The sequence below is a fragment of the Pseudopodoces humilis genome, chromosome 9 (assembly GCF_049639895.1).
Source record: "Pseudopodoces humilis isolate 2021_Gansu_Grassland_sample_001 chromosome 9, ASM4963989v1, whole genome shotgun sequence".
NCBI classification, from domain to species: Eukaryota; Metazoa; Chordata; class Aves; order Passeriformes; family Paridae; genus Pseudopodoces; species Pseudopodoces humilis.
Genome location: NC_142208.1, coordinates 26,641,724 through 26,930,081, shown reverse-complemented (window position 1 = coordinate 26,930,081; position 288,358 = coordinate 26,641,724). Strand labels below are relative to the sequence as shown.

The 288,358-nt window shown below is 41.1% G+C and overlaps 5 protein-coding genes across 23 annotated transcripts; 1 reads left to right on the top strand and 4 right to left on the bottom strand.

Annotated features, from left to right (window-relative positions):
- Positions 1 to 43,515: 43,515 nt before the first annotated feature.
- On the bottom strand, positions 43,516 to 46,884 carry ADRA2A (adrenoceptor alpha 2A). The gene has a single exon (XM_014250130.2). The coding sequence runs from the start codon at positions 46,787 to 46,789 to the stop codon at positions 45,455 to 45,457; it is 1,335 nt and encodes a 444-aa protein (XP_014105605.1). The 5' UTR covers positions 46,790 to 46,884; the 3' UTR covers positions 43,516 to 45,454.
- Positions 46,885 to 63,532: 16,648 nt separating this feature from the next.
- Positions 63,533 to 125,409, bottom strand: SHOC2 (SHOC2 leucine rich repeat scaffold protein). Of its 5 annotated transcripts, none has more exons than XM_005520733.3 (9): positions 125,289 to 125,409; positions 100,405 to 101,343; positions 87,021 to 87,158; positions 74,724 to 74,854; positions 71,818 to 72,006; positions 70,400 to 70,522; positions 68,128 to 68,265; positions 67,526 to 67,643; positions 63,533 to 65,664 (listed from the first exon to the last, which is right to left on the bottom strand). In XM_005520733.3, the coding sequence occupies exons 2-9, from the start codon at positions 101,105 to 101,107 to the stop codon at positions 65,456 to 65,458; spliced, it is 1,749 nt and encodes a 582-aa protein (XP_005520790.2). In that variant the 5' UTR covers positions 101,108 to 101,343; positions 125,289 to 125,409; the 3' UTR covers positions 63,533 to 65,455. The 5 variants fall into 5 exon arrangements, with proteins under 5 accessions (XP_005520790.2, XP_087915726.1, XP_087915728.1 ...); XM_088059600.1 differs by lacking the exon at positions 125,289 to 125,409 and adding an exon at positions 124,873 to 125,009; XM_088059602.1 differs by lacking the exon at positions 125,289 to 125,409 and adding an exon at positions 124,902 to 124,997.
- Positions 125,410 to 137,140: 11,731 nt separating this feature from the next.
- BBIP1 (BBSome interacting protein 1) lies at positions 137,141 to 145,161 on the top strand. Of its 4 annotated transcripts, none has more exons than XM_014250397.2 (3): positions 137,141 to 137,227; positions 137,303 to 137,516; positions 145,069 to 145,161. In XM_014250397.2, exons 1-2 carry the CDS (start codon positions 137,182 to 137,184, stop codon positions 137,476 to 137,478), a joined length of 222 nt encoding a protein of 73 aa, XP_014105872.1. In that variant the 5' UTR covers positions 137,141 to 137,181; the 3' UTR covers positions 137,479 to 137,516; positions 145,069 to 145,161. The 4 variants fall into 4 exon arrangements, with proteins under 4 accessions (XP_014105872.1, XP_005520940.1, XP_014105873.1 ...); XM_005520883.3 differs by lacking the exon at positions 145,069 to 145,161 and adding an exon at positions 139,713 to 140,032; XM_014250398.2 differs by lacking the exon at positions 145,069 to 145,161 and adding an exon at positions 139,708 to 140,032.
- On the bottom strand, positions 138,124 to 156,772 carry PDCD4 (programmed cell death 4). Of its 4 annotated transcripts, none has more exons than XM_014250394.2 (13): positions 156,632 to 156,772; positions 152,866 to 153,013; positions 151,618 to 151,714; positions 148,014 to 148,310; positions 147,385 to 147,479; positions 145,639 to 145,752; positions 145,114 to 145,335; positions 144,754 to 144,851; positions 143,125 to 143,239; positions 142,140 to 142,247; positions 140,918 to 141,028; positions 140,042 to 140,181; positions 138,124 to 138,869 (listed from the first exon to the last, which is right to left on the bottom strand). In XM_014250394.2, exons 3-13 carry the CDS (start codon positions 151,655 to 151,657, stop codon positions 138,809 to 138,811), a joined length of 1,401 nt encoding a protein of 466 aa, XP_014105869.1. In that variant the 5' UTR covers positions 151,658 to 151,714; positions 152,866 to 153,013; positions 156,632 to 156,772; the 3' UTR covers positions 138,124 to 138,808. The 4 variants fall into 4 exon arrangements, with proteins under 4 accessions (XP_014105869.1, XP_005520789.1, XP_087915761.1 ...); XM_005520732.3 differs by having other exon boundaries at positions 156,693 to 156,712; XM_088059635.1 differs by lacking the exon at positions 156,632 to 156,772 and adding an exon at positions 154,264 to 154,281.
- A 10,491-nt stretch (positions 156,773 to 167,263) lies between these two features.
- RBM20 (RNA binding motif protein 20) lies at positions 167,264 to 280,428 on the bottom strand. Of its 9 annotated transcripts, none has more exons than XM_088059669.1 (14): positions 280,303 to 280,428; positions 193,878 to 195,051; positions 192,190 to 192,251; positions 191,941 to 192,032; positions 191,498 to 191,595; positions 187,589 to 187,732; positions 186,522 to 186,653; positions 184,609 to 184,688; positions 183,122 to 183,806; positions 181,213 to 181,311; positions 179,133 to 179,802; positions 176,651 to 176,767; positions 175,830 to 175,951; positions 167,264 to 171,884 (listed from the first exon to the last, which is right to left on the bottom strand). In XM_088059669.1, the coding sequence occupies exons 2-14, from the start codon at positions 194,856 to 194,858 to the stop codon at positions 171,774 to 171,776; spliced, it is 3,393 nt and encodes a 1,130-aa protein (XP_087915795.1). In that variant the 5' UTR covers positions 194,859 to 195,051; positions 280,303 to 280,428; the 3' UTR covers positions 167,264 to 171,773. The 9 variants fall into 9 exon arrangements, with proteins under 9 accessions (XP_087915795.1, XP_087915796.1, XP_087915789.1 ...); XM_088059670.1 differs by lacking the exon at positions 280,303 to 280,428 and adding an exon at positions 270,246 to 270,419 and having other exon boundaries at positions 179,769 to 179,802; XM_088059663.1 differs by lacking the exon at positions 280,303 to 280,428 and adding an exon at positions 270,246 to 270,415.
- Between the last annotated feature and the right edge of the window lie 7,930 nt (positions 280,429 to 288,358).

Sequence of the window (288,358 nt, the reverse complement as noted above, 5' to 3'; positions counted from 1 at the left end):
CTGAAAAGTTACAGAAAAGGAAGCTGGGAAGCTGCTGAGAATCTGAGAGAGTCGAAATTTTCCTGTGTTGCTGGATGATATGGCAGTGTTCAAAGGAATCTCTGTTTGAGATAGATCACTGCCAATCCTATTCCAATTCTCACCTTTTTTGCTGAAATATTTCTTGAGCTTGAATCCCCTCCCAGATATGGGAAGGGGGATTGAGGAGAATCTGAAAATTGGGGATTTTAATCTTCTGCGCTCTCTCTGTTGTCACTGGAGAGACATCCTTAGTACTTTTCCCCATGGCAACGTGGAGGTAAACTGGCAACACAATATTGAAATAATCCCTTTTTCCACAAATTTTCACCTACATCTGAGATGACAGGGACTGTGTAGTGGACAGATTTGGAAGCTGTAATTAATGAAGGCCCCAGGTGCAAAGCCCTGATGCCCCACAAAACAACAGTTCAGAAGGATGTCCACCAAAACCATCTGAAACTTGTGATGAAAAGGATTAGATGGAAGAAAGTAAGAAGGGTGGCAGAAGAAAAAGGAAAGGGGAGAAAAATCCAGAACAAAAGGAATGGTGAGAAAGAAGAGGAGCTCAACAGAGGAATATCTGAGTCACTCTTTTATTAAAACTTTCTATAAAGTTCAAAAACCCTACTGCATTTTATCTATGAGCTTGAAAAGATGAAAGGAGCAAGGAGCAGAAGGTTGTAACTTTCATGTTTACACACAAATGCTTAGAAGGAACCTACCTTTGCCTTACAACCTCATTCAGTACTTGGAAGTGCAAACACAAATTAAGCAATGGCTTTGAAGTCCTCAGCTATGTAGAAGTCCCAGCAGAGCAAGGCATTCTGAGCTGAGGCAGAAAGGTGCCTGCAGTGTTGGAGGAACATGAATGAAGGGAGGCAGAGACAGAAGGATATGTCTTTTAATCCTCTGAGTTTTGCTTGTGCCAAGACTCTCATTGAATCCATAGGGGAAATTTGTCTTGCAATGCCAGGAAAGTTGCTGGCCCAGCCTGTCAGCATTGTCTGAAGCCTCTCTGTCAGCCAGCTCTGTTGGCCTCAGGTACACTTGGTGAGCACGTACTTGCCAGGGCTGGAAGGCTGGGAGTGAATGCAGCAGGAAGGGAGAGATCAAGCAAAAGAGGCTCATCCCCAGGGCTGCTGTGCACAGGAGGAAATGCTGCTGCAACCAAAACACCTGAACTGTCAGTGACAGTACCAGACACCTCCTCATCAGCTCCTTCTGGGCAAGGTATCATTGGCTGAGAAGTCCTCCACAGCCACAGGGCACCAAGAGTACCTCAAGAGAGTCCTCCAAGCAAAAAAGCTCAAAATACATGGTATTCAATGCACTCTCTCCAGGCTAGACTGTCTCCATGGGCCATCTCTACCCCTTCCCTCTGACTATATTGTTCTGTCTTTGACTTGATAGTTCTACTGAGCAGATACACTCCAGCACTGCTCTGGTCTTGCCCCATCCAGATTTTATCCAGAGAGGTCCACTGAGCTTTCAGTGACTGTTAGCACAACTAGGGAATTAGAGAGATGAGAAATAACCAACATCAGCAGGGATACGCCATAAGAATCCAAGTTGGTAGGGAACTTGGATAATGTCATCCATCTCTGGAGCATATGAACAATTTAGCAGCATGTTTATCCAGTTCCTAAGGTCCCAGAAGTTTTTATTTGTATTTCTTTGTTTTTCCTTTTGAGACCTGCTGTGAAAAGTTCATTGTTTTACTGTTAGCAGTTCAATGTGCTCCAGGCTAGAACACTGAGCCCAATGACAAAAGTTAAATATCCCTACATTCAACAACTCCATGGAAGATTTTAATCTCTAAAGTAAAATGCTTCTAACTGCTTTGCCCAGAAGGACAGATTCTGCAAACATAAATTTTACAAAAAGGTTTTTCTCCCACTCAGTGGTGAGCTTTACTTCCTTATAGCTGTCTCTAGGATAAAATTAGATGGAAGAGAAAACTTTTCTAAGCTTGTCATGAGAAATGTTGTAACCCAAGTTACTGAGAAATATTAATGAGTGTACTAATGGATAGAATTAGGAGCTTTAATGACTTACATTCAGATGCCCAGAGCCTTACAATCTATGAAAGACTGAAGGAAGGCTCCCAGAGGGTCTCATGATGTGCTGATTCTCAAATCAATCCTTGGATCTGTTTCCTGGGAGTGCTCACAGACTTAGCAGTTTCAGGCACCAATTCAAGAAAATTGTCTTATTCACTATCTGCCACTGCAGATACTCCAGAGTTTTCAGCACCCAGTAGCTAAAGCAGGGAAAGCTCCTGATTACTAACAATTTTGAAATGTGCTTAAACACATGCATAGGTTTTAATGCCTTGGATTAGGCCATATTCATAACAGCTTTCCATCGTTTGACCATTTTTGGCAGTAGGTTACACAGTTCTAAATCTGGTATATTATGCCCCATAACCAAGCGAATTCCAGATTCTTGCTGTTCCAGATAGGAAGAGATTTTATGTTGATTTGGGAGCTTTATTGCACAAACTGTATTTTGTGTCCACTTGAAGACAATTTCAGTTTTAGTTGCTTTGTAGGCCTCAAATAAGATAAATCATTGTCACTATTTGCTATTGACTTTTTTCTTAATTTTATTGCCCTCTGGCAGTAAATGCATTTTTCTTAACCACAACAAAGCCCTAGAGACTCTGCTGCAAGATCCCTGAAACCTCCAGCAAAGAGGAATGGCCCATCTTCTTTACCTCTAGAGCAGGGTCCAGCATTACAGTGCAGAAGAAAAAGTGACACTGCATTTTTAGGAGATCTTCATGTTTCTTTTTAGCTGTTTGAAACCCTGTTGTTCTCTGCCACAACAAAAGAATGTCTTGAGTTCCTACAGAAGTAGAGACCTGATAGGATACTTGAAGGGAGAAAACCGAGTAGGCCAAATTGTGGTCTTGCAGTGAACGTAAAGAAAGAAATCACACAGCTGAGAGGAAAGCGAGGTGATCTTTTTGTGGTTGAAAGGATAAGTCTGGCGCCGACTGCCAGAGAATAGTACAATCAATGGCACCACCGGCCTATGGAAATGGAGAAATTATTTTCATAATGCTGCTTAATGATAAAAGACTGGCTGGATTTGCTGCTTGTGGTTTCTTATCCTGAGGAACATAAGAAATACCTCGACATTTTCAGCACTCCAGGCAGAAGTCCAGGTTGTGGCAGACAACAACTGAGCTAATTATGAGGAAGGTGTAGGGGAAAACAAAAAGGCTCGTCCCAGCATGTCACAGCTTTTCTCACTCAAGAGTTCTTGTGATGTGAAGAAGGTGGAAGAAGCAAATTTTTCTCCCTCAAGTCAGGTCCCTTTTTGTCCCTTGGACAGCCTGAGCTGGCAGTCCTGTTCGAGGTCTATGGTACCCCTCAGCCACACTCCACATCTTTGCTAAAGCACTTTTTGCAGCAAAATAAAGACATAATTCAGTATGGGAAGCTGTCAGCATGCAGCCATTACTGCAGGTTTGCTTTCTGATTCCTAAAGACCAGAGTTTCACAGCCTCTAGGAGTGTCAGCAGAAAGCTCAGCCCTAACATTTGCTCTATTCCTGCTCCGTATCTACAGAGATACCGGATTACTTCCCTGCAGCTTCATTACAAGTCCACCCATGCTGGAGAAGGTGCTCTCAGTTGAGTTTTCAATCAGCAGTTCAAATCTCAGTATCTTTCTCCAAGCCTTGAGATATCTGCTGCTATATACCATGAAAATCAAAAAGAACCAACTCTGAAGGCTTGTACTGAGGTGAAACTCTCTCTGAATTAATCTCTCTTGCCCAAGATGAAGCATTTAATATTTTTTTTTCTTCCCAGAAGCAGTAAAGATGACAGAACATTGACATGTAAATTGGAAACAAAAATACAGGGGATGTATCTCCATGAAGTGTCATCTGCTTGGGTTTTTTCAGCTGTTCACACTGAACAAACTATACAGAAACAAGACTGGTGGGATCATCAACAGCCACTGAGCTCCTGCACACACAGTCTGTACAAATAATGGTGGCTGCACAAAGGCTGGAGGTGCTCACTGACCCACACATCTCCCTGACTGCTATTTAAGGACTAAAGATATGGCTGACCACAGTGAGGCTTTGCTGCATTTCATTTCAGTGCTGCGTGGTGGGGTTTTCTTTAGCTGTACTCAGTTTCTGATGTTACAGAGATGTCTCTAGTGGAGACCACATTCCCCCTTTACTTCATTTCTGTGGTATTTTATGAGGCAGAATGTAGGCAAGGTAGAAAAGCTGTGATTGAAATCATCTCACAAGTAACACTGCTCTGCCATTGAGGTGACTTTGGCCCATACCAGAGAGCTACCACAGCTCTATGCCTCTGGTATATCAGCTTAAAAGAGAGTCCTGTGTGCTTCTCATTTCTTTTGAAACTACCCTGCAAGACATGTACAACCAAAGAATAAATACAATTTCTCAGAGTGCTTAATTTTCACTTTGGCACAATCTGTAGATGCTGTGTTCCAAAAACCTCATGGGAATTGAATTATCCCAAGTCCTACTGTCCTGTGCCTCTTCATCTAAATTAGCTGAAATGGGCTAATATACTTAGAAGTATAAGACATAAATACAAACACAGAGGATGAAACTGTACAAACTATACTGAAACAAGCAGCTGTTGTCCTTCTGGGGTTCCTTTTAGTGACTAAGATTGTCATTTTCAAGAGTCGATTAAAAACGCTAGGGAAGACTCTTCTAGAAAATCAGCATCTCCCTCAGTGCTCCCTGAGTGATGCTGAGGGCTTGCCACAACCACCTCATCTGTGAAACATCCTGACACCTTGATTTATGTGAGAAATGGGTAAGTAGGTCCTTTGGATCAAGACACAGTACAGGACAAATGTGTTTAATCCAGCTCTTAATGCTATTATTATTAGAGTCTATTTGCACAAATCAAGTTCATCTCTCTCAATCCTTGCCAAAGGGTGATCTTCCACTGGAAGGCCCATGTATTATCCCTGTAGGAACCACCGGGAGACATAAAGTATGAAAGCAACATGATAAAAAGAACCTTAAAAAAAAAAACTAAAAAACTAAAAACTTCTGAAAACTTCTGGTAAAACCGAAACTGTTTGGGGGCCGTGGATCCACACTGGAAAAAATCTCTGCCAATAACTCTCAGTTCCACCTATCTAGGCAGACAGTCTTTTTCCATGGGTTTTCCCATCTTTGGTAATCATCTGGATACTATAAAATAGAATTACCAGCATTATAAATACCAGCACCTTAGTTCTGATGTCACCTTAGTCTTTTAGTTCTTTTAAGAACTTGTAAATATAAACCTGTTTCATACTTCATACATACATTCAATTAGTTTAATTCCACAATGGAACTAGAAAACAAATTGAGTTTAGTTTTTAATATCTTTGCAGTTGCCAAAAAGAGGGCAAGACAAAGAAAACACAATTTCATAAAGCAAAACTTTATGAGCTTCCATGTCCAGTAAGCAGTTTTCATAGGAGCTAATGGAAAAAAAAATGGTTTGCTCTTCCATAATTGCATAGAATTTACCTAGATTACCATAAAGCCTGAACTCTAGAGGAAACTGAACTTCTGACAAGGCAATCCAGATTTTAGCCCAAATAAAATGTACCTGGAAGTACCCTTTGGACACCACTTAAACACTGTTGCCAGTCTTCATGAACTGAAGGATAAAAGGCACTAATTTGATTTCTAACAGTTCTGAAATCTTGGGGAAGTGTGGGAGTTTAAATGACTCTAACCAAAACCAGATGTTTTTGGTTAGAAATACATCATCATCATCATTCATTTCATCAGCTGCAGGAAAAATGAAAATTTCATAGAAACCTAACAGAGATGATAGTTTAATGGTCTAGTAGGATATGTATTACAAGACACTGAAAACACAAGGATTATTTAAACATGGAATGATGAATATGACCTTATCTTACTCATGAAGAGTCAGAGCAGCTGCATCCTGATGCCAAATGTAAACAAAAGCAAGGCAAGATGTGCAGTGAATAATCTGGATTTGCTTCTCTATTCAGCAGTGGAAAGCACAGCAGAGAGATCTCAGTTTCCCACCTCTCCTGTATCTATACATAAATATAAAAGAGCACAACCAATGTGTGTTTAAACAGAGACTCAAAAATGTTTGAACTTCTGGGAAGCTTAAGAGATGTCCTAGAGATTCTCTCAGGGAAAGAAAACTTCAGAGCTCATTTATGCTAAATTGTACAAAATGCCCAGATTTATAGCTTCCTTCAAAGCTTTTTCATCCACAGGAGGGTATAACTTGTGAGGGAGATCTACAAATTTCAGAAACACTATGATTTTCAAGTGATCTCTCCATGACCATTCTTCAGTATATCCAATAATCTGACTGAGAAACACATCTACAGGTTGTTTTTTTTTTTTCCCTAGGAAGGACTCTAATTTTGGAAGTAGAAGAATGACAAGAGGATTTCCACTGATTGGACAGCTCTTCTACATGGAAAAATATATGTTGACTCTAGAGAGTTCTTTATGAAAGAATGAACTGAAAGTCAGGAAAGCCAGTGAGTGCAAAATAAATTTCACAGCATTTTAAATATCATAAAGGCAACAAGAATATGAGCCTTTTTAGGAAGGAAGAAAGCAGAAGGAGGTAACTTAGATGAATCTGAACATTCTAAGAAATCATAGAGTGAGAAGAAAACAAAAATCAGAGATTTCATCAAGGAATATGCTCAGGTATCAAGGAACAAATAATTTTGAAGGGGGAGCTGAGGGTCTAATATCCAGACACCAGCTCAGCAGGGCTTTGAGAGATCTCTGAATAAGACAGGAGACATAATCATTGTCATTTGAGAGACAATTCTCTAAAAAGCCTTGAAGAGAAGAGATATTGACAGGAAATGCAGACAGAAATCCTGCCATGAACAACCTCTTCAAATCAGGGATATTTCCTCATCAAAATATTCAGAATAGTGCCATAAGCTGTGTAAGGGAACAGATTGACAGGCAGCACAGAGTCAAGATTAATGATGAGTCTCTAACCATCTAATTGCAGCTGAATATCTGAGTGCAGCAAATCACACCAAATATAGTGAATATAATCAAATGCACTTTCCGTGCAGGGAAAATATCTCTCTGGTGCTCCTGCACATGCCTGGTTCCCAGATGAATCTGTCAAATTCTTGTTTCAAGCTTTCAAAACCCAGTCAGAGACGCTGTCTGTATGAGGGTGGTTACCCACAGAACAGCAAAGCCCATTTCCCTGGGGTTGCTGGGCTCCTGCTGCCATGGCTGATCCATGGCTGCAGTGTTATGCACGATCAGAAGCCCCAAAGTGGGCTTTTTCAGTTTTTCCTGTACTGTTTTCTCCAGCAATCTGGTCACCACCATGAATCCCCCTCTTCCTCTGTGCCACCAAAACACAAGATATAGTCCTGGAAATGACCCACAAATAACCTGGAAATAACTCTATAAATGCTGCCCCTTATTCGGGAGGAGTGAATAGTGAATGGCAGCACTGACATTGCTCTGGGGAGAGACAAAGCTCACACATTCTGACTGCTGATCCCTACTCTATGTAGCAAATTAAACTTGACATGCACTCCTATAAATCCAGCCTGGCAGTGGAAGAGCTGGATCCAGAGTTTATAATATTTATATATATATAATATTTATATTATAATCCAGAGATTATAATATAAAATAAATAATATAAAAACCTGAAGATCTGGTAGCCCTCCTGGAGAAGGTGGATGGGATGGGACAGGACCACTTCTGCATTCTTCCCCCAAAAAAGGGAAAGAAACTTTCCTATTGCATGATTCAAGGAGTATCAGAATGGTTACAGGCAGCTTTATCTCCAGGGTAGCCCTTGGCCTTGGGAACAAAACTGCCAAGAAACCATAATTTTATTGCCACAGTTTGCAACACAGTGGTGAATGCTAAATGATGCCTGTTCACATTCAACTGCCAAGAGAGTGCTTTAGGTACATAACCTGACTATCCTTTTCCAGGGAGCTAAGGTAAATAGATGTATTGGCAGTCACTTCTTTTTGTGCAAATATTCTCACTTTTGTTTCCCTGATATTCAAAGCATTTTAGAGCCATGCAATGGTTAGATTTATGCAAGAGATGTTCTGTCTACACTGCATACACTCCTAAGGTGCTTCAACACTCTCTTGAACTCAGATCTTCAACAACTCACCATAACCCTGGATGATCAAGGGAATATTTTATTCAGTTCTTAATGCACGTCTAAAAAGACTGTTGGCAATAATCTTTGCTTCGACCCACATGCAGCTCCAAGGTAGCCCTAATTATTGAAGAACCATAGCCCCTCTCTTATACAAAGCAAGAAACACTGAATTCTTTTCAGTTCCTCCTTAACTCGTATTTTTCAGTGTTATAGAACACTCTCAGAAAAATTATTGCAAGACAAATATACACAGATGCAGTGATTTTACTTGCTACTGCACTATTTTATGAGCGTGTACCACAGAGCCTAACTTCTAGGCAAGAAGATTTATGATGTAATTACTTTAGTATATTGTTGTACAATTTGCAACTAATGGAAAAGAAATTTACTGTTGACACTTCAGCTGTCAAAAAGTCTGTCTGCAGAATAAGAGTGGAGGGAATAAGTGCTTCTCCCCATGAGAGGAAATGTTAAATGACAGGCATCACTTAACCTGATCAAACATTTTAGACCTGAACAGCTATCCATATCACAATAAGTAAATTTTCTTGCAAAGAAAATTTATTCTTCTTCATAAGGAAACAGAAGCATGTGATGTCAAGAAGCAAATAAAAAACTACCCAGCACACCCACTCCCAGGAGAGTCAAGAGCAGTCAATCAGCTTTCTAGCCAAGTGTAAAAATTAAGAATTCCATGTCCTTTTTTAATTGCTTTAATTGGTGGTGTTTCCCAGTGGACTTTCATGTTTCATTCAGTCTTTTTTCCTCCAAGTTGAAAAAAATGCATCTGATTAATAATCATGTAATTGGATTTCCAGTTCAGTGTTTAATATCTAACATCCCGTAATTAGGAAGAGCAAAAGCAGAGACTTGTCTTCACTTTTGACATAAGATCTTTTTGATGGAGAAAAAATCATTCATATAAAATGTTTTTCAACTTACATTACTCAGCAGCTTGCCAAATCTGTTCAAGTGAGATGCCTGGTAGCAAACATCCCTTTCATTAGAAACACAGAAATTGGAGGCATGAAATTGAATGGAGGAGGACGATGGAAGAGCTCAGTTGCAGTTTTTACTAGCCCTAATACTCAGCTTAATTTAGAAAGAACCCAAACTCAAGTCCCTTGGAAATAAAATCAAAGTTTCCTGTTTCAGCAGAGATGAAAAAGCCGATGCAATCTGACGGGTATCTAAGCCTAAAGTGAATTTAGCCTATATCAAATTGCAGTGAATGTGAAGATTTTTGTTTGATCTTTATATTTGGGACACTTGCATGCTCTGTGAAGCAGAGGCAGACGTGGCTCTATCTGTTCTTTTCCCCATTTTCTACCCTTTGCTCACACTACAACTACCATTGTTTGGAGAATTCTGATAAATAGTTCTGGACTCCTGTTAGAGAGATAGTAATATAAAGTATGTAAGTAATATAAAATAAGTCACAGGCTGCATCATAAAACCTCCCCTTACACAATTAGAATTAGAGCCATTAAAACAAAAACCAACAAAACACACATTAAAATATAGAAATACTTTTGTTCCTTATCAAAAATGCAATGAAACCAAGGAAAACTGGAAACGAAAATAAATCAAGCTGCCATCGAGGATCATGCATGGTGGGCAGGTCTTCATATCCTCAACTTCAGCCTATTTCCTGGCCAATTTAATGTAATTATGAGAGTATTAAACAAATCTTGAAATAAGGCAGGCTATAAAGCCTCATAACCATGTCCATATCAGAAGGAAACCATGCCAAAGTTTCTAGTCCCAAATACCTCAAAAAAGCCTTCCAAATCCCTTTAAACAGTCAGCTATCATCTTATCACAGGTTCAGCTAATGGGAGCTGAAAACACTGAGGTGCTGCCATATTTTGAAGTACAATGGTGATGATCTGCTCTTGATAAAGTCCTCGCCCTACACACCAGTTTTCAGTTAGGACCCTTCAAAAGGCAGTGAAGCATTTACCTTGACTTCTTATTTCTTGTTCATCACCCTCCAAGTTTCTGATCTCTTCCCTCATTTGGACTATCCAACAGCAATCCTCTGACCATGCCCTGAGCTGATGGACACACCTACACAGGAACACAGGCACACCAAAAGGACTCATTGAGGAATTCAGTCAAGAATTCATAGGTAAAATGAACTAATACCTGGTAATAACCATAACAATAAAAATTATAATAACCCAAAAGAAGTTTTTATTGTCTATGGGCACATATCCTATATTCACTTAGAACATCCTGAAGGCACATTTAATTGAAATACATAGAGGTGACTGTACTTCTCCAACTTCTTGCCTCCTCCCAGTGTGAATTCAGTTTCAAGGTATATTTCTGGAGCAGGATTATAGCTCATACAAAAGAAATTGAGGCAGTACAAAGGTACTTTACCCTGCAGTATGAGACCTGTGGATATTTAAGCATCTTTTAGTGTGCACAGCACATTGCAGACACAGGCAGCCTGTGACCTGAGACAGTCCAAAGCCCAAAGGACAGACTGTTCTCTCATGCTTGGTCCTTTTCCTCTGCTCCTGTGGGACTCCCGGGTGCCCAGAACACTGGCCTCCAAGGTCACATCTGCCAGCATATCCCTCTCATCACTACTGTAACACAAACCAAAATAAGTAATTTAACCTCTTCCTTGACTGATTTTTCCTTTTGCATAAAAAAAAAACAGTGGTATTGATGTCTCTCCCAGAATAATGAAAAAACTCCCACTCATATATTTATGCAACAAAAAGGAAATATTTTTGTAGTAAAATGGAAGCTATTCTGTAGAAAAGGAACTCCTATTATGTAATTAAAAGGCAACGAAAAATTATAGGACCCTTGTGGAAAAGACATGCAACAGAAAAGCCAAATAATTTCTTACCAATAGCAGTCTTAAAAATGGCTTAAGGAAAAGAATTTATCAACTAATTATAAGTCTCCATAGCTCTATAAACTGAACTGAGATGAGCATTGACTAACATATTAACTTGGTAGGGTTTGGATGGTTAATGTGGACATCAAGATACGGCCACATCATTCAGCAGCCAGGCCTGTGAGACTGTTGTGTGCTGCTTTTCCCTGAGTTAGCTTCCACCTGTGTGATTGGTTGGGTTTGGGAGAGGAACTGTTTCTTTTTCATGCTCCACTGAGCTGGAGACAAAGAAATTACAAATTAAGTTAGACTTTCCCATAGGGTTACTTTTTGAAAAGCTGCAGATTGGCCATGAGGCAGCCTTTTATATGTGCAGTCTTCTCTGCTTCCTATGAATTGAAATATGGCTTTTAAAAATAATGTGAGTTTGGGGATGAGTAGTTCTAATAATCTTGCCCTGATGAAAATATTTACATGACATTAGTCCATTCCTGAGCATTATACTAACAAGAAGTGTGCAAAAACAGGGAATATCTATGTATGACATATTGACCTGAATGCCAAGTACCTGAGATTTCTACATTAACAGGCTGATGGGTACTATTACAGCAATTATGTCAAATAAACCAAAGCTGACTTTGAAGGTCTGCCTACAAAATGAGAGCCAAGAACACAATCACTGATGAGTCTGCAGCTGAGCTGAAGCTTACTCTGTATTAAACACCTCATATACTTTTATTTTGGTATGGCTTCTAGGATATCTCAAATACCAAAAAGTTCTGCTTCTCCCATGATTCAGAGCACTCTGGCTGGCAAAAATGGGAAGGCAAGCAAGGGGAAACTCTGTCCTTGGCTGTTTTCTTCATGCTGGTGTAGCTTCTGAGACAGATCTCAGGGGTACACCTTGATGATCCTATTTGCCCACACCTCCATTTACAAGTTTCTACATCTATATGGTGTAGATGTCTGCAAAACTTTTTTTTATATATGCTGCCTCCTGGATTGACCTGGGCTGTAAGACTCAGAGAGGGCATTTTCCACCTCAGGAGAGGAAACAGCTGCCCTGGCTCCTTCTCACGAGCAGACTGCCTGGGGAGCCAGCACAGTCCTTGCACAAACTCCGTGAGACGAACCCAGAGGAGATGAAGAGTTAATAAATCTCCTGACCAGAACAGCTACATCTCTTTAATGTAGCTGTACCCACCAGATAACATTGTGCTCCAGGAGGAGCAGCTTTTTTCTGCCCCATATCTGATCCAAGCTGACTTCCCAGAACTGGTCTGACTCACACGTACCAACCAGCCTGCTGTCCTGCAGGAGTGAGGGATGAAGACAAAGCTTCCCTCAGAAGTGTGTTGGTGGGATTGGAGCCATTTTAAAAAAATTGGGGTGCCAGAGATCGACCATGTACTTTATCATCTTACATGCAGTTGTATTTTCATTTTCTGTCAATTATTCAATCCAGTAACCACAGGGCAGCATAGAGACTCCATGAAATCCAGGTTCCCCATTAGATTACTGTAGCTTTACAAACAAATTCTGTCAACTAAAAATTATCACTTTAATCCCTTTTTTATTATTATTTGGCTTTCCAGATTGCAATACTGAAGGCCATGCTGTTGCCTTTCTTTTTTATCTGTCCAGAGTGAGCCTGAAGTTAGCAAATGTGATGCCTGTCCATAAGGGTTGGAAGGAGGATTCAAGGAGCTACAGACCTGTCAGTCTGACCTCAGTCCCAGGGAAGGCTGTGGAACAGATTATCTTGTCTGTTTAGACTGGATATTAAGAAAACTGCTTCACCAAAGGGTTGTCAGGCATTCAAACAGGCTGTCCAGGGAAGTGGTGGAGTCACCATCCCTGGAGGTATTTAGGAGACGTGTAGATGTGGCACTAAAGGACCTGTTTTTGTCCTTTACTTCTGTATAACACGTTCTAGATTCACTTTGTGCTATTCTGCTGTTGTCCAAGTGACATGAAGCCCACATTGTTTTCTACATTAGCTGTACCCAGGAGAATCTGATACACAAAAATGTAATTTGAAATCAGGCAAGAGGAATTCTTGATTGATATTCATCCCTCCTCTTTTGTATGTACATTGCTTCAATTGCAAGCCTGGACATTGCCCAGTGTTACCAGGATCCCTGCAGATTTTCTTTACACATTTAATTGACAGAGACCAGATTCTAACAGAAGAAACAGCAGTATGCCATTTGTCACTCCACAGAGGACTTTGGGAAAGCAAGAGATGTGAACTATATTCCCCAATAATTCATCAAGACTGTACAATCTGTAACTTCTCACTCCGTTTCCAACTCAGTCCCTCTCATAAATCTATCAACATCCATAAAGAGCTTTGTGATACTTTAAATAACAGGGAATACCATACAAAGGGCTCAGTTGCATGTAGTTAGTTTATATCTCCAATTATTTTTCTTTCTGGTTTTTTTTTTAAAAAACACTGGCCTTCTCTCCCTTTTTCCCACTGCTACAACTGGTCAATATTAACACCACTGATGGTCAATGAACCCAGAATGATCTGAACTGGTAATCTCATTCACGTACAACAGCAAAACCACTCTCAGCCACCAGCCCATATTTCCACAGCATCCCCAAATCATTCCAGTCCCTCAAAACCTAAGCAGAAATTACATTTCCTAATGAAGTGAAGACTATGACTTGTTTCTGACAAGGGAAAAAATGCCCATGAGTCGCCATCTGTTGCACATCACTTCTCCCCACGTCTCACTAAATCATTCCTTCACATAGTTTGAGAAATCTGTCCCAGGTCAAAAGTATCACAAAGCTGGAAGAGAAGCATTAAACTGATTTTCCATGACAATTTAGGTGAAGTTCTGCTGTGGCATGTTTACATGGCCTTTTGTGTAGCAGAGCCACAACCTATTTTAATACCAGATATATTGTGATCAAAAAGACAGGTAGCAAGACACAAAATGTTTCTTGGACTCCTTAAGTTTTCCAGTCTGGTAACATAATACTACAGGAAACCCCTTTTCCTTCTGTTGGTTCTGTCCAGTCTGGTAATATAATACTACAGGAAACCCCTTTTCCTTCTGTTGGTTCTGTTGGTACATCATATCTATAATTACGGTATCAGTAACTGACATCATACAAATTCATGAGAAAATAAGAAAGAGGATTTGCCCGATGTCTCTTGGCTCCAACCTTGTTCAGATGCTATTGCTCTCTCTGATTTCTTCTTTATCTTCATATAATACATACCAATTGATATTAAATTGCAGTTTCTCCAAGAAAGAAAGCAAAATTTGTGGCTTTATTTCTGTACTAGCTACTCAATACTACTGCTTTCCTCCTGTTCAAAACAGCTCCAAGAGAAGAACCTCCTTCATGTTGCCCTGCCATTAGTCCCTATCAATCAAAGCCCTGTCTGCACTGACTGAGTGACCAGCACTGAATGCCTCAGAAAAGGTTACAAAACTTCCATAATTGGGTAATAATTCACCTTAGGGAAGTTTGTTCCTAGTGACAGGATGCTAGTGGGCAGCTTAAGCACTCATACGCAGAGCTAATGGAATTAGAGGCTATCTGCAGTGTTTGGGAGGCAGCAGGCAGTACAGAGAAGAAGGAAACAATGACACGATTGAAAAGGTTCTTGGACCACAGACACGCATTTTCTTGTTTTTAAGCAGTCATTTTGTTCCTTACAATAATTCCTGCCAAGGTGATCAGAGTCCTCAGAATTTGTATATCCAGAGATGAGGAGAGATGTAACATGTACAATCTGAGCACCACAGACCAAGGACATATATTTTATGTCCCCATAAAAGGTCTTGTTTTCCCCTTCCTTAAGTTGCCATATGCTGCCATCATGTGAGCTGACAGCCAAACTGTTTTGGAGGAATAGTCCATCTAACACAACAGGCCATCACCAACAGCCTTGAAATCTCCCCAACACACCTTCACAGCCTCTGGTAACTTTGTCCTGAATGCATGTACAGTTCCAGACCCAACAACACCTTACAGCAACCAGCCCAACAGCAAAACTCCTCTGAACTTCATCACCTTTGCTTCAGGTGATGATAAGCAACTAAGCTAAGGCTTTTAAAGGAAATTCAAAAGGATCGAATTACTCACAAATTATAAAATGAGTAATATGCAGTTATGCCTCTTAATAGAACTGCCAATGGTCAATGTGTTGCACTTCAGACCCCAGGTTTCACAGGCAGTTGAATAAAAGTGTACTTCCCTGGAGTGTAAAAACAGCAAAAGAGGACTGACCAGGGATGAATCCTTTTCATCTGAGTCGCTCAGTAACATGCAACTACTCTGTAAACATAACAGTAGGTGTTGCTTCATCAGTTCCTTCCAAGCTTATCTGCTGTAGAAAAGGTCAAGCATATTGACCAGGTGTTACCTTTTGTGATATGTTTATTTTATTAGTGCATGTCCTTGAACTAATGCTGCATTTCATGTACCTGCCAGATAAGTGACTGAAGGAACTTGGCATCTGGGACTGAGAACTCAGGGGGAGGGAGGATGGGAGGGAGACGGGTGCATTTCAGTACACATTTCAGATAAGGAGCTCCAATTCTCATGCTTATGCAAATAGCAGGGACAGAAGTGGCTCACCTTGTAGAGGACAGATTTGCAAACAATTTTGCTCTCCAAAACTGATCTTGGAGCATCAGGAATCAGGTCCCATTTCAAAATCCCCCTGTTTTTCCCCTGATAACGCCATCATCTACTTTAGCCTGTGAGGCTATCTCTGTTAGGTGAGACATTTTGGGATAAAAAGACATACTGAGCAATCTCCCAAAGGCTTATCCATAGCCAAAGACAGACAGGTGGGTAAACCTGAGGAATTCCTTTCTGTGAACTGTCACTGATGGCACTAATTCAGGCTGGTGGATCAGCCCAGATGGCTGAAGGGTGCCACGGTCACTTCCTAGTGTAGACTGGTTTGCAGTCTGCACACACCACCTTACATGGATTCATTGCTTCCAGAGGAGCCTTGGGCTGACCTGGGCTCAGGCATGTGCCCAGACAAGCTTAGAGACAAAAACTATCACAGTGAAGGCTTAATTAAGTTCTCAGCTGCCAAGTTGAAGACTTAAAAAAGAGAATCAGAGACACTGAAAAGCAAGTGGTTGGCACTGACCTCCCTGTCCTGCGGTCCCACTTTGACCCCCAAGGCACTGCTGCAAAAGGACCTCAGCATCCTCCACTAGCTGACGAGTCTTTGGGTTCAACCTGGCAGTCAAGGACCAGGTGAGTCCAGCCCCACACCAAGGGGTCTCTGCAAAACAGCTCTTTATCCTCTTGCTGAAGACACACTGCTTCTCTTTCACTCTTGACTTCTGCACCTTTCTTCCTTCAGGAATGCAGCTTCAGCAGCCCCATACAGCAATGATAACTGCAGCTCCCCAGTCCTTTTTTTCCTTTTGTGTCTGTGTTGCATATGGAAGCATAGCAAGGGAAACCTTCTCACAGGTGCCTCTGAACTCTAATTGCTTTGTTTCAGAACTAGCAAATGCCTTTTATTTTAAGCAGACTTTTTGTCAGATACATATTTTAGATGCCACTACAACACTTTGTGGTTTTAAATTATTTCCTTTGCACATGCCCAGTTAGCCACTGGAGTGATTTTCTCCTTCCTATCCCTCCAGTTGCCTGCAGCTACTGACCTCACATAGATTTACTCTCACTTTACTCTTGGTTTCACAACTCTCCAGCAGAAATTAAAACAGAGATTGAGCAGATCAGCTGGAAATTTCAGGACTTCTGGTTTTTCAACAATTCACTTCTGTTAGAAGGTGGAGACAGAGACCACTACCTAATCTCCTATCTGTCACTAAATGTGTCAGCAGGAAAACAACATTCCCTAAGTACTATGGAATCTATGGAATGTGTTCTCAGCTCATCTGAATGCAGATGCTGAGGTTTGATGCTTATTATAAACCGAGCACAGTTAGCACACAGGCATCAGATCTGTGTCAATAGCTTCACAGCCTCTCTCTGGTGTTCCTCTCCCTTTTCTTCCTCTGCCTCCACACCATTTTATTTTCCTTACACTTTCTCAAGCCTTAAAAGGCCTCCTGTTTTTAGTATTTCTGTCTACTTTGGTTTTCTTTATCAGGGATTTTCCCTCCTTCTCTTAGTTCTCTTGGCGACTCTCCATTTCCCTTGTGTGAACCAAGAAATCCTGACAGCTGCGCTTCCCATCTTGTGTTTTGCCATCGTGTTCATTTTGTTTGTGTGCATGTACAGTGAGCGTGAGAGGAGCCCATCCAGCCAGTGACACGGTTTGAATCCTACAATAACTGCAGGTGGAGCCAAACACTCCATCCATCCTTGCAGCAGCTGCTTCCCTGGAGGACAGCAGCCACAGCTCGGTTACAAACACCAAGCTCCGAGCCCCGGGAGCACCTGGGAGAGCCCAGAGCTCCGTGCCTTGACATGCACATTTACCACCAGATTTGTTGAAGCCCTACAGCTGCACTTCCCCCTGCACGGTTCTGCTGTTGCTCTGTGCTGGCTTTTTGCTTTTACAGAAGACAGCTGTGCTCCATGAAGAGCCTGGGCAGGATTTAATCGATAAATGTTAGAAAACTGACCAGTCTTTCCCTTATTCACTCTCCAGACTCTCAGCATAGCTTTTCCCCCTTCATGCACAGGCTGGTTTTTCAGTCTGTCTCTCTCCTGCCCTAAGACCTTCACCAGCTGGTGTTGTTGCTGTGACAGGGTCAGATGCTCCCCAGCATTGACCAGAAATTATAACTAACAGTGATCCTGGACAAGCAAGAATCATTGATGATATAGATCGATGATTTTGAATAAGGATAAATATTGAATCCTACAAACTCTATCCATAATCCATTACTTCTGAAATGTCTCATTTTTTATGACTCAGCATCTGGTAGTCAGCTGAATCCAAACTTTTATGGTATTGCATTAAAGCCATCTTCAGAATGATTTCTTCGTGTTCCTAGAACTGTATGAAACCACAGGAGCAGTCAAGTAAAATATGCAATAATTCATAGTTATCACAGCAACAATGTGACAAAATATGTGCTTCCTGCTTATTCCTTTTTGATTAAGAAGATTATTCACATGGCATCAGATGTTTGGAAAGAAATACATCTTGTGGTTTGTTAATCAGAACAATAGACTATTGAGAGAGAACTTTCAGGGATGAAAGACTCTGGCAGTTGTTTCCTATAGGAAGATGATAAGACTCTGCATGCATTTGTTAGCCCAAAATTTGATGCTGCCTACCCGTGAACAGTTCCAGCCTGAAAGCACTTAAACATATAATTAATTTTAAGCATATAAGGAGTGACAAAAAATTCAAGCTGAGCACTTATCACCTGGAACACAAACTGGATGGTTTGCTGAAAAACCTCAACAAAGGAGTGGCCAACGCATCTCAGAGATTTGGTTGGGAAGTTTTATATAGATTACTTTTTTTCTCATCCTCTAATATTACTGAAGTATTTTGTCTTTATCATTAGCACATGCACATGACATCCCCAAGCACTACAGTGTCTCTCTTGAGGAATGGTTGAATTTCAGCTGTCTCTGCATAGCTTATCAATTTTGATGTTTCTTTGAGGCTCCTGGTAAAGCTGTTCCATAATGGCCTGATCTTGTAAATAATCCATTATAAATAATTCTTCATCTGCACACAAGCAAGCAAATGTCTCACACCTTGCTGATGTTGTTAGCTGAGGTGAAAAATCACCAGCTGGCAGTTGGTTTTAGCAGAACAATCAGCACAAAGTAGCAAAAGGTGGCTATGTCCCTGCCCTACCGTGTGCTGTGATCAGCTTGAGGCTGATGCATTTTTTAGGTATGTCCTTTGTTTAGCAGAACGAGACAGCTGAGGACAGGATGCAGTCCTAGAGGCATGGTGAGCAGATCACATCTATCTTGTTCATCCATTTTGAGAGATCCACTGGAACACAGTGTCACCAGAAAGATACATGTTTTATAAATAAGCAATGACAGGCAAAAAGCAATTGAATTAGATCCCCAAAGTTTTACTAAGACAGATCACCCTTGAAAGTACAGCTAGGGTATTAAACATAGTGAAAGTATAATTCTTAATTTCTAGGCATCTGTGAGAATAATTACCATTCTTTTGGGAGCATTGTAGTGACTGTAGCTGGTAGATGTCTAAATGAGACAATATTTCCTTTTGATATTGCATCATTAAGATAGCTGATTCCTATACCCAGACAAATGTTTCATATAACTCTTTCTTTCTTTTTCTTAATGTGTGCAATTGTGAAAGAGGAGCACTGTGGGGATTTAGTGGCTGTATCTCTTTATGAGTCTGAACTGTGACATGGAGAACTTGGTGAGTTTATTGATTTTAATTTCTTATATTTGGGATTTATCTTCTCAGCTTTTACTTAACAGCTGAGAATACTCACAATGTTGATACAGAAGGCTGACTACCCAAGGGCAAATTTCAGATCCTCATTTCTCCACCTGTGTACTTATTTTTCTGCTCCTGGATGGATACCAGCTGCCAGGCTTTGATCCAGACTTTGATCAAGAGTGGCTGACGGGTACACTCTGTGAGAGAGCATTCCTCTCTCTCAGCCTCCATAACCAGAGCTGAAAGTAGTGGGGGCCGGGGGACCTTAAGTGGATTTCCATCAGCATCAGAGTGAAAGATCAGGCATTCCCTTTGAAGATCCTTTGTTATTGAAATCTTGATTATGATCTCAGATTTGGCTTGAAAACCCTTAACTATAAGGCACACAGTCCTTCTAGGGGTAAAAAGGTCTGAAAGGCAGGGGTTGATAGCTGTAAGTGCCAAGGTAATTATTTTTCCCAGGAAGGCAGCCAGAATGGTCCTGAAAGCAAAGACAGAGAAAATCTGGTGAGAAATCCCCTTTCCACACTGTTGTGTAAGAAACACCATCCTGCTTTGTAGTAGTGAGGAAAGGTTTTGAGTTTTTGGTTTAAACCAGACTCAGCAATTCTCAGGCCGTTTCAGTATAGGAAGGAGTGTTCAGTTAGGTTGATTTCCTTACTGGACCATTTAAAGACCAAGCTAATAAGGGGATTTATGATTGAGAAATCATGTGGCAACATAGGAAAAGTAAAGAGATACGAAACAATAGATGGAGCATGTCTGTCATCCCCACAAGAGGTGTTTCTTCCTGTGGATCACTGAACTTTGGAGCCAGAAGGAGCAATACTTGTCAATGATTTGTGGTTCCCCTTGCTCACTTAACTGTTCTTTTCCCCATGGCACCATTTTTATCTCCTTCAACTTCCTTGACATCTATGAGGAAAGTGTGCCCTATTGTGTCTCTGCAATCCTGCATTCAGAGCCATAGCCTGGATGTTCCTCCAACCTTAGGTATTGCTGCCAGAGAGAATTAATGGCCATAGGTTGCCGGGGGTAATGAACTCTAATGACTTCTCCCTTGAGATTGTCTTGGTTCAGTAACACAGGGATTGATGTAAGATTTTCTTTTAAGGGTATTTTACTTACACGATTCCTCGCCTTCTTTGGTCACTCCAACCTCTCTTCCTTTCCCTTCTCTCTGCCAGTACTGCCAAGCCTGGCAGACCATTACTGCTTTCTCCATCCCCTATTCTGAGATGGGATCAACACCAACCAGCCACAGGGCAGGGCTCTGCCCAAAGCCTTTTCCAGTTCTCCCGCATGCAAAGGGCCAGCAGACATTTATGCCCGTTATGGAGCTACAGTGGACTCATTCATGGACTCACTTCTTCCTGCTGTGAGCTTGCCTTGCCCCAGTGCTGTTTTCCTTGGCACAATCCATGAGACAAGAAGGAATTTTTACATCGAAGTCACTCCATCTCTGGGAAACATTTCCCCATGCACACATCCTAGCAAGAGATCTACTGCATCCGTAATTGCACTCAGCACTTGGAATGTGGTGACGTCTCCACATTTCATGACCAAACATAGTCTTTGCCTTTGCCCAAGGGTGGAATAGGCTCTACCAGCATTACCCTAAGGTCCTTTATCTCCTGCTTTCGTCATGCTCGTTTTTATGTGTTTGGAGGAAAGTTGTGTTGTCTGCTGCTATGATGCCCTGCTGCCTGGCAAAGGAGACTTGCTGTATTTGTGGTCTTCTGCTCTTCTTTCAGCTTTTTAGGCAGCAGCAGTGTTCTGCTTTGTGGTTCTCTCCTTCCCAAAGCTTCTGGTCTCATGAAAGACTTTTCTAAGTTTCATGAATGCTCATTGCAAGCTAACCCATAAGAGGCTCAGTGCTCCAGCTTTCCTTTCTTCTAGGACGATTTAAGGACAAGCCACTGTTTTACCTGGTGACAGGGTAAAGCACAGGGGTGCAGTTCTACCACACAGTACTCAAGCCTGGATGCCACACCAACTGAGACCAGTGTCACAGCAAGTCTATTGTCAGAGGTGCCAGAATGCACTCTTTGTACAGTAGCTTCAGATTAATCCTGGTATTAGTGAGTCCTGAAAACAACCACAGCAGGCTTCAATCAACCAAAGGACAAACAGTTCTCACCTGGGATGGGAGGGGAAGTGCTAAGGGTGATTTCATCCCTTCATGTCTAATGCAGACTATGACAGATGGGGGAAGCATAGAGCATACTAATAAACTGGGATAGGAAGGAGAGCCTTCACAGTGGGAACACCTGACTGCTGAGTTATCCTTCATCCCAGGTTCCTCTTGGGTGTTTGAACAGGAGTTACTTCATTTGCAGTCATGAGCACACACAGTTCCTCCCACAAACTGGTCATGCCCTGAACTCCTGTCCAGCTCAGTGCCTCTCACACACAGTGCCTTTCCTTGGGTAAAGCTACTTCAAGTGTCCCCACACTTAAGAGAGATTCCTATTTCCAGCATCAGGCTGGACATGCTCACTGCCAATAGCTCTCTTACACCTCTGTGCCTACAGAAAATAAACCCTGCTGATTAACACAAATGCAAACTATTCTTTTAGCACTGTGATTAGTAAAATCAGAATTAAGAAACCAGAGTTTTCACAATTTTCCTTTTTTCCCTACTCCATGAATAAAATCTATTGATATAAAATATTAATAAATCTATGGAAGGTGTTTGGTAAAATATTAATGAATCTATGGAATGATGGATTTATTCATGAGAGTTTTTTGGTTTCTTCTGTAAAGTGTAGCTCAGCTTGAGTTTTGGATTAACATATTCATTGCACCTACCGGATTAAGATTTGTCCCTGCTGATCTTCTAAAGGGGTAAATGAGCCCTTTAGCAGCTCCATGGCAGCCTGGCTAAACTGCTTATTGTGCTAACTAAATTAGTTATGGTTAGTTTGATAAATCTCCACTACATTGTGCAGTATGGATATAGACAATGGAGCAGTACTACCCTTTAATAACTGCATTTGAATCAGACTGTAGGTTAGTTCACGAGCTGCAGTCCAGGAGAAGATGTTTGCTCCAGGCATCTCTGCAGAGAGATGGAGGTTGAATATGAGAATAGAAGCAAATCATTCTGAAAGAGTTTTCACTAGGGCTTCAGACAGAAGGAAGAGAAAGGTTTGGTAGCAGAGAAGATGTACAGGTGAGGGCTGAAAAAGAAAGCAACCACTGTCAGGAATATTTCCACAGTCCAGCAGTCAGCATCAAACCCCAATCTCTTTTTCTATGCTCACAAGAAATTCCTAAAAAAGCAGTAGGAGCTGTGCACTGACAGAGATGTTTCACTGCCTGGGTCCTGCTTGGGCATAGGGACTAAACTCTGCAACAAGGCTGCCCAAAGGTTGGAGTAGAGGAAATGTGCTACAGGGAAGGCTTTTCCCTGCATCACTAGATCAGACCAGCACTCATGCAGGAGGCATAATTAAAACACAGTGCATTGACAGATAGCTGCTTAATGAAAAAATTAACGAACCGGCTCTGGAAGATACAAATCTAAGGAAAAACAAACAACACACTTGTGCCCAGCCTGACAGGCTATCACAAAAAATTGCTTTCATTATTTAACCAGTGTTTTGTCCTTCCCAACACTTACTGTGCTGTGCATTTTTTCCATTTTTCAAGTATTTTGCACCCTTGAAGCCCAGTTCCATATGGTTCTGGGGAGAAAATGTTCAATCCAGGCTCCGCCTGCAGTAACTAAAAAAAATGTTTCCAGGCAGAGGGTGGCAAAAGGTATACATTCCACTTTTCAGGTTACTTACCTGCATCAGAAGAAAATCTAGAAGTGAATGATGCAGGAGATGAGCTAAAATTGGAGATGAGAATTAGCGCCCTCTCACTGGGGAAGGAGTTCCAGCTTTCCAGCCTATGCAAACAAAGCCAAGGCTGAGTTCAACTCATTAACTCAGCATAAACCATCTACCTCTTTCTGTTGTACTATTTTTTCTGCCAGATTAGTGAGATAAATCAGCACAGAGAGGGTCCTACAGGTGCCAGAGCTTGGATAAATGGCAGGATCTTAAATGTTGGACTAGAGAGAAAAGAAGTTTAGTGAGCAGTAGTCATCAAGGAAAAGATCTTACCCCATCTGAGGGTACTGTTAGTAAAATTGGTGAGACAGGGATCGTACTTCAGCACTTCTGTGCACTTTTTGATCTGTACTTACATCTGTGGAAGACAGAATTTATAATACAACCAGAATAAAGTATAAGGCATATATTTTATATGTATTTATATAAATTTTATATAAATTTTATATATAAAATTATATAAATAAATTTTATATATATTTCTATAAATAAAATATACTTTATTTAAGAACAAGGTATAAGCTATGATGAATACAGGAGTATAATATAATCCATACACTATATTTGGTAGGTTGGTGTGAAAAGTGGTGATCAAGGTTATGTACAGGAGCTGCTGTTTCTGCAGGACCAGTGATGTTTGTGAATTGTGCTTGGATTCTCCCAGAAATCTGTTTAACATCTGGTGGGTTGGCTCCAGTTGAAGTACAAGCCATTGCCATTTTCTGCTCTTTTGGTTATGGCCAAGTGTACTGGACAGAGATCTCCTCCAGCTTTCCCAGAGGACACCTGGCCTCCCTAGGACCAGCTTAGCTAATCCTGATCTCCTGCCTGCCAAGGGCAATGGCAGAGTCCCCTGCAAACACCCTCCCCTACTTACTGTACCTACTGGCAGTGGGAGAGAGATGCCTCAAAGGTGCACAAAGGAGAACAGGCTGGCTCCTCAACACCGGCTCGACACTCTCACACTGCCAAGCTGCCCTCCAGTCTGGCCTGGGGTAGGTGCCACAGCCACTTGCATCATGAAACCAAGCAGCCTCCTTGGTGCCACTCAGCCCTGGTCATTCAGGAATGAGTCACTGCCGTGTCCATGGCTTTCCCCTGCTCTAGAGAGTCCAGGCATACACATTTGTCACCTGCTGACCATACGCTCAGAGATTCTCTCTTTTTCCTGGTTTGGTTTGTTTTTTATTTTTCTTTTTTTTACAAGATAGTGAAGCTTAGGGTGTATCTGATTAGCTAACATCTTCCTGGTGCCTGTGGGCATTACTATATCCAATGCTTTTAGAGAAGGTATTTGTACCACTTTTACCTGCCACTCTCCATATCGATCAATTGCTGCTTTCAGGAATTTATTTCCACTGTATTACAAAGATCACCTTACTTCAAATCCACTCTGTCTCCTGGATACATGTTAGCAGGAGAAGTATGGCTTGTGTTGCATTTTCTTAGACTATTATTCTATATTAAAAGAAGATTAATTATAATGACTTGGCTTAAAATGTCATGGTGCAGTGAGATGACTTTCAGTTCCCCTAAATTAAAGTATTTAAGGCTACTCCTCCTGTTGTGTCCTGTGTTTGCATTATTTATATTTTTTTCTTCAGTAGTTTTTCCTTCTGATGAAGTCTGCTGGGTAACAGCCCTGGAGCCTGCAGGCTCATATCTGCAAACAGCTCTCCCTCACCAGTAGTCTGAGCGTCCCCTGGGAAGGGCCACTGCCAAAGGAACAGCCTCTAGGAGGAAAGTGAGGTGCTTTCTCCAGGTCCAGGACTGGCCCCAACCCCTGCCAGGCTTGGGCAACTCAAAACAGGGAGAGAAATTCAAAATGAACCCTCTGTCAGGCAAAAAGTTATAAAGAATAAATAATAAACAGTCTGCTCTCAAATATACGAGAGTGAAGAATGCTTATTCATAATCTTGTCTGGTACTGAAACAATATAATATACAGTGTTATACTGCATGATATATAGGATATTTCAATGGAGTTTCAGTGTCTGGAAACAAAGCTTCAAAAGAAGAACTGTTTTCCAGCACTTTATGATGGGGTACATTCTTGCCTTACAAGGTTCCCCACACCTAAAATACAAATACTGGATCAAAAAGTATGGTGACTTTAATCCAAACCTTCTGCTTCTCAATGCATTCTCACACTGAAATTTATAAGCTTCTGCTCATCCTTTTTTTACAAAATAATAAAAATTTGAAAGTCACCTAAGCATCGTCATTATTGCTTGGCTGCTTGCCATTTTAGACAGAAATCTGTTCAGCAGGGAAGACTTGAGCATTGCAGTCACACTAACAGGAGATATTTGTCTATGGTGAAGACCTCCCTGAAGACAACAGCAATACATCATTGGTAAATTTAATCCATTGCATCACTAGTTTGACACTCCCAGCAGCCTCCTGCAGAGAGTTCCCAGGGACTTGGCACTGACCCAACCTGTCTCCTGCCTATATCCATGGTAGCATGCCAATCAGGGATGAAGTGGGAAGGAAAGCTTTGGAAAATACCACCGCATAAATGGAAAAAATGAAAAATTCATATCTTAGGTTAATTTCAGAAACTGTCCAGGAATCAACATGATGATTAAGTGAAAAAAAAAAAAAAGCAAAATAATAAAAAAAATCCCTAGATGATGGAAATATATATATATATATATTAAAATTCACAGAGATATAGTAGTTTCCAAGTCTGTTACTGCCAATAACGTGAATGCTGTTGACTGCAGAGTATCCAGGATATGTTATTTGTTTATATTAATGAAGAAAAAAAACCTAAATCCAACAAATTGGGAGCATGGTGCAGAGAAACTTCCTGGGTCATAAAGTCCAGACTATGAGTATCTCAGGCACCACATAATTGATTCCTTTTCATCTGAGTTATCTCTGGTCTCCTAGATTGATGTGGAAAGAATGTAAAACAGGAGATATTAACAATAAGTAAGAAATGTATCATAAACAAAGCCACACCAGCTCTGAGAGCAGCCACAAACATAGCAATGTGTAATGCTCAGACAGGTAAGGTAAAGACTAAAGTGTAATGAAAATTCCAATAGATTTTTTGAAGAAGTGTGCTGTGGTCTCAATACACCTGTACCACATGAGGGTTCTGGGGCAGGGGATGGGGGCTGTTTGGTGTCTCACTCCCTCTGTGCTCTGGAGTTTCTTCCACTCCTACCTGATGGTGTGTGAACACTCTCAACTGCAGAGCTTCAGCCCACAGTGATGAAATGCCCAGCTCAATATAACCAGAGGTTGACAGGGATTGGAACACAGCTGTGTCCTGCAGGGATAAACCACATCTCTGGCAAAAGATGTTCAGAGCTGCTGATTCACTGCTTTCACCAAGTGCTTTACCATCACTGTAGCAGGCACCAGCATCCATCCTCTCTTCCTTGTCCTGCAGTGTCCACTAAGATGCAGGGTTGTGTTTCCATTCAGTCTTCTTGCCTCCATCACCTTTAATCACCTCTAATGCACCTCTATGAAAACTGAGATTTGGAGCTCAGTTCTCCTTGGGTAGAGGTGGAAATCAAAGTCTTTATCTTTTGTCAAAATAAAGCCTCATGTCTTTTACAGGAAGGGAAGGAAAGGGGAAAACAATAGCAAACTACATGAGGCAGAGGGAATTGATTGCAACCAGCCATACGTAATTGCATTGTAGAGGACATTTAATATTTCAGCTTGATCTTTGCTGTATCAGGAGAGCAAAGAAAATCAACATATGAGGAAGAGAGAGTCTGCAGTGTCTCTTGATTTGAATTGTAAATGCCCACAAGCAAAACCATGAGGTACTTTCAGACAATCTGTACTGCTGTTGACTGAATGTATGTGACCCAGACTGCAGGGAGAACCAGAAAGCCACTGCACTTGCTTGGAGACAACAGTGGCCCTAAGCCATCATGGCAGGTCCCCAGCACAGCAGGTGTTTAATCCAATTCTAGTAATGAGTTTCTCTCTCCACTCCTGGGTAGCCACAAACACACTGGCAAAGGGCTCTCAGACCCCTGCAAGGAGGAAAGAGCTTTGCATCCTACAGCCTAAAATGGCACTACCCTCAAAGCCAGACCTCGTAGCTCTGACTGGACCAATTTGTCTGTAGCACTTTGCCCACCTACAACAGAAATGCAGCTCCCTGAGGTGGATCAGAGCTGGCTGGAGCTACAGTCTACATCGCAGAGGGAATAATTGCCCCAAGAGCTCCATATGCTCGTCCTTTCCGACTGCCTAAAGCAGCCAAACACCTCTCTGTTTGCTTTGATCACTTCCACGCTCACTCAGCCAACTGCAATCCAGCTGTACATATTAATAATTGCAAAAGAGGGGGAGGTTTACTCATTGCTCCAGATGATTAATCAGCTAGTCAGGCATAACACCACCCATGCTATTGTAATTGCAGTCAAAGAATAATGTTATATGTGCTGCAATCATAGCCATCATCAAACACCGGAGGAGCCTGGTAATATAAGCAATGTCATCTGTTCACAGTCTCTACAACCTGAAATTATCTAGAATCTGGAATAAATTCTTAACGGCAACTCATGAGATCAAGGTCTCAGCACAGAGGAAGACTGGAAACAGATCAGTGATGGAAGCCAAAACAAGAGAGGGTTTTTGGACAGCGTGTGGGTAAAGGATGCAAATCCCTTTCAGTTTTGGTTTTCTTGACCAGGTGGTACACATGTGCAGACAGGAGCTGGTCAAGAGGTTAGTGCACTACAAATGCTGTTGCAAACACTGCCCCACTCCCTGCTGCTGGGACACAGCCCCGAGCATGCTGCTCATCCCAGGGTGTGAGCGTGGAAACCAGCCCTCACCACCTAGTGGAGAAGAGATGGGCAGGGCCAAGCTCACCAGCATTCCATGCATCCAAAATCTCTCAAGAGCGACCACCACAAAGGTGATCTGGAAAGAGAAGACTGATTTCTAGGCTGATTACTCCCTTAAAATAAACAGCAGTCTTCCTCTTGTTATCCACTGTGGTTTTGAAGCAGTCTGTGAGTAGTCAAGACAAGGAATTTGTTTAACAGAATTTACCAGCTTTGCATCCTTATTTGTAGCTCTTCCTGGTTGGCTGGCTAAGTACCCCAGCTGTTAGGTTACCTTCTCAGTAATTCTCCATGCACAATTGGTCCTCTCATCTCACTGACCTTGTCACTGAACTTATTGCAGTGAAATGTCTCTGCTAAGTTTCTCTTCATTCAGATCTCAAACCAAAACCATAAAAATATGACTATTTAGCCCCCAATCCTATTGCTCAGCAGCCACAATGTGCATTTTTTCTCTGCATTCTCCATTTCACATGGGATCAATACCTCCTCCGACTTTCTAAATTAACAGACTTCTAAGAAGGGATCATAGTCTTGCATCCTGAAACTGGGCTGCAGCAAGGAGCAATTTTCACTGCCTATATATTCATATAAGTAGCCAAAATATGTATTTACTAGGGAATTCAGGTGAGGATGCCCCCCAGTCCAGACCCTGCATAAACACACTGACCAACAGTGCAGTCCCCAAAGCTATACACACACACACACACACAGTAGGCAAAGGCACTGTCTACCCAACTGTCTCAACCCCTCTCAGATTCCAAAGCTGCTTTAAAATACATTGTGTGCTTACATAAATGTCTTGAACTTGTCGTAAGTTTGGGCCAAGCCCCTGACTTCTATCTGACCACTCAAAATAAGCTCAACAAAGAATATTTGGCTGTCTGTCAGCCCTGTAGCACTACGTCTTAGCACTGACATGAAAAGACTTGATGATGTAGCCAGAGCCTAGAAGAAAGGATGTAATGAAGAAGCAGCATGAGAACTTACAGTCATCACAGCAGGTGTAAAAAAGTGTCTTCTGTGCTGTTACTTGTTTTTCCAGTGAATATTTTGCCCAAGGCTGGTGGTATTCACTTGTTGAGCAGCTCTTTGGTGGTCTGCGGGAAGCTGATCGGTCTTCTCAGTGGGGCAGCTTTAGTTTGGAACAGATAAATTAAGACAAAGGCTATCAGCCTGTTGTCTGGTTGACAAACAGTGGCTGAGCCTGCTCAAGGCCTGCCTTCCAGTAGAACTGATGCAGGGATCTTTTCTCGGCTAAATAATGAGCTGTATTGATTTTCCTCAAAAAGAAAATTGGACTTTTACAAACAACGCAACAAGCTGCTTGAGTCAGGATGTTGCTGAAGGGACCTTGTGACCACCACAGTCTCTTGTACATATCGTGAAAGAGAGAAAAGAAACACCTCAGCAGGTGCTCTCTGCAAGGACGGGTTACACAGTCAAAAGCAAATCTCCCTCTTAATACCTTGAACAGGTACCAGGCTAACATACCTTACACAGAGGCAATTGTCATTCACTCATTTGAAAAGCATCTGCATCAACAACTTTGTGCTTGTTCTTGTGAATCAAGGCCCAAAGACTGTGCCAGGAGACCACATCTCCCTCCAGCCTTTTCCCAGTCCCTTCACAGTCTCGTGGAAATGCACCCACTGCTGTCTGGACACCTCAGCAGCAAGGAGCACTGGGCCACTCCATTTAGGCCAGCTGGTAGGTCACTGCTCTTCATCTGGGAAAAATAACTCCAAGGGTTGACCCCTGACAACATCTGTCTGCTCTTCCCCAAGCTGTTGAGCATTTTGGACCCTCTGACGAAGTCTCATCACATGGCAGAACACATGGAATTGTCCTCTTTATTTACACCAGACTATTCAGGTCTGGCCAGAAAAGGTTTAGTTCTTACCTCCTAAAGTTTAACATTATTAGCTGTAATCTCCATTCCAATCTCCAAACCTACAGCATATTCCTGAAGCTGATCTGTGAGGAGAACATTCAGACAACTTCTAAATGGTCAGTAGACTATGACTCCTACCCCAGTACCTCTCCAAAGGTTCTGGTGGTCCAGTACAGAGCACAGAGCTGTGTGCCCGGGACCTGGCTGTGTGCACCAGCTCACTCAGGCTCACCTGGACACCTCTGGCCTCGCTCTGCTTCCCACTTGCCAGGACAGAACAGCCATCTCTTGCAGAGGGTGTCACTCCCTGTGCACTCTTCCACCCAAGTCTGGGCACCCTGATGTGCGAGGATGCAAAGGCAAATCCCCTTCCTCTACTAAAGGGATCATTGCAGAGCATCTGAAAGAATAAACCTAACCACGATGTGACAAACTGGTCTAATGAGGCCAGGCTGCCCCCAGGAACCAAACCCAGCAGGGTTCACACTGTGCCCCAGTCCCTTGGGGCTGCCACCTCCTCACATCAACACCAGTGCCGCCTCCAGTCCCCAGCCACTTGCTTGCAGTCCCCCAAGAGGCACCACCGGCACCAAGGCAGGCAGGAAGGCAGTGAGAGTATTCCCTGGACATCCCAATCCCGAGGCTTTGCCATGAAGTGCAGCCTCAGGCATCCACTGCTTCCAATGGCCCCAGAAGGCAACAAGACACCCGCGCAAAGCAGGAGGCAGCTTCAGCCTTGCTCTCATCTGTGATATAGCAGGATATGATATATACCACAAGAGCCTGCTAGGTGCCATGGCATCCAGCTGTTCTTTGCAGTTTGGCTCAGAGATCACATGAACTCCTAGCTCTGTCTTAAATTATATGTCTATGGACTCTGAAATTAAGCACTTATGGGTAATAATCTCTCTGAACAGGCAGGGACACCTCTAGAAACCTTCAGTGGAAAAAAAAAATACTCTAATCAAAGTTTGCAAAATTAGAAAATTAAAGAAAAAATCAATAGCTGTAAGCTCAGCAGGGACAAGAAGTGTTAATTTTGTGTTGGTAAACGAGAATTACAAGAAAATGGGAAAATACATAAAATGTAAATTCAAAGTCACAAAAAAACACAATTAAAAGAAATAGCTGACACACTTACCTAGGCCAGAAAGGAATGCAATTAAAACCACAAGATAGGCTTTTCCATATCAGTAATCATATTTTCCATATCAGTAATTTTTGTGTATTATTTGGTGCATTATGAAATCTGGAGAAATATTAAAATCTCTCCAGTACAGCAATATCTTATTATTTTATTTTAATGCATGAGGGGAAGAAAGTTTTACAAGACCTCTGGCTTACAAAACAAGATGTTTTCCTTCCTAATGGGATAAATACAGACCATGGCAGTAAGCAAACTAGAAGTAGCCATATCTGACCTAACTTGAAACACAAGAGCTTTGGTGATGTGTCTAAAGAGGATGAGCACCATGATGTAGTGATGTGCTCAGGTCCCAGCTGTCTGTCTGACCCAGCTCCTGCACGGTGCATTTTCCCCAGGAACCAGGAGAAATTTCCTGTACCCAACCCCACTGCCAGCATGTTGAAGGGAGGGGTGGAAAGGCTGAGGTGATCAACAGAAGAGCAAGGCATAATAATCCCATTTTCCAAAGATTCCCCATTTACAATCCCTCTTCCCTTTAATACAGACTGTGTTGTTTTAATGATGAATGAGCTTCTTTTGACCTGGTTTTGTGAAATAACAGATCTCCAATGCTCAGGCTAGAAATGCCTTTTGCAGAAAATAAACAAACAAAAAACCAAAAAAAACAAACAAACCCCCACCCAAAAAAAAACAACCAGTGACAAATTTTTCTCCCTGCCTTAATTTGGGATGCTGATGTCACCTAACCAGATTCACACAACACCTGCCCTCCTTCCTAAAAATATATTAAAAGCAAAAAAATATCTCCTCTCCTCTTGTTATCATCCCTTCAATAATTCTGCAGAATTAGGCTGAATGCACTGATTATTTTCCATGTGCATTAATCATGGCTAAATCATGCTAGGGAAGGAAAACGTACAGCCTGCTGTTCCTTCTCAGCATCCTCCTCTCACCCTGCTCTCAGAACAGTCTCAGCCTGGAGGGCATCCTGCCAGTGTGATTAACAGTGTGAAGTGGGGAAGGGAAAGAGATGGGAGGATGAAGGAAAAGACCTTTCCTTAAAACTTAGACATTGTTTTTGGCTTATGAGAGCAGCAAACCCTTGAGAGTATTGTATACCTGCACCCATGAGCTTCCTCAGCCCATGAAATCCAGATATGATGGACTGCTGTCATCTTCTCTAGTCTCCTTCCAGTCCCTGTCCAGAGCCCCACTCCAAGCTTACATATCCTAACATCAGACTCATGAGAAACGCCCACCAAGCTTTTCTCTTTTCCTCCCATGGCTGTGCTTATTAAAATATTCAGTAAAGGTTTAATAAATTATGAAGGGCTGTGAATGGTCAGCCTATTGCAGCAGAGTTGGATGGAACCCAAAAGGACAAAAGGTAGAAGGAAAGCACATTTTTCCCTCCTTGACCAGATTTCTCTCTCTGGTGCTGCAGCTCCAGAGTAAGCATTTTCCCAGAGCTGGCCAGGAGGTTCCCTTCACCATGGACCAAGAGAAAGTGAGTGCTCAGGGTGACTCAGCTTGCCTTAATGCAGACATTTAAACAGGTTGAACCTATTAAGTCCCGGACTGACTGGTCACTGCACTGAGGAAGTTCCTAGACTACCTTTTGGCAAGCATTGGAAGACACATTCACCTGCTTGGGCTGTCAAAGTGAAGCTTCATATATCTAATTAGTGAATGTCACATTTCAAGCTTGATTTGGCTACCACCTCTCCCTGCAGGGAGGCTGTTTGTGCTACCAAGCAGGGAGACAAGCACAAGCTCTGATCCTCAGCCTGTAAACTCCTCCAAAGAGGATCCCTGCTGCTGGCTCTCCTCCACTGCAGCTGCTGCTGTGTCAGAAGAATGGGTCCTGCCAGGAAGATTTTTCCATTTTGCTTTTCTTTTGCCAAAATCCTTGAGGGCACTGTCACTTAAAAAAAAAATGCATCCAAAAGAAAGCAGATCTGAAGTGGAGATGACCTGGCAGAAGGAATGGACGGCAAGGCCAGGAAGTGAGCAGTTAGTGCTGGGCTCTTTCCAGAGGCACTGCGGTCACGCCACACATTAATAAGCTGTGACAAGAGTAAAGATGGGCAAATGTCTGCCTACAAAGCCAGCTTCTTCATCCACAGATACAGTCACTGGGAAGCTCAGGAGAAGGTTTAGTCCTTGTCTTTGCAGAGCAAGGCTAGAGAATGTGAATCCAGAATAGGGGAAACACAGAGTTCAATTATAAAGCCTCCAAAGACTGTTGATGCAGCTGGGGATGGAGAAACACACTCAAGTTTCATGTACCATGGCAAAAGGATTAAGGTGCGTGTCAGAGCACTTAGTGCACAGTGCCTGAGTTTTTCCCAGGCAGTTGCAAAGGTCTCCCCTCCTACAGTGTCTCAGAGAGACAAAAGCAGGGCCTTGCAGAAGGGTTTTTGCTGCAGGATGTTCTTCTTCCTCTGGCCTGGAAATCCAAGTCCTCTAAGTCTTTGCACATGAGAGTCACATTCTACATTACAGCTGTTTCATGCTTACAGTGTAATGTTTTGGGTTGCATCCAAAACATGCTGAAAATTTTGTACTGTGAGGTGGATCAGATAGCAGGAAGCATGGAACACAACCTGAAATTTAAGATTTACAATGCTTTTTTTCTCTGGGACCAGAGAGACATTCAGCAATCTGCTGTGACAGCAGGTGGCTTGAGGAGTATTTACTGAAAGACGGATTTTCCTCCCCATCATGCCCAGAGCAAAGCAGTCAGGCAAAACAAAGTGATCACAAAAGCTACACAGAGTGACAGAACCAAAACATGTCACAAAAAAAACACCTTCTGGTGTTGTTTTGGTTTTGAGGGGGATGTCCCAGTTGGGTACTGAAAAGCTCCAAACACTGTCATCAGTCATTCAATCAGTTTCAAAACAGCTCAAAGAAATATTACAGCTTTGTCCCTGTGATAGTGCAGGCACAGTTTGGGCTGAAGTAGAGGTCTCTTTAGTAGAGAGGACTTGAAGCCATCCATCTTGCAGGACATGGGATGTTCCAGCTTGCAGGGTCTATTTAAGTCCCATGAAGGTTAGTGTGTTTTTGGGCAAGTCATCTTGGAGAAAAGGCTACCAAGCAAGGACAAAGAGAGTGCTCTGAGCTTGCAGGGTGGAGAGCTTGCTCACTACCCTCAGCCCAAGGGACTTTAGTATACATCTGTCTGGCCCTCCCTGTGCCACCTGACAGCTCTCTTGGCCCTGGGCATCATGCCAAAGGATTTGTCTGATGGGATAACAAAGGTGAGAGCTGCTGAGGCCACTACAAACCCCCTGGGAAGTACAGCTGACACCTACCAACCTTTTCCATTAGATCACCTATTGCTGACTCCTGGTGTGACCTTGGCCTCTCAGTCCCATCATGACATCATCTACATTTTCATACAGACAGAGGCAGATGAATTAAATCCCTTTAAGGAGATCCAAGAGAAAATTTTCCCTCCAGAGACATACTCTGATTCATACTTAGGAAAGGTCCAGTGCTACCCAATACAAACACTCCACAGGCTGGTGGTCTCAGTGCCCCATCATTGTGTTCTTCACAGACACTGGTCATAAAGGAAACAGGCAGCATCCATTGCAAAGGTCAGGTGAAGCCATCAGCAAGGCTGAGAATTGTGCACTCTGTAGGGTGCGTGTCCCCTGTACCCCTGCCTGAGGTGGAGGGCTCTGATCAGCACATTTCAAATAAAACACACGTTCATCAGCTCCAAAGGACACAAAAACTTCTTGTAAGCTTTTCACAGAAGGGCCAGAAGACAGCTGGATCACTGCTTGGAAAGGGCAAAGTTGAAGCAGAGATTAATATTAGATTAGTAAGAAGTCTATGAAAACACTCCAAAATTGCTTGTATGCTGTCTGAGTTAGTATTGAAGGGTACCCTGAAGGTTTTCAATCATTTGCAAAGCTTTGGCACCAGCATTGATGCTTTCAACCTGAACTCACTTTGAACACACTGTTCTCAGCTGTTGGCTAATGAAAAAAATCTGCTCAAGATGCTGAGGCAAAGACGTGAAAAAGAAGAGAAACCTACCTTGCTGCTTCTACAAGATTCTCAGGAACAGTACACCAGAGAGGCAAGGACAGCCAACAAGGGCCTGGAATAGCTGAACAGAAAGACAGCTCTGATGTGGCCTCTCTTGCAAGGACCATTCCTTTTTCTACCCCATCCTTTGATATTGCTCCTGCTTCTGTTTAGAAAATTAAAATCACCAGGAATTAAGAGTGGGCTACTCCTTTTCTTATGTGAATGCCGTTGCTGGTGGGAAAGCATGGCCATCCTCATGACATTCTCCTGATGCTCAGAAACTCTCACATACTCTCAAAAATCTTCCCAGAGCCATGACTGAAGATGGCTGCCAACACAGCAAAGTGTGAACCTGCAATTAAGCAGCCTGTGGGCAAATGCTGCTCGTTCACATCCACGTTTCCTTCCACGGGTTCCACACAGTCTGGTTTCTGCCGTGTCTCTGAGAGCCTGCAAGCACATCCCCTGCCTCCAATGAGAGGTCTCCATCCCTCCTCTGGAATGACAGGCTGCATTAGACCGTTCAGAATCACATTTGGTTCTCATTTTCAAACAGACATCCAAGATATTATTTTTAGAAGAAGCTATACTGGTATTTGCAAAAAATAGCCTTCTTTGCTTTTTATCCCAAATGGGGTCTTTTCCAAGTTTCTTTTCCTACTTTAGTCATATCTCTAAAGCTGTTTGCATTAAACAAACCAATTCCAGAAGCACATTAATCAGACTCTCTTTGGGCTTCTATTGCACATGCTCTGTGTCACAAGGCAAAAATACAATCAGCTCAGCTACCCCCTAATCCTCTTCCCCAGCAGAGGAAGACCCAATTTGAGGGCCATTATATGAGTGGTAGCAGGTCCATACAGCACTGGCCTGGTGCCACTGACACCTGTGCATCAAGAGGGCATCTCCTGAGACCTGTCCCCAACCATGGGGAGTCACCACCAGTCCCTTCAGCCCTCACCAGTCCCTCACAGTTACAAATGCAGATCAAGAGCCTGGTGCAATTCCCCAAAAGGAGAGGAGATCTGCCAGCAAGGGCTGGCTTTCCCAGGTGCTGACCTGCCTGCCTGGCTGTGGTCCTGTGGGGGCCATCAGAAATCTGCTCTGAAAATGGTTTTCTCTGCTTGGCTATGTTTACAGCTCTGAGAAAACCTGGCAGGATAAATGAAAAGTCATCCCTGATGGGTATGGGGGTTCTGCTGCCTGCTGGCAATGAAACTCAAGGATATTCAGCAGCATAAATAAGCCATAAAAACAAAGACAGGTTTGTTTGGATTTTCTTCAGCAGATTCCTAGAAGAAGACCTGGACTTAATTGGGTATTTCTGCAGCATCCAGAATCAAGGTAAGCATGGAGTGCTGGTGTCTGCAAACAGACTGACAGTCAGCCTGCAGCCACAGGAACAGGAGCCAGAGTAAGGCTGGAAGCCCCACAGCCTGGTTCCTTCCCCAGGGGTCTGCAGGCACCCCTCAGGTGATGCTGTGAGCACTGGGGATGCACATACTTCAAGCAAGGACCATCATCATGGGCCCCTGTGACCTTGGAATCCAGGCTCCCTTGCCCACTGCCAGCAAATTGTAGAGCTGTCTTTCCCAGGCATCATGGACAGTATGGGCTCACAAGACCACCCGGACCAGGGATGCCCTTTCCCAGCAGGAAACCAAAAGGGACCCAAAAGATGGCAAAGGACACAAAGAACAATTGTCTCCACACCAAACACAAATCCACCAACCCAAATCAGTCTCTGAGAACTACTGTGAGATTAGTAATGGTGTGGGCAAACATGCCCACACAGCATGAGACCTCCTCCCAGAGGGCCTCAACATCCCTTACCTCCTGCCAAAAAGCTGGCCAGGCACTGCTTCACACCAAGCTGAATGAGATCAGCTTTCTGGTCCTGTTAAGCTTCATCAGCTGGCCCATTCTGAATTATTTAAAACCATATTTTATTAATCTACCACAGCTTTCTTCACTCAACCTCTAGAAAGTCACTTAACCACTCTGAATGGGATGCGCTGGCTTCATCCCCATGCAGTGATGCTGGCAGAGGTGAAAGGGACAAGCCATTACTCTGCTACTGCTTCTGAAATATTCCAGTAAACCAAAGCAGTCTGTTGGACAACAAGAGCACTGGATTTACCCTCACTCTTGATGGGAGGTCTTATCTAAACACACAAGTCCTTTTGCTGGGTCATGACAATAGTTCTGTTTAGAAAACTCCTGCTAGGATAGTGTACATGCTTTTAAAACAAGCTCAATGTAGCTAAAACCAAGCAAATTCTGGCTACAATACTGCCAGTGCCAGCACAGGGGCCAAACACCAGCACTAGAAATTGGGCAGTGGAGGAAATGTATCCCCTGCCCTGCCCCTCCCAGTGTCCATCATCACTTGACCCCTGGATACATGACAGGCAGGAAGGGACTGTAGCTCCAAGGCAGCATTGATTGGACCAAGCCAAGGGTCATTTTCTCAGTCTCCACTCATTGACAGGTGGATTTTGACAGCAAGACTATTTCTAGTTAAGCATTTTCCACCAAGGCCAAGCAGCTGATTTCTGACCTGGGGACAGTAGTCCCACTCCTGCTGTGGTGGGGGATACGCAGCACCAGCCTGCACAAGTGGTGAGGAATTAGCTGCCCTCCTTCAGGAAAGATGCTGTTTTTCCACATTTTCTTCTTCAGGAATGTAATTAATCTGTATGAAGCAATGCTGTTTTCTTCTCAGTTAGTGTCCACTGCCCTGATAAATGAGAAGCACAGAAGAAAACCCTTCCCCATGAGGCCTCTTTCCCCACTGAAGATGAAAGTGGCAGGAGAACAGGGTGACAGGGTACTGATGTGGTACCTGAAGTCCCAGCAGGCCATGGCTCAATAATCCCAGAGGAAGGAAGACCACGTTCCCACATGGGCTACCAAAGATAAGGATCCAAGAGAAATTTAATTCATATCCACAGATGATACTCCCATGCAACTCTGATCTTTGAACACACTCTGACATTCAGAAGATATTCTAGCTTTACTGCCCACATAAACATCCACTGGGGCTGCTATCTGGGGGGAAGAGGGATCTAAATATTTAATTTCAGTCTATTTCATCAAATATTTAATCTATTTAATATTAATTAAATCTTGGTCTGAATAAGCAACAGCTAAAAATCCACCTTTTCCTCCAAACATCTGATAACTTGAAGATGTCAGTCTATGCAATCCCAAGTGAGATGTCAATTAATAAGAGGGGAGGGTCCTATCTTTACATTCTCAGTTGCTGGAATTGCTGTGGTGGATTGTTTGCCTCCCATAGCATTTCAGGCTGAATCCTTTTGCAAATGGGTGTTCAGTAGCATCATCTGATTCACACCAACCATTTCCATACCCAGTTTCACTGTGGCTCATCTTCCATGGACTTTATTTGTACAACCCCCAAGTGTGTGGCCTCAGCCCACTCCCAGTCACTGCTACATCCTCAGCAGTGGGAATCCATGAAGCTGAGAGGATGAAAACAGCTATTGGACTTGGGCAAATAAAACCCAGGCCCCTCACAGGTGGACAACACTGGTGTGAATAGTTTCCTAGTCCTTGACCACCCTCCTGACACAGTTGCACATCTCTCACATCACCCAGCAGTGTGGTCAGGAACAGGCATTGCTGGGAACAATGAGCAACAGCTACAACAGGAACAGATCATTTCCAATGCAAAGGTTTAAGCCAATTAACACTGGGCTTTAAAGGCAGTTGCCACCATTGCATCTGTTGCTACAACCATCTTATTTTACTACAGGAAACCATGTTTGGACCAAATCCCATCCATACCAGTCACACCAGCCAGAGCACATTCTCTAATTAGCCCCCACAGAGCCAGCTGTGATGAAATATTGCCCTGCATCCAACACTGCTTACCTTGCTCTCCTCAGTGCGTGCCCATCTCTGCAGAGCAGCATTTAGCTTTTCTTTTCCTCCCTGCTGCACTGTTTAAAAGCCATCTCACCCGAACACTGACTGGTGTTGATGAAAGCAATTATACTGCTTCTCAAAATGTATCAGATGTGTCTTCATTATCCTGAGAGAGCAATGCCAAAGGCCCTAGATGGTAAATTTTTCAAAGTAAGGAAGTCAGGTGATTTCATTTGAACTGGACATTTTAACTCTTCTGTCCCCATGAAATTTTAAGGCTAGTTTAAAGCCACAAGGTATTTTTTTAAAAAAATAATAAATGAAGGATTACTTTTAACTAACATCTCTGAAGTACAAATCTTTGGGCTGTGCTTAGGTTACAGGTCAAACCCATAACCAAGAGAAAAACAGGGAGACTCCGCTCCCTTTCCATGTTGGCCATGTGGTTGACTGAGGTCATGCCACTTCTCTGTGTTTTGGGCACTCCCTGGAGAAAAGGAGAGCTCAGTGCTGCATTTGGTGCCCCTGTGGAAGTGTGCCTTGTCTGGGTAACAGCACAGCAGAGACAATGAGCATGGAGAGCTGTTTGTGCCAAGGAAAGGCTGCCTAAATTAACAGGAACTTCATTCTGGCAAACCCTGTTTAAGGAGCCATTTCAGGTCAAGTATCTGCATCATGGAACCAAGAGCAAACTCAGCCTTACACAGAAGACATATCACTAGATTATCCAGGAATTGTGACTGCAGGAATAAGCTGGGAAAGGGGGGGCTCCAGCAGTGTATAAATCAGCATCCCAGCAGCCAAGCTGCCAGGTCTGCCACACTCAGGGGCCAGCCCTGCATGGTTTGGTCTGCAAGAGAAATAGTTTGTCCAAATTTTTCTAGTGCCAAAGGTTATCATGGTAGCAAAAGGCCAGAATTCAGCTTTTCACTCTTCAAAAAAGTCCAGTCAGTTCAGAAAAGAAATTTGGGTGCAGCGTCCTAAATATTTCTCTATACATTCATTTCCTTTTTTTTACTCAGGGAATCTTTCAGTAACACCTTAAGGTGTCAAACTTAAGATGAGTATTTTGCAGCAATGCCACATGGACAGATGAAGAAATGGCAGCCTTCACCAGAAATTATTTTATCAGAGATGTCCAGCAGTGAGAAGCTTGTTCTCTCCTTCTTTTCTGTGGAGTGCAATTGAAAAACAAACAAGAAAAAAGGCCATAAAGTCATGGCCCAGCAAAACACAACTGTTTCAAACAGCAACAGAGCAATCTATTCCTTCATGCAGCAGCTGACTTAAAGCAAATGTTTCTCATGTCTGGGAGTGAACTCTGCAGCAGGTCACAGAGCTCTGGAGGACCTCAAGGCTGTTCCTACAAGTGCAGTATTCTGGGCTGTGCCCAAACCAATTTGGGCCAAAGGCTGCAGGCACTGCAGGCAGGAAAGCAGGGATGCTCAGGTCAGCTCATCTCACCTCCTGATAAAACCCATTCACCCCATTACTCTCACACAGACCCAGCTGCTGGCTTTTGACTCAAACACACTTTTGAAAGCCATCCAGACCTCCTGCTGCAGAGCATTGCTGACAGGAAACACATGTCCATGGAATTTCTCCACTAGTGCAAAAGGCACTGCTGGCCCCAGGAAATCCCAGAGCACCTAATGACCCCTGAGACTCCCGGGAAGTGTCCTCGCTCTTCACTATCCCTTAAATCTGCTCCAGGCCACTCTCAGAGCCACAGAAGCAGAGCAGGACCTCAGATCCAAGCCAGGACGGATGCTCTCTCTGAACTCAGCCAACACAGAATTGACAATCACACTGGCAGACTCAGCTAGAGCCAGCTTAAGCAGTTTGAAGCTAGTTTAAGACAACAGGTTTATACCTTCGTTGATGACACCTGTGCTCAAGTGAGGGAGTCGACTTTCTACTCCCTTTTACAGTCTATCTTCATGTCTCTCTGTTGGATTTGGGTACTGAGACCCATCTCACCCCCACACCCTCCTGGATATTTGTGGTCCTCTTTGGGAAATGAATTCTTCTAGGGGACAACTGAAATGGCCAAGAAGGTCTCCCAAGATGAAAGAATGTTGAATGACCAGCTCAAACATCAGTATCTCCATTCAACACCTCTCAACAACCCTTGCTCCACAGCAGCAGGCCTCCTCCTCTGCTTGTATGACACCTCCCTCCTGGGACTAGCCATGGTCTGACAGAAAAAAGGCACAGATTTTTGTGCCCTCCACAGCCCCGTTCACCATCCCCTCTGCTCAGCCTTGAGCATTTGGGCTTGTGCTGTAGACTCCCTGCACTGTGCATTCCTGCACTGTGACCCCCAGATGGAATTTCACCTGGACTTCCCAGGGCTCAGGCTATGACACTTTCTGTTCCCACAGGGGTCAGGATCTGAGCATTTGTGAGCTGAGAGACGATCACAGGCTATTGCAAGGCTTGGGGTGACGCAAATTCTGTTCTCTCTTCACTTCTACAACTTGAGATAAGGCACAGAAATCACAGCTACTACAAACATTTCACAAGTCACAGAGATGTTCCTATAAACCAGCTGCAAAGAGCAGTTCATACCAGGGATGATGAGAGCTGCAAGTGGAGCTGTCTGCCAGGGCACTGGCTGTAATAAAGGAGCAATCTCAACAGACTTTGAACTTTTCCAAAGAACAAGGAATGTTAAGAAATAAGACAAAGAGCTTCAAAAGCCGGTGAAATCTTCACAGGCAGTGAGGCCACTACCCAACCCAGAGGGAACCTTCCCCTGAGCAAGGGGATGCAGGGTGGGACTGGGGGTACTTACAGCACAAGAAGGCTGATGGACGTTGTCTGAAATCCACCAAGGCTCCTCTGGGTCTGGGAAACTCATTTTGTGTGAGCAGAGTGACTCAGGCCAAGTCCCTCCCTCACTGGAAAGAGGCTCCTCTATGTGACCAGCTCCTTGGCCCCCTGAGAACGTGGACCAAAACCCCATGGAAACAAATACATGAGTAGTTCTGAGGGGATCAGGGACAAGCCCTGGGCAGGCAGCCACAGGTCTCTACAAGGACAACCCTGCTGCTCATGCAGCTCTCCCCAGACGCATTTTAGAACATTTGCTACACCAGACCAACTCACCTGAGCCCCTCCTGCACATTTCTTTGGCACCTTTGTGTCCTCCTCGGGGGTCCCCACACAAGGGGTGGTGTGCAGGGTCACCCCACAGAGCAAAGTGGTGGAGAAACCTCTCCCAGGGCAGAGCTGGCAGTGGTATCTCTGCCTGGTGTTCGCTGCCCCAGCCTGGCTGGCTCCCACCCAGCTGGGGAGACAAGACCCCTTCCTCCCCGCACACCATTAACGTTTGAGCCCCAAAATAAAAGGTTATAAAAAAACAATCAAAGTTCATTACATCCCTTAATGCATCATTTGCAAGGGAATGACGTGGAAGCGATGATGGGGAAGGAGTCAGGGGAGGGAAGAGCCTCAGTCTCCCAACCCCAAACCCACCAAAATACTGTCCACACTAGAGACTTGGCAGCAAGGACAACTGACAGCCAGAGGGGTGGAGCAAGTACAATCAATGGCTCTGGATCACCTCATGTCCCAGGATTCTCCCACGGGATCTGCCTTGTAAAGCCCTCCAAGGCCATCAGGCTCAGCCAAGACCAGAGTGGGGACAGGACACTCTACCCAAACCAAGTTGCCCTGGCCTGCAAAGGCCACCACGAAGTGAGCAAGATGTTCATCTCTGGGCCACCATCAGGTGCCCTACACCCAGCAGTGATGTTGCCTGCACACCCTGGCCCCCCACCACCTTGCCAAGCACCTCCAGCTGCAGCCCCAGGGCATGGGCAGAGTGGGGCCACTGGACCAGCAGCTCCCACCAGGGGTTCTGGTCATTCATTTTCTCACCAGCTCCACATTCAGTGGGAGAATGTTCCCCCATCACCTCCTTCAGGGAGGGACTCGGCTGCACTGGTGGAAGGGCAAGCAAGCTGTAGCTCCTGGGGACTGAACACCACTCAGGTGGACACTCCTGCAGCTGTCACAAAATGCTGCCTTCCAGCCTGTTTCTAATTTGCAAAGTGATTATTAAAAACCCTCACAATAGCTGCAAACGCCACGCCAGGCAGGCGTCCCCAGCAGCAGTGGCAGGCTGCACTCCAGGCTGCAGATCACACCCTCAAACCCTACGTTCTTTTCTTTAACAAACACATGAACACCCTTACTTGTGGCACAAAGAGGGGGGGTGGAAATGCCCAAGAAATAGCAAGGACTCATTTGTTATTATGCCACTGCACAGTGAACAGAGCCATTGTTCCTACCTGGGCTAACAATCCCTTTCAGGAAACACCAGTGCTTTTCCCAGTGTGTTCTTCAAAAAATGGCAAGACCAAAGCTACCAGCAGATCGGTGACCACTTCAGAAAATAAAATACAGTAAAGTAAAATAAAACAGCTACCATTATTCAGAGGATTTTCACACTTGATCTGTAAATGCTCTTTTATTTAATAAAAATAATCATCCATTATAGCAACTTCTGCTTGTGGATTGTTGGGTTTTTTTTTTACATTAAAGCACAGTTTATTTGCTTTCCTCACCTCTTGAGGATTCAGTTCTGAAAATGCAAGTGAATGTAAACACTGCTCTCCAGGTCCCAAGATGCACCCGGGGACACTTGGAGTTAATTAGAAAGTCAAAAGAGAGAGCAAAATCAACAAAACACTTCCCAAAAGTAAAAACATATTTTTAAAGTCTCTTCCTGTGTACCACACAACTCCAGGGAAGGCAAATTTATTTATACATTCAATGTATACAAACTTTGCTTTCTCCAAACCATTTCTGTGACTTGTCAGCATTTGATAAAGCTGTTTTCCTAACATGAAAAGACCTGCAGACTCATTTATTTATTGTGATAAATAAAAAGTTTTTCCTATAAATGTTCTCCAGAAATTTATTCATGGCACAAGGATGTTAGATTTGTTCAGTCCATTTTTGTTTTTGTTTTTGTTTTTTTTAGCACAAAGAGCTGAAAGCCATTTCAGGAAAGAGTGTAAAAGCAGTATTAACTCTCTCTCCTGCTCCAATCTCACAATATTTACATTTTAATTAAAAAAAAAAAAAGCTTAATTACACTATAAAATAGTGGCGAAACTGGAAGTTAAGTTTCCCATTTCAGAGTTTTGCCTTGTATAAGACTGAAAGAGGGATGCTTCCCTATTTCCTAGGAAAGGTGAGACTGGCAGGTTAAAAACTGAACTCTTTCTTAATTGAGAAAGACAAATGGCCACTGTGCACAAACCCCTTCCTCTCTGCAGGTAATCCTGCAGGAGTTAAACCACCACAAATCAGCACAGATGAGATAACGTGATAGCCCTGCTGTTTGCTTTGAAACGTTACCTATTTACAGCTGAGGTGGAGGAAGCAAGTGAGCATCGAACACATTTCAGTGCTGCAGAGTGGTATAATATCAAACAAGATTAACTCGTGGGGAGCTTGGCAGGGTCCCAAGGCTCACGTTGCATGGGAGACAGTCTCTGTTGCCTGGGACATCCCTGCCTGCACAGCAAAGCCACCGCTCCGTCGGGCTCTGCTCTCATGAGTAACGAGATGGCAGTTGCCATCTCAGCTGTGTTGTGTCACAGACAACACAGAAATTAAACAGAAACAACAAAAATAGCCAGTCTGGTGAGGTCTGTGATCCTAAGCTTTACAGCCCAAACAAAACAAAAAACAACCAAAAAAAAAGACAGGAATTTGGGAATTTTGGTAATATTATCAAAATGTCAGGTGGGGGGATGGCTCTAGTTGTTCAATGGTTTTGAGTGAGGGGCTTTGCAGGGAGTAGGAAAAGAAAGACTTTAAAAGTATCAAAGATAATTAAAGCATTCACAGTTTCAAAGCTGCTTGCCTTACAAAAATTAAGACATTCAAATTCAAGAATACAATACTGTATTTTACAAGGGGGTCCAAATTCATTACATATACAACAGGGGGGAAAAAAGACACAACAAAATTAAAAAGCCAACACCTCTGGTGTGGCATACTCCCTCTTTGTTTTTCATCTCGCAGAGCTGCATGATGCTTGCCTTTAAAGAGTCAAACTGAGTAGTCATGAGAATATCCACTGAGAGATCCTGGCAAAAGGAAAAAAAAAAACCAACAAACCTAACATAATAAACCAAGCAAGTCAAAGGCCATCCTCCCCTGGCAAGCCGAATGCCATGGCTCGGACCTCCACTTGCCTGCTGCTGCTCCTCACTGCTGCTGCCCGGTGCTTCCACAGGCTCATCTCAGGTTTCAAAGGCTTCCTGCTCACGAGCTGAAAGAAACCATCCCATGCAAGCACAGCCCGAGAGATGCACTTTACACTCCTACAAAGTCTTGGTTAGTCCTGCCGGTAGCAAAGGGTCCTTCAAACACTCCTTTTCCTCTCTATCCTGCAGAGGATCCTTTTGAAGGCCCGTCTGAAGTCATGGTTGAAAATGGTATAGATGACGGGGTTCAAGGAGCTATTGCAGTAACCGAACCAGAAGAAGAATTTGAAGAGGGTGTCAGGCACGGAGCAGCTCTCACAGACGGCCGTCAGCGTGTAGGTGAAGAAGAAGGGGAACCAGCAGATGACAAAGACGCCGATCACCACTGCAAGCACAAAGGTGAAGCGCTTCTCCCGGTTCTGCCTGCCTCTCCAGCGGGACCCTTTGGTGTTCCTCTCCTCCTCTGTCTTCCTGGGCAAACTGTCCCCGGGCTTAATTTGGCTCAGTTTAGTCTTGGTCTTTCCTCTCGATGGTTTCTCTGACTTCTTACACTGGTTGTTCTCCTGGTGCTCGGAGGAAGAGGTCTCCTCCATGTCTATGCCATTGACCTCTCTCTCTTGCCCACCACTGCCTCCTGCTGCCTTCTCCCCGTTGAGCTGTGCTGTGGCCGGCAGGTCCTCCTTGTCAGTCAAGCCATTCTGCTTCTTCTCGGGGCGCTCTGCCCGCTTGTTCGGCGGGACCCTTGTTCTCCTCTTGGCTATCTGGTAGATGCGCATGTAGACCAGGATCATGATGAGGCATGGGGCAAAGAAGGAGCCGATGCTAGAAGAGATGATGTACCACTTCTCATCATTGATCTTGCACCCTGCCACCCCCTGGTCAGCCTGCTGCCCGCTCTTCTTCTCAATGGAGATGAGTGGTGGGAAGGAGATGACAGCTGAGATGACCCAGACGATGAAGATGATGCATTTGATGCGTCGTGGGGTACGCTTGAGGTTGTACTCAATGGCTTGTGTGATGGACCAGTACCGGTCCAGGCTGATGGCACAGAGGTGCACGATGGAGGAGGTGCAGAACAGCACATCCAAGGCCAGGTAGATCTCACACCAGACTTTACCGAAGTACCAGTACCCCATCACCTCATTTGCCAGTGAGAAGGGGATGACCAGCGTGGCCACCAGGATGTCAGCTGAGGCTAAGGAGACCAGGAAGAGGTTCTGGGGGGCTTTGAGCGCCCGGCTGGTGAAGACAGCAATGATGACCAGGACGTTGCCAAAGACGGTGAAGAGCATGAGCAAGCCGGCCAGGCTGATGAGAGTGATGGTGGTGTGCAGAGGGTACGGCGTGCCCCAGCCCGGCCCGGCCCCGCTGTCGTTGAAGGTCCCATTGGTGCCGGGAGGGGGGTAGCCCTCCTCCTCCTCCAGCTGCCGCTGGTACTCCATGGAGGAGAAGAAGTGGCCCCTCTCCGTGAACGGGCGCTCCAGGTTAAACATCAACCCCGGCTGCGCGGACACCCCCGCCCTTCGCCCCGGCTCCACCCGCGCCGCGCCCGGCTCCGTGCGCGGCTCCTCCGCGTCCTACTGTGCGGCCGGCCGGGGCGGAGCGGCGCGCCGGGGGCCGGGGGGCTGCGGGCGGGCACGGCGCATGCTGGGCGCTGCCGCCGGGACCCCCGAGCGCGGCGCGCCGGGCGGAGCGGGGCCGAGGCTGGAGCTGCAGCCGGCCGCGGCTGCTCTGCCTCGCTCGCCGCCGAGCAGCTTTATAGCCCCGGATCGGGCCGGGGCTGCCGCGTCAGCCCCACGTGGGGAGCTGCCCCCGGTGCGCGCACACGCACACACAGACACAGACAGAGACGCACATGGACGGGCAGACACACACGGACACACAGAGCCCCAGTCGCGCACCGCTGCGCCGGCACGGACACGCGCGTCCCCCGCACACCTCCCGGGCTCGGCTCTCACGCCCGCTCCGCGAACACACCGCACCCGCCCGCACTGCCTGTATTTGCAAAGCCGCTCGTTCCCCGGCACCTCCGCGCACACACCCGCTCCCACCGTCACGCTGTCCCCATCCCACGGTCTCGCCCAGCCCGGCTCTCCGCCCCGCCCAGAGAGACGAGCGGCCCCGCGGGGCGAGCCCCATTGTCCCCGGGGTTGGGCGTGCGAGGGGCGGCTGGAGGCGACAACCGTGCGGCCGCTGCGCAGCCTCCGCGGGCCGGCCGGGGGTGCAGAAAGCCGGGCTGCGAGGGAGTGAAAGCTGCCGCCCCGTTCCGCGTCTGCGCCGGGGGACGGACGGGCTCCACTCCGGCTGCCGGGGGTGCGGCCGTGCTTGCTGGGAGCCCCGAGGGCAGCGCTTTCCCCACGGCCCCGCGTGTCAGCCAGGGAGGGCTGAGCTGCCGGCTCCGTGCACGGACGGTCCCCGCGGGGATGGAGGGAGCCGTGCACGGACGGGCCCCGCGGGGATGGAGGGAGCCGAGCACGGACGGTCCCCGCGGGGATGGAGGGAGCCGAGCACGGACGGTCCCCGCGGAGCGGGCGCTGCCGGCGGGGCGGGCGGCGGCCCCGGGCAGCGCGGGGGGGCAGTGGCACCTGGTGGCCGCGGCGCCTCACTGCACCCGCCGGGCCGAGCGGCGTCCCCCCGGTGCGGCATCCCCCCGACGGCCGAGGGGAGGACAGGTGGCAGAGCAGCCAGGGGTGGGACAGCCCCGCCGACCCCAGGCCGGCTCAGCCCCGCTGCGCGGGCACCCACGGCGGCCCCACGCCACAGCACAGGCTCAGCACACTCGCTCCTGGCAGCCCCCCAGGGGCAGCAGGCCTGGGACGACAGCTGCCCCACAGCGTGCCCAAACCTGGAAAGCCTCCCCAGACGCTCCTCGGCAGCACCGGGACTGGCATCGCCCACCTCCGTGGCTGCAGCAGCAGTGTGGGAGCTCTGAAACAGCAAAGGAACAATAGTGACCCTCCAGATATCCTACCCAGCCCCGATGCTGCCAGCTCTCAGCGCGGGCAGATCACTCACCCTCAGAGCACACGGTCTCCAGCCCCGATCCTCTCGCTCGCGGCCTCTTTTCCCTCGTTTTCAGATGGTTCCAGTGATGCTCACTTGGTGCTCCAGATTCAGGCTGCTCTCAATTGCCGTGCTGAATGCTAGGGCCAATGAACTGATTTCCTCTGCAAGAGGAAAGCCTTCAGGGAGGAAGGCCTGTCATCTTTGTCCCTGTGCCACACACCGTGTTATAAGCCAGGCCCAGGAGCAGTGACGCCCAAGAGAGGGAACAGGAATGGGAGATACAGGGTCTGGGAGCCAGAGAGCGCAGCCTCTGGGACTGGCACAGGGCTGAGTGAGGGAAAATGAGGGGGAATCCCATTGCCTGAGCAAGTGAGTGCAGGGCGCACTGCACTGATGTGTCTGGGAAAAGGGAAAAATGCAGAGAATAACTTAAAACCTGTAAATTGAACCCAAGATGACTGACATTCCCACAGAAAAGATCTCTGTCTCAGAGTAAATGTAACGTACAACCACAGCCTTCTCTGCAAGCATGAAAGGACTAAGTCACCCAAGTCTATGGCAAGGCCAAGTGAGAGGGGGCCAAGGATACGCTGGACTGCAAATACCTCCGGCCTTCTGCTGTTTGCAGGGGACTGCTGTGCTCTGCAGGATGCCTGCTCTGCCTGGTACAGGGTCTTCCTTGGATAAGGAGTCTTCATCACTCTTGGCAGAAGCCTCCTTGGTCACTGCTTGGGTGGAAAGACCCAGAGGGGGAAGGGTGCTGCATGATCAACCCCTTCTGTGATCAGTTTGATCCCAGGACTCACAGTTCACTAAGGCCATCTCACCAGGTGAGATGCTTTGCTCAGACCTGGGATGGTGCCTTTCTGGAAACACCCTGCCTTCCCCCCATGCTCTCTGCATTCCCCAGCACAGTCAGAATGCTGATTTAAATGACAAAGTATGACCAGCTGCCTTGATTGTCTGTTTCTTTTTGTAGCTAGACACCCTCAGTCTGCCTGAAGCTAAACACAGCCAACAACGTTGCTCCTGATCCACTGCATGGCAAAAGCAGCTTTGATCAGTTCAGCTTGCTGGGACAAAGAGCTCAAGGGGAACATGAGGCCAAAGGCCTGAAGAAAAGGGTTTGTCCCAGAAACACCACTAGAAAGAGAGCTCTCTGCAAGTGGGGAACAGCTGGGATAGCATTGTGTTCATCTCAGAGAGGGAGAAAACCTGCCTCATCAAAGGCACTTTCCTCTCATTGCCACCATTGTTGTGCGTGTGACATCTCTGTGATTTTATTGACACCAGAAGTGCTCAGCGCTGTCTGCAAAGTGACTCAGTAATGCTAAATCTCCCCTTGATTTTCTCTGCAGGTTATCTCATGGCTCTGCTCAATTGTTGAGATGAAAGCTGGTCAGAAACTACAAGGGCTGGCAAGTACTCTGAAGATCTCACATGGCAACCCATGGCACACCTTGACCTACAGGACAGCTGTAGGTCTTTACAAGTCTATACCATGCTTGATGATAATCTGTAATATTCATAAAACCTTAACCCCCAGAGTCCTGGGATTAGGTAAGAAACTTGACTTTTTAGCCCTTGGAAGACTGTAGAGAAAAGTTTCACAGTGACAAAAAACAGCTAGAAAAGAACATTTCTATACCAATTCCCTGGCGTTTGCATCCAGATGCTCAATTTTTGCATGTGTGCTGCTGACAGCATTAATATGAGTAATAAGACTGTGCAGATCAAACTCAGTCGACAAGTGCCTGACAAGACAGCCCAGAAAACAACCTGTTCTCTGCAGCATCCCACACTGAAGACCTGCAGGAGCCTGCCCTTTCCCCAGAACGCAGCCTGGTTTCTCAGCAGAGCCCCACGAGGAATCAGGCTCGCCAGACAAGGGGGGATGGCCTGGGTGCACACTAAGGCTGAAGGCTGTCAGTGCCAGAGGCAGTGATGGTTCCCCCAGCCAGCTGCTGTCCCGGGAGGGCAGCAGTGCCCTTTCCAAGGCACGGCGGCCAAGCTCGCGTTCAGCGCGCGTGCCTCGAGCGCGGCCCCCGCAAACAAACTGACCTTTACGGCTGGTTTCAGGTCATTAATTAGGCATGCTGCCTCCATGTTTATACATCTCTTCCACTCCTCGACTCCAGCATCGTTTCCAGCATCGTCTCCATTGCAGGGAACCGGGACCACCCTCCCCTGTTGCCTCTTGGGGAGAAGGAGCTGAGAAATATTCATGTTCACAGCACGAAGCAAACCACATATGGAGAGAGAATCTCTGGAAAGAATCGCTATGGTAATAAGGCTGCAAAATGTGTTTTGAGCAAGCAGCCTCAGGAATTGTTTATTTCCAGAAGAGCAGTGAGATTCTGGCAGGGGAAAATTTAAAAAATACTGGTGAAGGACCGAGGCTTGCTTTTTAGACAATCTGGTTCAGGCCTAAGGAACCTGGACAAACCTAAGACAATGTCAAGGCATGGCAGCACGGACTCCTGGGGGGAACCACATGGAAGGGGCAACCATTGGAACAAGGTGCAGAAATTATTGCTCAGCAGGAGCTTTCAAGAGCAACTTGACACAAACATAAAAGAGGGAAGCCTTGTAGCTGTGGGTGCTGTGCACAGTTTGCTTTGCATGAGGCCTGTGATTTGCACTGATCTCAATATTTGGATATCCATGGCAGGAAGCCCTTGTTGTAGCTGTGTATTTTGATCATGCTACCGGCCTTATCTGAATATATCAATCAAAGCAGGGTGTCTTTCAGGAGGATTTGCCTTACAAACTGGTCAGTTACCCTTGGGAGTAAGGCACTGAAATCCCATGGCTTGTGACACCCTGCAGACTGATGACTGAATAGCCTTTCACAGCAGCTTCATTTTGGTCAGTTTTCCTGCAGGTCCAGGACAAGCCAGCAGAGATGCACCTAAGTCATACAAAAAAATGTTTTTCCCTTTTCCTGTGTTAACCCCAGGAGGAGAAACAGCATAGGAGCTATCAGGGAAGAGGCACAGACATACTGCAGGCAAACCTGGCTTTGCTGGGTTTATGATGTTGCCACTGGTTGTAGTACAGCAAGCACACCATCTATTTCCAGGCAGATGTTTCAAATGTGATTTCTACTTTTCTTCTACTTCTAAATTAAATTAAAAAACTGTCAAGTGTGGCCACCTCTCTATCTGCTTTGAGACCCCAGGCACTTTTCCTCCTACACAGATTCAGACCCACAGCCCTTCTATTCCCCACCCCTTAGAGTTGCACATTAGAGTTTGGGATTTGCTCTTTTCCCAGATCTCACAGCAGCAGCTCCTGCAGAGCCAGGCATGTTTTTCAACAGAGTTTTTCTGAACTCAGCTGCTGGATGTACTTTTCCAAGTTATTTGAATAAATCAGTAGGAAATGGATAGCTGCAGCAGTGGTCTGTGCTAGCACCTAATCCCCTTGCGAGCAGGGATGCTGCCATGGTATCAGATGTTCAGAGGGGAAGGAAAGGAGACACACTGAATATTCCCTACAGTGGCAGTTCTTCACTCCCCCCCATCTGCAGAAAGCTGGCTCAAAACAGCACCAAATGGATGTTGTGTGACCACCTGCTCCTCAGGTGGTTTTTTTGCAAACAACTTGAAAGCTCTGCTTGCCTTTCCTCTGCTGTTCGGGTTGCCTGCCCTGTTCAGCAGGATTTTAACTACCAGATTTGATTGCACAGCCCTAAACCGTCAGCCAAGAGAAACATTTCCATGCTACAGATTACAGCGTGGCAGAGTCAGGGGTGAGGCTGACATGGGGATTGTGCTCATGCAAGGTTTATTTGTTCAGTATTTTCCCTCTTGCTTCTGCCTGGTGTCACAGTGGCCTCTGGAACATAAAAGGCTCGTTTCAGCACTGCAGGAGGAGAGGTGCACAAGAAACCTCCCTGGCTGTCTGCATGTCACTGCCTTGTGCTCCTCAGGCACTTCAATGCCTATGGGAGAAGGGAGAGTGAAATGTGCATTTTCTCTCTGCAGCACCCACAAATACACACACCCCTGTGCCAAACACAAGGTGAGTGTATTTTTATAAAGTGCTGTTTATTTTATTCAGGTCCCTGTTTGGGACTTCTCCTTCCTCACTGCATCCTGCAACATGGCCAGAACTAAACACCAGGGGGCCATTCCTCAGTGCTGGGGAGCAGCTCCATTCCCCTCCTCAGGCTTCCCAGTGTGCCAGCTCACAAGATAGATCCCACTGAAATTAGCCAATAACAGTGGAAACAGTAAAAAATAAACCAAACTGTCTCTGGACCATTCCTAATACACTACAGGGACTTTCCCTACAGCTCACTATCTCGCTCAGGGGACTGAAGCACTGTCTCTCATTAATCCCTGTAGCAGACTACAGTGGGCTTTCCCATACCTAAGGACCACATAGCCAAAACACAGTGAAAACAGAGCCAAATCCTTCTAGCCCTGGCCAGACCTAAGGTAGGTGATACTCCCCAGCCTGACCCCACTTCTGCCCGGAGGTTGCCCACACACAGCCTTGTTCCTGTGGGCATTCCCTGATCTGCTCCCATGCAAAGGCTCCCCTCAGCAGCAACACCCAGCAGTAAATAACCAAGCCAGACAAGAAGCACTGCCACACTCCAGGAACCAGGGCAAGCAGGCCAGTGTTCCAGCCAGTCACAAAGGGAATGGCTCTCCAAGCCTGCACTGCAACAGCTCGCCCCAAGAGGTGGCTGATGCCCCATTCCTAAAAGTGTTCATGGTCAGGTTAGCTGGGGCACCGAGCAACCTGATCTAGTTGAAGCTCATTGCAGGGGAGTTGGATTGGACTAGATGACCTTTAAAATGTGTTCCAACCCAAACCATTCTATGACTGTATGAAAAGCAGGTCATCCTGGGCATGCAGAGTTGGCACCAAGGCCAGTATCCAGAGAGCAGAAAGGTTGGGCAGCTTATAACCTTCCCTAATGAAAGCGATAAAGTTTCTGCAGCTCAACAAGTTCCCCTTCATGAGTAGAGTCAGCCTATGTTTAAGACAAAATTTAGACTGCATCCCTTTAAAACATTTAATTTCCCAGCTGGGAGACGCTGGCATTCAGTTACTCAGCTGAGGAGTAACTCATTCCTTCAAGTTCTGCTCCCCAGTGCCCAAACGTGTGCATCTGCCCTTTCTCTCCCCGTTCTCCACCATCTACTTCACTTCCTCTGGGGCAGGGGCTGCGTCATCAACATTCATTCCATCCCTCTTGCGAAGGCAGGAGTGCCCCAGGTGGGCTGTAACTCTCCGGTCCATCACCCATCCCCAGCAAACTCCTCCGGCACAGCCAGAGCAAAGCTTCCAGTGAAGCAAAAAGCTCTGAAAAGAGATGGCACAACAGAGAGCAGCCACACAGTGATTGCAATTCCCACCTGCCAAGGTGTGGGTCTCACAGCAGGTTTAGGTCCTCTTGGGAAAGGAGAAGCATATCATACACCCTCTTCAAAAACCAGACAAAAGTAAATTGCCACAGCAGGAGACAGCTTTCAGCACCTCCCTGTGGTTTGCCCTCTGTGTCTAACACAGCCTGCCATGTCTACATCAAGGCAGGGTGACAGCACTGGAGTTAAAAAAGATCAAAGAGTCAGGGTGGCAGCAGCAGTTCTTGATGGCTGAGCTGTATAAAATGTCCAGGGAGTAATTGCCTGAAATTGCTGGGTTCCCAGAAAGCAGAGCACGTCAGTGTGGTTTCACAGGGAGGGAGGCCACCGGGGAGCACAGCGAGACGTCCTGTTTTCCCTTATTCCTTACTTCACCATCTAGTGGCAAAAGGAAATAACAAACACTGAGGAGCCATCCAGGAAATGCAGCAGCTCTGGAAGGAGACTGTGCTTTGCACCAGCTCTTCCTGCTCAGATCAGCTGCCTCAGCTGGGGACACAAAGAACACAGGCAGCATCCAGAGCCCTGCAAATCCCCCAGTCCTCAATCATGGGCCTGTATAAACACTGCTCTGCACAGGCTGACTCCCCTCCCAGATGGAGGACACAGCCCACACCATGCTGCTGTGTCCCTGCTGTAGCCCACAGGTTCCTGTATTCCTCCCCAAGGCCGCAGTTCTTCTGCCCCCACCCTAGCCTCTCCTCAGAATGGCCCCAGCTCCCCGGAGGACAGGCAGCATAGACAGCAGGGCAAACCCAGGTCTGGCAATCAAACCCAGCACAGGCTGAGCCAAGCCCCCAGGAAAAGATGTCATGGTGTGCAGAGACCTTCCAAGTTGAGGCTTCCTTCCCCACCTCAGCTGAATTGTTAACCAGCAGTGCAGTGAGTAGAGGAAAAAAGGTGGAAAAGGGACACGTACCTCCAAGGAAAAAAATCTTCACTGTGGCTGCAGCTGGGTGATACAAGTACCTGGGGTGCTGGGGAGAGATTGCCTTCATCAGCTTTCCAGAGCTGCTTTCTCCCTGTGCTGCCCCTATGCCATCAGGCCATGCCATAGGGGAAAGTTCCACCAAGACCAGGCCTCCTTTCCATATCCTGGCCACAGTTCACCCACCTGAACGTGGCAGGAATGCTTGCACACAATCTGCTCCATGAGAGGGAAGGGGAGGGCACCTGTCTCTGCAGGGAGACTACCTAGAAGGGAGAGGTCACAGCAGGTTCAACCCCCAGGGCAGGGCCAAGTGCTGCCCCACATTTGAACTCCAGCAGCTCCATGGTCCAACACCTTCCTGGCCTGTGTGGTGATAGCTAGGTGAGCCACACCCAGAGCAGAATGATCTTCATCTGGTGGCTGAAGGGAGGATGAAGGGTTCCTCTCTCCAGGGCCAGAGTTTCCATCCTCACGGTGCTTTGCAGATTCTGCATCCATCATCATTACTGTGCTCATTCCCACACTGCCTACAAGACAATTACCCCTATGCAGATTGCACAGGGATGTTGCAGATTGCAAGGCACAGTCACAGGAATATTGCATAGGGATGCTACAGATAGCAAGGTACAACTTGTTTTATCCCTGAGAGGCTCAAATTAAGTTTAAACACCAGCTTTTGATGTATTTGCTTATTCAGCACTGTCAGTTGCTTTTCAGCAATACAAACTGGCTCTCTCCCCAGGAAACATTTATCCTATCTGGGAATCAAGGGTGGTAATGTGTAATGAGGACAAAGCACTTAGAGAAGGCAGGCTGAGTGAAGCAGTGTATCTCCACTTGCACTTTTTCAACTCAGATTTTCCTTTTCCCTGGAAGCATCCTAGGTACCAAGGGAAATTCTTGCCATACAAAATTCAAGAGCAAAACAATCCATGTCGTTCTCTGAAGTGTAACAGAAAACCAGGCACATGTCAGAAAGCATTAATCTCTGCTGCTGCAAACTCTTACTTTTTTTTTTTTTCCCTGAAGTAATTTTCAACCCTGAACAGAACAACGGCAGATTCTTCTGCCACAGCTTTGTCTCTGCACTTTGATGAAGGATACAGCAGGTCAGTGGTCCCATCAACACAGGACACCATCCCCATTTTCACAAGGCTTGATGTCTTTAACAGTTGCAGTAGCAGTGAGCCACTCCCTCTGCCACTCCAAGAAAAACCGATGGGAGCCACAGCTGAGGGAAGGGAAAGGAGCAATCTCTGCTACTTCATGCATATTCTGCTGTCCAGCTTGTCAGACCCAGTGAAACACAAGGGCAGGAGGAGCAAGAGGCAAAGTAATCCATGAGAAACACTGGAGCTCCCCAGACAGGGAGCACTGAACCCACCCTGAACCTCTTCTTTCCACTTCTTGAGGCCAAACCATTTGCTGGGCAACAACCACAAAGTGGAAATTGCCATACAGCATCCAAGCACTTCCAGAGGCGTAGTACCAGTGCCTCAGAAATGCACAGGAAAACAGCACAACTGAAATCTCAGCACCCTTTCATTCTAGCTAGGCTAAAAATATCTCCCAAATCTTTGGAAAGGGAGCTCACTGCTACTGCAACTGGCTTTAACAGACAGCACCTCAAAACCATTTTGTTGAGGAGCCCTTCTGACCTACCCACCCAACCACCAGGCTCACATGCTTCCTAGGAGCATTCCCTGTGTCCCTAAGCACTGGGACACCTTGCCAGGCCAGCAAAGTCCTCTGGAGTTGAAGTCACTGAAGATCACCATTGGTTCCTCACTACAATTCAATTCCAATTTTCCTTAAGCAGAGCAAAAGGCAAAAAATGGTAAAAAAGCAATCGTGCCAACTTTAACAAATACCTTTTAAAAATGTACATTTTTACAAATGGGAATTACATGTCTTTATGAAATGAGAATGTAAATTTTTTTATTAATACTTCACTAACAATTTAACTGTGAGAGCATGGGGGTATTCCTAAAGCAAAAGTGATTAATATTATTAAGCATTACACATATATCAGAACTCTTTACTGGACTGTTAAGCATTTTGTGTCACTTCAAAAATTAAACCATCCATCTTTATTCCTAAACGGTTTGGAGCACAGATTGGCCACAGAATTGCCATTTAATCAAAATTCATTCCTTTCTGAGTCTTGACATGTACCCCAAGCCAAATCTTTTATCTGGCAAGTACTCAGACATCCATCTCTTTACAGGCACTCTGAGACACAATGTAAAAACCTGGCTCTGTCCAAGGAGCCAACAGAGAAGCTGTACAGCAATGCACAGCTGTGCCATGTGCAGCTGATCTATCTTTTTTAACTCTCCCAGCCATCTGTTCTCAAATCCTGTTTTTCTCTTTGGTGTTTCCATTCTGCAATAGAACTGGAGAAAAGGGGGTCATAACCAATACAAAGCAAGTTCTGAAGAACTGGCTGCACCAACAGGTACATGGGACAGAAGTCACTGGTCCTACACCATCTTTTTGCTCTCCCTACCTTCCTCCACTTACATCAGCTCAGCACAGTGTGGGGGACACGGGGATGCTGGCTGAAGAGTGAAATCTGAAGTAGGAGAGTTGGCAGGGAAGATCACAAGTGGAGAGGCTGAGATCAGATTTGATACAAGTTGAAGAGCTTGCAGGGGAAAAAGAAGCAATGCTAGAGAAGCCCCTCCTTATGGGGGACTCTGCTACTTCCACGTACGGTTCTGTTTTAAAGTGACATCAGCACTCCCCAACTTTCAAAAACTTCTTCAGAAAAAGCAGTGGCCTGACCTCAGGACCATCCATCTGGTGGAGCCACAGACCCAAGAATCTTGGCTGTGCTCTCCTGCCTGGCGCTGCAGCCTAGGCCACCAATGGCATCAATCAGGAGAGGCTGGCAGGGTACCACCCGCTCTCTATTTGGCTCAATTTGCTTTTAGGGAATTGCCTCCAGTGCCTTTCAGGCTTTCCAGGCAAACCTCTGACTCCCTGGTGCCACTGGGACTCTCTCCTGGTCCCCCACATCAGAACCATATGGCACTGTCTGATGCGGCTTTTTGGGAGGCTGGAAATGCCTGGCAGGACTAAAAAGAAGTGCTTGACGTGGAGATGATTAAAAAGCCTGAAATCAGAGCTGCTTCACTGACCAGAAGCTCATACGTAGTTAAATTTCTTGCCCACTGCTGCTCTGGCAAGCATAGATAATTCTAAGCTAGTTATAACTTCCCACTCAGTTAACATTACTTGGCAACAACCAAAAAAAAATAAAGGGCATCCAAAAACCTTGGGTCATATGGAGAGAAGAGTTTTACTGCACTGTCTTTACCATGGCTGTTTTCAAACAACCTCTTAAGATTTTCAAGGAAAAAATGTATTTCCATTAAAACCAAGCACATGAAGTTTGAAAATCACTTCAGGCAGTACAGCTGTAATAATGCAGGACAAAATGCAAACCAGCTACTACTAGGTCAAGCAAAGCCAAGTACCAAACTACAGCAAATTATGGATTCATTATGAGTCTTAACAAAGAAGTACTTTACTAATAGAAAGAAAAAATAGGGTGTTGTGGAAAGACCTTTTAAAAGGAAACACTTGTCTGTAATTTTGCAGATAGCATCTTACTTGGAGGCAGTGGGTCAGATTGATCTCTAAAGACTCTTAAAAGGTTTTGAAGAGAAATAAAATAGTTGCAAGGCACACAGTCAGATCATTAACTGTGCAGCCCAGGCTGCCAGCTGCTCACTCAGAAACTCCAGATGGCTCCTCCTCTAAAACATCATCATTTGATCTTGGTAATCAAATTATCTCCCACTCTTACCATCCGAAGTGAGGCAAGGGTTGAAGGAAGAGATGATGTATTTTATTTGACGGAGATGGATTGTGAAAATGAAACAAATTAGTTTTCAAGGCACTCAGCCTGTTCCAGTTGTATCAAAGCTAACCATCTCTAGCCATCTAACACCTTTTTTTCTACCATGGCCATGACAAAGAGTTCAGAGCACCAGGTATGCTCTGTAGAGCTGCCAAGCGTTCAGATTTTATGCAGTATTTGTACACTAAAAAGCATACAGTGGGTATCCAAAATGCTCAGCTCCCACCAGTGGAGAGCAGGACCTGTCACTGGAGAGCAGAGCTGGGACACTGGGTATCCTGAAGCACTTGGGCTGGATTAATCGCACAATTGTGTCATCTGTTTGTCTCGCCACAGACACACAAGACACCGTCTGCATATTTCTGAGGCCTTTTGTACAGCCTTAAGGACATGGGGAGGTGGAAACAAGACACATTCTTCACTTTTCACTCAATTAGAGACAAATAGCATAGTTCTTGAGGCCAGGCTCATCTGGGGCCGCTCACTTCAACCATCTGAACAAAAAGCGGTCACAAGCAGCAGGTTCCCCCGGTCCAGGTGGCTGGCAAGCCCTGACTGACACCAATTGCTGGCAGGATGCTCCCTGTCATGGAAGGGTCAGGGAAGATCCCTTTTCTTCTCTCGTTTTTAACTATGAGAATTTCTTATGTAGCTTTCTACAAAGACTTCACTGAAGAAAATAAAACCCAACCAGTGCAGTCTCCAATTTCTCGTCCAAAAGAACATACTAACAGAAATTTTCCAGTATTTTCAGAAAATGTTGGGCTTTGAAAGTTTAAAGAGGTCAGCTGAAATATTCAAAAGTCACATCTTCCAAAACAATTAACTGCTACTAGCATGAAGAAAGGATTTTAAATCCTGGCATTATTTAAATTAGCATAAGAATTTAAATTGATATTAATTCTGTTTTTTATACCTAGTTGCAAGAGATGATGGAAGACTATGAAGTTATAGCCAATCAGAGGAAACAACTAATTATGGCAGAGGGTGGCCTGCATTTGAAGCATAAATCCAATCTGATCCTTGCCTAGTGGGATTATTCCTCATCAGATCTTAGTACTAAACTTTATCATCCACTCCACTTTAATTTTCATAACAGAAGTACAGTACTTTTATTTCACAAAGCAGAAGTACACAACAAATCAGAAGAGGTTGCTAAAGGCCACGAACTAGGAAAAAGACTCAGAGCTGGGACTAGAAAACCACAGAGGAAGGCAGCAAGGATTATCAGAAAATGGAAGAGGGTTAATTTGAAGAGAAGCTAAAAAACTAGAACTCCATGCTGCCATTCATGAAAATAAACCCAAAATCTTCAAAAGTGGTAAAAAGCAGATGAACAGGAAAAAAACTGTTCATGAATTTCTAGTTCTATAAGAACTAGGAGTTACCAAATGAAATAAGGTTGGATGGTTCAAAACAAACAAAAGGAAGTGCTTTTTCATCCAGCACATAATTATATTGTAGAATTATTAGACACAGGATGTTGCAGAGGCCAGAAATACACAGAGATGTAAAATAAAAAAAAAAAAAAAAAAATAAAAAAATAAAGTTTCTTCTGTGATTTTGCTTCATCTATCAAGGCTACTAAAAGCAGTGATGAAGATGCTGTTTCCTTTTTGCAAGCCCTTCAAATGGTGGAACTGCACATCCTGTTCTGCACAACTGCAGGAGTGGATGGCAGGTGGTCCAGCATCACAGCACAGGACTGCCATGCTGCTGAGGAGACTGGCTTGTTTTCAGATTCTCAGATCACTTACAGTTACAGGGACTGACTCACCTCAAAGACCAAAATTTAGGTATTCTGATCAGACCCTGTACTGATTTTTATTAGCAGGGGCCTGATGAAATGACAGAAGCACTCTCCACAGCACAAGTGACTGCTGCACACCATGAGAGCTGGTTCCAGCTTTTGTAAGCGACCAGCTACAGTCCTCCTCCTCCTTCCTCATGTCCAAACTCCTGAGGTCTTTCTATGCTGACTTCCAAGGACACTGGCTTTTTGTTTGTTTGTAGGGCACGATGTAAGCATGACTTTCTTGAAGCAGTCTGTGCAATGAGCTCCACAGAGATGGAAGATATCAGTTTAAACAGTGCCATGGCAGTTTGGCTGTAATACGGTCTTTTATTAAACCTGAAGATTAAATGCTGGTGTCTGTCTTTTAGGTACTGTAATTCTATACCTACTTTAATTTTGTTGCTGCTGAAATGCATTTTTCACTAAAATCCAAGATTTATTTTCCCCATCAGAGAGAAAGATGTAGGATTTTTTTACTACATGCCCTACTAAACCATAACAAAATTAATATAAAATTTTTTACCAACCTTTGCTTTACAGAAGGTCTCCAATCTATATAACTCTGAGCAAAGAAGTTACTATCATCCAACTTTCGAAGTTTCCTGTAATTGCTCTACATGAAAATCTATATTTTGAGATCTTTTGAGGAGTGGTAAGTATATAATGAGAACGCAGTTCTTAATAATTTGAGGTGCTGCAAAAGTAGACTTACATCCAGGTTAATGTCAGACTAGAAATACTAGAAAATTTTGAAAAGACTCAGTGGCAGCTTATTTACAAATATACTATTTATAATGAATACATTGATACAGAATGACTCTTATAAAAAAGCAAGGCAATCTTTTATATAGACATAACAACATTACAATAATTTGAATTAAAAGTACATTTTTTGTAGACTGTTTACACTCTCACTTAGCTTTTAACCACAAAATTAGTGTGGTCTGATATTTTTCCACAGCAAAGGTCCTGTGCAGTCCTGGTTAAGATCTAAATCAGAATAATAGTAAACATAATTTTTTTATATTTGCTAATCAAAAAACAAACCCATTCATAGATCCTATAACTTGTAATCATCCTTACTGTGCCTCGAAGTTTGTGTTGTGCAAATAACCACCAACTGCACATTCCCAACTAGAAGTTATTCTGGCCTGTCTACTTGATACAACTGAGGTGTGACACTGATAGGAAAATTCTTCGTTGCATCCAGATATGAAAAGTCTCCTGATATGGATTTGTGCTGATTCAGAAGTTTAATTTATTTTTGGATAAAAAAAAAAAAAAGAAAAAAAAAAGGGAGAAAAAATAACCTCAAAGTTTTCTAATTGTTAAATAAAAGATATTTCTCAAACTCTGAGGATTGAAGATAACACTCAAATTCCAGCTGACACAATGGGTTCAAACACTAACCAGAGAGACAATCTAAGTACTAATTGTCTGAATCATGTACATGAGCAAACACAATCTTCAAGATGTCTTAACAAGCACATTCCTAAAAATACTAAATCAAGGTGAGGCACTGAAGCAAATATTCTACAATCCAAATCTTTCTAAAAAGGGTGCTTGGAGGCCAACATTTCCATTGGCATCTGCCAAAATGAAAAGTCCCAATTATACAACTGCGTGACCCAACTTTACAAGCAGCATTTCCACTGCACTTATATCAGACAATTTTGGTGACAAACTTGGATATGGGACAGTGAGAGACACAACTTTAACAGGCTTATGTTAAAAAAACTTTTGCGAAGAATTATCAAAAAATCCCTATTTAGTAAATTAAAATGCAGTATGTGACCAACATGAGTCACAACAGCAACTGTTCCTCCTTTTCATGGATTAGCAAAACTCTGATCTGCTTTATACTTTTCCAGACTTCCATAATACTACATAGTCTATACTAGTTTAGCATTTTTCAATCAAGGCATGATTCAGGATAGTGTCTATGGGGCGTGAGTATGTACATAAACAGGCACAGACACATATAAAATTGGTATTTCGGCTATGGACAAGCAAACAAGGTCATGATTTTTCAACTTAAGTAAAGATTGTCACATTTTTCAATAACTGTTCTAAATTAGTTCCCTCAGTATAGCAAGGAGGATTAACATTTAATACAAGTATTTGGGAATCACTTGTTTCTCAATCTTATTTTCAAAAATGCTCTAAATAATTTATTTCTCCACCTCATCTATGCTTTCATACATATATAGATACACAAATACATTTTTGTATTTATGTATACATACAGTTCTCAGAATGAAGTTCTTTCCATTCATACTTTAACTGATTAGGGCAAATAAAATTCTTGTGTAAGCCAGTATGTGTGTTCACGTGAATGTCACCAGGCAATAATACCATTTAGAAACTACAGCAGTTTACAAACCAGCACCCTGGGAAATGTAAAAGTCTGTTATTTCAGGAGGTAAGACAATTTTGAATGATTAAAACAGCTGGATTTCTATGGCTCTATGTACAGATCTGGCTATAAATCCATGTATTATACTTATATGGATTTATATGCATGCCTTCCCAATCTGTGCCAGATAATTAATACTTAAACTTCTGGATAATTTTAAAGAACTTTTCTAATTCTTTTGACTTGATTTCTCCTGTACCAGAACTTCTCTCACACTCCTCTTACTCAAATCTCCCTTGAGACACTGAAAAAATAAGCATTCACCTCAAAGTGTATAAAATTAAACTCCTAAAACAGGGCTCAGGATTATCTGGCATTGCAACAACCATACTAGTACAAAGATAGTTGGAAAAAAATATCTTGTTTTTAATATAGTAATGAATTAAAACATAGCTTTATTTATTCCTGTAAGTGTACTGAAAAGAATAGTTTGTTTTTAAGTGAGTGTAACGAGCACTATTTTGGAAGCCAACTTCTCCACAGGAATTTATGTGAGAGTGGGTCAGCTCCAATCATACAGTCATTAACCATGTACCTTAACAAGGTGAATAATCAACATATTTACAAACTAAACAAATTCAATCCCTTGAACTCTTATAAAAACGGGATTGAGGAGCAGACAAGGAATAAGACCAAGACATTTGGAAACACAAGGGGTCGCCGCTTTTGCTTTAAGGAACCATATTAATCAAACCAGTTTCCCCCTTAGTGACCTGAGGGCACAAACACAGACTTTGTAGTATATTCAGAACTTAGATTACAGTCTTGATACTAAGCATTTCAGCATCTTCCTATTTTAACACCTTAGTGCTGAGAAAGATTAACTCAAGCAGAACTGTAAGGAACTAGCCTTTTATAAACTAAAGTCTAAACTGAAAAGCTACAGTAGATGTAAAAAAGAAAAAATGGGAAGGGGGGGAACAACAGAGAGAGTGTGTGAGAGAGAACAGAACATTACTTAGTAAAATCCAGTGACATCTACAATAGTTTTACAGCATGTTTAAGCCCTCTAAGGTTTTATATCTCCACCTGCCTTCCATTTAAAACTTACTCCTTGTTAATGAAAAGACATACAACAAAACAAATTGCAACTAGATCAAGGAAATATGTCTAAATAAGCACACCTGAAAGCCAGAAATAATATTCCCGAACTTCTGCATGTCAAACAGATTTCCCATGGCATCCACTGATTTGATTTTGTGCAAAAAGGTACAGTCCTGTAAGTCACACCACACCAGCAGCAATTCCAGTGAATATAAACTGAACAGTTCTTGGGTAACCATGGAATGCGACTGCCTCAAGTTCTTACCCTCCTGAAAAAGGACAACTGGCCCTGCAAGTGCAGCAATAGTGTAAATCTCCGTGAAGCATCTTCTACCTTCTAAACAGCCAAGAAATTAATGATAAAATTCAACGTCCACTACTTACAGTGCTTCTCTTGAGCTACCAACATCTCTGCACAAATGAAAAAGGTGCCTCTTTTTTAATAGATCGGTTTAATACTGAAACAGATAGGATGAAGTTAAAAAGGAATAATCAAGATACTGAACTGAATATTTTGAAGCAAGTGCCCCAGCTGTGGGGAAAAGTGCATTTAGTTCAGCAGCAAAACAGCACAGTGTGAAGATATTGTGCTTGGACACAGAAGTTCCATAATGGAAGGAGGTACAAGGCAAGTCAAGATATAAAACCATAGTACATTGTTAACCAACCTTAAAACTTACATATATTGCAGTGTTTAAAAGTAAGACACATTCATTTATTGTACAAGGTCTATAAGGAATCCTTAAAATTTCCCGTTGTAGTTTATGACTCAACATTGTAATAAAAATGTACATATATATTATTTCCTTGTCACATAACTGTACTGTTAGACCTCATGGACTTGTTACTTCACACAATGAAAACCGCTCTTCACTGAGGATACTCCACATTTTTACCAATCTGAAAAGGTTTACTTGTGCTAGAAAAGACCAAACGCAAAAGGCTCAGTTCAGATATGTTATGCCTGCAACTGATAACTCAGGGAAGCAAGACTTAAAGGAATTCAAGCTTTTTTTTTCTTTTCTTTTTGTTTTGACTGCATCCTTTTCACCTGCCAGTTGTTCTGATGAGTATGTTTTTAGTATACAAACTGGTTGATAAAAATTCATCAGCAGAGGCATACAAATTCTAGATATGATTGATTAAAACAGAGCAAATCAGAATAAAACAAAATCCAGTGATTTACTCTGACTGTAAACAATATAAAAACACCATTTGCTTCAAATCTCAAAATAAGTTAAAAGAAAATCCCATCTTCAGGGCACGTGACCCTTTCAGGTTTTGAAACCAAAAAAAGGGGGGGGTGTGAGGAAAACAGAAAAGTTCATTATATAAAGGTTATACATTTCTCTTAACTGAAAGTAAATCTAAGCAAAACTGGTTTTGTCCCTTAAATTTCAACTTTGAGTTCATTGGCAATTGCTTCAAATGAACTGGCATTTTCAGATTATTCAGATAACTTCCATCAAGATCAGCAAAGAAAACTTAGACAAGCATTTTTACAGAATAAAAAAAAAAAATCTAAATGGCTATGATTCCTCTATTAGCAGAAACACATAATGCAGTCTTAAATTTGCCTTTTTATATTATTTATATATTTATATATATATAATATAATATAAACCACATATATTATATTATATATACATATACAGACAATTACAACATTAATGCAGTTTGTATTTTGTACAGTGTATTGGACAAGTCAATGAGCATCAGACCATGGCACGATATGGTCCCTGCATTTTTAGGAACTGAATGATGAAGGAGGGTCCTCCTGCAACAATCTGAGGTGGAAGGTGGCTGAGCGGGCAGTTCTCAATACTCATTATTGACAGTTTGCTGCAAAGAGCCAGCTCAAAGGGAAGGCTGTGCAGATTGGGGTTGTCATTCAAATACAGTTCTTCCAGATTCTCCAGTGTACCTGGTTAAAATAAAATAATAACTAGTAGTAGTATCTCTCCGATTCATGAAGTTTATAACTTTAAGACAGAAGCTCTAAGTACACTTCAAGACTCTTTCCTATACAGAACCTTGAGTAAGTGAGATTCCTGTTCTCAAGCACTGCAAGTTCTATTCAGCAGTACCTAAGCAAGAATCAGCATGATTTTGTTTCCTTTAGGAGGTTAGTGCATCTCCTTTAAATAATAAATGAACTGCAAATAGAGAGAATAAAAGAACTGAGAGGGACTTCACCTTAGCCATTCAAGAGCTATGCAAGTACAGGCAACATGGAACAGCTATCTAGTCAAAAGTACCTAGGAAATACTTACACCATACAGGATCTATTCTCTCTTTAAAAATATCTATGTCATTCCTTTCATGTAATTAGAATCTATAAATTAAAGACCCGAAGCCATAACTGCCATGTGCCACAGGAAAAAAGCAGAAGAGTGTGACTTCTCTGCACAGAAAGATTAACTTATGAATTTATTAAATGGAACTAACAAGTGTGAAAATTTTTTCCTGAATTCAAATTTTACAGTTTGCCTCTACTACAGATATTGCAATACAAGTTAACCAGAAGCTGGAAAACAGATTAATTTCTTTTTAAGACTTCCATTCCTCCTTTCAAAAACATATTAGTCTTCCCCAAAATATTCCCCACCTTCCAATCTTTTATACCATAAACATCTCCTATAGCCTAAGAGAGTATTTAATATTTCATAAGTGAAAGCAGTAGGCAGGACTCATGGCATGGAAAACCAACTAAAAGGAGAAGCTATAGAAAAAATGATGAGAAACAGTTGATAGCATGATACATGAAACAGTCACACCTGACAATAAGTAACTATTCTCTCATCTGTGAAGACAACCAGCTTTGTTAAACAAGCTGTACTCCTACAATGGCATTTTAAATGTTCTTAATTATTTTAATTCCACAGCATCCAAAATCTCTCCATTAGCTTATAAATTACAAAGCTTTGGGTTCAGATTATTTTAATTTTTTCTCACATTGTGGCACATACAAGATGAGCAGCTGTAATGGCTCCTCACCAAAGACGATGCGAGAGACAGACCACGCCACCTTCATCTGCACATCACTGTTTCTGACTACATTTTGCTTGGTGTAGTTTGTCCCATCATTTTTTCCTCCATAATAAGCCCAAACTATAAGACTTTAACTTAAGTCTTCAGAATCATACTCTGGACTAATACTGTGGAGACCAATTATAGAAGAAACATGAGCTCTCAGTTTCAGATGCTCTGAAACTCACCTAGTCTGAATGTCTCAGGTAGGCCAAAAAAAAAAAATCCTATCCCTTTCTTTCCTTCTGTAGATTTCCTCCACTTCCTTTTCTAACCCCATCAAGGTGAAAAACAATATGAGGGCCTATACACAAAAGCAGGTGCAGAAGGACTATCAAGAAGAACATTTGCTTTAGCAGTCTACACCTTACACAAGGGGTTTGTCTACACCATGGCATTACAGCAGGATCAGTGCACTTCTTTTCTCTAAGAATAGATTCGTGAAGTTGAGTCATGGATAACACAAAAATTGTGGGAGAATTTGGAGATAAGGAATGTCACCATTACAAGTTGGTGTGTGTTCAGCAGCTTTCTGCAGCTGAACTGAAAGAAAATAGTGCATCCTTTCCGCTGCAGTTCAGCAAGATAAAGATTGTACACTCCAGTGCTGTTCCTGTGGCACATACTTTACATCAGGCTGTACATATTTAGAAGTTTCAAATTAATTTTGTGGCTTTTACTGATGAGCAGAGTAGCTGGCTATGATATGTGCTTTGCCCAGACACACTGCATCAAATCAGACCATGGGATCTTACCAATTTCCTCAGGAAGGTGTGTGAGAAGGTTCTCTCCAAGCCCAAGGTGCGTCAGATTGGTAAGGTGACCGATTCCTCTGGGAAGGGTGGTCAGCTGATTGTTAGTCAGAACCAATTTCTAAGGGAAAAACACATTTTTACAAATTAACTTAACGAGTTTTGCTTGGAATGACAGCAAATAACAAGATATGTAGCTGACAAATCAATGGATTCTGCTCCCCTGAATTTGAACAAGAAAAATTTCAATCATTCAACAACATTTCAAATCTCTATTAAGCATCACTGGATGTAAAAATAAAAAGGTGTCTAACAAAACACATGCCTAAACATTGAAGATTTCATGAGTGTGACTGAAATAATTCCTGGGGTGGTACTGCACTCAAGGTACAACAGTTAAAAGCTTCAAAATTTTTTTGTTGAGTATTAACTAATAAAGCTGGGGAACAGTTAATGGGGACTAATTGTGGATGAAGTTGCACAAGACTCTTTTGTTTCTATGTCCAGTCTCAAATAGCTTCCACTCATCCAACAAGCTGCAATTAAATCAACATGGTGTAAATAAAGGACATTAAGATGTTTATCACAACCAATTATTGTTTCACCTGCAGATCCTTGAGGTAAGCTATTTCATTTGGCAAGGATTCCAGTTTGTTTTCCTCTAGATCTAACTCTCGGAGTTTCCGCAGATTTCCAATTCCATGGGGAAGTTTCTTTAGGAGATTGTTTGACAAGATAAGAACCTCAAAAACAAAACAAGAACCAAACAGAATTTCAGCAACACAGTGAGTACATAACAGATTTAGATACATTTTTTTTTAATATTTTCAAGCAATGAAATTACAACATTAGCATACATTTACAATACAGGAGTAGTTGAAAATTTATTAAAAATAAAACAAGTCAGTGATTTAACTTTTTTTTCCAAGTTTTAATGATACAAATATATACAATTGTATATAATGTATATATACAAGGATATACTGCTTTCAAATATTATTTTATGCAATAATAAATGCAAAGCAAAAACAATAGAAACTTTATTTCTTCAAATTACCAAAGAAAAACAATTTCTTCCTGATTTTGCCTATCATTTTTGTTATGCTTCCTTATAGCCATCTCATAATCATGTTTTTACATTATTTGCTGCGCTTGCCAAATTCTCCTTAAAAAGCTTAGTACTTCCTCCCCTCCCTATGCCACTTTGGTTAGGAGCAGCAGCAAATAAACACACAGATGGGAGCACCCAAGCAGAACACTGGCTTTCCAAAACGGGCTACCATCACACACCCACACCTACTACAGTGCTGTCCTCCTGTTTTTCTGCTCCCTTCTGAGTTGCATTATAAATACCCCAGGTTCAAGAAGTGTATCCTTATTTGCAGGGTCAGTTAACAGAGTTATTCATTACTCCACAGGGAAGTTACCAGGGGTTACACTAATATACCATTTTTCCTCCAGAGAAACCCTGCAGTTCTTGGAAGTAATCAAGCCTCATAAGAGCACCTTGAGTATTCAGGTAATTAATTACTGATTAAACAATGCTATTATTATCTAGTTCTTTAAGATCTACATGAAACATGAGGATGTGAAAGAGGAGCCAGTGTGGACCCTTGTGCCAGCCACACACAACCAGCCAAGGTTGTAAGTGCCTGTCTTCTACCGATAATCCCGACTCTCACTGGCTTCATGCCATGTGAAAACACCACAGGCAGGAACAAAATAAAGACTTGGTGAGAATCAAAGTGAAAATCAAAGTGAAAAAAAGCCAGTGCAAGAGGATTAGCACAAGCAGCATTTATGCAGTGACCTTCGTTTATGCACTACGACATGCACAGAGCAGTGAGAACAGTAATGTTATAATCGCGTATCAAGAAACAAAAGCAGGAACAGACAATATTACCTACGTGCAATGCAGCTGACTTAGCACTGCTGTGGGAACCCTCACTTTTGTGTAAACACCGCCCAAACAGCCCTTTGTATTTGATTTTTTAATTACAGAGAAACACAGTGGTAACAGGTCAGCAGACCAAGCAGCTCTCCAGCTTCAGCAGCCGACAGACCACCAGCAAACCCAGCTGTCAGAGGTTACTAATTTCCCAATCATATCAACAACAGCCTTAACTTAAAAGGGAACTAGACTATTAAGTAACCATTACTCTGTTATAATTTTTGCCCCACACTACAGAAATAATTAAATATTCACAGAAGAAGCCACACTGGAAATTTGCAATTTCAAATATGGCATTTGTTACAGTTCTTTAACAAATTTTTCCCAGCAACTCACAGAGCCTACACAGTCCCCTCAACTGCCCAAACAAGTACCTCTATCTTTATGTCCCTCCAAGGCAATAATTTGTCTCTGCTGATGGTACCCTGAGAAACAGGATGAGGGGACAGAGCAGGTTTAGCTCATGCTTTTAACCTACAAGTTCCTCCCCCTCAAAGGCTGAGAATTCCCACCTGTCTGCCTACAAGGTTCACAGAGCTCAAGCCACCCCCAGCTGTCAAATATTTAATTATGTTTTTCTGATCTCTGCTGCTTCCATGCTGGTCTCCAGGAACTGAACCAAGTTCAGCAACATTGCATTTACAACACTAATTCGTGAAGAGAACAATTTTCTTTGTACCTGGCTGAAACTATAGCTGTACATACTCATACTATACCTGTGCACATTCATCAAGAGCCTAAAGAACAACATTCAAAAGCCACTGACAACAGCCACAAACATGCAACAGGGGATTTAACAGCACAGACACACGTCTTTATTTAGCTTCATTTGACCCAAAAGTAACATTACTTAAACCTGAAGTGGAGAATCCCTATATTGCAAGCAACACTTAGCTGTTAATTTATACCCTTTATACTCTTCTCACCTCAAGAGAAACAAGCCCAGATACATCCTCAGGGATTTTTGTGAGCTGGTTAGTCGCTAAGTTCAGTTCTACCATACTTGTCCAAGTCCCAAAGTCCAGGGGGAGAGATGTCAGCTGATTGTCCTGTGATTTAACATATCAAACATTTAGGGTCTGCCCTTGCAAGAAGCTGGGAAGGCATCTGACAGATTAAACAAACTGCTAACAGAAATACTTCATAACAACATTGTCAATAATGAAATAAGAAGAATAAAATGTTGGCTACTGGACAATTTTTTTCAAATTACACCAAATATTAGTGGTACCAATCTAGAGTTACAGAATTAACTCTCTGTTACTAATATGAACTGAAGTGGAAAAATTAGAAGCACATAATTCTCAAGATCCCACCAAGTGGTTAAAACAATTTTTTGTTCTATTTCCGCTGAATACAATGGATGGTGGGTTCAAGAAAAGAACAGAAAGTTCACTGCAACTTACAAAGGTGCTATCACCAAATGTTTGAATCCTAAAAAATATGGAGTTTAAAAAAAAAATCCAAACAAACCGATCAAGAGAATAAACACCACTAATAAAACCCACCAGAACCCACACACCAAACTCTGCTGAGGAGAAAAAAACCCACCAAACCCACAACCGAAAAAAATAAAAAAAACTCCAAAACCCAAAACTCCCATATACTTAATGGCCAAGAGTAAAAGCATCTGAAATTGCTCTGAACATGCTACTGCTCAAAATAGTTCTACAATATTTGATTTAGACCAGACACCACAAAATGTTTTAAAAAATGGTCATACAAATCTCTGGTAAACAGGCAAAGTTAAAAATGGGTATATGATAAAAACTGGACTTAATGCAAATTGAGGATTCATTTGTGTCAAACTGTATTCTAAAACAGTAGCTGAGCTTAGCTACTGCTCAAGCATTTCTTGAAATAAATCTGTTCATAGAAAAATATCATCTATTTTCCCTACTTTAACTGTATTAGCACACTTGAAAGTTCTTTTTCACTGCCGAAAGTCTCTAGACTTAGGTTTTGAAATACTAGATTAATAAAAATTATTTTACATAATTCTCTTTATAATGTAAACTGTAACAGTGTCTGAGGGAGAATAAGCTAATCTACATGTTTGTGTCCCATGTGGATATTCAAGAACTTTGCAGCCAGCTTTCTTATTTTCATTGTTCAAACTCTAGCAAATGTGCCAAAATCTTTACTAACAAACATAAAGACAAATTAGTAACATCTTGATAGCACAATTTTAGACTAATACAGAATTATTTATATATGTGACAGCAGCAGCATCCACTTCAGCGTGATAAATTCATTCCTTACATTATTAAGTCTGCCAGAATTCACAGAGCAGCAAACAGTGCTTCTCATTGATTTTACACAGTAGCATGTTTCTGTGCCTCACCTTCATGTTCAGCTTACTTAATACTTTAGCTCTAGAGAAAATTCCAAAGGGGATTTTATTGATGCGGTTGTGCTCCATATTGAGAGAGTAGATTGTGGAGAACTGGGACGGGCCACCCACAGGATAGGACTGGAAGCAGTTCCTGGCCAATGTTAAACTAGTCAGTTTGACAAGGCTGGATAAAAGACCCTGTAGAAAGAAGAAAACCACCCAAGAACTTAGGACAGATTTATTTGAATGAATCACTTTTCCCTTATGGGTCTAATTAGAAATGTTTTTCCCCCTCAAGTCCATCCCCTGAAGACGTGTTGCAACACACAAACCAGTGTTAAATTTGATAAAACTTCCACCAGCAACAACCTCTGCTCACAGTCATCAGCCACTACCTTATTTCCCCCTTCCTCCCTGCACTCTGACAGATACAAAAAAAGCAAACATACCACATTTAAAAGCACAAGTTTGGGAGGTTTAGTAACTCTTTTCTCCTCTGAAAGCAATTTTTCTAACATCATATTGCTCCAGGAGCGCAGGGGCCATGTGTCCATCCCCAGCAGCTGTTTTGGCTCCAGCAGCTCACCCACATCCAAACTGGGCTCAAAGAAATATCAACCCCACACAATGGCTCCCAAAAGAGACATTTGATAATTCCAGTACAAATCCTTGGTAACTTCATAAAAATCCATATTGTGATCACAACTTGTCAGTGTCTTGTAATTATATAATAATAATAGTCTCAGTTAATCAGACAGAGAAAAAGAATAGGATGGGTTTGAAAATTCAGTTGTTCTTTCCTTTTTCTAAAATATTCCAAAATAGTTACTGCTCTGCATTTTTCCCCCCTCAAAAAACAAAAAGCAAGAAGCCTGTAGTTACACTGGATAGCAACAGCTGTCCATTGAATCCAGAGTTCCATCTCTCTTGACAATCTAATTAGATTCCAAAATCCCAGCAGCCCATATCTCAGTTTATCTGTTAGTTATGTGCCAAGCACGTTGCTGGAACTGTGGAGATGAATAATGAGATCTAAATTACTGCTGAAGTGTCACCTTTGCTTATTACTACACCAACTTGAATCCAGCCCTATTTGCTTAAGTATTACAGAAATTGGAGATTTATTCAGTATTACATACCATAAATAATGCAACATCTGCAATCAGGAACGAGCACTAACAAGATAATGATTCCAACCATATTCCTAATGTCAGTATTTGTGGATTGCAATTTGAGCTCCATATTCACTATAAATGCTTTAAGAACATGGCTTAGCTGTTTCACCAGGAAAGCTTTGGCTGCTTTTATAAATAGTTTATTAACATTATGGTAAATAAAATAGCATCTAATAGGGACTTATCTACATGCACTGGCTAAAACTTTAGACACTGGGGGCATCTCAGCAAATATCAGTGAAATATTTCCCCACTACAGCTAAAATAATGGATCTTCAAATCAGTATTAATCTAACCTAATCATTAATTAGTATAATCGTTGGTTAGGAAATCTTGTTTCTACCTATACTTTCACTAACAGATATTAGTCCTAGGGTTAGGCAGTCCCTGAGCTCTAACACATTTTACTGCTTCAGATGGATCTTGGCATTTTAAAAGCTGGTTTTAAAGTCTGCTTGTATACCAAAAAAATATCTAAAATATGTCAGCTAATTCACTCTAATAGCCTAGAGTAATTAAATGCATTTGAAGGGAAGCAAGAGAGCTTTGGCAGTACAAAGAGAACAATGCTCTTACATCTATGAGAGCTGTGGCAGTGCTGCCTTCTTCCAGCCCATCCTTTTACGATAAAAATATTTATTAGGCATTGTGTCAGCAGCTTCAGCTATGCTTTGAAATTCAGAAATTTCTTCTACAAATACAGTTCTTTGTCTTATAGCACAACATGCTTTACTTTAAACAGATTACACTATAAACTATACACTTCTGTAAACTGGAGAGTTAACATATCATTGGCAAATATACCCGAAGAAAGCAGCACATCACAAAGGTTTGTATTATGACTGAATGTGTTTTAAAGCAAGTAATCATCCCTCACATTAGCTTTTTGTAATTACACCGTTGTTGCTTTTGTAACATGTCTGGGTGGGGTGGGCTAGCTTAGCTCTCATCCTAAAAGCAGCCTGGTGGCTTTCACTCTAGCATTTTCTTCAATTATACTCTTGCCCAAACATTTATTAAATTCTCTGTTTCAGTCTATCATTGCTGAGCTCAGAAATTTATCTGAGGAAAATCAGTTACTTACTGCTCTTTGCTGTTGTAAATGATTTGCCTACATTTTGCCTACATTTTTTTTTTATTTATAGTTTGCTATATACATCTTTAGATAACCTTTTAACTTGTAATGTACTAGTACTTTAGATGACTTGGGGTCATGGGGATGACAGCTTAGGAAAGCAGTTTACCATAATTAAAACAGAAGAGACTATAAACTTTATGTTGTGTCATGAAGTTTTCATCTTAAAAGCTTCTAAAGAAATTGAATAAATATCCAAAATAAGAAGCAATCACATCAGATTTTTTTTCTGTCATCTGAGCAATTACTTCCAGGCACTAATGCTTCATGAAGCAGAAACACTGAGAAACGCTTATCTGGCTTGAAGGGTGGGAATCTGAACTCATAATTTAAGGTTTTCTAAAGATACAGGACAGCAAATACAATCACATGTGTTGCTCCCAGTTTTGACTCAAGTTGTATGACATTAGTCCTTCTATACTGCTTAAATATACCTCTAATATTTACACAATTAACATAATTCAAATGCTTTTAAGGTTAAAACAAAGCGTGTTCCTCAGAGTTAAGATGCAAGATGAAATAATTTCCCGTGTTCCACTCCCATTATAAAACACTGATGCCCTCCAGCAGCATTCCCTCCCCAGTCCACTCCCTGTACTCCTCACCTCTGGTAAAGTAGAAATGTTGTTGTTCTCCAAGTTCAGCTCATCAAGTTCACTGCATTTTGCTAAAGACTTGGGAATTGCTGACAGCCTATTGTACCTCAGGCCAAGCCGACTTAGACTGGACAGATTTCCTACGGGTAGAAAACAGGTGTTAACATACTGTGAGAATCACACAAACACACAGAACAAGGTGTGACTTTTGATTCTTCTGCTGCCTCTCACCCTACACTTCAAAATTTCAAAAGGTGAAATGGAGCCATCATCCCAAACAGGATATACACAGGTTTCCAATGCTGAAGTCAACCATGCAGAAGTACACAGTGCATATTAAATATTATTCTGAAGTTCTGCATAATATGATAAGCAAGCAAGGGTTATGTCCCTACTCTAAAAGTCCTTCTATCCTGATCTTTCTATTAATAAAACATACTATCATTTTCCAGATGTCCCCAAAATGACTTTTTAAAATTACAGACAGTATCATTCAATGCCATGACTCATATTACCAGAACCTGGGCATGCATCATACATCTCAGATCCTGGCAAAACAATTTCCTCTGCAGGGAACAACAACCCCACAGCTTTACCATCCTCCAACAGTAATAAAGCCTTCAATAGGTGATAGGAAAAACCCCAAAATGTCTACGTTTTTGAGCGATACTTAAGGAAAAGTCTGGCAGGAGTCTACAAAAATCTGGACAGTAGTGCATGTAAAAATATTTCTGAATATTGCTAGGCTGATGATCCCAGTTGATATGTCTTTCTCTCAGGGAATAAAAATCTTGAGAAACTTACAACTTGAAAATTTTTCATCTGAATCTCCCTTTAGCTCCAACCTTTACCATCAAACAAGTACTAAAGACCAAAACCAGCTGCTCAAGGATGTTGTTGAACTATAGGGTTCTGGGGCATTTAGCCTCTCCTGCAGGTAGCAAGGCCGTGAACTTCACTGAAAAGCCAGCTGTCAAACTGTACAAAGAAACTTGACCTCTGGTTCACCCTTAGTGTCAGAAAAGGTGTCTGTGCAGGTGTGGACTTTGCACCAGGGAAGCTTAGGAACACAAGCAGTTCCTTGCTGTTTCACATTCACTTTTACAAACACCCATGGCACAACACCTTTGTTCTGCAAACTGAAGTACCAGAAAGATTAGAAAGGAAACACAGGATTTAACAAATGGTAGAATGAATAACCAGAAGTAATTTAAAAAGATGAAGGGGGCCTTAATATGTCCAACTGCTCATTACGTGAAGGCTGTATTAGTGTCTATGCATGTGCACTTATACAAAGGTTATGGAGCACAGCAAAGAAAGGAGTAAATGTAGATAATGTCAGACAGAGAAAAACTTCCAACAAAGCAAATGGCAAAATATCTCTTTCCTTAACCTGGTCAAAATATACAGTAAAAATGTCCCTATATCACCAAAGAGTTGGAAATGTAGATAACAAAAACTTGAAACTGGAAACAATGTTGTATGATTTGCTGTAGCTTCTAAAACAGAGAAGTCACAAGAGCAGTGAAAGTAAAACAAATTAAAAAAGCACCAAAAAAAAAATAGAAAAAAAACCCCTTAGCTCCCCCACAAAATTGCAACTGAAAAAAAATCCAAAACCTGCAAACCCCTTAATAGAGAATAAAAATTACCTACATCTCACAGATCAAGAAAAAAAGAGGATGAGTTTTCAGTGCATATCTGATAATTATCTAACAACAAATTCTTGGCAACAAATTTTACTTAGTACCATCAACAACTAAATGTAAGTCAAAACATGTAGCTACACACCATTACTTAACTAGTAGTATCTTCAACTGGGATTTTGAGTTCTATTTTTAAGGTGCTGGATTCTAAGCAAGTTTAAAATTATTTTTTATAGAAGCAGCAAAGAAAGTCTTCACTTAATTGGAAAGAGGCATTTAAAATCCAAGGCTATCAATACTGTACTTCAGTGCACAAATCTTCATCTTTTCCTGTTGAATCCTGCAATCCATATACACACTAAAGAGAATAATTAAGACATATTCTGATCCTACGGTCCACTAGTATAAAGACACAGATTTGTACCTCACTTAGCTATTTCATGCTGTATTTGTGAGATCAAGTATTACTGGCTGAATAAAAAACTGGCCTCACTTCACACAAAAAAAATTTCTATTGCAAGGCTCCAAGATCATTAGGATTTGCCACCCTAGGGATGAGCAAAGCGTACCCTGACTGTATTTCTCTGAATTGTTATTTAATATTTTACTAAAGAATGAACAACAAACTTTACACCAAGTAAGATATAAAGCTACTATTCTTTTCACTACCTAAAACAAGCGCTAGATGCTGATCTGGATTTTTCAGGCAAAAAGGATGAACAGAGAAGCAGACAGCGTGATGCCAACTGTTGCTTAGCAATACAACATTGCTGTGCCAGTTCCAGATTGTGAGCACAGGCTGTATGTATATGGCTCTGTTCCTACCAGCAATGTGGCATTTCAGAAAAATGAAACAAGACAGCCACTAGAGAGAGGCAAAATGTACCATAAAGAAGAAAATGACACACGTTGGCGATCCTCATGACATTATCAGAAAGGAGGCATAAATAGCAGCTCCCAGTAACTCCTCCTTATCATAAGTAGCATTTCTTAATAGAACTTTATCACTGTTTCTTTACTAGATGTCTTTCTTCTCCATGGGAAAGGCATACAAAGGCATAACAGAAGACACATCCCTGTGTGTACCATATTCCTTATGATTGTTTTACACGCCACAGCACTAAATACAATTACCCCTGAGGACAAAACCAGTATGACTTCAGCTGGAGCTGCATCAGCAGCACCTCTCCCACTGCTGCTGGAAGGACTATCCTGGGCCCAGCTGATGCAGACAACATAAACCACTTTCTCATTTCAAGCCAGAATTTATTTACATCCAATTTACAGCCACTCAGTCTTCTGTCAACAAGGCTCAGATACCTTCTCATCCTCCAAGTACATACACACACCTCATTGTGAATGCATCAATGTGTGAAACCCTTATCAGCTTTTATCTTCACATGCTGGACAAACCAGATCTTAGTCCCAGCTTCACAAAACAGTATGACCCTTACAGCTCTTCCCTCTGCCCAGTGTGTTCAAGTTAACTTTTCTTTTTAGCAGGAATGCACCAGTACAATGTCAACATTTGCCTCCATGGTCCAGGGGCCAGCTGAAATGAAAACCACTTGACCAATTGTTTTACCACAGAAACTGTTACAAGCTTCTCAGGATCACATTGGCTGCACTGAACCATCAAATGATCCCACTTACAGCTCCCTGAGCTCAGCGTTACCTAGCTGATACTCATATTTGGAGTTGCTTTACAGTGCTTTCACTCATCTTCCAGCCCAGCTACTGCTTTCCCAGATGGAACAGCACTAGGTATCTGCTGATGGGCTGTCAGGTTAGATCTAAGGAATAAGTCAAGGAAGGTAACAACTGATCATGATCAGCTCAGCCAGACTCTCATCAGGATCATCTGCAGTTGTACTTTAGTCACTGAAGCTGTACCTCAGCAGCTCCCCTGAAACAGCCCCTTGCAGGTAATGACTCAGAAAACACTGTACTAGATGTACGTGACAGTTTGATAACCACAAGTGAAAGCAGATACCAGCAGGAAAAACAACAAGCAAAACCCTTTCCAACTTTTTTTCTTAGAGAGCCCATTATGAAAATCCTTGTAAACTCAAGTGCCTTATTCATTGGTACTTCTAAAAATAAGATCACAAAGCCTGACGAAGCCCTAAACTTACAGCAGGCCTAAGCAAGTCACTGAAAAATTGGCTTAGTTCAACTTTTGTCAGAAACAGTCACTCTTGAGAAGCAGGTTTCACAGACACCTTCTCTCAGGTCCATTTTCTCACCAGCACAGTATTAACACCCATGAGCAGACCCCAGCTTCAGGGCTGAAGTAACCTAAGCACAGAATTAATAATCCCTTCACTGAAGTGACTTTATATCTTTCTCAGGATTAGCTGCTTCGTTTACACAGAAGTGAATAAAAAATCCTTGGAAGCACGCAAATACAGAAATATTAAATTAAACAGTTACAACAAAAGGGATGCAAAATAGATTGTTTAATTAATTATTTATTAAAAGTACTTCAAAAATATTAATCAAAGGAAAAACAGGTGTTTGCCAATCCCAAAACAAAGAGAAGACAGGAAATAAAGCAGGAAACAATGCTAACAAAACAATATTTTTTTGTAAAGACCACCTGAAGTGGTCTCTACATCTCTTTTTTTATCTTGATTATCATCAAAATCAAGAGAAAAAAGAATTAGCAATCTGAATAATATAATGAAATACAAATTCCTAATTCAAAGTCCTACCAGTGCTTTTTAAACAGAGTTACAAATGCTCTCTTCTTCTCAGATTTGCCACACCTCTTCCTTTCCCTCCCTTAGTTAAAATAATCCTTCAAATTCCCTATCCTTAGATGAAGGGTCATTATTAATGTGAAACTTAGTTCATCTAGCTAATTTGCTATCAGGACCAGTTGCTTTCTTTTAAATAAACCAACAGCATCATATCAATTTAAAATCTGTTCACTAGAGAACACATCTACAGATAACATTAAAAAACACAAATTTAACTTATAAGAGCTGTGCACATCAAAACCCCATAAGATCATAATCAACAATATACGTGAACTTCAGCACACAATAGAAAATTGCAGGAACTTGCTACAAACAACATGGCACTATTCAGTATTTCAGAGGGTCTAACTTGTATAAATATTCTTAGATTTTTATTTGATTCAACTTGGCATACAATGAGCAGTCACCTACCTAAACTAAAAAGAAAAAAAAGCTAAAGAACATGTTTTACATGGTCACACGTTATTTCCTAGAGTGCCATGTGCTTAATTCACTGATGGATCTTCTAGCAAAGAGAAACTGCTGGTTTGCACACAAAAGATACCAGCTGTCATTTTTAACTAACTGGAAGCAAGAGGTACAGCCAAAATTAATCATACTTTTTTTTAAAAAAATTAAACTTGATGTCACTTTAAAAAAACACACATTAATTAAATTTAATACACTACATGGTATTAATCTTGCAGTGAGAATAACAAAGACGATAATACAAAATAAATTTCAAATTGTATGGGAGATAGTAGACGTGCTAGAGATAGGCAGTTGTGGACAGAGATTAAACACTGCGTTCAGATATTTCAACAGTGGCTCCTGGTCTAAAATAGCCCTGAGTCAGAAGATGCCTGTACCATACTCTGTACTTATTATATAGTAGTTTTCCAGATGTTAGCCAAACTCTGTGACAATTTAACTGTTTAACAGATTTTTAGGTGAAAGGAGCTATTGGTGTGTTTAATCTAATGTCTTATCAGAAAGCAAACCAGATCCCCTGATAGCTGTAGAGTAAAACAAAAGGCTTCAGATAAAGTATTTTAACCTTCAGTTGCACTCCACAAGCAGAGAGCAACAGCACAAAGTGACTGGTCCAAGATAGCCCAAAAGAGATCTCAGTGATCTTGTTGCAGAGGAAACAAGAACAAAATCTCATAGTCATTATTCATCTGGTCTGGGGGCACCTTCTTCCTAAACCAAAGCTTGTAGGTTTGTATGAATTTTAATTTGTCTCACTGATCATCATCTGAAAGACAACAAATCCCTTCTACAATCCCTACAGCCTTAATGTTTCACATGGCTGACACCCTAGAAAAACTGGGAATGGGACAGAAAGATGATGGGTGTGGGAGGGCAACCACTCTTAGCAGAACTGCAGAAAAGAAAATCCCTCCTGACTACCAACTACCAACTATCAAAGCCAAAGCATGAAACGGAATTATTCTGTTCCAAATACAAAAGTATAGTTAAACACAATACAAAGTTTGACTTAATTTTACTGCTTTAACAGTAAAGTGACTTTTAGTGTATTTTAATTTTTCTTTTCAGACACCAACACCTCCTGATATACTAGGCAGGCCAGAGTAAGAGGCAAAATCAAATTCACAAATTACCAAAGTCAGCAGGGTCCATCATTTTTTGCCCTGCTCAAACCAAGGAGTATTATCCTCCCTCTGCAAATTCTAGGAGTTCTGATGAAGATAATATCTATTAGAAAATTATTTAACAATTTAAAATTAGTCTTTACCACCCTTATGAGTTTAAATGCTATCTGAATTGAGCAAAGAGTTCTCTCTACTTTCAGTCTAACACTATCATCCAAAGACAGGTTTTCCCTCATTATATCAATACTAAAACACTAAATTATGACCGTATTGGCAGTCAATTATCTCCCAACTCTGATTCCAGACTGTAACATTGCTGACTGTGTGAAAGAGGAACACAAGATACTTAATGCAAAACTTAAGCAACAGAGGCTCAGGTACCCAACATGCACCACACACACCTGCATAAGGCTAGAGAGCACAAACTCTTAGTGACATGTTTCTGAAGCTAAGCAATGAAAATTCAACTTAAAACTCATTTAATATGCATTCATCAAAATGTATGTAACTCACAGACCTGCTTGTCTCAATTCTGATGCGTTCCTTTGAATCACTCTTCCCTCGTGCCAGCTTCTCACATAAAGAAAATAAGATTATAGGCTTTTTCTTTCTGCAGTATACTAATCATTCCAAAAATGCTGAGCTGCAGTTATAATACATCCGTACACATTGGTCTCCGCATCTAATTACTGTGTGATGGTACATGCAATCACTAAAATAAACTGTCCCCACTCTGGTCTTACCAGGATGAATATCCAACCAAAATACAAAATAAAAAATACTTTCATAAATACATTGAATCAATAAACTCAGAATTAATTAGCCACTAGAAGCTATCCTAACCTTTAATGAAAGCAGTACGTATGTATTTAACTATATTGGGTTTGCACGGAAAATGTATTAATTAAAACATAAAACGGAAATTATAATTAACTGAAAATTTTACAAAACTACAAAAACACATTGCAACAGAGACAAAAACAACAGCTGGACCTTATTTTGAATTATCAATGAAAGTGTTGCATTTTACTCAATTCACACTGCATACAGTAAGACAAAGCAACTGAAATTTATTTTATTTAATTTTTCATTAGTAGTGTTTTTATTTCCTTTTCAAATGACTATTTAAAGCTTTCCTGGGAAATTAAAGATTTATATAAGTGTAAATCATATTGTATGAACAGTTTATACCTAACTGGCAATGCAATAAAAACATTAACCTTTCCTAAGTGAATGATGTGTTTAATTTTTTAAGTCTGCCCTACTATACAAAGCAAACATATAAATTGTACAACACACAAATGTATCTTTACAATTTTAGCTAATTACGAAATGTGAGAATTATTTTATGGAGACCAGGGTTCCATTTTGTATCTTCCCTGCAGATGAACACTGTCCAACAGCAGATGCTGGGAGAAGCTATGGAAAGGGGAAAGGCCACCCTGAAACTTCCCAAGGGGTGAGGGAAGATTCAACAGAGACTTCCCAAATGTAGAAGCAACTGTTACAATTTTCATCTGCATAACTGCCATGTCACACTGAGAGCTTTAAGCATCTACATCAACCCATGCAAACACTGAGACACAAATGACCCCTGCCCTTCACATGCAGTATTGTCTGATCTTCACTAGTGTGAGGCAACACCTCACAGCCCCATCCCTGCCCTTCTGAACTTAGATTACAAAATGAGCAAGTCACTTCCCATTTACCCTCTACGTGCCATTTTCCAGTCAATTTCGCTACTTTACATTTACTAAATCTAGAATTGAAGGCAACAAGAACCAGAAGTTTTCCTTAATGAGACCACCACGAGAACTAGACAGTGCTTAAAGTAATACAAAAATTAGAGTATAAAAGTGGGAGCCACTGCTTTCAATCAGATAAAGAAAAGGCTGAACTCATTGCAATTGCCCAATACTAGCAGAATCCACTGACAATTACAATTGACAGCATAGTCCAAGAAGAAAATCTTAGACCAAGCACTGAATGCTGATCAGCTAGCGAGCCTAAGGAAACAGGCTTGATGCCACAAAGCACAGAATGCTCACTGACCAAAGCACAAAGTCATACTTAAATGCTGAGAATGTGAATATTGTTGTGAAAGCTGGAGCAGAAGCCTCTACACGTTGTCCCATCAGAACACTGAGTAATTAATAGCATCAAACCCACCAGTCACATCTGAACATTGCCCCTGATCTGAGAGAGCTGCAGGTGCTCAGACGTTTCAGAAGAAGACTCCTACTTTTGCTAAACCTGCCAAATTTAAAATACCATTTTAAAGTAGTTACACATTTCTTCAGAAATATCTTTACTTCTAGGGACTTAAAAGTTCTCAATCACAACTTTGCATAACCTGAGCCGTACCAATTCTGTAAGTCTGGTTCTGCTCAGCACTTCATGTTTTATCAACTGTAGGTTTAAAGAGCACAACAGTGCTCTCAGAGCTACACTGGGGTTAAACAGGTTAGAAGCATTGTTTGAAGCACAATTTCAACCAGCAAAACCAATACATAAATATTATTTAATTTCGTGAAAGTCATGATTTCAGCTTCTGAGCTATAGTGCCACAGCCAAGGGCAGGAGGGTAGTGCAGAGCTGTAAATACACCTCCTATTTTCCTAACCATCTCTTAGGAAATGTGCTATGTCAAACACTGGAAAGTGTGTCCACTGACCGAATTTTTTGTGCTTTAAAAGTATAATTTTGAAACATTTACAACTGACTATTCTTTTACTAAAATTTGTGTTGCCTTAGATGTCTGTGAATATGGCACATTTGACTACAATCAAACTGCACATGCAAGCACACAAAACTAGAAAATTACAAAGCAGATGAAGAATCTGGTATTTTTAAAAGCTGTAACTTTGTTTCTGTTATATTTCTTTCTCCAAGTTTTTCTCTGCTTTTACATATGAAATTGTGAACACATTTGTACAGAAGGCTAAAATTAAAAGTTCAAAGAGGGAACACTCACAACGTGACATGTGCAGGACAAAATTATCTAAGCTATCTTGTAATCCTAAGAAACAATTTACTCCACCCAAAATTTGTTTTCAGTCTCTAAAGTTCAATTAATAATTTTAATATAAATGGTATATTGTTCACCTTCTATGTAACTTATGGATATGAGCGTGCTAGCTAAGTATACAGAGATAAAACACTGTGTAAATAAAAGTAGCTAACAGTTCCACCACCCTCCAAAAGAAAAAAAAATCCAAAAAGCCACCAGAACATGGGGGGTGGTGCAATCTGCAATGAAAACACTAAAAAGCTACAATCCCACTATGATTTTGATTCTGGGCTTGAGATTCTCGGAATGTGCTAAGCCATTTCACAAAGCTCATTTTTCTTACAGGAAGTGATCTAATAGAAAAAGTACTTTACAATTTTCAATCAACAGAAATACAGATATGAATGTATCAAGCCAATATCTATAAAGCAAGGCATTAGGTCACTTCCTGACAATTAATATCTAAAATCGACATTTGTTACTGCACAAAAGCATGCTTCTAACAGCATTAATTGAGAGAAGAACTTGGTATTTTTACAGTGGGTATATTGGCTCTGCTACCTCTGTAATCACTGCTGATGCATAATCCCTTCCCTGCCACTCCCCTGCATGTCACCCTCACGTTCCTGTCTCACAGCTCCAGCACATCTCAGTACATGCTGTTAGTTACCAAACAAGCTTTTTTCAAAAATTTGGCAGATTCTGCAATCTTTCTATAGTAAAACCAAAACTTGTTAAGATAGTCCAGCAGCTACTTTAAGAGGGTTTTCTGATGGAGGGGAAGGAAGGGGTCCTTTCTGAGGGGAGGGAAAATTAGAAAGCAGAGGAGGCTGTTTGTTTTTCAAGGCAGTGTGACAAAAACATCCTTCTCAAGAGAAAATGAGGCCTCCATCAGAAGGGTGTAAGTGGGGGAGGAGGGGACAGACCCGGCAGTAATGGAAAGTCTGGTCCATAACAGGAGGCTCATGGGCTCACAGAACATCAAATATTTATAACGAGCAAATGTGCTTGGTATGTTTTGTCCCTGGTCTGTAACCCAGAGTTTGACTGAACTGAGAGTCATTAACAGCACTCATACAGTGAGCACCCTGACACCTGGAAGCGTGTAAATGTTGCAAGAAAAGCCAGTCGTGGCAAACACCCAGGAGCAGGGCAGAGACAGAAACTGCAGCGAGAGCTGGCGAGGCCCACGGGCCGCCCCCAGCCGCGCACGCAGGCGGCCACGCGCTTGACTCACCAGGCTTTTCTCAGTACTCAAAGTTTCTCGCTGAACAATCCCAACCACGAAGCAAGCTGTAATCTGAAAATCATGCCGCAACTTGCTTTCATATGTTGAACCAAAACTGCAATGACTAAGAAATAAAGCCAATGTTGCTGAACTGGCTACGGCTGCCTTTTCTGCAGCGTGCATAAATGTAGGCTGATCATTATCATTTAAGATGGAACCTAAAGTTTTTCCCTCCACTATTAAATTCTGTTTGCAAACCACATGAGGCAAAAACACGGATTTCTGATTTTAAGTTCTTACTTAAATACTTTTTTTTAAAAACTTACTGTTTACAAGAGAGGCTTTCCAGTGGAGTAAAAACTGAACTAGAGTAAGGTTAAGGACACGATGGCTCACTGCTGTCTCCTACCATTATTCAGCTGTCTTTGGTGGTTTCTTGATCTCTAAAACATTGATATTCAGCTCAGATAAGCATGTAAAGAGACAGCTACCAACATTTAAAAGCAAGTAACTTCTAAACATTATAAAGACAATGCAGGGGGAAAACTAAACAAAGGAAATAGAAATCCAGTCCAACCAGGTATGAACTTGACTCAAAAGAAACCACCTAAGCTTACAGAAACTTTCTGAAGAAATAGATGAGTCCAAACTATCTTGATTGAAGAGTGAGCAATTTCCTATCCATCACAAGTGATTTAACTGCCTAATAACTTTGTGCTTCTCCTACCCAAAGACTTTTCCCTGTAAGGGAACAGTCTTGCAGCATATTACAAATGAGATTTTTCTGGTCCTTTGAGAAGTTTGGTGACTACCAGGCACTAAACAACTTTGTAAATCATACTACTACTCTGCACAGGAATTAACTGCATTAGTCTATAAGCTTTGAATATGGAAATCTCACACTTGCTTAGAGAATTTTTCCCATAATTAACAGTTTATCCAGGAAACTCACTCCCTAAATGTGACACATACACTACACATAAGTGTTATGTAAAACAACATTCAGCAAGATTTATAAAATAGCAACAAAAATAAAGGCTGCACTTATGAATGGTGTAAGTTAGACGCAAACTCCAGATGGAATGGGATCTCCAGAGTTTAAAAATATCATCAATCCAGGAAGGAAGTTTAGTTCCAGTGGATACATCATCAGTGTAAATTCTGCTCAGGTCAAACTTTTTCAACCAAAAGCCACAGTAACTTCATCCTCAACAATTTACTGCTAGAAGAAAAGCTGGAGTATCATTACGTGGTTCCTCACTTTATTATGCATTAAAGTACATTATTAAATGCTCAATATTAAACTGATAATGTTCATTCTTCTGAGTATGTTCAGGTGACAGAGCTTAAAATCATGATGGCCTTGGTTTTTCTTAGTTTTTTTAATCACTGCAGCCATTTTTTTCTGCCATCTGTTTAAAACTGATTTAATGAGACAGGAAAAGTCATATTTTGTTGCTTTATCCCATAAGAGATTCTGAAACCAATCAGGACTGTGTCTGTCTAAGTCTATTACTCCCAATGTAAGTTGCAAACCCTCTGTATTCTATTGCATAAGAGCATGATAACCTTGTGGACTTGGGAGATTTTTTTGGATGTTCCACCAAAGAACATAACATATACATTACATTGTATTATATACATATACATTAATTTAAAACATTTATGATTTTAGTTCTATTTTTCTTTAGGCAAAACGTAAGTTAAAATTATCTGCCAAAGTACTACACTTCAACTATAAGTGAGCCTTTTATTTCTTGATATGCTCAGTTTCATTACAGAATGAACAAAGTAATAGACATTTGCTTATAACCACAGAACACCTTAAAATTTAGAAGTAATGGATTTGGATTTTTTTCATTGTAACTCTCATTCTTAAATTATTTAAGGTAACATTTAAGGTAACAAGCACACCATGCTTTAAATCTCAAGTGTGAAGCTGTGTTGAGCTGAACACCAGTCATTCCACAGCCACTAACAAATACTCATTCTTAAATTTGTTTCCCTTACTGAACATTTTAAAATAGTGACTTCTTTTTTTGTCTTCTCCAGCCTCTTCACATACCTATGGTTTCTGGCAGGTCCAGGAGCTCATTGTGCTGCAAGTCAAGGTTGGTGATCTGCGTGCAGCTTCCAATCTCTTCTGGAAGATGTTCAAGCTGATTGTGCGCTACATCCAGCGTTATGAGGTTACACAACTCACCTAAAAGCACACAGGAAAACCAAAACATAAAGGACTTTAATGTACAGCTCTCGAGAATGACCTCCACACAGAGATTAATAGAATCAGATGGATTTTGGGATAAGCTGAAAAAAAGCCACTGCTACCATGAAGTTATACATATAAAATAAGGTATTACAGGATCATAATTTCATCAGTCAGATCTAAAACTTGATCAACAATTTTGAAAAGCTCAGATAAAGCTTGAATAGATTCTCCAAAAAACTGTTGTTTATTGATTGACTTTACTCTGACAGTTCAAGCTGTGGAATACAAGTACAAAACATGCATCTTACACTTGTTTCAGGCTGACCAGAAGTTTAAAACATCACCAAGTAAATGAATTGCATTAAATTTTGAGAAATTAAGATCTGTTTTTACAGCATGAATTACTTTCAGACACAAAATCAACAATTAAAAGACAGCAAAATTATTTGGCTGACAACCTAAATAATCCAAAGTCCTGAACACTATTTTTAAACAGTTTTAGTCATCATAAAAAAAGTCAACTTATGATAAGTAAAAACTTTATGCAAGAAGACCTACAGCAAATAAAAGTTTGAATTAAAAGGCATATCTGTTAAGCATTAAAAAAAGTTTGGATTTACTTGGAGTTTAGAGCCACTGTACACAGAACTATTTCACTTCTGACATTTACAAATTAATTTAAAAGCACAGCTAGGCACAACTCTCTGAACAGTAATTTCACCTATTTTTATGTCAAATACACTGTGTTCTGAGAAAAAGATTGTTAGGTTTGAAAAAAAAGAAAAAACCAACTGTGTGCGTGAATACAGGTGTATGTATTCACATTTTTTGCATCTGATGGAGGTGAAATTAATGCATATGATTTGAACAGCTTTTACTCTCTCCAGTACAGATGAGGTCACTGCATTTGTATATTAGAGCATGACTCAGTGAGTAACAAATCTGGAAGAGTAGCAAATTCCTTTTGAGGAGCAAATGTCTATTTTTAAGCTTCAGCATTGTATCTTTGACACAAGGATTTTCTCACAGGCCTGTAGGATTATCCTGGGCAGGTTCTGACGTGCAGAGTGTCTACTCATTAGGTCAGCAGATAATCACAACTGGTGATTTAATACATCATAAAATACTATGAATTCAGACTCTGTGTAGAGTTCTGGCATCATGTAGCCACAATACTCAGTATGTATCACAGAACAATTGTGAAAGGCCAAGAAAAAAGTTAACCTCAAAGCTTCATTATTCTGTTTTTCTTAGATTGTTAATATGTAACTGATATGTTAACAGATCTTATTTCCTGCTAATTAACCCAAAATGGGATGTTCTTCTAGAAAGTAAGAAGATGAAAATGTAAAGCTGGTGCTCAAGCAGCTACTCCATCACTGTGCGTCCCCTCTCTTACATCAGCAATCGAGTGCAGTCCAGGCAACCAGACACAACAGCTAAATGTGCTGTATCCAGCACTGCATAACCCACACATCTCAATGCCACTGCCATGCAGAAGAAAGCAAACATAACAAAAGATTGAGCAAGAGTTAATGGTCTGTGGCAATGCCACCTTTATTATTCATGGAAAAAGTGGGCAAAGTGTAGAATGCAACAGGAAGAAGAAAAGCTTGAGGAAGGCTTAAACATCCCTCCCTTTAAACAAACAAAAAAAAGAGCTTCACAAAACTTTACTAAGTCAAGAACCTTCACCCACTTCAGGGCAGTAGTTTTCACTTCATAATTTCTGTTTTCATTTGTTTTCATTTCAGACCTTAACCAATGATGTCAAATTTGAAATATGGCATAAATTCCATTTCATTGCGCGCCGAGTTCTCATTTACTTGACTCTTCCCACTCTACATCTGCTGAAGTCAAAGAAATACTTGGAGGTTTTACAGCAACATGTGCTGCATTTCATTTTTGCACCTGCTGATGTCTTTGACAACAGCAAGCTAAATGTTTGAAACAAATATCTTACTACCTAATCCTAAGGAGGAAAAATAACGAGAAGTAATGCCTATGTCTCTCTAGAAATTTAAGGACAACCAAACACTTTAATTTGGACGGCCATACTTAATATGGTTATATTGAAGATGCAGGCATTATTTCTAAAAGCAACCCTGGTAAGCATTTAATAAAAATACTGAATGTTAAAACAGATTGAGGATAGCCCAACGAATTTTAGACTTTTGAACAGAAATCAAAAGTTAAAGCCCTACCATGAAGCATAGTGATTTAAGGAAAGGAATTCAAGAGATATAGAAATATTCAGCTTTTAATTCATATTGTAAGGAATATTGTTCTTGGACATAAAGTTACTTATAGCTTGACAGCATTTCATCAAAATGGGTTTATTGCCCCCTCTAAGGGTAGAGGGAGAGGGGAGATGAAATACTGTTGGCACTGAAATTTTTTTCAATACTTTAACTTGAATTACCGACACATAACAGCATACAAGTCAACAAAAATCACTCAAGATACATTTCTCCTGTTGCTCTCCATGACATATGACAAAAAAAAAATAAATCTTACAACCAATATGCTTAACACGGTGAAAAACGTTTGGGTGATGTGATAAAGACTCAGATCACAGAAGTGAAGAGCATGAACCCAGCTGTAGTGGTTTTGGTTTGCCAATTTGAGTTTCCCGTCCAACGCACAAAATAAGTGCTGGTTAAAATCACCAGTGCACCTACTAGAATTACTTACTCATTTCCTGCTGTGAGCTATGAATTAGAAGTTGGGCAGAGGGAGAAGAAGGGTTCTGAGGGTTTTGTTCCGATTCTTCTTATTCTTTTAGTTCTGTTAAAAAAGTTTTCTTCATACCTTTTAAGTTTTGAGCCTATTTTGCCCTCCTCCTAATTCATATCTCACAGCAGGAAATGAGTAAATAAGCCTAGTGGGTGCACTGGTGATTTTTGCTGGTGCTAAACCCACCACACCAATCTATCAACTTAAACACTCCATTTGAGATAGAAATGAAATTCTCAGAATCACTTCATAGCCCTAACAGTACACCTATAAAGAGGTTAACTCAGAAACTCAGGATCAAGTCCAGCTCTTCAGTGAATGGCCCACAGGGAGACTAAACCCACATCCTTGGTGTCATGAGCACCATACTCTGAACAACTGAGCTAAACGCTTTTTTACATCTTCACTTGCAAAGGCATACAGAGGACCAGCTGTGGCCTGAGAACTAAACTGGGTGTCCAAGTTTGTGTGAGACCCAACACGGCACATAAATGGAAAGGCTCTTCAGGGCACCTCGCAGACTGAGGGCTGTTACTGCATGTGGGGCTTGAACACTTATTGTGAGGTAAAAGGGAGAGCAGCTAGGGATGGTAAGAGCTGCTAGGGAATCTTTAGGGAATGGGAAAGGGAGGAATGAATGTAGCTTAGAAGGGCAAGTGTAGGAAAACAGAGGAACAAGGAACTAAAAGGGTCCAGTCCCTTACAACCCAATGCTGGTCATGTCCTGCGGCCAACCAGTACCACAGCTCTTCCCTCTTTTCCTGGGTGAGAGCTCCTGTTCTGAGGTCTGAGTACCAGCAATAGCTCAGTTAATGTGACCAGCACTACTGAACACATCCCAGGCCGTGGGATGAGAGGGCTCTGGGCACGGCGAGCAGCAGCCACACAGCAGGGGCAGCTCCTTGCCCGGCTGAGTGACAGCACCGAGCTACCCGTGAATGGGCACACTGTGCACGCACTGCTCACAACAGCAGCTCTGTCAGGAGTTACACCAGCACAAACACATGGCATGAGCAGCCAACACGACAAATAAACCACAAATAATGATCTGCAAATACAAAGAGGCCAAACTGGAGGCCATCTGCATAATGCTCTTCCCAGGAGCTGATGTTTCAGTGAGTGAAAGTGTCCTTCTTATTGTTTGAACAGTGGCAGCTGTACTGAGGAAACGCTTCTCAAAAAAAAAAAAAGTGAAAATAAGTTTCACCAAGTACAATTGAAATTGCATTTTTGCTATGCTAGGGTAAGAAGCATATGTTAAAATCAAAAACAAAGTTTTCCTAAAGCAAAGATTTGTTCAGGTACAAAAAGAAAAATGTCTAATGAGTAAGGAGCTCATTATCTTATTCACAGTAAAAGAATCAACATTTGCAATTTTTTTGTGTACTACATAAAATTTGCTGAAATGTGTTTTTATCTTGATTTAACAAGAAAAAAGTCAGCTAGAAATGTGCAGCAGATAAAAATCAGCCTTAACCAGAAAGAAGTTTCCTGAAGAAAAACCCTTTTCTTCTCATCATGTGGACAATTCCTGCATCACTGCACTAAATACTGTTCAAACACCCAAAATCACTACAATAAGGCAAGCACTGCTTTAGGGAAATATTAACCACAGGTTAAATGAGCTAACTCTTTTTGCCACAAGTAATGTCCAAAATAGACAAGTTCTAAGCTCGCAGTAGTGAATAAAGAACTCTTACAGACTACTTGCAGACCACTACAATGCCACTGCATTGAAGGGATAAGCACCCTCACAACAATTAAAAGGTAAACTAAGAAGGTGCTAGGGTTTGGAGTTAGTTGTTTTTCGGGAGACAGGTTTTTTGCCTTTTTCTTTTTTTTTTTTACTATATTGCACTGTGATTGCAAAGGACAAAAAGGCAATTAAAGCTCAAAGTCTGCCAAGAAAGCAGACAGGAATTGCATGTACTAGCTGGCTTGACAATAAAAGTTTAAAGTAGGAGCAATGCTCACTTGAAAAACATAAAACAATTTCTCTATAAATAACCTTCACAAAACAGTCAGTTACACCCTAGCATGTAGCTCTTAAAAATTTGTATTTTAAAAGGCTCTAAAAAAATCACACAATCCAAATGCATTTTTCAGAGAAGATAGTTTGTGAACCACCTTCCATTTAAAAAAACTTGTTAAAAATACAAGTATTCACCTCAACAAGCCTTTAAAAAGGTGGAGTGAGCAATCACCTCTCTGTTGTTCTCATACACACAAAGAATAAATGTTATAGTAGGACAATGCTAAATATACCTGCTTTAAAAAAAACAGCACAATGACTAATATTTTCAGCATAATGAGGCAGAATTACAGCCCCATTTCATGACCAACTTTGAAAGCCTGTTATGACAAGAGGGCCAAGTTACATGCCCTGACTTACAAAACTCTGAAAGTTCTTTCTGGCCATTTAAAACACAAAATACTGCTTCATCAAAAAGCACTAAAGTACACACAAATTAACAGTTGGAGAGAGTATATAGGTCAATAGCAAAGAAGCTTCAGTGTCTCCAATCACTAATTCAGCCAGTGGGCACCACTCCTGGATGGCAAACACAATTTGTAATGTAGTCTTTTTCCACTGGATTAACGACATGCCTGCCCATGCTTAAGCAGATTGAACATTATGAAATCCTTCACAACATGATAAATCTTAGGCCAGATGACACAGCAAGAGGATCAAGACTCTTCTGAAAAGTAGAAGGAAGAATGCAAACATTAGTGGGACTTCAGTCTGGTGTGTCAGAACATTGGTTGTAAGCTAATTTGTAAGTAGTAATTATCCAAAATCAGCAATGCTGGGAACAAGTTACAAACAGTTCCCATAACTTTCATAGTTATTCATCTTCCATGTCGTTCTCTGCTGGCAAAGGAAAAAATAAAAAGGAAAAAGAATTTTCAGTCTACAAAAAGTCTTTGGGACAAGTTTCCTGATTTTAGAAAAAAAATTAAAAACAATTTTACAGTTTTAGAATCTCTCTATGAGATCCAAGTACATCACACTGACAGACAGCCTGAGCTCTTTGTTCTGCATTACCAAGTGCCAAAATAAGAGGAAAGCAGTCAGAGTTATTCTGAATTATTACTGCACAACTGTAACTTTCACAGAAGAATTACCGAGGAGAAGGAATGCAATTTAAATATGGTCATAAGTGACTTCGTGACTATCAAAGTTAAAATACTCATATAAGTAAGAAATAAGCACAGAAATAAAATAAAAATAAACAAAAGAAATAAACAATATTATTCACAATTTGCAGAATGCACACCAGGAACTAGTTACGGGAACCACTCAAAAACACAGAAATAAAGCTCAGCTGGAAAGACTCAAAATCTGCTCTAAAACAAGCTTCAACAAGACACAGAGCAGACTTTTATTTCTGTTTGTTGCTTTCAGTTATAAACAATAAATAAAAATTAAAAACATGTTCAAACAAAATCCTAAACATGCGAAACGTAGAAGAAAGTCTCAGTAAGGGCTTGAGACAGAATTTGAGGCGGACAGCAGAACCTCATTTGAGTGCCAAGACAAAGGCAAAGTCTTGCACCTAAGCAGGGAATAACCCTGTAAAGACTTACAACCTTGCACCAGGAGGTGAAAAACAGCTCTGCAGGGAAGGACCAGAGGGTCCTGGTGATGCTGAACCTGGGGTAACATCTGGATCCAGTTAATTCTGAGCACGGAACAAGCTCTCAAATAATAAAGGCTAACCATCTTCCAGGCTACATTAGCAAGGGCAGCCTGAGGGAAGTGATATTTTCCCTCTGTTCAGTACTTATGAAAGTATTCAAACAGTTAAAATAATTTCAGCATTGATTTAAAAAAAAAAAAACAAACCACGAACCCTGGACTTCTAACACGCTGTCAGTATTTACTGGAATTACACTTGGGACATCATCCCAGTAAGCTCTGCAACTAGATCAAAAAGGCAGGACTACTTTATCATTATCCTAAAGCCAGTCTGAAGAAAACGTAATCAGGAGGAATTTGACTAGTTGACAAGACAAATCTGCATCCCCACAAGAGCTTTCACAAGAATCAGAATCCAGATACTAAAGCTGAAGCTGGTCAAAAGGAGTTCTACACTTTTCCTGCAGCTCAAGAAAACCACCAGAACTGGATCAAATAAATGGTCATTATCTCTGACTTCTAGAGAGCAACACAGATGCATCAGTGCCTATATTTATTCCACTCCTGTTCACAACTGCAGGCTTTTATCACATTGAAATACAAATATATAAAAGTATTCTCAATCACTGTCTGCAGACATTACCATGCCAATTAAGCCAAGAAACACTTTTTTTTTTCCCTCAAATTGATGAAACACAGGAAGGTGTACTTAGATACAAATAATGTAAACAAATATTTCTCTATATTGTCAGGTCTGCTAAAAAAAAGGGGTGAAATGAAATTCAGAACATCACTGAAAAACTTTGCGAGTAGCAAGTCATTTAATAAGGAGGCACCACATTCAGCGTGGAGTGAGTAGACCCGAACTAATGTGGCTGCACACATCTGGTCCACCATCTATACTACTGAAAACAAAACAGGTGCAATTGTTATGAAAAAGAGTTTTGAAGCAGTGAAGAAACCACAAATTATCTAAATATTGGGTAGATGGGGGAAGAGAACAGAATAGAGTCTCAAAGACATTCCTAGTCTGGTGTAGGCAGATTCCCCAAATTACATTCTAAAAATATTTCCCTTGCAGAACAGCCCTGACCAGATTCTCCACAGAAAGCGTTACATTCACAGACCAAAAACACAATATCTGGAGTCTCAAGAAACTTGCAGAAATTGTGTAAATGTAATTTCAACCATGTTGACAATATTATTTCTATTTGTGTTGTTTGTTAACATGACAAAAATATTGAAAAATGGTATAAGATGCAACCTTGACTTTGCAAAGAAAATATTATCAACTTGATTGTGCAAAACAATTCCTTCAACACAACAAGGAGGAATGCAATGAAACTCCAAATATAAGAAATGCAAAAGCCTTGCTTAAGTAACAGCATGCAAACTGAAACATTTGCTTGGTGTCATCCCAAGACAATTCCTCTGGTTTTCATCCTTCTCATGCTGACTGCCTGACTCACCAAAGCATTCACATTCTTCCATTCTAATCTTCCACTTTTCAATCCCAGTGGAATGGACAATTTACCAGATAAGGAGATGAAAATGGTGTCCACCTCGCGGAACTCCTCTCCACAATTATCCCTCCAGATTGTCTTTTGGTAAAGTTTTCACAGGGAAACCTTCCCATTTAGGTTTTATTTCATGGATTCCACCAGAGCTTAAACAGCCAGCTGAACAGGTAAGTTCTGCCTTGCACTTGGTGTGTGTGTGTGCATCTATGTATACATATATATACACATGTGTGTGTGTACACATATATATTCAACATCTGCATAACAATGACCTTTACGGTCAGGAACAACAGTCAAAACAAACTTATAGACCTTGCTAAAGATGAAAGGCATTTATAGGAGTTTAAAGGAAAAAAAATGGCCAAGCCTTTGGAAGAAGAGTGTGCTGAGAACTACTAAAGAAACAAGCTGCACCAGACTCAGGAAATCCCCAATACAAAAACAGCTGGATGTGGGCAAGGAGTCAGACTAAGCCTCATATATAAACTTATTCTGTTTCTGTGCACACATTTGCTTAGGGCTAGAGTCAGAACCAGGATACAGGGCAAGACGCACTCTGAAACAATTTATCACCACTGTTAGGTAGGATACAATTTGTAAGAAAGAACAACATAGAGTGGCTTTGCCATCAAAATACTCCCATCACTGGATTCTGACCACTATACACAAAAACATTACAAAAAAATTGTTTCAGGAAGGTGCAGCTGAGCTAATGCTACCAGGTTTCCAATAAGCTACACCAGGTTCTGTGATACAAGACATGGAGAGCAGCAGGAAAAGGAGAAAAATATTCTGAAAACAGAATTTGATGCATTTACAACAGCTCCCTGCAGACAGCAATCCACCCTTGCTCAGAGCACCTGCAGTGCACTTGACGTGCTTGTGTACAACAAGAGCAATCCTACCTGAGAGGCTTCGCAGTGAACTGTGATGAGCCCAGCTGGCCCCACGGCTCAGGGGTGCCAGGCACAGCCCTGCTCTCCCTCTTCCAGTTCATGCTCTCCCACTCCTCAGTTCCAGGCTGATCTGAAACTACACTGATTTCAACTACCTCAAGTAATAGAAAACAAAAGTAGCATCTGGGAAGCTGCCAGGAGTGGAGTGGATACTGCCACTTTCAGTATCATGAAGCTGTGATGTATCAGCACATGCATTTCATGAAAATTCCCACTACTTCACCTGAAGAGCTTTTGGTTAAACATGGAAAAAAAACCAAGCCAAAATGAAGTATTTAAGTATTTTTTACATCTTGTTCAAACAAACATGTTTATAGTTGAAAATACAACAATGCATACCAAGACCTCAGCATACTACGCAGTCAACTGAAATAATCTTAAATCATATTAAAAATGTAGAAGCAATATAGATGTTGCTAGAAAAATGTTAAGAGAAGTCTGATAAATACAAGCAGAAATTATTTAGTATGTACCTATCTATAATAAAGTTTACCTATAACAGAGTAACTGGATGCAATAGAATGAGAGGTGCTTAATTCTGGGGAGGAAAAAAAGACCAGAAACACACACATCTGTTTACTAACTATAGATAATAACACTTCCTCTTTCTCACTAAAATGCTTGTTTTAAATGCAAAACAACTTTTCTTCAAGTGTAGTCATCTAATTGAAGTTTGTGTTATTTAACTATTAAAGACACGTTAAAGTCCAAAACAGAATGAAACTTTAGCTTATTTCCCAGCAGCCCAGAGCTGGCAGGTTCACCTTTTCCAGATTTTCCTCAAAACAACAAACACCTTAAACACGTCAGTTGTAAAGCATTTTTCAGGACCACCTGAGAACAAATGTGGGCAACAGAGGGAAAGCACTGCATTTAAGAAAAATGGAACATCACTGACACAAAAATAACTACACAAAGACATACTGAGTGTTGGAAGAAAGGTCTCAATTATCAGAGCACTTGAAAGTCCCTACATTCAATTTATTTCTATCAGAGTAGAATGAAAATAAAGTTTGTTTTATAAGGCTGGACACTAAAGATTCCTAGAAAAGCAATAGGATGACTGCTTACAAATCAGGTAACCCTTTATTTTAAAGCAATGAGGTCCTGAACTTGGAAAGCCATTTATTCTTATGCAAAACTAAAAAATTTTGTTTAGTAACAGTGAAAGCCATCACAAGTCTGTAGCACCAGGGTAAGACTTAATGTCATCCATCTTTGAGGGAACAATAGCAACATTTTTCAAACTGAAGTCTGGATCTTCAATTTTCTTTTTGTCCAGACCAACCTTTTGTAGCACATCTACTTTCAAAAGACAAAGTAAAGAAAACCCAGGATTTTTTGCACAGTGTGCACCAGATCAGCAACATGAGCACAGTGTAGTTAACTGCTGCAAGACTCTTCCTTGCTGGACAAGTCAGCAGATTACATAAGCTTTGAATTTTTTAAAAATATGAACAAGCACACTAGCATGCCATTGTGAGCCTTAGGCCTTAGAACAATGGGGCATTTTTAAAAAGAATTTGAAATGCTCCACATGATATTGCTATGTAGAAGATAATGGCTTCATTTTACTTCCCGCTGTGTAGCAACAAAAATTTGTGTTATTTACAAGCTGATAATACGAGTGTTTGCTAGTTTATAGTATTTAGATACTGTATTAAAAAACATACAAGGGATTAAAAGCATTGAGACTTAAAAGGGGAGGGGTTTTTTTGAAGCGCACATGTGAAATGTAGAGAAATAGTAACTGTTTAAAGAAACAGAAATTCCATTGGAAAGTCAGAAATACAGTTCTCACTAGTTTCATTTTTCAGCTGTGTTTTTGACACAAGTATTTCATCAAAAAAAGTAACATGAAAGTGAGTGAGTAGAAATCAATTGCAGAAGTTAAACTATCTTATCTGGTTTTACTCTGATGAAAAAGATTTTCAACTGCTTGTACTATGCATCTTGGTAGTTTAAATTATTTGTATTAAACACCAATTAATTTTATTTTTCACCTGATTCAATTTCAGGCAACCTACTGTGAGAAATTTACTTTGAATAAAAAAAGGATGCTGTTGAACATGGTGATTTCCCTCTGAAATTCTTCGTAAGGGTGACAGTTGTCTTGCATTTGTGCTTCTAAAAGGCCTTCCACAATGAGGTGCTGACCCGTACCAAGGAACACAAGCATTATCACAATTCAAATAAAGGCAGGACTAACTGCTGGATACAAAGACAGAAGTAAAGTAGTTAATGTTCTCAAGCTAGGGTTTTATAGAGAACTGAGAACAGTGCCTGTACACATATCAAGACAATAAAAAAATACAAAAGAAAGAAACAAGTCACATGTTTATAACCCAAGTACCTACTAATTTTCCCATGAAGCAGTTATACATGATGTCTTTCAAGATTACTGTGAACAAACACATACAGACATTACAGAATTCAATGTAAACCATATTCAACAAACAAAAGAAATAGAGGCTTCAGCAACAGCAGTGTCAGTAGCATCACACACACCTTAGAAGTTTCTAAAGCACAACACCAAACACCAGGATCCAACACCTCACAGAAGGTACTTCTTCACACACTACTAATATTACTTTAAATTTATGCAGCACCATCCCCAGTTGAACCTCAGAAGATGGCTCTTTGCTAGATTAAGTAATAACTGAGCCACAAACAGAATCAGGTCCAATACTGACAACTGCATAACAGCTCAATCAGCTAAATTTGCCACAATTTCTTCAATGAATGTAGAAACACGCAGTATGCTGGGTTTTCTGTAAACACCAGCCCCATGGTTTCCAGTATGAGCTGTTGATCAGTAAAAAATTCAGTGAGGCTGTTGAACTTAAACTGAAGTGTCAAAATAGGTGAAAATTTTAATTCCTTCATTCTCCCAGGGAAAATTCAAAGGATTGCAGAGATGCTCATGACAACCCAAAAATCATGTGGCTCAGAAAACATACTATATCAACCATTTTATTTCTGCCTAGCAAAAAGTGTTCCTGTGGCTCCAGCAGAATCCATCCCCAGTAGCTGCCACAGGGAGCCAAAGGCTCAGACCAACATCTGGCATGACCACTGCATTTCTTCACTCCTGTTATCATGGTCAAAGCTCTCTGTACTGGGCATTGCTGGTAACTGGATTAGCAGTTTCAGGCACATCCAGGAGTTCCCGCCATCAAGAACAGGTTATCTTATGTATCTTTTATATCAACATGCAAGAAGATAAAGATGAAACACTGCTGGCTTGAGAAAGATCTACCAGGTATATAAACAAGAGCATTTCCCAAGCTTTGCAAAATTACTGACCACAGGGTCACAACACACACACTGGCTTGGACAACAGGAAGAAGTCCCACAGCAGCTTTTGGAAACGGAGCATGGGAATTATTACTCACAGTGTTACAAGGGCTTTCACAAGGGTTGTTTTTTTCACACTTGAAGAAAGTCAAAGCAGTTTCTTAATTGTGTGAAGTTCATGTTCCCCCACCTCCTAAAAGGGCTAAACTATACTTGCATTTTAAAAACTGGTGATATATAGAAAAAAACCTACTGGTTAACAGAATCACACTTTTATAGGGCACATACATTGTTTAAACATTACTTGAGAACAGTGTTATAAAGACATATTTTCCATGAAGCAGAAGGTATTAGCAACAACATAGAAGTTCTTGATATACAGCTAGTCCAGCACATTTTGTGTAATAAACCATTTAAATTAATAATGCACTTTCATATTAATTTACCATCTCTTGAACTTTTGTAACAATGTTTAGAAAAACAAATACTATTCATTACAAAGTCATAAGAATTATCAGCCATGTGTACAACATTTGGTCACTTCAGAGTCCATGTATTAATTCATTCATGACTTATATAAGGCAGACACCTGCACAAATCATCAACCTAGATTATTAACTGTTACAACACCCAACAGTTTGCTTATGGTAATAGCATGTAGCTACCTATTCTACCTTGTATAACTGTGGTCACACCCCTCTGTAACATGCCCATAATGTGTTTATAACTTGAAACAGTTCATAAATGATTTATAAAAAATCTTAAAATAAAAAATGCCTATGTATCTTTTTTTTTTTTTAAACCATCTGGGCTCTCAAGACACAATATGTGAAAGTACAAAGCAAAGATGAAAACAACATACATCTGATTTTAAGATGACAGATGAAGAAAAAGGGCTTTTGTTGTTTAAAAAAATATATACAAGGTATTGACTATTCTCAAGCTAACAGTGGAACAGTATGATCGAGAGCATAATTTTATGTAGTTTTAAATGAAGTGCAGTTGGAAAACTGACAGTTTATATATAATTAGCTGAACTGCAAAGTGAACGTAAAAACAGCATCACACTTTCAGTCAGTATAATCACTTACCAATTTCAGCAGGTAGTTGCTTGATTTTGTTCTCTCGTATGCTAAGCATGGTGAGTTTTGACAAGTTTTTGATATCCTTTTCCACAGTAGTTATACGATTAAAGCGTAGGTACAGAGTGGCGAGGGAGCTTAGCCTGTACACCACCGAGGGGATTTCTCTCAGTTTGTTATGCCGCAGGTCAAGCATGCGCAGTTTCTTCAAGTTATCAAGAGAGTCAGGCAAACTGGTGAGTGAGTTTTCACTCAGAGCCAGCGTCACCAGGTTCACAAGACAGCCCACCTCTGCCGGTAGGCACTGCAGTTTGTTACTGTACAAATAAAGTTCTGTTAACTGCGTTAGCTCTTTGATAGCTGATGGAAGCAAGTGTATAGACCTCTTGGACAAGTCCAAGCGCATAGAATTCTCTTCCCGGCATTTATTTAGCTCTTTGATCACTTCAGCGTTGCTGGATTTTTTGCGAGTACCTGTGGCAGGATTAGGTCTTTTTATTGTATTGTCCACTGAAAAAGCTACCCCAGGCTGCGTGCTACTGGAGTCCTTCTTTCCATCTTTGGCATCTTTCCCTTTGGTCTTAGGCTCCTTTTCTTTGCTCTCTTTCCCAAATCCTCCTGAGGCCTTAGCCTCCTTCTCCCTTTCTTTTGATGACTGGACTTTTGGATCCTTCTCTTTGCAGTCCTTTTCTTTTCCTAGGTTACTACTCATGGTGACTCAACGTTCAGCAAGCACCACATGAAATCTATTTCTGAAGTCCACAAGAACAATTCAATGCTGAGGCAACAAGGATCCTTAAAACACGCAAGCGTTGAACCCAGGGTGGAGCTTCAGAGGTGTGACACCCATTTGCTACATATTGATTCTGAAGGCACTCTTTCCTAATCCTACTATCAGGAGACCCAGCTGTAGAGAGAGATCAGGTCAAACGCTCCGTATTAGTATTTCTGGAACACAGAAAAGAGAAGCCAAAGTTAGTGTAAATATAAAACTTCCAGTTATATATTGAGTGTTTCTACATCAAGCCTGTGCTCACTAACTCAGGTTAATGATTTGTCCTTCTGTTCAAATGCCAATGAAAAACCCAAGGCTAAACCAAAAATACTACACACATTGCTTCCAAGACCCACTGTGGTACAAGAGCTGTACTAATTAGTAGGCATGAGGGAAGAAAAATCACAGTTCTTAAACGTAATACTGCCTTCAGTACTACGCTTGAGTCATCATCTTACATCTTACCTAGCTCTTACAATAACCCCCTGGTCATCAACATGAATATTCCCTCTTCCCTCAATGCCCAATCAGCCAATAAATATCTGCTATAATTTTAAATGCCTGCCTCTACAAACAAACCCGTACAGGCTTATTCTTTCAGCAAAGAATCTCAGTTCAACCTACAGCAAAATCTAATATGCAACACTAACACAAACACTGTGCCTTGAGATCTCTCTTCTGACCAACTCAAACCACAGGTCTCTGCTCTTAATGTGGAGCAGAACGTTCTTACCAGCTTCACGTGCTTTGAAGAACTAAGCACAAAGATTTTTTAAATATACCTATCAAAAAGTCAGCCAAAAGCCCAGAAGAAATAATATATTATGCTTCAAGTTAAGCAAAATTATGAAGGAACTTCTCTTGGGAGTAGGACATAATATATCTTTATCATATCTTGAATTTTCCCCCTCAATGACTACAATGCATCCTAATAAGTGAACAGATGTCTGAAACCTACAGTGATCCATTTACGTTTTTACAAAATTATCGTGTATCATGGAAAGTCACTCTTCTTCATGTTTCAATTCAAAACACATGACATGCCCAAGAACTTCATGGTTCTGAGTAACATGGAGAGATTTTTGAATGTATCTTTGTGAAAGAAAAATAAACAATCAATGGCAACAATAATTTCACGTCTCCATATTAGTCCACCTTTTAGCTTTGATATGCAACTACTGAAGAAAGGTCCCTTGTTTCCCAGCCACCTTGTTTAAATACTCTTTAAACCTCCACAGGAGCTGTGTCACTGCCCTGGCATTCCAACTTCTGCACAAGTTAATAAAGCCTGTAATCAATATCAATTAAATAATATTTTGCATACTTAAGCCATCAGCAAGTACTATAAATACAAACATTTTTTAGCAAAGCTCGAGTAAACATTTTTAACCGTGGTCATGCTGTGTATACTTACCTTCAAATACAAAAATGTACATGAAGAACACAAAGCTGCACACTATGATCTCTCTCTCTTTATGTATATTCATTTATAGTTTTTTTTAAAAGTAAAGAAAATCTATTTAAAGATGACCAGAAGGACAAGGCACTTTACCCTAGCTGCAAATCCAGACGTTTAGTGACAACACTTGAAAGAGAACCTGCCTCAGGAGGTGCTTTCCAGTCCTTCACCCTGATTCATTACTGCTGCAGCATCACCAAGTGTGCTACAAACACTGTAATATTAAAAAAAATAAAATAAAATAAAAAATCCTCCTCCCCAAAAGAAGCCCAAAATTGCCTCCAGCAATTTTTGACAACTCTGTTGTAGTGGACCATGGCTGAATGCTAGCAGCAGCAAGCAAAAACAGTTTTTAACTTGGAAATTTTTTGCACTGCTGAGTTTTTTAAAGCATCATAAGCCAGTCCTTTACTGTATCCTTAAGATTGCCACACAGCTTTTACACCATCCATTAATTTGACCTCTCCTCAAGATTACTAACCTCACCAGATTATATTTAAAACTTCTCCTCAGCAATGTATAATCTACACGCTTGTAAAACGCCAGTAATAGGAAATGCAATGACTCCCAATGCGAAAACAGAGCTGACTAAAGGGTGGGATCCTGAAAGGCTTGACAACATGTTTTCATTATGAAACAGTAACACAAAGAATCAAGAACACAGTTTCTGAATTCAGATAATACACAGAAAAGAGAGTGTAGCAGTGCCAGAACAGCTACTGCTCCTCATGAGTCTCCGAAGCGCGAAATACTCAAAGGGCCGCTGCTCTCTTGAGCTTTCAATTTAATCAAATTTAGGACCCACCAAGAGATTTGTTTCATTTTTTATGTGCACAGCAGCTGGAGGAGGTCTAGAAAAGAGCTTCAGAAATTAAAGTCTGCTGGAGATTAGTGCTGCAGAGAGCAGCTCAGCAGAGCAAGTGCTCCAAATAATCTGCAAGCATTTCACTGTCTTTGTTAGCAAAAACCTTAATTGTACCTAGAAAGAAATGCTCAACTTCTCATAAGCTGTTCTACACAGTCGCTATTGCAGATCATTCAAGCTGATGGGGTTACTCACAAACACATATGTAAACTTCTGGTGAACATGGGTATAATTACATATACTATAAAGGAAGTTAAATGTGTTTCAAAAGGTTATGCATATTTTTCAAGCCCTTCTGGTTAAAGGACAAGAGTCACCATCAATTCTAAACGACAGTCAAACAAGCATTCATTGTATCTCAAAAGGAGAGCTTCTTTTAGAGATATTTTTAGCAAAAGGAAACTCAGTGAAATTAGCTAGTTCTGCCAACTACTTCCATTTTCCAATGCTGTTCAAACTGACTTCCTGTCAATATTAATTGACATAAAAACATTTAACTATTATGTCCTGGAGAACTTGGAAAATTTAATTAGACTCTTGCTTGGCACAGTATGTGAGGGAAAAAAAACTAAGAGAAGTTAAGAAAAATAATCTCTTCCCTGTTCTGATTTTTTTTTTTTTAGTAAAATATTTGTAAATAGCTATAAATAACCAACTTCAGAGTTTTGATTCACTCCTCCTGATGTCTGGTGAACATAAACCAGATGCATTTCGTTTTTTCTGTCATCTGTAACTGATGAAACTTCAGAAACAGAAGCAACTTCAGCCTAAACTGTATCACCTTCCTTACTGTCTGCAAAAGAGGAACACATTTACCTTGTATATTTCAATGATTTTTTTTTTCTAAATATGTACAAGTAATTGAAAAGAGATTCCAGTTTTTCTGAGCAATACAACCTAAAACATTTACACAATAAGTGCTTTATTAAAAGAATGGCAATGCAGGAACATTCTGCAGTTCTAGGAATAACAATACACTAATCACTGCAATTTGGCAATATAAATACCGATGTTTCCTGGTCACTATCTAACACAATATGAAGCTTGAGATAAAGGATTTCAGCCAACTGCTATTCAAGTAAGGTTGTAAAAGCCTTAACTGTCTCCTACCCGCTACTGCAAAGCAGTGGGACCCCCAAGAACAGGCTGTTCCCTGCATGAATTACTCTCAGCAGCCCCTCACTTCCCAGAGGATGCGTTCCAGAGTCTTGTGACTTGCAATTATATGAAAGTTTCCTGCGAGTTCACAGAGATGGCTTGAAGAAGAAATCGTTAAATGGAATAAAAGAGTCTCCCACAGCTGAAACATTTCCCTCTCCAGCGATGAGGCTAACCAACAGCGGTCTTCTCTGCCAAAGGAAAATCATCGTGGCACGTCATCTTACAAATTGGTCACTTTACAGCTCCACCTAAACCCTTACTGGCTCCCCTTCTGTGTTTCAGTAGCCAAAACAGGCACTTCAATCCATAAACATTTCTGGTATTCTAAGCATATAATATCCAAGGCATCATTTTCACTGAAGTGTAACACAATACACTCAACTGTAACAGAATTTTACTTCTTTAATGTAGCAAGAGACATACAGGCCTGCATTTGAAAAGAAATATTTTACTATGTGTAGAACTCCTTATCACAATAGGAATTATTTTTCTCTTCATTCTGTGTTTGTACTAAATTTAATCCACACCACGGCTAGGGGTTTTCAACCTAAATAACAGCAGAGGATCATTCCGAATATTAAACAAGCTGACAAAATAAGGAATCAGCTCATATTTGACACTCTGGAGTAAGCAGACAATTATTCTACTACATAATAATAAATAAAATGTTCTGAGATTGCAATTCTGATCTAGGTATTTCTGATTAGTCAGCCGTAAGTGATTCTTAACAACAAGGCAGAGTTCAAATGCTATCTGGTAATTGCAGCAACACCTCTGCACAAACAAACACACACACACACAAAAAAAAATCTACCTTGTTAAAAGTATTTACCTTTTAATTAGAGCAGCATGGGATACATCAAAAACATTTTGTACTCCAGTACACCACAAAGATGAACACATCAATAAGCAATGGATGAAATTTAAAGCTTAGCCCAAGTGGCTACAATGAATTTCCATTCTCCATACCACATATGAAAAAAAAAAAGAAAAAAAAAAATAAAGCCAACCCAGTAAAACCCCAACCACCAGTCACTTCTTTCATTTGGAAAACCAAATAGTTTAAGCCAACGAGTCACTTGCAAACAAAGCACATTCTCTCCTACAATTTGCTAGCTTCAAACATCTGACCTACAGAGCTTTCATCTGCATAAGTGCATTTCAGTTCTGCCACTGCAGCCACCACGGACCAGCTGGGAGCAAACTGCTGAATCAGTCACCAGCAGTTGCACAGCTCCTCTAAACACAAAACCTCATTCAGAGGTATGGAGATAGCAAGGGAACAACCAGCTATCACTCCACCCGAGATCAAAAACCACCTCATCCACCTCAACAAAAGCAGTGCTCCTGAAATATGCCAGCTAGACAGCTTCTCTTCTTTGGGAAGAAACCTGTTATTCCAGAGAACAGGGTGCACAATGGCAGTAGGGCAATACTGTCACGGTTTGTTGTGCCAGCTATCCTGGTAGGCTTGCTCAATAGAGAAGATTGACCATTAAATCTGTCTCAGTCCTGTAAGTGGATGGCCAGCAGATGGTAGTTCACAAACTACTCATTTAGCCTGATTTCAACACCCCAGGATGTGGCACAGCTTTCACCCTAATCCCCTCTCACACTGAGGGAGCGGCTTGTTCACTGTGGGCACAGCCTGGGCCTGTGGAGCTGGGAAAGGAGGAGGCCTGGGCCCTAACAGCCCTTTAGAACATCTTCATCTGCCACAGGACTGCAGCCAAGACCATCCTGACTGTTTGCTGCTTCCACGGCTGCCAACCAGCCAAGCATAACCCAGCCTCACATTCGAGCAAAACCTGGGGGTCAAGGGAATAACTGAGCAAACGTCAGTCCAAGGCAGCAACAACTCCATTTAGATCATCTCTAAAGGCTTCCTTATGCTTCACTTGTGGTGTCTTAAATCTGCAAGCACATCTGTAACTATAGACAGCTAATTACAAACCTATGTGCAATTACACCTGGAGTTACTATAAGTAAGCAAATGAGTTTCTAAAGGTTTTGAAGGTTGATCATTGTGCACTTGCAGAACCAGGTAGATCTCCCAGGATATCGCATCCCAGCTTCTGACACAACTGTACCCTTCCAGGGCAAACAGGCAGGCACATGGACACCACTGCTGGGTTAGAAGCTTTGGAATCCATCTTCTCACTCCCTGGTCACCAGCTTTGCTGCTCTCTGGCAGTACTTCCCTGCACCAAGTGCCAGATCATGTACCAAAGTCCAAAGCAGTCAGGATAAAAAGGCTCCACACAAGGCAGACAGAAAGTCACCTATGCAGACAGAAAGTCACCTACGCCTTAAGTTCCTAGGAGGCAGAAATAATCTCTTATGCCCTGCCTCTGAACTCACCTAGCAAGGACAAAAATATGCATACTGTGATTCATTCTGTGCACTCCAATATTATTTTTATGAAGTACTCTCTCTTCTTCTCCTTTGCAGGAACAAAACCCACTAGTTTTTTGACCGAGTTATAAAATATCATTACATGTTTTTTTAGAAATAGATTGCAAGAGCAAAGAATTCTGCTAACTCCATGCAGCAGCTTATTTTAATATGTAATAAGGTACTTTCTGCATGTGTGGCCCCCCAGCATGTACCTTTTGAGCAGCATGTCCCCATTTCCATGGCAACTCACTGTATCAGCAGGCAGTGTAATCCTGCATAATACATGAAATTTGAAAATCCTAACTTTCTAGATGAAACTAATTTCCAGGATTTAGTGCAGGCTCTAATATCTCTTAAAAGAGTCATTCTAAATAGATATACTAGTCTAGAAAAACTAGTTCCTGTTTTTGTGGCAATACAACTTCACTGTCTACAGTGGCATACAACCTTCTGCAAGAGCAAGTGCTCCCAACCTACCCAATACCCTTCTTTGAACAATGATCACCCACTTGTTACAAAAACTTAATTTCCAGTATAAAACAACTTTTCACTATTACCACTACACAGCATCCAGACACAACCATTCTTATCCCTTAACAGCTCCCATAAACAAAGGAAGCAACCTGCTACACAGTGTTCTGTTACAAATTTGACAGAAAATGGCACAGGTCCCACCAAAGGGGATGTACAAACTACAAACCAGCATCAGTTATTTTTCATTCATTCATTATTTCCTCTAAGCAATAAAAACAATTTATCAAAACAAAACCTACTAAAAAGGAGACTAAACATGAATGACGAGCAAGTGAGAAAGTAAACACACAAAGCAACAACAGAGTAACATATTATTCACTAATTATCTATATTATCAACAAATTAAGTTACACTGATGCTACAGAAACTGGGACAAAACCCCATCACAGCTAAACAAAAAACTGCTCAATTACTATATATGGTAGCATCCCCCCCTGGCCCCTACCAGCAACACAGAATTATCTACCAAAAATCTTGTTTATTGTAGCAGTTCTCCATTTATTTATCTCTGAATTTGACACAGTAGGTTTGCTCACCTTCTTCAACATGCTTTTCTGTAATAATTATGACTATTTCACAATGTTCAGTGCTGGATGATTCTCAGTCCCTCAAATTTTCTGACCATAATTAGTGACTACAAGTCACTGCATTCTTTTGCAGACAAACACTATGCTAAAATAAAACACTAAAAACAACCATTTAAAAAACAACTTAAAATGTGTTTTTAACACAATTCTGTACATGAAAAGGAGCGATGACTCTTTACCTTCTATATTCTAGCAGACAAAGCCACAATAACCACATTATTGCAGCTCAGCAGTGAACAGTATCTAGCCTCTCTTCAAATTTTTAATTGTTTTTAGCTAAAATTATTTGCAGTTCTTGATCTTCAGTTAAGACAACAAAAGCCTGCAGATATTTGTTTTATTGAACACCTAGTTTAAATATAACTAATGCATTTAAAAGGAAATCTGCAGTAACATTTACTTTTCAACTAATGTTGTGAGTTTGGAAGATAGAGAAGTGTCTGTCAAAGTCCAAAAAAATACTTTACCCATGAGTTTCAATTACACATCTCCTCACCGTTAAAATCATTAACATATTTTGGATCTGACCAGTTCTTAGAAAATAACTAGCTCCTTGAACAGATCAGCATTCTTCCCACAGAAAAGATAACCACAATCAGTATCAAATTTGCTCAATCTAAGTGTTCATTTCTGCTTCATTACAACTAAATTAAATACAATTTATTTGAAATCTGGACAATGATCAGCTAAAGTTGTTTCTTTATGATGGCATATTTTTCCAAAAGTTTACATTACATATTGAAATATTACAGGAAACCAAAATGTAGACTATTCTGAAAGAAAAGTCAAAAAAAACCTACTACATCTTCCCCCATTACTGCTTAAGTAATGTTCTTTCCAGTGAGTTTTTTTTTGGTTTTGTAATCCAGCTCTTTCAGATGAATGCATCTTACCTGGTGAAAGCAAACTGATTCAGGCCAGGTTAATATATCTATCTATCTATCTATCTATCTATCTATCATGAGGACAAAGAAATTGCTGTGTTTCAGCTAACTAGATGCAAGTTAAAATACTATCATCTCTTTTCTCCAGCAAAGATTTGCCTAAATATGATGTGACCGACCTCTTCTACCATTCAAATACTCAGATGCAAGAACTAGAAACTGTGAAAGAAAAAATGGTATTTTTCCTATATTATGTGTACCCACTCCAGCTGGAATCTCAGTTTTAACTGCTACACTTCTAAGGTTAATTGCATTCTGCCCACTCAGTTTCAACTGGATTTTGCATTATTCTCTCCCTGTCCTCACCTTCTTATGCTGCATTACTGCACATGGTTAAGCAGATTACCACATTCCAATGGGCACCACATTCCAATGGATTCCATGTTCCTGCACCACTGCTTGAAATGATGCTCAGCCACAGCTGGAGAAGCCAAAGCAACTCAGAAATACCTTGGGGAACTTCACAAATTAACGGCACCATGGAAATATGGGCTCATTATACACCCTGAGGAGGTGATGAAGAACAGAATTGCTCCCAAGCCTCTTTCAAAGCTTTCAACTGCTTTCCCCCATTGAGCATAACAGAATTAAACACAATGATATAAAGCAGAGAAGTAGTATTGAAACAAATAGATGCATTCCATAGGTGATTCAGGTAGCCCTGTGCACAGCCAGTGCTCTGTGGCAAAGGCTTCTTCAATCACACCGATCTGCAAAAGCTGACATTTACCAGCATCTGCCTGCCAACCCTCATGGTTTTTTAAGTTGGTTTGGGGTTGGAGAGAGGGGCCTTAAGAGAACACAAGAATAGAGGGAAAAGGTGAGATAAGGTAAGACTAACAGCTGGTTAAAGCACATTGCTTTGTTCAAGTTGAAGAAATTAACACCAATATCATAACTATGGCATTTTTAGTTTAGATTAGGGACTTCAAATCTATTATAATGTCTGGTGCCACAGTGAATTTCACCACATATTCACTCCTGGCCACTCCAAGTCTAATAAGAAAACTACAAGGAGTTCCTCTGGCAACAAAGCTCTGAGTATTTCATACAGCCTGAGCAGGCTTCACCTCCTCAACACCAACAGCTTCTGATACAAGGCATCCCCACAGAGCAAGTCAAACCCAGAGGGGCCAAACAGGTCTTTCTTTCCAGCTGAGGCACCTTCCTACTGTCCCCCCCTTCCAGATCTTCCTCTGGGTCATAGCAGCCACTCAGAGGAAAAAGCTCCTGTCTGGAGCACAGGCAAGCTGAGAAACAGGCAGGAACTGGAGCAAGAATAAGGACAGGAGGCTGGCAGGCACAGGTGATGGGCAAGAACCAGCTGGTAAGAAGTTCTACATAAGAGAGTACCACAGACATAAAAATACTGAGAAAATTATCAGTCAACAGGCACCACTTCTGCTCCTAAACACTGTGTGAAGAAGGGGTCTTGGAGATGGCAGAAGTATGTAGTGATTGGAGAGGCATTAAACACACATTGACAAGTATGGTCACCTACAGCACTGGAAGCCATCTCATTCACACCTACCTAATTCAGATTGCCTTATACTGAAAACCTCATTTTCATAACTTCTTAAGAGTATTTTTATTTAGCTTTTTACATGTTTTCTTCCCCACTCAACATTATGCATTAGCATTACAAAAAACCCAAAAATGATAGCATTTGAATTTATTGCAAGTTCATCCACATTCTTACAGAATCCCAAGGTGATCCCAGAGATTCCCAGGACAGCAGAAAAAAGTGAAACGAACGAGTAATAAAGCTCTGTCCACCTTCCTGTGAAGAACCATGAAATGTCCAGACCTACCATGAATACTTCTCATCCTCAGCCCCACTGTCATGGAGCCTGATGCACAAAACACCCTCAGACCCAGCACTGAACACTATTCTGCTCCTAACTTTGAGCCAGATTACAAGATTATTTCACATATACTAACAATTCTGGAAAGCACATGATAAATTGAGTCCTTTCACAGGAACAAGATGTTTTCCTTCAAAAGAAAAAAAAAAGGAAAAAGAAAATCCCTTCCAAGCAGATTCTTCAAAATCTGTTCAGATGAGGCAGTCTTTTCTTTTCTTAAAAAAAAAAAAAGTCTTCAATTACATTTTTCCTAGAAACAGTGAAAAACATGATTTCTGCTTGTCAAAAATCAGCTCAGTGATAGACTCCTAGCACACTTGAAAGGCTCCTGTATTGCCAAAGTAGAAAGTAGCAGCAGTGCTAACCTGAAAAATGTCATGGAAAAAAATTAGATGCAATCTGAATAAAACAACATATTGCAACAATACCTTTTACCTCACCACTTTCCAAAAAAAATAAACAAGATAATGGAAATCTGAAAAAACTGATGAATAAGCAGGCTAGCTTAGAGCTACACTGAAGTTCATATCACTATACTAACAAAATTAAAATCAAAATTGTACTATATGCCTATTTATACTGAGTGACATTTTTGCACTTTACTGCCCATTGTTTCAGACCGAAAACAGATGTCATAAATGTCTACATAATTCAGCAAGAAATTGTCTGTTTGTGAACATTTAAAATGCAACCTTTACATCAGCTCAGGTACAACTGTGTCTCACCGGGCCTGCAGGTCCCCAGATATTTGTGCCTTGCAGAATCTGTTCCCACTGAATACATGGACCAGAGGATTAGACTAAACCTTGCAAGCTGAGAACAGGCAATTCCCTGCATTGGGATTGCCCACATCTGCTCCTCTCTGACCTGCCAGAGGTGAGGATGCTCTCAGCTCTTTGCAGAGTGACCATAACCCAACCTCCAACAAACAGCTCAACAAACTGATGGAGCCTTAATTTTTCACTAATGCACAGGGCAGGAGAGGGTATTTCAACCCCCTAAGTGACATTCACATGAGTTGCACAGATTGAGCCAACTCAGATCGAAAGACAGCGAGTCCTTTTCAAACCAAGTGTGATCCAAAACATATTAGACATACACAGAAAGCACTCAGAAAAAATACACAGCCTCACAAATTGACTTGAAGGACTGAACAAATTTTAGTATGACAATATGCTCCAGAACAATATGTTCAAAATGAGGATACTATATATATATATGTGAACAGTATGAGAATACTAGGAAAATATCTGAGGATGTGGGAACAGAGCTCCTGAACAGAAAGAATAAGAAGAAACCGAAACAATGTAGAAACACTGTACCTGAAATTCTAAAAAAAAAATAAATAAAAATTAGTTTAACGAAGAAGTTGATTAACTAATTTTGACTAATACTTGCTACCCACTTGTTCCTTTTTTACTCAACCATTCTCAAAATAGTGAGGAAGGAAGAAAAAAATCACAGGAATCACAGGAATGACACAAAGGATGAGAAAAACACTGGTACAGGTAAAAGGGAGATGAAAACCACCAGCACATACCTGAAGTGAGACAGGAGTGCTGGGTACAGGCTGCAAGGAACTCTGAAAATTTACAGGAATAACCAAAGAGCAGCAGCAGACAGACAGGCAGGGCATCAGAACTGGCTATGTATGTATGGCTATGGATGTATGGAGCAGGACCTGAACTGCTGCGACCCCTGAAAGAGGGCCAGTGCCACCCTCCCAGCAAGGCACAACATGCCAGAGCTGTTCCTCCATCCCATCACAAATCTTGCTCCATCCCTTCATTTACTGCAAGGCAAGAAAAAGCCCAGTTACATCCAGTCTTTTATTCCTATCTGGGACTAAAGGATCAGCACGTGTCTGAGGAAACCTCCTCCCCATCAGCCCCCAGCTCCTGTGATTCTTGGACATACGGTTGTGCAAACAGGGGCAGCTTCTCTCCTCCATAATTCCTCATTCCTCCCCCTCTTACATTCTCTGACAATAATTCTTCGAACAGGAGGAGAAGTTGTAATTTGAAGAGCTGAATATCACTGTGTGTATTGCACAAATTCCTACAAAACCAAAAGCTTCTGTAATTCTTAGTAGTGTAACTAGTCTGACAACTGCCAGTACTGGCTTAGCATTAAAGCACACTTAAATGCTGTAAACATGAATTATCAATTTCTTAAAAACAAATATACACATAAAATCACACTAGATCAGCATCCTATGGGGATCAGATTCAAACATGATGCAAAGAAGGAAATTTTAATTTTAAATGATTCTTGCTTTTTAAGGCTCAATTTGATCCATGCTTGTGAGGACTACCAGTTAAAAACATGACTGAGAAAAAGGTTTTAACCACAGGCTCTGGTTTTGACACACTGTGTGCTGTCCTCTAAATTCCTCATGTCAGATCTGTGCTGATGATACTATTTCACTGCTCATTTTTCTCACAACCAACTTTTAGCTTATTTTACAGAGCAACACTACCACTAAATCCAGACCAGATGATCCCTGCCAACACTCAGACTCATCACTGTGGGCTGCATTACAGCATGATCTTACACAGCACCATCTCATTCCTACTTCTAGCATTTATCAATAAATTATTATTTTGATTCAGGAGCTCTTCATCTCTCTCCAGAACAATGTGGTATCTTCAAGTGATGCTTCTATGCTTCCACTTCTTCTCATACTTATAGACAGACCATAACTGTAGGAATGTGCTAGAAAATTGTCTATGCCCTCCATCCTTTAGCCATGATACCATTATGTCTAGATGGGACTACAAAGTGCTATCTAAGAAAAATTTCAGTGTCAAAGTATTTACTGCCCAAATAGACCTTCCACCTGTCCTTTAGAAAAAAGGAAGCACATCATTGCTCTCTGCAAGGCAGCTCTGGCCTGTGGCCTGCTTCCAAGCCATGCTGCCCTGCATGCTCCAACACATTAGTCATGCCTGCATATACAATAAATGAAGTTGCTAATCGAGATACAAAAGACTGAATGTTAAATAAAAAGAGAGATAACACAGAAAATCCAAATTAGGCTGAAAAAATACCATCTGTTCCAGTTAAAATTTCTTCCTCATCTGTATTATCATCAGGAGCTCTCAATTTGTTATTTATTATTTCTAGATACTGTTTCAAATATTAGGAGGTTTGTATGAAAGCCACATTACTTAATTCAAGCACCACTAGCTGTCACCAGAAGTTCCAAAACAAAATTGGGAGTGATCCACAAGTGAGTTTGGTAAACTTCACAAGGTGTACAAAATATATATATATATATATATATATATATATATATATATATATATATACACACACATATATATATATATATATATATATATATATAAATATATATATAAATATATATATGCAGATATAATTATAAAACCATAATAACAACTATGTCAGCATATCAGAGCATCTCATACTGAAAAGTGACCCTTAAAGGCAAATGAAAAGCTTGACCTAAAAGAACCACTTCCTTGCACTAGCTAATTACTCTGCTCTGTGATCACCTGTTTCAGCTTTCATTTGTCATTACTATTCAAGCTGGGATATTTTATTTACATTTGGTAGCAAGCAGTAGGCAGTGGTAAAAGCTGCCCATTAATAATGATACTAATAATCAAAACCAAACAGTAGCCTTGGACAGAAAGTGCCCATGATCACAGGAGGTCAGAAAAAGGGCCATACAACCAGCCTCCCACATCTGACTGACAAGATAACTTACAGTGCTCACTAGCTGGTAATTAAGAGTTCTGGCAGCAAGGAAAATGAGAAGCCAAACAAATCCTAAGTGCTGTGATTCTGGACTAATCATCTCTACAATGCATCAATAAAAACTTTATTTTGGAGTAGCTACCTGAAAAGTGGTCAAAAACTGGTGAAGAGATTATTTTCAGCATAATAAATTCTATTCTATTAATCAGGTTCTGCCCATTTACTTTTGGTAACTGAAGAACAACACATTTGTAGTGGATTAATATATAAACACACCTCAAATACTTATGGAAGAGCCATCAAAGTGGAATCCCACATAAGAAAATTTGTTAATTAGTTCCTTAGTTCCTAGTCTCTTAGTTGTAAACCAGGCTATACAACACTGAATTTACAATTTTAATGAATTTTAAAAATCATAACTAAGATATATCCAGAGCTGTTGCCCATCTCACCCTCCACTGCATGAGAAAGTTGTTTAGACAGGAAAGAAAACTTAACTCTTGGAAGGAATTTAAAGAGTCTCAGCAGTAATTCTATACTCTGCACCTAGATGACTTGAAATTCAGTCCATGAACTTTTACAGCCACATACAACCCAAGCAGAACATTTTGCTCTTTTTGCTCACATGACATACAAGTGAGCAGCGGCTCGATCACTGGAAAAGTACATGAGAAAGTTCAAATTATTATTAATCTCTAGAATTTAGAAACGGCAGCTTGAAAGTTACACTCACATACAAACATTCCACACTCTCTCCCCCTACTTTTATTGGAAAACTTTAATACCTCTAGACTTGCAAGCAGAGTAATTCAATGATGGAAGCATACCAGTTACTTGGAAAAAGTTCAGGCATGCATACATACCTGAATGTGTGCATTAGGATGAATGGAAGCAGGATACTTCATCTTACCTCAGGATAAGGCAATACAGACAAGCAGTAGCAATGAGTAGCTTTCGTGCTCTGTACACCCTTTTGCCTTGTATTAACTTGTTTCCATGTCACAAAATAAGACATTTACAGCCAAGATTAAAAAAAAAAAATTATTATGGACCATTTCTTTTTGTCAGAAGATATTCCAACTATTAATTATGTAGCTTCAAAGATGAATAGGGAGCAAAAATCACATTGTAAAAGTGCAAAGCAACATGAAAATCAGTAGAAGCAGCTCTAGAGCATACTTTAAGATTATCATGGTATACAATGATCAGCTTATATTAAATGCTTCTGAAAGACAGACAGCAAGCTGGACCAAAGAACTAACAGTGTGCAAACTGTGGAAGTCTCACTGCTAACATAAAGCAGGTTTAAGCAGAAAAAACAAAACAAACCAGTTTCAGTAGACACTGAAAATCACAGGACTGAAATCTGTGACAAACACAGATTTCTCATTCCAAGACTTTACAGATTGAGAACACAAAGATTTGCCTAGAGACTGAGGGTGTATGTCCATAGTTTATATACACCATGAGCTTTGAAGTTGAGAGCACCTTTCTTTAAGTATTATCAATACAGAGGATCATTAAGAAATAAGAGGTCACATACAGACTACAACCATTTCAGGATCCTTTCAGGCCACATGACTACTTGTTACCACACTGCACATTCAAAGATGCAACACGCTACTCTCCATGGTCCCCACAGCCAATAAAGATCTCGTTGCAGCCATGGTTTTGTGTCCATTTGCCTTGCTACACCTTCCACCTGGCTGGGAGGAGTGAGGAGTCTGGGGTTGGGATCCACCTCTGTCCCTCAACCACGGTGAGCTTGGCATCTCCATGCCACGTCCCAGGACAGGGTTTCAGCTCCCACTGGCTTACAGGAGGGAAGGCAGAGCTGTCCCACTGCCACAGCTGCTGGTAAAAATCTCCCCTGCAATTTGTGCCTTAATTTCTCTAATGAAACAGCGATAGCGCACATCACATACAAAGGCAAGAAAGTTTATTCAAGACTATAAAAGACTACAAGGTCTTTTTGGTACTGCAACAGCAAATTCAGAAATAACTATGATTTTCTCAGGGCTTCTGAAGCAGAACACCTCACCAAAGGCAAATGTACATCTGGAGATGTGAGCAGCTGCTCCAGAAGAGAAAAACTAGTTCCTTGTTCTCCTCTCTCTATCTTTTATTTTTACACAATCTGATTTTGAGAAAAACATTTGGGTTTTTGTTACCACAGGAGGGCAGGAGCATGTAATGCTCCTGTCGATTTCTTCTTAGAGACAGCAGAACAAACAGTGGGAGCTGGAATGCAGAAAGAGCCAAGTCAGAGACCTGGAGCATGATGAAAATTCAGTCCTACCAGCGGAGTTAACTGCTTGTTAATGAAGGCGTATGCATCCCATCTGCTGACTACAGAAGAGCTGGAATGGTTTCAAAAACAGCCCAAGACAGACATACCATCAAATATATGATGTGAACATTGTGATCTATATAAGAAGTTTACCCTGTGGATTTTGGCAGGCCGAGTACAGACCCAGACACACACGGGCACTGAGACGACAGGACAGGAACCGTGTCCATGTCACACATTAATTGTCACTGCCCAGTGAGAACAGCAACCCTTCCACTGGAATCTGTTTGTTCATTAATTCTCATTTCAGGAGAAAGTTCTGGCTTGCACCCAGCAGCTAATTGGTTCAATAAACAGCATCTCGGTTTAGAAGAAGAAAATATGATACTACAGTGAGAGCATGTAAATGAAACCTCGATATCTGGGTATGACTTAAGGCTTCTCCAAAGAGCTGCACTGTAAAGAGATAAGTTTTAGAAGACAAGACAGGATACAGTCTAAATGCAATAACAACTGCCAGCATTTATCTGAAGAATTCTTATGGAGAAAAGATAAATTACTACTGTAAAGATGTCCCTAATGATGACCTAAACCACAGAAAATAAATTTATGGATGAAATCATGGCAGGGAGACACACAATCTATCTTTTTTGTATTTAAATTCTGAATTACAACTCATAGGTATAATATTTAAACTTTTGTTCCCTCCTAGCTAGGCCTGCCACACACAATGTGCTATAAAGAAAGCTGCCAAACAATTTTTTGAATATTCTAAAAAGCAAATATGTAGCCCACCATGAAAAACAAATATGATTACCTGAAATCTGTGATCATCTGCACAGTGCCAGAGAGTTCAAGAGACCTGGACAGACTTACCAAAACAAAATCTGCTGCACAAAAACAAGTTCCCAGGTATTCATTTGTGCTATTTACAAATATGAATTTCCCTTTTCATGAAATCTAGAATTTTAAATTCAATAAAGCTTATGCAACTGCTAGTATTATAAAATTATCTTTAATAAGTAGTATTTTTGGTTTTGTAAGTACTGAACAATAGCCATTAGATTTGAAGGACTATTAGAAAAGTAATTGCCACAGATTTAACATACTAACAAGAACATTTGAGCTGAAGCTTCATTTAACCCATACAGCCCTTCAGTAAGAAATTTGTGCAAATCACTCCAAATGATGCATATTACATATGCTTGGCTTCAAACCCTTTGATTGTACAATCATTTCTCTACATGAACCATTTTTAAAAGTCATATACTCTAAGCACTACATCAGAAGCAACAACAAAATGGGTTTTCATGGTAAACCCTTCATATTCTGCTATGATCAGCATTTTGCAGGACTACACAGATGAATTCTCTGTTAGCCCTTCACTTCCTTGTTTAGGAGGTCACTTTTGTGCAATATTTCTTTTTATAAAGATCTATTTTTGACTGCAGTGGACTTTTGTTTACATATTAAGCCACCTGATGCCTCCAGGAGACATATAGTTTGCTAGTGAAGTCATTTTCTCTCTGCTACACACAGTGACTCCGTGTAACTACATGCTTCTAAACAGGAGTTGGTATTTGCAGCAATCTGCAAAAGACTCCTGGCTGTGCAGTTATCCCTTGTAATTAAAAGAAATGCACAGTTCTGCTTTTCTGTACCGGAGGGGGAAGGGGAATATAACAGAGCACAAAACTCTAACACCACAATTTCAGAAACACAGCTTCTCATCTAATGAAGGGAATAATGATAGCTCAATTATTTCTTTGCCTTGGACAACTGCAGGTTGTTTGGGGGTGTTGAGTTGGGAGAGAAGCACTGAGTGAGATTACAAGGTGTTTTGGTTTTTTTTAATGAGGATGGAATAGATTAGGTCTAACACAAACAAAGCAATAAGACTGAAGCTAAGAGTCGGAACTTTTCCATGGCACAATGTACTTTACTCAGCACCTGCACTATACACAGAGCTTTAGCTAATTACCTACAGACTAACTACAACCTTCACTACTGTGCAATATAAGCTTTAAGTTGTGACACACTGAATAGCCTTCTTTTGTTTAAATAAAGAAAAATAGATGCAACAGTTAAGAAACAGTAAAAAAGAGCACTTTTTTTTCTGCTCTAAGCACTTTGACACAACAGGAGTATTTCCTCCCAGGACAATTCCCGATAACCACGATTAATGCTGTGTATTACAAAACAGATTATGACTTAAAGCATCAAAAAATTTACAACAGTCAGAAATCTTACTATATAGGAGAGTGGACAGTTCACATGCTACAATTACACAGACTACCAGTACTGACAGTCACAGGACAGAAACCTCATAACAAAGAGAAAGCAAAATCCCCTATTTGTCAAGATTTTAAATGGCTGGGACACAGGCAAGAGAAAGGAAAAGAGAGAAGTTCGACTCCCCACGATCATTGCTGCACCTCAGCTACAAACAAATATCAGGCCCTGGTTGTTTTGGCTGCCAGTCAGGTATTTCTTCATAAAAGTAAGAAATACACTTACTTTTCTTCCCAGTCAAAACAACACGCCAGACCAATGGATTGCTCTGACCATTCAAACCTGTCATGAAACAACTCCTAAATTTCTGATTTAATACTAATTTCTATGAGGATGGAGACGCTGAAAACACAGATGTAAATACAACAGCAAATCCTGAAGTAGTTTTGCCATATTTTTTAATGTACTAAACCAACATTATCTGTAATAGCTAAGAGATAATTAAAATCCATATATATCTGTACATGGAGTACAGATACACTACAACTTAGTGTTCACAGGTATTGGGGTTTCAAGATTATTTTTACGCTTTCACATAACGTTATTTAACCTTGCATTTTCATGCCCATCACTATAAATAGTTATTCTAAACTTCTAATAGACACAATTTTTTTACAGGATAAGTGTTAAAAGTACTGTATTATAATAATACATATGTTGTTTGCAGCACTATGAAGAATAATTCATATGTAAGTAAATCATCAATCATCATATAAAAGTCCTAAGTAAATTTAGGATTTCTGCAATACTATCACTCACTGTTTCAGAAAACAGTTTTTGTAATTTTAATTCCTACATCAAGCTCATTCTGCATATCCTTAAGCTGAATAACTCATACTGCTTTAATACGTGCAAACAAGTGGAAGAGTGACAAGCTACCAGCATCAGCTATATTACAAAAAAAACCCTAACATTTGGCTTAAAACATACCTTTTCTTGCTGCAGTTTTCATACACTAAACCACATAAAACAGAGTGAACCCTAGGATTAAAATGGATTAGCCAAAAAATATAAGTAATAGTTTCATGTACTACCCTTCCCAAAATTTGATACATTATTTTAATAACAAGTCTATAGCCACAAGAAAAGCTGGCATTCTCTGATGATATTAAAAAGTCTCTATGCATCTATTAATCACTACGAGTCAAGTACGTGATACCAATCACTGTTCTTTTTAACAACTCTGTAAAGCAAACTTTTGAGAGATAGGTGATGGCAATCTGCCACCAGTTCCCAAAAAGAGTGCCTGCTTTCAGTCACATCCCTGTATCGACACTTTGAATAAGTCAACAAATGTTTCAGCACCAAAACAACGGTGGCACAATGTTCCACATTCCTTATGTAGAAAATATTCTCACAGGCATCCATAGGACTTCTGGAATTAATGCAAAACGAAATCTCAAGCAAACATGTTTTGCAACCCCAAATATAGTGAGTTTAGAAATAGTTGGTGAAAAACTGCTCAAGCTCGAATTTTTTTTGCCTCAAAGTGCATGTATCAACCTGTGGGCTGAAAGGAGTGGGTGACTAGAACATGGCTAAGTTAAAATTGCACCTCATCACAAACAAGCCTCACTATTTAATAAGGATGCACTTCAGAACCCCTCTCCAAAGCAATACCAACCGCGAAGATCTGTGCTACAGAAAGAACCTATTTTAAAGCCCAGCAGTCAAAGCAGTGAGTGAATTGAGATGTGCTGCAATATTTATGCAGCCATTATAATGCAAATGCGGAAGGTATTAGAAAGGCTATTTGCATTGGTGCACAGCCCCTTCAGTCTGCGCACAAAGCCGAGAGAAAGAACAATTAGGATGCATGCATAACAAAAAGCCTCCGAGCACAGGGCAGGCAGGTCCACTGAACCGGATACAATATCTACGGGATCAACAGGGCTCCATGGAAATACTGTCTGCTGGATCACACCGTACCTCTTGCTCATACTTAGAATATGAAGCGTCCTTGGGCACAAAAGCACGCAGAGGATTAGCACAGCAAAGGTGAGAGCAAGCTACAACCAATTTAATGCGAGCACCAGCCTCATGTCTCACAAGAGAGCAACTGGGCTGGAGCACAGCTCCATCCCCAGGGCTGCTCCTCTCGGCAAAACCCCACCACCACTAACACATAGCAGCAAACTTTCAACTGGGCTAAAAAATAATAATAAAAAACGGGTACATACTTTCCTGTGGAAAAAAAAAAAAAAAAAAGAAAAAAGAAAAAAAAAAGAAAAAAAAAGAAAAAAAAAAGAAAAAAAAAGCTCTCCAGCTCTGGTTGAGACAGAAAGGGAGGCAGGCATGCAAACCAGGATCTAATGCACATCCACTCTGAGAACAGACTCCACTTTTGTAGAGAAAGCAAAAAGCAAACTAATAAACTCAAGTAATTCCTTTTTATTTTTCCAACGTGTACACCTTAATGGTAAAACAATACTAAAACAACCAAGTATACAGGCAAGCCAGATTGTTTTAAGAAGTTCTTTGACCGTACATCCTAATATTTATCTACACCAATTCACAGCCTCTTAATATATCCTCACACCAGTCAGCGTGTCTGCAATTATTTGATGGACTCTGTTTTCTCATTTCTCTTGTACAGCAATACAGATAAAGTACTTCTTAAACTGCGACAATCTTAAAACAGTCTAAAATTACCACGCGGCACAAACTTACTTTTTAAAAGAAATTATAAACTGTCCATAATTTCTATACAAAAGATACATTACCTGGATGTTAATGATGGAAAAAAAATCTTAGTAATTAAAATTCCCTTTTCATCCTCGGTATATTGAAAATGTCTTTATTGAACCAAATTTGTGTTGGAGAATTCCCAGATTTATAATAGTACGTGATGTGTCTTTCACAACAGAGTCAAGGCAAAGCAATGCAGCAAAAAACAAGCAAATTAAGGTCAACGGCTAATACTGCAAACATTACCATGCTTATTATAACAACCTGTTACATTTTATCCCGGTCCATTTTGTAATACAGCAAGACCACTGTATCAAACAGACCGGACTAGGTCAGCCAGTACGGTTCCCACGAAAAACGAGAGTTCTTTCTATCTGTACCATCAGTTGTAACTAGCTTTTTAATCTTCACTGCTCTGTCCTCCCCAGCCCTCTCACACACACACAAGCCCACCAAAAAGTCAGAGGCAGAAATATCTCCTCTGAGATGAAGTTGCATACAGTTAAAATAAATACAAGGTATTACGACAACAGAACAGAAAGCAAGCCTTCAATTAAAAGAGCATCCACTGAAAAATAAAACCAAAAGCAATGAGCCTCGAAGCGTTCTGGGTGGGAAATGCCACTGGCCATGCTAAACGGGAGGGTATGGCGGGCTGGACATGAGGGTATGGCACCAGCTTTTCCTGCCCCAGGAACAGCACAGACACCCCAAACCCAGGTGCTGAGGAGGGAAGGGGCAAGGTGGGAAGGGACAACACTGTCCTCCCCTCCCAGGCAGAGAAGTTTTCATCTTCCTTCAGACACAAAGGCGAACCTGCTCCTTAGGGAGACGCAGCTCCTTCCCAGCACCCACCCAAATTCTCCACGGTGGTATTTTGGAACCACTGAGGTCTCTCAAAGGCAGTTTAATTTTCTTGCTACCATACTAAACCTTCCCAAAACAGAGCTTTGTTATTCACTGGGCTTCCTCAGCCTTGTCAAGAAGGGACCGCAGAACATGATCCTTACTGCAAAGCAGAAGATGCTTTGACAGCCCAAATTCAATTACCATGCATGAGCACCGTGCCCACATGCAAACACCTACATCCACCCATCTCACGGGTGCCGGACACAGGTCAGCAGCTGCCAGCTCGCACGGTGACAAGCCAGGACTGCCACACACACGCTGCTCCAGCAGTAACAAGCTTTTCTAGAAAGCCACAGCCAAGTCACAATCAATCCAAGGGCTTCCTAAAAGGCATACGCACAGCAGAGATCTTGCAAGGAATTAATTTCTGTACATAGGCTAACAGCGCAGGAAGACAGCTGGAGAAAATATTCCTCGTCTGAAGGAATCCCTTCAATCACACAAAATTCCTGGAGGAGAATACACCAGTCAGTGAGATTTAAGTGTCAACATAACAAAGGAACGCCCCTCCCAGCACCTCCTGCCTTACAGATATGCCACGCTGCACCGGGAACAGCAGCTACTCACAACCAGAACTGCTCATCGACCCTCCCTTGCCATCACCACAAACAAAAAAATGCTGGGGATTGTTTCTAGAAAGAGCAGATACAGGGACGTGGAAGAAGTCAGCATCCTCTTTGAGGATTCTTCAGTATTCCTTAAAGGAAGGCTGTGGACACAAGGAGAGCTTTGTCTGGAATCATCTTTGTGTACTTCAAGGTTACATATAAAATTAGTTTTGCCTAATATACATGCTTTGCCTTGCCACATGTACAAAAATGGCTAAAAACAGCTTAAAATTAAAGGAATACAGCTTCAAATTAGTAAAATAATCTCCCATTTTACTCATCCAGAGCAAAGAATAATTACATAGAAAAACAAAATAGCAAAATCCGAAACATTCAAGGGGAATTAAAACGATAAGGGTGTTACTAAAATTAAAATGTATGCACAGTAGTGTAATAATAAATTCATAAGATACTGTAAAGCTTTCCCAAAACCAGACTAGGTTTATATCAAGATCACCATACAACATATGCCTGAAATATGTCTGTAAATAAGTGTGATTTAATTTGACCACCACCTACTTTAAGCCCTTGATTTTATAAATAGAAGTATATCATAAAGACTAGCGATTAAAAAAAAAACAAAAAACAAACCAACACACACAGCTAAGAAAGTAAAAAGAACACTATATAAAGTCAAACATGCAAACAAGAAATACTAGAAAATTAAGACCCTGAAGGTAATTACTGAAACCATCTTAATTTCTATTCTAGTAGTCAAAAAAAATCCCCACCAAGTACTGCAGCAATGACAATACACAAAATTACAACTCCTTGATCATGAATATTCTGCCTCAAAAGTCTGCACATGTGCAGATCTCAACGTTTCCACAGTCCCATCTCAAAAACACAACTTAAAAATTACCAGCGCTATTTCAGCACTTCGCAATTGTTTTCTCACACGCTGTGACTTTTTATTCCATGTCCATACCTGCTCCTAAATAGGATGGACAAGTGAGGCAGCAACACAGTTTCACCAAACTTCAGCTCTGCTGAATTGCTGTGTAGCTCACGCCCAGTCGCAATTTTAGTCAACGCGGCCGTTCACCTTACTAAGGTTACTACAGCTTTTGAAGCATTTCCTAGAGAAAGACACGAACAACTCGGTGAAGACGCCTTCTACAGCCACAAATACACGCGGGAAGCTGTCACACAGCTTTTGTCTATCACACCTCTCTGCTTTAAATACCGGGACAATCACCTGGCTAGACAGGAAGGCGACGACTTTTGAAACCGGGTTCTGTCTCCGTGGCTCCATCAGAACCGCCACAATAAATACATCGAAACAGGAAAAGAGCCTCACGCCTGTGCGAGAGGGTGGGGGACCGCACTGACACGGGCAGAGGCAGCTGCAATCATTACCCGCACGCCGGTAATCATTACCCTGAGCGCCACTGCCACTACACACACACCAGTTCGCTTCGATTCCTCAGTGCCAGCTCTCGGCACCGGGAGCTGGCGGGGAGGAGGAGAGGTGAGGCTGTAAGACGGAGCTTCCTCCTTTCTTTTTGTTGTTATTGTTGTTGTTGTGGCGGGCGCTGCCATCGCCCGGCAGCCCCTCGGCCGAGCCCCGCGGGGTCGATGGCCGCCCCCGGCCCGGCCCAGCCCGCCCCACCTGCGCCGGGCCCCGCGGACCGGGCGGGGCGGCCCCGCCGGGGCGGGCACGGGCTCCCCGCCGGCCGCCCCCACCTGCGCCCCGGCCCTCCCCGCCTTTGTGCCCGCGGCCTCCCGCCGCCCCCGGCCGCCGCCCGCTGTCCGCTGCCGCCCCGCCCCGCCCCCCCCGCCCCCCCGCCCCGTACCGTGCGTCTCCGCCATCCTCCCGCGGCGCGCTCGGCACCCGCTCCGCGCCCGGCCCTGCCCTGCCGGCCACCGTCTGTGCGCACCGAGCCGTCACGGGACCGCCCGCCCACGGCCCTCCCGCGGCACTCGGGGCGGGCCCGCCGAGCGCGGACACCGAGCGCTTCCAGGTTACGGCGGAAGCGCCGCGTCGCCCGTGGCGACGGCGGGAGCGGGGCCGAGCGGGGCCGGGAGCTCCCGCAGCCAGGGCAGGCTCCCCGCGGGGCTCGGACAGGGCTCCCCTGCGCTGTCCCGGCGCCGATCGCGGCTCCCGTGGGTGGGTCCCCGGCCCCGCACGCCCCGTTGAAAGCTGCCGGCATGTCCCCGGGTGAGGAGGGCAGCCCGTAGCTCCGTAGGTGACCCACCGCAATTCATTAAAGTTTTAGAACAAACAGGACGTGTTTTCCTGCCGTTCCAACAGCCGAGCTGGCCCCCAGCGCAGGCAGGACCAGGAATGCCGGTGGGATGGGTTGGTGTGGAGCAGCTCCTCTCAGTGCTGGGCGCTCGGGCACAACCGCCCGCTCTCGCTGCACGGCGCCTTCAGGGCTGAGACACCGCCGGGAAAATGAACGTGGGACCGCGACATTCCCGTGTCTCCTTTTTCGACAAAATCGGGACCGTCCCCAGCTGGCAACTACTGTAACCTCGCACCAGTTTGCTGACACGTCTTTCTGTAGGACATATCTCAGGCTAAGTCCAACCAAGCTGCCTTTGCACGGGATACGAGGGAGCTGCAGGAAAGGGCAGCAGCCGTTCAGAGGGTGACAACCACACCTCTGTGTAGACAAACACACTCAAGTGTTACAGAGCACCTGCCATCAGTTGCCCTTTCATTTAGGATGGTCTTTAAAAGCAAGTTCTTTGACGACTTGTTTAAACAGATCTTTCAGTATTTTGCTGAGAAAGGTTTAGCTTTTTGATGCTAAGTTCTCAGGTGGTTGCAATCAGTTCCCTTTTAAGCCTAGATGGATTCTGCACTGCAGTAGTATCTCAACTTTATAACTTCTAAAATACGTTCAAATTAATAGGAGTCTACTAATTGATCTCAGTACTTGCTAGTCTGGACTGGTCCCACAGGTCACGTTCAGCAGCTACTTCAGCAGAATCAAAACCATGTGTAAATTTGGGAGCCATTTCCTACATCAGATAGTCAAATCTGAGAAACTGCTATTTCCACCAGATTTTTTACAACTTTTGGCAATCATCTGGGCTGGTTTCAGTGAAACAAGGCTATTCACATGTAATTATCAAATACCAAAATTCTGCCAGTTGCCTTTGTGTGAGTCTTTGACAAACCAGACAGTTCAATGTGGTTATGTGGGCTTTTACTAGTAAATGCTGGACAGCATTAAAAGCAGAATCAGATTTTTGGCATATTGGATCACAAGACAGAAAGCAGTTGACATTTCCTAGTGACAATATTTCTTAAAATGACAGGATGTTTATTTGCTGTTATAAATCAGTAAAACTTCATTGTGGACAGTGCAGGATCCTCTATAAGACATGGAAATATATACTTTGTCTTGAGCCTGAAAAAATGTTCCTTGTGTGACTTAACTGAACACAGTCATTTGCACTAAAAGACTGTAGTGTTGTAGGGAGGATCTGAATGTTTTGTTGGCAGTGTACCTTTACATTTCTCAGGCCCTTTGTGTGCAAAGTGTCACTGCTCAGTTGCCTTAGCACTGAAATATTTACAAAGGATACATGCTACATGTACTCTGGTTCTGTTAGAGTCTCTACTTCTGTTTCTACTTGCTTTGCTTTAAAAAAATATTATTTGAAATCTAAAGAAATGTTATTTTATAATCAAAACCCCCTGATTTGTTCTGAAAAGCTGATATAAAGCAGAGCAGGACAATTGTCACCAGAGATAAATCAGCCAAGAAATTTGCACTGGTAACTCCACCCTTCTGCTGCAAATCCTTAAATATGTCATATGAGATTAGACTGATACTATGGTAATACTTGTGCCAACAATCAGAACTAACAGGCATTTTCGCAAAGGCAGAATTCATGCATGAAAAATTTGTTTTTAATCTGCCCAAATGGAGTAGTTAATTTTATACCCTCCTACTGGATGCTGGAAAGCTCAGCTCCAACCTACTCCCAGTCTCCATCAGCAATGTTTGTCCCCAGATCTCATTGGCACAAACTGTCCCAGAGCAGAAGGTGAATATAAGAGTTCACAATCCTTACAAGTATTAGTGAAGGGTCTCTCAGGATCAGGAGACTGCTGACAGTCCTGTATTTTGAAGCTTGGTTCAAAACTGGTACTGTGACTACCTCTCCTTAAGACAGATCCACAGAGAGCAAGTCAGAGGTTCCTCGGTCTTTGTTGACCCAGAAGCCCCACAGGACTGTACAAGGACTATGAATTATTGCCATCCACACTGAAACGAGCCAGAGGAGAAATATAATTAAAGAGCATTTCATAACCTACATGGTTCTGAATTAAGGTTTCACTGGCAATTTCGTTTGGACATTGCCTAACTTTTAAAGGCTTGGCTTTGCAACATTCATAATGTTCCTGTAACACCTACAGCATTTCCTGTGCTCCTGAAAAGGACAGCTGTTGGTGCAGGATCATGCAGCATCACAGCACCTCTGTGAGCCACCAGCTGTGTGTCCCCACCCTTGTGTGTCCAGCACAGACTTCTGCCACTTTTACTGACAGAGAAGCAGAAGTGGACTGTTATCCTCCATCCAGACCAGCAGCAGAGGGGGATGAGTGTTGAAATTTGGATTATTCAGTGGATTCATAAGACCATTCCTAAGGCTATTTAGTATTTACACAGTTGTTTCAAGCATGTTTCTACAAAACAGTGTGATTTATTAGGAGCTAGCTCTTACACAATGAACTAAAATAAAGCAATTAATTAGTTAAGCTTGCTTAAGCCAACCACAAGATCAATCTAGCAACTTCAGAAGCATTTTTGACCAAATTCAAATACCTCTGATATATAGTCCCACTTGCCTTTTCTTAATTTAGTGGCTGCCAGACTAATGAATTGACCCTTTCTCCCTCGGTCATGTGGCCTTTTCATTACCTCCTCCCAACTGTAAAATTTTTGTCATCCAACTACCCAAAAGCCTGCTGTCCTCCCCCAGGCAGGCAGCTGCTGCTGCCTTGGCCAAGGACACTCAGCTCCAGTCGTTTCTGCTGCTGGGGCAGACAGCACAAGAGGCAAATTCTTTGCTGGCTGAGCCAACATGTAGACCAGCCTCAGGGAAGCTCTGTTCCGCTTCCAGCCCTGCAAGTCAAGATGTCCCAGCAAGCACAGCCTGTTGTGCCCCTTTCCACCCACATACCCCTCTACTCTGCCCCATGTAGGGCTGCTTCCCACATCTCTCCTCTGCTACCCTGTGCCCTCCCTGCTGCCTGTGCCCACCTCCACTCTCCACTTGTTCCTTCCCCAGTTTGTCCCTCCTTTCTTAATCTCCAACAGGGCCTCTAACTTTGGTTCCCCATGCCAGGTCCTAGTCCAGTCTCTTGTCTGGTTCTTCATGTCACTGCCTATCCACCTGACTTTCCACTCTCTTCATTCTTCTTTCCTTGTACTGAAGTTCTGTTGTGTCTTCTGTCTGCCCATTCCTTGCCAACCAGTCTCGACATAAAACTCTAATTCCCAGTTGTTCTTTTTTTCTTTCTGTATCTCAATCTCCCACTATCATGTCTCAAATCTCAAAATTTCATACTAGGTTTTACCTTCCTCTCATCTACACCTCAATCTATCCAGACTTTCCTGTCATTCCTTTCCCTTGAATTATCAGTTTACCAGAAGTTTGGCTTCAGTTTCTTGGCCAAGGGTTGCAAAGGGTTTAGTTATTCTGGGGGAGAGAAGCATGTTTTGAAGGCTGATGGCACAACAAATCCCACCAAATTTTGTGAGCACCATACCCATCATGGAAATAGTGTATGCCTTTGTCATTCTTTTCTTTCCTCCCCTCTAATGGCACCTTGGCTCCACTGCCTTGATTATGAGTAGGCAAAAACTGGGAAGGTTGGACCACTTGGCAGGAGGGGAGAGAGGGGAGAGAGGGAGAGAGGATGGCACAGAAACCAAACCTGGAGGATGCACATGGAGAGTCAGAGCCCTTGTGAATGTCTAGAAGCTTGTACTCAATGTACTGGCTGACACCAAGCTCTGTCCCATTGAAATCAGACTCTGACCCCCCAGAGCAAAAGCTTCTGCCTGGGGCAAGATGCCTTTGCAATACAAAGAAGGATGCAAAGAAGGGGAATCTCAAAATGTGGTTCTCTGTTGAAGGACTACAGTACAGTAAGATGGTGCTATTTTTACTGTCACTTCCTTTTGTATATTCAGAGCCAGGTCTGCTTACTTGAGTGACAAGAAATTATTTTTGCTTTTTTCTCCGATTGTTTTTACAAAGCAAATGTATGATAAAAGGACAGAGTACCTATGTTCTCAAAAACAAGCAGCACAATTTAGGATTTTAGAACTACCATGTAAAAACTAATTCTAGTCCTGCCAACTTCTACTTTCAACTCATTAGCCACCTATCCATATCTGTTAGCAATTTTTTAAACATGCTTCGTAGGTCTTACAAGAGCTCTTCCAGGTATAAAGACATGACATATCAGGACTGAAGCAGCACATCCAGAATATCATGCATGAAGTTATTTTCTTATTTATCTGAATGCACACAAATTTTTCCAGTATGTGCTGTGTCCTAACTGCCCCAAGGCCAGCAGTTCTTCAGTTTCTTTAGTGCAAGGGAAAACTGCAAATCCAGCAGGCTATCAAGCAAGCTAATCTTCAATTATACAAACAGAGAGTCAACCAGTTCAAACAATTTATCTTTCAAAGTCAACATGACAAACAACAGAAACAAGCAAGAGCTTTTTCATTCACAACAGACAATAAACTGTATTTGTTTTAATATAGCTATTCTAGACAGGATAGTAACAGCTGTTAGAAACTCCTATTTTTTTCTACAGTGAAAGGCAGGGCAAATTAAAGGCTTCAGTTGCCTGTACTTTGAAAAGGGAGAAAGGCCAGAATGAAAACTCCATAAAACTGAAACAGATGCTGATTATTCCAACTCTAATCAGGACAGCCATGAAGAAACTAACCTTTCTTGTTTTAATTTCCATTTCTGGTACTTGCAAATCCATTTCTGACATTGCAGGGTAACTCAAAAGGACAAAGCAGGATCCAATAGGGCACTCTGTGCTCTGGTAGACAAGCTTCTCTTAGCTTTGGTCTGCAGCACCTGAATTTCAGTAGGTAGAGTGCCTTCCAAGGACTAAACAGGTCTAGTATAACTCCCACAACTAGGGGGCAAGAGGGGATGAGAATTCTCAAAAGTGGGTTTAAATCTACAGAGGTTGAGCTTCCTCTGTAGTCAATAAGATAAGCCCTGTGCTTAGGCACTCTGAATCATATTCTGAAGAAATCACTTTTTCCATTGACCTCATGCAGACCCTGGGGAGTTGAGCTTTCCAAGGGAAAAGCCACTTCCTCCCCAGGAAAGTGCCTTCAAGTCTAAGCGGCCCCGGGTTCGCCAGCTTTTCACATGCCTCACGAGCTGCTGGAGTGCTGTAGGTCTGTGCCTGCAGGTGGTACAAGGCATCGTCTACCATTGTACCTGTTTCCCTTGGCTCTCATGGCAGCCTTCTAAAACTGGCTGGCACCGGTACTGTGGTGCGGTGTGGATCAGATTTCATTTACATTGCATGTTGTTTCATGCCTTCAGAGATCCGTGGAGATTAGTACCAGGCTGACTGGAATGGCACGGTGGGTAGGAATGGGAGTGCAGCCCAAGTTTTTCTCCGCTGAACTTCATACGAGGGAATATTCTGACTCCATTCCACATAAAAGAGGGAGCAGGCTTCCACTTCCCCATCGTCCTCTCTGATCTTCCCGTTCTCAGCAGCCACAACAGAGCGGCAGTGTAGCCCCTCCTTCTGAGACAGAGCTTGACCACAACCATTTCTTAACTGTATCATTTTTAGCTAAAAAAAGTGTGAAGCCAAAGGAAGGAGGCTCCCGCAGTAGCCAACAAAGGGGAAAGGTCTCTGGGGGCGGTGGCTCCAGGAAGGCAGAACTTTATTACAAGTTTTTTTGAGATTGCTGTAAACAACTCACCTGTGTCCTAAAAGTGGCTGGGAGTGGCAGCACGTCCATGCTGAGCTGTGTGAAACAGCTGCCCCTGCCCAGGCACGTATCACTGCCAGCAGGTTAACCCAGGCCACAGACACAAGCAGTTTTCCTTGGGATAACAGCTTGTCACTGCTGCAAGCTCTGCTGCCTGAAATGTGGAGGAAGATGAAGATCAGCTGAATAGGAGAGTCTCCAGGAAAACAAACAAACAAACACAACCCTCATTCACATCTTCACAATCAAAAAAATAGTCTTTAAGAGTGACCCAGGAAGAAGAAGTTGAGTTTGAATAAAATATTTGCCTGTTGGTCTTAATAGCTGCCCCTCTGCTATTTTTTCTTCCTCTTAAGAGTGCCAGCAGGGATTGAGTGCTGGAGCCAGGGATGTATTTCCTGAAGGGTGACAAATAGCAATAAAGTCTAAAGTCAATTCCACACTGAAGTTCTTACATAAATTTCTCCTTCCTGAAGAAACAAGATGGATGAAAAATAAAATCAGAAAGCAGTAAGAAATAAGTAATCCTACAGTTCAGTTATAGGAGGTAAAAAGAACAGCCCCAAACTCCCCTCAGTCAGGGAGCCAGGCATTACAGGGAGTACACCTATAAAGGGAGATTTCAGCTGAGGATTTCTAAATGAAATCCTGAAAATTAAATCATTCAGATAGATCTTCCAAAAGGACCTAATGAAACTCTGTCTGCCCAGAGAGTGAGTGCCAGCAACCCTAATGTTTATTATTATCATGGTAGTGCACTGGAGCCTTGATCTTTGAGGGGGGCTGTACAAGAAGAGTGTTCTGCTTCAGAATCTGAAAGCCAAGTGTACCACTAGAAAAATGACACATATTTGTCACAGGCACAGGGAGCATGAGAGAAGAAAAGCAGTCAGAGTGCTGCCAGGTTTTTTAGAGGTCACATAGACAAGGAGAATGTTGGAGAGAGCTCAGAAAGATTATTTTTCAACACACATTATTAAGAGCCTGGTTGCAAGGATAGGAGGGAGCACAGAGATGTTTGAAATGGCAGCAGGTAGGCAGTGGAACTACTGATGACCAGCTGATCTCAGGAAAAGAGCTGATATCCAAGTAATACTGTGGAACAGAGGAACAGGGATGGGCTAGGGAAAGACGGATCTTGAAGAGGAAGGAGCAACACAGAGCAAAGGGCTAAGAACAGTCCCGGATTGTGAGGACAAGGGCTTGGTTATCCAAGAGTTTTCTTTCCCTCTCTTGTTTCTCAGGGGGAGGAGCGGTGTTTCAAGGGAGAATAATACAATCATTTGACTGTGTTGAGAGATTTATGGTTTGACTTTACCATGTGTTAAAATATTGATTCTCTTTCTAACATATGCTTGAGATATTGACAATAGGTTTTTTTCTATAAAGAAGACTGACTTCTGCAAACAAAAGGTGGGACTTCATGGTAGGATGCGGCAAGGATGGGTAAAAACAAAGTGATGTAAGAGAAGCACAAGTCTCGAATTTCTTCCACTCAATTAAATAAAGATAGCAAGAGAGACACTGAGCAGTGTGTGGCGGTGAGAAGCTGGAATAATTAAACAATAATCTGACAGACGGTGCACTTACGGGCAATTACAGCAAGCCTCTGCTGGCACTCCAGGGCATCAGGCCAAAGACTTAAGTGATTCAAACCACACAAGTAGAGCAGTAACCTCCTAGAAATGCCAGTGTAGAGCATTTGGCTTAGCAGCCCAGAATGGGACTTACATGGAGCCAGGTCTCTGCATTTACCAGGTGTTAGCAGGAAGAGCAGCCTGTCAAAAAGCTGTTTCTGTGTCCCTTGGATAATGCATTTCCAGGCACATCTCCTTGCCTTTTGCATACAGCTTGAGGATCCCACTGCATCAAACAACAAACTTAAAATAAGTGTATTCAGAAAGCTCAACTGAAAAAAAAATCATTTGTCTGTCAGCTCCCTTTGAAAAACAAGGACTGGGTTAAACACCAAGCTACCAAGCTACAGGCTCTGTAGGCATTTGGGATTCCCGCAGGGAGCCACGCCAGGCTTTCTGTTCCTTGCCTTACCCCACCCAGTAAACTCAAACCACCCTCCTCCTCCTGTCTCTGAAGCTGGGCTCCGTGTCCCATGGTACCACTCAAGCAGCTTCAGGGACAATTGCATGAAATCAGCAGGTGTATTTCTGAAAGCACTGGGATGCATCGTTCACCAAATGCTGCCACACTACATTTCTGATCTCACCAGCACATAAACAAGCTCTAGAATTTTAGAAAAAAAGAAAAGAGAGATCCAAGTGGAAAGCAAACAGAGATCAGGTGCTGTTAAAAGCCTCCTAAACTGTCAACAAAGTATTTGCTTAAACTCAGAACAGAAAGTCACCTTCAAGATGGGTAGTTCTCACCAAAGTGGCTTTATTTTTAAACACCCCATGTCTGGAGCTACATGATTACACAGGACTCTGAACCAAATTTTTGCTTTTTAAAGTGAGGACTCGATTCCAGACTTTCTTGTCATATGGAAAACATGAACTTGAAAGGCTTAAAGAGCAGAAGGAAAATAAAAAGCATTTAAAATGTATAAAGACAAAAACCAAGCCTCACAAACAAATGGGACTGGCAACATTGCTTCACCTAAATGCTTTTTTCTTCTACTTAATAGGAGATGTTTCTCAAGACTTGAAATAAGTGTTGTTTTGTATCTGCAGGGCTTTCAGCAAGCGCTTGCCAAATTACAAAACCCTCTGGATTCCAACAATGCACATCTCGGCTGTCTGCTGCACTCGGAGGATCTGGGAACAGGAGAAGGAAAACAAAATTATCATTTATAAAATTATTGCTGGTTTTGTGGCTCTCTGCAGTGCACAAGAATAACTTGTTTGTGACATCAGTAAAATAAGGATGTGCAACCTAGAGAGCGTTGTCCTCTCCATGGATACCACATTTAAGGTTTCTCAAGTAACACTGGGTTTCATCCCAACATCGAGCCTCAGGACTCTGGGAAGCTTCATGCCATGGGGACACAACTTGAGACCTGGGCACAAGGACAGTCTTGTTCTGACTTCTTCAGCCCCGTGGAATGGCACCAAGATAATGCACTGACTCAGCACAGTCCTACTGCAAATGCACGGTGCTTTTCCCAGATGGAAGGGTTTTGGCAAACAGCTTCCCAGCTATTCCTGGCAACTCGAAAGGCCTGTGAGGGAAATGAATGGGTGCTTGAGCACATGTCAACCCCAGAGGCCAAAAAGGTCAAAGAATGGGGTATAACTATGCTTTCTTTAGCAGAAGAGATTGGATGCCTCATCTGTAACTGGAAAATTCACTTTTTTTCTTGTTGTTTCTCTGCCAACACAACAAGGGGAATTAGGTTCTGTATGAAATGCGTTTCCCTCCTCTTAACTATAGCCAACACCATTCTAGTGAATAAATACCAGCCTTACTCAAAACTAAACCCAGTCCTGTTTTTAAGGCACTTTGAAAAGTAGGATATTAAGCTGCATGCCCATGCTTCCCTCCTCTCTCTCATCCAGACCTCCCAATCAAGAAGGTGGTAACTATGATTTTTTTCCCCAGGAAAGGAAAAAAAGGAAAGAGGTGTCTTAAAAACAGACTTACTAGAAACTGTTGAAAACAACCTCCACAATCACGCCTGTCCCAGTGCTATCAGCTTCCTAGATAGGCTGCCAAGCTGGCATTTGAGTAGCTAGGAAAATGGATCTAGTACAGGATGCCAGACTCCTCAGTCACTAAAATGCTCAAGTAACAAACTGAGTTGACCATTGTTTCTTATCACCAAGCAAACAAACCCTGTTGGCAGGAAAACTGCTTTTGGAAAGTGATTCCCTGCATGACTGAGATGGGCTCCAAATGCAAGTGTTCACATAATGCTGGACTCCAGGTCGCCACTGGCACTGTGAAGGACACTGGCAAAAAACCTGGCCTACAATTTGATTTCAACATCTTGCTTTCAGCTCATTTCTGTTGCTCGGCAGGCCATATTTGCTACTGCAGGAATAACTCTTGCTTTCACAGTGCAAAATTTTCAGTCATAACTGGGTATTTTTATTTTCATTTTTAGCCATAGCCATATCTAAGATGCTGGATCTGTTCTTAAAAACAAACTGACAAACAACTACAAATTACTGATCTGAAAATTGCATGTACTGTTTAAAATGGCCAAGTCTAAAAACATTCATCTTAAAGCAGTGCCTTGCCCCTTCCCTTCCAGTCAGCGCAAAATACTGATTGGCACACAGAAAAGCACATCAGACAAAGGAGCTTTTCCACTGAAATCAGTGGGAATGCTTCTGAGCACTTCAAAGGGTAAAGAAGGATGTCTCCAGCAAGCACATCTATTTTACAGCCTCATCAATGCCAATCTTCTGACCTGAAAGTGGAATATGTGAGTAAAGACAAAAAGGTCTGTGCTGCCCAGACCAGCCCAGGAGTGTTATCTTTGGCCAGCTCCACAAAAGGCAGGAAGGAGGAGCCCTTCTCTCACCCTCTGTGGGCTCTGCTGGCCTCCAACCCAGCATCAGGCGTGGCTTCCAGCGAGGTGGAACCAGGCTACCTGAGGGATTGTCAGCTTCCCACTCTAGGTTGCTTAGAGGAAAAAGGAAATGGTTCTGGAACAATGCAGACAGAGGCTTTAAATAACTATCAGAGAGGTGCTGCTTACTGGAAGTTTAAAGTTTTATCACTACTTTCCCAGCAAACGTTGGATCCACCTGAGCTAGCAGAGGGAAGCATGCAGACAAGCACCACCAAGGCAGAATGGAAAAGAGTTAGCAAAGATAATTTTCTCCCTCATTTTACTCATCCACGGCCATTCCCTGTGCACAGCAAGAAGCCAGATCTCAATCCCAGAACACTGAAAGGAGCCATCCCCGCCTGCCAAGGCCAGGTTAGCAGGATTACCAGCCTGAACTGCCAATCCCCAGGCACACAGGGTGCGCAGGGCGTACAGGCAAGCTCATTAGCAAACTCTAAAATTACGACACATCCCGGCATCGGGGCTTGCTGGGGCATGGCCAAGGCACAGGACAGGTGAATCCCTCTCAGCCCATCCCGGGTCACACGCAGCTCCCCGCGGGGGTTTCCCAGGAAGCTGCTCCCGGTGGCAAAGATCCTCCAAAAGGCGGACCCCTGCGGGGGATCGCGGTGCACTGGCCCATCAGGTTCGCCGACTTTTAAACTCCCAGTGTTTAGAAAGAGAGCGGCTTTTACTGCTGTTTACATGTCAAACAGCAGCATGATTCACATCGTGAATCCCGAGGCGCTGCCTAGAAACGAAAACCGGGACGCGTACGCCCTGGCCACGCCCGTCTGCTGGACGGTGTCTGTTGGGGATTTTATTTACAGAAGCAGAAAATAAACCATAAAAGCGCCTCAAAGCCCGAGTTCCGCGGCGGGCCCCGGCGGGCGTGCAGGCAGCGGCTCGCCGGGGCCGGGCAGGCCCGCGCAGGTGGGGCGGCTCCACCCCAGAGCAGAGCGCGGCGCAGCTGAGGCGGGGAGCGGCATCCCGGAATCCCGGGACCGGGAGAGCCCCGGGGGAGCAGCTCCCGCCGCTGCCCCGGCGCAGCGCCACGCCAAGGACTACAGTTCCCAATGGGCATTGGGGCAGCCGGAGCCCCATTAGGCCTACCACTCCCAGCATGCACTGGGGCACAACAGGGGTGCGTGGGCGTGGCGCCGCGCAGTGCAAGCTGGGAGCTGTAGTTATCCCCGGCGGCGGTGCCGTGTCGGAGCCGCCATGCCGGAGGGGACGGGAGCGCTCCGGGAGGTGCTGCCCAAGCAAGGTACCGGCGGCGAGCACCGCCCGGCCCTGCCCGCCCAGCCCGCAGCTCGCTCACGGCCCTTTTCTCCCTTTGCAGGGCAGCTGTCGATGGAGGACACGCCCGCCATGGTGCTGTGCAAGCCCAAGATCCTGCCCCTCAAGTCGGTGTCGCTGGAGAAGCTGGAGAAGCTGCAGAAGGCGGCGCTGGAGGCGGCTCAGCCGCCCGAGTCGGCCCCACCGCCGTCCGCGGGGACCGCGCCGCCCCGGCAGTAGCGCGGGAGGGTCGTGCCCGGCCGCACCCGCGATCGGAGGTACCGCTGTGTAACGGGATTAAAGTGTGGCCTGAACGCAGGCGGTGGTACCGGGCTGGGCGGGGAGGCCGCGCGTCGGGCGCTGTTGGTGTAGGAGTTGCGCTGGTCGCTACCCAGGCCATGTTCTAAACGCGTCTTTAGAGGTACCAGAACGCCTCGGAAAGGGGAGGCGAGTTCCACAATCGCCTGCTCCAAGCCGGGCTCACCAGACCCGCTCGAGCAGTGCAGCACTTGGATTCCAGAGCACAGCGTGTTCCCGGCCCTGGAAGGCTATTCCCAACATTTCAGAGATCTTGACATGAAACTGAAAAACAAAGGAGAGGCTCTACCGTGCTTCTGTAAGCGAGTCTTCCTTAGACCCGGTCTTGTTCTTAAGCAAGGGCTTGGAGAAGCTCTGCTACAAAGACACATTCCCAGTATCTGTGCCAGCCTGGACGCTCCTACGCAAGGCAGTTGTGTTTTCCAAAACAGATCTGCTAAACACTTACTTACCATGAGCTTAATTATCCTGTGCTCTCCTCCCAATTGCAATACCAAAGGGTGGCGTTAGATGTACTGCTTAATTTATTCTGCTTAAAATAAATAAAAAGGAGGCAGAAACAAGAGCTTCACAAAAAATATTTTTAATATGTTTTACCAGAACTTTTCACTTTTCCAGTTACATAGAAAAAAAGACAAGTTTGGTACATGGGGGCTGAAACCAACCAGTGTTCTCTCTCCCCTGAAACAGATGAATTTGTCTCGTGACCCAACTGTATTTTCTTGGGCTCTTTAAAACAAAGAAACTGCTATTTTTTTTTAAACTCCCAAAGCACAGTATTTCTTTAGCAGCAATGGAAATGGGATCACAGCAGCTTAACTTGACCCTTCTATAATAAAGCTTTGTATAAACCATTGATTTTATGGTGACAGCACTGTCCTGGAAAGAGCAAGCAGCAGTCAGACATCAATGCACACGTGGAATGATTAGGTCATAAACATGGCACATACAAAGATAGCTTATTTCAAGGCACCACCACAGCATAGTGGCCAGTTGTTCTACTATATGCCCAAAGAAAGAACACTTCTTCCTGAAATTTACAAAACTATTAAAAAAAAAAGAAAACAATTTGTACCCAAAACATGTGCTCTTAAAAAAATACGAACTGTGCTAAGCAACTCCTAAATTTGGTATGTCCTAGATGTGTATACATATATACATACACACACCAGAGGAGCATGCGTGTTGTATATATCGATAGCGAGCTATGTTCCCTTTCAGCTTGTAAGGCTTCAGGAGGCAGTTCTCACATTCAGTAGCTTTCTAGCTTCAGACGACCTCCATCTCCTTCACTCACAAAACGCTTCCTGCCCCTGTAAGAAAGTAGAAAGTATCTTTTCAGTAATTTAAGAGTAGCAGTGCTTGTTTTTTCTTGCTGAGAAGAATCTTCTCTCTGGTATTGGAAGTCAAATATAAAGTGCCAGTTCAGCTGGGTTAGCAGTGATCACATTGTCACCTCAGCTGCTTAAAAATGCTAGTTTGGAAACCTAGGAATGGTGGGTTTCTACTTAAAGTACACAAACCAAAAATGCGTCTCAGCACGTAACTGGTAACCAAAGTATAATCAAGCTTCTGATGCAGTGATGACTCTCAACCCTCCCACACACCCAAACCTACACAACATTTGATACCAACACACACAGTTTTAAGTGTAAAGTCCACAAATGGAGGTTGGTCTTGATAAAGATGCTAACATCCCAAGATCCAAATTTATCACAAGCTGTTGAGATGGTTTAAGAACTCTAGCAAAATATCCAAAATAGAAAAGACCGGTCAAATAAATAGTATTCCAAATGCATAAAACTGAGTAATAGTTTTATCATCCTATTTAAAAATTTACATATATTCCCCAGAGGAAATGAAACTTATTAACTGTTTTGTGACCAGTAAGGAGGTAACAGCATACTGATTAGGTACAGTTCACACAGCATTATTTATGCTATGAGTAACCAAGCCATAACAAACCAAAAAGCATTATATGAATCACAGGACAGATATGAGGAATGGGGTGTGCAGTGTTTATCCCATATTAGTGTCCTGTTCCTTTTTATATAAATATTAGGACTGGCTGTCTCATCTTAGAGCTCTATGCAGGCTGTTTGATATGTTTAAACCACTTTTAAAGGATTTTTTTTTTTTCCATTTCCCCAGTATAGCTGTCAGTTTTCCACTGTTACCTACATGGACCATTGTGACACCTGGATCTTCCAGATTGGTGCTGCACTGATTTCTACCAAGCAAATCGGGAGCACTGAGGGGTGCTGCTTGGGATTCACAGGAGGCTGCCTTTCCCCAAGTATTTATCCCAGCCTCAAGGTTTCACATCAGTGCAGATTCTTAATACACGTTTTACCAGTCCAACTGTTTGTCCATCCTCCAGTTTCTACTTCCAGTCAGTACCACTTTGGTCCCAAGATGCTGTTTTCTGTAACCACTGACAGGAATGAAGAGTAGTGCCTTTGCCTATCTACAATGAAACAAGTACCTTGAAGGGCAGAGGTCTCTCAGTGGTTTGGAGATGATGCCAGCCTGGAAGCATTCCTCTACAAAGCGCTCGAGCACAGAATAGGAGTGTGGCACATCCAGGTTAATGTCTGGGATTTCACAGTAAACCCGTTCATAGCCCTGCAGTGTAAGGATTCAAATAATCATCAGGTTATTCTATGATTTTATTACAGTATTTTCAAATATCCTTTTGCATTCCAGAGGATTTTTTTATATGGTTTCACAAACCTAAAGTATTGCAGCTATTTGACAGAAGAGAAATAATATCAGCCCATACCACGGCATTATACAAATATATATCTACATAAAAACACAACCTGAACTTTAAACTTCTTCAGATGTCAGAAATACAGACAGTATGAAATCTGTATGTTAGCCTGCCTGTCACTACATGGGTAGTAATATGGGAAGAAAAATCAATAAGTCTTCCATGTAAGTGAACAAAACGTGGCCACAAATGACCAACAGAAGTTTATGCAGCAGGGGAGAGTCTGGAGACAACCAGAGATGACTTCATCACTTCCCACCAGCAACACAGCTGGGTCAATTTTTATTTAAGTGTTGGTGTGGTCCCCAGTCAGCCCTGGGACAGAATTGCTGTCCTATTCTCATCCTGAGAAGTAAAGTCAGATGATTCCAGCTGTGCAAAATACTGGTTTCTATACTGCTCTACTTGACATTATAATTAGTAGGCCTTTATTGTACTACTTCAGTTACAAAGAACTACCAGATAAAAAGACAAAAGATGAAGCAACATTGCAGCATTTTAGATAATTAGTTTTAACAATTTACCTGCATAAAGGCAGCTGGAAATTTCAGAAGACCTTATGCAAAGTCCTCTAAATGCCATACTTACTCTTTTCATTTGGTCCACAGTAATGACAGATGACTTCCACAGAGTTTTCAATAAATCCAGTATCATTTTAAAGGTCTTTTCTCCAGTTGACTCCAAAACCAGTACAATGGCCTAAAACAAATCATACAAGTGTGTGACTAAAATTAAAACACTGGCTCAGGTACAAGGTGTGTAACCACATGAGGTACAGAAAGGAGTGAACGCTTTGTTATGAATTTTCTGGGGAAAACCCATTTGCTACATGCACTCACAATTTCAGTTTAATATTATTATTATTATTATTAATAATAATAATAATATTATTATTATTATTATTATTATTAAAAAAGAAAAACTGTTGAAGAGTTCTTTGGATAAGATAAAAGGTATGAAAAACCAGAAAGACTAGACAGAGTGAAAAGCATTGCCTTTCTGTCTCTGGTTTCAGCACTACATGGCTATATCCATATGGCTGCTGCAGTACAGATGGCAATTAATTAATTTCATGAAATTAATTTTGTATCCTGGGGTTTTAATTTTGTATCCATGGGAGTTTCTTATCTGTGATTTTAGAAGGACTCAGAAATTTAAAATCTACAATACTGCACAACACCCATCAACTGAAATAATTTTGTAGTTCTATTGTGAAGGAATTTTCTATAACAAGTCAATTTACTGAAAAGGAAATTTTGTAGATTGTAGGTGTTCAGCTTTATTGGTAAACAACCATTTCTCAATTTGGCAGATAAAAGACTACAAATGAGAACAGTCTCCCATATAGACTGGGTCTGAAATATGTAAGCTTTTATAAATGTGCTGGGTGAAACAATCCTACCCTGAAAAATGAAGCTCTATAACTTAACAAAAACAGGTAACACCCATTAGAATACCCAGATACCTGAAACTAGAAAGAAATAAACACAAAAACATGCATGGGAGGGTTTTTTTGTTGCTATTCCTCAGCAGAAAATAAACTGAGATCTTATTTTCAGGAACTTTAAAAAAATCTAAATTCAACTATTTAACCCACAAAAATTACTTCTGGATCTTCCCAGAGTCAGCAGCAGCTGACTTGTTGCACAGTGCACACACAAATGAGCACACAAACCATTAACTTTACATGAAACAATTTAGTTACTCAAGTAACAGAACAAGTAACCTAAGCTTCCGATGCCAGTTATATAATTTGCATGCCCACATCAAAATACCAACAATTATTAAAGGGACTCTGGTTTCTCCTTACTTCATATACAAGTTCATGGTGAAAATGGGGTACTTCCAGTTCTTGAAGGCAGCGTTCTGCTTCCAATACATCTCCAGAAAGCAAATACTCTTTCAGCAACATATCAATCTATTGAATTTTAAAACAAAAACCCAGTACTAATTAGATACAAAATTTAAAAGCTGTCAACTGTTTTGATGATACACTATCAACCCAGCACCAAGTTAGTTTCTCAAACTTGCTGCCAATGCTTTTATAAATGTATTTAAACTCAGGAATTAATTAAATGGAGATGTTATCAGTAACCCGAAACACAGTGCAAGCCAAATACCTATCTACAGTATTGATACAGAAGCACCAAAACCATTGTCTTATAAGACGTGCATCACCATAAAAGGTGCATATGTGTGTAATTAAGTTTATCCTCTCCCTTGAATACCTTCTCCTATCATCTGCTACACTACCAACCTAGAAATTATAACATGAGCTTTTCCTTTAGACCTGCTTACTTTATAGCATGGATCTCTAAACATTCCTGTTTTTTCCTCTCTCTTTTTTCAGTTATTACTGTGCTTTTGATCAACAATGCCAAAAAAATAATAGTTCATCTAGTTTAGCCAGTTTCATCTTGGCTTTTAATTACTTCACCACTTTATATTGTGATGTCTTAAAAAGCTGAATACTTACAAGTTTTGCTTAAAGCAAAAAGAAACATATACTTGCAATACAGAATGTTGTACTAGCATTCTCCCACCAGTGACAAATACTACAAAATCAATTAAATTATCTACATCGGTTCTACTACTTCATCTAAATAAATTACAAAAAAATATTTTAAAAAATTATAAAAATTTTAAAAAATATTAAAAAAAGGAAGTCCAAACAACAAAACAAAACCAACACTCATAAGACATAATTTTAGTTCGGGATACATGTCTCTCTTCCCTCTACCCCAAAGTAAGCTTAGACCAAGAGCCAACTGGAGACTGGGGAGTTGTGTCATTACCTCTTTGACCAGGTGTTTCACAGACTGCTGGCCCCCTCCTGCCCCCCAGACGCTGTCGATGCGCTTCCCTCCCTTGCTCATGCTCAGCAGCACCGTCGCTCGGTCCAGTGCAGCTCTAAAGGCAAAGTCAGTACTTAAAACCTGATTACAGAACTTCATTAAATGCATCTGCAACTTCCCCCATGGCCACTTCTCCTCAGACAAAGCTACCAGATCTTTGGGAAGAGATCAGGTTATCAACTCCACAGGGATCATCCGGATCAAAAAACCAGCAAATAAGCTCCCCATGTTATCTTTCTGTCACCCTTACACTCCTGCTCATACCAAGAACAGGTAACAATCCTGTGATGGCAGTAGATTAAATCACCAATGCAGAACCTGAAACATCCTCAAAATACCAGCTGAATACTTTCTTATGGAGAAACAGATTGTATGCAGACTCCTCCAAGAATGCAGCTTGGCAGGTGGATCTCAAACAAAAAAGGCCTGAGTTGTTGCCACACTCAAGAACAGTTTTTTACTGAAATACCGTTTTCCGTTTGGGTCTGAAGAATTATGAAACCTTTAGAATTTAAACCAAAGAAAACACTTCAGAAGGTAAATAAGTAGTTGGAAAAATAGCACAAGATAGGGATGCCTGCCAGTTTATTGAAAAAAATAATAAAAAGGGAAGTAAGATGAAAAAAATAAAGAAGTCTGGGATACAGTGTGTACCATCCATGTAAAGGAGGAACAGTTCTCCCAGTCCTCATGCTGGGGGCAAGCCAGTAACAATAACTCTATTCACCAAGATTTAATGAGCAGGAAAGACTGGCCAAGAGATAACAAAGGCAGCAAAGCATTCCAGATGTGCAGAATGCAAGCTACAATCCTTCACATCACAGGACACAGATAAGTGACAGACAATTTTCTCAATTTGAGCCCCCAAAGTAGGCAGCTAAGAACTGCTCTTCCTTCTGAAAGTGCACAACTATAATCATTGCAAATGCAACTTCTGGAAGAAACAGGAGTTCAGCACCTCCATATCAAGCTTGAAACATACACTTACGGGGGTAAGAAAAATAAAACATGACTCATTATTAAAACATCCCTCTTTGTCAGAGATTGCTCCTTCAGACTTCTCACACTGACATGGAAAACAATTGTACTTCTTGACAAATAGAGCATTACAGAGAAAGTCTCGGAAATCACTGCACAAGCTTCAAACCTTTGTAAGGCAAAACAGTTAATCCCTTGTGTATTTCACAACATATTTACAGCAGCTGTCCTGATGCTATATTTACCCATTAATCACATTAAAGCTTTTTCTGAGACAAACCCTTCTATAAGCACTTCTTTCAGCTCATTTTTCACTCTCAAACATAAGCTGGACAACAAACCTGACAAACTGAACTCAAATGTATTTACATTTTTCAGTATTTCTCCTCTGACTTGAGTCATTTTGGATGTTGTTGGTTTTGCTGCAGATTTTGTGGTTTTTGTTTTTTCTCCATTTCAAATTTAAAAAAAAAATAAAAAATAAAGGAAGTTAAAGAACTGCATGATTTATTCTGAAGCTGTAAATTCCTGATCCTCATCTTTGAGATTTGGAATAGAAACCTGTCTCTATACAGAAAGCAAGGAAATTACCGAGCTTGGACACAATCCACAGTGCCTTTGTAGCCATCTATGTAGGTACTGCTTAGGATCCCATCTCCAACAGCTCTAGCAATGAATTGGCCCACCAACTGCAACAAAACGGAAGCATTTTTAATTAAATGCTGAATTTCAAAGAAGTTCTAACTAGATAATTATAATGTGCTTGGTTTTCAGATTTTATTTAAATGAGCTGTTTCAAAGTGAAAACACAGCCTGGGTAATTGAGAGAGGATTACAGACAGTAAGAAAATCAATAGATATTTTTCAAAACACAGAGTCTATTTCAGTTTATTTGATCTCTTTCAGCCACAGAAAGCTTTTGACTACTGGCATGAAGATTTAGAAATATACCTGCGGTGCCCTGGGAGAATCCAACACCAATTCAGGTAGTTCTTTGAGCAGTCTATCAAAGGATTTTTCCACGTCAGTTTTGCTTACTACTGTCCCACAGAGGTCGGAGATAAGCTTAGATGTCATTTCCCTGTGACTAGCCTTCCCCTCCAATGCCAAGGAAACAGCCAGCACTGGCACACTGTATTTCATTTCACCAAGGTTTAAATTCTTCAGCATCTCCTAGATAAGATTTGAAAAACAAAACATTGATATTTCATCATTTTTATTATTTAAATGTATAAATAGACCTCAAATAAATATTTATGTGCTTATACAATTACATATATGCTTCTGCTCACGTAATTAACTGCTTGGGTATTCTTATAGTACATTTCTTGCCAACTTCTCTATAAACTTATTCATAGCTGGCAATTGCATTACCTGTATGCCACAGCTTTTACCCCTAAAACGAAGAAATAAAAAGGCACATACTGAAACATATAATAAACATAATAGCAAAACATTATAATAAAAATAACATACCGAAACTTCGTTAGTATCTCCATGTTCAAAATACTCCTGGATGATTGGTGTTAAAGTTTTTTCAAATGCTCTCTCATCAAGGGGTAAAACTACCGTTTCATAGACACAGTTCTCCTGTTTTAAAAGATAACAAAAGCAGATACCCTTACTATCTTTTCTTACACCTTATGCAGCACTAATAGCATCAAAATAGTGGATTTTTAATCCTTAATATGCTTTGTTCTTGGTAGTCAATATTCTGCCAAAAAACATTGGACTCTGTCTCTACTGTTAAAGTGTGGATAATACCAGGCTAATTGTCATACTTCTTCATATTTTGAATTTACTGTTAGCCAAATTCAACTGAAGGGCTGGATTTACTGTTAAACAATGGTGAACACACCAAACTCTGTTCCTAGGATTCAACTGGTACCACAGGAGCAGAGGTCAAGTGCCTCCATACTGAAGGGAGAGAGCAACAGAAGCTCCTGCCCCAGCCCAGCAGAGTTGGCTGTGCCACAGCATTTTCCCCTGCAAGTGGCACTCCCATCCCTGGCAGGAACACTGCCTTGTTCCCTCTGCCTTTGTGACTCTGTAACCAGACAGGTGGTGCCATGCACAGATCACAGAAAAGGCATTTTCAGAATATTTGTGAGCAAAGGCATTTTTTCCTGAGGGGGAAAAAAGAGGCAGCTGCCTCATGTATCACCTATGCTGCAGAATTCCAGCAGCACCAGCTCCCTGCTCTAATTCAGTTTCCTACTTTGCACCTACAGAAGCAACATTCAGAGCAATACTACAGAGCTGAACAAAGACATCTGATCAAAGACATTTTTCAGCCAATGTTTGATGGAAACAAACTTTTCATGATGAAGTAGTATAGTAGAAATCAAAAAAAACCTATCTTTCCATCACACCTAAATTAGACATAATGCTCATTCTTCATTAAACTTTGTTCTATGCACTTGTCAGCTCCATTTTTAATGGCTATTTCTGTTAATGTAAAGTGTCAAATTTTAGGGCAAATTGATCCTGGAAGAAGGTTTTGATATTCTCACATACCATTCTTTCAGCAGCTATGGCTACAGCAAACAGCCTCTACTCAAAGGACACCACCATTGTTCTGCTTATGTCATACAAAATGTACTTATGGTCAGTCTTGCAATTATATTGATCTCAGAGACTTTAGCAATCTGTGCTTGCAATCACCATTTCCCTTTCAATGATAGAAAGCCCCTGTGCACAGTAAGCTTTGCTTTCTTTCCCCTTCCCCCATATAGCTGTAAGATACAATCTTCCATAACACATTCTAAATGTATGTCAACAAAATATCCAAGCTATCAACTTCATGAAGTGTTTACACCAACCAGACAAGACACTGGGTGGGCTGGGAAGACAAAAATCTATAAAGGATACTTGTCCCCACTAAACTCCCAACTTGAGCAAGTCTGTGTTGCATTTTTAACACTGTCTGTGTGTAATATGGAACAGTAGTGCAACATCCACCTCCATGGGAACCAGCAGTGGAGAACACCTGGGAAAGGGATGCTGCTTACTCAGGCACAGAAAGAGAGCTTGGGGATAAGATTTGTGAGTATTACATTGTGACTTCTACACCAGCTGACTTTTTACTAGCCAATAATCTATTCTTGAACAAAAAAATGAGCACTTCAGTGTAACCAGGCTGACATTCATGTTCACTCACAAGGTCACTGAAATTGATAAAAGAAAATATAAACCAACACTGCAAAGAAACTATTTGCATACCTGGTCATCATCATAATTAGGATCCTTAATATCTACTTCTTCAACGTCATACACTTGGCCTGGTGTTCCCCAAACTCCTTTGCCACCTGCTCCACCTGGCAAAATATGGGACAGGAAGTAAGGACCGCCAGCTCAAAAACAACACCTCTGATTTCAACACTTTTTTTCACTTAAAAGTGATCTATCACTGCTTGTGCCCATCTCCTGACTAACAATACATGCTGAAGAGGATGTGTTTGTCTGACAAGTTCCCACTTCCTCAGCCACTTTTCATCACTTTCCAGTAAGACACCAGAAGTAGTATGAGCTGCACAAGAATTACTGGAAGTTGAAACGGTACTTTTGAATACAACAATGATTTAAATTTGCATTAGTAACAGTCCCATGAAGCACCAACAGTTCAGATTTGTGTATTAAGCCAGCTAAGAAAATGTACTTCCCTCAAAGACAGATGTTGATTGATCACAGACATATTAGATTTGCTGCCACCTACTAAATAACATAAAGGGCCAAATACCTGCACAGAGACTGTGGTTTATGAAAACTATTCCTAGCAGAAAAAAAATGTTCCTTGCTTTGATCAAATCTTTATCTTTCTCATTCTACTCTTTTCACTAAGCTACACCAACCTTTCTTTGGTAGACCTCTTCCCTTTCCAGACCGGGATCGCCTGTCCAGGAGTTTCCCCTTTGGGCTTGTTGGTACAACTCCAATCTTCAGTGTCTCTCCATTCTCACTAACAGAGTCTCCTCTCCCAGAATCTCTAGAAGAGTTTTTCCTCAACCGTCTCTTTGCTTTAGCATTTATTTTGGCTTCAGTAATTGAAGTTGCAGGAATCCAATTTCCATTGATTTCAGTTTTTCGTTCCTCAGACCCACCATTTTCTTCATCACCAGAAAATGGAGCATCATTTAGATTCTCAAGTTCTTAGAAAGAAGACAGAAAAAAAACCACTTTTAGTTTTAAACAGTTTCATGTTAGAATACTAAAACACATTGCATTTAGAAAGGATTATAACATCATATAGAACTCTTGCTTTCAACAGTGTTAAGGCAAAAATGTTGTTTTTAAGATATGTCTACATATTGCAGTAATAAGGAGTTCCTTATTGCCCTGCACAAAATATCCACAGTCTAAACAGATCAGATGTCAAGAGTTGGAAAGCAAATTAATAAAACCATACATAAATACATAAACCACAGAAAACCCCACCCATGTTAAACAAAAACTCTCCGAACTCCTAAGTGCAATAGATCTAAGTGCCTCGTTCTCACTCCACCCACTCTTCTCTTGATTTAGAAACAAATGAAACTGCCAATACAGTAAATTCTGTAGGAACTCACCAATGTTACAAGACTCATCACCAAAGTGAAATTAACTCCCTAAATCATCGACCAACATTCCCCTTATTCAATTCAAGGAATTTCAAACACAGCTCACTAGCATGCAACAATTTAGGCATAGAAAAATATAAAAACATCACTACTTTTATTTTATGTTTTTAAAGTTACAGGGAGAAAATTGCTGTTCAATACAAAGCTTGGAGAGCTTGGTAATGAAAACTCCTAGAATACAAAATCCTTTGAATCAGTGGGATCTCTCTTCTCTATGGCTTGTCCCTCATTGTAGCTTCTGTCATGACTGCTTCTAAGCACAACACAAACAAATAAAATAGGTTTGTTTTGTACCCAACAAAAAACTCTCTCACAACTTAAGGATCTGTAAAGAGCACCGAGAAGTATAATAACTTCACTCTCTGAGGAAGCTAATGCACACTTAATGTTTAGGTCTAAAGTCTTATTTCACAGAGTTTAGTTGTCCCCCATTTGCACTGTGTGGTTCAGCAGAATGTCTTATTTAGAGCATTATAAATAAAAGCTTTCACAAGCTATTCTTCCTCTTCTTAACTAATCAAGTATAAAAAAAAAAAAAAGAAAAAGCACCTGAGAACCTATTTACATTCCAGTGAGTACCCTGGGAATCCTTGCAAATTAAAAGACACACACAGACAGAGAACACCCTCAGCTCTCTATTACACAGCTCTGTTTCTTCAGAACTGAGTAGAGTCCTAAAGACACAACCCATAGCCCCACCAGCAGTAGGGCAATAAGAGGGCACTCAGAAGAAGCTGCTTTTTCAAAACTGCTTTACAGAAAAGCTCACTGCTATAAACCCAGAATATGAAGAGTATTCAAAATTTACATTTGAACTTAGCTAAAGTATTAATTCATCCTTCCAATACCTTCTCCTCAGCAACACGCATTTGGCAATATTTCTCAGAATTATATTTTTTTTCACTTCAAAACAAGTTCATGAAAAATTGTTCTTAAAGCAAAGTGGACTAATAAAATATTGCCAGTCTCCAAGTATTTACCCATATCAAAGCACATCATTAAACTGAGCAAATTTTGATGGAACTGCCTACTTTGTGATCAAAGAAATAACACTTAGATACTGGTGTTCACAGATGTGAATGCTACAGCTGAGCAATAATGCAGCCATTCCAGGCTAAGCTTCATCTTTCCACTCATTACTCCCACAAAAGCATTCCTTTTACGCTTGCAGCAAGCTAAAAAAGAAAAGCATGCATCACATCCAGGAAAAGATTTCTCACAAGCAGCTTTCTCTGTTTGTCTAACATTTTAATAAAACAATGAGAGATTTACATAAAGCTAACAGAGGGGAAAAAAAGAACAAACCCAAACAGGTTTCCTTCCTCTCATTCCCCAGGAGACCCCATCAGCAACAACCAGCTCCTCTCAGTCAAATGCACTCAAATTCTTCTTCATGCTCAGTCTCCCATGAATTTCTCCACTTTAGACCTGAGACCTGGCTGTCCAGAAACTCCATTCTTCAATGACCAGTTACTTCTCAGTTTCCAAAGAAAATGTCCAACAATTAACACAAGTCAGTCCTGACTCTGACAGCTAAGGATTAAAGGCGAGGCTACAGTCCAATCTCCTTACACAATCCATATCTCAGGTTCAAGACTAATGGAAATCCTCCACAGGAAACATCTAACCTGTAAGAATTAATATTTCTCACTGCACTACTACACTGTTTTTTATAGAACACTGTCACTTCCAGCTGCAATCTTTCTCTGTAATATGGTAACCAAGTGTCCCTCCACTATTAATTACCTAGTTAGGATTGAAAAAACAGACTGAACACATATACTATTTTCCAAAAACTTATAAAATAATAAGAACCTATAAAATGGTGCAGATCTTCCTTCCAGCTTCTTATTTTCACATCATGTAACATATACATATATAGGCAGTAACAGTCTTCAATCAACTTTAATACTTTGCTTACTATATATTAAGAAGTTATCCAAATTTATCTCATTACCCTGCCATTAAGCATAGCAGGTTCACATAAAATCTGTGCTTTTATGGGCTACCTTCATTAACAAAGCCTTCTATCAATTGAAGCTGTCCAAACTCTGTCAACCTAGCTCTCCTTCAGCTTTCTACCTATTATCCAAATATAAGTCTAAAATGTTGAGAACCAAAGTGTCTTCTGCATTAACCTGATTCTGCTTAAACATAAGAAATCATATGGAGTATACTGCCACCTCAACTGCATTACCCACCATCTTAAAACATGTACATGTTATTCTGAAAAATATTTTATATCTCTGTGATATGAAAGAGTTGGTGCAGACCATCATAACTTTTGGAAGATAAAGAAAACAACATGAATCTACGTTACTCTGACTAAGCATCATAAAATAAATGTGTGATATGGACAAAACATTTCCATTTCATGGCAGTCTCTAACATACACTTCCTAAATTTTTCTCATGCCAGCCCACTCCCAGTCAAGCCCTTCAACATTCATTTCCCCTAATTTTAAGGTAAATTATTGCATAAAAACAGAATTTGTACCTCTTAAACACACCTACACACTTCACTTCTAAGTTTACTCTTTTCTTCACACCAGCACTACTTGAACCCAGATGACAAGAAGACAAGTGCAACTACTATGCAGTAACTTACAGAAATGCTAACTTCATTATTTTAATACATTTTAAATAAATAAACATAATAGAGCTGGATTCTATTATATGTAATTGAAAGAACTATTCTTTAAGATTTTGATTTTTTTAAAATCAGTATTGTTAAAAAATTATCAGGTGATGCATTTTTTCTACAGAGAACACTTCTGGTCAGATAAACAATTTTAAGTAAAAAAATCCAAAACAACAAAACAACTGAATATATTACTTACCTGTTGGGGTAATATAAATGTGTTCCTTTTCTATTTCCATAGCTGCTTAACAGAGCTGACTGTGAAATGTAAAGTCTTAATGTTTTCCCTCCAAGGCCTAAACAGAAACAGAAAAGCTTAGAGAACAAAAAACACTAGACTAAAGTAAAATGCAAAGATTTCACTCAAAAAATATAAAAATGGGGGGGCTTAAGCTATAATTGATTATTAGTAACAGCTGAAAATTTCCTGGGAAGGTAAATGGTGTAGCAAGAGACAAGCACCACCTTCTAGCACATCTAAGCCTGGATACCTTAGAAGCTGTCAGTTCTGTTGCTTATAAAGGGGACAAAAGCCGTTATTTTAAGGCTAAAAGCCCCATGTACGCAGCTTTTTTTAGCTGATAAAAGCCACCTCTATCAACCTAGACTGTCCTGTTCTGCCACCTGGTTATCTGTATGAGTGTACAATATCAATGTTATAATTGCATCCACGAGAGAAACATTCTTCATGTGAATGATGCTGATAAAATGGTACAAATTTATCGAGTTCAGCCCAGCCCTTAGAAAACAAGCTAATTTTTGATCCTCCCCTCAAGGACATATGCTTTTATTGTATGTGTACCTATAGCTATCAAGCTTTCACATCTGTGCTTCTGCACTCTTCAAACACTCCTTGCAACCACCATTCAATCTGCAAGGGATAAAGTTCTCCTCATTTAAACACATCTCTTTTTCTGCTCCTCTTTCTCCCCCTTCCTAGTAACTGCTATTCTCCAAACCATGTCACTGTGAACAGGATGGCATCATCCATCTTCCCTGTATGTACACAAAAAATAAAGCAGAATTCCCTTGTACACTTTTTCACCTGCAAGATTTTTCACAAATCCCTTCATAGGCCTGGGAATATCGGATTTGTGTCTGTTCCATAAGAATTCATCAGCCCTTTTTTCCCCCATCTCATCCTTTGTTGCCCTGAAAACTGTTCACCATTTCTTGAGTGCCAAGATTGTGACACCAAACAACTGCATTCCCTTCCCCTTCTCTTCCCTGCTTTTCCCCTTTCATGCCCACTTGCCTGCCACAGACCCATTAACGGTAAATGATTCATCGCAGACCGTTGGCTATAAAGAAACTGGTTTGGGGCACAGCATTCAGCTGTCATGGTCTTGTATTTCCTAATGCCAAACCACACAGTTCCCAGCCTTCTGCAGTAAGAGTCTTCTCTGCCTTACACATTTTTTTTAAATAAACATTTTTCATGAGTTACCTCAAGCAATCATTCAGGAGTTGTCAAGTGTTCCCAGTCACTGTTGGTTGAGATATTTTTCCGTGTGGGTCTCAGTCTAATCTGCACAAACTACCTTGTAAGAATAGTTTTATCCTTCCTAGTGGAATGTTCCATCAGTTGTCCACCTCTTGGGAAAAGACAAAAAAAGGACAAAACCAGTGTAAAATAATTATCACAGTTTTCATCATTTGTAATCAAGTTCTAAATTTTGAGTGGAGAAATGCTCTTCCTGTACAGGACCCTAGTTGAAATCCTCTGCCTGGGGCAACACAATAAATAACCCAACTTTCAGGTGATGTCATTCTGAGATTCAGTACCCTACTTTGTTTTTATCCAAGCCTTCCAAGTCCCGCTGTCATACTGATCAGGAGACAGGTGATACGCTCTCATTTTAGCAACGCACCTTCTTACTACCTCAAACCAGCAGATTGCTGGAGCTTCAGGATGCTGGAATTTATCACTGTTTCCAAAACCCATCATTTTCTGATTTGCAGACTAACATCAGACAGCACTACCGATAAAACCATGGAACACAATTCACAAAACTGCCTTAAAAACATCAGAATCCATGTTGGAAGAGATAATGCAGGAACAAAATGGACAGAAGCCACTTTAGGCAGAACATAAACGCCATGGAAATTTTTAAGATGAATCAGTGCTATGAACAGTACTTTATAATGTAGTTCCTAAGACAAAGGTATTTTTCTAAGTCACTGAAATCCAACAATAATACATGCTCGGTGCCCACTACCATTTCTTGCACTTCATCTAAGCAGGCAATTCTACCTCAGCAGGCACATTAACCTTTAGAAACAGCACACGCAGCAGGACAAAGCGTCCAAAAGTTATCAAGACCTCCCGTAGGTACAAAGCATCCCTAAGTAACTTCCACACAGCATACACTTTTTTCCCCTTTTCCCTAACTTTAGGCGAACACCCCCCATCACCGAAGCTTTGGAGACCTGCCAACACCAGCTGCTGTTCTGCAGCCCCACACACAAAAGCCACGTTAAGATTCGGTACTCCTACCAAACCCGTGCCGCTGGCCGGGACCAACGGCGGCGCAGCGCCGGCGCTGAGGAGCGGGCGGGACTGACGGCTCAGGCCGCGGGACCGAGGGCTACAGGCCGCTGGGAGCGGGGCCGAGGGCTCAGGCCGCCGGGGCCGGGCTGGCGCACAGGCACGGGCCTGCCAGTGGCTGCCGCGGCCCGGGAGCGCCGGCAGCCCCCGGGATGCGCCCGCAGCACCGCCGCTCCCTCAGGGCCGCCGGGCCCCGGCCGAGACCCCCCTCAGCCGCCGCCGCGCGCGCTCCCGCTGCCGGCCGTACGCGCGCCCCCGCCACCCGGCCCCGCCCCCACGCGCTCGCCCGCCGCCTGCCTGGCTGTTTTCTGCCCCAGCGACACGGCCACCCGCGGCGCGGCCATTGGCTGGCTGCCGCCCGCCCCGCAGCCAATCGGCGGGCGGGGGCGGACGGGGACGGACGGGGCTCGGCGCGCGTTCGGCTGGGAGGGAAGGCCGGGGAGGGCGAGACCATCGCGGGTGGATCGGAGGGGCGGGGAGCGGGAAGGAGCCATTGGTGCGGGGAGGGGAGCGGCGCGCAGAGGCGCACCTGACCAGCGCCCTCCATTTCCCTGTGAGACACAGCCCGGAGCGCCCACACCGGGATAGCATCGCCTGAACCCTTCCGTGGAGGGGGGAAGTGTGCAGCGGCACCCGCCGGGATGTGGGAGAACGACTCCTCACATCCCACCCGGGGTGCTGGGTGTTAGCCGCGGGGCAGCCGCGGAAACGCGGTGGCTGTGCCTGGCTCCTCCTCCACGTGCTGTCCTACTTCTTTTTAATTAAAAGTCTGGTTTTTTCCCCCCTTTTCTGAAGCAAAGCCGTCAGAAAAAAATATTGCCTCTCTTCTGTGTGTTTCTCTATGCTAGCAAGGGGAGTTCAGGCCTTTGGCTGCCCCCCCACAGCAGCCTTTCCCTCAGCGTGGGGACAGGGCTTGGGCAGGGCTGGGAAGCGCCGCAGCTGGCCCGCAGTTGGCAGGCGGGATTCCTGCTGCTCAGCCCATCGACGGGAAGAGGTGCTGCAGACACTTTCTCCTCTGCTGAAACTCTTAACACGCTGCCGGTTTAGGATTGACAGCCGAACCGTGCGTGTGCGTCCACAGCCTTCCAAACTTTCCACCTTGTTTTAGTTTACGTTTACCCTGTTACCCTGTACGAGCTGCCTGAGGGCACACACCTAATTAGAGATGACAGTGTCTTCTCATTGTTATGTGCCTTGCCTCCATTCAGGTCTCTTCTCAAAACTCAGCTCACCCTTTGTTTTCTCTCCCTGATTTGCCACTCCAGAGTGCCCGAGCAATGAGGGAAGCAAATACAGATCCCTTCTGCTTTGGTACTCGTGCACTGCAGGATTTTCCAGCTACCAGCAAGAGAAACCTCCTCAGTTAACCAGATTACGACTTGACTCTTGTAGTATTATTGCATGTTTTTCCCGTATTATTCTACTCCAGATTGGTATACTTCTGACTGAAATAAGAGCCAAAGTTCCCTTGTGTAAGAGCCTCTGAATTAATTTACTGGCCTGGCTCTGCATGAATCATCCAAAATAGATTAAAGATCTAAAACAACAATTTTCTGTTAAAAGAATGTGCAGTACGATTGCCATGTTTTCATGATACTTTCCCCATCAGCCAAGTGACAGAAAGAAAACCTTTCTTGCTTATGAAGACACTAAATTTCAGACTTTTTAAAGTCAGAACAGTCCAATGTGTTCACACAAGATTATTTTTCACATGTGACCTAGAGGCAGCTTTAAAAGATGTCGTTTCCCTATCAATCAAAAAATAGTTCCTAGATTTCTCTTTGCACCTCTGCTGACTTGTGCGTACCAAGCAAACCACCACAGTGTCATCACTGAGATTTGGAAAACAAATTCTATATGTTAACATTGTGGAATTCAGCTTCCCCTGCAAGGCAGAGAGGGGCTTTAAAGAGATTTTTCAGTAAAGAAAGAGGTGACGGAGAGACTGAAACAGTAGCCAGAACCTGTACAAGAGAAGATGGCACAAAATACCGCATCATACCAATTACACCTTTTAAAGCACCACGGAAAATTGCTAGAGGATTTTCTGCTAAAGTTTAGGACTGGATCACTTCCAAGAGGCCTAAAAGCTGGCTCAGTAGTCAAAAGAAGATAAAAAACCTCCAAGCTATCCAGCACACCTCCAGACAAGAAAATTGTGTGGTTTTGCTTTCTTCTGCTGATTGTCTCTATTAGCAGCTGGCTTATCAATCACTGAAAATCTCATCTGCACAGTTTCTGATTTCTAAAGCATTGTGACCTGAAAAAGTGCTGATGTGCGTGAAAAATAGTTTGCATTCTTCCATTGTATCAACCAGCCTACTAAAAGACATCACCTTTTTCCCTTTCTAATCTCAAACCTGCAATAATTAGAAACCAGCTGATCACATGCTAACCTCTGAGCTGTAGAGACCAACTCGCTCCTTCCTGCCCTCCCTCCCCCAGGCATATTAATAGCAAACATACCACTAAAATCCCCATAAAAACAAAACAGCAAAATTCCTCCTCCCATAGAAAAAAACAACAAAACAAAACAAAACAACAAACAAAAAAAACCAAAAAAACACCCAAACTCTTCGGAGTTTCTGGTGGATTTGCAGCCCGAGGCAGCCAGTGAGGGGTGTTCAGCTGGACGCCGCTGCCCGACGCCTGCATCCCGGGTTACCTGTGCCGCGCCTCAGCCGCCCGGCCCCTCCTGCGCTTCCACCCCTACAGTCTCCGGTCACCTGGAGAAAAATGCTTGCACGGAGGCGAGCAGGTCACTTTCTAGCAGTCTTCCTTCCTTAGAGCCTGCTGGGTTGTTTTCAAACTCTCCCCTCCCTTTCTCACATGCAGGCCAAGCCCTCCCGTAACACCCAGGGGAGGAATCCATTGGCTGGAGTTCCCCAAAACGCGTGGAGCAGCCCTTCCCCCCGGCCGATGTGTGGTGCACAATGGGCACCGCGTGTCTCCGCGCTGCCCGGGCCAGCCTGCTGCCGGCCTCTGCTTCTCACCGAGCTCCGGCTGAGCTGTGGCTGGGGTGACTCACCAGGGCTTCCGACCTCCCGCACCAGACACAGCAGTGAAAAGCAGAGAGAACTTGCTTTGGGTTAGAAACACCACCGAGCATTTCCCTTGCGCTCCCCAATGCGGATTTTTCAAAGTTTTACTTTCTGTTTTAAATATTTTCGATAGGCAGCATCTGTGCTCCAGACACCTCAGTAGCGCTGTTTGATTACAGTCGAGTCTGTTACTGTGTCACTTGGAATAAGAATTTCCACACATAATGCAGGCAGCAAAAATGTATCATATCTGTTAAATCAATCTGCTCTGTTCAGTTGCCTGTCTCTTGGCCTTCAGCTTTTTTTTCCCTTCAGACTACTTTTATTTTTGCATCTTCGGCTAAGGTGCCTTCATGAAATGAACTGAAAACACAGCGAACCCATTCTTCTTCATCAGGCAGAGTCAGCTCCAGGTCGAAAGGGTACTAAAACACGCCTTCACTTTTTTTAATGCTCAGTAATTAGAACTGCTTTTGAACATCCTCGTGCAGCTCCATCCGAGGGCTGGGAACGGGGCTGTGCTGCAGACCTGGGTGTGCAGCGCCTGTCGGGGCTTGGAGGTGGAGAAGGATCGCTTTGCGTTTGCCTGAGCACGGAGACAAGTGTCACCCACTGCCATGGCTTTGCATAAACGCTTTCCCCAACCACTGCATTCCCGTGCCTCTCGTGGTTTTCCAGGACTTTCCCCTCACGCTGCACAGGAAGCCTCCCCTGCTCTGGGTTCTGAGTGCACCCCTTGGCAGCGGCAGCACCGGGTTTGCTCTGTCAAACTGTTCCAGGCATGTCTCCTCCGTGCTGCCGTTGTCATCTGTTCATTCTTGCCTTAACAAAGGGCAATCACGCATCTGAAAAGACGCTTTACTGGAAAGGGCTGAACTTGTGAAATGTGCAGAAAAATGGGAGTACCTGATTTAAGAGTTCCAGACGGTGAGTTCATTTAAAAGCTCACAAGCAGAAACACAAAATGCCACCTCTGCCTCAGAATAATTGTCACTTTTTACTGGTTTACTGTGGGAGAAAATCTTAGGGAGCCATTTATTAAAACAAGGTGTGTTATTACCTTGTAATTATTATTTGACAAGCTGAGGTCCTGGGATTAATAAATCATGTGCCTGCTTTTTGTGTGTATATAATCACATGCTCTATATTTGTATGGACAGAGGGTTACAGAACATTTACCTTTGTGCTTAGGACTGGCAGGAACTTTTGTGCTATCAGGTCTTCTATCAAAGGCACCATGTGATATAATCCTTATCGTGGATATCCTTCCAAGTTCCATCCTCAAAGCGATTCAATATTTTGCGTGCATGGCTGCAGTGGGGAGGACATTCCAGAACCACATTGTCAAATGGTTGGTAACGATCTTCTGATCAAAATGTCTGATGCCTTCTTTTGATCATTTATTCTGTACCAGCACTGGTCCTTAGCACCTTCAGCTCTGCTCTCTTCCCTTCCTGAGAGTATTTATACAGAGAAAGCCTCACGCTCACAGTATTTGCTTTGCAAAATGAAGTGAGATAACCTCTCCTCAAGCTCACCCCAGCCTTCAGTGCGGCCTGGGCTGCACCTCTCCTGCTGCCTTCCCGGACTGCATTTCTCACTTCCTATTTCCACTGCTGACAAGTCAGTTACCTGGTGATCAAGTGTGAGCTGCCAGGGAGCTTGTAGGAAAGGCTTTGGTAATTTGTGCCTATGACCACCACTTTCTGCGATCTACCTTTCTTTGTCTAATATTTCAAGCCTCCTTTCCCCTGAGGTTGCTTCATATTTTCTGTCATCAGCAAATTCACCAGTTCTCCAGTAACATTAGTGCCAAGTTCATTTACAAAAGCACTTTTCCAGATCTGCAGAGTGATGCTTAACACTCCCCTGGTAACTGCCCTCCAGCCTGACAGCCCTGCTGCTTTTACACCAAGGTCTTTAAGGGGTTTATACCTTGAGCAAAATCACCTCTCCCTTTTCTTAAGAACTTTCCATGTGTCATTGTATGAAATGTGCAATTAAGCCCAGAGAGGGGAGATTCACTCCATTTCCTTCACTAAGCAAATGGCTTGCAGCTTGCCTTACCCAACAAAGATAAACAGGTTTGACAAACCCATTTCATCTCATGCCGTTTATCACCCTCTCTTTTGCTAGCCTTTCCTTTACCGTTTTTTTCTGAATCTGTCCTTTTGCTGTTCAGCTGAAACCTTCATGCCTCTTCTTGCCCAAATCAGTTCACTTCTTCTGTACAGGTTTGCTGTGCTCCTGTCCCTGACTGAGGGACCTGTTAAAGACATCAGGCCAGTTCTTCCAGAGCTCTGGCATGTGGATTAGCCCGTTCCTCTGCCTTCAGCGCAGGAAGCTGCCATGAGATTTGCTTCTATCCTGGCCACAAACATTTCCATACCCCCATCCTATTATCCCTCACATCTGCAGCCACATGATTAACATCCTCAGAAAAAGTTAAAGCAAAGTATGAGCTCAGGTTTTGCACATACCCAATGCATATTAACCTCTATCCCCTATAATTTCTTCTTCCTCCTGTTTTCTTCAGCCATATGCAATGAGAAAAAACTTTTCCCCATTTTTTATTAATATCCTTTAAAAGACAAAACTCTAACTCCCTTTTGATACATAGCTTTTATACCAAATCGGTTCCTCTGCTTTTTAAAATGATTCCTCGTAATGACTGTTCAATCTAAGTAGCATTTCTGAGGTATAAATTCATTCAACTGCAGCATCTGTCTCCAAGCTTTTCCCCTTGCCTGGGTTTTATCTCCAGTGAAGTTAACTATCCTGGAGTCTCATTGCAGTGAAATTTAGACATCCAAATCCCCAAACTCCTAAGGAAAGCTGGCTATATGGATTAGTTTCTGTTACTTACTTAAATATGCCCCTTGGAACTCTGAAGCTGTATCAGTCACACCTGCTTTCATAAATGGGATATAATATTTTGAACAGGATACTGTTTATGACTAAAAAACTTGCAGCATCTCAAGTCTCCAAGAAAAAAATTGACCAAAGTGGATTTTCATTATAGTTCTAGAGTAGCTCAGTGGTGGAACAGAAGTAGTTGGCCTTTTTAGATATTTTTTTTATTATTATTAATCTTACAAAAAAACTGTGCCAGTCACCTTTGTGGTAAACACTAACAAGATGTTTTACCTCACTGGGGCCAAGAGACACAGCCAAGGTCTTTTCCTGACCTTTGAGGTCTAAGTGTCTACATGCTTTTCTTCACTCCATTTCACATCTGCTTTTTTCACCATCTCTTCTCTTCCTCCTTCTGACTTTCCTCCCAGAAAACAGGACACTGTCCCTAAGTCCTACCACTGGAATGAAGCCAGAGAAGTGTCAGCATACAAGGACTTGACATTTTCAGCTCTGTTGCTGCAAGGCACAATGGTTTGTCACCCAGAGCCTCCCACAGCCCAGCCCGCTTGAGCTGGCCAAAAAGTATAACATCTCCTGATCTCCTGGCAGGTGTCTGAATGTATATCCAGGCTTCTTGGCAGGCTGCACCACCTGCTTTGGAGAGAGCCAGTGCTGCTGCACCTGCACTCTAGCCAGAGCTAGTGAGAGAGCAGCAGCCTGGCTGCAGTGCTGATACAGGGAAAATCACCTCTGGTCCTCAGTAGTGTTCCCAGGGTGTTGAGGTTGAGTTGTCCCCTGGTGAGGAAGTCATGTGTGTCATGTGTGTATGGCCAGTGGGCTGGAGGGATCGTTCTGGAGATGGGGCTGCAGTGGCCATGTTTAGCCCAGGAGCATCACACCTTGCCCTCCAGACCCTCCAGGTCACTGGCTGCACTCACCCACCCCACACTATGCCAAGGCAAGCTGGACTGCAGCCTCAGGCACATGAGATCCCACGAGAGCCCCTCAGCCATGTGCACAGGGCTCCTGGGGAACGGAGCAGAGCTTGGGAACGGAGCAGAGCTTGGGAACGGAGCAGAGCTTGGGAACGGTGGGTGCTGCTCCCAGCCAGGTGTCTCCAGGGCACTGTCCAGGCTGTGCTGATGCTGCAGGGGGGCTGAGTGCTTCCCCCATCTCTGCCCACCCCAAGGAGCCAGCCTGGCACTCTCTCTGCAGGAGGAGGTGGGGTGTGTCTTCTGCTGGGGCATGAGCCACAGAGTCAGCACTTCGGGGCTGAGTTCCCATCTCTGACGCCGACTTACTGCATGACCTAAGGCAAGTCACTTAGCTGCTTTCCTGCATTTCCTGACTCTGCTAAACGCCAGGGATAATAAGAAACTTTGTGTGAGTGTTACGAAGCTTTGAAATCTTCAGATGAAAAGGTGCTGCATAATTGCAAAGCATTTTTAATAATGTTAATCATTCTCTTCGTTCTGCATTGCCAGTCTCAGGCTGCAGCAGCCTCCAGCAGGCAGCCAGGGAGCATCAGGCTTTGCTCAAGTGCAGTGTTTTCCTGGGTTTGTTTCTGTTTTTACCTCATGCTGGTCCAAACAGGAATCTGAGCTCAGCCCAGGACCTGACAGAAAGCTGCAAACTCAGAGCAGCGCCTGGACCTTGCAGGCAGAAGCTTTCTGGAAAGCAGGGGTATTTGGGAGAAGGGATTTAAACAGCTGTGTTGACAACACAGACGATAGGGATCTGATTCAGGCTGAGGGGGGCTACGTGAAAGGCAGCACGACACTGAAATTAAAGCAGAAGTCAAGAGCAATGAGAGGGAAGAAAGGAGGATTACTTGGGTTGAAATGCTCCTGGTTTGGAAGCAGCTGCAGCCACGTGTCCCAGGAGATGCCTGGCTGGCACCAGCCTCCTTTGCATCCCAGAGAGCCTTTATCTTTTTAAATGCACTCTGCCAGGGATGCAGAGGCTTCTGGGGCAGAGTGCTTGAGTGCAAACATTAATCCAGAGGATTACAAAGGCAGTGCTTTTGTGAAGCACTGCAGATAGAAAAAGATGAGGTTATCTTCTTTAGTTAGGCCTGCAGAGCTCATGTTTAACCACAATATTATATTTATTTGACTCACTAAAATGACAGTAGCTAGGGATGCCTGCAGCTCACTGCAGTCTACCTCCTCTTCCAAACAGAAGAGACTGTGAACTACTGAAAACTCCTGTGATTTTATCACAATTTTTATGCTTTGGGTATTATATCCTAAAATCCCAGTTCCTTGAAACAAGGGAATTTTACCTTTAATTTATAAACAAAGTATGGCCCTAGCCCTCAAGGTTTTGTGGATGAAAGATTTGAAACCATGAAACTAGTGCAAGCTAAAAGCTAAAGAGACCTAGGAGGTGAATTAAGAGATTCTAAAGTTTGTGGGCTAATAAAAAAAAGTTAAGAAAAGAAATAGTCAGCAAACAACTTTGTCTTGGGAAATGGGGCTGGGCTTGGGCTGACTCCTGGCTTTTTGGGACTTGGGGTTGCCAATATGCCTTTGAACTTTGCAGCCATTCATAAATCCTTACATAACAACAGCAGCCACAACGCACTGGGGCTCTAGAAATGCTGACACAAGGAAAGTGGTGGGAAAAGATTATTTTAGCAACGTATGACAACTCACCTTGAAGCATTACCTGAAGCCTCAGCAACCCATATCCCCTTGGAAAAGGAGCATCTTTCTGCTCTGGGAACTCATTTTGCACTGTAGTAAACCTTTTGTAGGTAAAGAAGAATTCAAAGGCTCCACAAGATCACAGAAGGGCATTGAAAGAGGTTGAATACATGACTCAGTCCCTTCCAGTTCACGAAAGTAATTCTTTGTTTCAGTGGGTGGTCTTTGCTGAAAGCCTCCAGGACCAAATAAGAGCAAATGTGAGCTTCAAAACCCTCATAAGCATCACTCTGCTTTATCCTGTCTGCATCTTCAGGCTCCTTCACACAATCACAAGCAATCAAGACACCACAGTGGCTCTAGTTAGGGTGCCAGCTGACCCACCCCAGCTCCATGCTCACACCTCCCTGCTCCTGCTGAGCCAACATCCACTCTCTTAGACCACCTGCGTGGTGCTTTCAGCAAACAGAATTTACTTCCCACTTTGCCTGGCTGACAAGAAGTGATTAATGAAAGTGAGCTTATGCCATTCCTTACTATGATGTGAACATGCCCCAAGTGCAGAGAGATGGAGCAGCTCCTGGAAGGAACATACTCAAACAATATTTCTGATGGGTTTCTTACTTTTGTTTTTTTTTCTCCTTTCACCAGGCTGGCAGAGCCCAGTGCTTTCTCACACTGCTCACATCTGCTGCTGTTTTAAACAGGTATTTAACTTACCTTAGTGCTCAAGTAGTTTTCAATTCAACCAGACTCACTGCTGGTTTTAAGATCTGACCCCACGGAAGGGGTTTGGGAAGAGATGTGCTGGTGGCTGAACTACAGCAGCAGGTCATGAATCAGCACCTGCCTCTGCAGGAAGAGAAAAGCAGAGGACCATGTAACTCATGTTGTATTGTAATTCACATGCATGTAACTCATGCATGTGAACATGCAGTCACAGGGACATCAGCCTGCTGATATCTTGAAAGACTAATATCGAGCATATCCATCCTGCCTGCCTGAGTTAACCTTTCCCAATTGGAATCAGGCACGGGAATAGCTCAGCTGGGATGATACTGATCCCCATTAGCATCAGGACAGACCTGGGCTGCTCATGCTGTTGGTCTCGGTGTTCTTTCTTCTCACTCTGCTATTAAGCACACCGTTTAAGGTCTCTCTTCTTTCCAGAGATGCTGCAGATTGTGGCAAGGGCACTGTGGGGAACACTGACACCAGTCCCTGTAAATGTCTTGGTGCAGCCATGTCTTGGCAAGCTTTATCACCACAACTTCCACCTACCAAGTGTTGTGGGAGGTGACAGTGAACAGGGCAGATAAGCAGGTTGGAAACTCAACTTGGGCACACCAAAACAACTTTACTTGTGATTGTAATGGTGAAGCATGTCCCATTGCCAGCTGCTCAGTGCTAAAGTCCATGCAAGGCAGCACAAGCCTTGCTCATGCACACACATGCACACCCACCCTCCAACATCCATGCCTTGGGAGCCAGAACCTCTAAAATGCACTAATAGTTCACTGCTGTGAAACTGGTTTTTACATCTCAGCAGTGACACGAACAAGCAAAACTTTCTTAGTTCTCCACCACAGGTGTGCAAAACAGTGTGGCTTCACCCCGTGAGCTCAAGGTGAAAATGTGCTGCCAAGAACACGTTGCTATCTGCCAAAGATAAACCAGCTGCAATGCAAAAGCAGCCCAGCCAGAGAAGAAACCCACAAACAAAACAGGCTTCCTGTGTTCTCTAAAGACACGAAGGCAGTGTTTAAGGAAGGTGGAACTAATATGCATGTCCTCAAACAAGGCTCAGGAACAAGGGGAGGACAGCTTTTAGACAGGAGCCTTTGTTTCTAAGGCACAGGGAAGAAATTAGTCTGAGAAAGCTGCCTTCTAACCCAGGGCTGTGCTGCTGCTACTTACTGTGTTACCTTGAGGAATAGTGTCCAAGATTCTGCCTGGAAATTATTTAAACATTTAGTAGGCTGAATTCAGCATGCCCTATGCAGCTCTCTAGTCCACAAAAAGCTTTTGGATGTGCCCACTCATTCAGATGATACAGTTAATTAAAAATTGATGTGTGGTCCTATTTCAGTTTAAAGGAAGCTAGTTCAGGTAGCTGAGTGCTGCTCCTGACAGACAGCCCTTTAACCAGAACAGGCCTGATGTGAACTGAGACAGCTGCTGGCTTTGGGTATCTGATTAGAAATCTCACCCTGCAGAAAGCTGATGCAATTGTGTGCAGATCAACCCTTAGAAAACCATCTTCAGAGTGTGGAAGATAGATCCTTGTGGCCCCACTGCTCCCCTGCCTGCTCCCATGCCCTCATGACACCAACCAGGGCCCTGCTGACCCTCACATTGGCAGTAAAAGGGGACAGGTAGGAAGCAATAAATGGAAGCTATCTCTGCTTCTTTCACTTCTGCACCTGGAGAGTGAGGTTCCCATGGTGCCATGAGTATGTCAGGTTAGTACAAGACTGTTCCATAAAGATAGGGGCCAGATTGCCAGTGCTGTAATGCACCATAACTCTACTGAAGGCAAGGAAAGGGGAGGTGGGGCATGACAGGAGAGCTGGGAAGGATTGCTGACCGCCAGGTCAGTAAGACCAGCTCAGGCCCTGCAATGACAACCACAGAATCATAGAGTATTCGGAGTTGGAAGATATCCACAAGGAACATCAAGTCCAGCTCCTGGACAACCCCAAAATTCACACCATGTGCTGTTTGTCTAAATGCTTCTTGAACTTTGTCAGGCTTGGTGCTGTGACCAATTCCCTGGGAAACCTGTTCCAGAGCCCAACCACCCTCTGGGTAAAGAACCTTTTCCTAATATCTAACCTAAACTTCCCCCTGACATAATTTCAGGACATGACATAACATAAGGAATGCTGATATTTGTGGGTATTTCTCTTGTGTTTCACTGCTGCATTTGCCAGTTCCATTAAGATGTTTTAGGGAGAATCCCTGTCTCTTGTTGAGTCCCTGTCTTGTCCCCAACCAGGGGAACTTTTCCTGCACAAATACATACCACATGCTCCCATGGCCTCGTGATGCAGCATTGCATCAGTGAACAAAGCACATGAGGAGAGCTCGACCTGTTGACACAGATTTGTGGAGTCGGATGTAGGAAAGTAAGCCAAGGCAAACCTTGTTCTCTGGGACTGCCCTCGCTGCCACCTGCACAAACATGGCAGAGTCCCAGGGCACTGAAAAAGCAGGAGGGGAAGGCTGCTCCACACAGTGCCTGTCAGCCCGGCTGATGTGCCAGGGCAGCATCCCCCAGCCAAGCCCCACATCAGCCTGGCCCAAAGCAGGCAGCACCATCCCCAGCTCCCTGCATGCCCCTGTCCTCCTTCCTGGCCAGCTTCCCACAGAGGCTCCTGTTTTGGGACAGCCTTGACATGCTCTGTGGGGCAGGCTGGACAGTCCTGTTGTTTCACAGCCTAGCTGTTCAATTGAGGCCTTGTGTCAAAAGGCCAAGCTGATATATTTGTTCACCTGTCAGGTTTTCCAGACCTGAGTTCCCTTTTCCACCAAGAGTATTATGTGTGACAAAACCCGGATTTGAAACTTTGTGTTTGACCACCACAGTTTGGATTATTTTTTCTTTGGTTATGGATACATGATTTCATCTGCCTGATTTCTAGAGTGAGAGATTCACAGCTCCAATGAGATGGTATCACACAAAGGTTTCAATACATCCAGGACAGAAGAACTGAAACCATTTGTGCTTAAAATATACAACATATGTGCCTCACCTGCAAAACAGTTACTTAAAAAACAGTGATTTAAAGAGCTACAGAGTCAGAAAACTGACTGCCAGAATTTCTGCCCATTTCCCCAGCCATTCTGTGGGGCAGACAGGACCCATTTCCCTCCCAGAGAGGAGGGTGGGAGGTGTAGCTCATGCTTGATATTGCCCCATGCCCTGCCTTGCACATGGACCAGACAATGCCTTGTCTCAGTTTTCCTCCCCATGTTTTCAACTGAATGAATTCATCAAATCTGGTGGTAAATTCTCCCCTCAGCTTTTGTCCTCATTGCATTCTTTAAATATTTAGTAAAAGAATGTCTTTAGTTCACCCTGGCTGAGGCTGAGTATTTCCCCCCAGGAGCTCTGGCTCGTGGCAGTGGTGGTGAGCCAGGGAGAAGGCCAGAGTGGGAAAGGTCCATGTATAGCTGGAGTGGCACTGGGGAGGACACTGCTGAAAAGAAGAAAAATCAGGAAAGGCAGAGGGAGAGCACAAAGGAAACAGAATAACTGGGCAAACTTAAGGGACTTAGGTTGAGATTACATGGAGAAAGTTCCTGGCTGGGGAAGATTTTATGTGATGCTTTCAGAAGTCTGAGAAGACAACCTGGATGGAGACAGCAAAAAGCCAGTGGGAACAGACAGGTTGCCCAGTTCATTTGGAAATTAAAAGGGAAAAAAGGACATATCTAGAGGGACAGGAGTGGGTAATAACAATTAATAATAATTACAGAGTGAATTGCTGAGATGTGCTCACTTCAACTTCAGCACCAGCTGATGGCAATCACTCACAATCTGTACAGCAGGAGCTCCCTGGCAAGAACCACGAACCACAACTTGTAAAAATTATATTTAAAAGCAAACCTTTTGTGCCCCTGGTTCATTCTTATTCCTTAAGCTATCTTTTATTCATTTTGATTTTTAATAGAGCCCCTGGAGAGTTTGAAGCATGTTGTTTCTGGGACAATTGCCCACCAATGTATATGCTTTATAATTCTCTTTATTAAAATCTTTCTTCTTAAGAAACACAAATTGAAACACTTTGCAATCAGTTACACAGATCAGTTAATATTGGTGACAATTCCTACATAATTAAACAAGTACTAACAAATTTCAACTGTTTACAAACCAAAACTTAAATTAACAAGATTATATAAGCTCAATAAATAGTACATCTGGTCCAGTTCAAGTATAATTCAACAAATCACAGCCTTAATCCTTAAATAATAGAAAAAAAAAACCCTGATTATAACCAGCCTAACACTAATTTAGTGTTAAAGCCAATGTGAAACTTTGTCTGATCTAATGGGGCAAATGTTTAATTCTTTAATTTTTTTCTTCAAAGAAAGTAGATTGCAGATTGACATTAAAGACTATTTGAGATTAATAGAGATTTCACAGAGATCAAAAACATTGTCCCTACTATAAAAGTGCAATCTTTGGTTGAGATGTATTGAAATAGCTTTGATATATTAAGGAAGCTCCTTTTTAAATATCAATATTTGTTTGGCTAGACCTGAGCCTGCTTTGTGCTATATATATATATATATACATAAATAAACAGCATGGATTATAGTGATGATGAATTATGCCAACTAAAAAAAGTCAAGATTTTAAATATAATAAAGCAAAAGAAACAACCCATTTTTACACAAGCTGAGGAAGGTAAGGGCCTGCTTACAGCAGAGTTCTTCCTCAGCAAAATAGGTAGTAGAGAGAAGTTGAGGAGTGCCTGTCAGCATTGTATGATGACCTGTTGGAGAGGGAAGGAGATTATCTCTGAGTTCTTGAAGTGCATCAGGCTGAAAACTGATCATGGGCTTCATTAGGACTTAATTGAGACTTGGGATTGCTTTCAGCTGTTGAGGTTTAGGGGAGAAAGGACCTTCTCAGAAGGGGAAGTGCCCATTTGGCACTTTGTTCCCAGATTTTGCAGATTGCTGTTTTGTCAGGATAGAGCCCAAAGAGATGGGGTGTCCAAACCACCTCTGCAAATGTCTGGCTCTGATCACGTCTGCAGGGCTGGGCTCTGCACCTGCATTGCTCACCTGAATCATCTCCCTCCAGAAGAGGAAACTGCACAGGGCAGAGATGCCATCTAGAGCCACCTCCTTCCTCGGTGGCAAGCAAGGGCCTGTAGCTGTGACCCAAACAAGGTGTCTGGAGCCAGGGCATTTCCTACTGAGCCTCGGTCAAGACTCCACCTCTGGAGACTGAAACTTGAATGGCTGGGAACCGAAGGATACCAAGGCCCACTGTATGAAGAAGGGGTTTTGCATTGCTGTGAATAAAGGGAGTGAACCTGGTTCAGAACCAGAGGAGGGGGAAAGTAGTTTTAATCATCTCCTATAAGTCAAAAAATAAGCCCCTGGGTAAACACTCACTTTTATTATTCTTCTGCTGCCAGTCAAAATCTTATGGTTACCTGCTGCATTCCCTGCCTGCCTGTATCCACCTGTTGTCTGTTTTCAGAAAGTGTGATTTAAAGCTCTTTGGCCTGGGAAAGCCTTTGTTGTGGATTTGTGCCTTGCCTATAATAAAGGCAGTGGACCTGTAGCTTCTGCTGCACTACAAATAAAGAATAATAACAGTGATACTTTTCTCATTTGAGGTTACCTGGGGATAAAGTTGCTGGAGGCATATGACTTTGATATACAGTCAGCTATGTCTCACATCCAATTAAGCTTAAACCACGTGGTCTAACAAGCTCCCATTAGGCTGGTGAGAGCCCCAGTTTGATAGCAAGGTTAGCTTCAAAGATTTGATGCTTGCATTTGTAGTGATTTCCTCCCTTGTGTTCAGTTTGTGCTGAAGGGCATGAAGGGAACTTCATATTCAGATGATACATGACCAGCTAGAGAGCTGCACTTTAGAAGACAATTGCACAATCTTTACTGCCATTTTCATCATCTTACAGCCTGCATTACAAGCTCTTGTCCTAATAGCCCTGTGCTCAATTTTCACCGCAATGTGAAAAACAGTCAAAGGAAAACCCAACCCTTGAAGGAAAAATACCTGGTTTGCAATATTGGTGGGTTTTTTCTTCTCCATAGGGGAAAAAAAAAACCACTCCCCACAAAAAATCAACCAAACAAAATCAAAAAAGCCCAACCAAACAAAAAAAAACCCCACACAAACAAACAGCCAACAACAACAACAAAAAACCCAAAAAAACCCTAACCACCAAAACAAAACAAACAAACAAAAAAAAACCAAAAAAAACCCAAAAAACCCCAAACTAGATGTTTTAAATGACAGATGGACACAAGTAGTAACATACTTCAAGCCTGGACAAAGGAGGATTTAGGCTGCAATGTTTTTAATTTCCCCTTGTCGTTTGGTAGGCTCTGAATCTGGGATGCAAAGAATCCCTCAACTTGCAAGAAGCAGGAATTCCAACTATGAAATCTGAACCTACCTCTGGTAAAAATGAGTGGAAAGCACAGGCCATGGAATGGAACAGGACTTCAGGCAACAACATCAGGCATCTCTGAGACATACTGCCTAGCTACAGGGTACTTCAGAGAATGAGCACAGCTATTGGCACAAGACATAACAGAACAAATACTTTGGTGGAAGCAGTTTTGGCAATTTAGCCACTTTGCAATATTGTGCAACATCCCTGTCATTCTTAGGGATAGCTAGAACCTTCTGGGAAACTGTTTCCTCTGCACAACATCTGAACAGGACATCCAGCACCAGCAATTTTTACAGAATGTACTGTGATGGATATTAGAGTCAGACAAAGAACAGAAATGCCTGCAAATCCCCACCTATCCAGATTGCACAGGCATTTTATAAACTCTGGGATCAATCCTGGCAATGGTTTGCATGCATATTCACTTTAGAGCTGATGCCTTGAGAAGGCTGACCTAGAATAGAGGCCAGACAGAGTTAAGAATAAAGTAGGTATTTCTTGAAAGGCCTTAAAGGATACACCTTGGGCAGTACAAGAGCCTGGCCAGGGCTACAGCCAAGATGGACCTAAAAATGGTCACAAAATGGACAACTGGTCACAAGGTCGCACACTTTTATAAGTTTTGGTCCATCTACATATTTGGGTTAATTTTCCAATTACAGCTTCAGATTATGAAGTCCCATCCTTGTAGTTTTCTGCCTTCAGTCCACCATTGTTTGTGCTTTTAGGCCTTAAACTTGTAACTACTGTCCTTGGCATCAAGCTAGAAAAGGAATTGTTTTGTCTACCTACTCTGTGAAGAGAGTTTACTGACACTTAATATGAAGCTCAGAGCTACAAAGTTAGGCAGCACAGAATCTGAAAAATATGAAAGCTAAAACTTAAGGCATTAGTACACAAAGCCCTATTGAAACGAACCAGAAACGTGCACAGTGCATTTCAAAGGGACTTTGCAAAATACTAAGCAACAACTGTGCAGAAACAATAGGTCATAATAATGCCAGAGCTGCTGGTGCATCCTGTGTTCTCAGTGCAGCGCTCCATGAGCCATCAGTTGTTGTATTCACCTTAAAAAATTCAGGGAAATAAAATACAAAAACAATATTAAAAATCTGGCATCTTTCCATAAAAACCAGGAAAAATTCAACGTTGCCAAGCTGAGGAAAAGCAAGCTTTAAAGAAAACAAAAAGACCCCAAAAGCAAGGATCTTGAATAAAATGTCTAAAAGAGACATGGTCCAAACATGTGGCACTTTAAAAAGCCTCTCATGAGAGTTTCAAGTCTGTAAGACTCAAAGTTGGCACCCTTTAGAATTATCAAAAAGAAGAGTTTCAAACAACGGTCCCTGGAGAACACCCTGATCACACCATGGAAAATGCTGAAACTAGAGCAGGCTGGCTGTCAGCACGTGCATCTGAACTGCTCTTGCTGTGCCGGGTTCAGGCTGTGAGATCCCTGGGACAGACTGTGGCTCCCCTGGAATTCACACAACACCGGCAGTATACAGTTCTTGACAACACAAACATTTTGTCATTTCACCAAGCTCTAAGACATGGACATGGGTGCTGATGGGGTTTACTTTATGCCATCTACTCACTAGTTTTAGCAAAATGGCTTTAGATACATATGCAAATTCTACTTCTCACAGGGGCAATGAGTGAAATGGCTGAAGATATTTTAAGCAACATTAAAGCCTATAAATAGTCACAATCTCCTTTCCTTCCAGCGTTCACTGGAGGATGCTGAGTGCTTCTAAGTACTCCACCTGACCTGACATGTTACATCAGAACTAAAACTTTAAGAATCCCTGAGAATTCTGATTTAATCTAGGAAACCACTCCCAGCACACAGAGTGTGAGAAAGAATTGCTCCACTTCTAACAGATATGCCAGCATTGCTTCACCGTGGGAAACAGTTTCAGGCATTTTGGTTTATAATGGCACTCTGGGCATAGATGCATGGAACGTGCTCTTTATTTCCCCTTCTCTGTACAGTGCAAATTGACAATTATATCATAGAAATTTTTTAAAAAAGAAAAAAAAAAGAAAAAAAAGTATCAGCATTCACTCATTACAGCTCTTCCAGTTCATCTGCATCATAGTTTTTTCTTTGCAAAGTGAGGAACAATGCCAGTGTCATCCTGAGGCAGAGGGCTGCCTTCTTCCTTCATTTTCAAGCTCTCTTCTGCAAGCTGGGATAGATACTTCTGCAATCACATAAAAAAACCAAAGCATTGTTATCAAAACTGAAAATATTCAGCATGGGATTCTTTATGCCTCTTCAGAGTTCTAACTCTCCCAGCATCTCAAAAGGTGAGAAAGCACATAGAAGCCAAATTTTGGTGAAAACTCAAGCCAGAAAATATGTCTGTGTCAGGCAAACTACCTGAATACATGCAGAGCCTCAGAAGTTCAGAGACTTAGTGTGTGCCACAGGGGAAACTGGTGACAGAACCAGGAGGACTCCCCATCAGTCTGTGTAACCAGACCTCACCTTTTCTTTACTCCCCAGTGCTACAGGGCAGGAACTAACTCCACTCAGTCAACTGAATTCTGCTAGGAAAGTACTGGAGTATCAGAACATAAAGTGTCAGAGTGTTCATTTAAAGTTTATATCTTTTTAGCATATCCAGTTCAGAAATACACCTTTTGTATGAGAACATTTTGTTTTAAGGGAATAATCACACTCAGTAATAATTAACACAATTTAGCATTTTGGCTAGAGTATTTACATTTCTTGTGTTTCTCTAAGATAAAGCCTTTCACTGCTTCGGGTATTCAGTGAGATTTAAAAGAACAGACATGGCCAGTGAGCCTTTCAGCCTTTTGGCAGTGCCCTTAGTTGGCAGAGCTGCACATAAAATGGATGATGAATGGGTATGGGTCTCAAAATAGTGCTCAAACTATTTATTCAAGGTCAGCAGACATAGAAATGGATGGAAAGAAGCTTCTTCAACAGCAGCTAGTGCAGAGACACCTGGGAAATTCCAACATAATAATGTAGAGGTATTCTTATTAATGACTTACACACATTGCATACATCATAAGCAAGAATAACTGACCTATGCATTATTAGGATTCATAAAACTCCTTTTATAGCTATTTACTCATTCTTATTTATTTTGAAAATTTACTCATTCTGATTTATTTTGAAAAGACCCTTGCACATCACTGCAAAATTTTCTCAACTTGCAGGATTTTCCCAGAGTAGTATACTCTTTGCCATCCATGGGGAAGAGATTTAATGAGAAATGGATGCAAAAATACTAAAGGCTGTTAGAATTGCCACCTTCTCTCAGGTAGATACAAATTTTGAATATAAGAGGTTCATGTGAAAGGTACTCGGCAATGATAATCAATGGACATACCCGTGACAAAGTGATGACTGCACCCTTGTTAGTCTGAATAGAGAGACTGGGCTGTGGAAATTACACAACTCTCAGTTCTTGATCTCTGGGTGCAAAATTCCATGTGGCAAAATGCCAGAGTAAATGTTACAGTAGTATACAGAGATATAGGGGCCATAAAGGCTGGGAGACATGTTCTGTACACCATGAACTGTAATAAATCACTAACACTTGTCCCTGAATCAGATAACCCAAGCTTTTGGAGCTTTTAATAAGCACCGACCAAAATAAGACTGAGTTTTATCCACTGCCTTTAGCTGATATTGCCTGCTATCATGAGTACCACAAACGCCAGATTTGAAGATTCAGATTAATAAATAGCAAAATTGCAGTCAAGCAAAAACTGTGGTTTTTTTCATTTAAATACAAGTTTTGACAAATACTGCATAAAGCCAGTGGAAAACAGGATGCAATAGTGCACTGAGTTGCCAAGGTAGCTCCCACCAGATGAATGGTGACAGCTTTGTGTAGCTGGAGGAAGTGGAGGAAGGGATGGCAAAAATATGGATTTTTTGGATGTGGGAATTACAGTGTATCAGTATATACAACTATCACCTGGGAAAATAATTTATTATGATGAAGAGAATTAAAAATTACAATAAGTCTGCGAGGCTGACAAAGAAACAGCTGATTTTTTTTATCAGTGACTAATGTTATTCAAGGGGCATCATCACAGATGAAATTGACCATTTTGCTTCAAGGCAAAACTGTCATCATATAAACAAGGCTTTTGGAAGAAAATTGGCAAACAAGCTGTTCAGTTTTGCATTCAAATCCAAACACTGAACATATATTTTGGATGTGGCTCAAGGCAATCACATGAGAGACAACAAGTAGCAAATCAGCTATAAAAGATTCAAAGCCATGACACAATTTGGGACACTGTTGTTGTCACTGGATGATGGCATTTGGCATTCAGGAAGGAGAACAGGAACACTGCAGCAGCACTCTCAAAGCTCCACTACAGTCAGAGTCCCTAGTTCTGTATCGGTGGATACACTCGTTAACTTGTATCATCACAGGAGAAGACTCGTATTCCTTGCAGAATTCATAAATGAGCATTATGGCAACTAAAAGGGTTCCAGTAACACAACAGTGACTTGAAATTTCCTAAGTTTCCACTTGAGCAGGCAAAAGTTGGACGAGACATTTACTTCCTGTATTTAGTAAGATAAGAGGTATGGCTCAACAGAACAGCCTGTTTTTATTACTGCATTTGGCAGATTTAATTTTAACAGCTTTTATAGTCTTTGTTCCTTTATCTCAAGTCAATGTTAGATATCTACCACAGTACTCATGGGAAATGTCTTAAGAGGGAGAAAAAGAGGTTGTTTTCACACTAAGTCAGATTTAGTTGGGCCTGTTCTTTATGACTTCAACAAAATAAGTTAGAAAATTGAAAAAAACAAAATGCCTCTTCTTCCCATGGTTAGTTTCCAGGGTCAGGGGCAGGAGTTGCAATTTTTCTTTAGTATGAGTTTCTAAGGGACAGACTTGCATGGGATGCACAGCTTGCACTGAGTGGTGCCACCTCTGGTGAATCCCTCTGGACTTTTTTGTATGAAGCAAAAAAAGGAATGCAAACTGGGCACCTGTTTTTCAAGCTTGCACTTGGAGGGTCCATTATGAGCAAGCATCAAAGCTCTGTGGGAACCCTTTGGAAGCCAGAGGCCTTTGTATGATTACAGCTACGAAACTTCAGGAAAGCCAAGAAAATTCTCCCAGAGAAATTACTTGACTGTGAGCGTCACTAGAAAAGTCAATGCCTATTAGCCAGCTAAAGAAAGAGAGCTATTACTTGAAGAGAAGCAGAGTTACCACATTTACTGTGGGCAGAGGGAAGGAACAGAGAAAGGAGGAGCAGCTCTGCTTTGCTCTGCCATGACTTTTGCTAAGAATATGAGAATGTCAGCACATGTGTGTGTGTGTGTGTGTGTATGTAGTGTACACACCCTGCTCACAGGCAGAGACTGGGGGTGGTAGCCAAGACCATCTCCTCTGAGGATCCCTGAGCACAGGACAGGTAATGCTCAGGCTGTTGTGACTGAGTCTCTCAACCGTGCATCTCAGAAACAATAAAGGCAGGTCTTTGATTGAACTGCAGGCACATGTGGTCTCTGTGTGCTGTTATCAACTGCTGACATGTTTTGTTACATTCTCATGGAGCAACAAGCATTGACATGCTCCTGCATATCCTGATGGAAATTACTCAGCAGTGGTGCTGTGCACACAGGGAGGGGATTTCAGCGGGTCACAGGAAATGCCTCGCAGAGCCCGAATGTCACATGGAGCTGCAAGCTGAAACACGCTGAGAAACCCACATGAATACAGAAAGGGGCCTGACTACACTATCAGATAAATGCCATGTTTAATGTCCTGACATTAAGACATACTAAAGGCTGCTGCTGTGGTCACTCCCAGTGACAGAAACATCTGGGACCCTCTGAAACAGGGAATTAAAGACCTGAATTGCATGCTGTGCTAGTGACAAGGATCAAATGTATATGAGAAGATTAAATTATCAGCTGGCCTCATTTTACCTATGACCCAGAAGCTGATTTCAAGGATCTGAGAGTGAGAAATTAGCAAGCTAATGATTGGAACTACTGAAAAGTTTGCTTACCTGAATTTCACTTCATCTGAATTCTGTCCACACAGTAAGAACCAATTTTTTATTGCATCATCTACCTTACACACAAACTACCCCATGAGCTTGTTGTTCAGAAGCTTTAGGTGTGTTCTTACCTGGAGATTTTTGTAGTGAACAGTACTCCTGCAGTGACTTGTCTTTGCTGTCTCTTCACTTGTATAGAAGAGTCCACAGAGCTTGCAGTAAAACCCAGTTCTAGGCACCACAAATTCCACACCTGTTGAGAAATTCTAAATTACATTAAAATGTCAGTTGAAATCCTACCCCTCCCATAATAAACTTGTTTTCAAAGAAAAAACATGCTACGTAGTTAAATGTTAGGAATAGGAAGACTGAATCCTGGATTCACTCTTCTAATTTCCCTAATTTTGCAATATTGAGCTGCACTTTAAAATCCTGTGCATTGAAAACACACCTTTTCTCTTCTCTCTTAGATACACATGCTTTAAAATCTACCTTCTCATAATATTGACTGGAAACTTCACTCTGTAACCTCAAGGGCTAGAAAGGCAATAATACTTTTTAGCAGTAAATTCATGTTCAAGTTACAGGGATTGCTTTTGAGGATGTATGTCTTTCAGGTATTTTGCTCATAAACAGCATTTACACAGTAAAGCAAATACTTTTGCTTATACTTTTATGGCAAAGACTTTTAAATTACTAAGTATTTTTTCACATGTATTTCATATATAGTCCAAGGAACTTATTTCATCTCATCAGCTGCCTTTTGCCATTCATTTGGAATGAATTAGCAATGATCTAGAATCAAAAGCCTGTTTCTTTCAACAGCTACCCGTCTGTCATATACCCTGTTCCTTCTCTCCTCACATCTGTTCTGAAAAATAAATATAGCAAGTAGCCTTAAAGTGACATCTTGTTGTAAGCCCTGGGTATTGCAGTGGGCGGCCCAACGTACCCAGGGGAATGCTGAGCTCGAAGACGTCCTCTTGTTCCCAGCCTGGTGCAGAGGGCCTTTGTTTAGAGTCTACCTCCGGGTATTCCAGAGATCTCATTTCCAAGAACCTAGAATTTGCTTAACAAATGAATAAATGTATTGAATGAAAACAGTTTATTAAAGAGACATTTGTAAACTTCTTGGGAACACTTTCTGGGTGGATCTATAAATGAAGTAAAATCAGGAAAAAAATGCTTTTCCATTCAAATCAGAGTCCTGTTTAGTGCAACTCCAACAGCTGTACTATGGTGTGCAGTCACTTCGATTTCTCCCAGTAGACCATTTTTCTATTTCTAAGTTAATGTTATGTTTGGAGGGGTTTTTGTATTTTAATCTCTAAATAGAGCTAAATCACACACCTCTGGCAGAAGCATGGCCTGACTGCAGTTTTGTAACCACATGTATTACTGCATGACCCAGTGGTGCAGCTGGGCTGACACAGGGGCTGCTGAGATGCTGGGGGCAACAGGACCTGATGAATACAATTCCCCAAACCAGCCTTTTGTAGGATCCTTGCAGCATCATTACCACCTTCTCCCTGGAGCCACTCTTCTCCCATCCTCACCTCTCCAAGGGATAGTTCCTGCTTTATGGCTTCCAGCCACTAAAAGATTTTGGTTTCTGAATAGTAGGGCTGGGATGGTTGGTCCCTGCTGGCTGACATTAATGGACACAGCAGGAGATTCAAGATGTGGAAACACTGGATTGATTTGCTGAGGCAGATATAGCTAGTCAAAAGAACAGATGCTCTCCCTTATCATGATTTCAATCATAAGAATTACTTTTATTTAAAAATAGAGAAATCTTCTATCACAGAGCCACAAAATTACAGATAAACTGGTCTGATTCCTCTTCTTCAGTCCTAACATCAAAGAATTACCTCACTTACCCTGACAAAATTTCTATTGCATTGCAAATTTTGCCTAGATAAGGGATATATTTTCTTATAAAACAAACATATTTTGCCCAAACCAAACCCTTCCTGTCTTTCAAGTCTGTAGTTCAAAGATCTGCAGTTCCTGGCTATGAGAATGGTTTTTTCTTTACTTATAAATATGTCTATTGCATGATTTAGAAAAAAATTATATAAAATCCTGACTGGTTGGCTTTCAAATTAACTTTAAATCTATCCCAGGATTCTAATACTGCAGCAGAGAACCTGAAAAGCCCCCAGCAAGCTGGTAAACTTTTCTTAAGACACCCAGGACCTTTGCAGCAATTTAAGTCCCACTTAAATTTTCTGTGCTTCTGAGCTGGCAGCTGCATTTGTAGAGGGCCTAGAGCCTTGGAGTGCAGATCCCAGATAACAAGTCCATGTCAGAAACCTGGGAAGCATGAGAGGCCCTGGAGCTTCCAGGCTCCCTGCTGACAAGCTGGAAGCCGAGATGCTGGAAACACTAATAAATATGGTCTTGAGACACCCAGTTCTTTCATCAGCTGGCTGCCCAGGAAGCCCAGGAGAGCCAACTTTGCCCTGCCCAGTCCCATGGCAATGTTATCTCCAAATATGCAAAGTCTGGTGTCTTCAGGCCAATCAGGTAAGTATTAAAAACCAATGAGTTTCAAATCTGGCCTAGAGGAAGAAGTTAGCTCAAAATCAGATGTTCACATGAGATGTTTCCAGCACTGCACTCTCAAAAATCTTCCATTAGCTTCTTTTCACAAGCCCTTGTGCATCACATGGGCTCTGGCAGCAATTAAAAAAGAGCATTTCTGACCAACATACTCAATGTTGCTTTTCACTTCATCTTACTATGAACAGCCCATTTGCTCAAGTATCATTTGACAAGGAACTGAACTGACTTTCAGACCCTCAAGATCCCTCTTTTCCTGACAGCTAAAATATAAATAGGTAGCTATGATTACATTTATTGACATTATCTCACAGCACATCCTATCAGTTATATTAAAGGCAGCATGCAGTAGATAACAGGACATGATAAGACAAGTCCTGGCAAAAGACATGTATTTGCATGAACAGGGACTGAGAAGTAACGATCTGTGTGTGATATCCATGTTAATAATGCTTCAGTACAGTGTGTAAGAATACCCACCTTGTCCAGGAGCCAGCCAGACATTACAGATACTTTTCTGTTGACCTTCTGAGACTGTCACTCATTTCATTGACAATTCAAAATAAATTTAGCAAGGCACTGAAAGACTTCAGCTAAACTCATGTGAACCTTGACATAATAATTATAGCAGCTTATGCCTTTCAGAAAGCTTGCAAGCTGCTTATCATATTTCCTTTACACTATTCATCTAAGAGGCTCTAATGGTTTAGCTTGGCCAAAGGCACTGGGGTTCTTTTACTAAGCTGCTTCAAGGACAAGCCTTGATACTATTAACAACACTTATTCTCGTTAGCAATAAATTTCAGTCTACCCTCAGAGAAAACATTCAAGGCTCTCTGCAGGCTGAAGGGAAAAAAAGCAGTAGTTACCCTTGGCCTCTGGACACTCTTGGCTTCCATGTCTTGTTTCTTCACTAGTGTTTTTAATGAGTGTTTCCGTAACTTCTCTGCTCTCAGCCCCTTGTGATCCCATCTGTTTGTAATCATCTATAAATGTATCAGGGAGCTGAAGAGTCTCTTCTTTCAGATGAACAGAAGGTATATGGTGATCTTCAGGCTCTAAATGAGTGTCAGAGCTCTTATCAATTTTTCCTTCCTTCTGCTGGCAATCAGACTCCTTAGCAGATTGGTCTTCTTTCAATTCCTCTGGCTTCTGTTCAGGGTCCAGATTTAGGCTTGATGCTTCAGTTACAGCATCATCATTATCATCATCCTCATCATCTTCCTGACAGCCACTAGAAGCTGCACTGCCCTTTGCTGTTCTGAAGTTTGTTTCTAAAGCTTTATGGGCAAATTTGTCTTCACTCCTGGTTAAGTGGCTGTGATCGTTTTTCAGTTCTAACACGGTTGACATACGGGGACACATTTCTGAAGCAGCTTTATTTTTTTGATCAACTGAAACTATTTCTTCAAGCTCAGTTATATCAGGCTCCATAATTAAATCATCTTCTCCCACTTCATCTACTGTCACTAATTCCTCCATGTTAGCAAGATACCAGGTCTCACCTTCTATTTCACTTCCACTCTCCCAGTCTCGGTCCTGTCACAAAGATGTAAAACATTTGAGAGATTGGTGATTATAGATCATCACTGTTAAAAAGTGGGCCTTGAAACCAGGAAGAACCTTAATATGGCCATATCTAACTCCTCTTGTATTTTAGTTTCAGAGTGATGTGCCTTGGTGTTGTTATTTTAAACCTTATGGACAAGGACAAAAATTCTCTATTGAATTATCACATCAACTTCCCTTTGTGAAAATTCTGTAACTGCCTTGGGGATTACAATCTCTCCAGTCTCCTGCTTCTTGTTTTTGTGTAAGCAGTAGAGCAAGGCACAATGTGTTACACTTTGTTATGCAATTGATGCAGCTATGTGATCCCCTTCCTCTACCTCCATCTCAGTGTAATGAAAATATACTGAACCCCATTCGAGCTACTGTGGTTTTCACTTTGCTGGACCAGGTCCTTTAAATTCACATGGTGATTGAGAAAACATGGCTTCCTTCTGCAGTCATTTCCTTCCACCAGCAAGATCCCTCTGCCAGGGAATGTGCTGGGAGCCACTAGCCTAAACTTTAGGAAAAAGCAGGTTTACAGTTATACTCCAAGGTACATATATTCTGAAATACCTCATACATGCAGTTACTGAGTTACAGGACTCAGGCACTAATACTGGACTTGAGAAATCTTAGAATTAAAAGGTATATCTTACTTTTAAGACACACTTGCATCTTAGATTTCAACTCCCAGACTCCTTGTGTACACATAATCTATTAATAATCTGTATTCTCCTAATGTTTGGCCATTCCCACACTTCCCCTCCTAGAATCCTAAAACAGCATGAAAACTCTGTGAGCTGGCACTGCTCTTGCCGGGAGATCAGTTTTCTGCAGCAACAGATATCAATATCTTCCATATCTGACCATCAACCCATGACCCTACAGATATGAAGCTGGAGGAATTCCAGGGACATTGCTCTCCCCAATTGCAATGCAGCAGTAGGGGTGCTCTAAAGGCATTATTTAATTAAAACCAGAAACAATCAGGAGACTGCTATCTATAGTTCATAAGGCCAGAGTTCTAAAAAGCATTCATCATAGTCCCCTCTTTCCCCACTAACTGACCACATCTCCTATTTTTGGGCACGGTTTGCAAAGTTACCCAGTTCACTTGGGCATACATTCCTCACAGCTGCCACTGCCAAGTGCTATGTATGTGAAGCAATGTACATGAGCAAAGAGTAACTAAAAAAAGAGTTCTGGAGACTTCAGGAAAAGCTGTCCCTTAAAGCAGAGGTCAGGATAAGGCAAGTTAATTTAGACAACCTCCTTCCCCAAGCCCTTTATGTGTTTTTTCATAAGGGGTTAATATTTCATTTGGGAGAACATGCTACCAAACCTGGGGTTTCAATTATTTTCTCAAAGAAGCTACACCAAGAATGTGTCACCAACCTTCTCTTTCCTTGTGTTTTCCAGAATCTCTCCAGATTCTTTTTCTTGTATATTATCTGAAGGTGAGCTCTTCACTGGAACTTGCTCCTCTTTTTCAAGCTAAAATAAATACATATAGACGTATAGCAACACACAGTGGTGCTCTAGTATGTTTCTATGCTGGGTTTAAAGAAGCAAAGTCACTCACAAGGTCACATTCTTTATTTCTAAAGTTTATGCAAGTCAACTAGGCTGTGGGAAAAGACCCAACAATAAATTCCATTAGCAGAGCTGCACAAATACGAATTAAGAAAAAGAATTTTAAACAAAGTTAGAGGTGTAATTTATATCACAGAATTGGCTAAAAGACAGGTGGGGGAGAATGTCAATTCACTAAAATTTCCAGCCTCCACTCTTATGTTCTCTACCCACATTTGTTATGTTGGCTCAGATGCGGTAAGGAGAGCAGCAGTGTTAAAACTCTGCAGAAGACCTCAACTGTTTTGTTTATTGACATAGGATCCATTGAAAATGGAATTGGTGGTACAGTTCATATTTTAGAAGAACAAAACCACAGTACTACCTGGTATTTAGTAAAAGAGGGACAAAGCAAAAGTGAGTTCAAGACATACAAAACTATTTCTTACTATAAAAATAAATTACTAGCAATAGTCCCCAGAGAGGCATGTCTTTAGCAAAGCCTCTGTAAAATAACTTGGAAAACATGCAGAGGAGTGTGATTTAGGATGTGGTCTGACATTTCTCTCTGACATCTCCTCCCAAGGAACCATACATCATAATAAAATACCAGCCAAAGGAGAAAGATGATAAAATGTACAAACATGCTTATCTATGGCATGAGGCAGTGCTGCTGCTGGTTACAGACTAGCGAGTTACAAATATAGGAAATTCCACCAACTTAGCCCCACATGAAAAGAAGGTCAACTGGAAACAACCAACAAAGACACAAGAGATGGAGCCCTGGTCAGCCAAGCAGCTCTGCAGCCCCTTGTGCCAAGAGCCCTGGGGGTGGATGGCAGCAGCTATCCCTGGGGGACTCCAGGGGCGGCAAGGTGGCCAAGAGCCAGTAACCAGATCCCCAAGGGGTGGGGATGTCAGTATGGGCTGTACTGAGACTGAGCAAATGAGGCATCTGGATGCGTTCCCCCTCCACTTTTTCCCAGTGGAGAATCAAACCCACAAACATTGCCACTACACCACTGGAAGTATTTTTCCAGAGACTGCATAATTTTATAGGTGAGCTGATTCAGTGGCTTCTGTCACAGGAAGAGATTTCTGCCAGAACATTGAAGGGAGTGGTGTGAATTATCCCTGCCACAGCTGAGGGTAGGGACACATGACTAGTAGAAATAATTGCTCTGTTATCCAGAAAGAAACATTTCTCATTAAAAGTTAATTCACTATTTTGAAAGTATAGCAACCACTTCCCTGTATAAATACTGTGCAGCTCTGTATTACTTAATTTCCAGCTAACTCAGTTCTCCTCACTGGCAGTGGAAGCAGGTGATGGATGCAGAAAGAGCAGCTATGGGGCATTCTGCACAGAGTTAGCAGGACAACAATTGCCTCTTCACACACTGTCTGCATGCAAATAGCAGACTGTCACTTGATTTTGTTTCCAGTTCTCTGTCCCTGTCTCCTCATTTGTTACCCAAAGGTTCTATGCTAGAACACAGAATGATGATGTCCATATACCCAACACCATGACAGTGAAATAGATCTGCATGGTCTGGGTAAAAACACGGGCAAGACGACTTCTCAAGACTTCCTCTATGACTACATTCCCTCATTTTATCATGGAAAAACACTTCATATTGCTGGCACCTACAACAAATTCTTTAAGATATTTCAGAAAATATATTACTTCAGCATTTATACTTCTTACATAAACTTTTAGATCTCTATTTACCTCGTTCTCAGTAGGTTTGGTTTCCTTCACATCACTGCCTTCAACAGTAGCATCTTCTTGGTCTTTTTCAGTTTTCTTCACCTTATTCTTATCGCTTTGTTTTTGCCTGGAGCCCTCAGATGCTTTGCTGTGCTTCTGTTCAGCTGCCTCCTCCCTGGCAGTGTCCTTGCTATAAGAATGCCTGTGTTCCCTTATCTTTGCCTCTTCCTTTCTCTTAGACCTCCCAGATAAATCCTGCAGCTGCCTCTGAAACTTCTCAGATTTTGACTTAGAGGATTTTCGGTAATAGTCATCTTCCCTGTTCTTGTAGCCAGATAAAGGGTGAAGGGACCCAGGGGAACCAGTCCTTAAGTATTTTTCTCGGTGTCCTCTGCCTCCTTCAAGCTGTTCATCCAAATCAAACTTATCCAGTTGTCGGGAATAATGTTTCCTCTCGTGTACCCACGTATCAGTCCTGTCTCTCTTCTCATCCCCATTTTCTCGCCATTCTCTGTTATCTCTTTCCTCTTCCCGTCGAGAATAGGGGGACTGATCCCATGCCTCTCTCCCATTTCCCCAGTCGGTCCTGCCGGTCCCCAACGGGCTGTGTGGTGAACTGCAGGAAGTGAAGCTGGGCGTGTGGGATCGAGGTGACAGTGAGCGGCTTATGGGGCTGCGGGAACGGGGCCTCTCAGTGCCATACCTGCTGCAGGGGGAAAAGGCAGCTGTAACTGGCTGACCCACTGTTGTCTACCAATTCTTGTACACTGGAAGCTCATGGGGACTGCCCTGGGGACTGCGAACCTGAGACCCCAGGCCTTTCACAGACATGCACTGCACAGCTGCAAACAGTGAACAGGAGAAAAGGCAGTGTCATAGCCACAGAGCTTAACTAAATCCCCACAGAACTGTCAAGAATATATTCATTCATTCTTAAAAGCGTCTCATAGGGGTTTAGCATTAAAAGCCCCATAATATGTTAATACCTTTACAATGACCCTAATGTGTGTACCCTTAATACTCACTCAGCTAGGGCATCTCTGACACAAAAGTGACAAAGGCCACCTGTTTAAAAGAGATGTTTTAGGACTGTGATTCCTCTCCAATTTTGCTGAAAGTTCCAGAAGTCAGAGAGATCAGAAATGTACCCAAATACATTTTAATCTGAACTGCCTCCTTCCCATTTGGCCTCAAAGCATCCCCAGCCTTTATGCTTTTCACTCAACAGGAAGGAGAGTAGAATAGCTTCATTTTTGTGTGCTTCACATTTCAGATATATTTTCTGAGGCATAAACAGTAAGAAAGAGGTATTTTCTTAACATGCACAGTTTCAGTTGGATTTCATCATACAGACCCCTGTACCTGCTATTGAACTATATAAAAATATATACTATTTTATTAGTGAAATCTGAATTAGGAAAGTCAATGAAATAAGAAAGGGAAGCACAGATAATTCTTCTACCTGTAGGTTTACAGACTTCCAATTCCAAACTTTGGAGAAACTTTACCTGTCCACTTCACGTAGCAGGTCCCTCTCCCTCTGTGAGTGGATGTCCTGGATTATAGCAGCCACATTCTTACCTGGTCTCTAATAAAAACAAAGACATTTTTTAGCATGTGGCTCTATTCTCCAAGCTGATACAGGTGATTTGTCCTTCAAGAAACAGTATCTGTGCTTCATTCAATTACACTTTCTATTTCAATTACAATTTCTATAACTAGAAATATTTAGTTTCAGTGCTGTGGTTACACTCTCTTTTGCAGTTGCCTCTCAGCAGCACGATCAAAGCAGTAAAATGATACAAACGGAAAATCTGCTCCATTACGTTGTAGCACTCTCTCTTCATACTTGGCTGCTCTAACAGGCTTTGAAAACTAGCTTGCTCTCAAACCTTCTTACACAGTCACTACAGAGCATTTCCTAGGAACTGGATCTAAGAGGAAACAAAGCACACAATTTTTCTGATACAGAATCAAGTATGTATAGCAGCTTATCTCTGATCCTCTAGGTATGAGCTACCTTCTCTTGATCTCAGAGTCACTCATTCTGGAGTATAGCTCTCAAGGACTATGTTTAGACAAGGAGAGCTTCAGACAAGCTAAGTGCAAGATGTATACTGGGGTGTCAATTACCCCTAGGTAGGATGCTCTACACAGGCCAGAGTGCCTCAAACACGGAGCACACACAGATGAGCAACATAATCATGCAGGAACTCAGCAGTTTGTAGCAGTATATAGCTCATGCATATTTCCCTCTTCATATTTTTATTTGTTTCCTTTCTTGTGCAAAGCAAAATAATTCCATGACCTGAAAAACTGAAAAACATTGGAGAAGCAGAAAAATCTTCCTGGAATCTAGGCAAGCTATCACATTCTCCTGGGTAACTCCTGCCTCTCTGTCAAGGTGCACAATCTCTACCACCTAATATCTGAACCCCTCCCTGTACCACATGAGGAAAGTCTGCCCTGATTTATGAACTTTTGGCAACTCCTTTTAAGTCCCCTGGAACTAGTATACACATACAGGAGTGAAAGAGGCTTTTCCAAAGGTCAAGTCAGACCATCCAAGTTCCTCTATTTTTTTCCCCCCAAAAGCTCATAAAAGGACCCTTAACATTAAATTGGAACATTACAGAGCTGTTCTATAAAATAACTTTGTACTGTGTTAGGTAATACAATATGAAGCTTTTAAGCTCTGCATTGCCAGTTCTGGTCCAAGTCACCATGAAATAAAATTACTGTCTTAACATTATATGGCAGTATATAAGCCTCTATAAATATTTTCACAAGAGCAACAATCTTTGGACATCACTCAAGCATCCACAACAGAAGCGTCACACACTCTACAGAAAATCTAAATAATATTACTCTGTTTTGACTTTATTTTAAAAGAAAAAAAAATAAAAGATCTTGCTTTATAACCTAGGTCATTCACAAGAAATAAAAATAAATCAGCATGCTGTTTAGTCCCGTTACCATTGCTTGGTGTCAAGACTGTGTTATGGCTCAAGCATGCATGCAGTGAAAAAAGCATTGTTCTGGGCTTAACGCCTGACTAAAAGGATAGAACCATCTGATTCTTGGTGACATGTTGTATCTTACATATGGCTGTCTTTTAGACCTTTGTTAGACCAAGCAATGTAGGGAGCCTGCTCACAAAGAAGCTCAGAAGGGATTTCTGAAATAATGGTATGAAAGGATCAGAGAAAATGTGGTCTCTTCCAAGAGTTACAATTTAGAGTAAGAGCAAGCAGCTAAGTGTAAAAGATAGATAATATAGACTCAATAATTTATCTTTATTTCTTTTTCCATAATAGTAAAGCATTAGTTAGAAATCAGTAATCAGCAAGAATATTTTTAAATTTATTCTCTAGATCTGCCATGGAAACTCACATAATTTGATCAGGAATGACCATCTTACCTTCAGCTGCAACTCCTTGTATCTTTTAGACATCCTAATAAGTAACTTGTCATCATTTATCATAGCAGGTTTTTCTTTGTAGTATTGTACCATGGCTTGGGCTGCTTCACTGTAAGCCATTTCCAGAAAGGCCTAGCACAAATGGAGAGAACTTTACAATCTATTGCATAATTAAAAGTACAAAGTATAAGAGAGAACAGGCAGCACAATAAATTTTCTCTGGATTCTTCTCATGCAAAATATCTTGACAGTACAAAACTGGGTAGCTTTCCAGCCTGAAGCTGAAGTGATAACACTCAGCCAATTTCTCAGTCTTTATTTAACTGCAAATAATGGTTTTAAACCAGCTGTTAAAGCCAATATGTGACCTTAAAAGTTCAGTTAAAAACTAAATGGCTGGTATCTAATATTTCTTGACCGGCAGTGTTCAAGGCCAGACTGGATGGGACTCTGAGCAACCTCTTTCTAGTGGAAGGTGTCCCTGCCCATGGCAGGGGGTTAGAACTAGATGGTCTTTAAGGTCCTTTCCAATCCAAACCATTCTATGATTCTGTGATTTTTAAACATTACAATCTCAAACATTTTCCACTGGCATGGAATCTACATCCATCTATTTTGTGTTCTGCAGGAATGTGAGTGAAGATATTCTATTCTTACCAGCTTAAATCACTGGTACACTTAGGCTACTTAGGGTAGACTTAAGCTACTATAAAGAACAGGAGAAGTCTGAAAGTAACCCTAGCAAATGGCTGCGAGAAGGCAGGAAGTAATTGACTCAAAAAAAAAATAGTTTGACTTAAAAAAAGTACAGTTTTACAACACTTTTTCGTTGAGATTGTTGGGATTTTTAAACAAGAATTTGTTTAGATGTGGTCATGTCTATGTCCTCATCTAATTCAGTGACGACCAACTTTTTTTTTTACTTTAAGAGTGGTTTTCATATATTTAAGTTTCTATTACTAAATAAGATGTTCCCCCCAAATACTCTATCTTCATATTTATGTCTTCATATCTTTATGTCTTTATGCCAATAGATGTCAACACTGGTAACCCCAAATGTACAGTACCTGGTTAGTAGATTTCATGAGGATATAGTTGGTGACCTTCCCAAATGGGAGGCCCAGGTTAATGACATCATTCTCTGTGCAGCTTCCCTCGGGGAGGTTGCAAATGTGAACAACTCGACCCTGTGTAGATTTCCTCTGGGGAAACTGGGGAAAAAAATCCAACTCAAACCAATGTTTTTATCTTAGATATTCTATCCATTCAATAACATCTGACATTTCTGAAAAAAAATTAAATTAAATGAAACAAGTTTCAAAGGAATCTCTGTCCCTGGACTTTGCAAAGTCCAGAGAGGATTTCTAGAAAAGACTGTCTTCCTAAGAGGCTCCACCATATTCCTGCAAAAACTAACTGCTCACTGCAGTCCTTGCTGGATTTATGTATATTAGAAACAAGTTTAGGTGACTACATGGGTGTTCAGGATAGCAGGGACTGAATTTAAATCCTTCTTCATGGAACACACCATGGGCCAGGGGTAAAAGTGACCCCTCTTAACTTGTGAGAGGACACACAGCTGTACCTGGGGTTAGAAAACCTGCTAATGTCCCCTCTCACTGCAACAACATATGGGAGGAGGGACTCCCTCCTGGGGGCACAATAAGCAGTGGACAGTGAGGACATGCAGAGAGCCAGAGCTCCCAAACTGGGCTGGCACAGTCACAGAGCACTGGAGTGGCGATTACTTCCCAAGGGAAGTCTATTTTGGAGTGCTGGGGCAGTTCCGAAAGAGCCTCCCATCTCCCTGGCATGGAAAGCAGGCTCTACACTCCCTGTGCAAAAGGCATCAGGGTACAGCCAGAGAGAAAGTTAATTTACCATAGCTAATGACAAGCAAAATATCAATCACATAGGATTAAATCTTTCCGAACCATCTCTATGTTTATGACCTCTGCATTAGGATTTTACTGAAGAAGTAACTCTACCTTCAGTTAAAATTGTACCATTCAAAGGAAGATGCAAATCATGTAATCTTGTGGGATCAAGTTCACCAGAGCCATCACAAATGTTTGGCTTGTCAGCAAGTTCACAAGTTACAGAGCTAATGTTATCTTATTTACACCTCCATCCTGTCGCCTTCCCTCCAGACTTCACCACTTAACCATTTGTGTATTTTTGCTGCATTAGGACCCTGCATTACACAGTGATCTGCTACTTAGCTTGCATCTCACAGAGCCCACCCAGGTGCACAAGGTAAGTCAAAGAAGTGCAAAAGTTCAGAAGTAAGGTATTTTTTCTGGCAGAAAAATAACAAAGGCCTGATCCTGAAAAAAAGATGAAGCAACTCAACTCCAGTTGAACATAAAATGTAGTGATGTCTGCACGCATCTGGCAAGGCAGCACATAGCACAGAAAAGAAAAACACTACTACAGCTAGAGGAAAAGGAAACATCAAATGCTATCCCAGTGTAAGAACACCCCAGGTCACCAGTCATCTTCTGTTTGTTTCATTAGATCTGTTAAAAGATGGTATGTAAGAGTCTATTGGACTAGAAAGGCTCAGCTCTTTCTTGCCTTGGCTCCAGAGGCCACATTCCCACACACAGCCCTCAAGTACATTAAATCAAACAACTGTAAGATGTTGCCACTTCCCCTCAATTGGCAACGGCTTAAATTAAAATGCTATGCCATAAACCTGCTGCAGTTCTTGATTAAGAAGTGGTCACATACTCATGCCAGAAGTCAACAGGCTGTAGCAGTAATATTGCCAGCTGATTGCAGTTAAACTGGATCCATTCATTAAACAGAGCTGTAAATCACGGCCAGAAAAGGAATATACACCTTCTGTATCTAGAATCAGGAAGTCAGAGGAGCTGTTGCATGCCAGGTGTTTAATTTTCAATAAGAATCAAAGTTAACTTTCTTGGCAACCAATGTCTACCATGGGTTACAAATACACCTGCATGGCTATTAAATAAAGAAATCTAAAAAAAATTATGCACGGCAGCAAAATGCACCTCATATTATTTATAATATTATTTCACCCATCCAATTTGGTGTTTTTTTATTACAGCTGTTTTCTTACATTTGTTGTTGTTGTTTCTTGTTTTTCAAATTATTTTCCCTATCTTGAGCTTCACATGAAATTTTTCTAAAGATAGTAAGAAACTGTCAGTCTCATCCCTCCAGTGCTAATGGCTCTCCACGCCCAAGTGAAGACTGGTAGCACTTGCCTTTTACAGAGGGATAGAGTTATTTGCAGATGGACAGCACAGAGCAAGCTCTTCCAGAAATCTGAACACTTTGTTTATGATTACATGCAGGGTCAAGTGTAATCTCCTACTGCTCAGTTAAATGGCAGCAGCTTAGCTGAAAGTGAATACTACCGTGCAAAGGTGTAATAAATTATGAGCCACCTGGGTTGCAGAGTGAATGACAGCTGGCAAACTCAGTCTTAACACCTCTAATATAGCTCCCTGTTCATCCAATAGCCTTCTGAAGAAAAAAAAGGGATTTACAGCATCCAGGAAAATCAAAGTTATTCTTTCTTTAATGTCTCAAAATACTGCAGGTCATTCAGAAGGAGGACTTCTTCAGGCAGCTTAAATGATAAACAGTGACAGATTCTAAAGAAAAATGACACTGGTATTAGCAGTAATTTCATTTGTTGTGAAGTTGACAGACATGATGAAAAGGAACATTCCAGTGCACCCACTGCTAGTCCACCTCTGACCTTAGAGGCAGCTGTCATGAGCAGCTCTGCTCTTTGCTTGCCTGCACTCACAGTGTCTGTGACAGGCAGAAGCTGAAACCCCTTGAAGTAACCTCTTGCACAGTAAAACTGTGCAGTAGGAAATGGGTTGGATCAAGGAAATCTGGGTGACCTTTCTTCAAGCAGTGCCTGATGTGAACTGGAGTATCACAGGGACACAACTCAGCCTGGCTTTTCAGAATGTCTGAGACTGCATCAGGAGAGATATATACATAAAAGTTAACAAGGTGAAAACTTGAACCCTTGGATTACTGCTGCTATTCCATGAACGCCCTAACATAAGTCCTTGGTGTGTCCAGTTCTAGTTGTAGCTTTCTGATATGTGATGTGTTTCATTTTAACTCTAACAACTTTGGATTTTCATTATGAATATGGTTTGCTTTTATTTGCCTTTTTTTTCCCTTCTAAAATATTTCTGCTTTGTCAGTGTAAGAACCCCTTTTAACATTGATTCTTTTTTCTGGCATTTTTGATTATAGAGATAGGAATTCAAGTGTGCATTAGAGCAGTATAACTGCAGGCCTGTGTTGAATGCAGGGCAGGGACTGATAAACCTAAAGCATGGAAGGCTCCACATCAAAGCAAACTTGCTGAAAGGCTACCAGTGACAGCATGGGATATAAATACTACACTTAAATAAACTAAGGAAAAGTTAGTCCAGTATAATGAACTGATATGGGACCTCCAGGTGAATAACACTGAAGCTGCAGCCACTGTCTTTGCCTCTATTGCTACCTGGGAGAAGGACCTCAGCATGAGAGAGGCAGAGAGCAATTATACTACAAATAAATAACCAGAGAGACAAAAGGTTGCTTAATGGGGTTAATACTGAAGGTAACTGAAAACTAATCCAAATCTTCATTCCAAGATGACATTGACCTTCCTGGGTCAAAAAGACTCGGACAATGGAGGGGGAAAAGTCAATGGAAAGCACACACAAATCTATTTACCCACTTCCCCAGATAACTCTGACAAGCAAACAACTTTTAGTACTGGAAAAGAACAAAGCAAAACAGAAACTACAATGAAGTTCATATTTGGTCAAAATCAAAAGCATAAAAAAACATACAGAGAAGTTGAAATAACAGAGTGAACATTTAGATTATTGTCTAAAATAAAGCCTTCGAGGTTTTCATTCCAGTAAGCAGAAGTGGCTTCTACAAGGATCTCAACACAGACATCAATTTGTTTAGGTACTCACTCTTACCCCTGATGAAGGAGAAGAAAATGTAGGACCTGGCTGGCCAAAGGATCTTGCTGGTGTAGCGATAAAAGATGCACCAACATTTGGCGGATAATCTAAATAATGGATTACACACATTTCATTAAAATCTTGGCTCATACTAATTGCATTAATGTGCTCGGTAAGAAATGCCCCATTTACATAGTAAATAATTTCATAGTCTTTAGACCAAATTATACACTGTTATTGTTGTACTATGAAAACAAGTTATTGTTTGAAAGAAAAATAAATTCATATTTTAAAGGGCACTGTATTGGCTTTCATTCTTTTTTGTGCACTACTCAAAATTTTTCCTTGGAAACTTCTATCACATTTCATTTTAAAATGCAGTTCTCCTCAGAGACTGATTTCCCCTTCAATTAAAAAAAGTGTTTTTAACTATTGCACATACAACCATTCACCTTCAATACTAGATGGATTGAAAACTGCTGCATTATTTGGTGATAAATGCAATGTTCCATCTGCTGAGCTTAACATACACCGGATACCAGTGCTGGAAAAGAAAGAAAAGAACTTTAGGAACATTAATGATATGCCAAAAATATTAAAGCTTAATTTTTAGGCAGTAAATTCCCAGCAGAAAACCACTGAAGTAAGGGATACTCTGTTAGCAATTCAGTTTGAAGAATTCACTTTAAAATAATACTTACTTATCTGAAAAAGCCATACATTTTTGGATGTGAAGACTTCCCTTAATGTGCTGATCCCAGTCCTGTGTTGAAACAAAGAGATGATGAACACAAGAAAAATCCTGAGATAAATTTACAAAAGATTATTCCTCCATTCAGTTTACCTTATTCTAAAAGCAATGCTGAGATGCTGAAGATTAAACCATGTGATGTCAGAGCCAAGCACACACTTTCTACCAATGCATTTACTGATTCGTTATTTGAATGTTAAATTATCAGTTTACAAAAGGAAACCTCCTCTGTATTAGCTTTTAAATTCAGTATATTTCTAGTAATGAAGTTATTTCACTGTTGCTGAAGACCTCATCCTGCAAGCTGCTAAGCACCCCTCAACTCCTTCAATGTCCATAAAGAAGGTGTTTAGTATACAGGACAACCAGGACAGTACTTACTATTTCACTAGATCAGCAACATTTGTCGAAGTACATTTAGCTATTTACATTTCTATGATCCAGTTGAGGCAGTGCATTAGACACCCAACTAACATATCCCCTGAAACTCACTGCAATGGCATTCCTCCTGCCCTTTTTAAGCGTTTAATGAAAAAAAGAAATGCCCAGCATGCCCTGAACAGGGGTTACTTCAGCTCATCCCCGCAAGCTGCAGTAACCAAAGGAAAACATTTTGCAAGCAGTTGCTAAAAGAATAAAAGGTAAATATGAAAGCAAATATATTCAATTATCCCAAATCCCCAAGGTGTGTAGGGATCAGGTATTATTGAATTTTTTGGCAATTTTTCTTCCTACGTACATGCTGTTATAATTTTATTGTCAGGCCACCAGCAGCATAAGAACACATGTCTTTTTGGTTAGGTGCTGGTCCTGTGATGTGACAGAAAAGGTCATGAGGACTTGTTGAGCAGGGCTCACCATGAGGCCAGAACAACCATGGATGGCTGTGGGGCTCAGAGGGCCACTTAAGTGGCCTTCTCCAGACCTGACCTATATAACATGATGTACAACACACTGCCTGGGAAACTGGGAAGCTGTTGCTTGAGGGTGAGGTTGAATTTGGAGCTCCCTTGGCAGCGTGAACAGAGAAGTGAGAGAGAGCACAGTCTGTACCACATGTGCTGAACAGCTTCTTGATTTCAGGTAAAGGTCCCTGGGAACCTTGAGCCCTAAATTTTCCTGTGAGACACAAGGAAGAAAAAATTCTTACAGAGGAATAGTTAAAATAATTTTATCAAAAAAATACACTGTTTAAGCAAGCTGCTTCCATGACGCTGTTAGAGGGAAGCATTTGAGATCAGAAAAGGAGAAGTAGATGAAACTACAGACACGGAGTTGTGACACTGGCTTGAGTATCAAGGGATCAGCTTCAAGCTCCTCCCCGCCTCGCTCCGGGCGCATGAGGTGTGCTACGACCTCGGCTCAGACCTCACGTTTCTCACATCACTGCTGTAATCTCACCATCTTTCACGGCAGGGTGTGGAACAAAGCTGGATCTCGAAGCCCCAGTAACTGCCATGAAACAGATGTACCATACCCTCAGCAAAATTATGGCCCTTTGTTTCTGCGTCTCTCAGGGCACCTCTGTGGTGATGGACCCTGGCAGTGAGGGGCGGCAGGAGCTGGTGGCCAAATCAGTCACCTGACAGCCTGTTCAAGGGTCTGAGCTGTGCCCAGGGACACCCTCAAACCACTCACCTTCAGATCGAAGATCTTCTTGTCGCACAGGGCACAGATGTGGGGGAAGTGGAGAGGGGCCACGCCGCGGAGGTCGCCAAGCTGGTGTGGCGGCAGAGAGCGGGTGGGCAGATCGGGTGTGCCACCACTGCACTCCTCCTTCTGCCTCATGCGAGGGCTGCCGAAGCTCTGCGCGCTGTGGTTGAGGCGGCCAAAGGCGGGGGGGGCGGCTGTGCTGAACTTTGTGTCAGGTGTCGGCTCTTCGGGGTTGTACAGCTCGTTTCTTATTTCATACTGCTGCTGACTCGCTGACGGCCACAGGCTGTCGCCGGGCATGAGGTCAGGCTTGTTTTGGCTGGGGAAATTAGGGATATTTTCCCACTGGTTGCTTGTACTGCTGCCATGTAAGACAGGGCCGGGATCTCCTTTCAGATGGGAGCCCGTGTGTGGGCCGCTGGGGAAGGCCCGTGCTGCCCCATGCTGTGCTGCCGCCCCGTAGGACTCCTTGGGAAATGTCGCTGCTGTCTCGTGCTGCAGCTGGCCAGGAGCCCCAAAGTGACTCTCGTAGCGCGGCCCTGCTGCTGAGGTGGCAGTGTGGGCGCCACCAGCAAGGAAGCCGTGCTGGCTGGACTGTTCCCCCTCCGAGGTGAATGCCTGAGAAGCGGCAGTGACGACATTTTGCTTGTTGTACTCATAAAAGCCCCCTGCAGCAGTAGACGTGGAAGCACCTGCCTTGTTGAGACCCACCATCACGGGTTGCTGGGCGGAGGTCGGAGCCATGACACTTCCAAAGGGATTCATGACAATTGCGTTGGAGGCCTGGACGGCTCCCAGACCTCCCCCAGGGGTGGCTAAGGCTGGGCTCTGGGCAGGAAAGGCAATGCCGCCAGAGGGGAACCTCGTGCCGGAGATGCCGGGCCCCTGGGGCGGGCCTGTGGTGTGACCCTGCGGGGCGTTCATCACCGTGGGGTGCCTCAGCTGGTTGAAGAGTGGCTGGGACATGGCCACTTTGGAGAGCACCTGGTTGAGGACAGTGGCAGCGGCCGGGTTGTTGGTGACGGCGGTCTGAGCCAACTTCAGCCTGTGGAGTGTGAGCTGTGCCTGGAGCTGAGCCAGCTGCAGGCTCGCTGACGAGGGGAGCAGGGGGCTTGGGGCGCCGACAGAGAACGGACTCTTCTCCAGGAGCTTGGCAGCACTGCAAAGGATCAGCATCTGGGTTAGCCAAATTCACCCCACGTCTACCTATGCTCACCTCCTGTTAAAGCCTAGCATGGGATACAGAGCTGCTTCCAGAGATTTAGTGTATCCAAAGTCAGGGAAAGCAAAGGAGTGATTCAAAATGTATCCACAGCACACATCTTCCCTTCCACATCTGCTGCCACATCTCTTTCAATCAAAAAGTTAATTGGTAGACAACTATGCCAAAGATCTTGCTTTAAAACCCTTATTTCATCCCTCATCAGTCTCTGGATCAAAGTTTCAACTCATTTCAAGTACACATAGGACTTAAGTTTCTAATGAAGACCAGGAATGGAGGCCTCCCACACCATCCCTGAATCAGCAACTTTTCTCCCTCTTTGCACTTCATGCAAACCTCCAGCCTCCCTTGCTGAGACATCACTGATCCTGACTGATTTTGTGATATCACCATTATTCCCTTTTCCCACAAAGCAGGAGGATGTGAAGAAAAGGACATCCAATGGGATTTTAAAGCGAGCTCCACAGGTATTTCCCACCTAGCATATCTGGCTGCATAAAGCAAGATGAAATATTCCACATGCATTTATTTTAATTGTCTACAGTTCTTGTGTTATTAATCTGCACAGCACCCTGTTCTGTAGCAAAGCCTGTAGTTTCCCTGTTGAGCAAATGCAACTATAGAGGAGGAAAAAAACTGAAATGAGAAGCAACTACAAACAGGCTGTCCTGAAGAGTTTTCCCTGTTCAGCTGGAATGCAAAACAAAATTTCTGCAGTACCAGCTGGTGAAAATTAAGGTCTTTATACTTCCTAGAAATAAGAGGTATACTGAATGTTGTCCTTCAAGTCTTATACATGGGATGAATAAATGACTGAATTGCCTGCTTGAATTCCAGAGCTGGGAAAATAAGAGATTAATTTTTCAGGCATACAGTGGTTCGGGAAACACCTTTGAGACACCTCACCAGTTCACAGCACCACCGCCAAACCATCATTTTCATGCTCCTCCTGGAAAAATGTTATCCTTCACTTTCCACAGCCTCTGCTCACAGACAGCACAGCTACTCAGTGCATTACAAATGGCTGTTCATTCTGACAGTGAGAGCACAGAGCACTCACACAACAGGGATGTGGTCCAAAGCTCAATTAATTTATATTGTAAAAATGTATTGAGTTTCAATTGAGGCCTTTCAAAGTAGCAGGAACTATGCATCAACCACCACGCAACCCTCACTGTTAATAATTGGCCAATTTGCTAAACTGCATGGATGAAGCTGTAGTTAATGATAAATGTCTTGTCAGCATGCTACATTTGAAAACCACAAATTAGGAAAACATCTGCTGAAATCCAAAGTATGACTAAGAGAAAATGAATGGGTTTCATATTTAACATTTAACTTCCACTAGCAACTGCAAGGCACATCTGTCTCCCAAAATACAGAACACCGTTTGGATAAATGCATCATTATGTAATGACATGACTCCCTGCCAGCACAGGCTGACACCAGTGCTCAGCTTCAGAGCTGAGGTGCCTTCTATTTTCCCATGTGGTTTCCATCACTTACTCTCTGACTTGCACTTACAACTCAGTTTGCTGTAAATTTGATTACAAATGAGAGTCAGGGCACAAGTACAGTCAAAACAACATGGAGGGCCTCACAAACCCCAGCCCAGGAGATCATACACAGTCATTGCCACTGGGGGACATGGCATGGCCCTGTGCCTAGGCTGCATTGTGCCACCAGCATCTACAGTGTCCTGACTCACAGTGTGTTTTCTGGCATTTACCACAGTCCTGACAACTGTTTCATTTTATAGCTAGCTATACCCTTTGTTCTTTAAGTAGCTACAAAACTGTCAAAAACTTTCACAAAGCATGCAAATAAGACCTGCCCAATGGTCTCAAAAAGAAAAGCCAGCAGCATATAATGTTTTCAGCTCAAGAGCCACAGATGACGCCTGTTCCCAGCAATCTAATTCCACTGTGCTGCAAGCCTACGCAGCAGTGTGCTTATCCCAACAGCTGCAGCCACTTCCCAGCTCTGGTGGCTACCTGCTGGACAAGGGCACGGGCTCCTTCTCCTGAGAAACCACCTCACTTGACACTGCCACAAGCCCTGAAGCTGCCTCAGCCTCCTCATGTTGTGACCAAGTTTGGAGCACTGCTTCCAAGACTGCACCACCAGCTGGGCATGCCCTGGGTGCTGGCTCTCCCCAGCTCTGTGCTTGCTTCTAGGATCTGCTGCTGGGTGTGGGGAAGGCAATGCCAGCAGTGCCCTGCACTGCTGCACTGGAAGTGCTCTGGCCACTTCAGACCAACAGCCTTGGATTCTGCTGAGGAGCCGGGCAGCACCAGCTCCCTGCACCTGCCAGCTTCATCCCTGGATTGCAAACCAACAGTCCCAACCAGGGAAAGACTGGGGCTGTGGGAAACCTTACCCAAAAATGAATGTTGCATGAAGAAGCCACAGCCTCTAATCCACTCAGAGAGGGACAGAATAAGAGGGAACAGTTGTTCCCATGCACCAGTAGGTTTGGAAATGGCCAGACCTTCAAAATTCATGTCTGTTATGAATTTCCAGATTTCCGGGAGTTTCGGGTTGCAAAGTTTATCCTACCACAGCAGAAACAGAATATTTTATCATCTAACCAAGGCAAAGAAGGAAGTGCTTGTTCTTCGGTCAGTGAGAAAGCAGATGCGCAGATGAAAGGTTGAAGAAGAGCTGTACAAAAAGCATCTTTTAGAGAGACATGCAGCTTTGAGGATTTCTGTTTTGCTGTGAAATACATGGCACAAGAGATACACGGGACCAGCGTGTAGGGCTTTGAAAGTTTCTTTCTTTCTTTCTATTCTATTACCACAATGTTTATGTATTTGATAATGTAATTTTGTAAATAATCTTGCTACAGACTTACTAACCTACTGGAAAGTGCAAACACAAGGTGAGGATAGCGCTCAACTAAGGTATTTTGTGGGTGCCTTTCCCCATTTGGACACAGACACCTCCCACCCCCAGCTCATCCTCAGGTTACCAAAAGGCAGCCCCCACCTGCTTGTGGGGGGTCTCTGCCACAAGATGATTGAAAGCAGCTGAATGAAGCTCTCATTCTCCATCAAGCGCTCAGGGAATTGGCCTGCGTCAGACAGAGTTAGCTCTATCCCGTGCAAAACATTCCCGATTATAAGGTCAGCAATGTAAAACATAAACAGAAGATGTCCTCTGCAATTATTTATTTAACACCCGCTGTACAGCTGGCCTACACCAGCACCACCAGGAACGCCAGAAATGGTGTTTCTTTGCTAAAATAATGACAGGCAGCAGTGCTGCCACACAGTCTCGACAAAGAAATCCATAGTCCAGACAAGTTTTCACACAGCTCTGAGAGACAGGAGTTGAAATTATACATTGATATCGCAGCACTCACAATGGGATTGCAAACACTGGCAAGGTCATATCACCATAAATCAATTCAGCCCACCGGCTATCCCTGTAATCTTTATTATGTTTTTAGTATCCAGGAACAGTGTCAGAGGTAAGGTATCTAGATGGCTGGATTATTTGAGCAATCCTGTCTACAAGAGTGATGAAAAGGTTGGCCACAAAACATGTCTATCAGAATAGACCAACAACCTGGAACTTTATTTTCAACTGACAAAACTAAGGGTTTCAAAATGCTGCCCAGCACATTTCAAAATTAAGAAATATACAAAAAAATCTGGACTAATAAACTGGTGATCTGAGTTGCAACTACTTAAACATACAAATATTTGAAATGCTGCATAAGGTGTGAATTTGAATACTTAAAAAAAAAAAGGCTAATTCATAGCAGTGCAGAATTTTTCTTGCATCTTCCATGAATCTTGTGTATCTGCTACATTGTTTGTTTGCAATGTTGCATTCCCTCCCCTGAGACATGTCTTTACTTTTAACTGCACTCACCTATCAAAATATTTGCTTGAGAAATTTTTAATAATTTTCATTCCAAAATGTGCCCTTCCCTCCTCTCCCCAAGCAGTCTGTATTACTATGTTAAAATTTCAGAATTAAAATGATAGACAATAACATACCCAAGTATCCTAAATGTATCCTCACTCTACACTAGTACAGTATCAGATTTGAATGTGTGCAATAGCATGCTGGTTTTTCTAAAGCTGTTTCTGAATCAATTTTTCTAACAGTTAGCAAACTTTAAAATCATGATCCAGGACTCCTGAATACATCATACAGAACCATTTCCTAATTATGCAAGCACAAAAACATTCTGTCATGCAGAAATGTGAACACTCCTTCTCTGTAATGTATTGTTTATGTGAAATGTATTGGGCTGCCTTCTCTAAATTCATCCAAAACAATTGCCACTGTAATAAAAAAACAAATAAAAATGCCTTAAAAATATACAAATCAACTGTTTGATGATAAATTTGGCAAGATATTAGGGGTAGCTATAATTTTCAAATTAAAATGCATCATTTGACAGTACTTCATTAAAATTACACATTTGTATGTGAGGACAGAATCCAGCCTCTTTAACACAAGGGAACTACAATATCATATTTCAAACACTGGTAGGAGTAAAGACAAAGTTCAGCAAACTCCACAACATATATTAATTATAACAAAATTTAATTATTATAATTACATTATAATGCTGTTTTGCTAATTATTGCTATTAATAATGCAGCATCTATATTCACTTTCGCTTATTGATTAAATCCAGCACTTACACCCACAAAGACTGGAGCATTGGTTAAAAAATCAACTCTGGAACTTTTTCCTATACCCTTAGATTATTTCTGGCTGATACTACATAACTGTTCATTTTCCCTTCAGCTCCACAAGAAGTTTTTTTGGGTTTTTTTGTCCTTTAAGTGAAATAAATTTCTTGGTCAGAAAAGCTTGGAAAGACTGCTGAAAGGAGAAAATCCTTCACCTTTATAATTTAAGCTCTGAAATCATCTACCACCAAACTTTTTTTTTCCCTGAGTTCTGGCTAGAAATGATAAAAGAAGAGATCACGTTTCCCAGTAAGTTCAGCTAATGATGGGGAGCACTAAAAACCTTAGACTACTTTAATACATGTATAAGCTGCAAGTAAAACCCTTCTTATCCCAAATAGCGATTCCTAAACCCTTCCATTACACTACTGAGAGAGGAAAATAAAACATCAGCCAATGTATACATAGGATTTGCCAAGTAAGTTTTGAATGTTTGGCAACGCTAAACTCTACTGTCCGGACAATTATCCAACCTAACAGTTATCTGGAAGAAGAAATGTAAAATGCTATCACAAAGCTGCTAACACTGGCATTTACAAATCTCATGGAAGTGTTTGCCTCCTACCAAGAGTCCTTCTGCTCATGTGAAGCTTGTAAGCCAAAAGGTTCTCTTGCCAGGCAATTTTCACTGAGAAAGGAACAAGATAAAGGGGAAAAACACAGTAGCTTTGTCTTGGATAACAGTTCTTCCTTGTGATCACAGAAATAAAATTGGAAGTGATCTTAGGAGGATGGTTAGACCAGTTCCTGAAGCGGGATCAAGCTGAATTCAACCACTCGGGACATATTTGTTTAATCTGCTTTCAGGAATCTTTGGTGGATATTTCATGACTTCCAGGGATAATTAATTGCTCAAATCCCCTGAATTTTATAAAACTCTTCAAAAGCCTATGGTGGCTGTCCGCTGACGCACTAAGCCTGTCTTCCCATACACACAGAGAAGGGCTTCTCTTACCTTCCTTTAGCTGCTGCTATTGTATCTTCTCTGCAATCATCCCAGCTCCTTTCTCTACACATTTTGTGTGCCGCATTTGTTTGCAATCCCAGGCCGATTACTTTTCTTTATAACAGCACAGGCCTGTGGTTCCCTGTTACATCCAGCCCCTTTTCTGAAGGGATATTGCCCAGATATGCTGGTTGGGAGGAATCTCGGGAGCTCAGCTGGTCTGACTTCCCACACAATAAGGACTAGCTCAGTCCTTGCTTCTTTTGACTGTCCAATGGATTAATTGTATTACCATTTCATTTTATCCTCATCAATATTGCATCCACATTACATCAGATCTGGCTTGTCAGGATTACTTTGAATTCCCATGGTGCCTCCAGAGCACTTGTAAATCCTCTCCTCTTGGCACCAATTGCAGATTTAATGGATACTTTGCTCACCCAAGTTATCAATGAAGGCGTCAAATAAACTAAGGACTGTTACAAATAAAGAAGCTGTGGTGCGCTTTCCATTTGCTCTCCAAACACCATTAATTCAAGGACATGTTGTCCACCTTGAAGCTCTGCTTTGCATGCTTAGGTGACCATGTTTTTCCCTTCCTGACAGTCTCTTCTGCTAAAAAAAAAAAACTAAAAATTGAGAAGTCATATTTGCATTTGCAAGAATAAAAGGGTAGATTACCTCTGGTGAGACTGATTTCATATTAACTACTCTTGCTCTGTATTTCTGCAAAGTTGTCTGAGATTGTTGTTTAAATTCAACTACATGTTACGGCTACTTTGCAACAACATTTGCTTCTATTTCATTCTAGTTGCTTTCAGTTGCTGAATCTGGTGCCACAGAAAACAGTTGGCACTTACAATACAAGAATAATACCAGGTACCATCGAGGTCTGCGCTGGCCATCACATTTCCTGTGTATGTTACTCAGGACACATTCTATCCTGAAAATACGCTTTTTATAATGTGTGGAACTCCAGATTGCATACCGGGCTTATTTCTGCTTACCCCCATGCAATGCACCTCTCCATAAATATTTAGTTAGGTAAAGTTCAGCTCTTTTCAAGTAAGGCACATAGTCAAGCAAATGTACTACCTAAATCCAAGGCTCCAAGTAATTATTTCCAAAAGCTGGGGAAGTTATAATATTGTTTCATGATATTTAAATGTTGTTTAGTCTTGATGATGTGCCCCAGTATGTCAAATATGTCTCTGAGCATTACTGTACACATAGGAACATTGGTCTATATTTTAAATTTCAGTAGGCAGCCATACTAATTCCTTTAGCTATACTGCAAGTATCTAGCTGCTACTGCTTCCCAAGGAAATGTAATTCTTTATTTACTGAAATTAAAGAACTATATTTTTTTAAGTGTATTTTAAATGCATGCTAAAACCTGTCAGAAATAGCTATAGCACCAGATCAGTGCCCTCAGTAACATGTTGCGAAGTTCTAAATTAGCAGAGAAATCGTGCTACAGTTTTGTGGCACTTTCAGGGCTTGCTGTGACAGTCTGGCAGTGCCATGCTGCCTATGCCTGCCTCCCCAGCACCCCTTCTGCAACAGCTCTTATCAACTAGGTTTCAAACACCCTTTACTGACCATAGTCCTGGCTGGCTGGATGATCCCTGCAAACCAGCATGCCAGCAGAGGTCCTGTAAGGAGGGGTGTTGGGGGACCCCAACAGCCACAGGCCCTGTGCACATGGTGGTGTCAGGGTGCGAAGTGCCCATGTCCCAAACCTCTCCTGCTCCTGCCCCAAGCTGCCAACAGAACAGTCCTGGGGACTTGCCTGGGGCCGAGGAGCACAGAAGGTCTTTTGCGGGATGAAAAGCAGGAGAAAAGGTGGTGTGGACCATAATGCAAATCCACAGGGTGAGTCAAAGGACAGGGACAAGGTTAGCATTGGCAGAACCAGGTAACTTGGGAACAGGGCAAGCGGCTCCAGCAGCAGCACCCCTGCTCCGGGGTGCTGCTGCTCTGCCACATGGCTCCATGCTCTGTCTCCCCTTGGAAATAATAGAATTCTGGGGGGAAAGGATCTGGAAAGCTTATTTTAATGTGTCGAAGAAAAGAAAATGTAGACCTTAAAAAAGACAAAAATCCAAAAACCAAAAAACAAGTCAGAAACCCTTTAAAGGTTTAGCCATGAGCACATAGACAAACGTCCAACCGAAAAATAATCCTTGACGTATAGTATTTACTACAAGAGATACTACATTAATATCTCACTATACCTCCTGCTAATGTGTTCTCTGTATGGCATTGTTAACCACTACAATAATAAGTTTGAATGTATCAATATCTTGCAGTGCCTGGAGGCACAGCTGTTTTCATTTGTATGTTTAAAGTAGGAGCCATAATGTGGTAGGCGGATAATTTGTCATTTGAATAAGCCATTTCTATTTCACAGTAACATAAGACAATATAAAAGGCCTTTTACCAAGGTAATATCTTCAGTTTGTAGACAGGAAAATGACATATATCTGTGGAAAGGGTAGAGTACGAAGAAGGATTTTTATTTCTAAAGTAGCTTCATTTGTGTTCAAAGAAAGGATTGCCATTTGTGGGGGAAAAAAATTTAAACTCCCCTTTTATTTTTAAATATTAATTCCAAAGATAGATTTGAAAAGTTTAATGAAAAAGTGTATTAGTAAACCAAGTCTCTGGCAGAACACTACTGACACAGGCTATGGAAATCACATGCAAACCTGAGCTCTTCTGTTTGTACCCTTGGTCAGCCAAAAAGTGACAGCTTGTGACTACAAGACACCCAGGAGCATCACAATCATTTCAGAAATAATCTAGTATCACCATCTCCCCTAAAAGCTGTTTACATGCTATGTGCTACTAACCAAGATAGCACACGAGTGCATGAGCAGAAATGCTGGAATAGCTCCTATCTGAAGTGGCCGAGATGATTTACTTTCTCTTTACTGCTAATGTTGAAATGTTGGCAATTTAAAGTAATAAGTTTTTTAAAAACCCAACCAAAGCCCCTGAAGCTTCAGTTATTTTTCAATCAGATTTATGATTAGAAAACCAGAACCTCTGTGGATTTCCTAAGGTATATATATATATTACACAGCTATGTACTTCGGCCTATTTTTCAGTTTTCCTTTTCTGCATATTTCAAAACAACATAAATGTTATAAATTCCTATTGTTTAGCTACTCACACACACTACTGGTGTACATAAATTATACATGAACCTTGTGAAGCCCCAATCTAATTCAGCAGTTAATCATACTGCAAAGCCTTTCTTGATTTCACTGAAGCAAGAGCAATTCTCCTGTATCCCTTTTTGGTTATATTTAATTTAAGCATAAAACATCAAAGAAGTTTTCTCTCTTTCCATGATCTCTTTGAAATCTTTAATACTAGGCCATAATATTCATACTGCTACACAGAAGTAATATGCAGCGTATTTAGCCTAGAAGCTTTCATTATCTGTTTTGCAATGAATGTTGCTGTTTTCTTTAATGCATTCCAGTTTCTATGTTAAAGAAATTAAACATGAATCTTAAAAGATATAAAGGAGGTTTTCTTTAATTTTCTTATGTTAGAGGGCAACAGTTGTATGAATCAGACCTGAGCATGTTTCTTCTGGCAGAAAACAGCCTGTGCCAGCCTGTTGCAACTCTTTGGCTTTGAGAAGTTTAATTTATTTTCTTGAATAATAAACTGCCACTCAATCAACCTTATGAAACAAAACATAAAACAGGACTGTGCTTAAATCTTGAACAGGAACCAAAAGAGTTTTCCACAAAGGAAACAAAATTGGAAGAGGCATTTTGCATTAAATAAAATCAATTATTTTGTTCTCTTTTTCTGTCTGCCTTCAGTATTAATTAGGAGTAACTGACAGTTAATATGCTCCAAGCTCTGCACGGTAAAATTGATTAGTATACTAAGACAGAAAATAAGAACCAGTTTTTGATGAAAAATATCAGGTTTCAGAGCACTGCATGTGGCAGCTGTGAGGAAGGAAAAAGTGTGAAAATATTAACCTATCCCAAACACTGAACTGGGCATTTGCCCAGTCCTGCTGACAGAACTGTCAATGGAGATGGCTGGCCACTACTTTTTGGTTAAGCACTGCCTTATTTCCTCTTAATTTTCACTTGATGGCTCGTCCATTTTTACTATAATGCACATACTCTGCTCAGTACCTGTTGTCTAAATGTCAAAGAAGCTTACATGACTGAAGAAAAATAAGTTTTTACTTATCCCACTGGTCTGCACAGTAGATGTTACACCTTGTGTTATTGATGTGTCTTTTAACTGCAAAACACCCTAGGACCCAGATTCATTTTTTGTGTGAAAAGATGTCTATGAGAATTATTACTGCTATTGCTTCTGGGTTTTTTTTAATATTATTTTATTTAATATTACTGTATTTATTTACCAGGCTTTATTTCTGAAAATAAAAAGCCCTCTTGAAGTATAAAGTATCAGTTATTAGAAAAATCCCAAATGATAAAATGACAAAACAAACAAAAATAATAATGCCTTGAGTCTTCTTTTTTCTTTTTTTATTCCAAAGAACTCTGTTCCTAGCCTAGTGATATTTCCAAATTCAAGCGTCTTTGAAATATTTTGGTATTTTGAGTTCTTTCACGTTTTGCAAATAATTCTTTGCCCACTGGTTGTAAACAGCACTAATATAATTCTGCTTTGTGCCTACTAACACAGACTATGAGGCTTATTACCGGGTGGTTAACCATGGCAAATCAATAGGATACAATTGGGTGTGGAATGTCTTTTAAAGTCTAAAAGCACTTTATTACAAAAAGCTAAGCACGATAAGAAGCTACTGCCCAAAGCAGATCGTATCTTTAATCTGAAATCCCAGTTAGCTGTTGCCGCCAGAGCTGCACTTTCCTGTCTTTTCCCTTCGTTACGGAAAGAGCTGTACTTCAAAATTAAATTTTAAAGATCGCTAAGATACTCCACTTGGCATATTAGCGTCCCTTCTTTCTGAGAGGACGGGGACACAGGCATTTCGGCACGGCGGTGGGTGGACACGGGTGACACGACGTGATCTTACCTTCTTGCAACATGAAGGGCTGCCGGGAGCAGCGAGCTGGTGCGGAGGGAGCGCGGCCAGGAGCCGATGTCAGCGTTGCGCACATGCCTCCCAGTAACATCCCACTGACATTCTACCTGCTCTCTGCACCCCGATTATTTACAAGCTTCCTTCCAGAAAGTCACAACTTTAGGAACGAAAAAAACCCACCCCAAATGGAGGACTGGAAGGCGGATCACGTGGCCACCAGGAGCCGGTCCTGTTGCATTACACACAGCAAGTGTGGATGGCAAACAATATCGGTTGATGTTTATGCCATATGTTCTCTTCACGTATCAGCACCAAAATCCTGTTTCTGTACAGTGTAATACCACAGGATCCTACTGGGAAGAGGGTCACAGTCTAATTAGGCAAACTGCGGAAAAAACACGGCTCACTAATGATGACTGAGGGAGACTGAATTTTACAAAGCAAACCCTCTGGAAGGCAACAAGCATTACCCACAGCTGAAGTTTTAACAGTTTCTTAAAACATGCACTCAAATACATCACATTTTACCCCTCGAGAAACTTGTCCACGTTCGGGCTGGCTTCTTCCTAAGGACAGTTGAGGTTTTGAGGAAAGACACTGCTGATATTTGCTAGCTCGAGCAGTATTATTGCTCAAATCAGCTATCTGCCCGCTCGGAAACATACAGCGAAAGGAAAAGTCATCATCCAGCACTAATCCACTGCACCAAAAGTGTATGAGCGCTGACCTCTGCCATAAGTTCTGCTGGGACCCCAAAGCAAGAGCAAGCGGTAATGCAGAGCCTGCACATGCCCATGCAGTCTTTGGCACGTTATCTCAGAAGGCTTCTTCTTATTGCTGATCCACCTTTTCCTTGAAAACCAAAGCTTTCCAAGAACAAATTTTGCACTTCCACAAACTGAAATATATTACGCCTTACATCTGGGTGGCAAAATCAAGGATCTTTCCCATATTTCACGTTACTAAAAAATTAACATCGACAGAAAACGTTCTATTTTGCTGTCTCTGCTTCTAACATGACATAGTATATATGTCAGTTAAGAAATAAATTCTATTATTAAGAAATAAATGAGCTGTTCTCTCATATCCAAAGATCAAAATAAGGCAAATATATATATTCCTATTTTGCCACAGGGATATAAGCCTCTTCAGCCCATCAGACGATGTTTCTTACAGCAAGAGTTTGTTAAACTTCCTTTTTCCAGCATTAGTCTGGAAACCTTTCGCAATAGCACTGGCACTCTGTATGTGACATGATCCTTCTATGGAAGACGCCGTTTCCAAAATTACCTTGCAGTAAAGCAAACCACAAACTAAATCAGCCTGCAAGTACACACCTCTTACCTTTAAAAAAAAAATAAATTATAATCCTGCAATACTTCCCACTCGCTCAAAGTGGAGACCTGGAGGGTTCTCCATCCATATTTTTTAATTTTTTCTTGCCTTATTTCTTCCTTCCTGCACCGAGCCAGAGAGCTCTCCCCGCCCCTCAAAAGGAGAAAACTATTGTTCAAGTTTTTGGATTTTCTCCAAATATAAAACCCCCAATGTTTAAGAGATGGCAAAGACCATGACTGAAAGGGGAAAGGCACCTAACAGGTGGTCCAAGGGGGTTCCTTCACACATACAACTCCCATCAGGAAACAGCGTAAAATTCAGGGGAAGGAGAAGGAATTAGTAAAAGCTACAGGGCTTTTCTACAGCCTGTCACATCTCCCCCCGGCACAGGCGCCCTCATGTTCTGCTCTGCATCTGCATTACATTAAACGGGGTAAAGAAACACAAACCAACTTTCACTCGAATCTGAACTCTCCACTTCATGTCACCCTCAGGACAATCATGTGAAGCACATATGGCGAGCTCAGCCTGGGAACAGCACGGGGACCTTTCCGGCCAGGAGCAGAGCTAATCCCCACCACTGCCCGCACATGGTTCATGTGACTGAGCACTGCAGGTTCTCCCTGCCCGCAGCTGCCGGCCCAGGCGTGGGGCTGGCCAACTGCTCCCTGTCAGCAGGCGGACTGGCATTTTTTCCACCGAGTCAGAGCAGGCCAATGGTGAAGGAAAGCAAGGAGAGTAACACAGGCACTTTGAGTTCAGAAAACACTGCCTAACACACAGGCTGCATGGCTGCTGATCTCTCTGAAGAGGGAAAAAATTCACTCTCTCAGCTACACAGTTTTCCCCAACCTGCATTTTCGTATGTCATCAGATACTTGAGTTTCCCTTCACATCCAGGGAAAGAACATGCCCCAAAACCGCGGTGTTCCAGGCAGTCTGGCAAGTCTCATCCCTGTGGCATGTCCTAACCTCATCTATCTGCTAACCTAGGAGGAAAGAAGAAAGAGAAAGAAACCAGCAGCTAGTCCTTTCCCTACTTGCCCACAACGAAAGACCTGTCATTCAGAATAAACCAGTTAACAGTTACTAAGATGTGCCTTCTAAGCTTTTTTTGCAACCTTAAAAGTGATCAAAAGGAATCAAAATAAACATTAATTTTGAAAGTGGATGGACTTCAGAGACAGACTGTGAAGTCTCTCAGCTGGTTCAATTTCAGCTGGGAGTATCTTCATTGTTTTCAGATAGTCTCAATACCCACCTTTTTGGTACATGCATGGTCTCCTGACTGCCTGATGCCCTCTGCTAAGGTAATATAATACTCTCAGAACTGGTGAGATGAGAAAGGCTCCCTGGCAGTCTTTAAATATTAGTGGGAGTAAGGAAAAAAAACCATTCAGACCAAATGGATCAAAAAATGAAAAAGCATAGATGAAGCAATGCAGCTGAGAACAGATTTTAGCTGAGCAGTTGGCACACAAGGACAGATATTGTGTCAAAGGCAAGAATCTATTTGATGAGGAGCTATAAGTCCTGTGATGCAGCTTTTCAGGAAATTTTGCTCTCTCACACTCTAATTTGGGACTGTTTAGGCTTGACTTTGTAATTTAGTGGTCAATCATTTTATATAAATGACCTAAGCATAATTTCTGGGCTCTGATGTCTCTCCACATTTTTAAAAATCTGTTTTTATTGCAGCAAGCACAAAAAAAAATTAGAATCTGCCCCTATCTCCAGAAACTCTGGATCATACTATTGCTGTTACAAAAAACATCAGTACGTCATTTGGAAAACATCCTGAGAAGTCAGATGCATCAATGCAAGCCAAGCAGGAATGTGACAGATCAATTTGAATATTTAAACATCAGAATTTAGAAAAAGGATTGGACCAAGATCTTCAGACGTGGGAGCATCCCCACTCAGAGAAGATTACTGAATAAAGAACACATCCTGCTATTTGGATGGAACATGAGCCTAAAAGTCTCTTGGCATAAACCACTTTCTACAGAGTGGGGTTTGGAAGAAGCTGATCTCCATATTCCACAAAAATGGGTTTTAGAGTCATGCTTCTTTAATACCCAAGAAACGAGATACTGGCAGACAGAATTGTGGTTGGATCTGCTGTAAGAATTCCCACATTTCTATAACAATCAAATAAGGATTTTTTTAAATGCAGTGTGTTTCATTCCTCTCAATCTCTACAATGTAATGTACAGTAAAACAGAGATTATCTTCTTCACCCAAGAAAAAACTTAAAAAGCTGTCTTCACAGAATGCATGCAGAAAATTCACATGTATTTTTTCTGCTTTTACTTGTAGCCAGTCATTCCCCCTGAGCACCCATCCTGCTCCATATAACAACATTCAAACAGATTATTTTAAAAAGGTAAGCTACTATTCTTTTTGTAGCCAGCATTGAAGCCTGATTTGACAAAGACACCTTCCTTACTGGGACTGGAACCAGACAACTTCATCTACAACTTCTTTATGATAGACAGGCAAACTGAACATATGTTCTTTAGATATAGAATGTCTATATCTAAACTAAGAAGTTGAAGACAAAAAATTCCACACAACTATGGTTCCAAAATGTTTGGGTATCTGGACATCGACATTTTTTAACAACCACTAGAAAGACCATTCAAATTTCATAAATACTTTTTAACATGACATCAAGAAATGTTGACAGACCTTAACATAGTCTTCTGGGATTATAAGTGCAACTACTGTTACATACTAAAACAGGCCCACATCAATATTTCTGATTTTTTTTTTAGATGCTCAAGTGCCTGTAGAGATTGAGGCTTCAAAGATTGACAGCACCAATCTAGCTGCCAATATATACTACTGAAATCACAGTGTAGTGCTGCTGCCAGGGTCCAGGTCCCTGGTACCAGGGGGGATGAGCTGTAAAACCTGGGTTTGGGATAATAAAGGACCCTCTGCATCACACAGTATGAAATATCTGTGTTACACCTGAGGTCAGACTCGACTGTGTAGTGGTCCTTTCTAGCTAGGAAAACCTCTACCAAGCTGAGATTTGCTCATGTCTCTAGCATTCATGCTTCTTCTGCACCTGGCTCAAGGACTGTGCTAATCAAGTACTCTAACACAAGTACTTTTGCTGCACATAAAATACAATTTAGCAGAGAAAATAGTTATCATTTAAGCAGGACAAATAAATCCACATATGTATAACGTAGGTTGAAGCCTTCTCACTTCAGAGAAGTGCTGGCCTCCTGCACTACTTCTGGCTGCTTCCATCTGAGGGCAGAGCACACTTACATGCTTTAATGATGTTTTTCCTACTTTTCTGTTATTTCTGCTAGGTTTTATATTGTAGTCCACAGTGAATGCAATGGTTCATTATCACACAGGGAAATAATTTGGTGGATGCAATAGCAGGTGAATATAATGTTCAGTGCTCAGCACTGTTATAAAGATATCCTGAGTAGTTTCCACAAGTGCATTGGTTTTTAGTTACTTAATTGGATTACCTAAAATTCTCCTGCACAACAGAACAGTCTCAAAGCTTCTTGACAGATTTAATAAGCCTTCAGTCAGGTCTTCTAGCTATGATCAAACCTGTGGTCACTGTGTTGGTAATGCTTTCAGACACTTTCACCCTCTGACTTGTCTACTGAAAGCAAAGCCTTTGTTCATCACCAGAGCTTCAATGAGAATAATACACACAATAAGCACTGTTGCCCACTCCAGAATTATCATACAGATAACTTAGTTGTCTACCTAGATGTTATTGATGAAAACTCACTAACAAATAATTTAGTTGAGTTTCATCCCATTTGGCCATACATTTGGAAAAGGACATGGTCAGCTAGGCTTTCACCAATACAGGATGGTGTTTCCTTCAAGACATCTGGTCCTGCTCAGTTATTCTCACCTAATACAATGCACTGATGTTGTAGTAATTACAATTATTGCAGAACTGCTATTAATTTGCAGCACAAGAATTTATTTTCTCCTCTAGGAATGAGTGTGGCTCTGTACAAGGAGCTAGACAGCCCAGCTCCTCAGCAGCTCTGCCAGGAGCATGCAGAGGTACGCAAAAAAGCTCTTTCCCTGTCTTATATGTCGGTCCTGAGGGGTGTGATGGAGACAGCCAGTCCCAAGTGCCATCTGCCACGCTACATGTGAGCATCACACTCTGCTGCCCCTTCACATGCCTGCCTGGATTAGCCAGTGTCAACAAGATAGTTACACCCTTCCCTATATGGGCACATGTGGGGCATCCAACTCCACGTGCACCATGAGGGAGGGACTGCAGGGAGAGGACAGACAAAACACAGGCTTGAAGTCTTAGGAAGCAATGCCAATCTCCTCCTGACTCTTGAAACAGGATCAGAGACCCTGGGAACAGAGCCCTGGAGTGAAGTCGAACACACTGAGCAGATATTGTCCTGAATACGAGTCACCTGATGGCAAGGCATAAGACAACCCAGCGTTTTTGTGCTGCCAGCCTTTTTGGTTCTTCATCTCTCACCCTCTCCAGGTTTTGCACAGCTGGTGTGGTGAGTACAGCAGCCCTTGAGCATCTGGAATTGATGATCAAAGGGAAAGGCTCAAAGATCTCACCAGTCTGGGGTATCTCCAGGTGGGGTGCATTTATCACCAGTGCTCCAAAGGCAGGAGGGAACAAACCCAGATTGCACTGGGTGCTTTCTCTGTCTGTCAGGTGCTATGTTTGCTCAGGAGAAGGTTGTTGACCCAGAGCATGAGCAAGGACATGCCAATGGTCCTTTTGGCCTCTTGGTCTCCACGGAGGGAAAGAGGACAAGCAACACTAATTCTATAAACAGATCATGGAAAGGATACACATGTTTAAAATTAACCAAAAGGTTGGCTTGAAGATGCCCTAAGGTGGTAAGTCTGGGGGTTGTGCAGAAAATGAAATTGTCAGCAAGAACCCAAAGAGAGTGGTTGGTTAGAATGTATGTTCTTCCATCTGAGGCATATATACCCTAAGGAAAAAAAATACCAAAGTATTTTCACATAAATCAGCTGAATGTAAATGTGAAATATTGCATGAAAAACACAGGAATAAGCCTGAGATTTAATATCAATACTAACATCTAGGATGAACCATTTTAATAACGTCTCCACTCTGCTTCTACCCAGGAAAACATGCTGATGCAGGCTGGGAAATCTGAGGAGCAGCTCATGTGATACAGACTCCTGACATTCCCCCAGACATGACTAAGCTTAAACAAGTAGCATTATCTGGTGCATTTGAAAGCAAGATGTGAATAACGTGATCATGGGGGCTTTTTTTGGTACCTTTCAAAATGCTCCTGTTCAAGATCAGGATGGGGTTTGTGAAGTGAAGGATATTATGAACAAGTTAAAATTTGCTTGCAGCTTTCATAGTCTTGCCAGCCTTGAACTTGGGAAAGAGTGCTGAGAGCTAACAGCATGAATGCATAAAACAGAATTCTCTGAAAACGCCTATAATGGAGGTGACACCATACTCCATGACAAAAATAACTACAATTCCTATCACAGAAAACACAGGCTTAGCTAGAAATAGAGCCTAAAAGCAGGCACTCTTAGTCAGTTTTGCAAGTTTTACATCACCACATATACATTGGTATTTTAAGTCTGCTGCCTGCAAATGTAGAATTAAATAGTAGGTCACCACAAATGCTATTTTCCAGTCATGAAGCTGAACACATAAGTGAGCTTTGTATCAACCAAAAAATTCAATCAAATGAAAATAAATGTATGATGTGAATACCAGATGCTATTACCCTGATGTGTGTGCTCAGCTCAGGAACACCAAGCTCAAACACCACCTAAGCCCCTGTGCAGGCACACCCTAAAGTCACCCACCAACCAGAACTCCTGCACTGCAGTTTCCCTAATTCTTAGCATGGGATTCATTTTATTCTACAGTCATAGGTGCTTGTAGGAAAAACAAAAAATCTTGATATTACAAATTAAGACTTCTGCTTTTGAAGAAGCAAAGAGATTATACTTAATTTTAAAAGATTTTCAAAACATACATGGTGTGGAGTGAAACACAGCCTCTTCAAATTCAAACCAATGTATTTTCTCCATCTTAAGAAACTTTCTCATCTCTCCTACTTAGACTTTTGCATTTAGCTCAGCAACTATTGGAGGTGCTCACTGGCTGATACTGCCACCCAATGGCTCTTTAGTCATTAACAGATTACAAAAAATAAAATCAAACCAGATGTAATGCAGAACCAGTTCTGCTTCTGCTATGGGAACAGAAAGCACCTTCATAGCAGGACTTTTCCACTAAAGAGTTCTTCTGAAAAATGACCATATAAAATGCACATTAAAAACACTCATTTGAGGACAGTGGAAATGGAGCCAATTCTTAGAATTTCAGCCAAATGTTCTTACTACCATCTCCAGCAATAAACATGGGCGAGTTGTTCAGCTGACATGGACACCAGCTTCTGCACCCAGTCCTCAGCCAGGCACTTCTGAAGATGTCCCCCCACTGCAGGAGAAGGGATAAACAGCCTCTTTCTACTTCTCCTTTCTGGCTTTCTAGCTCTAGCTACACTTTAGCCCTTACTGACATAAAGCAAATCTGACTGGCCCTCAAGACTTTTTAATTCAGGGCATGGAGAAAGATCCAACAAATTATCTTGTGATCTCTGAATATGTATGTATGTATGTATGTATGTATGTAAAGTAAAAGGGCATTTCAAAGAGAAGAATTAATTAAAGATTGAGTAGAAATAGAAAACTCCGCTTCCATTCCTGCAGTCAAGTCCATGAGAGATTTCTTTGCCTGCAGGTGGAAAAGACCCCATGGTGGAGAAAGCAATATGAAGCTTCCTGTGAGGAAGAAGATGGGGTTAACATCTGGTGCACACCTTGATTTTGCCTTGAAAAACAGGGGGATTCCCTTCTTTCTCCCATCCCGAGTGATCCTAAAAATGTCTCCCCATCCCAGGTTGTGAGAGCCTGACTGTGCTTGTCAGCATCATTTCCCTCACAGCCAGGAAGGGTCAGACTGCTGCACAACAGCCCCAGCCTGGGCAACTCTCAGAGACCAGCCTTGACTCCTGACTCACAGCCACCACCACCACCCATCAGCCACACAACAGGGAGTTATGGTGAAGCCTTCAGGAAGCAGGACTCCAACAAGAAAAACAAGTGATGGTGTTTTTCTCTGAAAGGCTACAAAGGGTTACACACAGCAGAAATATTATTCTGCATTATTGTATGTGCTACAAGGTCCCAACAATTTTGCTTTAATGCAATAATTTCATTCACAAACTAGTTTTTTTTTTTGTAATTTTCTTGTTAACAAATAAGACTGATCTTGCTTTATTTTCTTCACACAGTTACGATGAAAAGCTCTTCATGTGTATTTGCTGCATCATAAGCAGTAGTAAAGTAATTCCCTTCTGTATATCAGCTTTTTCTCTTCCCCACATGCAAATTATAAATACTAAAAAAATTTACTTTGGAAAAAAAAATTAAGCATTCTGTTCTGGACTCGCAGCAGTTTAAGACACCCACAAGGAATGCACTGAAGTAACAAAGGGGCTACAGCTGGTCATCCTGCTCTCTGTGTGTGTGTGCAAGGCATCCCTCTTCCCGAAGTGGTACTCGGTGAGTGAAGGTGGAATAACCACTAGATGGGGATGTCTGGCTTCAGAATGTTAAAGAGCCAAGAGTTAAAAACAGTGTAACAACCTCGGCAATAAAGCTTTTTCAGAGTATTAAGAGGAAAGAAAAAAAAAGGGAAAGGAAAAAGAAAAACAGAGAACACATGCACTTGCCTTCTCCATGTCTTTCGCTGGATTGAGTGAAATACCATGAATTGATTCATATTGTGCAAGGGATAAACAGTACAAGACAAAACAGGCAGAAAACAGTATCAGACCAATGTGCATATTTCCAAACTGACCTGAAAACAGTTTCAGCAAATATACAAGAGCAAACTGCTGGTGTATCTCCCCGACCTTCTAGCAGTTTTCCACTTCTGACCATCTCTCTTCTCTGGCAAGGGATCTTTTGCAGTTCCACCTGCTCATCCTTTTTTCCACCGTTATTCACATGGATCCTCTGCTCTTTCCTCCAGCATCTGGTGGCCAAATCCTGCCATTCCTCTATCCATGTCTTTATCAGGTTACAGCTAGAACTTCAATATGCATTTCCTGTCTAAATTATGGGACCCACACCTTCATAAGACGTGCATGGCCCTCACCCCTTCCACCATGACAGAGCTCTTCAAGGTTCTGTAGGTCCCAGGGTTTGAAGCCTCTCTTATAAGTCCTCACCCTCAAACTCTTCACAGCACTGGCAATGCTTTTTCTTTATTACTTTATCAGCTTTGGGGCCTACTTGCTCACTTTTCCCTCTTTCTCCCTCTGAGTGCAATGCCTTCTGCATTAAAATCCAAGGTCCCTTTTCCCTCCACCTTCAAATCCTCTCTTCCAGCATTACCCTCCTCCCCAGCCAGTGGCTAAATAGTCACAGAGCAGCAGAGAAGTGGGGGAATCACTCAGAGATACTTAAGTATTTCATGCATCACTTGAAAATTCCAGTATATTTCAAGAGAAGGCTGCACTCTGAAAACAGATTCTTTTACAGAAGACACCTGGGGAGCCCTGTTAGGAATACAGACAGATTTGGCAATATTCCAAATAAATTGGCTCTCCCTTTTTCCAAAGCTGAAAAGTATTTACTCACATAAAAGCTTTCTAACTGATATTTGTTCACTTTAAAAAAACATATGAAGCCTTTTAAATTTTTCATTGACTGCTTTTTCTTGTGGGTAAAAGGTTATGAACAAAACATTACTGTTTAATGCTTTGAAAGTAGCTGGCCATCTTATTTTAAAACTATTGTGTAAGAGTGAAAAATGGCACAAAAGTAAAAAAAAAGTTTCCTTCAACTTAAGGTTCAAAATCTTGAATTTATTTCTAAAGCTGTGTTTCAGAGATTACACATATTTAGTCAGGCTTTCAAACTCTTGAGTCAACAAAGAAAAGAAATAGTCAACATCCAGTATGCTTTGACATAGTTTTCAACTACTGGAAAGTAAAGGTAAATACAAAAAGTACTGCAGGCTGTATTCCTGACTACCATTCTTTTCACCCAAAGAAAAAATTATTGATGTCAGCAGTATAGACTCAGCCTCCTCTGAGCATTTGCTGAAACATATTTGAGATCTGAGAAGATGCTGTTAATGGCCTCATGGGAGCCTCAGTGCATCTACAATGCAATTCTGTCACACCACAGTGACAGAATTAGTGACAGAATTAAATTTTTCATGTAATTCTAAAACTTTCATACTTTTGCACTGGTAAACATTCAGTCAGGCTCATTACAGACTTTGACACACTCTGCAGCTGACTGTAAAGGAGCATTTTGTCATTTGTAAGACAGCATTCCCCATGCTCTGGTCCAGCTCAGTGCTCTGTGCAGCCAATTAGGCTGTGGAATTCCCTCCCATCAGGCATGAAGAAAGTAATTCATTGCACTATGCTTGAGCATACCAGTATCTGGGTGGGCACTCCTATTAACTAAAAGAATAACTATATGTGTGCATCAGAAAAGACTTTAACTACAGCTCCATGAAAGATCTTCTGTAGAGATCTCTGGAGGAGCTGCAGACAATACTCCCAAAAGGAAACCTGATTCTATCCTCGGAATTACAACATCATCCACTACAGCAAGGAAGCATAAAACAGCTCATTAGCAGCCCTATCAAGTGACAGACCTAAAGCCAGCTCCGAAGTCATCCACACCTGTCTGCCTATAGTGACTGCCAAAAAGTCAAATTCCTTCGGGATTAGGATCCTTGTCCCTTTTCTACATCTGGATCTTACAACCCCAGTTTGCTCTAGGGAATCACAGGTTTTACAGCAGCAGGGTGCACAGCAAGGGTGAAAAGATAAGCAGATGCTGTAGATCCCCACAAATGACCGAATTCCACACTGCTGTGTTTTAAATGTGAACACCCAAAATGCCACTAAAAATACCCATCAATTCTAAATAGCACTATTTGAAGTAGCACAATATTAAGTCATCCAGAAAAAAAAATATACCCTGGTACTTTTAGCACACCTGGTTCATTTATGGTTATAAATGAAAATGCACAAACCCTAATGATCTTAGGATCTCATTTATAGTAGGCATCCTGAGGTGCTTTTTTGATGGAGTAAGAGTAAACCATATTAATAATATACTACTTATTGTGTAGTTTCACACTGAACTCCAATACCACAGTGAAAAGCCTTAATTATGATAAAGCTCAGCAGAACTCTTAAAAGCAATCCAGAAAAATCTATTTTTCCACATCATGATTCACAATGATCTGAATGTGTCATCAGTCTCCCAGGATCTGTTTTCTATAAGCAGTGTGATTTTTTTTAACATGCTCTACATACAGGCCTCAGGGGTGATGTACCAGGAAATTCGATAGTGAGTTCAGAGAAATTAAACTAACAATGAACGTGCACATGTATTTGTCAGAGATTCAGCAACAGGACTACAAAGATCACATCCACATAATTCAGTTCTCTATAGGAAGATGAGAACAGCCTCAGTTAGATCAGACAATTTTATCCTTCTGGAAATATTCCCTCATTGTGGCAAACTGCTAGAAAAATTATGATGAACAGATAACATGGTAGAAAAGGGTAAGAGGAGAGAGATGTAATTTTTTTCAGACATTTTAATAAGAAATTTCAGATTGTTGTAATGATGTCTTGGCCATGTGAAACAGGACTCCTCACTAATACCAGCCCTCTTTGTTTTACTTCCTGATCTAATTAGCGTTATTATCAGAATTTACTGCACTGTTGCAGTGAAGGACATAAAACTACATGCAATAGAGCTGTGGTTGTACACAGCTGTAATAAGACCAGCACCACTGATCCTATATAATAGAAGAAAATTATACAGCAGAAAATTAAAACTCCTCACACCACCAAAACACTACATGGTACAGCACTGAGGTACAGCACATTTGCAAGCCCATTTGTAAAAATTTTTCAGAAAAAATTACAACCTTGCAAGAAGCAAAAGTTAGAAGCAGCCTTCTGAATACTTCCTTAAATGATTCCTTCCACTGCAGGAATATAAACCTATGTGGTTTTTTATCCTATATATTAACTTCAGTTTAAGTTTTCATCCTAAATAACATTGCATCTAAATAGGTAAATACATGAAAAGAAGGCCTAGGACTTTTCTGCTTGGGAGAGAAAAGGTTTTAACAGCCCTAGTTTCTTGATCAGTTCTTGAACAGCCTCCTCATTGTCTAGAATTGCCTTAAATTGCAATTCTAATTGTAGGTTTAATTAATTCTTGAAAGAAATGCATTGGTTTTGATACAGGAAAAAGATGCACTAATTCTGGAAGACCATTTAATCCCTCTCTTAGCTTAAAAAGACTTGTCTAGCAAAGTTTGAATCACAATAATGATCCTGAAGGGAAAGTCTGAATGGCAGCATCCACATTTAAACACCCACTTGCTTCCATCCACTGCCAATCTGGTATGAATTCAGCAGACAGCACAGACACCTAATCAGCATCTTCCAAATTTCTGAACAAGCCTGCATGAACAGGAGGCAGAGCAGAGCCAGAAGCAGGTTTAAGGAGGCAAACAGCTGACCTAAGAGTGGCACAGGAATTCAGTAATCTCAAGGGCTGCATTCCTGGCCCATACAAAGGCACCTACAGCCCCAGCTGCAGGATGCAAGTGCTCAGAAGCCCATTCAGTTACATACTAAGCAGAGATTCATACTGGAGTAAAAAGTCACATATCATGGCAAAACGTTTTTGAGAGAAACTCAAAAGCTCCATATTACAGGTGGGAGGACAGTAACGTAACAAGAATCTACTTACTAGGTTTCCCCTCCCTGCCAGAGCATTGAGACACTAACTATACCTCAATCAGTATTTTACCTTTTACCTTAACAAAACATGCAGAAATTTGAAGGAATTTAACCATCCTACCTGTGGTTTAAAAAAAAATCTCTATCTCTGGTTAAGAGTCTATTAGTATAAATGTGCTAAGAGGTATCACCTTCAGTAGGGTTTTCAGGAATAAGTACCTACCTTATGAAGACAATACAAGTCAGATCCATTGGAAACAGCTGCAGGTTCTTCTAACACTTGCAGAGCATCTTTAAAGAAACCCCAGGGATCTGTAATGCTGGTGGGAGAGCCCAGGGCTGTGCCTGGTCACTTGGTCACACACAGTCTGAAAGTTGAGGCACTGGATTCTGCTCTGCACCATCGCCCTGCCCTTGCTCAAGCAGAACTTCAAACCCCACAGTCTGTTTGGGATAATACCTTAAATCCTAACCCATGTCCCCCTTTCAAAAACTGTACACTAACCCAATTCATTCCTTTTATCTGTTACGCATAATCAGTGTTCAACTGCACAGTAGATGGCAGTAAATCTTCACTTGCCATGCTAGAAACCCCCTGGCCTCCCTTAAGAATTTAAACAATTTGTGAATATATTTATGACATTTTTCAACATACTGGAGAAGTAAACTCCCACTCAGCTACATGATTTCAGCTTTCTTACCAGCCTTCTCCCTAGGTGTACACACACGATTCTATTATTTCACACATGGTTCATTCTCAAGAGTTCTTTTATTTTGGAAAAGCAATAGGATGTACATGCAGTTTAGTTCTCTCAGATGAAGACTGGCTTATTTCAGTGTAAGGTAATCCAAAAACTTATGAAACATTAAACAGAGCATTCTTAATCACAGCTGTAAATGTGTTGACACACAGAGAGTGAGGACGGGAAAAAACATACTCGGTGTTGCTGACAATATGTCAAACAGCATTACCGGAAAGAGACAAGCTGCAGCATGTGATTTGGATGACACTTTGGGACACAGAAATACATCTTGATTTAGATTTTCTGCCAGAGAAGAGCATCCTCTTCCTGCCAAGCCTCTGCAAAGCTCTGAATCTCCATTAAGTTCTCTAATGCAAAAAATTTAACGACTTCTACCAAAGATGTAGTTTCAAGCTTAAAACACTCCATGTCCCAGTTTACAAAAGGTATATTTGCTAAATAATTTTACAGCTACAGACATGTTTGAGTAATTTATAGGACACATGAAGCCATAAAAATTGAGCCAAAAAATTGTTTTCATAGAGGGTTTTACCCAGAACAAGAATTGGTAGAGGTATTTTCAGTTCCCTGCCTTGGTTCTTGGATCATCATCAAAATTAATGACGATTTGCTAGACAAGCATTTTGATCATGTTCACAGTCAGTTAAGTGGCCATTTTTCCAGTGAAATTGTAAAATTCACACCAATGAGGAAGGCAGTCCTTTAAGTGCCTTCTCTTCCAGTGTACAAATTCAGCTCATCTCCAAAAAATATTGTTATGCCTTGTTATGTTTCAGAGACTTCCATAAAAGTCACTGAGAAGCCATAAACAATCTCTCTTTACAAATTAATGATAATACTAATTCAACCAGATTACTATTGTGCTAACTTGTAACAGCACACAGAAATCTGGTTTACATCACATCCTTCTGACGGACTGCATTCCAAAATAATTTTGGTGCCAGCTCTCACATTCCCAAAAGTGTTTTTAAAAACCACCTTGCAACCATCTGTAGAGGTCTCTTAGCTTGCATCCAGCACTCAAACACTGGCTCTCTGGGAATTCTGGGCTAGCATTCAAGATCAGTACCCTGGCATCTGCACAGGGCAGTGCAGAAGTGTGAAATCTTTGGGACTCAAAACTCCACCAGAAACATCTTCTGATCACGCTTCATTAATATGAAAGTCAGTCAAACCGCTCCTGCAGTTCTGTTTCTCATGAGCAGCAGCTGAATTGCTTGCACAAAGCAATTTGCCTGCTGCACTAAAGCAATTGCCTCTGCATTGCTCCAGTGTGCTGGGGCAGCAAGGACAGAGATTTATGCCAGGAGTCACAAACAATACTGCCCTTGTACCCTCTCTGTTCCAGCGTGGGACTTCCTTGCAGGGAGTGGGGAGTGCTTACCAACAATACAACTTTTCTTCAACAGAATAATGTTGTAGATTCATTTCTCTTGTAATTTTGAAGTACTCTATATACATATTTGATCTTTTCTATTTTTAAAAATACCCCATCAGGGAGGCCTAGCAGCCATTTAGTACAGAAACAGAAGGCAAAGAGAAAACTGCCTACGAACACCAGTCACCACACAGATGAGCTGGATGCAATGCAGTGTCTGCTCAAGCTGAAACTGCTTGAACCCCAGAAAAAAAGAGGAAATTTTCCTCTAGATGTTCACAGCATTGTTAGAAGAAGAAAGAGGAAGAACCTGCTTTAAATCTACCAATTTAGTGCGGTATGCAAAAAATCTCTGTGTTTTCAAGAAGCCTAACAAGAACATGGATTTTGTACCTGTGAAGGGTCCCAAATTAAAATTTACCTCTTTAGTCTATCAACAGCAAATGCTTCACCTCCCAGCCCCAGGGCAAAGCCCACTGGCTCCACACTGTTTCACAAGATCACCACCACCAGAGCAATTTCAGCCCAAGACTCATTCAGCTCAATGTAACTTGATTTAGGTGAAGCACAGAGGAACCTTATTAATTATAATCTGATGTTTCACAGCTTGCAAACATCTCCCTTCTCAAATGCTGAACTGGACACCTAATAAGATTTCCTTGTCAAATTTTTATAAAGCTCCCTCACAAGATAATTTAGTATCTTCAAAGTGGCATTATCACCCATGATTAGAGCTGAAAACTTGCTGCAGAAAAGACTCTAATACACTATAATTAAAAGAAAAAAAATAAAAATAATGTAACTCTTTCCTTACCCACTAACTCTTCCAGGCCACTGAAGCATATGTCCAACTTTCAGTGGGTTAGTGATGGATTTAAGGCAGTGGAATAAATAATTAACCATTTCTGTTGCTTCCAGTATAAGCAATACTGGAATTTTTTGGTAAGTTTAGGCCCCAGACACTACACATCAGTGAATATCTGTAGTATGGAATTATATTTACACATTTACTGCAAAGAAGCATTTGCTTCATCCTCACCATAGGATAAAGTGTTCAGGAAAAGAAAAAATCCTTGTGGTGACATGTACACACTCGCTTTGGAGATGATAATCTTTCAGTATGAACAAAATGAGCTAGATAAACATCTCTTCACACTCCTGTAAGTTATGAGCCTCCTCCACATCAAAGACAACACACAACAGCTGAATCATATGCAGTATTTACAGGATGTCCACTTGTCCAGTAGACAATGCCCCTATAGAGCCTGAATATCTTCAGCCTGAGAGAGAACTGTAGACAATCCTCTGATACTGCCACAGTGAGCACACAAGATCTGGACACTCACAGACTTGTGACCTTTATCAGAGCCCATCACAGGCTGCTCACCAGCATGTGGACAGCCCTATTTATGGCATCATCAAAACACTGCAAGTTATCCCCTGTCTGAGAGCTTGGAGATCAGCATACCTGAATCATAAAATATCTCAGCATTCATCACATGATGCTCATTTTGCTCTAGCAAGAGAGACAAAACGGGGTTATTCTCAACCTGCCTTAGTTTTAGTTCTGACACAGGTATGGACAACACAAAAGGAAATGATGCTGTGGTATGAGGAGCCAGTACTCAGCTGACTACTGGTGATCAGATTATTTCCATGACACAAATAGGAACAGAGAAAGGATTTTAGCAAAAATGTTTGCTCATGAGCCAGAAGTCAAAACAGAGGAAGGAGCAAAGCAGTTGGGAATAATGAGAGATTTTACTTTTCACACTTCTCCGTTTTTAATCCTTCCATTGCCTCCCTGATAGACAAATGCAACGTGAGTTCCTGTCTTTATGTGAAAACTGCTTCTTCAATCTTCTCCTTTTGCAAATTCTGGTTCAATCCTGACATTGCCTCAATTGCCTTTTCCACTCCTTCTCTTATTATGCTGCATAAAATCACAGATTTGTAAAGTTCAGGTCTGGATATGCCACTAGCTCACCCCACATTACCCTGCGTGCCACAGCCTGGGAGGCTTCACCTCCTTAACCCAGTATGTTACTGGGTTTGCATGGAAGCAAGGCTTTCTGCAAAACACCACTGTTTTGATCTAATTTCCCTAACTATTGCAATGGAATTTTAGCTCTACTTAAATATCCTTTTCTGAACTTACTACTTTGGGTTTGGCTTTAGAACATAATGTGTTAACAAGGGCCCAGCTTGCTGCACAAACTGAGGTTACAATCTTATTGTTATCCAAAACTGAAGCAATTTTTATGCTTCTAGTGAACAGCATCTAGGTTTACTCCAAGCTGTTGGTGTAATTGCTGAATGAGATTGTTCCCAAGTCTCTATGTAAAGATTCCTATTGGAAGGAAATTCACTATTGCAAATGGTTCTCAGACATTTCATAGTTTCAGGCTTTTAACAGAGTAAGAAGTTGCTGTACAGGTAATGCGGTTCTTCCCTAAAAATAAAAGGCCTGGGAGATATGAAGCAAAATACATGGCAAACATGAAATCTCATTATCTATATACAAACCTTTATCAAACAACACTAGAAATCTTGTGCGGGGAAAAAGTGATCTAACTCCTTTTAACAGAACATTACACTGACTGAAACAACTACACTTCTATCCTCTTCCGTCTTTTTAAGGTGAATTATATCCACCTTAAAAATTCCTGTAATATTGTTCCTTGCTTGTATCAGACTAACCACACTAGAGATACACAGACCATTCCAGTTATTCTCCAATGCTTATCCCTTCTTCCATGGTTTGAATTTATTGCCACATTCCATGATTTTTAATTAAATTATCAGGGCAAAAATGTCTGGGAATTTCTGGATCCAGCTCTTCATATTCTGGTGGGATTGCAGGTGCAGGTAACCAGATGGGATTTTTAGTGCAGTTCCAATAGGAAAAACATTAACATATTCTCACTAAATATTGACTTCAGTGTACTGTATCCTTCTGATTCAATACAACAAGGTTATCCTGCTCTTTTCCAAAGAGAAATTAAGTATTTATTGGAAAGCAAGATATTTCTTGAACAGTTCTGCTTTTTTTTTGCATCAGTTCTAGCTCCTCTATGGTTTTTATCAGGTAATAGATCTCAGTCCTTTCTAGAGTCATTCTCCTTAAACATCTAAATTTCTGCCAGCCATAGATTTTATTTTAAACTTCCCAGAGAGAACGCCCCTGTTGAATTTTCTGTTATTGAGTGGGAAGGGTGCAGTAAATATTCTGCAAGACTTCTTTACAAAAATCCCAATTTGATTTATTCACTTCTAATTTTTTCTTCTCAATCAAGTTTGCTTAGAAGATTTTTCCTTGGAGTGATGAAATTCAGTATTTCTGAAATGCCACATCAGCATGTTAGCCATCCAAACCAGCATATGCCTCTTTGGGAAGTAGGTCAGGCTCACTGGTCCCTAGGCAACCACCAAATCTCACTCCCTTGATCAATTCATCTGCATCCCTGCTCATGACGTCTGAAATGGGTTCAGCTGGTATTGTGTGCTGTGGTTTTTGCATTAAAAGATTATTATCTGTTTTTAGCAATGCTAAGTGTGTTATTATTGGCTGCATCAGATCTCTGGCACATTAAATGGCCCATTTTTAAATATTCCATATCTGTTTTCTTTCTTCTCCCACATAACTGCCAAAGAACAGACCAGTTCCCGTTGGTCTCTGGCTTTATTTAATGGATTCTTTTCCAGACCTTGATTATCAAATTAATCCTTACGCAGTCAAAATTCAGTGGATATGAGTTACTCATCAATTCTTTAATACTATAACATCCAGTTTAATTTCTTTTTTTTTTTTTTTTTTTTTTGTGCTCGTCCTTTCTAAGAGTCTGGATGAGCACATGGGCAGAGAGGGAAGTCACTGAGTACACCCCTAGCAAACTGCATTGCACTACACACATGCACTACCAAGGCATTTGAAAATATGAGATGTGAACAGGCACCATAGAGCAAGGCAGGGAGCAGAAAGCACAATGACAGAGCTCTGTAAACCTGCTTCCACTGGGGCTGGAGATCCCTTGCAAGAGTTGCATCGAGTGCTCAAAGCTGCTGTTCAGTCACAGTAGCCTGACCTGGCACTGGTTCAGCCACTGAAGTATCCCATGAGTTTTATGACCCTCATCACACAAATAGTTCCCTGAGGGTTTAGCAATACACATTTCTTAAAATCACTGAGAATACCAGTTCCCTCCTGCTGGTCTCCCACAGCCCATCAGAGCTATGCGAGCAATTTCTCTCTCTCATGTATTTTGTATTAGGGGATCAATCTGTTCAATGCAAGCTGAGCTCAGTTTGTACATTTAGCAATAACACCCAATGCAGTAAATTAAATGTTAATTCAATGCCTTTATATCTGCTTCTTGTAATGTCAGACATGCTTTGCCTACCAGTTTGCAAGGTACAGGCTGCTGCATGCAGAGAGCTCTGCAGTTCCCTGGAACACAGCCCAGAGTTGTGCTTGGGCTCTATTAGGATGAGTTCTACTGCTTTATAAGAAATAGCTCATAAGGTGCTGCATTACTTTTCTTCCTTTCTCCTGACAATTATCTTCTGTTATAGCTCCAAACAATGAAAGCCAGGGCTTTTTTTCTTAACTACGTCTAAAGACATCTTGTACAGGTAAGAGTAAAAAGCTAAGAAAGCCCAAAGTGCAAACCTAAAATTAAATTATTATGGAGAGACTAAAGCCAGCTACCAAAACATGGATATTATTGTGCAAAGGTAATAATTGTATCGCACTCTCTCATACTTACAGTAACTACATCTTTACAATTAAAAAGCCAAGACGTAATATAAAGAAATTAAACACATATTTCCTACTGACATGGTCCATACTTGGATTTAAAACTGGCGAAAAGGAAAAAAATAAAAACAAAAATATTGATACATAAAGGAAAATGAGAACAACATATTTTTCTAAATGTTCTTGCAGATCAGTGATGGCCATGAAACAAAATTTCTTCTATATTTGTTTGGAAAAAATGTAACTTCTGATTATCTGTCATAAAAGATACAGAGAAGTAAGGGAAAATTTCTTTATAGTAATTAAATCCAGCATTTAGATCCCAGCACCTCAGAAGAGGCAACTACGATACAAGACCAAATCCAACCACTGACTAACCCTGGCCAACGCCTGCCCCAGCTCAGCTCATGGAGGGAGGGAACAGTCATTTCACATAAGCCATGTCAAGTGACAGCAGTTTTACCTGACACATCCCCAGCAAATGCATCAACAACACAAGTGAAGGAGATGTTGCTTAGATCTTCACTGGGGGAAGCATGAGAAATACACCTTGATTAACTCCTCACCTCCATGGGATTGCTGCACTAATTGTGGCTTGTCTTAATATCGGCATTAGCTCTCCAAAGCAGCAAGCCAAGAAGCTTAACAACAAAAGGCATTTAGGGAAAGCTGTTTTCATTCCTCCATATCCCACCAGTTCCAGCAACCAGGGGTTTGGGGCCTTGGCTTTGCTGTGTGACTGGTGTTCACATAGCTGTTGCCTTAAGACCTGCTGGGCATGACGGCCTGCAGACACAGCAGATTTCCATCTGTCTTCATTGTCAAGCTGTGGCTGTCAATCCCACCAGCTTCACGGGAAACTTTGGTGTTACCAATCAGCTTAGCCTACTGTGCACACGCCACACAGCTATAAACCATAACATTATTGTTTTTACAAGGGCAGTGGATTTAAAATTGCATAAGCTCTTCAACTGAAGAAATGGAAGGCTATTGCACCAACTTAAATATACATGTAGATGGATGAAACCATATGTACCAGTGTCTTGGGATGTATTTGAACCTTGAAGCTACAATATATTTATGCACAGAAGAGAAAAGGTATTCTGTATTTCTCACAGAATGATTTATACAGGGACTGTATAAACTGTTGGAGCAGCAGTTCACCACATGATTTCTGAAACCAGCCATGGCAGAAGCATCTTCTATAGATGCAGAGACATGACAGGTGGGAGCAGCAGACGAGACACGATTTCTTTTAGGTATACAAAGTTTGTATCTCATTCATGCTATTTCTGAACTGGAATAACATCAGCAAGTAGTCATGAGGCCACAAGTTAGGAAATTACATCATATATTTGGCAAGGACTGTGGGATATAAATAAACATGAACATCAAGAACATAAACTTGAACATCACAGAAACAGATGCAAAAAGGGATTCATTTGTCCCTGAACAATTTGTAGTTTGCAACATTTACATGCGGATGTGAAAATTGTTTTTTGCTTCCGAGGAGTGAAGACAGATCTGGCAGAACTGGGCTGCACATTCCTATATGAAGGGCAGTGGGTGATTTTTATGAGATGCAAAGCATAGCACAGAATGCAACTCAGTACACTGAAAAAGCATAAATCCAAGAATTCATGTAAGGAACCTTTCTCTCTCTCTCCATTTCCCCATTCAGAGTAGTTATAGAAAGAGCCAACACTCTGTGTGCTACAATTTAGTATGAGTAACTCATAAAAATTCTCTGTAGCCAACCTTACAATAGAAACACTCTACCTCCCTTCTTCCCTTTGGGTTATTTTAAACACATTTGCAAGTAGTTTAATACTTAAAGCCAGACTCTGCAAAGATAAAAACACAGGAATAATTTTATTACCACAACCTGTCTTACAGGTCCTTCTTGGAGCAGATGCGCACACATGCTTCCAGAAAAAGGCATTGTGAATCATATCTGACTTAAATTAACTCTATACAAACTTTAATTGCTTCTTCTGCTTTTATAAAGTAGTAACTTAGCTCCCTGGATTAAGGTAGACATAGATTACTGAGATCCATAGGACACTGGACCACACTTATCCAAAATTACTGGCATCCCACGCCATTAATTAAAAGGGACAGCATGGATTCACTTCTCCTGGGCACTGGAATTAATAAAATGTCAATTTAGCAGCTACACAGTTTTCAGAATAAGGCATTGTGAGTAGACAAACCTACCTGTCAGGCCAAATAATGAGATAAATCTTAATTCACAATATTGCAAAAAAAAAAAAACAAAACAGCAAACCAAAACCAAAAAACCTCTTTGGAAATACTCTTAGCACTTCTTCATGCTGATCTTTAGTAACTTTCCTTCTTCCTTCTCAATCCCACCAAGGGATAAGCAACAGCCTTGAGATGTTGCTGAAGAATGATACAAGTGAATCCTATCCCTTCCACTAACATCCCTGCTTACATGGGGATAGCACTTTCCAGTGACATTATAAAACAGATTCCAGGCAAAATATTTCATCATATCTCACTGCCTGGCAACCACAGCAAAATGTAGAGGTTTTGGTATGTACAATGCAAAAGTATACAGAATCAATTCTTGCTGTTCAGCTCTCCCCCAACTTTCAACACTATAAGAGCTTGAGAAATCACCTCAGTCTGGATTTACCACATTAAAGATTTCTATTGCTGGTCTTGCCTCCCCATAATTAGCCTTTGGTATTTCAATCTGCAAAGTCTTTTCTTTATTCAAGAACTCCAATGTGCTTTAGTACTGCTGCTTAATTATGTTTTGCTATTTTGGATTGTCAGCTATTGAGTGTGATGTACTTTTTAGAGATGAGCAAGGAGAAGGAAAACAGAAATCAAGAAAACCCATCCAAGGCAGGACCACGACACTGGCATTTTCTTAAATAAATCAGATTAGCACACATGCTTAACTAGCAGGGGGTATACACACATAACTTCAGTAAGCCTTCCACACGTTAAATCAATGGTGCTCTACAGCAGAGGTTCACTGCTCACTGAAGCTTAGGTAGCTACTGTTTGAAACAATGCACAGGTTAAAAAACTGATAATTCTAGAGATGTGCCAGGAAGGGTGGACTGCTTGTCTGTTCTAAGATTTGTTGCATTTCTTTGTCTTGCAGCTACAATTCATAACCATATGCAGAAATCCTAATTTCTAATCATTAATTAGAATCATGATCATATAAAAATAACTATCCTACAGCCTAAAATTAATCTAAACACAGAGAAACAACTTCAAGCAAGTGGCAGTCTTGCTGATCAAGATTTTACAGATGTTGCAAGGATATTGCTTTCTTGCTTCTAAGTACTGCCATCATTTTAAGACACAAATCTAAACACATCTTTATAGTGTTGGCCTTCAGTTCTCACACACTGATGCTGTAGGAGTAATCACTCCTCTCCTAATTTTTTCTTATTTTCCATAAGGATTTTACTTATTTTGATCACAGCCTCTTACTCATTCTCTCTTGGAGTGCAGATAGTAAAACACAAATGTTATTTAAACACGAATGTCATTTAAACACAGAAATCCTTGAAGTTGATTTCACTGGAGGTAGAGCCTATTTTTAGCCCAACTAGCACAGAGATGCACCCAAGTGTTTACTAGCTTGAACATAGGTCATAAAGTCTGCATTTGTCGCTACCAAAGACCACCTGCAGTTTAGATTATTTATGATCAGTGACAACAGCGTATTACTCTCCAACAGGCAAACACATTTAACCCTTCTCTATCAGCCATAAAGCTCTTGAATGGACACTGCAGCAGTGACCTTTGTGGTGTCTCTCAAGCGTATCTTTCCATCCTTGTGCCTCTGGAAACATACAGGGGACTTGCTGCCCTCAGACTTACAGGCTTTTCATGCGGCTCAGATCATCAAAAGAGAAGCCCCAGTTGAACATGCAGGGCCAAAATCCCTCAGGAAACCTCCCAGAAACATCAGGCAAATTATCTGGAAAGCAAAACAAGCTGATGTGTAGAAGATAGTTGAAAGAACTGGAGAACTCAGACTGAGAACTGCACATGTTACTGTATATCCACCACTTCACATATTATCAATTTCAGTATAATTTCATCTCAAATTAACCTTGCAGGTAATTATAAGTCCCTGTGAAATACTCAGATATGAAATGCAAAGCTCCTTACTTTGCACAGTATTGTCCATTATATCTTCTACTGCCTTTATTACCTATTATGTTTGTATTAGTTTCCTGTTGTCTGCCATTGTTACTCCATGTCCCTATGGAAAATTCATGAAGATGCTCCTAAGAGAGTCTCCTGGCCCAGCTGTCCCTTGCTGCTCAGGGTAGGAGGCTGAAGGAACTTGCAAAGGGCAAGAAGATCTTAATTGATCAGGTTTGGGCAAATGCAAGAATTTGATCAGAGGTAGTGATTTATAGGATCAGGACTCAACTGCTCCATGGTGGCTCTTTTCTGCTCTATTAAACAATGATTGCATCTCAGCGCAGAAAAGATGCTCTGCAGTTCTGTCCTGTAATAATACAAGGGATGGAAGAATGAATTCATGGTTTTTTCAAATCAAAGAAGTTCTCCCTGGGAATACTGCATTATTATATTTACCTACTGCAATACAAATATGATAAGCTTAGATTTGTAATCACTCCTGGTTTCCTCTACAATCAACAGATAAAACTGGTGGCCAACAAATAAAGTCACACGATGCTTGTAGTTTGGATTTCGGATTGCCTAGATTGGGAACAGTATAACATTTACCTATGACTTTTTCCCACAAGAAAAAAAAAACAAGTTTAGTACATTTTTTATAAACCTAATGAATAGAAGAGAGCTTTTGAAGTCAAAACAGATCCTCATTTTTTCTCCTCCTTATAATCAATTTATGAAAAATAACACATAGATCAGGTGCACAGTGTCACCTGGAATCCAGTCACTAAGCACAGAAAACAAATCTGAAATCTGACTTTCAAAACAGAATGATCACTCCATTCTTCACCAACTCCAGTTCACCACGTAAATTATTCTGGATGAATTTTTATTTGTTATTCGGGTGAACACAAGTCTTCTTGCAATTAATGCCCATGAGAACCCAAACTTAGTCTGTGTCACTTTTCATGCCTAGATGAATATTAACACTAATAATTTTAAACAGTGAATTATTATCTACCATGTAAATAACTACCATGACCTCCTCAACAGTTCTTAGTATACTCAGGGCAATTAAAAACAACTATCCTGATGTTATTCCAAACTTGGATGAAGCCAAGAGAAAAATTTCTGTTTATTTCCATAAATAATAAATTCTTTAAACTATATACTCATGGCTCTAAAACTGTTGCCCCTGACTCTGAGTCCTTAATTCATTTGCAATCAAAATATTCTTTGCAAAAATACTGGGCAAGACAACCCTGGCAAGTCTCCTGGGGTTTCCTACCAGACCACTAGAGTCTGCAAGGTTGGGCTTCTGCCTCTCCACCATCAGTCACCAACCTGGCAAGCCCTGGGAGAGCTGGCTGTGGACAGGGCCTTTGGGGCTGGTCTGCTGGGCAGTGCATGCCTGTGTTTTGCATTTGTGGAGGCAGAAATGTGAAGCAGTGGCGCCATCCAAGTATGAATGCCCTGGGAACTCAGGCACATGCTGCTGAAAGCACCAGGAACTCCTGCTTCTCTGTAAAGTGCTCCTCCACTTCAGCCTCCTGAGCAAAGGCCCAAAGCAACTCAAAGATCTCAGTTGCAATGCAGCAACAGATTCAGAGCCAGTGCCTCTCTCAGACAAGAAGCTCCTACTTAGTTCATTTGAGAATGAAAAAATAACCTGTCAGAAATGTTATATATTAAATGCTTGCAAGAAGCAGCCCATTAGTTAAGATCACACAATACTTGCTGTGTTCTTTCATAGAGGGACACTGCTTTAACAAGCACATTCTGCACTGGCTTTATCTTCTAAATGATTTCACATTCTGTGTCAAAGTCAGCACATTAAAGTAATCTTGCCCTGGAATGGAATGCAGGAGAAATTATTTATTACAAATATTCACATACATATGTACTTTTCAAAATAATCTGATGTTTGCTCATAGTAGTAGCTGAAACAATAAATAGATGAACAACTTCTTATCCCTCTCTTCTGTGAAGATTATAGTTCTCTGCTCCTTGGCAAACACTTTAGATTGTGCAACAGTTACATTTCATTATGCATCACTGTCACATACTTTTGTGCTATGAAGCTTTTGTGTGAGATGTCAGATTTATTACAAAAATCTTCAAAGTGCATTAAATTTTGGGCTGTTTCATTCAATTGCTTATTGATGCCATTAAATATCTTCATATTCCTGACAATGCAGCTTGAACTGCAGATGACTTTGAAAAATAACACTTGCTCATAATTCTTGAATAGGCTTACACTGCTGAGCCACACGGAGCCCAAACTTCAGCCTGGTTGCACAAGTGATTTAGAAAAATACACACAACTGAAATTAAGGATGCCAGATTTACCACTGGGATATTCTGCTGCATTTCCACTGATCTCCATAGCATTGGTTAATAGCAAAGGTCACTTTGCATTCCAGCATGCTTGTACAACCCCCTGAAGAGCAGTGCCTGGGGCTCTGGAGAGTTTCTGAAGACTAACAGTGCAGAGGGGAGGCGAACAAGGACAAGATGTCACTGATGCCTTGAGGTACACCTTCATACACAATCAGGGAAACTGTTTAGAAAGAGATTGAGTTCTAACAGGTTTTCAGAGATCTGATTCATCAAGAGAAAAAACAGGGCACTTGGTGCTAATTTTGTTAGAACTTACTGATTGCCACTACTATTTAATCAGCATACTTAATGTCATTCATTACGATGAATATTCACTTACTGATGAACAAACCTTCTGTCACATTTGTCAGCAGTAATCAGTTCTTCAGAGGAAGGCTGCAAGCCTCACATCCCTCTGATGAACATGCTAAAATACACCAAGATAATCAACAGTAAGACATGGCTGTTTAAAGATTATATTCAACTGTCCAAGGTACATCTCTTCATATTCTCATGATGTCTGAGAGATTAAAAGCCCTTTTGGCAGTGGGACCTTTGCATGTGTAGGGTAATCTGTATCTCCTGCACATCAGATTCCTGCCCCTCTTGTCTCCCCGTTCATTTTCAAGCTTTCAGTTTTGCTCAGCTAAAGATAAAGGGGGTTCAGTACTGTGCAGGTGAACATGCACAGCTCCTGCTGCTTGTGGGGTAGGATCAGAAAAATACTGCTACTCCCACATGTTCATATGAAAAAAGCAGTAAAACTTGAATTAAAACTATGGTAGAGGAATGTTGTGTTTTGGGAAACAAAACAGCAGATGATCCCCAAATTTAGAAGGTTTATCCCATCATGCAATAAAGTCCCAAATTTCAGGATAGCCCAAGAAAAGCTGCTACAAACCCAGGAGAATGGAGCTCTCCAGCTCAAGTGCAGCAGACCTAGGACTCTGATGTAACATACAGGGATTAAGCAGTGGCCTTACAATACTCTGTCTCAAGATTAGTGTAAAACTTCTTTCTTAGATAAAATAATTATGTCAAGAGTCAGTCCCATTTCTTCTAGCCATCAATATATATGCATTGTCATTAATATATTTCTAATTTTCTTATTCCTAGGGAAGAGATCCCATTAGGATTTGGTGTGACGCCTTTTTCTCACACAATCTTATTGTATAACTTCCTGGCAAATGTAGCCACCAAGGAATGAAACACAAAATTTATCTGATGTTCCTATGTTACTGCCCTGGAGCAGATGCTCCAGCACATAAGATTTTCGGATTATCAGGATGGGGTAAGAGGAATGTCATGGCCTCTGGTAGTCTGCATAGGGACATTTATCAGAAGGACAGCATCATCCTCTGATGCAATTAAAGGTACTTTAAAAATGCTTTTAAGCAATTAAATACAAGGTTATTTCTAAAATACAATAGACTGAGGAATTCATTCCCCCAGATGATGAGTTCATTTCCTTGATTCTGAAATAGACTCAGTAACATGGTGTAATCCTTCCTCTCAGTCTCTGCATATGCCAGTGGATACTTCTATTAGGGACATGGATTACAAGACACCCAGACAAGAGGCTGGAACCACAGTTTACTGCCCAAACAAAATTAGGCTGTTCTTCAGTCTGTTTTCTTGAGGTCAGGAAAACTTCTCCCCTACTCTGGTAGGAGGGAAACATCTGGCATATTTCACTTCGACAAGTCACAGAACAATTAAGCACTTCAAAAGAAAAGGAACCCGTCAGTTCGTGGGGTAAAAGAGATTCACATTTTTTATCTCAAAATGCAATGGTGGCAGAAAGTTGTGCAGACATTGATGAAACTTCAGATTGCAATCCTATGGTTGTGAACAAGAAATTGTACCTTTTATCTAACAACAAATTTCATGCAACAAAACATGCACAAAATAACTCATGCACAAAAGGAAAGACGTCTTACATGAGAAAACAAGCAGCAAGGGAAATAAGTCTGTAAAACTTAATTCCTAAGGTATTTATGTATCTGGCAGGGTCAAACACTAGAAAAGATGCATGAAGGAGAAAGGTTGTGATGGGGATCCGTGTCACCAGAGCTCTGGAATGTTGCTGTGTATGTTTAAAGAAAGCCTTTCTGAGAATTGCAGGATTCACATGGCATGGTGCACACATGGTGCATAGTATGGCATTAACTGAGGAGAGGATCTGAACAAGAAAAACATCTGCATCTTCTCCTTTTTACATGGCTACAATGTCTCCTTCAGAAGGGAATTAGGTGCCCCATCTGCATCAGAGCTAGTGCTGGCCAATACAAAATTTTCCTCTGGAAAGGATTTTTTCCTAAGGACAAAAGCTTATTTGAGAATTGAACTTGAAGCTATTCTGCTCATAATGTACTTCAACATTTTTTTTAATAATCTCTGATGCAGTTTTCCTGTTTTTTAGCTTATTATGGTAATATTTGTATGTTATTAATGCTCTTTCAGTGTTGAAAAGACACAAGTAGGTGAGCAAAACCGATTGTGCATATCAGTACCACAAGAGACCTGACAAAAATAACATTTAACTAGTGAGGAGGCACCCACAGGCCATATGCATGTGGGTTTACCCATTTCACTGTGCATGACTTGGCTGTGTAATACATATTTTACATCAGCTTCTGCCCTGGCGTTGTTCACATCAAACTCTTGTAAGAAGATCGACAAGCTCTTAGGAGGATATGAAATTACTGACACAACAGAACATACATAAGCCATGGCTTAATTCAGCAGTGTCCTTAGGTGGCCACCTTTTCCTAGAGTATTTCAGCTTCCACAAAAGTTTCTGGAAAGCAAGAGAGCAATATTTAAAAGTCAGCAACAGTTTAACTTGAGTCTTACACTATTTACTTACTATTTATCTTTTTTTCCTTGTAAGGTTTCCATGTGACAGGAGAGTAATTTGCAACTGATAGCACTGAGATGCATGACTTTGCATACATTACCCACTATGGTGGAGCATAGAGATATTTCAAGATAGCTTAAAATAAACTGGCTTGAGCACAAGAAATGGGTTGAGATGTAACAACACAGAACTCTGCCCACAGCTTCATCCATCCCAACAAGGACCAAAACCAACTGGAAAGACGTGCAGATACATTAGGCTTGGATCAGTGCCCACCTCTGCCACTCCTACCCCATTTTGAGCAGGCATTTTATTCCATTTTAACAGCACTTCTGCAAAGAAAGCTTAGGCTCCTGCTACCCATGTCCTCTGTGCACAACCACTTGTCATCAGCCCTTGCAGCAACACCCACATCAACATCAAACAGGCAAACTAGCCGTGCCACATGCCACAACAGCAGCTGTGGCATCTGCAGAGAGCGGGAGCCTAAACTCCTCCCTCAGAACCCTATGGAGACACTGGAGACCCTGCACTGGTGCCACACTGGGCAGGGGTCAATGTAAAAGTATAAATACAGATTTAATGTACCTTAAAGATGATTTACAATGAATGGATAAGGGAAATGGGACAGGAAAAGATATTTTCCTCCAGATTTGTATGGAACATGATATTTCCTTCCTTCAGGATATAAAAATTGTAGTGATTGAAAAAAAACCATGATGATGATGTAAGAGTCAAAACAAAAATTAGGTGCTTGAGACACAAAACTATATTAATACTTTTGAATTAAAAAAAACCAAAAAAAAAATAACAAGTTTTGTAAAATTTTCAATATCCTCTCCTTTTTGGCCTGAGATGTTTGGCCTAAATGCTCTTAAAATGACAAATATCAAAGAAAGAGAATTAGATTCACTCTTTCAGTGAAATTCCTGATTATGTAGGAAGAAAATAGCAAAACCCCAAAGAGTTAAAAGACCAAACATTAAGTATACTTTGAAGTATCAAGTTTGTACTCAATCATTCATCAAGTTTATCTCTTCCCAGATTCATGTGATCTTTTCTGGCTTTAAACCACCTCCTGAACATCATTTCCACAACACCACCTGAACAAACAATGCACTTGTAGAAGAGTACGTGTTTTATGATCTCTACACCAAGATTTCCTGAAGCATGTTCAAGAAAAAGGCCCATGGAAAAGGACTTCTTTCCACCTGCACAACCTAATTAATTCTCAGTTGCTTCTGGTTTTTGGGAGCTTTTTAATGCTTCAGTTCAATTTTTATTCTATTTCCTCCTACAATCAAGAAAGGAATCTAGAAATTTAAAGAGTAAATCCAGAAAAAACTCACAATTTAATACAGAGGCTTACATAAAAGCAAAAACAGCCGTAGTGGATTAATGTATTTCCTTTCCCACAGCTTTTTCATTTAAACCATAACTGTGCATATTTACTGCAACTCTTCCATCTGCCAGCGGCATTGTGCTGACACATCCAGCACACAGGCTGAGGACTGATGGTGAGGAGACAGGTCCCACCATTGCTCTCAAACTTTGAGATTAATATAGCATGAAAACTGGTGAAAAGCCACACTTACAGACATTGCTGACTATCAACAGTGAACAAAATCCTTGGTATTTCAGCCGTTTATCTGAAACGTGAGTCAAGTCTTTAACATAAAATGCTTATAAACAAAAACTAAAATAGATTGTCATCAAAAGCTTTAGGGTTATAATTAGACTTGTTCCTTTTTCTTACAAGTCCTGCATAGTCTGGGTAGGGGAAGAAGAAATGGCTCATGCAGGCATTTGGTTTTTCTTTTATGAAAAGCAGTAGAACCAAAGAGGAGGTACTTACCTTCTGACAAGGTCAAATAGAGTCCACATCACCGTCAGAGTTTATCCTTTGAACCCAATCCTTTCAGCAGGCATATATATAAACACACACACTTGACAATATGGGAAGTGTTACTGATAGATAAGTTATGTAAATGATACAGCGTACTATAATCACCTCTAAACTTATTCTCAGAGTTCAGAGGAGAAAATAAATCTCTTTTTGGAAGAGATCAACCAGCCTCAATGTCACTCCAGTGCCCCAACATTACAAACCCACTAACTGCAGCAATGCCACAGTAATTCTTCCAACAGCTTGGTGACCTCTTTGCAAACCTCTCTCCAGCCTAACACTGGCCTGAAAAAACTAGCTCCTCCCCAAACCAAAGAATGCATATAAAAGCCTGTATGTTGCTTCCATGTAGTGAACTTCAAGAAAAGTGGTAATTTCTTTTCTTGTTTGTAATGGCAAGTCTGTTTTGGGGGATGGTTATTTCCAAAGTATCACTGTTAATTACTAATAAACACATTGACCACAATTCTGACACTGACTTCAGAGGTCCACCAGTTTCAAAAGTTTCACCCCTCTTTCATATTTTCTTTCCATCCAACACTTTCTACATGACCAAGATAGGCAAACTCACAGCAAAATGTGGCCATTTTAGCAGCTTGAGAAGGCCACCAAAAGCTACATATAATCCCAGTTGTCAAGAAAGCTGAAATCCAGAAGTCTTCAGGTTACTGGGAAATAGAGCCATCCTGACCACCAGCATCCTACTGATGCACCAAGCAACAGCAACACAGCCAGAAGTGGATAAAGCAAACCCATGTAGCTCCCACACCATGGTAACACTGACTTCTTCCAGAGGTTAAATAATGTGGTCTGCCTTTGCTGAGAGCAATAGGCAGGTTTGGTGATACAGGTGTTTTATTCACTGGGAATACAAATCAGACATACCAGTTTGCTGTGCAGAAGTCAACAAAAACATTCAACCTCAGATACTTCCAACTGGGCTTTACACTCAAAACCATAGTGTGAACACAGACTGTCTTTCCCCACCCCATGAAGTTTTCTGGCAGGTGCTTTTTCCTTAGAAATTACTATTACCTTTGATTATGCACATCAATGATTTTCATGCCCATTTAAAAAGAAAAAGCTGCAAGCTTTCTTAACTCTCTGCTATAAAACTTAATCATATACATCTTAGCACAAATAAAATTTCTACGTGCCACACTAGTCTCATTGATATCAAGCCATGAAAAAAGAATCACTTACTGATCTTGACAGGCTTAAAGGTAATAAAATGACTTTTAGTCAAGAGTGTCAATTAAGATGGCAATGTCATAAAGGAAACTTGTAAAAAATATCACCCCATTGCTGTTCATAAACACAAGCCTGCTTTGGATATATTCAATTACAAGCAAAGAAGGATAATTAAACAGTTCACGATATGGAATGGCTAAAACATGTGCAATCTTATTTATGTTCTCTGCACCTGTGTTTTCTATGGCTTCAATTATAATACTGATCTTTTAAACTGCACTCAGAGAGTATCCCAGTTCATTCACATGGGAATGACATGTTCTATTTTTAATTAATATGTAAATTTAAAAGGATGCAAGATATTGCAGAGCCTTACCACTAGCCAAATATATACTGCCAAATAACTATTAAGATATTTACTCTCGGGTCAAGGCAACCCAAGTACTTCCAGAACTAGTCTGTGTGCCTAGCTTACTTGTCAGTGTTACTTATCTCCTTTGTTCTCTCCACCTTTATTTTTCTCTTTTTGGTGCTTCGACTCACATTTAATCCACGGCGCAATGGGGACCTCTTGTAGCTCATTTTTCAAACCGGATTGTAACCTCTACCCATGTAAGCTGCAACCGCATTTTCCAACGCTCGGAGCAATGAAACCACAGAACCCTTGCAAAGCCCTCTAATCCTTAACAAAGTCTTTGAGGTGGAGGCACCCATGGCTGTCAGATGTGCGCAGGGGAATGGCACAGGGAGCTCTCGGTGCCGGGGACGCCCGCCTGTCCCCGTTGGCTGTGCGAGCAGTGCCACCATGGAGCGAGGGGAGAGCAGTCCCCTCGCCTAAGGCCAGGTGGGGAATTCAACAGGTTTACTGCAAGTTACCGCTCTTGTCCTAGCACCGACAGACTACTCCTGCCCTAAATATCGTGGGAAACATAACAACCTCATGCTTTTACTTAGTTATTACAATTTTAAGTAGATTTTGCAGTACCATGGTAGATTAATGCGATGTCTGTAATTTCATCCGCCCTATATTCCAGTCATTAGTTTTTACAGATCTTACAGGAGTTACAGAATAATTTTCAGGTATTTTTATTTTGCATGTTCCTTAAAAGTACCTGAAAAGAAAACACTGATAATTGGTTGGATATAAAAATTAAAGGAAATCTAATATAAACTTCATTTTTTAAAAAAGCCAGTTAGTTTCAAGCTTCCTAAACTCAAAGAAAGAAGAAAGAAGAGACCGTACAGCATGTGTGTTTCTAGACCGGGAATTCATAATATACACAACTGCTCTTTATTTCCAGTTCGTTTTCAAGTGTGCGGGTAACATATGTTATTTTTTTTGTTTGGCAAACAGCTTCTCCTAAGGTAGAAGAATAAAAATGGTTCAATAAAGGAAAAGTACAGTTATACAACTGAAAAAAAACTAAACTGCTTTCAAGATATTTAAACACGTGCAAAGGAAAACAAATGTATATCCTTCAAAATTTTAAAATGCAACCTTAAACCCACTGAAATAGTTAAGTATAACCATTAGTTGACTCCAGTATTATAACATGGACTAGTGGTAATTAAAAATATTTATGTAATGATCTATTATATACATATATATCCCCCACAAAAATCTAATGCCAAACACATCAAAGAATTTTCTGACATGAAAAGTTTATATTATTTAATCTTTGTAGCAAACTGACATCTAATTATAACATCAAAATGTTTCTGTGTTTGTTCCCTGTACGCTCTGGACAGCACAGAGCCTCCTGAGCTCAGCGAGGATTTCAAAAAAATTTCTTCACTGCCAGTATTAACATGCATATATTAACTTTTGAGGAACAGAAATTATGTAACATTTTAGCTACTCTCACATATTGATGAAATGCCACATCCAAGAGATTGTTTATCCTTTACTACCTATCAATGGTCCTTTATATCTGCTATATACTTATACTGTCCTTCTTAGAAATATATAGAAATATACTTAAAATTTACTAAAAAAAAGTTTTAAAATACTCAGCTAAAAAAGATAACAAACCATCGATTCAAACCAGGAATTACTATTTTTTAAAACCACATTTCTAACCTAAGAAAAGCTATTTTTAGATAATTCACAAAGAATGAGATGTTTTAAATACAATTTTCCTACTATGACAGCCAACACCTAGGATTATTTTCATTGCACTTTATTCTAACAAGCCAACAGCATAGCAGCTTCTAGCTGTACATGCAACTCAATCCTCTCAGAACAGCAATAGAGAAAAACAAATTTCTTAAGTGTTGAATAGATTGCCAGCAGCATAGTAATGGAAAATTATTCTCAAAGTTATAGCAACTGTGATACTTTCTCCCAAGGAATTAGAAAAACATCTGTTATTTACATTGGGGTTTTTGTTTATAACTGTTACTCCTTCTTTTCTTTTTACCTCTAGGTGATATTTTATTTCACAGTAAAAGGAAGTGCATAGCCAGTTTTAGATTATGAAGGATTACACGGCATTAAGACTGTCAGAAGAAAGAGTGAAGGCAAACTGTGAACCAGCCAGATTAACACCAATGCTGTCACCAGGATTTTCCTTCCAGCACCTAACTTTTTACATTTAAAATATTCTCTATGTTTTAAGATTTAAAACTAATCCTTCAAACAATCTTATCATTATCTTTATTTGAATTTATATGCCCAGTGCTATAGTTTCAGTAATTTGCAGACTTCTCTGCTGAGAAGCATGTAACAAACCCATCTGAGACATTAACACTTTTGTAATTTGTGGTTTCTTAAAGATTTTTTTTAAGATGACAATTTTACAACAGATGAAACTGAACATTCATTCTTAGCAACCAAAGCTGAATACAAACAAATTTTGATACTCTGAGCACATCACTGAGACTTGTACTCATGAAAACCAGCAGAAACTCAGATGACTGAAATATCTATAAGCATTCTTAACTTTTGGGATTTATTATAAAAATGAAACAGAATAAACAACTCAATTGCCCCTCAACAAGTACTGCATCACCCCTTTAATTTCAGGGTTTTTCCAATATTAAAAAGATCAAAAACAAGTTTATATACTTTTAAGATTATGTGCTATCATAAATTATGATGACTTAATACAAAAAGCAGTCATTAACATACATATCCACTAGTTTCAATAACATATAATTTCAATTTTGGTTGTCAACCCTTTACTCTCAGACCTTTCCTACAAAAATTAAAATTCCAAAAATAAAGATGATTGTAATCACATTTTTTTATTACAATTGTTTTGTAAAATGTACTGCAATATGTATTCTGAAACAGATTATTCATTTTTATATTAAGTAATTCTACACTACTTAATACGCAGGCAATCAGGCCACTGATTAAATAAAAAAAATAATCTTTGAAATAGAAAGTAGAGCTTTTATAGGTTTCCAGACAAGTTTTGTAACACTGCTTAAATCTAGCAGTCAGGCCATGGTTGTCCATTTATGGTTTTCCCATTGCAAATGAAACAAACAAAATTATACATACCCAACAAAACTTTTTGACATGATGCACAAAAACCAAACCCAAATTTAATAAAAGTAAACTGCACTACTTATCTATAACATTGACAGAATTCTCTGACAGCATATTTAGTTGGAAGCAGAGAGAGATGGATTAATATGAAGTATAGAAACACAAACTGTCTGCCAAAATATTTCTTCCTTTTATTAACTAGCGATTTATCTTAGAAACTGTTGAAATGCATTCTGCTAAAAGCTGACTGCTACTATGACGTACTTGGGCCATTTTCACTGCACACTGATCAGAGAAAACACTTTCATGCTCTACCGAAAATGCACAGGCATTTTTTAGCACTCTTTCAAGCATACAAAGAACTTCCTTAAACAACCTGATTATGTGTTTAACGTTCTCTGCTTCATTGAACATTCACACAAATTAAATCAACTAAAACAGAAACTAATCAACAAAAATAAAGGCACATATTTGTGTTTGCTTACAAAATTCTGAGTGGACAATGGAATGCAGTAAAAACTACTCCAAGATTTTGCTTGCTTATGACTTTGTTTTATTGCTTGTTTTGGGGTTTGGGTTGTTTCTTTTTTTAATAGAAGCTAGAATCAGGATAAACAGTCTTCCAGAGGTTATTTGTTGAAATTATTTTACAGTTTTCCACAGGAGAGCTGGGCTCAGGTTTTATGGTTCAGGACCTTCAGTGGAAAATGTACCCGAGCTCCAACCTCCCACAAAACACAGAAACTTGGCCTCTAAAGGGATTTAGTCTATCAGAAATCAGCTCCAGAAATAAGATTCAAATGCTGGGTCCAGTAATTCCAGGTGTTCTCAAAGCCATGTTAGCGTCACAAATGGAGAGGATTTTACCCTTCCCCACATCCTGTTTATAAAGCAGATGTGGGGGCTCCCCGGACCCTGACAGACAACTCTTTGTTCCCAGTTGACTGGATGGCGTCCAAGCATTCCCGCTAAAGAAAAGGGGGTTTCTCTGTCCCAGTTGTGTTATGAAGGAAAGAAAATTGCTAATTCCATTGGCTCTTTTAGGGGGCACTTCTTGATGAGACCGGTCAAGGTTACCAACATCTCCACATGTTTGAAAGTTGGCTTATTTTAAGGTGACTTTTGTTTTGTTTTCCTCTCAAGCCCAAAAATACAAGTGAACAAACTTTCATGGATAACATCTCTAGGACTGAAGATCTATTGATGAGAATTTATTGAGCTCGGGCTTTGAATTGTCTCATGTCATCTATTCATAAAGGAGTATTTGAAATCACTAACTGAATGCAATGAGAATTTTCCTGCACAACGAAGACAACATTTCCATTCTTTCTTTAAGCATTTTATTGAGAAATACAGCATTTATTCCTTCTGCAAGTCTTCAACAAATCTTAATACTGGATATTAACACCTATTTTGCTTAGATACCAGAGAGCATGCAGAGGATTCCCTGCATGCCCTGGGAGGTTTTCTGATGCAAAGATTCAGAAAAAGAATTGCTAATTCTAAAATAGAAATTTTCAAGCTCCAGGGGGACTAATGAATAACATACAGAAAACCTCAAGCCTACTGATTTTGGGAACTTTGCATAAAATTAAAATTCTGAGAGAGTTGAACGGGAGTCTCTAAAATATTAATTTTTGGTACAATCTCACTGAGAGATATGATGAAGATATTTAAAGGAATAAAAAAAGTATTTTCATGTTCCTGAAACAGAAAGGTTCATGCTGTTTCCTGGTCTTTGAAGGTAATAAAACAGGATATATTTATTGGTATAACTTATTGGATAATTTGGTAATTTGAGTTCTAAATCAGCATGATTTGCTTAGTTATAAGATTATAATACATAGGCACTGAGTAAAAAGGCACATGTAAAGAACTCTTCCAGAAGTAATTATTCCTAAAGAATACAATTTCATTCTGATTTTATTAAGTATACTTTAACAATGACTTTGGAGTATTTATAAAAGATAAACAAATCTCATGTCCATCAATGTGGTATTTGATATATTGTGCAAATGAGTAATTTGCAGCTTAAACTCCTTCACAGGTTTGCCCCCAGTGCTGTACACAGCAGGTCACTGCCAGTACTGAAAAGTTTTGCTGCAGTTTAGCAACTCCAGTTTTCAGTCACACAACACTGCAAAAGCGACAAGATTATAAGTTTTCTTTGCCACTCCATTTACTGGGAAATATTTTACTCAAACCATATCGAAGACGAGCAGTAAGATCTGATAAAAAAGTAACCTCTCTAGCTTTCACTCCAGGTAAAATAAAAACACACAGCTCATTGCTTTAGAAAGCAAACTCCACATGAAGGACAGCAAAATACCACTGAAGCAGTCTGTTACAGTCAGCATGGTTCTGATACTCTGCTGATTTGTATTACCTGTTTCATACATGAAGAGCCTGAAAGCTGGGGGCTGGAAAATTGAAAAAGTCGCCACAACAAATTTTAACACAAAAAACATCAGTGTGGTGCAGATGTTAAGCCATTTCTACTACACAAGCAGAATATTTTGGCTGTTTAAATCCTTCAAGAGAGGTGGCTTAAAGAAATAATCCCAAATCTCCAACCGCAGAGGTGGAGAGGACCTGGCTGGGACCAAATGACCAAGCTCATTCTTTATCACAGTTCATTTTTTCTACTTTTTTCCCTAAGCTTTTTTCCTTTTTTGACAGTTGCAAAACAGGTGAATGACACTAAAAAACATTGACGCTTTCATTTGGCAACTCCACAGATCTTTAACCAGGAGCCACCTACAATGCGCTGAAAAAACTGACAGTACACCATTTAACAGGTAAACACTTTTGTATCTACTCATCTAGTCCTAGGAGCCACTGGGGATTAATCCACATTTACAAGCCATAGGATTAGGGAGTGCTTCAGAGCATTCTATGCTGCTAAATTTGTAGTTTTTTATAAGAGCTTTTCACAAATCTGTGCAGTCAGAACTACAAACTTCCAGAAGAAGGAGTGACTGCATTGTCTGATTCAGACTCTTTAGTTAATAACTAGGACTGTTTGTAATTAATATAGGAGTACCACTTGTGGGGATGACTGCAACAGAAACCATTTATTGTAATATTAATTAATATTATAGACCAACAAATTTCTCCTGAAGGATATGAAGATCTTTGTTGCTTTAGGAAAAACAGGGGCATAATTAGGCTATGATCTATTCTGTGATTTCAATTTAACTTCTGTTTTTCACCTGACACCGAGAAATTATCTAAAGTGATATAAGTAAGAAGTGTAATATCAAGGAAATATCTATTTAGCTCTTCCAATTGCTTTTTAAACTTACTCAATATGAACTTATAGCACTTTTTTTTCATTTGGTACAAAAATACTCTGAGCTATATTTCATAAAACTTGTTCTAACCATTTTAAAACCGTTTGCCCAGGTCCGTAAGATTAACACTGCAGATACATACAATTTAGACATAAAGCACTTAATACATTGAAGATGTTGAGAGATGATCTTATACATGCGCTACTGGACTGTATAAACTGCTTTTATGATAACTGTGTTTTCTCTGATTAAGAACTCATTTTGAAAGAATTTCAATTTTCCTTTGTTCACAGCAGTATTTTCACCTCATACAGAGATTTTTGCCCATTGCCTAATAAAATTATATAGGTGCAGGTATTAAACAGTAGTTTCTGCAATGCTTCACTAACACAAGGTCAAATATATATTATTTGTCACCTTAATTTTCTTTTTCAGGTATAATTTACCACTATTGCAAATCACACAACAAATATTCATGTTGGTAGGCATGTCAAGAATTGGCATGAAATAATAAAATAATTCCTGAAAAGAGTATGCTGTATTTACCATGAGGAAAATATTCCTGTAATGTATTTTCTATGGTATGGTTAAGTTGAAGAGACAGAGGCAACTTAGTGATTATTAATAATTACAATTTTATACAGTCTGAACACACACAAAAAAATATCATTTTTCTTTTAACACAGAAGTTCAAGAATTTTCACTTCCACCTTCAAAGTTCTGCTTAAATTTTGCAAATGTCTTTAGATAGAGAACCATTTGTCAGTTAAATGACTATATTGAATAAATTGTTTTCCCTTTGCCCCTTCCCTTCCAGTGAAGGAAGTTGCTATAATATGTAAGGGATTGGAAACAGAGGAAAAGCTACCACTTTGCCAAAATCGCCTATGTTTATCCATAGTGACAACAATGCACAGTCTCTTATGGGATTTTCTTCTTGTGCATTATTTATAGCTAAAAAATAAAAAATAAAGTTTCACAGTTACAGTTTATTTACATTATTTTATTCTATTTTTTTAAATACCAACATAAATAAAGCCCATCAAAACATACCGTTTCTTAGGTATATAGTTCTTTATTATTAACCCACAAACAGAGACAGAGCAGCAACTCTGCAGTTAAACTGCTTTGCTCTTTCAACACTGCAGGGTCCAAGAATTTGGGGCAGGGGGCAGTGTCAAGCCAAAACATTAAATGGTTAAACAAAACCCATCATTTAACATAATGTGAGTGAATTGGCCCACTACCACACTACAGCACAATGACTTTTTTAAATGCATTCTAACGGTTTGCATAGAATTTTACATGTTCCTTCTAAAGCTTCCTTCAGTGTCTTACTTTTATGAGAGGCTATATTAAGTTTTTACCACTTATCTAACAAAAAATATTTTAAATAATGCATCTAAGTAGCTTCTTAAAGAAAACATTATGTAATTGCTGTCACCCTTCTTAAAAAGGAATTTAAAGGAATTAACTGCTTAATTAAAAAAATCCCAAATGCACCAGAAAAATACACTTTAAAAGTATACCTACTGAACAAAACTAATAAATAAATGAAAAAAGATGTTTATAAAATATTTTATGCTTCCAAATTGTTTACACTAATCCATGCTTTTAACAGATCTCTGTTTAAGTAAGGTTTCCTGCGGCTTCCTGGTCTCACTAGCAGTGTTCTTCCACAGCCCTGTAGCACACTGAGCCTTGCTAGAGATTTTATTGAACATCCTTAAAATTAGAGAAAAGTTTGTGACTTCTCCTATCTAGGTCTTTTAAGTGCCAGCACTATCAAGCAGTCACCCCAGGACCCAGGAAGGATAAGGGTATGTTGTCAACAAAGGAAAAAAGAGATAAGGCCTTTGGTGCCCACCCCTTTGACCTAACAAAAACCCAGGGCTTGATATTGGTCTCCAGGTCAAAAATAGACTGTCTGCATCTGAAAGCAGCAGAGAACATTTCCACAGTTATCTCATTCTTAGTCGTTTTGCAAACCACATTAAGCACTTCAGAAAAACAACACCCATATCTGCTGTGGAGTCATTTGGGAACAACAACCCTGAATGATATTTGAGAAAAAGCATGTTTTTCAAGAGCAATAGAAGCCATTAAGAAAAATAAATCCTATGCTGAAGTCCTCTCTTTTGTGTTATGCTTTCAATAGGTGTCTTCACAAAACCACCACTAACCCATTCCACTGAAAATTAAAACCAAAACACATGGATCTCCCTCTGCCTTTTTTACTCAATGCAATATCACATGTTGAAGGCACAAATACTTAACAAAAGATTGGGTAGCCACACACAGCAGTGATACACTGTGTTCTCCTTCTTATCTATCAAAGAAAAAATAGCGTTAACTACCAAAAGTTATTCTAAGCAATTTTAACAAACCAGTATCATCAAGTCAAATAAATACGCTACCTTTTCTGATTCATTATCTTTGTTTTTGCGTTTTTCCTCTTATAAAATTTTGTCTGCTTTCCTCTGATAGAAACTCAGTAATTCCCCATGTTCTTGCTGAGCACTCATGTGAGTTCACACGGTTCAACTGCTTGTGCTGTCCAAGCCAGTATAGCTTAAATCCCAGTCAGCCGGGAAGCCAGGCAGATAAGCACTGGCCTATGGAAAATTTATCTTTTGAAAGGGAACGGGGTGCTTGAAACAGAACTTGAGGTCAGGACAATCTGTAAATTAATGTAAACTAGAGTTTGTAGATTAAGGACCTAGTAAATGCATTGAACAAGATTATCTGCCAGGTTCCACTGGGTGCTCCCAATTACAAATTAGTTCATTTTATCTAATTTGAATAGGCATATTTTGGATCCACGCTTTCTCCACTATAGAATTTCATAATTTAATGATAAAATAAAATAAACCAGATTCTGAAATATGCAGTTTGATTAATAAAAAGGTGGTGGGATACTTTTTAGCTAAGACATGCAGATTTCCTTGCAAACCAACAGAACAAAAACATTTTCCAGTGGAAGGCTCTCTTGCATGAGAAACTTCTCTTTTAAGGAAAATTTTTTCCCTTTATTTTAAAATAATGTCTGTTCTATAAATTGAGTACTGACAGGTTGTTTTCCAAGACTACATGCAAACAAAAATTTCATAATGTGTTTTAAATTCAAGATCAGAAAGCTTTAGTTAATTAATATTTGCCTTTCAAAATCTTCAGGTATAATGGAATTCTAAGGCATTGAATAGTTGCAGAGAGAACAAAAAATTCATTAAATCAAGGGGGGAAATCATGTTTAAATAGTAACTGAAAGCACAGGTATTATGAAGTAGTATTTAACTTATCACATTTGACAAAGTATTACTGTACAGAACAGAACAAAAACACACTAAACCAAAGAAATTAACATTATTCAATTACATTTGTTCTTGAATGTGGCTTCCTCTTATTTAAAAGATTTGTTTTTACAAATTTGAACTAAATTAAATTAATAAGTTATATCCAAGCCTAAGCAAGAAAAATATAGCCGTTCATTGTAAAAAAAAATTCAAGGTTTTTTCTGTATGTGCCCTGAAAAATAATTCAAAATACTACTAAAAAGATTCAGACATGCCTAAATAGCTTTCATTACATAAATCAAACTAAAATTCTAAGCTAAATATGTTTAGCTTGGAAGTGATAAAGAATTTGACCTGCCTGTCTCCCAGTCGGAGATTCTAACCCCACAGGAATTTCTTCCATCAGAAAAATTAACTCCTACTTTTGGAAGAGGGTTTTTTCAGTAGTATGCAATCTTCTTGATGGGATACAAATGAAAACATGTGCTCTCCTTCTGCACTACATATATATCCAAGGATGGAAAACAATTTAAAATTTTCTCATAAAGTATCGGCTTCTTGAGCTCATGATTTCACCTTCTGTGCTCAACGTATCTAGAGAACAAACACAAAAATGGGACATTTCTGCAGTTGTCTTGGAGGGAAGAAATACGCTGATAGAGTAAGCAAGAATGAGCTACAATATGAACAAATGTGAGACATTATTTTGTTAGATCTACCTAAATAGAAAGTATGTAATTACAATAAAATTGTCTGATGTGCCACAGTATGTTACTGTTAACCAATGGATAAACTTAAGTGATTTTCCATTTTGTTTGTTCTTTCACATGGCAGTTCCATATCACTTCCCACTAACCTACTCAAATGAGTCTCTGCATAGAACAAGACTTCTGGATGGTTATTGGTTTGATCTTTTTTTATTATCAATGGGAAATAAACAATATAGTTTGAGATCCTGTTCTATGATTTCTGAAAAAAAAAAAAATAAAATTCTGTAAATAGAACAAAAGACCATGACCTGTGACTATTTCATAAAAGCCTCCCCCTTTAAACAGAAAAAGGGCAAGGTTAATATGCACAACCTAATGACTGAAGTGATTTACGCAAGAGAAATGGTTTATGGTTTGCTCTGTATCTTTCCTATAAAAGTTACAGTTTGACATGGTGGATTTCGATAAACACAGCTCCTAAGAAAAAACAACAAAATATGGTACCACGCTACTGATTAACAAAAATTGCCTAATTGGAATTAATTAGAAATTGAGAGCTGAGGTGGGAGGAAAAACGTAGTTAAGAATGTTAAAGGAACATTTGCATCATAAAAAAAAATCTCACTTGTATCTGAATAATTTTTAACCTATTTGTGCTAAAATGATCCTGTACTACTGCTGCAACTAAATAGATGCATGAAAGTATTTTAATCATATTATGTCTAAAGAATTTACTTCTAGACAGACAGCTTTTACACTGACAGATAACTTTTTTTTTTTTAAATCAGAAGCTGATGGTAAATTCACAAAAAGCAGAAGAGAAGTAAAATCTTTTAAAAACGCTGTCTTTTGATCAACTGATTTTCCTACTGGCAGTACCACTTTAAATTGTGATGGAGTTTTAAATCTGTCCCGAGATATCCAAATCAAACTCAGGGTATCTAACAAATTTCTCAAGTTTCTATGACTAATAGTGTATCACAGAGTTGATAGTTATGGGCTAAATGCGATCCTGACCTTTTGCGCTTACGGCTGCGAGCCCTGCAGTCTGTGCGCTGAGCCAACACAAAATCTATGCTTACAGCAGCGCTCTGCACGCCAACAATCCTCCCAGGCAGAATCCCCACTCAGTTTAGAGCCTCTTTAAAATACAGGAAAGGGTTCGCAGAAGTTTCTCTACTTCTCTTCTGGAAGGTAATATCTTTTACAGTCACTCTCTCTCATTGATCAGGACAGTCAATTTCTTTTTGAGGAGAGACCATGTAATGCTAGAAAGCCACTGTTAATAGAGCATTTTCAGGCTTTAGATAAATGTTACATTTCCAGAATGTAAAGTTTTCTTTTTCTATCAAGTCTGAAAATCTCTGGTCTCTCTCAGTCAAACAAATGTTGAATTTCTATTCCTACCATCTTAAACCAAGTCAGTAGGCTGGATTTCTGAGCAAAAACCCTTCCAGGTGTCCAATCTGCTGTGATTCTCTATGGCATTTCTTACAAACAGGAAGAAGCAATGGATATTTCTACTTTGTACTTTATACACAAGGTTCAGCTGTTGAGGAAGAAGCAGCCATTATTGCACAAAAAAACCCCCAAAAATCTAAAATCAAAGAAGGCTTGTTAAAGGAAAATAAACTAGGAATATTGCCAATCCAGACATGGCAGGACATCAGGAAGACTAAAAAAATTTTGTGTGGGAGAAAACCTGATGAAAAAGTTGCTGAGGAGTGGAGGAGGAAAGGGAGGTCTGTGAGAAAAAGGGCATGAAAACAGCATCCTTTCAGGACCTCTTCCCCACCTCTGTTCCCTCTCTCAGTCCTTAAATTACTGGTGAGCCCATTCTCCACAAACTCTTTGCAAAAAGAAGCAAAGAGGTTACATGAAACTGAGCATCACAGCTCTTCCCCTGGGCTCAGAGGAATATTTAATGAAACATGTGATTGGGTTTTTGCTACTCTTCAATTTCCAAAAGCCACTGTCGTTAATTTTGTTTCAGAGGACAAGCCATAGCAATCAGAATGGCAAAGCACTTCAATCACCAGCAACACTGCAGTGAACAAAGACAACCTAAGTCAATAAACAAGCCTGGCTGAGTGACTACAAACAACAAATGCTCCTTACAAGCAGCCAAACCAAAGATCATCAGGAAACTGTAAAATGAGACATGTGCATTATGCAAACCTCTCCTCTTTCCATCCTTCCCTACAAGGGGTTGATCTGACGCTGAACTGTGGAATTCCCCAGAGACACGATAAAGGAAAATTAAAAACAGCTACCAGTTAATCAATGCCATGCATGATAAAAACCAGATGAGGGAGTCACTGAGTAAAACAGCATCACACAACCATTAAAAAAACAACTGTGTTGGAAACTGCTCTTCTTTCCATGTTTCTCTGCTCCTGTTCCAACCCTCCTTGCCTGAAAGCCTACAGACAGGGTAGAAAGTGCTATGCCAGATCAGATCAACTAACCCAGTGATGTGAACCTACCAATGGCAACCTATGGGCAGATGGTCCATGGATGGTTAGACAACCACAAGATACTAAACCCACCTAAGGAAATATTTTCATTTCCAAAAGCTAATAAAAAACACCTTTTTATGTCTTTTTTGCTAATCTTCTCTCCATCCCATTTTTCTGGATTTAACCAAAGGGTAGGATAGCCTGAAGAAGTGCCTGCAAAACTCACTCTACAGGATAACTGCCCGCAGACTGAAACTTCCTACCCCAGCCCTAATCTCCCTTGAACACTTCTTGTATGTGGGTACCAGTGAGAAACCCTACACAGCTGAATGTCAAGATGCACAGGGAGTTTTCTCTCCCCATATACTCCTCAAATCCTCCCTCTTCACAGCAATACTGCACCTGTCCCAGCGCAGTACCCCTGGCGCCTTCAATTAATGCTGAGAAAATCCTGAGTTAAGTGCCTACTTAAATTTGATGGGTTTGCCATTCAAATGATGGTCTGTCAGCCTAATAAAAGCACCAGTTAGTAAACAACATTACTGCACAAACACTGGCAGAATTATGAGCAACTGCAAGCTGCAATTAATTTGACCTTAGCCACCATGCCCACACAACCAGCAATGCTAATGCTGTGATTTTATTTCAGATCAATGTAGTCAGCAACAAATCAACATTCCTGCCATTTCTCCAAAGACGAATCAAAACTACCCAGTGCAGCTAGGGGAATTTGCAATTGAACAGATGTAAACTACTTCATAGCCCTGAGGAAAATGGAATTCATTCACCAATGTGTAGCTTGAGCTAAACTAATCCGAGTTGCATATCCAGTTCTCGAAGAGCTTTGAGTAGCAATCAATCTTCCTGCATTCACCAAGTGATTTGTTAATCTGCAGTTTTCATAACGTAATAAAGAACATATGGATTAACCAGCTATTGTTCATAACAGCCTGATGAGCTTCTTAGAGTCTATTGGTTACTTACTGCATACAACAGTATCCAGTGCAGTGAAACAAACTGGACAGTATGGATTACATCATGTTCTACCATCTGGAAAGCATTACAATATATCACTAATACTGTGAAGCCTCCTGAATCCGTTCTTCATTTATAATGCTGTTTGACCTCCAGAAAGAGTGTCTGAAGAGTGATTTGTAAAATATGTTACTGAAATCCTAAGTAGGATATTGTTCTTAATAAAAACCATACCTTATATCCTTAACCAATTATGTACCAATGCAAATCTCCACTGGTAAATTTTCTTGCCGAATCCATTCTTGCAGTGGATTAGTCAGCTCAGAGAAACCATACTGGGATAGAGCTTTCCAGGACCAGCAAGGTAATTTGAACATTCCCCAGTGTCTGGTTAGTACACTCTATTAGGTGTACAGAAAGACTCAAAAGAGTGAAGGCATTAGAAAACAACGCAGAAAGCTGGGTAACTTTCTCAGGGAGTGGGTGGGACAGGCTGGCAGTGGGCAGAGCCACTGCAGTCACAGGGGCTATAGATTGTTCCTGGTCTATCCACTAGTCCTGTGCTGACGGGCAGAAGAAATTGCTCATGGACAGCTGCTGAAGAGAAATGCTGCCCTGAGAATGCACCACAGAGCAACTTGTCAGACAAACATGGTGTTCTGTATAGTCACAGTTGCCTTTAGTGTCACCCATTTTTCCCATGCCGAATGTCCAGCATCCTAGCTTATTTCTGGCCCAGGATGCACATGCTGCAGGGCTTGCTCTCACTACAAGAGAAGCCATCCTTGCTCCTTGCCAGCAAGGGACAAGCACCACTTCTAACATGCCAAGCGAAATCTGCACAACAGCCCTTAGATCCATTTCTGTGAAACTTGTTCCACAGCTGAAAGCCAACAAGGGTCAACAACAAGCAGCAGTTTAGTTTCACAGTGAATCCCCTTTACAAATAGCCCTGGGCTGACAAATCCCACCGTGCTCCTTAAGATATTTTTACCAGTAAGACAAAGCCAAGCCCTTAACAGGGCAACCTGCAGAGAGCTTGGTAAATGAAACCTCTGGATTGGCTTTCCCAGGCAGTCATTCCTATTTTACTTCCAAGACTTCAGCATCCCCAAGGAAATATGCAACAGGATGATCGTCCCCAGTTCAAGAAAATATATCTCTGTCTGTATATATATATATATATGTATATAAACACACACATTCTCCATACAAAGCCACATTGATACAACAATATCAACTCTTCCATGATCTCCAGCTCTCCAAACAATCAGGTCAGGCTAACCTTGTTACAAACTTATTACAAACATGGTAAAACCTATAGAAGGAGCACTTTCTAGACATTACTGTAAAAGTTAGGTCATGTCAGAGGTCAGGCAATAATCTGAAATCTCAACTGGAGGAAAAGGCAAGCTATTTGTTTCTAAAATTGCGCCCTGAAAATATAAAGTCACTTTCTACCATATCAATGCTTTGACCCAGGCAGCCCCAGAAATGTGGTAAGAAACTAAGAGGTCTTTTGGACAATGCAGCTTATCATACACATCATTGCTTTAACACTGATTTTACACAATTCCCTGGTGAAAGGAGCACAGGACTTTTTGGATGACATGGCAGCTGTGTGGGAGACCAGAATGGAGTATTTATATATTGGGAAAGGTTAGTAATATTAATAGTTAAAATTGTGCATAATTTCTATATCAGGAGCTCCTTACATAAATAAAACTGTATAGAAGTACACAAACACACACCCCTCAAAAAACAAATGCTCACATAAAAATGTTGATGTATTACACACATCTCTATTACTAACACAGAGTCAGATGTTTTCTATTCCACCTGCACAATATGCTACACAAGAAAGTTATTTATTCTGCTTTCATAATCAGATCACGTGACAGGAATTTTGCCATTATTTTTATTAATTTCAGTGAAAAGTGCTTTATGACCTGGCTCTTTAGATTTATTACCCACCTAAATACATTTCATGTGCCATTTTTGGAATAAAAAGATGCTTCAAATTCTTCAAATAAAGTCTACTATTACAACTATTTAAAGCCCAAATATGAAAAAAGTAAGAATTTTTAGAGTCTTTTTAAACCCACATGTTTAGCTCAGCTAATAAATCTGTTCATGTGAACTCTGCAGCATTCAAACAAATGGATAAATGCTCAAGATGCTAAAAAACAGATACAGTTTCTAATTCTCCAGTTATTTAATCCCAACTATTGAAAAGGACATTATAGAATTCAAAGTGTGCTTTAAAATAAGGCTGATAAGATACTTTTAAACAGGCAGAGACATTACAAAAATAGTTATTTTTGCCACCTTGAGAAGTGTACTTTTAGGATTATCTAGAAGAACAATCAGCAATTCTTCAAGACTCGCAAGCACAAAATTCTCTTTTCCTTTTCAGTACTCTTCAATCAATGTTGAAGGTAATTGCTATCCTGATCGCCCGCTCATATAGAACAGATGAGCACTAGTAAATCAAAAGCTGTCCAGATCTCCTACTGTGGATCAACATATACATAATGGCTGCTTGCCCATGACTGGAAATCCTTCTGATAGCTTAATGCTGTCAGGTGCTTAATTTCCAGTGACCAAAACATAATGTAACATTCCAGAGGACAAATTTTTCAGGCTTCATTTCAAGCACAGAAGTATGTGAACACCATTAAAACCCACTGATTTTGCCAAGATGCTTTTGTCAAGCATGTGTTTCACTAACTCATTTACAAAAATAAACATACAAAACTAATCAGTTTAGAAAGCTAAACAGCAGCAAAAGATGCAGACAACAGTAACAGAAGCAGAAGTTCTGCAGGTACTGTTAGTCTGGCATTTCAAACATTGGACTACAGTCTCAGTTGGAGAAAAGTCAATCTGGTAATTATCATTTTTTTAAAATAATTGTCTATGTGAATATCACATCTGTATTTAAGTCTGAAAATTAAATTTTACATTTTTGAAAGAATAAAGTGTCTGTGTATTTCTTTACAGGATGTCATATGCTCACATAAATCTTTGTGCTGACAAATTTTCACTCTGAAGTAAAAAATGGGTAACAGCACAGGAGAGCATGAACAGACAGACAGCAGCCAGCCAAGGAAGAAGGATTTACAGAATGGATGGTTTGCCAAGGGTTTTCTGGAGGGGGCAGGGAGGGGGTGGAAGCTTGGAACAAATTAATGGGCAAACTGTTCCAAGACTGGCATGGGAAGACGCGTCCAAAAGACTGTAATTCCTGGTTTGTGTTATTTAACATCACTGTCTGGCTATCTAACTATACTCACCAACCACTGTGAATAGCAACATGTTTCTCAGCAGTGATACAAATGCACTGTCATCCAATACCCAAATCTATGAAATCTCCGGTATTTCTGGTAAGTGGAAGATGTGTGAAAGTCCAGCAGTCAGAACAGCAAGTAGGATTTGCCTGGGCAGATGTAATCACACTTACTGCCATGCCCAGGTACCAGCCACCCTAAAGACAGTTTGCAGCAGGCCATTTACTCATTTAGCTGTCAAGGGTAGGAGTGCAAATAGACTCCCACATGCGTGCTGCAGGAGTATGTGGATGTTGAAGGTAATGCCTTTCAAAACTGATTACCTCACCCAGCTTCATCTACCTGACAGAACACAAAGGACCTCACACAGTGGAGCCTGATCACTGCTTAGCCAGACATGGGAAACCTCAGGAAAAACTTCCCAAAATCTTCGACGTCACAGCTACTCTCCCCTGACAAAAGCAAGGGAACCAGGAAAACACTGAGAAGGTTTTTTCCATTTTGCACTATGGTTAGGATCAAGAGCCAGTGACACAAGTAAGCCAAGAAGCGCTGTGTTCTCTCAGGAGTGTCCTTTCCAGAGACAGGGATCAGTTGGGAATAAGCCCGCACTTCAAACAGCTGAAAGTCAAAGTAGTCAAGGGACAAATGCCACAGGGAACAGAGACAACCTTTTGCCTTGGTACCTCTGGGTGCAGCGCTGGGTTCCGAACACCGTGTTCATGGACGGGGTGTTACGGGCACTGAGCTGGGAGAGGAGGGTTTGCAGGAGGAAGCACACCCTCTGCAGGCTGACACCGTGCCACTGGAAAACAGCAGTGCTCTAGGCAAGCAAAGGTAGCTCAGTTTGGAAGGAAGCTGCATAAATTATTTTTTTTTAACTCACTGAAATGCAGAAAGAATTCAGTACATCTAAATTGGCAGGAAAACAGTACAAATCTATGGTATACAAGCAGTTCCACTTCACCTCGTGTTCTGGGATCACATCACCTCTTTCACACAAACAAAAGAAAAGACATAAAAGCAAAATAAAATTAGAGATAACATCACACAAAGCAAAAGATGTGAAGAAATGACAGAATAAAAAGACATTTGCTTTAATTTAATTTGAATACCTTTTTTTTAAGTGCACTTTCTCATTATATTTTCCAGAAGAACACATGGAACAGATATACAAAAACCTTATCCACTTGCTAATTTTTTAACATATCAAAATATATTTTAAACACTTACCATGAGGTTTCCATCACTGTAAATAATAACAGAACTACAAATTAAGCATAAAACTAATTAAACAAACATAAAGTAGCTGAAGTGTGTCTACAGAAAAGATTAATATAATTATAGCTCAGCAATTTGAGAAGAGAATATTTTGAATAAGCAGGTAATTAAGTTAAGAGAGGCCTAAAGAAAGATTTCACACTCACATTCATATGCTGAAGCAGTTTAAAAATAGAGAGCAAGAACTGCCTGACTTCATGTTTTAATTTTAGCTAGGTGATGAGCTGGTCCCAAAGACAGAAAGGGACAGCAGGATTTTTTCTCAGCAAAGTGCCCTTCGTATTTTTATGTGAAGGAAATGCAGTATGTTCTATTAATATCCTGTTGTGGCCCTCCATAAGCCTAGGCACCCTTTCAATCAGGAAAAAGTTCTGGCTTGCTTCTTCAAATCACTTCACTTTCAAAGACACACACAGAAGTTAGAGAATGTCTGGACTGCTCTGGCCACTTCACAGGTAAATAACATCCACACAGGAATGGACACCTTGTTTTTCCATTAGTCACCTACTGCAATTACTAAAGCTGTAGGTTTCTACCATGAGGAGGGAAAAGAAAAATATTGAGTTTGCACCTTAACTTCATTCTCATTTTAATTAAGAGTTGGGGGAAAAAAGTCAACACCAACCAGAAAGGTGTGTGGGTGCAGAAGGGGAGAAATATTGTTCGACTTAATGCTGGCATAATGCCTAGGTTCTCCCAAAGAAGCTGGGAGAAGTACACAGACCATAGACTTTTCCCACATAAAGAAAGCTTCTTCCTCTGCGTCTAACTCCCTCATACGCTTCACCTTCCTGACATCTCTGATTAACCTAATCCAAGCAAAAGCTTCCCCACAGCAGGTCCCTATACATACAACACTGTTTCAGGCTGGCAAATTTTGACAGTGGGACAGGACAGAAATTCTTCTTGTTCAATAGCATCACATTGAAAACTTTTCTGTTCTTCAGGGAATGGTGGAAATGAAGGCAAACCACCTTGTAGATTATTTTTCTGACATACTCTTCCCAAAGTGTCAGCTATGCAAGTGAAGGTCTGATTCTTCCCCAAATCCTCAGGCGTCACAAAAGCACATTTTCAGCTAAGACTAATTTTCTTGATAGATGACAATGGTTAAAACCTAGGCAAGAGTCTGAGTTAATCCTGCAGTAAAAACAAGCCTGCTAAAGTCTCCCGTCCTCTTCCCACAGTTACATTCCCTTGCTTGTATTTTAGAGCAACAATCAGCAGTAAAACTTCAGAAACATCCCCCCTTTTACATTTGGCATTTATTTATAGATTCATCTGAGGCTTCACCAGTAAAATTGCACATGCATTAATACTGACCATTGATTCACTCCAGCTCTTTCTGTAAATAAGCATTTGCAAACTTTATTTGCCAGGGAAGTGAAATGCAAGTCAGTTGAAGTTTGCATTAACACCCTGTTGATCAGCACTTCCTAGGTGAGGATGTTCCGTCGTTATGATCTTTAGCACACTGTGTTAGTGAACTGTGTGTCCAAAAACACAGAAGGACCATGCCATGCTGGTTCTCATCCATTCAGCTCTTGAGGAAATAAAGCAGAGCACAACACTTAGGCAGGTGAGCCTAGGAAGATGTGTGTGGCTTGTTTGCACCTATATAACTGATACCTTTTGTTTTTAATCTTAACACAGTTTTGCACTTTTAATTACCACAATGTGTTTTTTTCTCACTATCCCACTTAACCCAATCCCAATTTATGTCAGAAGTTCCACACAGTTCTGAAAACTTTTTTCCATTATGCTATTCAGATGAAGGTCACTGTCCTTTCTCCCAGCAGAAGCGTGTTCTGCATTTCATTTGTACACATGAACTGAGCTCATTTACTCTTATCACTCCTACCATTTCTAGTTTAAGTGTCAGATACCAAAACAGACACAGGCATCAAGAGTACTCTATCCCCACCATTGGAATGACAACTTCCACTTGACTTCTTGCAACAAATGAAGTTAAAGCACTTGAAACTAAAGACTGAAGAGATGACCAAGTCCTTTTGTTTTACTGAAGACCCCTCCATTTTAGAGATGCTCCCTTGCAAGAAGGTTGTTGGCTGATATTTTTACTTTCTCCTGCTTAAGTTCAACACAAAGTTTGTAGGACAAGATCATCACTCACTGCATCACTATTTATAGTTACTTACTCTCATTACCCTAACAAGACCCTAATCAACAAAACTTCTGAACCTCTTAAATTTAAATTGTAACATGAAGGCATTTTTGTTTGAAAGAGCTTTTAATATAAATGAATTTTCTGCTTTTCTTGCTCTAAATTAATAAAAATATTGAAAATTCAAAGACCAATTCTTCTTCATTTCTCTTTCTAAATCATTCAGACAATGCTTCTCTTTTACTCTCCTGAGTGAACAAATCGTTTGTGGGTTCTAGGTGTGAGAGGTTGGTTTCCTGTGGCAGAAGACAGAGACATTATATTTATTTTTCTATCTTCTGAAAAAGGAAAAATACCCTTTGAAAGAGTTTACCACGCAGACACACCTTCCTCCTACACAGCCCTCTTGCCCCTTCAGAAAGGTGATAGATCAGACTCCATGAAGGCGCAGGTACGTCTTTGGCAAAGCAGTTTTTAAGAAATATTCATTGCCTGCTTAAACAAGCAGTCAAATCTAAGTTTTGCTTCAGAGCCCAACCAGCAGGATCTAAATGCAGGGGAATGATAGGAACCTCTCTGGCTTTATTAGGCTCTCTGGCAGTACTATATAAGAAGCATTCTCCAGGACTTACTGAAGATGCCATGCAGTCCCTACAGCACTGGCTTTCTGCATGTGAGGGGGATGTGTTCTCCAAGGCAGGCTTCCAGGTGATCCAGCAATACTCCCACCATCAGCGCCTGCTGCCGCCACCACTGCCACCCATGCAGTTCTGTTCTTAGAGTAGTGCTGACTCCTAAAAGCTGGTCACTCTGCCAGCTTCACTACAGATAAATAAGTACAATTACCTCAGGGAACTTAAATTAAAAGCTGCCTCTCTGTCTCACACAGTTGTATACAACTCTCTCATGTTCAAGCTTGAAGATGCATTTTTTCCTACTCCCTTGTTTTTGTTTTTGGTTTTGTTATTTTTTAAGAACAGGGGCTGGAGGTGGAGGGTTAAAAATTTTGTACTCCAAGTTTCCTTGAATTACTAAAATGTCTAACCCCAGATCCATTTGTCACAAATCATACTCTTGGTCAGTCTCTGCTTTGTCCACCAGGAGCCAACCAGCAAGCCCTCCTCCCACGCTGTGCTATTTGTGCAAACTGCTAGCTTGGAGAAAAAAGTAGATACAGAGCTGATTTACTTCTAGTGAGTCCCCCTGGCATCCAGCTAAGAGGTGAGAAAACTAAATATAACAAACTTAAAACTACAATTATTGTAGGGGAGTTTGCCAGAGCCGCTCTGAAGCTCCTAATGGTCTGTGGGGGATTTATGGATCAGCTGTGAAAATTTACTCACAGCTAAAACTTGCCAATCAAGTCTTTGGCTTTGAACACTGCTACCAACTTCTACATAATACAGTTTGAAATTACAGAAATGTCAAAGCAAAACAGTAAGTTTTAATGCTTCAGAGAAGGGTATAAGGAAAATCTATCATACTACATAGACCAAAAAGACAAGCATGCAGAGGCTCCCTTCTCAGTGTTTGTATCTTCATATAAAAGGGTCTTATATTTTTACAGAGCAGGAGGAGATTACAAGTACTGCCAAAATACACAGTAAGAGACAGTATGTTGCACTGAAAGGACTAAAAACTGCTGTCTTGCAGTTTAAGAGCAGATTCCCTCTATAAATTTTGCAGTGATCCAGAAAATAATATTATTTGCTGATATTTTATGCTCTTGCCATATGGATGGGGATAAAAAGGGATCATTATAAAACTTATAAAAGCTTCTCTAAAATTGTATCTGCTATTTTCATGTTATTCCATTTTAAAAGGGCAGCAAAAATAACAAAAAATCCTGAGAACTTACACAGAAAGCAAAGTAAATAGCCAGCTTAGATGAGAGATACAAGACTATGCCTTAGTTCTCTCAAATGCTCAGCACAAATGGGAAGACAGCAGCGATGGCCCCCTGTAAGGGCAGTGCTGTGCAGAGGAGCTGATGGGCTCTTTGTAGACCCCTCTCCAACTCTACAAATCCCTGCAGCTGGTGAGGCTTCAACACTCCAGAGTACTGGTTTGAAAACATGTCAGACCTCTAATATGCTACTAAGCACCACAAAGGGGCACAGATCCATACTCCTCCTTGCACAGATCCATACTCCTCCTTGCACAGATCCATACTCTTTTTAAAAAGAGAAGTTAATGCTGCAATGTAACTTTCTATTATTTACTTTGGTTTCTGCTACATTAGGTCTCTTTTGTGAGCAATTACCCCAAAAAACAAACAGTAAAGAGTCATGAAGCCTTGCAAATTTAGATGATAGGATCTGATCCTTTAAAGCCTTATACACATAAATAATCCTCATGTGTATGAATAAGGCTTTACAAGATCATAGCATACACTCTATATCCAAAGAGGAATTCAAGTCCTATTTACCGCTGACAAGCAAACTCTTGACCGCCTAACATTATTTATGTAATGCTATAAATTATATTACATAGTTATAACATAAAAACATATTACTTTACTCTGCACAGATATACTTTAACCATCTACACAAAATGACAAAGTTACTTCTGGCCCTTACAAATTTTGACTGAACTCCTTTTGTTTTATTTGGAAGGAAATTCAACCATTTAGTACTCTGCAATGCACAAAACCTAAATTGAACAGTAATGATCCCATGTCTTTTAGAAGTCTGATCTACCAGAGATACATGACATGGTTAATTTAAATTTCATTGTCAAATTTGGAGTACTTAATTAGCATTTCTTTTATTTTTTATTCACCAGAAGCTGGGAAAGAGGAGGTACATTCAAGTGCAGAAAATGAGTTGACTTGGATTCAAGAAACACATAACTTTGATTATTTTATTACAACACTTTACCTATGAACCTTTTTGCCTATGCCACCCACAGAGGTACCTATATCACCATCGCAGTCACTATTTGTCTGTAGTTCTTACAAACGTGTTCAACTCTAGATGTAACAATGACACTTTGCTAAGTGTAATGCATGGCAAAGTAACCTAAGGCAGACCTCTTGATTCATCTCAGAGAGTCAACAGAAGGTGCCAACGAAAGGGTCAGCCCTGTCTGCACCAAGAGAAGGTGTTGCTACACAACACAACATGACCTTGAATGAAGCAGTAAATAAAGAGGCCAGTGTTTGGTTGTAAGTTGGCAGGACAGTGGAAAACTGTAGGTGACCTTAAAAGAATGTGCCATGAGAGGGACACAAATGGATGGTTCAGAGTACATGGATAGCAAGGGTGTGAATGTTAAGATGTGTTAATGGAAGACTTTGGAAGATAAAGAGGAGCCTAGGGCTGCAAAAAAGTCTCATCCTAGTTCACTAATATTTCTCCCTATGGTTTCAGGAGATGACAGTCATCTTTTCTCCAAATGCCATCCTTAGTCTGAATTATGTATAAACTCTGACAGAATTTTAAGCGGAGGAGCAAAGGAAACCTCTGACAATCACTGGAATAGCATTCAAACTGCAAACCATGCAAATACCCATAGCTGTGACCAGCTATGGTCACATATAGCTGGTCTTTGTACCAGGAGTTAATCTGCTCTCACGCTATTTCCAAGAACAGAAAGAAGGGTGAGAAAGACATTATAAAAATATTTTTTAAAAAATTAGGCCAAAAATAGAACAGCAAAATTTGGTCAGTGTATGTGTCATCAACCTAATAAAACTACTTAGCACATCTTCCCTTTGGGGGAAAACGTGTTAATCAGCAAAGACAGAAATATGCTTTCCTCCTGCAGAAACAGACTGTATTTGTTATCTCAGTAAAGGCAACGTCAGCCATCAAGCCACTTGTTGAAGCGGTACTTAAGCCTGTTTCCTAAGACAAATATTAAAATACCAGTAAAAATGCACTGCAACTCCTGCACATTTCCAAATTGGCCTTAACTCACAGATACCATCAACTCACACATCTCTGCTCATCCAGGAAAAAAGCAAAGCCATGACACATGAAACTGTAGCTTTTGACACTACCAAATTCAAGAGATTTGACATTGCTTGAATTCTAAAACTCTGCATCCTAATCTACAGAAAATCACAAGTTTTATGGCAAATTGATGAAAGTTAAGACTAGATAACACCAGGTGCTTTTCTTATCTCAATAGCTGGTAAGTCAGAGAAGGAACCAAGTGATCAGAAAGCTGTTAGGGGGCTTGCTCATAACCTGCCCAAAATGCCATTTTCTCTGTTCATCATGGCCAGCAGAATACATTCCTCAAGGGAACGTGAGTTAAAGACTTCCTTATCCTGTCCCTGTCTTTTCTTTGGAAGAAGTAATCCAGAAGTGGAATCTCTCTCCAAGGAGTGATCATCATTAAGATTTCACATAAGACGGGCTTTAGAGTTAAAACTGCAGGAGATAGACTACTCCTCACAGATTCCTGTTACCCCCAGAGTCAGGCAGTGCTCATGGCATCTTTGGAGCACCCTGCAAAGGCTGGTGGGACAGCTGCACATCTTTAAACAACGGAGATGATGAGGAATGAATCTGAACTGTTTTGTTCATGCAACAGCCGCAAAGAACAACTCCACCCTGGTCCTGCTCATTGCCTGTTCAGCTCATCTCCCAACACAGACATGGAGAAAACTAATAACAAATACGTCCTCCTTTATCTTGTGCACAAGATAATTGTACCACTAGCTGCATATTCAATATCAGTTAAACTCCCATTTCACAAGTTCGCATACACGCTCCCAGAAATGCAGTTAGCCTGATACAAAGTAACTGCTTGTACACTCATACCTACTGATCCTTTATGAAAACAAGCCTTTGCCCCCTTCCTGCAACGGAATACCCAATGCATTTATTTAGCATTTCTTCTAAATAGGCAAGAGGCATTTGTAAAACGGGCTAGGCTTGAGCTGTCAGAACAGGACAGATATTAAACGTTTCTCAAGCCCAAAGGGAGACGTTTTCTGGTTTCCCTCTCTGTGTCAAGTGACAGCTCCACTGTGACGGGTCATTAGCGTGACAAAGGGAAAGCAGCTGGACATAGAGAGGGGCAGAGGCTAACAGAGCGATTACATCCTTAAATCAACTATAAAATGGTACAAAGGATGAAGAGGAGGAAAAAAGGGAGGAGTATATTCAGGGGAATAGTCAGTTTGATAAAGTGTCCAGCTGCACGTCATATGAAATTAATTCATTTAAATAAAAGAAAAATCAAGATAACTTATTCTTCCGAGAAAGCAGATTCTATTTGAAGGATTATTTTTAAGTGACTGAAATTAATATTTCATGCAAATAGCCCATTTTTCCCTCCTAAATAATTTTTTACCATCTCCATGAAGTAAAAAAGTATCTTTGTAGATCTAGTTCCTCCCATTTTGATAGCCTCCAGAAAGGATCAGAACTGGTTACTAAAGTTTTTCCCACCTCCATTTTCCTTTCCTCTTAATGAGATCAGGAAGATTTTAGCACCACAGCATAGCAGTAGCTCAGCAGGGCACACACAACTCTTACTGTTAGATGCACACAGCTCTGAAAGAACAAGTAGTGAATTAAGAGGAAAACTAAAGGAACATATTTGCCAGTCTTCCCATTGATGGGAACAGTATACTAAATTTCCAATAAAAACATCCAACATCCAACATCCAGGCAACTGAGTTTTACTAAAGAGGACTCCATTGCTATGTGTTGTACTCCAGAAGTCACTTATTATATTGCCTATAAATTATGCATTATTTAAATTTTCACTAAAGTTGACATCACTGCTGTTATGTCTCTCTCCACCAAAATTTGACATTTCTGGGCAACTAAGAATTGATTGATAACTGATAATAAAAGTCAGATTACTTGGAAATGTTCACATGCAACACAATCCTTCTAAATTCTTTTGGTCTGACCCCTTTCTGCTTTTGTACCTCTGTGGTCTCTCTTCTATCTTTTTATTTTGCCTTTCTGCCAGTAAACTGTTGGGTTTTAAATTAGAGATTAAAGAAAAAAATCAAACAAGTAGAACAAACCCAAGTCCCAAACTCCGCATTTTCAGTCATTTTTGTTTAAAACAGATAACACCCGTATGATTAAGTCATCTTTAACCTTTGGGTCACAGCTGATATAAAGGAGGGGTTATTGTTTTCCATCCAAAAAAAAAGAAAGTAGATTTTAAAGTCAATAAATAAAAAAGACATTTTAATTACATGACTTGAAGATAATTATAATCATTGATGCTACTTTTGGAAAACAACTAAACTTAAAAGTGAACCACCCTCCATTTGTCCCTGTCCCCTCATGCACACACATTTGGCATTTTAAGCCCTGATTCTAACCTCAGGTGAGATGTAAGAAGAGTCTCAATAATTACAAAGCAAGAAGCCAGACAATTCCAGAAAAAACTGCATTTTCCCCAACTGTGTGTTTCCTAATATACAGAGACAATAAATGGGAAACACAAGGAGGAGCTTAACAATGTGGGTTTACTTCCCACATTCCCTGGCAAGTCCCACACCATGCTGCTTTTGCAGCTCCTGTCCCTTGTTTTGGTAAAGCTGCTCAGCTAAGACAACTACAGCCCCCTCTGTTTTGTTTTCTTCTCCAGTCAGGGCTGTTAGACTTGTTTCAACACAAACTCCATTAGTTTTCAGAGCCCTATCAGGTAGAGAAGAAACAGAGATTTTGGAGATGTACTTTAAAAGGCAAATAAGTATGGAAAGCCTGTATCAGTAACAGTAAGAAGAGAAACAGTAAAACCACTGTTTCTCCTTGTTAAGTATCAGCTTAGCCTTTGCCATATATGCCAAACTATTTGCCATGACTAATCTATATAATGGGAGTACATTTCATATTTTATCTCTCCTGAGAGACTTTGACTTGGGGAGGGGAAAAAAAAAAAAAAGGAAAAGCAGAAAGAAAAAGAAAAAGAAAATCCCACACTACACAAAACAAACAGACAATGATGCAAATAAAAAACCCACATGTTTAACATAATGGGTTAGAGTTGGAAAAAAAGATAAACTGGAGGTAATTTTTCCCAACAAGTTTTCTCCTTGCTGCTATAGGAAATAAAGGACTCAAAGCACACAGCACCAGCCTGCTTCCTCCTCTCTGCCCCCAGAACTGGCACAAACTGATGACAATGTGGGTGCAGATGTTGGAAATTCCATCTTCCTTCCAGAGGAGCTAAAAATCTCCAGGGCGCAACCGCTTAGGAAAAAAAATATTAACTTTGGTTTTCCCCCCATTGTTTTAAGCTGCCTTTTATTCAATTTGTAAACCAAACATATATTCCTATATCAACACAGGGAGTTAAAAACTGCTCCATTTCCACTGGACAGATATGACCCATGACAAATTATTAGAACCAAAAGCATACAAAGAGTTGGATTTCAATACAATAAGGTCTCCGATAATCACAGAGTTTACTTGTGGCAAATGTTTTCAGCAAGAACTCTCACAGAAAGCACTCTTCATGCAACATCTCTATAGTTAACCCACAGCCACCACTCAGACCTTTCTCTGAGTTATTTCCAGCTAGTTGCCCTCTCAGACTGCAATGAATCACACACCTGGAATTATTAATAGGAGTCTCTCATGCTGCTTAGCCACTCCAGCCAATCTAACAGCAGGTCCTAAAATTTGTCATCTATAAAATCACATTTTGCAATGCAACTGCAAATTATAAACAAAACTTCCAAACCATATAAATTTTCTCATAGACTTACCGAAAGAGGGGGGAAAAGACCCAAGCCAACAATTCCAAATACACATTGGTCTTTTCAGAGATATCCAATACATGTTTCACTTGCTGACACTACAGACCCTACCCTGCATTTCCACTCCTTCCACACAACTGCAGCAGAAACTGGTTATGAACACTATTACAACTGTTCTTCTCAGTCTTCTGCTTTATTTCATACAGAAGGGTATGTTTTTGTAAGTCATCCTCTGAAGCATGTAAATTCAGGTTTCCCTTTCCCAGCAATTTCTCCTTCTCAGATCTACAGCCTGAGGGCTTTGCCTGCAATAAGGCTTTTAGTTTTGGAAAATAAGAAGTATTTTCCCATCAAACATCACAACAACTTGCATAGATGGAATGCTTTAACTCTGTAAATCTTATCATTGGACCTCTACTATCAACTCAATTGACGTTGTCACTCAGGGAAAAACGTACAACGTGTAGAGAGCATATTTCAATTTATATCTTATTGTAGTTGGGCACTACAGGGAATTTCAAAGTAGAAGTTTAGTAATGCTTTTATATTAAAATTACAATATAAATGTTAAAGCAGAGGGGCATTTAAAGACTATTGTTCATGCTACCTGTGTTGCATGAGTTCAGCCAATGTAGCTGCTAAGATACTTCAGATCTCCAGTTTCACTAAATTTTAAACCTTGTTCAAAGCTCAGCACTCACAGTGAAGCTTTATCAGCCGCCCATGTAGGAAGCCATTTTCTAAAATTATGTTGCTCTTCACTTAACATCTGTAAACCTTCCTAACAAAACTACTGAGGGGGAAGAAAGAAGGAATCCAGAGAGCTTTCAAAGTTTAAATGGTCTCATGAAAAATGCATATTTTATACTATATTATAATGAAACACTTGAAACAGGGAGACGTTTTGTTAAACACCACAGAATACTCTGATCTACTTGACTCTGAACTAGTATTCCGCAACTGCACATTTGTTTACTGCAGCTCGCAAAGCAAAAAAATGGCAATTGTTTAAAAAAAGTCAAGAAAAACAAAATACTCAGAAAACAAGATCAGTGTTTTCTTCCCTATAATGAAACCATGACTTCATTTTGTAGAATAATCACTGCTTTCCTTTCCATTGTATTTTACCGGTCATAATACCTGTCCTAGCGTGTTAGAAATAAATTTGGAAGAGTAATTTTGGATATTCCCTAACATCTCCCTTTCAATCATTCACTGAACATTTGGTTTAGATTATAAAATACCAAGTTATTATCAGCAAAACAAAGTACAATTTGCCTGCATTTCCAATTCAGCGCATTTATTAACTGTCAGGTAAACAGGCGCACACCAAATTACGCCACATGGTTTCAAAACTGTATGATCAAGTTGCAGGACCTTAGATGGAGATGTTCGATGATTGCCACCCTGCGTTACATTAACATGACAAAGAACCCTCAGAACACAGCATCTCTCAAATCTTTCCATTAAAGGTAGGGTCAAAAGGAAACCATTTAGAGTTTTCCTACCTATAATTTGCTAAGAAGCATGACTAGCAAGAATGCGATGCCATCATACATATCACACACCACATTAGAAATACAATCATGAAGTATTCTCAACAGATCTACCTGACTTGCAAAACAGCCACATAAAATCTTGGGGATTCTGAGAAAATAAGGGCCATCTTTAGACACTATAGTTTAAAATGTAAGACTGATTTTGAGTAAGTGTAAATTACTCTGTGGTTGCACAATATTTCACACGTACCACAGCAACAGCCCAGTGGACTTAGGAAGAGACCATTAGTGTTTCAGTGCAAACCTCTAAGTCTATATTTCCAATCAGAAATAAAAATGTAGGTAACAAGAACCCCGAACGTTTTCATGATTAAGTTACAAACCATGATTTAAAAGCAAACAGACTAAAAGAAAATCAAGCATAAAATTTATGAACCACATTCTGCAGAAAGTTTGAAAGTCCAGTTATTTACATATCTATAAAAGCTGATGTGATTCCCAATTTAAAATAGCGCTCATACTTTAAATTTGCGGTAACGTCAAAGCATACATTGCACTTTATTATTTCTATACATGTGTGCATTTTGCAAATGTGAGAGAATTGAAAGCATTTCCTCCATTAGTTACATTGTTGGGTTTTGTTACGAAAGTGATAATGGAGATGCCTAAGCCAGCGCCTTTGCTGAAGGGGTTGTTGCAGGAAAGCAGCTCAAGCCCAGCGGCATGGCCGTGGCAGCTCCTCGGTGCTTTGTCATACTCGGGCTTTGCTTGAGGGCCACACACGGGCTCAGTCCACTTCTGGGACATGATATCGAAAGCGATTTTCAACCTTCGCCACTGCGCAGCACCCAGTGTCCTGCTCGTCAACTCAAGCAGCAAATCTTAAAGTAATAGAAGGCAATTCTAATAGCTCCATAGCCGGGTACTTGTTAACAGATTAAAAAGCCCTTACCTCTTCTAGTACGTTACGACTTGGGTAAAAATCAGATACAGTGCACACAACCACACTGAATCAGTACAGATCATCAGCTTAGGCCTTATTCATGATTCACCTATTAACTACAGAGCATTCGGTTTGTCTTCAAGCTTCTCATTTAGCCAGATAAGTATCACTGGCATCACTGCATCTGTGTAGCAGAAGTGCTTTTCCCTCTCTGTCTGGGTGGAAAACGAAACAGCAAAATGCCATTCGCATCACTGCACTCATTAATAAGACTTCCACGCCCGCACAGGTTACTTTTCCCGTGATAGCTTTGCAGAGATGCGATCGCTTCTGGAACCCCACGAGCCCCTCGCTCCAGGCCTGCCGAGGGGACCGCAGCAGCGGAACGGCGGCCGGGCAGGCGGCAAACACCGCCGCGGGGCAAGCGACGGAAACTTCCCCGGCCCAGCTCCCGGGCGAGGAAGACGCGGTGCCGGGCCGAACCCTCGGGAAACCGACACGAGTCGGCTTTTCGGGCAGAAAACTTCTGAGGGCAGCGAGGCCACTGCCGGTCTTTAGGGGAGTCCGTGCCCTTAACAGCGGGGACGGGCCCGCCGCCACCCGCACGGCGAAGCGAGGCTCAGCCCCGCGGGGCACCGCTCGGCCACGGCCAGGGCCGGTGCCGGGCCGACCCTCCGCCCGCCCGGCTGTCAGTCTGGGCGCGGGGGGAGGGAAGTGGGGCACCGCCACCGGGGAGGAAGAACGACCCGCGCCTGCCCGCCCGCCCTCCCGGCGCGGCGGAACGCGGGGCGGCTCTTACTTGTGGAGGAGCTGGGGCAGGCTGGGCGGCGGCGGCGGCATCCCTCGGCTGGGGGCCCCGCTGCGGGCACCGCTCTCCGGCGGGTCAGCGCCGCGGGGAGCCGGGGCCTGGCTCATGGCAGCGGCGGGGACCATACGGGGCGGCCCCTGCAGCGGGAGGCGCGGGTGGCCACGCAGCCCTCGGCCGCGGCGGCGGGAGGGAGGGAGGGTGGCAGAGAGAAGGGAGGGAGGGGGCAGAGGACCGGCCCTGGAGACAACCGCGCTCCCCCCGCCGCCCCCCCGCCGGACTGGCGACGGCGGGACAGGCAACCCCCTGCGACTGAGCCCGCCCTGCCGGAGGGCTGCGGCCACCGGCGGGGGCGGCCGGCGCTGCGCGGAGCCCCAGAGACGCTGGCGGGGCCGGAGGGAGGGGCGGGCGGAGCCCCCGGTCCGGCCCCACCTGGGCGCCGGGCCCGTTTCCTCCCTCCTCCTCCCGCACCTGCCCGACAGGAGGGACCCACGCCCCGCAGAAACCCGGCGGCTCTGCCCTGTGTCCTAGCCGGGGCAGGGTGGCTCGGGCGCACCTGTTCGGGCCAAGGTGGCTGGGGCGCGCCTGGTCCTGCCCTGGATGGTCCCGCGGGCCGCGCTTGGTAAAGGAGGGGCTGTACAGCAAAGAGTGAACAATACCGGCCCCTTCACACTCCGGCAATAGTTTAGAAACATCAAATGCCAAGGACAAGGGGAAAAGCATGTGTATTCTTCTAATCCCTCCCTGGTAGCACCTCTAAAGAAATGTTATCAGTCTTTCGTCAGACATAGGCCCTGTCGGCTGATATAAAACGGGAAAGTGTACCCCAGCCAATTAATAAACCTTTTCGACTAACAAGTCATCTCTATAGCAGCCCCCCTCGTCTGGGCCTAACCACGAAGGGCGTTTAATAAAGGATGTCGATCGTGGGCTCCCCACTTCTAAACACATATTAGCGTGATCAAGACCTACTCACGAAGGCTTTACCTGCTGCTGTAATAACACAGGACTAAGGAGTGGAATTGCTGCCTGATGATACAATGTGACAAAAAAAAGTTTTACCCGCAAATGTCTGGGAGGAAATTTCAGACAACCGATGGAGCAGAAGTTGCACTCTTGCATTAAGAGTATTGAAAATGTTTCTTCCAGCTGTTTCTACCTTTATGTTTATTATAGAGGGACAAGTCAAAGACCATTTCGAAACTTGCTCCTGCATTACCTCTGCTTGCCACACACCCTCCCCCCAGCACACACAGACACACACACACACACAACACACACACGCACCGAGGAAAGCAGAAACATCCTGCCTCCTTTGAAAAATTAATCCTAATTCAGGGGAAAGACGAATTTTGAAGGGGTCAGGTTCTCCTCCCCTGCACCTGGCACAGTCATTTACAAGTATGTAGCCTTCTAAATGGGAACAAAATGCCACCTCCGGTGACTGGAAAATTTTAAGTTAGTTGCATTAATCACGTACTTTACACTTTGCAGATGGAGAGCACCAACCAGGTGCAGGGCAGTGAAGAACTGGGCCAGATTTCAGTTGCACAGTTACTTAATGGTAATGTAATGCCAAATGCACCTTCTAAAAAATGAATGCCATCAGTACTTGTTTAGACACATTGATTTACACTATATTCTGAGAAATACAAAAAATGGAGCTTCACATCCTTTCCCACAAGGAAAAAAAATTTGCAAATTATGTATTTTCTGGTTCAACGAGGGCCGAGGGGTGGTCAGCACTGTGTAGCTACAAGATGCCTGATCTTCCAGCCAAGGAAAGGTAAGGTCTGGCAGACAGGTGAGGCAACTCATGGGAAAAAAAGTTTAACAAGTGGGACCCAAAGTTTAAAGCAAATCTCAGGTGTCTACTGATCATCCACAGAAAAGTGGCTTTGTGTGAGTTTCCTGAGTAGCAGTGAAAGCCCTTGACACCAAGCAACAGCCACTGCTGCCTGTAATTATTTGAGGAAGTGAAAGATGGTGACTCATGGCTCAGAGGGCAGCAGGGGCACAGCTATGACACTAATGCATGGCCCTGGATTAGGAGGTGGATAGTCACAAGAACGTGTTACTTCGCACAGACATATTACATCACTTGTAATAATGGATCAAGTGTGTTTTACTAGACACTACTATTTCTGCACTTAATACATCCACTGTACAGCTCAGCATTCAGTCTCAGCATGGGATCCTAAAACTTTACAAAGATTTTCTCCATTCATTTTAACAGTTCTCATCCCTATGTCTGCTTCTTGTCAAGGTTTTTTTCCCCTCTTTTCCTGTCATATCCCAGTGTTTGGCTTGGCATAATCTGGTGTGGCAAGAGCACAGACCTCTCACAGCCAGCTGGTCCCTGCCTTACCACAAGGCACTAGCAAAGGCTCACTCAGAGGCTGTCCTACAGGGAAATAATTGGGTGGGTGTGAGCAAGCACAGACTGACTGTTCATGGACTCTCTTATTCAAGAAATCAATATAAGCAGTTTTCTGGCCAACCCTTACAGTATTTCTGGAGCACTGCCATAAGAGAGAAACAACAGTGACTGGTCCAAAAACCACAGTTTTAGGGTCTTGGTTTGGCAGTAGAACTGAACAAGTGCTAACAGCTATACAAGTTCCTGTTCTCCTAATATGGAACACAGTTATGCACATGGAGAAATCAGAGCTGTAGGTTTTTTTCCCCTTGGCTAGAGACATATTCTCTGTTTGTGCAACTGTCAGCTAATAGAGGTTTTGTTAAAAATATTGGCAAAACACTGATTTTCCTGTTGTTGACTTCATATGTATTAAATATCTATAATTTTAGATTAAAAGTGTTGATTTTTTTGAAATATCTATGCCATAGGTATTAATGAGAACTCATGCAAGAAGCACTCCTGGCTAATAATTTCAGCTGAAATTAATATGCTTACTGCATCTCCCAATACACTCAAACAATCCCCACCTCTTACAATGCCTTTTTGGAGTTTCCAGTTGTAGCAGTCCACATGCTAAAACTGAAATCCTGATCTAACTGCTGTTCTAACTTGCATGATGATAAATCAGAAGCAGCTCTCTGGTGTAAATGAACTCACACCCAGAATATTCCATTTTTAGGAGCAGATCAAGAAAGGCACAGGCAGAACCTGGAAAAAAATTAAGCAATCATAAAGTAGGAAAGGGATGGAACCAGGCACACACTGGACACTGTGTCCCCAAATAGTTTAGCAACAAATAACAAAACAGCAATGATTTCATTGCTTTAAAGCTTATTTAACCATCGAGTTACACAGTAGCAAGGAAATACATCTAAGAATAAAAGATGTCAATCTGCCTATTAGTCTAAGACCTCTCATTGGTTCGTGCCTGAATCTATTATTCTGTGACCTGAAATTTAATCCTTGGAGAATTAATTGCCTTAATTGCAATCTTCAGAAAATTAATATATAATCAACTCTTCATTATCAGGGAAAAGAAGCAGCTGGAAAAAAATGAAAGATGGAAAACCTGGATAACGCAAGTACCTCAAGGCCAGGGTTGGCCCAGATGTACATGTTGTGCCCTGGTGTAAATGTCCCGCTCACTTAAGCTGCAATGAGCAGCACCAGTTTAGGTACCACTGAGGGTCTAACATGGTTTATTCTCAAAGTTGGTAAGGCACCCAGACATGATGGAGAATAAACTCTGGTTTTTACTGTTACTACTGTACAGAGGTACTTTAATTCATATTTATAGTGTTATCTAGATAGTGTTGTGATGGTTCTGCAGCAGCAATAGTCATTAAAATACAAACATGATTTCATGTAGAATGAGATGTCATCTCTGAAATAGGACTGAAGTAACATAAGTATCCAGTTGCAGGAATAAAAGACTTCATCTAGGAAGAATGGCAACATCGTACTCCTTAACAGACTATGGAAAGAGGCAGGAAAGCACTCTCTTACTTGACTTCCAAAACTAATGAAGGAAAATTCAGGGGAAAAAAAAGTGAAAAATACTTCAGTCTAGTCAGTTTATGGTTATCAGTGTATTAGGTTTTCCCAGGTTATACTGAATTCTGTTTCTGGAGCTTGCTATGCATGTTTTCTTGTTTGATCATTGTTCAGACAGAGAAGCTGAAGACTGAAGCAGAAATTTCCAGTGCCTGGGTATGTGAAATCCGCCTTCTGGGTAAGTCTCTATTTACTTCCATCAGCTTCTCCTGAAAAATATTTCAGTCAGCACCACTTTTGACTTTTTTCTTCTCAGATTTTCTTTTCACTAGATGTGAATGGCAACAGGTGGCCACAACTGGTAGGTTCTTTTCCAGTTACTCTGGCTTTGCATTTTCCTGCACCTGTGTGGGCTCTGCTGCTCATGACTGCATGTCATTGAAATGGTGCTGCTCACAAATACTCAAGCTACATTTACAAAGGACCAGGTAAAATTTAGCTCAAGCCTGCAAGTTCCTTTATAAGCAAACAAAAAAAAAATTTCTGACATTTGAAAGAATGTTTCCTAATAGTTTGAAAGGAAAATACAAGGGAGATTTAGTCCTTTTGAATTGGTTATAGTGCAGATGTTTTTATAGAACAGAATCACCTGAAGAATTTGACTAACCACAGTAGGTTATAAGCAAAAAAAAAATCTCCCCATGAATAACCAGAAAATGAAGCTTATGATGATTCACCAAGAGATATAGCCTGGTTACAGACCTCTGAAAGGTGAAAAATAAAACTCAAGAGCTGGACTGACTGTTGCAGTATGCAGATCACATGCTTTCAAGAGTCAAGCAGATCAAGATGCAAAAGGAAAACCTTTGGAGATAAGCTATCAGACACTCAACCATGGATAGCTGAGACTTTCAAATATGCGGGGACAGCCAGCTAATGAAAGGCAAACACTGTAGAATTTTAGACGTGATGCAGAACAATGTGGAATAAATTAATGATGTCTTTTTGCAGGTACTGTGAGAAGCTATGTATTCCCTCAGCACCTTGAGCCAGTGACAATATAATCCTCAATTCACATAGTATAAATTTGGAAAATATTGGAATGTGCAATTCATACCTAGGAGGTATACACACTCTTTGATCTCAGGATACTGGCTTATGTCATTAATGGATTGTATCATGCTCTTTTCTAGCTGCAGAAATGGCAAATGTTTACCATTTTAACTATATTTGCCAACTTGTTAAAGAACAGCAGAACGTAATTAAAGAAAACATAACGGCAACAGTAAGAAATGAATGTTAAAGTGTTTTGAGGAAAAAACAGGCTTTAAAAAAAATCCCTCATGTTACTCTCAGCTCTTCAGATAACTGAAATATGCATGTTAATAACCTGACTTATCTTCCCATGCCTTCACTATTACATATTTCCATTCATATCATGGCGTAACTGGTCTGGTTCCAGTCATCCTCACTTCTGTTTCTTATCCTTCAGGGTTCCATAAGCACAAGAGAATTAACAATAATTGCTTATTTATTTGTTTACCACACTCCTTTCTAATGTATGCATGGGGAGTTTTTCCTCTCATTGCCAAAGTGGTAGGTAATAACTACTACATCTTCACTATTAATAAAAATAACCATAATCAATATATTTAGTACAGACTTTACTTCAGTAATTTTTAATTTTAAAAATACTGTATTAGAAGGAATATTCAGCCCTTAAAAAGCTTAATTTGTCAAGTCTTTAAATACTAATTACTCTTTATGTGCATGCAAGTTCTAAGGAGATATACATAGCTGGAGGCAAAGTTTAAACTTAATGGTTTCTTTACCCATGAGAAAACACTGATTTTTGCATAACTTCAGAGTACCATTTGATAGTGATAAATACTAATGACACACAAGGACAAACTGGGCATAATTTAGATTACAAAATAGGGTCTTTTAATATTTTATACGAAGACAAATGATCTCTGGAAGTCTGCCTAAGTAGAACAGTACCAAAGACTGCACAATTTACATCCCTATAAATGACATTTGGTTATAGTGAGGCTCTGGTGATCTGGTCTATGGCAAACAGATCCATTCCTGGGACCTCTCACTTGTGAAAGATGTTCTGCAGGACTGAGTTTTTGACAGGCCACTTGTGCGAGCCCCATCTGCTGGCATGAGCTGCTGAGGTGCCCTGAATCTGGGAGGCTGTGGAGCTCGTGCAGAGCCAAGGCCAGAGCTGCACTGCCTCCTGACGGAGCGAGGCAGGGCTCCTTCCCCCTCGTCCGCTGACAAATTGCACAGCTGTGGTGTTACATGTCAGCACTTGCAGTGCGGATCTCCGGAGACAAACCAGGAATGTTCTGCATGCCAGACAGTGGCGCTGAGCCATTACATTGAGACAACCTTCTTGAGGGAACTGTGGGCCCTGAGTGAACAAGAGTGGGGAATCCGCTGACATTCTGACCTGCAGCCATGTAACCATAGGCAGTCTAGTGCAGCGAGGCCAGCTCTACAGCTGAAAGAAAAGAAGTCTTGCAAAAGTGTGCCAAATCCATGTAGCATTTGCTGCATAGATACTAGAGTAATTTCAAACAACTCTCATGGCATTTAGATAAGGTAGGTGAGACTATGTGTCCCTGAAGTCTGAGATATGCTTTCATCAACATTCATGGTGAGCCTGAAGTTATTTGATGATGTTTATCATCATCTGGAATACTTCCAGTGGAAAACATGATCTTGCTGATCTGGAATCTAACTCAGCTCCTGCAATCTATATATTCGGGGTAACAGTCAACAGAGAAATGCACATTGACATTTAATGCAGAGAAGCAAAGAACTCTGAAGTTACCTGAAATGATCTGCTCACCTGTTGAGGTCATCTTCTAAAATTAGCCTTTCAGTTTAGAACCTACAGTTCTTGCTTGTTTCACTGAACTACCACAGCTACTAACCTTTCACCTGCTCCTTCCCCTTAGAAAATCTACATGGACTTTTAAAGTTGTTTCCCTACTGGGAAGCTGAAGAATATACAATATATAAGGTTGTAAAATAAATTTTGTAAATAATTATCATAGGGACTGAAAAATGAAACAGCAGTATTGAAAGACAATTATGGAGGCAAAAAAACCCAAAATGTTGTTGTAACCATGGAGGAAAAAACACAACTGTTATTACTGTGATGTCAATTTATTGAAATGTGCCACCTAGGATGGGGAAATAATAGTAAGAGAAAACATTTTAACTTGAGCTGTGAGGGCTTCTCCTTTGTTACTTCCCACTTTAGTAGTGAATTTACCTCTTTCTTTATCAGCAGCTTGTGAGGAAGGGCATAGAAAACAAATAGCAAAGAAAAATATTGGGGTAAAAAGAAACATGAATTAAAGAGAATAACTCATGGTAACACAGCAAAAGTTCTACCATCACAGAAAATAATCTTAAAAGAGAACTAGAAGCATACTGTAGATGAGGCTACAAGAATATGAATACATAGCTTCTTGGAAACCTTCACTCACAGCTGGTATGAGTAGTCTACTGTCAAACTAGAAAGGCGTATAATTTGGAAATCTGGAAGGGTTAATTCCTTTCCCTATATTGTTATTCAACAGTCTGGGTAACGGAATAGATCACACATCTGAAATGTGTATGTGGGATAAAGTGCTATAGGCAAATTGGAGCAGAGAAAGAGTTTTCAGAATGATTTGGAGAGATCAGAGAAACTATGAAAAACATAGGATTCAGCTGAGGAAGGACAGGTGTTAAGTCCTGTACTTAGGAAGGGAAAATATTGTCTGGGAAAGCACAGGATGACTAGACAGAAAACAGTTGTTCTGAACAAGACTTGGGGAGTATTACAGAGGATCACAGCTGAACATGAGTCAACAATATCATGCAAGGAAGGCATCCATCAACCTAAGCTATATAAATAGGAGTTTTGTCTGACGTAATTCCCTTATTTTTCTTGGTGGTGATAAGGCCTCAGTAAGAGCACTACATCCACTCTGGCAGTGGTACTTTCACTAGGAAATGGATTGAAAAAAATTAGAAGAAAGGAGAGGACTAACAAAAAGCCTACAAAAGAAGAGCCACAAAAAAAAGGATGATGGAAAGGGCATTGTTCAGTCTAGAAACAAAAAGACTGAAAGCAGAAAATAACCTTTAAAGAGAATAGAATAAATTGGTTTTGATCCCCAGGTTGAAGAAGATAGAGGAAAGTGGATTTGAATGATAGCAAAAGAAGTTTGGATTAAACCTGCTAATCGCAAGTGAGAGAATATGTCAAATTTTGAAACACCTGACATAGTAGGTTGCACAAAACATCTTTCAGGAATGAGTTAAACACGATTCAACTTCGGGGCAAGAGGAAGGATTAGATTCTCCTAGGTGTCCCATTATCCATGATTATTGGAGCAAGCAAACTCTGGAATGGCAAGGAAAAACAAAAAATCCATTGGAAAGCAACAAGTGCAAAAGTTGATATAACTTATGTAGTTTGCAGGTCCAGCAAGTCTTCACAGTCCTTACAGGTCCATGGTTCAGATGGCTTGAAAATGGCTGAAAATTTATATTAATAAAAGGCATGACCATCCATCTAAAGAGGGTCTTGAAAGTGATACAGTCAAAGTAGGGAAGAAGAAAAGACTGTTTTCTTTAGGAGAGAGACAGAAGCAGAGATCACACAAACATTTTGAATGTTTTGAATGTTTGTGTATGTACCTAGTGAGAAGGGAAGTCATACAGCATTTCTAAGGAATGCATCACTCTCCCAGACACAGAAGACATTGCAAACGCAGTCCCTGAACAGAAAAAAGGGTTTCACACATAGAGTGTGCCTTAAATTCAGCCCCATCCAGGAAACCCTGAACCAAAGCCTAAGGAAGCCTTAGTACAAATTATGCTTGTTTAAATCCAAGTCATTAAATATTTTGGCTAGGTAATAGGCAGTTCAAGTCCTGAAGAAGACATAGCTCTACATGCAAAATATAAAATAAATATGATCATATCAGGATAGTTTGCACTTAAAGAATCCTGTCTGAAAAGTCAGATGCTTTAATCCACTTATAAACACAGCCCCTTTTCTCACCACTGTTATAAAAAGATATGTGATGAGACTGTGGCTAGCAATCCCAGGGTGAAAGAAGTGGCATAAACCCCACCCATCAGTCACAGTCTGCAAAGCTTTTACTTGGACTGTCCTTGGCTGTGATAGCACATCATTATTAATCTTCCAAACATTACACACATACAATCTGGTATGCAAGGACCACCATGCAGTCTGCAAACTGACCAAAGCAAAGCTATTTGATTACTTCATGCTCAGGATACAAGGAAAAACAAAAACAGTCTTCAGCCAGGAAAAGGCTAAAGCCTAAAATCTTATATGAAATTAATTCTGATTTCTGGAAATGCTCATTTCTGGAAACCTCATAATGGTCTCCTTAAACCAAAGAACCATAAACCATCTTAGGCACTGAAAGCTCCCTTACCTTTCATAGTTCACACAGAAATCAATTAGGTTGTAGTTACGATACACAGACTATTCAATTTATTTTTTTTTCTTTAACATGGCACTTTCAGGACAAAAAGCTATAAAAGAGGAAAAGAAGATTTAAAATCATACCTTTCCTCTTCCTTTTTCCCCCTTTCCACTTGTTTTTTCATAGAGAACTTGACATGTCACATAGTGTTTTCCAGTAAGCTGATCAATTGCCAAAAAAATAGGGAGTCTCAGGCAAACTTTACCAATCAGCTCCTGCTGAATTCAGCCCAGAAGAAAGGTAATACTCCTGAAAGAATTATATCATTTGTCTTGATTTTCCTCACAAGCACAGTTGTGTCCTTACCCTCTCAGTTTCAAGAGACACTGAAACTGTAAGCAGGGTCACAAACATTACAAGTGAGGTCACATGCTTGAAAGAAGCAAGAAAACTTCTCAGGACCCCTGTGATAAAAAATAATAAAAAAAAAAAAGCCCATTGATAGGGACAGGCAGGAGGAAGGTATAAACCTGAATAGTTCCAGTTCGATAAATTCTAAGTAATTGAAAATAAATGCTTAGTAAAGAGAAAAGTCAGAAAAGTTCAAATTCCTCTGCCTTTTCAGAGGATGAGGTTGAACTGCATGTTCCCATCTCTCCAAACTTACCTTAATTTCCAGTCTTTTCAGAACTCCAAACTTCTGAGTTTCTGGGACTGTTCTCTTCTTTTTGTATTGAAGCTACTTTAGCTAATATAAATATATAAAAGGCAAAGCAGCAGGAATTCAGTTTAAATGCAAGCTACCTTTCCCTAAGACTGACTCTGGTGAAGCTTTCACAAGATCAGTGATTATTTTTTTCTTTTTTTTTTTTGGAGTGAACATGTAAACATAAAACAAATTCTTTGAATTCTCAAAATATTCACATAAAAGTTGGTTTGGGTAAAGCTTAAACAAAATGGAATTTAAACAATGATCAGAAGCAGTTATTTGGCTGAAATCCTTGATTCCAGATGAGCTTTTTTAATATCTCCACCTAAACCGTCTGTCCTTTCCTAGGACAGGATTAGAGGGCAAAGTATTAAAAGTCCAACTGTTAAGAGAATGGCCCATACAGGGATTGAATCCACAATCTTGGTGTTATTAACACCATACTCTGACCATCTGAACTGATCTAATTTCAGATGGCTAAGGCTCCATCCCACACAGTACTGCCTAGCTCCTTTGCTTGCACAGCTTTCTTGACTGCACCAAAACCACTGCTAGAGCTTGTGAGGGGTTTGGGCAGCCAGAAAGACACAGCCCATTGGGTCTGAAGGGTGCAGTACTCACCAGGAACCTCCACCACCTCAAGGGAATGGCCCCAGTTACACAAGTTACAGACAGTTCTGCCTTCCCCCAGACAGTGAGAACAGACCCCTTTTCCACCCACGTAAAGGCTGGATAACAAAAGATATAAATTATACAATAAATTGCTTAACAGTAACATATTCTTCCTCTGAGGTATCTGCTTCATTATTCCAGCTGGTGGTGAGTTTAGGCTGGGAAACATGAGGATTGGTTGCCTGTGACATTTTATCAAAACTAACCTGGCTACAGATGCTGTTTTTTAAATGCCTAATCCTAATTTTTAAAATGTTTTTAAATTGTCTTGACAGCATCCTACAACTGTAAGCACCACAGGTTAAATACAAATCATTATTTGTTTTACATTAGCAGCTCATAACACATTTCTGAAAAGAGCCCTAGTGAGGCAGCACAGAGAACCTTTCACACTCTTCACTTGGAGCAATCCCATTACAATATCTGTCCCTCTTTCTGGACATGGCTTTGAATGACTTGCTTTGAGCCATTCAAAAACTTTGTGGTAGACCTGGGTGTTGAAAGTAGTTCTCACGAGGGCTGATCCAGAGCTTATATAAGTCAACAGAAGTCTTTCCAATTGATTTTAATTAACTTTTGAGCAGGTTCCGAGTCTCAGGGCACTGCCCTTGCTGTGGCAGCATGCTTTTTATACTGCTCATTTTATACACCTATCATATTTCTTCCAACAGTTCTTTCCAAATTAAATTGCCTTAGGGTGCAAGGGAACACTTCAGAGAGATGAGGGACTGTAAACTATCTTATTCTTATTGAAATCAATGTGACTTGGATACCTATCTGCAATGTGTGCCATTTAAAATTTTCTACTTAATCAAGCCAGACCTTCCTGCAATGCCTTTCACCATTTTTCTCTTTTCTTTTCTGTGGATCACTTTTGCAGTCTTTTCTGATGTATAATAGGAAGATGACAGGAGATCTTAGCACAGATTGACACTAGACATTTGCTGAGAGATTCATACATGAGAAATCTATCTGAAAAAGTATAGTTACAAAAAAAGATTAAAAAATAATGAAATTGGTTATAAGTTCAGTTAAGATGTAATCCTCCAGTTTTATCCTGATTCCAGTAGCACACACACAAAAAAAAAAAAGCTGGCTTGCTGCCATGATAAAATAGGCTTATCATTTTCCAGTGTTTTAAATATGGGTCAAAACATTTAATCAGACAATATTAATTTATTTTAGCATTCCTTGGGGAAACCCAGGGTGACTTTAACAGAGAACTCCTCCTAGCTTTTGAAACAAAGAAGGAATAGAAGGACATCCACTGTGATTTATTTTTCTCTGGATGATCAGTGGAGAAATTGGATACGCATGACACATTCATTTAGTCCTCACTTCCCTTTGATGATTAGGGCTGAATTTTCATTCTGGTATATGGGGATTTGTGTGTGTCACTCCAAACAACAAGTGTCATACATCTAAGTCCAAATGTAACTTTCTAGGAGTGAAGTTCAGAGACAAGATACTCCAGTGTAAGTGGCCAAAATAGAATATCGCAATAGCATGCAAGTAATACTTATGCTCTAACATTGAAGCCTGAGCCTCACAGAGGCTTGACGGAATTTGTAATTAAGATCCTTTCCCTAGCTTTGGTGAAAAAGCACATTGGAAATATGTGCAGGCATCAACCTAATTAAATCTATAAAAATTGATTAGCCATTTCAAAACATCTGTTACTTGGTCCTTCGCACACTATTGCAAATAACCTCAATAATGAGGTGTGACCAATTGCTTTATAGTGGGAGCATTGCAGCCTCAGGCGAGGGAGACTGAAGAGGCCTAGCTGTAGTTCAAACTGATTGCAGTGAAATGCTGGGTCTGTGTAGTTAGGTGCTGGAATTTCATTTGCTTATAACAATCATTTGTTTATTTATATAACCCTTTTACAGAACACCAGAATTAGATAGAAATGTGAGGAACAGTTTTTGCAACAAAATCGTTTACCCTTTGGGGTTACTTAACATTCATCAAAAGAAAGAAATTCTATTAAACTAAGCTAATGGAAGGAAGAAAAGAAAGCTATATAATGGATTATAAAGGCTTGTAATTGCCTCTCGATAACCCAGAGGCAATTTGAAAGGCTACTGCTGTGGCATAACATTTTCTGGTTTTCATTCAGTCCCAACGTCAAGCGATACAAGCAATAAAACTCTCCCTTACCTTCCCCTGTAAGACTATTCCATACATCACATTGTGAGCAAGTTTTATTTTTGGACTGTGATGAACACCTCACAAGATCAGGCTAGTAGCAAGGCACCAAGCACGTGGTGGTGATGCATCACATGGATTCAAAAACATTGCCATCCACCTCTGCAGCACTGGCAACATTCATTGAAATGAACACATAATTAAAAATACAGCACAACTGCAGTACTTTTTAAAATTTAAAGAAATATAATCCTCACTAAATAATCACACTGCGCTCAGATACTCTCTTGGTTTGAAAAGAGAGGTGTCTGCTAAGGAAGGCAGCAGCTTCCCTTGAAATGGAAAATGTAAACCACCTCTTTCAGAATTACTATAATTTTGAAATCAAGGGGCTCTCAGTCAAAGATGTGGGAGTAGGAATAATAGTTATTTACTAGTATACATTCACTATCTGAAACACCTTGAGTCTTCTGTGTACATGTATTTTATGTGTAAATCTGGAGAATGGACAATACAAGCAGCATTAAAAATATAAATTTTTGGTACCCAAGGCTTGTGTCTTTATGTTGAAGAAAACAGAGCAGTTTTACTCAGGTGGAAAAATGTCATGGCTTTGTTTCAGCTGTGAAGCTTAAAAGAAATTGCTTGAGGGAAGTGAGAGAACAGCAAAAGTTTTTAATAGTCATTGTCACGTGGAAGGAGTGAAACAGAGAAAACATTCTCTTCTGTTATTCCTCCTTTCATAAATCAGGCATTAATGTTTGAAAACCTCAGCAGTGGAAGTTCCTGTGCCAGCAGGAAGCCCAGACTGCAGTACACTGAGAAAACTTAAGTCTGATAATCCTCACATACATTTTCCATGCTGGGCATTTAATATTGTAATTTCCAGTCCACACAGATGAACCTTCGCTGGAAGGGTAGAATATCCAAGAGCATGCCCACTGGATGAGCTGTTTCATCTCTAATTCTGCATAATAGATTGCATAATACACTCAGGGAAGCTGTTTTTCTCAGCACCTTCACTAAGTATTCCACTACAGTGGAAACTGTAGTACTAACAACAGCCTATGCTCAACAGTAAGGGATGGGCAGACGTACACACTGCTGACAAACACAGTGTGGCTGCAGGCCTTCCCCCAGGCTGCTCTCCATCTGTATTTGTCCTCCCACAACCCAGATGGTTTTTCTGACAGCCTAAGCAATGGGTAAGTGATCTTTTCCTCTCACCAGTCCAGCTCAAGGGCTACAAGACAGGACTTTTGCTGCTATAAATGGGACTCCTTTAAATGAGAAACAAATAATTAGCCTTAAAACTTTTTTGAATGATCCTGGTAAGATTTTTTCATAAGGACTTGTGGTGCTGTTATAAGGATTTTGGTGGAAAGTAGGTTAAAACAAACAGAGCACCCAAGTCCCAAATCCAGAAAAGCCATCTCAGAAACTGCATTTGGGATCCCACCAATGAACATGATTAATGGACCACGGATACTGTTGAAGTCTTGCTGCAGGAACTGTTAGCCCTCATAAGTTTTATTTGGCTTTAAATGTGTTTTTCAAGGAATTGGGTTTTTAGGTCAGAGCAGATGTGCAAATTTGGAAATTATTTTGCTTTTCACACCAGCTATTAATACAATCTACATATTTATTGTAGGTTGTATTAATATACAAACCCATTTAAACTCATACAGTTTTATTTTGGATTTTAATTATTTTCCTGCAAATTCTACAATTAGATGGGTAAAATGGCACATTTTGTATGAATTATTAGACTGATAGGGGTTGAAAGCACTTGGCCCACATGCTTGTATCTCATTGTACACCCAAATCCTCTGATAATCCTTCAGATGCACACTGTGCATCAAACATTGCTTCATCAGAACCGTACTTCCTCAGTCTGCTTACCAAAAATCTTTCAAGGCAGCCATAGATGTGTGGTAAGCCACACTAGTCAGAGGTGGCAAAGGACCAATAAACCACTCCGAAGTAGATGTCATTGGCAAAAATCATCCGTGTCTGCCTTCAGCTGATTTTTACTGCAAATACCTTCACTCTTTGGTTCCTTCTCTAAAAACATATGACTTAGATCAACGTGTAAGAAATTACAGAAGGGTTGAGCTCCCCATAGAGGTATTTTCATCATCTTACAAAAACAACCATGAAAAACTAGATATTTTTCCAACACCTTTTTAGGACAGGATTGTTATTTGCATATTTCATCTAAACAGTTTTGAAGTAAAATTATTTATTTAAATTTAAGAATTAATTTAATTAATTTTAACATTTAACTCTTTAAAAAACTCCAAAACAAACTTAAACAAAAGAAAACTTAACAAAACACTTAACAGATTCAGTATAGACAGCAGAATTACCTGACTGTACCCCAGAAAGTTCAACTTATATCTCTATCATAGTTCACAGCTTCATCTTCTATATCCTTATCCAGGCACAATGCTGCTCTCTTTTGCAGTAAAGTGACACGAAAACAGCTGTTAGCATTACAACCACATGTGACAATTTCCAATTAATTTCAAAATTAAATAAGCTCTTTTCCAGCAATTCTTTGATGTCATCTAATTTTCTGCCAGCTGGTAAAGTCAGAGAGACAGAAATCTCAAAGTAATCTGAATTTTATGGTTCTGAACTTTTCTCCCTTACAAGGAGAAAACAGTTTTTTGCTTTGGTCTTTGAGGGATTATTAATACAGAGGAACTATTATAACAACAATGAAGGGAATGTTTGATTTTCATTTCAACTTTTAAGTCCATATGATCCCTTATACTGTGGTATACACCGAGAATTGATCAAAAGTTGCTTCAAAGGCTCATTAACACTTTAACACTAAAAAAAGCACTAGGAAAACACATTAAACTTTTTATCAGTCACTCCACCACCAAACCCCCATTTCCTCACACTGAGGTTACATGCAGTGGATTCATTTTCTCTTCCTCTAGGTCACTCCATAATAACTCCCATTAAAGTCACAGAGAGAGGCTTAAAGGGTTGTTTTTTTTTTAAACTAAATTCCAGCAGGAAAAATCAAGGCTATATCTGTGCTGTCTGTTACAGAAGAGCCAAGGCTCCCTCAAGGCAGATCTACTAATTCTCTATAGCATGGTTCTACAAATGTCTGTGAATGTACACTCCGGGCCACATGTGAGGGGGTGGCACAGCATCCAACTTTGTGTGCCAAGGGAGGCAGTCATGTGGCCTCACATACCTGTGACTGCTTTAAGACCAACCTTTTAGTGAAGTATAAGCAGGACCTCATCTCAGAGCAGCAATCTCATCTGTTAATAGACAACCACAGCTGAGTCTGGGCAGGCTCTGATCTTTAGAAGAGGCTGGACTCTTCTCAAGGGGTGAGAACAGCTATTTGTATTTGCAGTTATCAGCCTTCAGCATCAACCTCTTCAGCTGCTTCACATCCAGACAGGACTGCTTGGAACCACATGACAAACCTCTGAACACTGCAGCCAAAACAGGTGCAAAAACATGTAGTCAAGTTGAAAAAACAAGAAAAAAAGAGAGCTGAAAATTAACAACCCTTTGGAGTTGTTGGGTTAAATTATACTGTGCATAGAATTTGCATAGCACTACACATAATTTTTCCTCATCAAAGGTAATCCTAATCTAGAATAACACAAGAGTTATTTATTTTCCATGCATGCTACATCTGCTCTGTCATGTACTTTCTATGTGTAGGAATTTCCTCCTCTTCCTCACTGCTGGTCAACTTCAATAAATCTAATTCAACCAATCCCTCTTCTAGTTCAGTATCACCTCTTCCAGAGGTGTTAATGTAAATCCATGATGCTCTGTACCATCTTTTAGTCATATCACTGCATGACAGTTTCAGGTTCTGATTTGGAAATTGTTCCTGGCCCTTTTGGGCACATACAACTGCTTTGAAATACGGTTTGCAGGCACCTTTAAAGGCCAAAAACAAAGCATCAAACAAAAAGAACCTACAGCTTTCTATTTAAAAACAAAGCCCCATCATTTCCATACACTCTCACTTTTTTTTTTAATACTTGACTCATCATCTTGTAACAGCACTGGCAATACTACAAAAGTCACTTCCCTGAGGAGCTGCCCGGGCACTTGTATATGTGATGATATATCCCTGTGATAGATGCCAGCAGCAGTAAATAAACTTTCCAGTCTTACACTCATGCTAAAGATCTAGCAATCTACAGGAAAGATTCCAAAAGATTCCCCAAGAGCTTGCAGACATTTTACTGGTACATAAAGTCTTTTGTATCTACACACTTAATCTAAAGCACAATTAAACTCCATAGAAAAAATCCCATTAATCTCGGAAATCTTTGGATCAAGTTCTAGAATTACCAGTGCTAGCCCAGTTTACAAGGGCTGACCTTCATACCTGTTTGGCTGCTGATACTTATGTCACGATCATATATTTTTATTTCAGGCAAGGAGCACAATGGAATAAGCCAAGACAATTTTACTTGGCTTTCTATTTTTGTTTCATCAAAGCTTGCCTCTGTACCAGTAATGTCTAAATGCATCTGCATTTAACATTTTCAGACCTATGTTCAGTTCATTTGGTCAAGCGTCCTCTGCTGTTTTAGGTGCAAACCAGGAAGTGCCTCATTTATGTTTTGAAATTTATTTGAATTTATTGTTTAGTCCTCTTGTTAACTTTGTGCTTAAATAAAGTAATCTGCAAGCACTGGCTCTGTGCGTGAAGGAAGTTCCTATTATCGCATTCTTTGTGTTACTGTAAACAGATCCCTCCTCCTTGCACGGCATCTCAGGCCAGTGGCTGCATAACATACTGGAGAATTACCCTGGGAAACTGAGGACTGAGCCCTCGAGGGCTCATCAGCGAAGGTCACAGACCCAGCCTCCAGACCTTGACCTTGGCTGACTGTGTGACAGTGCCAACATACCAGGCAAGAGGAGAGTGGGGGAGAAGGGTCAGCAGACATTGGAGACAGATGGCCTAATTCATCATACACCAGAAATAAATAAAAAAAAAGCTGTTCCAAGCTTTACACGCACAGCAGTGGTTGTAAATTCCACAACTGTGGAGACCTGCCAAGCCATTATACACATACCCATACTGCAGTCACTGGGTATAGCTCCTGAAAGGTGAGCTCAAGAGAAACTACAAAGCATGAAGAGTGCTGAGATCTCAGGAAATTGGTTCATAAAATTATCCTCCAAG

Bases quoted from the DNA above. Each gene is read 5' to 3' on its own strand.
- BBIP1 (XM_014250397.2), top strand. From the start codon at position 137,182: ATGCCGGAGGGGACGGGAGCGCTCCGGGAGGTGCTGCCCAAGCAAG. The intron at 137,228-137,302 runs GTACCGGCGGCG...CTCCCTTTGCAG, and splicing joins GGAGGTGCTGCCCAAGCAAG to GGCAGCTGTCGATGGAGGAC.
- RBM20 (XM_088059663.1), bottom strand. From the start codon at position 270,379: ATGGTCCCCGCCGCTGCCATGAGCCAGGCCCCGGCTCCCCGCGGCGCT. The intron at 191,596-191,940 runs GTGAATGGTTGT...TCCATTATTTAG, and splicing joins CAATCCATCTAGTATTGAAG to ATTATCCGCCAAATGTTGGT. The intron at 183,807-184,608 runs GTAAAGTTTCTC...TTCCCCCTGCAG, and splicing joins CTGCTACGTGAAGTGGACAG to CAGGTATGGCACTGAGAGGC.
- ADRA2A (XM_014250130.2), bottom strand. From the start codon at position 46,789: ATGTTTAACCTGGAGCGCCCGTTCACGGAGAGGGGCCACTTCTTCTCC.
- SHOC2 (XM_005520733.3), bottom strand. From the start codon at position 101,107: ATGAGTAGTAACCTAGGAAAAGAAAAGGACTGCAAAGAGAAGGATCCA. The intron at 87,159-100,404 runs GTAAGTGATTAT...GTGTGCTTTTAG, and splicing joins GCAACTACCTGCTGAAATTG to GTGAGTTGTGTAACCTCATA. The intron at 72,007-74,723 runs GTGAGGAGTACA...TTCTTTCTACAG, and splicing joins ACATTTCTACTTTACCAGAG to GGTCTTTTATCCAGCCTTGT.
- PDCD4 (XM_014250394.2), bottom strand. From the start codon at position 151,657: ATGGAAATAGAAAAGGAACACATTTATATTACCCCAACAG. The intron at 145,753-147,384 runs GTATGCAAATAG...CTTTTAAAACAG, and splicing joins CTAATTATGATGATGACCAG to GAGAACTGTGTCTATGAAAC. The intron at 142,248-143,124 runs GTAATGACACAA...AAAATTCAATAG, and splicing joins TGAAACACCTGGTCAAAGAG to ATTGATATGTTGCTGAAAGA.